Below are 288,358 nucleotides of genomic sequence, written 5' to 3' on the forward strand. Positions count from 1 at the left end.
CCAAAGGTGACAGAAATTTCTCCTTCTTGTGAACTGTTGCTTAAGATCACGGTGGCACAGCTTAGCAGGGAGTCTAGTGACATTGGCTTTTTGGTAACAGAGACAAATGAAATGTTTACTTTCTCCAAGAAACAAAGCTCACTTTTTAAATTCCATTTTTTTTTTTTTGAGCTTCAACTGTGCCCCAGGCCCTAGGAGAAAGTAACACACAAATAAAGCAATTCTCTGCCATCAGTGGGTACAGAATCAAACCTGTAAAGATGGACTCAAGAAACACTTTTCCAGTGGACAAGATGAGCTAAATGAACATTAGGAGGAAGAATTCTACTGCGGCATATAAGGGCCATCAGGGACCCTTGTCTAAATACAGAGCAATATAACTTCAATAAATTACATGAGGTTGATGAAAAGACCTTTACCATTTCCAAAAATTATAGCCAAGGATTTGCAGCAAAGAATGCTTCTGAGCCAGAGTTTGAAGAGTATGAGGGCTATTCTTGGCTGTCAGCCCGACTACATCTGGAATTAACTAAAACCCATGACCAAAAGCAACTTGGAAAGGAAAAGGTTTACTTCATCTTACAGTTTATAGCCCCACCGTCCAGGGAAATCAGAGCCGGAACCTGGAGGCAGAAACTAATGCAGAGGCCATGGTGGAGAGCTTGCCTACTGGCTCCTCTCCTTACATGTTCTGTTTGCGTTCTTAGATACCCCAGGATCACCTGCTCAATGGGCTGGGCCCGTCCACATTAGTTGCTAATTAAAAAAAAAAAAAAAAAACTGCCCCTGTTGACTTTCCTAGAGGCCAATCTAAGGGAGATTCTTTCCCAGGCGAAGTTCTTGCTCTTGCGTCATGCTGACAAAAACAAAACAAAACAAAACAAAACAAACAAAAATAAAATAAAAAAAAAATCCCAACAGAGTAAGAGGAAAAGAGGCATTGGTTCAGTTGGGTCTAGTTGATAAGAGCTTTCGTATTCTACAAGGAGGTGGTGGTATTGGGCCCTGCAAGTTTTGGGCAGCCAGGAGAAGACTTTGATGTGGCGACTGTAGTGACGTGACCAGGTTCACATCTTAGACAGGTAACCCTGTTGGTGGGGTGACAGAGATTAGGAAGTCAATGAGGCAACAAGATTGGTTACACCACTGGGGACTGGGGAGGCGGCTCAGTGTGAAAGAGCTCTTGCTGTGAAAGCATGAGCTCCTAGATTCAAATCATGCCCCCACATTAACAAAATACCAAAGGCATGGCCACATGTGCCTGTAATCCTGCGCGGGGAGGGACGGGGCAGGTACAGGTAGATCCCGGGAGGTCCCCGGCTAGTCTGCCTAGCCAAAGCAGTGAGCTATAGAGGCCTTGTCTCAAGGAAATAGATCAGAGAGCAATCGAGGAAGACATTCGGTGCCTTTCTCTGGTTTCCACTTTTGAGCAGGCACACCTATCCATGTGTGTACTTGCACCATACATGTACCACGCATCACACATATGCACACACACACACACACACACACACTAACCTCTGCATGAGGGCTCTGTGGAGGTGTAGAGCCAATATGGTGTTGATGTTTTTGTGTGCACATGCATGTGTATCCATAGAGAAGATTCTAAGACCTGGCTCATGCTGTGGGTGTGGGCAAGTCTCAGACCTACAGTCCTGCTGGCAGGCTGCAGAGTCTGGCCTGAGTCAATGCTGCCGTTTTAAGCCTGAAGGGACTCTGGAGCCAGAGTGTCTTCCTTCTCCTCAGAAGAATGCAAGCTTTTTTCTATGTGCTTTCAGTGGATTGGATGAAGACTCAATCCAGTTGTGGAGGGGAAGCCGCTTTCCTCAAAGTCTATTGCTTATACTGTTGATGGCATCTGAAAACACCTTCACAGCAACATCTAGACTAGAGTTTGACCAAACAGCTGGTCACCATACTCCGGCCAAGCTGATACATACCATTCTCCATCAACACCTTTTGAAAGCTTGGTTACTGTCTGAGTTTTCCTTCTTTGTCGCTGTGATTAAAATACCCTGGCAAAAGTAATTTAAGGGAAAAGCTTATTTGGTGCACAATTCCAAGTCACAGTGCACCACTGTGGGGAAGTCCATGGGCATGGATTTAAGCAGCTAGTCACATTATATCTACAGTCAAAAGCAGAGAGCAATGAATTAAGGCATGCATGCTACTGCTCAGTTTACTTCCTCTTCTCTGAGACAATCCCCTGCCCAGGGAATGGCGCCACCTACAGTGGGCTGGTCTTTCCATTTCAGTGAACATAATCAAGATAACACTCACAGGCTTCCCCACAGTCCAGCCTCATCCAGACAACCCCTCATTGCCATCCCTTTCCCGGGTGATTCTGCACTGGGTCAAGTTGACCATTAAGACTAACTGCTGGCCTGCTGAGATGACCCAGTGGGTGGAGGTGCCCGCCATCACATGTAGCAGTTTGAGTCTAATCCCTATGACCTGCACCACTGAAGTAGAGAACTGGCTCGGACAGCCTGCCCTCCTCTGACTTCCCACCTATTCCGTGGCATGTGCACACCCACATATATGCACTCACATGTAATATAAATAAGACAAATATGTCGATAAAAACTAATGCAATTTTAGAAAGAAGCTAACCATCCCAATTAGCTTTTGCTGCCCTTATCAAGACATGGAATAGGGAGGAAAGACCAACTCAGAGAAAAGTAAACAAGCTTTGGAGACGTTGCATTTCAGCCGGCTGAAAAGGAAGTCACTCAGCTTCTGCCATGTCCACTAGGATAGACACCCAGGGGACGTCTTGCTATTGAGTCAATTTTAGCCATTTCAGTGAATCCATGTGGTGTTTGGGGGTGTGTTAGTATGTTTGGCACAACATGGCAGAAGCTGAGTGACTTCCTTTACGTCTTCCAATTAACTGGTGCTATCGGCCATGAGCGTTAGTGGCTCTCCATGAGGCATCTCCTAGCTCTCCCCTCCTTTCTTGTGGGCGGGGTTCCACCAGGGCAAGCTGAAATGCTGCAGACTTTTTTTTTTTTTTTTTTTTTTTTTTAGACAGGGTTTCTCTGTGTAGCTTTGCGGCTTTCCTGGAACTTGCTCTGTAGACCAGGCTGGCCTCGAACTCACAGAGATCTGCCTGCCTCTGCCTCCCAAGTGCTGGGATTAAAGGTGTGCGCCACCACCGCCCGGCTTCGTTGCAGACTTCTTTAGTTCCCTGCTTCAATCTTAGTTCCCAGGGACCTAATGACCATAGCAAATCATGTGTAGATAAGCTCACGTGTAGAAGTGGACAACACAACAACCTGGAATTCCTTAGGGTCTATTAACAATCTAATACATGTTAAGTGCAATGAAGGAGACTACAGTGAAGCAAAAGGATGGACCACTGCGTTGAAAGAGAGGTAGAGTGGTCAGGGGAGTGATGTTCTGAGTAGAGACTTAAATAAAGTAATACTGATAGTCGTGTGACAGTCAGGAGGCAAGGCCATGGCAGACAGAGTGGATGGGAGTGTAAGAATCATAAAGCTAAGACTGGCTTTCAAATAAGTACTGAAGAAACCACTGGACCCGTTTCAAAGAAAGAAAGGAAAGAAGAAAGAGAAAAAGGAAAGCGAATCATCATGTTTGTGTTTCTCTAGCAACCTTCGACTGCTCACCTACAGAGTGTTAGTGCTGTCCAGACAAACAGAACCCAAATGACCTGTGTATATGTGCGCAACTGGAAATATATGCATTGCTTATTATAGTTACAAAGGCTGAAAAATCTTGCAAGCTGTTGTCTCCAAGCTGTAGTCTCAGGAAAGGCAGCAGTACAGGTCCAGGGTCTGAGATCCAGAGAGCAGTGATCCATACACCGACTGGGTTTCAAGGTCTGAGTCTCAAGAGCTCGGAAGGCAGAATACCAATGATCCTGCTTAGTCAGGCAGAGTGACCTCAAGTTGCCTCTGTTTTCTGCTCTTTGCAGGCCCTCCACAGACTGGGCGGTCCACTTGGGAGAACCATCTGCTCTCCTCAGCCACCAATTCAAGTGCTAATCTCCTCTGGAAACTCCCTTCCAGACACACCCAGAAGTCATGTTTAGCTAGCTCTCCCGGCCTCCTGGGGCTCAGTGAAGCTGACACATGAAATTAACCATGGCTTATGAACTTGGAGAGATGGTTTGGTCTGTGGGTGGAATTACTCCAACACAGGGGGAGGAAGGGATGAAGTAGGAGCTGGAAGTACATAAAAATAAAAGTTATTGAGATTCTGAACTGGGAAAGGAGAAGGCCATGGACATTGAAGGAGGTAAAGGTGGGAGTTGGAGGAGTAATCATTGGAGAAGTATCATTCAGGTGAATGAGTTTGGGAGAGGTGAGAATGGAGTGATTTGGCAGCAGAAACTAGAATTTGGAAGATGAAAGAGATCAAAGAACCAAGAGCGGGTGACTGGATGGATTATTCATGAGAGGAAAGTCTCTATAGCAGAGCCAGGAAGAGAGCATCTGAGCTTCCATTCCATGGCTGCACTAAAAACTGCGATAAAAACACTGATCAACAGGGACTTAGGGGAGCGTGGTAGTTTAACTGAGAAATGTACCCCATAGGCTCAGCTATTGAACACTTGGTCCTCAAATGGTGGTGTGTTAATCCCACTGGTCGAGAATAAGACTCCTACCACAGTTTAAAGCCAAATTTGAAGCAAGATTTAATTAGACACTGGCCCCGTGAATGGGCTGTGGCCAGGTCCATTGAAATGGCCCTGAGTCACATTACACAGGGGCTTAAGAAGGCAAAACCCATAATTCACTGCATTCCCCATAAGGTCCAATCAGGGGTTAGCATACATCCTGATGTACTTCCTGCCTGCATATCTCCTGCCCACATCCAATCAGGGGTAAGAGTACATCCTGACATAGTTACTGCCCATGTGTGATCAAGCATATCCGGTGCAGATTGGTCAAACAAACTTGTTTAGGGGAGTAGAAACACATGACTTATTATCTCTCATAAACAATAGCCTCCAGCATTTCAGGAACAATCTGTCCTTGGGCAAGGGGCTGGCAGACCAGAGGCATTTTCATTTCTTGGATCTCTTAAGCATAGTAATTAAAACTTAAAATGTAACTTTGGCTCTCACAAAGGTGGGAGGTTCTGCCTTGCTAAAGGAAAGGGTTTGCTAGGGGCAGGCTTTGAGAGTTTGTGGTCTTGCCCCCCTTCCAATTCACTTTTTTTGCTTTATGTTTGGTTGAAGATGTGAGCTCTCAGCTTCCTGCTCCAGCTGCCTGCCACCATGACTCCCCAGCCACTAGGCTCTCCCCCGGGGAACCCTAAGCCCAAGTAACCTCTTCTATAAGTTGTTTTTTTTTTTTTTTCTCATGACATTGAGGGGACTAGGAGTCAGACACATCCTAGACAGGCAGACAGACAGGGTGCCATGGGTATTTAATAACTTCTGGCTTCTTCCCCATCTTTCTGACCTGAGACAAAAGTTGTAGGCTTTTTCTCTTGTCAGTGGGACCACGCATCTAGCTAATTGGTCCAGGTTGGTCAGATATGTTCAAGGCCGGTCCTGACCACCTTTACCTGAAGTGATGGGCCTGTTAGTGCCCCTTTCTCTTTCTTTTGGTCGACTCAAAACTAGGGAAAGGGGCCATGCTCTGTGGAATGACTCATCCCTAACAGGCTTGAGGGCCAACTGGCCCCAACAAGTAAAAAAGATACTTTCTGAGAGCCAACCTGGGTCTGCCTAAGGGCCTTAGCAACAGCAGCTGAGACATGATCTGGAGATGACCTGGACCAATGAGAGGCAGCCAGGTCACACCAGCAGATGCATATTCAGCAGAACTCCCCCCAGGGTGGGGTAGAGGGTATATAAGGCTTGCCTCTTCCTGAATAAACTGACCTTGTTGTTTCAACATTCTCCCAGAGTCTGTGTCATTGACTCTGCACCTACTTGACCCCTCCCCCAAAGGGAACAACAGCACAGGACCCTGCCACAGTGCCCTCTGCCACCACAAACAAATATTTACCGGAAGCTGTGGTCATATCCATTTCCCTTGCTTTGTTTAAGCCATCTTACACAAAATAAGGGGAAGGACACTGTTCTCAGGTCACCAAACATACTTAAAACACCAAGATCTCCAGGGGAAAAATGGATTTTGATTTCATAGTTGTTGGTTTTATGCAGTGCTCTTACCCTGCGAGGAAAAGCCACAAAACACAACAAAAACCCACAATCAAGAGTTTTATTAGTAAGAGGAAAGGACAGGATGTGATCAGGCTTGCTGGAAAGACACATGAGAAGGAGGGAGAGGGTACATGGGACCCACCTCTTAAGGACTCCCCTGCACATGCGCACATGGGCCCACATGGCTACTCCACGCATGCGCATAGATCACATGGTTGCGCCACACACAATTTATGTGACCACACAGTCAGCTCATGGATTACGTAGGATGTATGATCCAGAAATAACTAGGCAGAAATGACTATGTGTCTCGCTGGGGCATGCAGGATCATGGGGGTGTATGGGCAGTCTTTTTCTCTGTGCTCTCTCTCTCTTTCTCCTTCTCTCTCTCTCTGTATATGTGTGTGTGTGTGTGTGTGTGTGTGTGTGTGTGTGTGCTTCTTTACTTTTAATAAAGTTCATTACCTGTGTCCTCCTTCTGTGTCTAAGATTTTTCCAGTCTTTTAATCAAGAGCCCTACATGGTAATAGTATTTTGTCACAGCAACAGAAAAGTACCTAACACAGGGAGAAAAGAATTTATTTAACTTATACTTCCAGGTCATAGTGCATCATTGAAGGGAGTCAGGGCAAGGTCTCAAGGAGGATCTTGAAGCAGAAACCACGGAGAAACACAGATTGCTGACTAACTCACTGACTCATGCTTAACTAATACAGCCTAGGACCACCTGCATAGGAAAAGGTGCCACCCACAGTGGGCTGAACCCTCCCCGATCAATTAGAGAATCAAGACAATCCCTCACAGACAGGTCCACAGACCAACCTGATAAGGACCATGACTCAATGGCAACTCTTTGTACGGTCATTGTAGGTTATGTCAAGTGGACAGTTGATATTAACTGTAAGAGGCAGCAAGCCAGACTTATGAGAAGGCAAAGTCGATGGTATGGTCTGTGGTAGTTTGAATGAGAATAGCCCCCATAGGCTCAAAGATTTGAATGCTTGGTCAGCAAGGAGTGGTACTATTTGAAAGGATTAGGAGGTGTGGCCTTGTTGGAGGAAGTATGTCACTGGAGGCAGGCTTTGAGGTTTTCAAAAGCCCAAGCTAGGCCCAGTGGCTACATCCAGATGTAGAACTCTGAGCTACCTCTCCAGCACCATGTCTGCCTGCATGCTGCCATGCTCCACACCATGACAGTGGACTAAACCGCTGTTCCAATTCCCAGAAAACCTTATTAGAAATGGCTCCAATAGATTCCTTCTTTTATTAAGAAACAATTGCTCTTTCAGAGGACCTGAGTTCAACTCCCAGCACACCAGGTGGCTCACAATGACCTGTTTACTCCATCTCCAGGGGATCCAATGCCTTCTTCTGGACTCTGCAGGCACCTACACTCATGTGCACATACTCACATGCAGACACAGACACATAATTTTAAAACATGACAAAATTCTTAAAAAAAAAAAGAAAGAAAAAAAGAAAGAAAGAAAAGAAAAACCTGATATTCTACATTTGGTGGTGAGGAAGGACCCCTCTGGCAGAGACATTTAAATGAGGCCAAGATGACAAAGAGTCATGTGTGGGGGATGGGGCAAGGGGAGGCACTATTGGCCACAGGCATTAGTGGGCAATCAGTGCACCCCTCTCATGGGTGATTCCAGGGATCAGTGTGTAAATGTTGAAGATCAACAGAAATTTGCTTTAAAAAAATTCATTATTCTACCAAGTAACAGGAAGCGGCAAAATGAACGTATCACACAGGAACTCTCCACTTACCAGTGAACGGGACCTTATTCTTGTCATGAAAGGCTGCATCTATTGCCTTGAAGGAGTCCTGTAATCTCTCACTGTGTTTTATATCCAGCGTTGAAGGATTCTCAGAGCAGGAGTTATGAGGCTTTGGCTTCCTGTCTGCATTAATACCAGTTGGGTTCTTGCTGTAGATGATTATTTTAAGGTGTGTTACTTTTGATTATGTTGCATTTGTTTAACTCTGTGAAGTTGTGTTACTGTGCCTATCTAAAACACCTGATGGCCTAATAAAAACTGAACAGTCAATAGCAAGGCAGGAGAAAGGATAGACAGGACTGGCAGGCAGAGAGAATAAAAAAAAGAAGTAGCCAGAGAAGGAGGAGGACTCTAGGGACCAGCCACCCAGCTACACAGCAAGTCACAGAGTATGATTAAGAGTTACAGAAATAAGAGAATAGAAAAGCCCAGAGGCAAAAGGTAGCAGGATAAATTAAGTAAAGCTGGCAAGAAATAAGCCAAGCTAAGGCTGGACATTTTTAAATTAAGAATAAGCCTCCGAGTGAGTGTAGCTTACAGATCTTCTGACCTTGAAGTTGGTGTTTTATTTTCCTTTTAAATAAATTTTTAGATCTGTTTTATAAAAAAAGAAAGAAAATGGGTATAGAAGTCACAGAATACAATAGTTTATAAATAAGATAAAGTCTTTAAAGAGAGAATAAAATCATATAAAAAGGATAAACCATGTAAAGATGGAAAATATAGAGAGAGTCTGGATTCTATATGGTGTCTTGTTGACTTGGAATTTTTTTTTTTTATTGCTGATGAGCAAATCACAGCTGTTCCATGGGATTATAACAGGGACTGCTGAATTAAATCAGCCTAGATACTTTAGGAATGCTTTAAATTTAAATGGAAGTCAGAAAACTTATTGCTTTAGGGAATAGGTTATGCTTTTGTTTCCACAGAATATGAAAGGCTGTGGATTCCTTCAAGACTGATAGGGATCAGGTTTGATTGGGGAAGACCTCCTGAAAATCCTGGCTACAGACATAAAGAAATAAATCTAGAAAAACTACAAGACAAGTGATGTACATTTTACCTGCTCAGACAGAAAATAAAAAATCATCTTTGACTGGCTTGTGTACAACACACAATCCATACGTGTGTTAATGCAGATATGTGTGTTACCTTTTCAGAACAAGGGACCAGACACCAGCAAAAATGGGTGGCCCAGGTTAAAAAAAAAAAATAAGCCTCTGAGTGTGATTTATTTGGGAGCTGGGTGGCAGGCCCCCCCACCCCCCAAAAAAAGAGCAAAAACAACCAACAGGTTTTCTCTATCTGTAACCTATATTTTGCTGTGATTAGCTGCCATTCTGTAGTACTTCTGCTTCTACTGTATATGTAAATCAGCTTATAGCTCAGCTCAGACTGTATCACAAAGCAGTTTGGGGTTTTCACACCAGAGGATGCAACATCTCTTTTAGATGTCCTCTCAGATAGTAAATGTTCTTACACCATCATAAATGCTACCTGGAATCATCCAAACAAAACTGGACCTTCCTGTGTAGACCAGACTGGCCTCAAACTCGGAAATATCCACCTGCCTCTGCCTCCCAAGTGCTAGGATTAAAGGCATATATCACTACCTGTTAATTTTTTTTTATTTAATTCTCTTTCTTCATTCATTCTAAGTCTAAGAGAGGAATCCAAGATGACCAGCTGAGTGAGTAGCTGCTTCACAAATCAGATCCTTTCTATTTAGCAGTATCTTTGTACTATAAGCAGAAAAAAGAAGTCAAGTGCATCTTCACCTTCTCTGGAGTGTGAGTGACCAGAGTCAGCAGTGTTGATAGACTTTCTACTGAATCACAGAGACACCCTTTCGTCTATCTTCAGTAATGTTTTCCTCACTTTTCCTCAAGTCCCCGTCATCACCCATCCAGAGGGGCACCAGGGCTCTGGTAACTATCTCAGTTTCCTCTAGCCTGCTTCCTTAGGTGGGCCCCTTTAACACTGCTTAGTCCCAAGGCCACAGACAAGCTGCTGTGACGGCACCCACTGTCTAGCACTGGAACAGGTCCCGGCTATCTCATGTTGTGAAACCAACCACTCCAAACTTAAATCGTTATTGATTTTGCTCATGAAACTGCAGTTTGGACAGATCCTAGCTGAGCAAGTTTCCTACAACAGGAACTAGAGTAGCTGAAAGATAGTCAGAGTCAGGGAGGTATCTTATGGTTGAAGCTGGGGTAACAAGCAGCTTTAGATGGCTAGTCTAGGGTGGTTTGGACATCTCTTTGCCATGTGGGTCCACATATATGGATACATAAAAACATAGACATATATACATGTATTCACACATATGTCTATGGCAGCAGCTTCAGATTAGTGAGACTCATGCCTTCTCCGAGTATGGTAACCCAAGAGAAAAAGCAGACAGAGGAATCCCTTTTTATGACCTTGGCTTCTCAGCCATGCAGGATCCTTTTACACCTCACTCCATTCATTAGGAGTAACCACTGTGGCTTGCACATTCTTGCGAGAATTAGAGTTCACCTTTTGAGTGAGAGGTATCAAGAATCCGCAACTCGATATAAAATTGCCACCGGCACAGAAGTGCAAGTGAACCTGGGAAACACATTCCGCAGCTGAACTTCCTCTGGGCGGGGAGCGCCTGTGTAATTCATTACTGAGTGGTAAAAGGAGAGGGTGATGGCTTACTGGGGGATGATTAGCAGTCTGGCACATGCAGCTCCGAGAGAGAAGACATAAAGCCCCCGACCATGTTGTCATGGGTAAAGGGAAAGTAATAGGGAGGAGTCAAGAAAAACAAGAGATGACTAGGAGGAGACACTGGAAAAGGAGACACTACAGGGAGGATAATGTAGGCTTCCATGAGAACTGTGCCTAACGACAGGAAGCTGGTGATAGGGTGGCGATAGATCATGCCATCTAGAGTGGATGTGGCCATACGGGAAGGTAAGGGAGAATGGAGAACACGTTTCCACTTCATGTACTTTGTGAGGAAGAGCAAGACTTCAGAGGAAACCAGTTCTGCAATCTGTCTGTCAAAATACTGTGATTTGCAGTATGTGTAGTAAATGACAAACCTGGCCACAATTCCTCTCCCTCTTGCTGAGTGACTTTGCAGCAACTTCCTGTCCGATACAGAATATATCTTCCTTTCGGATATAATTTCCCCACCTCTTGATTACCCCACAGCACCACTTTTGTTTGACTAAAAGAATGTGGAGGAAGTAGCAATCTGAAATTTTTGAATATAAGTTTCCAAAGGCTGTGCCTATCTGGTTGGGTTTCTGGAGACCTTGCCAAATGCTGTGTAAACTGGAAGAAACACCAGATGGAAGAAAGGTCAGTGCTGTGGGATGTCACTCTGTATGCTGTGAATGTGTTGTTCTGATTGGTTGATAAATAAAACACTGATTGGCCAGTAGCCAGGTCGGAAGTATAGGCGGGACAAGCAGATAAGGAGAATTCTGGAAAGAGGAAGAGCAGAGTCAGGAGTCACCAGACAGACACAGAGGAAGCAAGATGACAAGGCAGAACTGAGAAAAGGTACCAAACCACGTGGCTAAACATAAATAAGAATTATGGGTTAATTTAAGTGTAAGAGCTAGTCAGTAATAAGCCTGAGCTAATGGCCAAGCAGTTATAATTAATACAAACTTCTGAATGATTATTTTATAAACAGGCTACAGGACTATGGGGGCTTGGTGAGACTGGAGAAACTTTCTGACTACAGGTCAGTCATCTCTTCTGAGGATTAAACAAGAGGAAAACTGAGAAAAGACCCACTTTTACTGGGAGTTTACTGAAGAGAAATGAGGCAGCATGAGGTGGCCCAGCTCTCATTAACAGCCTCTAGAGTAATGGTTCTTAACTTATGGGTCTCAACCTTGGGGGCAGAATGACCCTTGCATACGGGTAGACTAAGACCATTGAAAACACGATATTTACATTCAGGTTCATAACAGTAGCAAAATCAGTTATGAAGTAACAATGAAAGTAATTTTATAGTTGGGGTCACCACAACAAGAGGAACTGTATTAAAGGGCCACAGCATTAGGAAGGTTGAGGACAACTGATGTTTACTTTAGCCAGTGTGAGGGTTTGATATTGATTGTATATTTGACAGCATCTGGGCATGTCAGTGAGGGACTTTCTTGATTAGGTTAATTGAGGTGGGAAGACCAACATTATATAAAGACAATAACGCTCCTTGGCCTGTAATACTGGACTGTATAAACAAACAAAAAACTAGCTGAGCATCAACATTTATCTCTTTCTGCTTACTGACTGTAGATCTCATGTGACCAAGCCTCATGCTCTAGCACCATGCATTTTCCCCATCATGATGAATTATACCTTCAAACCATGAACCAGAATAAACCTTTTTTGGCCAGATGTTTCGATACAATTCAAAGAACAATTAATATAGCCATTGATGTTGGGCATGATTTGTTATACAGCAAAGCTAACTTACAGCAAGTTAAATAGTTTCATTTCTAAACCTCAGTATCCCTCACTCTAAATCAGAACCTGCGTTGTGGCCTCTGTGATGACAGATGAAGATGATGTGTTTGGTACTAAGCCTGACACATATGTGGTGAACACATCAGAAAGAGACAGTGGAACGAAGGACACCAAGAAGTGAGTGAAGGAATCACCTTAGTTATCCTGGCTGTGTTTGTCTTGTGAATTTTCTAGATGCTTGTTCCACTGTACTGGTCCATCTTCACAGTCAGGATCACAGATCTGCATCTTTTTGGCTCAAAGTTCTCTGACTTTCCTCATCACACTCTTCCTTCCAGAACCCTTCAGCACATACGCAGATGGCCCACAGACTTTGGCTGTCACAACTGTCTTATTATGTTTAGACATTGTGTTTTCAACTAGGCTCTAAGTAGCTTAACATAATTCTGTTTCCTTTGCAAATCCTGCTGAAGTAGTGTTGATGTTTTTCTTTTTAAAAAAATCCAAACAGTAATGTAACAGCACACACTTAATCAATTATGATTAATTAATTTATTATGGTGTTGAACTTTGGGGTTTTCCTTTTCTAACTAGAAGGCCAGTTAAATTTCTTCAATGTGAAGCCATACCATGAATCTGTAAGAGATCAGACTTCTAGGCATTAATTTAATTTTTAAAATTACCTTTTTATTCCACGAGGGGATAATAAGAATAATTTAGCAACAGGCACCCACCAAGCAAATGCCCAGGTTTCTTGGTATTCACAGACCCTGCTTACGTATCCAATTGATAAACTCTAGCACAGATACTGTTTATTACTCAGATGAGATGAGATGTGTCCTTGGAAAATAAAAGCTAGGAACAGGGCTGGTGAAGTAGCGTATTGGGTAAGGGCATGCCTCCAGAATTGACGATCAGAATGAAACCCCTAGGGCCCACCTGTGAAAGGAGAGATGCAATGTGCTATGAGATGTCTTTCTGTATGCTGTGAATATATGTGGCTCCCATTGGATAATAAAGAAAGCTGTTTTGGCCTATGGCAGGAACGCTTACAGCCAGGTGGGAAATCCAAGCAGAGACAGAGAGAAGGGCAGAGTTGGGGGAGTCACCAGTCCACTGCCCAAGGAGCAACAAGATGCCCACAGACCGGTAACGCCATAGCCACATGGCAACATATAGATGAATAGAAATGGGTTGAGTTAAATTATAAGAGCTAGCTAGCAAGGAGCCTGACCCATAGACCATATAGTTTATAAGTAATATAAGTCTCTGTGTGTTTACTTGGGACCAAGAGGCTGGGGACGTGGGTGGGAGAGATTTGTCCCAACCATGGGGCCAGGTGGGACACAGGAAAGCTTCCAACTACAGCAATGCCCACAGGTTGTCCTCTGATCATCACACTTGTGCTGTGGTCCATGTATACACACACACACACACACACACACACACACACACACACACACGTAAAAAAGAGGATCTGGTAATGGATTCTATACCTTGAAAATACCATCTGTTTTTTCCATGCTAATTTAGTTGACTCCCCAGGACACCTCTCATCACTTGCACTACCTTTTCAAGTCTTTTTTTTTTTTTTTAAAGATTTATTTATTTATTATGTATACAGTGTTCTGTCTGCACGCATCCCTGCAGGCCAGAAGAGGGGACCAGATCTCATTACAGATGGTTGTGAGCCACCATGTGATTGCTGGGAATTGAACTCAAGACCTTTGGAAGAACAGTCAGTGCTCTTAACCTCTGAGCCATCTCTCCAGCACCCCCCCCCCCCCCTTTTCAAGTCTTCCAACATCTGTTCTCTTGCTCTTTCCAGTCCTGCCTAAAGCCTCTTCCTTTCCCCCTTTCCTGTGGGCTCCTTTCTGTTTTGTTTTGCCTCCACTCATATCTACATAAATACACATATATAAACATTAGAAGCTAGGATGTGCATGTCAGAGAGAACATGCTGGGCTCATGTCTTGAGCCTGTGTTCTATTGACTTTTCTTTTTCACAAATTTTATTTATCTTTATGGCTGAATCAAGCTCCTTTGTGTATACCTGCTGCAGTTTTGCCATCCACTCATCTGCTGGCGGACAGCTAGATTGGTTCCACATCCTTATGACTGTGAAGAGAGCGGCATAAACACAAGTGATAGGATAGACTTGTGTGTATTAAATGTTTTTATAAAAGCGGCCTTGTGTAACTTGAGATAGTAAAATTTAAAAAAATCTAAAAGCAAATATGCAAAAGTAACCCCCCGCCTCCTCACCCGGTTATTTGGAACTATCTAAGTAAAGCAAACACAGCATGTTAGCTAATATCTTTTATTGTCAGACTTTGTGAGCCAACAAACACCACTTCCACATAGCTGTCTGTAAGGGATAAGGCAAATTCAATTTTTCTTCATGAGTAGACTCATCTGGCCCACCTTTATAATTTTTCCATATAAAAATAAAAGTCCAAGTCCAGATTCTTTTTCTTCTGGTCATAAACGCTGTTATTTACAGGCGCTGTGTTCAGGCCACCATTTGAACTAGGGACGAAATAAGGTGTGAATTTCATTGAAGTCTTGGCTTTAGCATTCATGTCAGGGTCCTTTGGAGGTCTGCTGGAGGGTTACAGGGTTGGGATACAGTAGCTTCCCCCCATTTTCAACATGGTTGTGTCTGCAATCTAGAGTGCTGACACAAAGCTACCCTTCAAAGAAAACAACAGAGTTTTTAACTTTTAGAAATCAACGACTCCAAAACAACTTCATGTGGCTCTAAAACCAGCATGGGGGGACCAGCAGTTGAAGAGTGGTTTGTTTATAAATACAGTTATCTTTGTGGGCTGCGGACCTGTTAGTAATACAGCAGTCACAGGTTGCAGCCCTTGCTACATGTAAAACGAAATTGAGTCAAAATGTCTCTTTCCAAAATACAGCAAAGACAGGAACATCCAGAATTCTGATCTGTGAATAAAACCACCTTGGAGACTAAAACTCTGAACTATTAAAATATACAGACAGACTGTTTACACCATTGCACATCCTCTTCCCTTTGTGTTTAATGCTCACGAAACGATGATTAAAGTGTTGAGTGTATGAACGTATGCATGCACGGGCAAGCACAGACACTTAAATGAAAACAAAGCCAAATGTTAATTCATGTCCGTGAGGAAGGCTGCCAGCAGCGCTCCGACTACAGCACACTGTCCCCTTCCGCTCTGTCTCCCCTCCCCTCTCCCTCACTTTTCCTCGCAGTCAGGAAATCAGGCTGGGAGGTTAGTGCATAATCAATGGATCGATGCCCTGTTTCCAAACTCTGCAAATTCCCCCAGAAGGAGAAAGTGCTTCCCCTCAGTAGCACAGTTAAGGTCGATTAGGGTCAATTCTGCAAGTTAAGGCACTTCTGGCTGCTTTGGTGGCAGCATGGTTTTCTCCCCTTTCTTTTTTTTTAAGGCAAGTATCTAGGAGTACTAAAGCTTTAGAACTTGTGCAGACTGTTAAGGTAGACAGCTTAAGACGTGATCACTGAAGTTGATGGGGCGAAAGGAGTCCCGGAAACTCCTCCCACGGACGACTGGTTTCCAAAAGCCCGGGCAGCTGTGTTTCCAAAGCTGGGTCAGGACCTGGCACTGGCCTAGGCAGAGAGTGGCACATTCAGACCTGAAAGGCACACGGCTTGCTTGCCTTCACCTGGAGCTGCCCTGGCTGCTCACGGAGCGTGTGGTGCTGTAGCGCTTCTTCACAATCATGCTGATGTAGGCTTTCATGAGCTTGGCCACATCCACCACCTGCCGGGAAGAGCAGAACCCACACATGGTCACGAGTCTCTACCAGGTCCAAGAACCTAGCTAAGCAGACATCTTTTGACAGTCCTCCATGTAAGAAGAGGAATTTCTTCCTATGCTAAGTCCACACTCCAGACAGAGAGACAAGAGTTGAGCTGACCATTCCTAGCCAGAGGGAGTGAAGCAGAACTTTTCTAAATACAGCATGCACCACCTGGTGGCTCCTGTACAGAAAACAGTGATTTTATTTGATGCGTGTCATCTGCCTTTGGACATTAGCACATCACTAGTACACCACTTTGCAGCATTAGGATTTGGACTGCTAGCCTCACTGAAAATGGTGAAATGTGGAGACCACATCAGCCTTTATAGGCCGCAGTAGCTAATTCGAGTCTGTTCATTTGGAAGCAGCTGAAGAAACAGAAGGGAGCTTTGGGGGCCAGGATGGAGCTATGGGCAGCTACAGACGCCCAGCCCACTTCCACTGCAAACAGACACTCTCCCAAGCTAGGCTCTTTCACTAGCATCTTCCAACGATGCCATCCCTCTCTCCCCTTCTCTGGCCAATCTGTCCTCTCAGCCTGGACCATACAAAGGCATCTTTTTGGGTTTGTTTTGCTTTGTTTTTTGAGACAGGGTTTCTCTGTGTAGCTTTGTGCCTTTCCTGGAACTCACTCTGTAGCCCAGGCTGGCCTCGAACTCACAGAGATCCGCCTGGCTCTGCCTCCCGAGTGCTGGGATACAAAGGCGTCCTAATAGGTTTCTATTTCTCCTTCTGCCCTTCCAATCTCCTCCCATACTGACATTGGTAAAGCCATTGTCGTAGTGCCTTACACAATCCCGGATTTCAGGGTAGGTTCCCACCTTCCATGGGATTCAACTAAATGCCACACCCCAGCAAGGGACCCTCCACTGTCACAGAGTCTGGAGCCCTTTCCTCTCTCTGAATACTTTCCTCAACAACCCGCTAAACCTCACTCTTCCCCTCCCTTCCCCCAGCACCTCGAATGCCCTCCCACCCACCATGGTGGGCAGCAAACAATTCATTTCCCTTTACCACCCCTTCCTGGTAGCAGCACCCTCTGCGGGGGTCTCAGGTGGCTTCTTCTTTTATTATTACAGTTGCTCAGGTTTGGAGTTGCTAGCACATGAGTGTTTTACTTGCATGCATGTTTGTGCACCACTGATTTACTTGCATGCATGTTTGTGCACCACTGATTTAATTGCATGCATGTTTATACACCACTGTTTTACTTGCATGCATGTTTATGCACCACTGTTTTGCCTGCATGCATGTTTGTGCACCACTGTTTTGCTTGCATTCATGTTTGTACACCACGTGTGTGACTGGTGCCTGAGGAGATGGTTGTGGACCACCGTGTGGTGCTGGGATTGAACCAGGGTCCTCTGCACAAGCAACAAGTGCTCTTAGCTGCCGAGCCATCTCTTCCAGCTTCCAGAGTAGAGTCTGACTGCGGTGGTTCTTTGCTTTAATCTCCTATTCTCCACAAGGTGACACTGCCAACAATGTGTTTCGTCACTGGGTCACTTCCCTTCTCTTCCCTTCCTGACCCACTTGCAAAAGAAACAAAATTCTGTACTGTACAGACAAGTGTAGTGGGTAGCCATTCCAGCTTTGATCTGGAAGTTCCAACCCCCATTGAGACTTCATCTCCTTTTAACTACGTGGAGTGGCCTTAATAATTTCACCAATAGACAAGGGAAATCTGGAGCTATCCGACTTCGGCTTCAGCGGAGGAATGGCCCACCCTAGGTGTGCTCCATATATAAGAAACCTGGAGTGAGTCTCTTCAAAGGAAGAGACTTGGTCAAAGCGGCCAGGAGATGGGGCGCTGCTCTCCCCTTTCACCGAGACCCTGAACGAATCCTGTCTACCCTGCTGCTGCCTCTTACCTCACTCGTTTCAAAGAGCAGTTCCCGCTCATCGACCACGATCTTGTAGGTGTTGGCCAGCGGTGCCCCGAAAGAGAGGATGTGCTCATACTGGAAGACTTCTAACGGTTTGCCCTCTCCACGCTTGTAGACCGACACGGCGTCGGCGCTGACGCCCAGCCAGAGTTCCTGGGGAAAGCCGCCTTCCTTGCACTGCAGGGGCAAGAGAGTCAGCGTGAGCCAACGTTGGCTAAGGCCACAACGCATCCTAGAAGCCACAAGGCAGGCACCGAGGCCAGTGCTTGGCAGACGATACTGACCAAAGGCAACACGCCAGCATAGAAACGGGAGAGATTGTACCACAGTGCACACCCTGACTGATTTTTGACTGGGTAATCAACTGTAGGATTTGCAGAAAACCAACTGGTCAAGTCTTGCTCTGATGCCCTACTTCTTCATAACGCCTCTTCTCCATCTTGGATTAGCTCTTCTATTAGAGGCACCTGAATCAGCCTCACAGAAGAAAACAAGGAACACACAGGCCGGGCCAGCAACCGAACAGAACAGAACAGCCAGCCACTCTGGGCCAGCCAACTCTGTTCTTCTGTTTCTAGGTCTGTCCCCATCCTGTCTGGACTGGTTTATCGGGGACCAGAGAGACAAATTCTCCCAATCATTGTGCGTTGACGTCTCTCCACAAGAAGCGGCGATGTGTTCAGTTCGCTGGCCCTAACTACAGGCTTGCTCGCACAGAGCGAAGGGAGGAGAACAAGATCGTGTGTAGGAATATCAACCCTGGAATGACAGGAACCAGAGCAGGAACAAGTGCTGCAGATTCACATACATAGAAGAGAGCATGTATAAGGCACAAAGCGCCTTATTTATAAATCAGAACAGTGGTTCTCAACCTTCCTAATGCGACCCTTTAATACAGTTCCTCATGTTATGGTGACCGCCAGCCATAAAATCATTTTTGTTACTACTTCATAACTGTAATTTTCCTACTGTTATGAATTAATGTAAACACCCATGTTTTCCGATGATCTTAGGCAAGCCCTGTGAAAGGGTTGTTTGATCCCCAAAGGGGTCATGACCCACAGGCTGAGGACTGCTGCATCAGAAGAAACATAACCCTATCAACCAACCAACCTACCACACCCAGGACAACATCCTACCAGAAGCAATTAAAGTATTTTGGAATATGTAATCGGTATTTAGATTTTTATAAAACTTCGATTGAAAGTCATCAAGATCAATTGCTGTAGCCGTAAGAAATCTAGAAGCGAGGCTGGAGAGATGGCTCAGTGGTTAAGAGCACTGGCTGCTCTTCCAAAGGTTCTGAGTTCAATTCCCAGCAACCACATGGTGTCTCACAACCGTCTGTAATGAGATCTGGTGCCCTCTTCTGGCCTGCAGGCATACATGCAGGCAGAACACTACATATAATAAATACATCTTTAAAAGAAATCCAGAAGCTCATCTGTGGGGGGGGGCGGGGAAACTCGCCCATTTAGAGGGAGGCAATGGCTCAGGCTTTGCAGGCCTTGTCGTCTCTGGCACTGACTAAACCCTCCACATCTGCAAAGGAGGTGGTAGGATCTGACACGCAGGGCCAGTTTGACAAGCATCCCTCCATTCCGCACTGCTGGTTACATTTCGTTTCAGTCAGCATTCTTAAATGAGGAACTCAGGAGTGAGTATTGGGTGAGGCAGTGGTAAATTCCACTTTCTAAGGTACTGTTCCTTCTAGCAGACATGACAGGGAACAGACAAAGCAAGCTCACGCTCAGCATCTCTAACCTGTTTATCTGCAGTTGGATGTGTTCTGAAACCTGCAACATCATTGAGTGCTGACTTGAAGTACAAAATATTTGGAGCGGCCACAAGGGATGCAGCTTGGTGGTGGAGTACTTGCCTTGTATGCACAAGGCCCTGGGTTTCATCCCCAGAATACAAAAGAAAAAGTCAACATATTTTTTAAAAGTTGGATTTTGCTGCCAAGTAGTGGTGGCGCACACCTTTAATCCCAGCACTGGGAGGCAGAGGCAGGGGAATCCGAGTTCGAGGCCAGCCTGATCTACACAGCGAGTTCCACGACAGCTAAGGCTACATAGAGAGAAACTCTGTCTTGAAAAACCACCACCACCAACAACAACAACAAAAAGAAGTTAGATTTTGCCTTCCACCTCAGCTCTTGGGAGGTAATCTCTGCCAGTCTGAGGCAAGCCTGGTTAACAGAGTTAGGGCCAGGCCAGCCAGAATTACTTAGTGAGACCCTGTCTGGAAAAATATGGGCAGGGAGATGGGGTGACATCACTTTTGAAATATTTTAAATTTTGGATTATCAGACCAGGGATGCTCCAGTATAAAGTTGGTGTGAAAATTCTAAAATCTGAAAAACTGTTAATTGGAGAAATTTCCAAGTATTTTGGATAAGGAGTACTTGTATAAAGTTTCTAACTGTGCATGTAAATCTAAAAACAAGAATTTTAAAAATGCAGACTTTAATAAGCGTTTTAAAAATTAGACCAATAGCTATAATAAAAAAAAAAGTGTACATTATTTAAAACAAGAGACATTTAAGGCCTGGTGTGGTAGTCTTGTAATCCCGGCACTTGGGAGTGGAGAAAGAGGTTCAAGGTCATCTTCAGCTACTGAGCAAGCTGGAAGCCAGCTGGGCTAGGCACTAATCTACCTCAACAACAGAAATCCATCCATCCAGCCAGCCAAACACACAGACGGAGGGCATCCTAATGGGGATCCTATTATAGAAACATTTGCTACAAAGGAAGAGAAAAAAACCTTTGAGGGGAGACAGCAACGGGTCAGTGGGTAGAGGAGCTTGCCTCCAGGCCTGACTACCTCAGTTCAATCCCTGGAGCTCACACAGGGGAAGGACAGAGCTGACTTCTAAGTTATCCTCATCCGCACATGCTACATACACACACACACACACACACACACTAAATAAACACATGAATAAAGTTAAAAACAAGAAGATAAATCAAAACAAAACACCTTAGGGAGAAGAGGATGTTAATGGTAAGAACCAGAGGGCACAGAGCCAACAGATCCCTCTTGTCGCCCCCCTCCCACCCCAATGAACCTGGGCCAGGTTCAGGTTCTGACCAGTGCGGTCAGGACACAGCACCCGTCTGTTCACGATGGGACATTACAGCAGCCCGCTCTCACCTCCACATCAAAGAGTGTTGATCCATAGCCAGGCCACTCCTTGATCAAGGCCATATACTTGGCCATGGCTTGTTCCTGGTTCATTCCCTGCAATTTCTTCCATTTGTCAATGATGCTGGCCCGAGCAGAGCCGACTTCTTCCTTAATCCACATGTCCAACATCTGCTCCTCCTCCACTTTCTGCCGGACCACCGCCCCGGTCCGGAAGCTGCGCCTCAGTGTCCCCTCCAGGAAGCTGGTCCGCCTCTTCTCCAGGCGTTCGTACGGGGTGAAGGTTTTGGTCGACTGACTGATGCGAGCTTTGAGTCTCTGCAGAGAGTAAACCTCCTCCAGGGGTGGGACTGAGGTGTGCAGGGTGTAATCCCCCTGCAGGTACTGGAGTCTCAAGGCAGCCAGCACTTGGAGGTTTTCTTCAGGGGCTGGGTGGTGGCCATGGATGACTGCTTCATGGGCCTGAAAGGTGGTAGGAGCTGTGGTCAGGTAACTTCCGAGTACCATAGGAAGGCCCAAGGCTGGCTCACTCAGGCTCCTGGTCTGTACCCCAGCCTTGCTGATAGCTGAATTCCACCCCAGCAGAGCACAGCCCACCACTTTCAAGTTGGATTTCTCTCCAGCAAAGCACAGCCCACTGCTTTCAAGCCAAATCCCTTCACAGGTATCACCCAACACTGGAATATCTTTATTCCTATGGTCTCTTGGCAGTGATGTTTAAATCAATTGTGTAGGGTTTCATTCTACAGAATGAGTGGCTAGCTCTTCCTTGCTGGTAAACCTACTGCTGTGCCTTGAGGACTTGAGCAGTTCATTTATCTGGCATAGTAATGGGCATCGTTCGCTTCCGCCTCACACAAAGGGATCCCTTTCTCAAAGTTCCTCTTACCTGTTCAAACATAAATGCAAACTCCACGCTGTCTTTTGGCACACTGTCGGTGTCCAGGAAGCAATAAAGTTTGAAGTAGAATTTCCACGGCGAGTCCCCAGCTTCTGACGTGGCAGCTAGCCTACAGACAGAAGCCACAAAAGACTCAGAGCGGAACTGGAAAGGGGCCGCTCGCTGGTGGCCCACAGAGGGCTGGTTCCGCACAGCTCACTCGGAGGACACAGGCATCCTGTCTATGGTGGTAGTGGCACGGTGCGGGGAGAGACGACATACGGGACAGTCACACAAACAAAACCGCGAGACACCACGTGTCAGAGTTCCTCAGTACTTTAACCAGGGGGAAGGCACATGCTTCCAGCCCGGTCCAACTTCAACAAAGAGAAAGCCTTCAGGCAAAGCCTGCTGGCAGGGACTTACTGAGGGTCCCAGTTGAACTGGCACCATCGAATCTGTGCTTAATTCACAGAAATGCTATTTGTTCATGATAAGTCTCAATTGAGTTTTCTTAGTTCAAATTGCTGTGACTATTCAGTGGGCTGCCTTCGGACGCCAAGCATCTTTTCTGGGTTAGGGAATCTAAGTCAGAGATCAAGGATGCACTGTTGAAGGGACACTTCATACTGTGGACACGAGAGGGCAGTTTCGAGAGCCGGGGTGTTTGCTTGAGTCCACCGGCCTCATTTCAAAGCTTATCAGTGAGAACTGAAAACCTAAGTTCTTAAGAGACAGTGAACAGGGGCTGGAAGAGAGGGAATGGGGGCGAAGGGCTGAGGATGAGCTAAATCAACATTGAGACCATGGCTTTGTCTGTGAGTCGGGACGCACAGACGGCAGAGAGGAAAAGGTAAATAGATTAACCCAGGTACAATACCACTAAAGCAAACATATGAGGCCAAACAGGGAGCGTCGAATGTTCTTTCAGTGCTCTGAGGAGGAGGGACTTACTTCTCAAACTTGGCCAGAACATCAGCTACGATGGTCCGGCTTTCAATGGCCTTGTCCACGTGTCCATTGTACTCAAACAAGGCAAACATGTTCCTGCTGTCCTCCATGGCGAGGCCCCGGATCAGCTTCTCCACCACCTGGAAGACACATGAGGAGGCCCTCATCTCAGAGGCTGTGTGCACTTGACATTCATCCAACTTTGTAAACTCTGAGAGGGCTGCTGGCAGGAGAGAGTCCACACAGCCTCCTGAAACTGTTGACTACGTGCTGGCCCCAGAGCCTAACGTGTACTGTTTTTCTCAACTCTCTTGGTAAAGTTAGCTTGTACTTTCTTCTTGCTCCCTCCCCCCCCCCAGCCGCCCCGTCCCCTCCCAATAAAGCATCCTCCCCCCCCCCCCGGGGGGGGGGAGTTGATGAAATTCCTAAGTCCCCTGTTTTATTTGATATATTGAAAAACCTTGAGAAACAATAGTGATTTTTACTGATGCTTCCATTCAAAAAAAGGCTCTCAGAGCCTCATCTGCAATGCTACCATGACCCCAGCTTTCACTGGGTTAGCACCAGGGAAAATGGGTTCATTGGATGTGGCATTCTCAATGCCCTGGGGCCCAAGCGACCTGATGGACCCTTCTCACAGAGTTTCCTCTGCAGCAGATCTGTGGAGACGCTGGGTGGGATTCCGTCTCAGACACAGGCCTGAGCGGAGCTCTGCGTTTTCACACATGTAACTGCACGTTTACCTCTATCTGTATGCTTGCGGTGGGCGGCTGGCTACGTTTACCCCCTGGTTTGTTGTGCAGATATGCCGAGCACAAACACCCGCGTGGTTATGCTCGCCCCTGGTGCCACAGGTGGATGGGCAGGTGTGCACCCAGCACACTGTCAACATTCCCTACCTCCCCAGCTGTGGTGTGTGAGTTGATGGTGATCTTGCAGGAACCTCCGCCATGGCAATACACCGTGGACGTCATTTCCTGCCGGTGGATCAGAGCTTCGATTTCATCTCGGGAAGGCACAAATTCTCTGCATTTGGTTTTCTTAAGAGATTCGTAGATAAAGAGGGCATACTTTTCCATCTCGGTTCCTGGGAACTGTTCCCGTATCCTAGGAGACAAAGGTGAAGTGTGAGCTGTAGATAGAGGCTGGCTGGCTGGCTGGCAGGAGCTGGGCTGTGGGGACAGTTCGGCAGCAGAGATCGGCAGGGAGGCTGCCTCCTAGTGGTGACATGAGCAAACTTCAGTGTCTTCCTGGCTAGGTTCAGCTTTCCCTGCATGCGTTTACTGGATTTACTTCAAACGTGAAAAGTAAAGAACCCTAGGCAGCACCACTAATACCTAAAAGGACGATGCTTCATGCTGCCTTGTAAAAACACCACGGCCTTGAACTCAAAGAGATCCACCTGCCTCTGCCTCCTGGAGTGCTGCTAATAAAGGTGTGCCCTACCTTTTGTTTTGTTGAGCTAGGAGGGGGTTCACTCTGTAACCCAGGCTGGCCTTGAACTCTTGGTCCTCCTGCCTCAGCCTTCTAAGTGCTGAGATTGCTGGAATAAGACACCATGTCCAGCTTTAAACATTGTTTTTTTCCAGAGTTAAGCGAAATGAGATTATGTCTGCTTCTGCTACACACAAAACAATGAGATGAGAGATATACCACTCCTCAGATCCACCGTGTAATCATTTTATTACCTAAATATATCCCATAAGCTCATGCTGTCCACCTCAGAATAAAATCTATTAAGAACGCAGTCAGGATATATATAAATAAAATATCCCAGTTGGGGTTTTCTATATAGAGAGTAGTGGCAATTGAATGTACCCAGCATGAATATATTGGGGTGCTACACCCATAGTGGCTTGGTTCCCTACAGAGCTTCGTGCAGCTTCAAGGGAGAAAGGACACCTCGGTCATACCAGCTTGCTCAGGGACCTATGGGTCTGGCTGGAGGTCCCTGCCCCACAGTGTCCAGTGCTGGAACCCAGCCATTATGCCCTAAGCTCTGCTCAGCCTCTTTCAAAAGTCTCCCCCTTGCCTGGTGCTTTACCTTTTCAAGTGGAACTTGAGGTACTTGAGGATTCCTCGGCTGGGCAGGAAGGTACAGCTGAGGCACGTCAGGATCTGCCAGCTGTAAAGGTTGCCCACACTGCCAGGATGGGGCACCTTAGTGGTCTGCTTGATGAGCTGACAGTACAGCTCGTCCCGCAGAGGCCGCAGGTCATGGCCCGTCTGCAGGATGCCCTGGATGATGGGGATGGGGTCGGACATGGACTCCAGTTGCTGCAGTGAGTTGAATATCTTGATAGCCTCATCCTGGAGGGTTGTGTAGCCTTTGTCTTTGAGCACTAGGAAAAGAAAATGGACAGCATTACTCAAGGGGCTGGAAGAAAGTACAAAAAAAGGAAGGAATGACATGGGGGACCAACAGTCACTCCCTAATGCCGTGTTCACCCTCTTCCCTGTGCATTCAAATCGGCTGAGCACAGCAGGGGAAACATGGACGTGAGGGAGCTACCCTGCTGCCATGCGGCTGAAAGTTTAGTACATAGAATGCTCACTTAAAACCTGAACTCTAGCTGGGCAGGTTCCTCACTTAGAATGTAATATTGTCGAGGACCTCTTGACCTTGACTTAAAATGCTGTTAATCCATTACAATGTAAAAATACTGTAAGTCAAAAATGCATTAACTGCGATGAAACACCATAAACTTCAAACCATAAACTCTAAAAGCCGTAGCTTTTGTCTCAGGTATCTCAGATTTTGCTATGAACTTTGCACGAGCTGCTGCTGAGCAACATTGTGCTACGAAGCCATTTCACGATGAAGAAAAACACATACAATTAGTTGGGCACTGTATTGAGAATTAAAGATAGAAGGGATGAATATGTACACCTCACACCACTGTAAAGCAGACGTTGTATATTCTGAGTTCATGGAGAGCCCTGGCATTCTCTGATGTCCCTTTGAATCTTTACTTCAGTATATTTTACTGACTCTTTCCTGTCTGTGATGACCTAGGAACTCCAAGTAAGCAATGCTTCTGTGTTAGAGTTGAAGTTAACAGGAAAAACGGAACCACAGGCTCTGAGGATCCTGAGGGCTCTCTGAACTCACAATTGAGGTTTATGTCCCCGTAGGGAAGAGGCAGGAGCGGGGAGTGCAGGGGGTGATGTGTGTATCGAAGGATCGGGTTCCGCTTGTAAATCTGCTCCACCACATCGGAGTTCAGGCAGTTCTCCTGGAAAGAAAAGCTCCCATTTAATAGAAGCAAGAGGCTGAGTGGGAAAAGCGCACACTTAGCAAACCCAACCATGCTTCCCCACACAGGAACATCTTCTAGAAGTTATGGGAAATCTAGTGTTGACCATTTTCAGCCAAAGTGAATCCAATCTGCATTTGAACACAGACCACAAAAACACCTTCAAAACTCCATCTCTGTTTTAAGTGCATTTTCTCTCTATTATTAAAACTTCCCATCCGTGGAGATTATACACACATACTCAAAAATTAATTTTCTTCGTGATTTGCCATCAATCTTCAACTATAATTCATTTAAAAAACATTTTTGGTAGACTTTATATTTTGATTCTTGAGACAGGATCTAATCTAGGCTAGCCTAGAACTCATGACAATCCTCCTGCCTCAGCCTCCCTATTGTTGAGATTATAGGCGTGCATCACCAGTGTGGCTTTAATTATTTTTGGTACTTTACTCTCTTATAAAGATTTTCCTTTATAGTTATGTGTGGGCCTGTGGAGGCCAGACGAGGGCATCATATTCTTTGGAACCAGAGTTAGAGGTGGCCGTGAACTAACCAACATGGGGGTTTGGAATGGAAACTGGCTCTCTGTAACAGCAGCGAGTGCACTTCAACACCCCATCCTGCCAGCCCTTCCCTGTGCTCCCGCTACGCTCGACAGCGACACACATCCTGCTCACAGGGACACGTACGTCCTCCTCGGGCCTGCCCTAAATTTAAGAGATCTTCCCACAGAATTACATGGTGTGCGGACACTCTTCACATGCTACCCTGGGGTGGGAAGGCAGCCACGTCACTAAATCAACGGCGGGGCTGCAGACAGGCACCGAGTCATTCTTCCACAGCAATTTCATTTCCAGTGGGAAATCGTTTCAACAACATTCCATTAAAGGTTGGAAAAAAAAATCAATGTCTTACATTTTCTAGTTAATTAGGGTAACTTGTCTCATTTCCTAAGTATTTTATACCTGGAAAATCCTATTTATTCTTTGAATGTCTGAATTTGCAACAATTAGAAAATAAATAATAGATGACACAGCTTTGATGAGAATGTGTGGCTGACATGTCAACCCCTTCCCCCATACACACACACACACACACACACACACACACACAAACGAAACCACCTCCTCTCTCAAAGGAAGCTTCAAATATTTTTAAGGCTACAAATGAGATTATTTGTACCTAGGGCCCTAGGTCTATAGGAAGCTTGGGTGTGTTGGAGAATAATGGATTTACTGTAGTTTGGTCTCAAACTTCCAGAAAATATACCACACTGGAATCAGGAAGCCGCTTGATCTGGGTAGGAAATTACAGCTATGGACTTATTAGACCCTCGCCAGCTCCACTGGGTCCACAGGACTGCGAGCCAGGTTTGTGGCAGCTGGTTTATTGTTAGTAAACAACATATGTTTACTCAACAACTAAGCTTACAAGAGGGAACGGCAACTTAATGAAATCAGTGAGATCTGTTGTTTGTGGTATTTGGAGGTAGCCGACGGGATCCCACGTGTTCCAGATCAACGGGGCTCTTTGTTTTCTTTCAGGTAGTGGAGACTGAACCCAGGGCCCTGTACCCATCAACAAACACTGAACCATATTACCAGCCCTCCAATCTGGGCTCTTTGTGAATCTACTTCTGTGGCCTAGAACTGAATAGTGAGAAGTGAGTTACTGTTACTTCTAAGAGGTCCCCAGCTGGGGCTGAGGTGACCCTGGGATGGCTTGGGTGGTCCTAACCCAGTTCACACACAATCTTCTGTCTATATAGAGAGTGCCAAATTCTAACACCTCTATAGAGACAAAACATTATCAGTGTAAAATTTCACTTAGAATCTCATTCAGATTCTCAACTGAAAAAATACACAGTACTGCCGGGCGGTGGTGGCGCATGCCTTTAATCCCAGCACTTGGGAGGCAGAGCCAGGCGGATCTCTATGAGTTTGAGGCCAGCCTGGTCTACCAAATGAGTTCCAGGAAAGGCTCAAAGCTACACAGAGAGACCCTGGCTCAAAAAACAAAACAAAACAAAAAATACACAGTACTAGTGAAAACCGAGCCAGTGAAATCCTGAGTCTTTTCGGCCAAGAGAAGACGGCATGAGGAGTTCCTGGGCTTCTCTTCTCACCTTAATATCTTGGATCAGCTGCTGGGTGGGCGTGTCGATGGGAGCCTTGGTATCAGTCACGTTTTGAATGGCACTCGACCACCGAGTGGCCTCGTTGAGTAGCTTGGTGTAGAGTCGGTAACAGTGTTTGCGCCCATATACAGTGACATTCCAGTAACCTGCAAGGCAGTGCAGCACACGTGTGTCAACTTCGCCCTCTGGGACCAAGGCTTAAGTCCCACAGCTTGTCCTGGTGCCCCAGCCAGCACCACGGGAAGGGAAGTCTTAATCAGTGATTTAACTCAGTAAACACTGGAGATCTACAGGCTCTGTGTCTGGCACTAGGCACCCAGGGACAAACAGAAAACAGTGTCCCCAGCACTGTGGAGCTGGAAGTCAAGAGAAGACAAATACTAAAACAAGGAGCCCAACGCAAATACTTGAACGAGAGCGGTCTCTCTCAAAGAAAGAGTGGGTGCCAGCTAACGCCCCATTCTGGGGACTGGCACAAAAGTGCCAATGTACAGCTTATCCGGACATTCCTCCCACCTCCTGCTTCTCCTCTCCCTTCCACAGCCCCTCCCCTCAGCAGAGAAAGCCGCTAGAGACTGCATGCTTGGACAAGGTGCGAACCAACTTAGGGGAAAAACCACAGCGGGCCTGCCTACCTACGCAGCTGTTTCTTATGCACTAGGCTGAAATCCGATGAGTCTGAAGGTCTTTACATTTTTTTTGTTCTTATCAGACTTTTTCTGCATCTCTGAAAATCAAACTGGCTTCGCTATAGCTTCAAATACAAAGCATTTAGAACCAACCACAGCCAGCCTCAGAACGTGAATCAAGAAACAGAATTTCTTTTGTATTTTGAAGCCAAAATCCACTAGGCAGAAATTTCACTTCTTCGCTGGAGCAAGCCCTGGCCTTCTGAGATTTGTCACCCTGCGCTTTCAGCCTGGCTGTGTTTCAGCCCGGGGCCTTGGGTACCTGTCTCCTTGAATATCTTCTCGTCGGGGGGCACAACAGAGCACAGGCTGTTGAGGACCAGAGTGCCTAGTTTCAGGGCGTTCTTCTCTGAGCTCTTGTAGTAATCCAAGGAATTGTGGGTCAGGACGAACCACCGCTTCTTCAGTTTTAGTGAGGACATCTTCGGACTGTTCTTTACTTCTTTATGCAACCACCCTGGAAAGGAAGGTTCAAGGGTCAGTCAGAAGACTATCATGAGGGGCTGGCGGTAAAGATCAGTAGTAGAGTGCTTTGGGGACATACTTGAGGCCCTGGGGACCCAGCCCTAGCACTGAAAACACAAATGTGACTCAAAACCCTAAGTGCCACGGCATCATTTACATCTGTAAAACTTTAAATATGGGCTGCATTTCTATCTATTGGTTAGAAAATGGCCATAATCATTGTTTTGTTGGGTTTTTTTCCTCAAATTCTTCAGACCAAGCAACTTGGAGAAGCTGTTTAAGGACGAGGAGATGCCACTTAGTGATTGCTGCATAAGCGTGGGACCCTGAGCTTGGAGTCCCAGCACCCATGTGAAGGGCCTGGTCACAGCAGCGTGCACCTGTCATCCTAAACAGGAGGACTCCCTGGACCTCAGTGGCCATCTGGCCCAGCTGCATTGATGGTTCAGTAAGAGACCCTTGTAGTGGGTAGTCATTCCAGCTTTGATCTGGAAGTTCCAACTCCACTGAGGCTTCGGTAATGGTCACACCTACAAGGCGGGCCTCAGAGAGGGCCCTGAGGATCCAAGATCCGGATGCGCCGGCTCTCTTGGTTCCTGGACCCTGGACACTGGAGGTAGACCGAGCAGAGTTCTCCAGAAAACACCGCCGGACTGTGCTACACCTTTCCCAGACCCTGTTACCTATCCCTTCATTTGTGAGTTACCCCACAAAATAAACCTCCCTTTTAAGTACGTGCAGTGGCCTTAATAGTTTCACCAATAGACCCTGACTCAGGAAGACAACAGAGCCGGCAGGCACCTCTCACGATGAACTCCTGGCCCTCCACCCTGGTGTCCCCCTTGGATCTCTGCAGCAGTGTTATCCAGTGGTGCATTTCCTCCGGCGTGTCTGCGTTGCAGTGCAGCACCCGGTTGGCTGTGATGATCACGAACGAGTTGGGTCTGAGAAGAGACAGGGCGAGAAAGAAGGGGAGCCTCTTAGATCCAGGGCCGGCATCACCTGTCTGCACCAAAGCTTCCCAGCCTTTGCCCTGGTGGTGGGGTCCCTGGGAGACACTGGGATGCTATTTACAGTTCATCTTAAGGCAAACCTTGCTCATATTTCTGTGGCATTTATTTTATGCATCATTAGCCGTCAAACTTGGAGCAACACACTCATCCAGAGAAGTCCTGAGAGGGAAAAACATCTCTTCCCCTAGACTTTCCAGAAGAAACTAGTTCCAGGAAGGCAAAATAAGGTAACCATGGGGGATTTTTTTTTTTTTAAATGCATCTCCAAAACCAATTTCTTCCTGCCTCTGGATATAGCCTTGGATAGTATTTCTGTGGTGGAGAATGAAATTCCAGACAGTGGTAATGGAGGAGGATTAGCAAGTAGGTGTCAATGGAACATCTTACGTCCCTGACTGGGCCTGGTACAGAACGCTACTTGGGTCCATGGTCTCAAAGCCACTCCACAAGGGCTCACTTCCCAGACAGGGCTAAAGTGATAATGGAAACTTACTTTGTCCCTCAGCTCCTGTCTGCCAGTGCCCAGGACCGCTCAGGGGACTGTGCACACACTAATTCCTTCATCTAGCTGCTTATACTACTGCCTGGATTCTCCTCTCTTGGGAGCTTTCAATATCTACTGCAGCAAAGCACTACCAGAGTTCAAGAAAAAAAGGTGAACTAGACTGTCTGCCTGTGGCCAGAGGTCCCTTAAAACTGTGCTGAGCTGGGTGGTGGTAGTGGCAGTGGTGGCGCACGCCTTTAATCCCAGCACTTGGGAGGCAGAGGCAGGCGGATCTCTGTGAGTTCGAGGCCAGCCTGGTGTACAGAGTGAGTTCCAGGACAGGTAGAATACACAGAGAAAACTTGTCTCGAAAAAAACAGACCAAATCAAAATAAAATGAACAAACAAAACCCAAAAACTGTAGCTGGAAAGGAAGAAAGGTGAGAAACAGAATAACAGAATGTAAAGTTTTCAGTATAGGCCATCCGCAGTGGTTTGAAAAAAAAAAAAAATGGCCTCCAAAGGAAGTGGCATTATTAGGAGGTGTGGCTTTGTTAGAGAAGGTATGGTCTTGTTAGAGGAAGTGTGTCACTGTGGAGGTGGGCTTTGAGGTCTCATATATGCTCAAGCCATGCCCAGTGTCTCAGACCACTTCCTATTGCCTGTAAGTCAAGATGTAAGAACTCTCTACTCAGTTCTTTCTCTAGCACCATGCTTGCCTTGCTTCCTGCCATGACGAGAATGGACTGGACCTCTGAACTGTGAGTGAGCCACCCCAATGAAATGTGTTTCCTTTATAAGAGTTGGGGTGGTCGTGGTGTCTCTTCACAGCAATAGAAACACTGACTAGGACACCCTGCCAGGCTTGCTGGGGCGGTGGGTTTAAAAAGAAGCAGGTTACTAAGGCAGAACTTAAGTAAACATGAAGAACCTGGACTTTGGTGACTGACCGCATAGGAGTTAAACACTTCTAAGCCAGGCTGAAGGTGGTGTTGACTGATTTCTGGAGACAGAAGATCCCCATCCCATCCCACAAGAGCCCCAGAGTAGGTAATGAGAACTCCAGAGCTCTCACTACCTGAAGATGGTTGGCCTTGAAGGTCAAAACAGAGAAAGTAGAAATGTCAAGAACAAGGCTCATGGTTGGATTTACATCTATCTATTTCACACTAATACTCATCAAGGTCTTCTTAATTTTTAGGGAAAGGAACACTACAAACTCCTTATGCTGGAGTACCATTTTCCAAAAATGGCCATTTTCTTGCTGTAAGAATTTCATGACTGTTAGGTATGGTGGCTCACACATGTGGTCCTAGAACTTGGGAGGCTGAGACAAAAGAACTGCCCCAAACTTGACTCCAGCCTGGTCTAACACAGTCAGGCCCCATCTCAAAAAAAAACCAAAAAAAAAAAAACAAAAAAACACCCCACGAAGAAAAGCTATCCCATGTAGATCCTCACACAAACACCACCCTCTTCTTGTGTTGCAGTTGGCATTTGAAAACGGACTGTCAAGATCTGGCTTCTCCTTTGCCTAGCAACCCAAAGTCCCTTCTTAGAATGACTCTGGATGAGGTGGTTGCTAAGGTTTCATACATAGCCTAGGTGCAGCGGCAAGGCCACCTGTGAGGACCTGTGAGATGTTCTGTGTCTTTGTCCTGTGTCTATCGGAGCTTACCTATCAGGGCTGTCGGAAGCACACACAGAGTCAATCAGCCCCACATCCAGTGTGCCCTGGAAAGGAACAAAAAGGGGATGGTGAGGGGGTACCAGAGCTGAATGGCATCACATGGCATCCCTATGTTATAACTCCCGAGAAAACAAGGCAAAGAAATGCCTTCTTTCTGGGTGAGCTGCAAGATGACAATTATTTAAGAAAAGGTCCCATGCTTTAATGAGTTCTGTCAGTCTCTAGATGGGGCAGGGGCTATAGTCCACACCTCAAAACACTATGTCGCCGGGTGGTGGTGGCGCACGCCTTTAATCCCAGCACTCGGGAAGCAGAGCCAGGCGGATCTCTGTGAGTTTGAGGCCAGCTTGGGCTACCAAGTGAGTTCCAGGAAAGGCGCAAAGCTACACAGAGAAACCCTGTCTCGAAAAAACAAAACAAAACAAAACAAAAAAAAAAACAAAACACTATGTCATCAGTCAGTCCTTCTTGTCCTCAAAATATTTTTACTGAAGACTACTCATCAACTTCTCAATAGTGTAAATTTACTGATTTAGGCTATGATCCTTTGTTAACTGAAAAAATTACTCTGCAAAGAAACCTTGGATTCTAAAGTGGGATTCTAAAGTGGTCTGGGCTCAGTGGTTAAGAGAGCATGCCAGTCTTGCAGAGGAGCAGAACTTAGTTCTCAGCACCCACACTGGGTGGCTGACCATCTCCTGGAACTCCAGCTCTAGGGGGATCTGATGCCCTCTTCTGTCCTCTGAGGGCAACTGCAACACACACGCACATACCTAGCCTCCTAAACACAATTAAAAATAAACACATTAAAAAAAAGTATTATAAAAAACCTCATATAGCTTAAAAAAAATCACATCTTCTGTAATATTATGAAAATTGTGATTTTTTTTAAGATTTCAGGTGGAAGATGTGGAATGTAGCTGAATTCATCTGTAACTTGCTCTTTTCTATGCAAGATTTTAAACAGAATTTAAGATTTTAAATAGTCCTGCTTTTCTCCTTAATCATTATTCTTTTACTTATAAAGATTACCTAGACATATCCAGTCCTACCCTCTTGCCTAGCCTAAGTTCTTTCCCATTACCACCTCCGGGCACCCTGCCCCCGTCAGTGTTCACTCACCACGGCATTCTGGGGGTTTGCCTGCTCATCGTGCATCTCTCTGATCTCCTGGTCTGTGGATGAGTGGACCTGACTTAGTACGCTGAACCACTGGCTGTGGAGAGAGAGGGCAAGGGTCACGGGTGGCCAAGCTCAGAGGGGCAAAACAATGCTTTTCCATGTTTCCTGCCCACAAGACATCTCCTCTGAGCAGCTCTGCTTGCATACTATCATAAGCAAAGATAAAAAAAAACCAACCAGCGAAACTCCCTTTAGCTGGGACAGACCATCACATTAAGTCTCCTCCGTGCCAACCTCAGACATTGCTGAGTACTACACTCATGTCCTAAGGGACACCTATCAAAGGAAAGAAAGTCAACAACGGAGGAGAAACCGCCTCAGACCAAGTGCTTAACATCTGTATTTGTCTGGGGACCAGGGGCTTTCTGTGGCTGCCAGGACTTCCACCCCAGTGAACGAAACCACAAGGGAGGTGGAAATCAAAGCAGGTGCCTAAGTCAAAATGATTTTGATCAAAATTCTTCCATCTTTATTTCAACTAGGTTTTCTCACTTCCAGCCTCCTCACAATCAGAAAGACTTTGAAAAGAGAAATCAATTTCAGAAAAACCCAAGCAGAACAAAAGTCCTGCTAGAACCAAGAAGCCAAGACGCACAGAAAGAAAAAGAGCTGGAATAGACAGACAGACAGACAGACAGCTCTGATTACACAAACATGGCGTGGGAGAGAGAAGCCAAGGCACCCCTTCTCAAGGCTATTCTGTGTCTTAGTAAACACACACCACTACTAAGCAGGGACAGAGGAAAGACTTGGTATGTAATGGAATAGTTAAGTGGAAAAATAACATCCCCACAGAAAGCTAGTTGTGTGAACTATTTACAGCAAACACTAACACCTTCTTCCTAAAATTCCTGACGGAGAAACTCTGAAAACATTCAATACTGCAGACTCTTGGAGAAAAATATAGCAAAGCAAAACCTCCCATGTGGCCTTGCTCCATCCTTCTTCGACCAGAAGGCACACCCTGCAGTCAGGGCTCTATAACCTCAGAAAAATCCCCTAAAGCAAACGCTGTAACATACGTAATTCAAGATGTATGCCATAGGAATCACATACATACATACATACATACATACATACATACATACATACATAAACACACTCACATACATAACACCAAGAACAAAACCGTCCTGCTTTCGATTTCTATTGATACTCCTACAATTGACAAAATTTCCTATGAATCACATATAACTTTAAATCTATACAGCAAGATTTCTTTTTTTAAATGTCTTCCATTGGTCAGGGGAAAAGGTTTTGACTAGAACATTCCAAACGTTAAATTTAGCAGGTTCATCATGGCACAAAACAGAGAGAGCAGCTGCCAGATGACTGGCTTGTAACTCGGCTGAGAACCTGTGGGCTGTCCCTGGACCTCTGAGAGCCACATGTGGTCTCTAGGAGCCCCAGACAGAATGTGAGGGCTGTCATTTCAGGTTTGCTTGTTTTTCCAGTTTGGGCTATAATTTATGAGTCCAGCCAGAGCTTCAGTTTGTTCCCTTGGGAAGAATCCCTTTCTGGTGTCTTTACTCTTCACGTTGCTGCCGTGGTATTATATCAACCTAAAGACGCTCAAAGGGCAGGCAGGAGGGAGTGAGGGACGGGTCTGAGAACCCAACAGAAAGTTCTCATGACTCCCGGGCTGAAGACTGAGGAGCAGAAGCCCCTTGCCGTCATCCTCATAGATTACCACCTAGCACTGCTCAGAAAAGATAACAACCACCTCCACCAGAACCCTGGAGTCCCACAAAGGCCCCCAAATGTGCCCTAGACACTACATGGCCACATGATGTGTCTCACTGAAGAGCAAAGGTCACGTTTCCCTAGCTCTGTCTCCTCCCTATGCTCAGTACTCCAGCACAGAAACTCAAGGTCCAGACAGGCAGCTTGCACCAGCCAACAAGTGACTCCATTTTCCCCTCACCTCAGCCCGAGATCTGAGCCCCTTCAGAAAGAAATGCAGGGAGTGTGTGTGTGTGTGTGTGTGTGTGTAGGGGGTAATGCGTCCATTCAACAGAACTGAGCTCGTATTCTATTACAGTCTGGGTTTGCCTTTTCCTGTCTGTCAGTCAGTCTGCGCAGTATAAATGACACCCACCCCACAGGACTGACCGAGAACCAAGTGAGGACACACTGCCTGCAATATGGTTATGTTAACAGCCTGTCCACTGACTCCGTCAAGGTAGAGACTTTCAAATCCACGGCATGCCACAGCAGCATCACCATTGATCACGCAGATGATGGCTAACGACTGCTCTTTACATCTCTGTACAAATCCTTTACTTCCGAAGCTCAAAACATCCACAGGGGAGGGCTTTCAGTGTTGTTTGTACCAGACGGCATCTGAGGCTGGAAAAGCGTGAAACTGCTGCCCCTGAACACATTTTCTAAGGCAAGATACCCTAAGAGACAGAGCATACATCTCCTACGCCTCTTTAACTGTCTTGATAGAAAACTAAAACCCCTTTAAAGGCAACAGAACAAACAGTGTTCGCACGGGGCTTGCCCTGAGCTCAGGAGAGGCCACAGGGAAAAGGACGCCTATCCCGTAGACCTCACCTGGCATCTTCCGGGGATTCCGCGATGAGATGAAAAGTCCTGTCAGCCATGATGATGTCGATCCCATTCTCCTTGCTTGTGTTGTCTATGATCTCCCTGCAAGACACAAAAGCGGCAAATGGGAATCAATTTGCAATCAAGAATGCAGAACTCTTAGGCATAACCGAGAAAGGCAATTTTACAAAATTAATGACCAAGTTGGAAAGTGTTATTTTAGAAGTTATATACCACGGCCCTCATTATTCATGAGAGATTTCTTCTGAGACTCCTAAGGAGGCACCTGAGGCTGCAGACAGTAGTAAACATCACATACACTATGGGATCCCCTCCCCTGCCCCCTCCCCCCATAGTGTTGAGTGTCTCTGGCCCAGAACACCTGAGACCAAGTGTTTTATATTTCATACTGGGACCTAAATCCAAACATGGGATGCATTTATGTTTCATACACATATAGCCTGAAGGCATTTGTTTTATGCTAAGCAGAGGGTATGCTATGGGGCTACGCTCCAGCTTCCTGAATGACAATTTTATACAGTGTTTTCCACATGCCTGAATTTTGACTATAACCCATCATGTGAGGTCAGAGTGGAATTCTCTACATGAGGCATCACAGCAGCATTCCAAGTTCGGAGAATTTCAGACTTTGGATTTCCGAATTGGGGGCATACAACCCATACAAGCATCTGAACTGGAACGCTTACTTCGTACATTAGACACAGCAAGGGTAATCAATAACAGAACATAACAAATGCAATACCCCAAAACAAAGGAAGGTGACCATTCTCTCTCTATTTCTCTCCCTCTAAACATGAAATTTTCTAATTGGTGTTATTTGAATACAGGTAACTGAAATCATAAACATGGATGAAAACAAGGGACCGACTAATAGAGCACATTGTCACCAGCCTTTCCATTAGTGACCTCTAGGGGGAGCCAGATTCCTCCGTGCTCCTAATATTGGGTCTGCAGTGGGGTTAGGGATGGGGTGGGGAGGGAGGAGGGTGGTGGGGTGTTTCCCTCATGTCTCTTTGCAGGAATCTCTTATCACAGAGGACACCCAACGTCTGACAATGCTCAAGGCCCAGAAAAGCCTTCCTCTGGCCCCCATCTCTGATCTACAGCAGGAGGAAACCCGGAAGGCAGCCTAGTCCAGCGTGAGCTCTTTCCCTAGCTGATCTCAGCAGCTGTGGCTTCAGGAGGCCACTCCCAAGCTCCTATGCTGGATGTGTGATCAAAGTAGGATTTACAGGCAGGGCTCTGAAGAAGGGAAGAGCGAGCTGGCAGGCTCCACCACCGTGAAGGGGTTAAGGATCTTGGGGCGGGAAATTATGTTGTTTTGTTTTTCTTTTTTCCTTCTTCTGTTTCTCTACTCTACCCCCACCCTCTTCTGTAGTTCTGGAATTGAACCCAGGCCCTGTGCATGCTGGACAAGCACTCTACCACCAAGCTACATCACATTAGTATTTTTATTGAGATAGGGTCTCATTAGACAGCCAAGCTGGCCTCAAACTGGCAAGTCTCCTGCCTCTACCTTTACAGTTTAGACTCAGGACATGTGCTTCTTGGTACATTCCTTGCTCCCCTCTGAAAGCATGCTTGTTTTTCAGCCATAGATGACACAGTAAGATGTGTCCTCTTAATCTTGGCTTCTTGGCATTTAGATCCATGGGCAAATAAATTTGGTTCATTAGAAATCACCCCGCTGGCTGGGTGGTGGTGGCGCATGCCTTTAATCCTAGCACTCCTTTAATCCTAGCATTCGAGAGACAGAGGCAGGCGGATCTCTGTGAGTTCGAGGCCAGCCTGGTCTATAGAGCGAGATCCAGGACAGGCAACAAAACTACACAGAGAAACCCTGTCTCAAAACAAAACAAAACAAAACAAAAAAATCACCCAGCTGTGGGTATTTGTTACAGCTGAGCGAAATGCAGCTGCCTATCCAGTTCCTGTCATACCCTCCCCAACACTGCCTCCATCAGAAGCTCCGGAGCAAGGACAGGATTTGGTGTCATCTTGATCTCCCCTGGACATGCCCTAATTAATATTAGAGACACAGGATGGGGACAGGCCAACTAAATCAGGGGAAAACATGCCAGAGTTGATAATGCATTGGATGTTAGAATGGTCTTGAGGAGAGGGCCAGTTGCTTTGAACCCTGAAGCACTGAATTTGCTCACAGCAAAACATTTCTTTTATATCAACGAAACTGAAATTCTAACAGGCTAGAAACAGTACTTACGGTATGACCATATAGCTAGTCTCACTGAAACACAATTAAATACGTTTTGGGCCAGAGGACGGCTCAGTAGAAAAAAGTTCTTGCTGCTGCTCTTCCAGAGAAGCAGAGGTCACCGTCTGGCACCCAGGTCAGGTAGTTCACAACTTCCTACAGGTCTAGCTTCAGGGGGAGCTGACACCCTCCGCTGGCCTCTGTGAGCACCCACATATAAGTGTGCAACTGCCTTTCAACACAATACACATAAATAAAAATGAGATCTTAAGACAGTAAGATGGCTATGAGGTTAAAGGTGCTTGTCACACGAAACTGGTGACCTAAGTTCAATCCCTGGAACCCATGTAAAGGTGGACGAGAGAACCGACTCCACAAAGTTGCCCTCTGCCTTCCACACATGTGCCGCGGCACATTACCCACACACGGCACACATACTCATACCAATAATAAATAAAATTTGAGGGATAAAAGAGCCCACAGAGCGGTCTGTGATACTCCCTCTGCAGAGACAGAGGGGTGACCCAATAGGCCTCGTGATGGATGCTATTCCAATTTTCTCTCTATTGATGGCACGAACACCATGACCAAAAGTAACCCAGGGAGGAAGGGTCTATTTGGCTTACACTTCCTGATCACAGTCCACCACTGAGGGAAGTCAAGGCAGGAACTGCTGCAGAGGCCATGGAGGAGCGCTGCTTCGTGGCTTGCTCCTCATGGCTTCTTTAGACTGCTTTCTTATGTCACTCAAGACCACCTGCTCAGGGCTGGCACTCCCCACAGTGCTTTAGGCTCTCCTACATCACGGCAAGCAAAACTAATCAAGCCTTTCCCCAAATGACCCTGGCTCATGTCACGTTGACAAAACCCAACCAGCACAGATCCTGTTAGGCAGAAGAAGGATGCAGGAATACTGACTCTCGAAGGCACATACGTTCCCTCTCACGAGCTCAGATCCCCCATGTGTAAATGGGGCTTTAGACTCTGTGACCAGCCTCACAGCTCTGCACCTGAAATCCCAGGAATGTTCAGAAACACAGGCAGGGCCCAGGGAACATAAATGCTTCCCTGGAGTAGAGAGGGCAGAGATGTTGTTGTCAGGGCTACAATGTAGCTGGGCTCCAATTCAGGGCTTTCCCAAAGGCTGAAGTGGGAAATAATAAAGCAAAGACCTTCTATAGATAGACTCGATCTTAAAAGAGAGCTGAGAACACCCCGTTCCATCAGGAAACTAGGAAGCTCTCAGAAATGGCTGGGACTAAATGAAACAGACCAAGGACTACATAGTGGCTACTGCTGGTCCAGATGGAGATACTGTGGGATCCAGTAGAGGTACAGCGGCTGGAACCCCCTAAATCTGTTAAACCCAGGAGCACATAAGGATACTTGGGAAAACAAAAACAATAAAGCCATCTCTGCTAGACAATGCAAAGGAACCTACTCATTTTCCTGGAAACTGGAGGACAGAAGAGGAGACGAGAATTTAGCTTGATTGTACTATAAAAGAGGAGTTCCGGATAACCACCTCCTGTTTAGGAAATGTTTTCTTTATAGAAATACTTCAGGTAATAGATGAGTACAATCTGTATTTGTGGGTTCCTCATGTGTGATTCAATCAATACCAGATTGAAAATATTCAGAAAAAAATTACTCCTGAACTGAACACATAGAGGTTTTAGCATATAGGTTTTATCAATATTTCCTAAATATTTATATAACATTCATATTGTACTAGTTTTTATGAGGAATCTAGAGATGATTTGTCATATAGGGAAGGAAGTAGGTTATATACAAACACCATACCATTTCACATACGGCCTGGGTGTTTACACACAGATTTTGATATTCCTGATATGTGTGTTGGGAGGGATGGGTGGGGGGAGGAAGGCATTCTAAAAACAATACCCTACAGATGACTGTAGCAAAATTTTTGTAACCCCTCAAGAATTAATATATTTACTTTATAATCAATCATTCTTCAAATAGAAACAGATGCCATCAATTCTGAAACACCGTTAGGGAGAAAAGGACTCACTTGATCACCCCGGAGGCACAAGGACTAACTCACTGAGACTCGGGGTGAAGAATAGGCTCAGCTAAACATCTGCATGGCACCACCAGTGAGGCTGGAGACTGGTCCTAAGTGAGACAGTCTTTGATTCTAGCTGCACATGAAAGCAGGGGCAGAGGTGACAGGAATCTATGAGCCAGAAGATATGTGTGATCTAAAACCAATCAGACATGGCCAACCCATGCCCAGGCCCATGGTGGCCCAGGAGGGCTGTGAATGTGGCCCAAATGTACTAAAAACAATATGAGGGTTTCTACTGTTTGTTTTTTTACTGTGCAGTTCTTGAGTGTGTACAGTGTTGTACTGCAGTGTCAAAAGATTGTACAAGGGGCTGGAGAGACGGCTCAGTGGTTAAGAGCACTGGCTGTTCTTCCACAGGACCCGGGTTCGGTTCCCACACCCACATGGCAGCTCATAACTGTAACTCTAGTTCTAGCGTGCCTGACACCCTCATGCAGGCAAAACATCATTTTACACACACACACACACACACATACACACACACACACACACACACACACACACACACACACACACACACACACAGCAGGTCTTCCCACTTGAAATAACAAGGTTGGACAAGCCTGGGCACAAACCTTATTGGATTCTGATTAGCAGAAAGAACCTCCACAAGCAAGAAAACCAATAGATCACTCCTCTGCACACTGATGAGGCGAATGTGGGAAACTCAGACCATGGCTGGAATCTACTATACTAGGAGGTGATGCTAAATATGATGTAAATGGATTATGTTCCCAAAAGAATCCTTAGGAGCACACTACCATATTTCCAGGACTTGGTCAGCGTGGTTAGGTATGACACACCCTTGTGCATGGCTGGAGGGCACTGAAGCTGGCTGGGTAAGGACATGGATTGTGTTATCACCTCTATTTGTGTGTATAAGTAAAACGTCCTATAATAAAACACTTTAAAATGGAAAAACAAATTTTAATGTGCTACACCTTCACTCACCACCAAGGAAGTCAAAATGCCTGGGACTACCCTGTACCATGGGGCATGAGAGCAACTCCAACTCGGAGCGCCTGGACAACAGATCTATACTAGGAAGCAGAGAGCAGGTGGAAAGACGAAGGGACACAACACTGTCCCTTGATATCTGAGGACCTGCCTCAGACACTAGCCCATGCAGCTGCTGAGGTTCCTCACATGTGCACACGACCTGAGCATTCTCTCTTACACTTTACATCTCTAGTTCACCAGTAACACTCAGTGCAGTGTAGACGCTGCTGCTACACACTGTGTAGGCAATAACCAGGGACAGGTCTGTACCTGTGTGTTCAGGGTAGACGTATGTTTCCCCGACTAATTGTGATCCGCGGCTGGTTGAGTCTGCAGATGTGGAAACCTTGGCTCTGGAGGGCCACCTGCATGCTACTCTCACCTGGGGAGGCCCCCGACCTTTCTCTCGGACTCCCAGCACTCCTGTGGCCTCACTCTTATCTATGGAATGAACAGAGTGGGGTACCACGGCACACAGGACCCACAGCTGGCAATGACGTGAGATCTGGACTGTGAATGAACTCTATAGAACCAAACTGCCCCAAACCTAACCTCGCTCCTGGTGAACCCCCATAGAACAGCCTGGAAAGACCCTAAAGTTTGCTGGCTGTTCTTTATTGCTGGTCCTAAGATCAAATACATAAAAGTTCTTCCTCATTTTACTTTGCACATTCTCATGAGTAATTTTCCTAAGTTGCTGATGCTGACTCCTGGGAGGCAATCTTCCCTTTTCAAGTCTTGTGACTTGCGGGGCTAACGCATCTTTCAAAGCTCATTTTGCAACTCTCCAAAATACTCATGGTTGCCCAATGTTAAGCAGCATGGGTACAGGTTATTCCCAAACAATTATTTTTTTATGCTTAGTACCTAGTTAACCAAGAAAAACAGCTGCCTCCAAGCCGCAATAATTTTCTAAAAACATTAAATTTTAACAATAATAGTCCCTTGACCAGCCAGAGCCTTGTTTCTAAAAGGGATTATTGGCAGGAAAGAAGGTTGTGTGGAATTCCAATCCCAGTTCTGTTCTTCCACTGCGGGGACTCGCAGGTGAGGAGTTAGTAAGCACATCACAGACAGAAGATAAATGATTCATTTCAAAACACACCCGCCAATCAGCTCTCCATTCAGCTGTTGGATGACAGTCAGAGTGGGGAGGAAATAGCAGGGGGCAGGCTGACCCACAGGCGGGCTCCAATTACCTTACATTCACATCTTTATTTTTTCCCAGTTTATTATAAGAGGGTCTTACCATATAGGTCAGTCTGCCCCCAAACTCTCTAGTAGACCAGGCTGGCCTCAAATTCAATTTTCCTACCTAAGCCTTCCCAGAGTTGAGTTCAGAGATGTGCATTGTACCTGGCTTTATTCAAGCCAACTCTCTCTGCATACACATCACTACATTTCCTGAGGACATATGTCCAAGGGTCTATCTTCCGAGCGAAAACCAATATCTGAGTGTAATTGCAACCACAGAAACATAAATTATTCAGAGATTGAGTCTTGTTTCCCAGTTCTTCACAATTTAACCTACTAAAGTGAGTTGTTAAGACTGTCAGAGTACTTACGCAAAGAACGTATGGGTTGGTGAGACAGTTCAATCTGTAAAGTACTTGCTATGCAAGCTCAAGGACCTAGGTTCAAGCTCCAGAACCCATTTAAAATGTCTGGGTGTGATGGGATGGCGTGTGTAGTCTAAACCCAATTCTACTAACACACGTGGCAGCTTAGGACCCTCACCTGTGTGTACTATGCACACATACCCGTCTCCTTACAATGCATCCAACAACCTGTTGCTAATTCAGAACCCCTACCTGCATCTACCTACATGCATCTCCTACTCTAAACAATGGAATCAATGTCTCCTCCCCTTAACTACCATCAAATGTGAACAGTTTCTAGTACGCCATACTCCAGTTACAGCTGGGCACAAGGTGAAAAGTGCCCATCAGGCCTGACGTCATTTGGGGTCCATGTACAGTCAAGCAAACTGTGTCCTCTAAGAGAACATTTAGGGAGAGTGTCCTATTTACCACCTTATGCCTATATATAATGGGGCATGCACGTGATTAAAACCCAGTGCATTATGGGAAGGGACATACACAGTAAAGGTTACATAACTAAAATATGTCAATCATAATAGAGAACTGACACTTTACACCCCGAAGTATGGCCTGTTTTTCCTTTAAGCCCCATAAAGACACCCTCGTGTGGCCCCCTGTCACCTTGACGGTGTATTTCCATGTCTGTACTGTCACCTTGCTTTTTAAGAGCGTTTCCTTCTCCTTGCTAGTTGGGTGGGGGTGGTGGGGAGTGGAGGAGCTGAGTGTGTTGGCACATATTAGCAATCTCAGCACGGGGGAGCAGAGACAGGAGCATCCCTGGGGCTTGCTGGCCAACCAGCCTAACCTATTTGGCAAGCTCCAGACCTCAGTGAGAGGCACTCTCTCTAAAAGGAAGCTTCTGAGGCACGGCATCCTCCACTGCTGTCTGGTTTCCATATACACACACACAGAGGCACGCGTGCACAGACAGACAGACAGACAGACACACACACACACTCTCACAAACGAAAACGTGACCACTGGTATGATCAAGAAGCCGCGCTGCAGGAACGTACTTGGCTGTCCGCACTTCCACAGTGCCCTTGAGCTTCTCCTCGCTGTCGCTTTCAAAGTACATCAGCTTGGACTGGCGGAGGACAAACCAGCGCCTCTTCCAGTTTCTCCGGGACAGCGTGGACGAGCCGCCACCTTTCTTGTGCAGCCAGCCCTGCTTGAGTGCTTCCTGCTTGGAGCGGAACCACAGGAAGGTCTCGTCTTTGAGGACGCACCAGCGGCGCTTCCAGGAGTTCATCAGGCCACCTGTCCCCCCAAGAAAGGGCAGGGAAAGGGTTAACAGAGCCGGTCGAACCTCGGGACAAAAGCCACAGCCCACCCTGAACCTTGCCTCAGCTGACAGGCGCTCCCACAGACCCTTCCAGAGTGGAGGAGGGGCTTCTGTTCAGGGTACAGAAGGTGACCCAGCAACAAGGCTGTGTCATCCGACAGGGTGGTTCCCCGCTGACAGACAAAATGGCTCCTCCTGAGGCAGCTGAGAAATCTCCTTAAGCAGCTCACACAGAAGCAGTCAATGACCCGGGAATGACTACAGAGCCGTGAGCAGGAACCTTCTCTACACGTACAGACCGCGATCTCCTCCAAGTGCCCCGGAGAGGTCAGCCTCCCTTACTTGGCAGATGTAGGAATGAACAAGCATTGCCAGTTCTAAAACTCCTCATGAAGTCTCACTTCCAGAGAATATGAAAATACTGTGCTTTGGCAACATATCTTCTCACAGAAAAACATCATCATCTAAAAAGGGATTACAGACAAAAGGCAAAAGGCAGGGTGTATAGTGATGTGTCAGACCATAAAACAGAGAAAGTCCAGGTGGAACTGGAGCTAGCCTGGCTGCCTTCTCGCCCTCCATTCTTGTTTTGTGGTACTGAGGACTAACCCAAGGATTCAAGCATGCTAAGCAAGCTCGCATATCCCACTCCACTTTTTAAACTTTATTTTATAATAGCGATAGGGTCTCAGATGCCTCGGCTGTATTCCTGCTTCAGCCTTCTGAGCAGCGGAAGTAACATTGTGTGCCACCACACCTGGGGAGAATATGTCTTTTGACCGAGATAACATGAGAAGAATACATGCATGTTTTATCTTTCATAGGGTGAGGGGACCTTGGTAGCCAGATGCCCCCCACCTCTCCAGATATCTGAGATATTACTACCCTCATTCAGAAATCTTCTTAAAGCAGTACCTGGGAGAACATAATCTATTTCTACAGCTCACTCCAAGACTGCTCATGCCATTTCCTTGTGATCAAACCATAACAGACGCGAGGGACACTCAACACAGAGACTTAAAGCCCAAACAACAATTCATTCCTTCCAGTCAGAAAACAAATCTAACAACGGGCCCTTTCCGGAGTGAATGGTCAACGGAGACAGCTCCTCCCCTCACTAAGACACCCAGACCCTCTTCCTCCTCGGCCATCCCAAAGTTCTCCACTCCGCTAGCTGAGACCGCGTGTGACAAAGCCAAGAAGACAGAGCTGCTTCCCCACAGCAGATCTGCCGCGGACTCTCACAGTGAAACACTGTGATTGTTTTGATTCCTGACTTTAAACTTCATCTTTCAAGACGGGCCCAGAGGAAAACAAGGCTGCTCTGTTGTCGCATTATCTTTCAGTGATACATTTCGTCAAATGCGTCAACGGCAGCCGCCGCATGGGCCTTCTCTGCAGCTGCTCCTCTGCTCAGAACATCTGATTGCACGTGCATGATTTCAGGGTGACCACTGGGCCTTGGGCAACCAATAGGGAGGCTCTCCCCTGCAGAAGACAGCCTCTCCTGTTCTGGTCGTTCATTCATGTCCGGCCGTTCTTTGCTGAGGAATGGGCCCTATGAGACTCCCCTCTGTGTCTACGGCTGTCCACCATACTCAGGTCTTGTGCGGGCCGCCATGTTCTTGAGACTGCCTTGCCTTGTCAGCACCGAGTGCTGAGTGTCTGAACAATTTCCCAGCATTTGTCTTTCCGAGCAGTGACATCAGACCACAGAAAAGTCTTAAACTAAACCTAGTAGGAAATTTATGAGCTTTTTCCGATATTTGGCTCACAAATATAACTGAACATAAATAAAACTTATGTTTTAGAAAAGGGAGCAGGCAGGTAGGTAGGCAGACAGACAGACGAACACACAAACACATACAAACTTGTGTGTGTATGTGCATGCATGTGTGCGTGGGAAAGGAAGAGAATGGCTGGAAATAACAAAATACTTGCTGACAGAGAAGTCAGGGAGAGAAAAGGCTTGCAGAATCAAGGACAGCACCAACAGATGAGTGTTTCTGTTATCTTGCCCAAGCTCCATGCTCTAGACTGCCCCCTGCACCCTCCCAGCCCAGGACCCGACAAGAAACAACCTCTACCATCTATACAAATCTGCCAGCAAATCCTGGTGATAACTACAGTTTCTCATTACACTGGACCCTGAGCGAGGATCCAGCACCAAACACGATCCAAACACAAACACAGGGCCCGAAATAAAACAATTCCTAAATGGCAGGGGCCTCAAGGTTTTTAATGCTTAATATTTAAGGGCAGCACATTTGATATTGAATAGCAACCGGAAGAGATGCCAAAGAGTCTCATCGTGAAGTAGGTGGGGTGAGCAGCACCCCGACAGTATTCACCACATCCCTCCAAGTCTTGTGTACGTGGAGGTGGGATGGGGACTGGGGTTGTCATTAGAATGGGTCCCAGTGCCTTCCATCAGTGACCGAGGTCACGTGTGCTTGCACGTGAGTGAGAAAGAGGGGACAGGTGAAGAGTGGGACTAAAAATAGACACTGCATGTTTGCAAACTCTTTGCTCTATCACCCGGAACCAGTTCAGAGGAGTCAAAACCACACACACTCATCATGGCAGTAGCTGCCACATTGCCCCAACACGACCCAGTGTTCTTCATTGACCTAAGTGGCACATCACCGAGGTGAGGGATGTGTTGAATGATCTTTCATAGCTTTACCCCAACCCAAGCCGAGGGGGTGCGGTTGCGGGCCGTTACCTTTCATGTACAGAAAACTGTGGAAATAGGGCAGTGTGACGCAGCTGTACACAGAGTCTCGCCGGTAGGAGAGTTCGTCGTCTGTATCAAACCTGGAGTCAAAGTCCTCTTCGCTATCTTCAAACTGGACGGGGAGACAGAAGGGGAGGCAATGGTAAGCACAGCATGGGAAGTAAGCAATGAAAACACCCACTGGTTAACCATCAACACGACCGGGGAGCACTCCTGATCCAGGACATCACAGTCACTGTGGCCATCCGGGGAATTCAGAATTACAGAGGACCCTACAGATGCAGGGTCAAGCAGTGAGCTGACCTGATATCTACAACACAAACTGACTTCAGCCCAAAGACTCCATGCTAAAAAGAAGATGCTTAAGCGTCATTTTAACTGAGCCGTGCAAGAGCCAAAAACATGGCCAAGTCTGAGAAAGCAAAGGCAGTGTTTAATACAAAACAAAAAGAAAAAGACATAAGAAAATTTCAAAATAAACAAAACCCAAAAGCCAGAAAATGAAAAAAAAATTCCTCCTTTTTTTTGTTCTTTTTCTTTTTTTGGGGGGGGAGGGGGGCGGTGTGTGTTTCAAGACAGGGCTTCTCTGTTTTGCTTTGGAGTTTGTCCTGGAACTCACTCTGTAGACCAGGCTGGCTTCGAACTCACAAAGATCCACCTGCCTCTGCCTCCTGAGTGCTGGGATCACCACCGCCCAGCACATTCCTCCCTTATTAAGACCATAAGAAATACACTGTGTAGTATGGACTATCAAGTTATGGTCAGGAAAGTTCTTTAATATGGAGGGTTCTGGGGCCAGCTGAGGCTAGGTATGGCTGAGAAAGGCCAAGCTGAGCCTTATTTAAAATGCCAGTTTTCTCATGCCTTAGATGAAGGTCAGTTTTGCACTGACCCCATTTTCACTAGTGTGAGAAGGGGGTTTAAGAATATCTTTAAGAACATGACTGAAATCTTTAGGGGTGTGGTAGATGGTGCAACACTTCCGCTCTTAGGGACAAGACGGCGGATACTCACGGAGGACTGTGCCCCTTCTGAGCTGAACCGGTAGGCTCCCGAACTGTTGTAGGTTCCCACAGAATACCTGTAGTCTGGGGACCACTGGCTCCCGTAGGAGTTGGAGAAAGTCACGCTGCTGCCAGAGGTGATGGCACCATCCTCATAATCGTCCTGGTCATAGTCATAATCGCCGTCGGGGGAGGGCAGGTCCCCCGCGTTGTTTTGGGGCATGCAGTAGGTGGACTCGCCGCTGGAGGAGTTGAGCAGGCTGGCGGAGTCCTGCACGGACGTGGCAAGCAACACTGTGCTGTCGGCACTGGGGCTGGTGGGCACCACCGTGTAGTTCATGTAAGGGTCCTCCTCCGAGGAGTCGTCGCTGGTCCGGATGCCACTGGTCCGCTGGTCAGAGTGGCCGTGCTCGCTGGGGTTGGGGGAGTCCTTGAAGGCGTCATCGTCAGCCTCGAAACCCTCGTCCACCTCCTCCTCGGGGTAGGGCTGGCTGAAGTTGAAGCTGGGCTTCTCTCCGGCGGCGGCGGCGGCGGCAGCGGCGGAGCTCTCTGCCAGTTCACCGAGCCCACCCGACACCTCGCTCCCCACGGACAGGGAGCGCTCGATGTTGCGGACGCACTCGTCAATCTCGTCGAAGTTGAGGGACTCCAGGAACTCCTGGGCGGCGCGGCAGGCCTCGTCCTCCAGCCTGCGCAGCTCCTCATCCCGTAGCTGCTGCAGCTTCTGCAGGGAGGCCTCGGTCAAGGACAGCTCCTGGCGCTCCTTCATGCGCTGCAGATCCTCGATTTCCTTCTCCAGACGGAGGATCTCCTCCACCTGCTTGTTCTCCCTCTGCTTTTCCAGCTCCCGGGTCGCGTCCGCTTCCGTCTGGCTCTTCTGCAAGGCTTCAAGTTCTTGCTGTCTCCTTGCTTCCTCCTCCTGGACACGGGGAAAGGTGGGTTTAGAATAAGTACCTGCCTCCTTTTTCACACACCCAACTAGCGCTCCCGCCGCCCCCCTCAACTGATACGCTGAAGTCCTGTCCCCAGCACGTCAGGATATGGCTATGGTCGGACCCGGGGCTTGTAATCAGGGGATTAAGTTAAAATGACGTGTGGTGTCAGTGAGGTGAGCCTGCATCCAATATGAACAGTGTCCTTATAAAAGGGGAGAGTGGGAGACAGACTCCAGAAAATAGACATCAAGGACCAACCACCGTGTAAGGACACAGTGAGATGGCCACCTGGTCACAGGGAGGTCTCAGGAGAAACCAAGCCTTGGAAACGGCCCAGAACGTGATGGCATCCCGAGGACACTACCACGGTGTTACCTTACCACAAAGATACTATGTGGTACCACAGTGTGATTCACATACTAAGATACCAGACTACGATTCACACTGAGATCTCGAGGCGCTCTCTAAAGCTCTGCACCACCATGATGGGTGAGAAAGTGTACCAGCCACATCTCTCCAGCCCGTTCTTCCACAACCTCCTACTTGATTTCCATTCTGGATCCCGGGGTCGAGGTTTGAAGCAGGAGGGAAGCACATAAAGAGCCCCAAATGTAGCAGCGTTCCTCACCTGCTGGGCACGGAGGAGGTCAGCTTCTCTTTGTGCTCTCTCTCTAAAAACAGAAAGGAAAAACAGCGGGTGGAAGTCAACATCTCTGAAACTGCTTTTCAGTGGGTCTAATGTTCTGACAGTGCTGGTACTTGTATACTAAGCCAGCACTCTACTGCCAAGCTATGGCGCTCAGCCCAAAGACCTTTGCCAGTTAAATAACCAGAAGAGGGTTGGGAAGCTGGCTCGGTCTGTGAGGTAGTCGCTGTACAAGCATGAGGTCCTGAGTTCAGATCGTCCGTACCCATGCGAAGCGCAGCGGTATATATTTGTGATTCCGGTGTTGGAAATGCAAACACGTGGCACCATGGAGCCCGCTGGTCAGGCAGTCCACCCAAATCAGTAAGCTCCAGGTTCAGTGACGGCAGAGCAACCGAGGAAGCCACCTGGCTTCAACATCTGGCCTCCACACCCATGCACCTACATGTATGCTTGATTGCGCTGCGCGCGCGCGCGCACACACACACACACACACACACACACACACACACACACACACACACGGAAGGATGGGTATACTTACTCTGTGTATAAAGAGAAACATTCACAGAACGGGCTCTTCTGTGCTGCCAGGAACTGTTGTTTCACAGGGTGTACTCCAGGTCCCCTGGGAACTCACGACAGGCCCCAAAGGATGCCATTCCCGGTGCATCCCCATGTTTCACCCAAGCAAGCACATACCTTTCTTCTTCCTCTCTCTTCTTCTCTTCCTCCCGCCTCTTCCTCTCCTCCCGCTCTTGCTTCTCAGCCAACAGCTGTCTGTAAAGCCTGCGAGCCAGCTGGCCTCTGAGTTGCTTCTGGAACACGATGGCCGCCTTTCTCAGATGCAGAAATCTCTTCCTCATGAGGAAGGCTCTATAATTCTTCTGTATCGTCACCACACCACAAAGGACCTTTCTATATTGCTTTCTGCAAATGAGATTGGCCGCACAGATAAATGAGGCTGTGAGCTATTCAAATGAGCTTACCCTCTGAGAAGACAAAGGGAGAGGACCCGGATTTGGACCCGCACTCTCGTTATGGAGACTGGCAGACAGAGGAGGAAATTTGGGCCCAAACAAAACAGAAGAAAAACAAAAGAATAATAACAAACAAGTCATAATCCTATCATTATCTTGGCTAAATAAACAAGCAACCCTAACACCAACTTTGAGCGGTCTGGCACAAGCTGGGTAAACACAGCCAAAGAAGATCCAATATGTTCTACTGTTCGCGTGAAAGCGAGAGAACCAAAGTCTCCTGCAGGATGGCCGCGTGCTTCAGAAAACGGAATACCTAGGGTTTCACGTGGCCTGCGGAGCACACCCGACCAAATGACGGCGGGTCAGAGTCAGCATCGCATGTCATAGCCCTGCTGGCCTCGAACTCAGAGCTCCGCCAGCCTCCGCTTCCCGAGTGCTGGGATTAAAGGCAGGTAGCACACGTTTTTAATTTCAGCACTTGGGCAGCAGAAGCACAGATGGGACAAATCTCGGACTTTGAGGCCACCCCGACCTACACTCTGAGTGTCAAGCCGGCCATGGCTCATATCATTTTGTAAGCAACTAGAGAAGGGGTCTCTGGACAAAGTGATGCAAGTTGAGAATTCTTCATCCCCAAACCTCAAATCTGCAATTTCTTGGATGCGAATACAATGCTTAGAAAATTTCACATTCTATCACTGCAGAGATGGTTTAATGGTTACGAGTACAGGTCGCTCTTCCAGAGGACCAGGGTTGGATTCCTAGCACCCACACGGCAGCTCACAACCATCTGCAGGTGCATGGCACGAGGACATACATATAGGCAACACACCCACACATATAAAATGAAATAAAGAGATTTTCAGATTCCTGGGACTAGGGATGTAGCTCACAGGCAGAACACATGCTTAGCATGTATGAACAAGTATGGGAGAAGGTCAATATTCCACATAGGAAAAAGAAATAAGATTCTAGAGTAATTTTGAATTTCTGACCGTCATTCAGTAGAGGCCAGGCAGATATTCTAATATGAAAACTCCAAAGCCCAAGCATTTCCAGTAAGGGACATACTCGGGTAGCAATGCCAAACTCCAGGAGCATCAGGAGATGCAGCAGAGGCAGGCGTGAGACTTCTAAGTGAGCAGCAGAAGCACTAGGTGACTTTCTACGTTCTGCCCAGGTCAGGCTTACGAGGTTACTGCTGCGGCCACTTATCTGACCTTGGGTACCTCTCCGCTCCCACAAACCACCTCACTGGGGGGTGTGTGTGTCACAGCCCTTCAGGAGCTTCATGTCCCTCCCCGAGGTGCGGTTCTCACCGTGCCAAGTAGCCTAAAATGTGTGCTCGGATCACCATGGCTGCACGGTTAAGCTCCTCTTCCCGCCTTTTCTCCAGTTTCTGCTCCAAGGATTCCCGAAGGAAGACCTGCCCATGAGGGAGGCGTGTGTCAGAGGAAAAGAATACGGTTATAGACAAAGGCATCTCCGAGTCAGGGCTGTCTTTTGGGGACAAAAGTAGTACCTCTCTACTGATATCTGTTGCAAACTCCCACAATAAGGCCGGTGCATTTTACACGGCTCACCTGCCCCAGACCAATATTCTAAAATCTAATAAGGAAGGGTATGTGATAAGGAAAACAGAAAGGTTAGACAGAAAGTCCACTACACTTCACCTTCTGTTGTTTTTACTCCAGTCAACAGGCATAAAGGGACGGTCCAAATTGCCACTGAAGTTCCTAATGTCTCGTCATTGTGGCCAGGGCACACTAGCTCACAGACCAGCATTGGTACTAGACTGAATCTGAGTGACCAGAGACACAGGAATAGGGCATAGGAAGAGGAAAGACAACGGAATGAATCCAGGAAAAGTCCTCAGATAACAATGATTTTGCTGTCTTGTGGGAACCCACCTTCTTTAATTACACCTTTAATTACACATAATTAAAAACAAAATAAATCTTTTTTTTTTAAATGAGAGTGAAGAAGAAATTTTGGGATCTGGGATGTAGTTTAGTGGTAGAGTGAGTGCCTAGCAGATAATATGTATGAGGTTCTGAATTCAATTCAAACGCCCTCCCCCCACCCCCGGTAATTCTGAGAACAGAGTTTGAGGTTGGAAATGAAGCGTGTCGGTTGAGTGCCTACAAATACACCAGGTTCTGGAGTGAATAACCTCCAGGTCTTTCCAGGCCCACTTTGGTCAATAGTCTCCTTAATCTAACCCTGGTCAGGTTAGCTGCATCTGACATGGACACTTGCCATGGCATCTCTGTTCTGAAAAGATGAAGACATGAAGGCTCACTCTCTCTCAGTAAAGGTACTAGCTCTCATCTGGAATAAGGGGCTAAGGACCTCTGCTACGGCAGCATTGGCAAAACGTGGGTTTTACTTTTCTTGTTCTTAGCTGAGGTTTTGGTGGCCTTGAGGGTGTCACACTGTCTGCTGGTCTGCCACACAGGAGCGGCTATGGACGGCACACATGGCATTCAAATTAGAGTTGGAAGGCCTTGGGGTTTCGCTTCTGAGGAGCTGGAGTTGCCTTGTAGATTCACAACACAAGGGTCTCATTTAGCCAGCATTCTTGACTGCCTGGTATATTCACATGCTCCTGTTCTCTCTTCTCTCTCTCTCTCTCTCTCTCTCTCTCTCTCTCTCTCTCTCTCTCTCTCTCTCTCTCTCTCCTCTCCACATGAATCACCAGGATGTCAATAACAACCACTTAGCGGTGTCTGGGAACGCTACACCTTGTGGGTATCACCAGTCCCCTGGGCTGGCATGGCAGGTGTTCCTGTGCCCGTACCTTGGTCTTCCCCAGCTGCCACTCGCTGTTCGAGGCATCGTAGAGCTGCAGGAGCACAGTGCACTTCCCTCGGATGTCCTCAGGCAGAGCCAGGTTCCGCATTAGCACTTTATATCTGCAGTAGAGGGTGCGTGGCGGTGTTACCTTGTGCTATTTGCTCTCTCCTATCCCTTCCGGGGAGAATGAGAGGGAGAGAGATGGGGGTGGGGGAGAATGAGGAAAGGGAGAATCCATTTAGCTCTTTCTTGCCTTTTGTAAAAATCCTGAAAGGGTCTTCGGACAGCATATCCCGCTTTTCGAATCCTCACAGTCTCCAGCATCCCAGAGTATCGCAGCTGGTTTAGCACAACGGCCTGATCAAACTGGTCTGGCATCTAAATCGTGAACAGTGGGATAACGTTGGAGAGTTAGAGGACACAGCACTAATAAAGCTACCCTCACTGGTGTTTTAGGGAGCATGCACATATACACACCGTCATTTAGAACCTACACAAAATATACAATAAAAAATGAATGCCTGTGGATCTGTCAGCTACTTCCCCGGTCCCAGCCAATCCTGTTGTGCCCACCAGCCTGATTACTGTCTCCCTCATATTTTGCCAGTTTAATTTCATTAGTAAATATTTCAGCATATATTTGTTTAGCATAACTAACATACCATTATTACACCTTGAAAAATACCAACAATCCCTTAAAATATACATGTTCAAACATTTGATCATGTCACAAATACACCTCAAAGCTGACTTGTCACCACTTTAATAATGATTTTCAAAAGTCTACGATGTCATGTAAATATCGCTCTGTTTATTAAACTTCTATTTAAGGATAATGAGGTGTTTTCTTAGCTAAAAAATTAGAGTTATCAATGAGGAACATACATGGAGACATGGAGACACACACACACACACACACACACACACACACACACACACACACACAGCAAGGTGGGGGTTAAAAAATGCCAGAGGATAAAAGAGACGAGACTCAAAGTTTGTTCTAGCCCGATACCCCACTTATTGCACCCGAGTTCCACCAGAAGTGAGCCCAAGGACACTCAGCTGAGACAGGAAGCCAAGCCAAGACACCTCCTCTGAGTCTGCTCCGTCTGCACAGCGGCCAGCTGGCACGGCTGCTGGAACAATGGTTTTTCAGGGGAAAGCAAAGCGGGTCATTTCCCACTTGCAGCTTTTTGGATGGTGATTTGTTCATCTAATCCAGGCCCCTGTTCCCTTTAATTAATTTGTATGCTGTTATTCTATAGAAGTCTAATAAAAGAATAAAAAAAACAGAGCTATACTGTGGAAAAGGCCAAAAACCACAAAGTGGCTTCCTCTCTGACCCTTGAAAAAATACAATTAGTCATGAACACAAAAGTAAGCTTTTAAAGCCAGGTTATTCGGCAGCTTCAAAAACTAAAATTAAAACAACATCAGTGCGTACACACACACACACACACACACACACACACACACACACTATAAATCACACACTACAAATCCCTCTGATGGAACAGTCACCCTCATCTCCAGCAGGCAGACTTCTCTCAAGAATGTCTTCCACAAACACTGTGGTCAGGTTGTCTTTACTTAGCAGTATTCTAACAGAGTGTAGCCAACAAATAAGGGCAGGCAGCCAGAGACCAGTGACTCGGATTTTAGTCTATGCATCTGAACTCTCCTTTAGTAAGAAAAGCATAAGGTGCTGAAAACCAAATCACCCATGACACACTTTGCACGGTACCTCTCTGGTTTAAAGAATGAGAGTGTGAGGGTAAGGAACTGTTCTGGAAGCATTTGGCTATGACGCTTTTAGCTTTATAGATTTAGAAACAAAACCTGAGCAGTAATGATCTACGAAGAAAGTACAGAATGATTTACAAAGTGAATATAATTTTTATAAATAAAGTATTAGACGTCCTCAGTTTTGTTAATAAATTCAGTGGAAGCAGAGAAACTTTTAACTGGAATGAGGGTCCAACACGTGAGAATTAACGCTCGTCCTTCAGCTACCGCTGTGCCTGACCCACATTCTGGCCCTCCACATAATTCCTCAGCCTGGCACCCAAGTTATTAAAGCATTCTGAAAGCTCTGGCTCCAGGGGCCGCCCCTCTGAACCCGGACCGGCACTCACCATCTTCCTGCGTCTCCGAGGGACATTCCACCTTCCGTTAGGCTCTCCGGCCAAACTTCATATGGAAAACAACTTCCACCCTGACCTTTTCCCCACAGCTAAAGACTTGGAACAATAATGAACACCATTCCTGTGCTTTAAAAAGTGCCCGGTCACCATGACAACCCTTTCCACTCCGGGCTAATTAGTGTGGTGTGGTTCTAGGATTCGATACAGCAGTGAGGGGAGTGAGGGACGCCAGGAGCTGTTGCTTTTTTTGCAGACTCCCACAGCCATTGTGTTTCTGCCCCATCCCAGTAATTTAACCAGGGGAAGGGGGCTCTATAGGCCGATTGTCGCCCTGGGCAACCCGCCGACGTGGTCACGAGGGGGCAAGCCCGGCTTTCCATTGGTGCGTCTCTTTTCAGTGGTAACTTCCTTTTCTGGTGAATTTAACTTTCAAAGATGTCACAGCTGGAGACTGGACAAGGAGCATTTTGCTTTTCAAAGCCTGCCTAATGCTTTGCTAGTCCTCACCGGTAACCGGTTCTCTGGGCTGTGCTGCACCCCAACAAAAGCTGCCTGCAGAGCACGAAAAGCTAGGTTTTGATGAGGACAAATAGACTAGATTTTTGGAAGAAGCAGTTCTAACTCCAGGCAATTACAGCCCCAGCTCAATTACTTAGTGAATAGTTATGAAACGCTGAATATGTGCAAGATTTCTGTGATCCACGCTTGCAGAAGATTCACCAGTGGGGGCTAAATTTTGTTCTCAAGGTTTCTGAAGTTTGGGAGGGTGTTAGGTGTGTCAAAAATCGCCACTGGCAGGGGAGATGGTCAGTGAGTAAATACACCCCACATAAAAGCTGGGCACAGTGACACTTCTGTGACCCCGATGCCTGGAGGCATATACAGGCAGCTCTTCGGGACTCACTAGCTGGTCAGTCTAGCCCAAAGAGCTGCAGCTTCCGTGGGAGGCTTTGTCTAACAAAACAAGGCAGTGGGCCCCTGAGGTGGCTCAGTAGATAAGGTGCTTGCACTGGGATTTGATTCAAGGAACACACACAGTAGAAGAAGAGAACTGATTCCAGCCATGGACCCGTATGCCCCGTTTGTAAATGAATAAATAATCTGAGGAAAAACAAGGTAGAGAGCACTAGAAGTTACCTGAAGTCAACTTGTGGCCTCCACATACGCACACTGGTGAATGCACATATACACACAGGTGCCACACACACAACCACGTAATGCACCGGAAAGTCTGCTATTATGCCCTGTTAAAGATACCGTAGAAAGACAAGAGCGGTCTGACTCATCAAGATGTGCCTACTGGTTCATTAGTGCCATTACCGGGGGTAACTAACCACTTTCTGATTAGATTTGAGGTCTGCTCCTCAGGAGGGAACTCATGCCTGACATATGAACGCAAAAGTTCAAGGCTGGGGAGGTCATCGGCCCTGGGAGGTGGGTCTGGGGTGGAGGAAGGGGAGGGGGGCTACCACCATTGCTTTGCTCAATGATCAAGTTGTCAAATTGCCTTCTAAATGTGTGTTTTGTAACAGTTAGTGCCGTCCTCAGCTTTGGTCTTCCTTAGCAGTGAGCAGCAGTTAATGCATGCTCCTCACTGGTCAAATAAGAAGAGAGTGCTGGGTGCTCGGTCCTAAATGATGCAGCTACATCAATTCCCCCTTCCAAGGCTCTGAAACAACACAGAGCAGGGGAGGGAAAGAAACGCTAAGAGCCACGGGATGGGGAGGAGCGCAGCAAAATGCTATCCTCTGGGCGTGGCCTGGCTTCTCTACGCATGACTTACAGCAGATGGGTCTGCTTGTGCACAGCAAGCCAGCCAACATTCCAACAAGGACGGAGCCCCTGCCTTAACTGAGAAGCTACTTACTGGCAGTCGGTAGCTCCTGGAAAAGGGAGAGTCAATTTTCTTCTCATATGTGGCCCCGGGAGGTTGGTCATGCTCCATTATATGCTCCTACCCCTGTATGCACGCAGACAACACTAACCGGACTCATGTTTTGACAAGATCAAACCAAGGTAGGAGAAGGGAAGAGGTGATATAATCAAGATACGCTGCATACATGTGTATGAAATTGTCAAAGACAACAACAACAAAATCATTGTTCTAAAAAGACACAAAATGGTAGAGAGAAAAGGTGAGGAGCCACAGGCAGCACATGGACTTGAACCAGAGTTCAGAGTCACAAAGGGTGGAAGAGGAAGGTTAGCTGTAATGGAGAGAAGGAGCACAAACAAAAAAACAAAAAAACAAAAAAAAAAAACCCTGCCCGCCATGGTCTGGATTTTGTATGGGGCAGGGATGGGATGCAGGGAAGAGACCTAGGCTGAGGAGGGATCTAACAGTCAAGATGGAACGGTTATGGGGTTCCAAAGGACAACCTTGTTGGCAAGAAAACACTAAAGACAAGGCCATCATCACCCACCAGGGGAAGGGCAGTGGCCACCGGATATCATCACACTAGGCCATCATGACCCACCAGGGGAAGGGCAGTGGCCACCGGATATCATCACACGAGGAGCGCCAGCACCTTCAGCGAGGAAGACAGAAGGAACCAGCCATCGATGCTGGGCTCATTGGAAAGACGCTCCAGGAATGTGTGACCGGCAGCCCCTTCCTGCAAATACCTGTGGAAGGCCACATGGCGAGACAGAGACGCACACAAGTGAGCAAAAGCAGGTGTGCATGCAGGGAAACACGTGCTGAGGAGAAAGGGAAGGGAAAAGGAACCAGACTGCACTAAAGAAGGAAACAACCCCACAGACAACAGCGCATACATTCTGCAATAGCACATCTTTGTGGGTGTTCATGACTGTGCAGGTACATACATGTATGAGGAATGTATGCACATGTACAAGTGTGAGTAGATGCCATAGGACAACCTTAAGTATTGGGCCTGAGGCACTATCCACCGTTTTTTTTTTAGATTTATTTATTTTACTTCATGTGTATGAGTGTTTTATCCACATGTAGATATGTGCACCATGTGCTTGCATGCCACGCCCCACAGGCCAGAGGAGGCTGTTGGGTCCCCTGGAACAGTAGTAAGGGGCAGTTGTGAGCAGTCTCATATGGGTTCAGGTACCTGAACGCAGGTCCTTTGCAAGAGTAGCAAGTGCTCTTAACTACTGAGCCATCTCTCCAGCCCCTACATCCACAGCTGAGGAACTCCAGGATACAAAGGGCTGACTGGACAGATTCCATCATGGAATTATAATGTGGCCATTAAAAGGAATGAGCTACTAACACATTACACTATGATCATGCTAAGTGAAAGAGACCATCACAAAGGATCACACTTTCTATGGTTCAATTCAGACGGAACACCTAGAAACAGGAAGTGGACTGATGAAGGAGCTGCGGACCACCCAGCAGGGGGGACGTGGGGAGAGATGAAGGGAGATTCTCTTTGAGTGGGTGAATAGGGTCCAAATGCTGACTTTGTGTGTGATAGCTGCACACCTGTGCACCTGTGAAAAATTTAAAAACCACTGAAATATGTGCTTTCAACAAGTCAATCATGTGGTGCCTGAACTGACGGGTCATGGCGCATGCCTGTACTTACAGTTACTGGGGAGACTGAGGCAGAAAGATCAAACAGGCTCAAGGTCAGCCTGGTCTTCAAGGTCAGCCTGGTCTACATAGTGAGTTCCAGGCCAGCAAGGGCTTATAAGCAAGTGTGACCTTGTCTCAGAGATAAACAAAACAAAACAACAAAGCCCAAATAAAATAACTACTAATAAAGGTCCGGGTAGTGTAGTGTACCCCTATAATGTGAAGCGGGGGGGGGGGGGGGGGGGGGGGGGGGGGGGGATTGAAGTTAGGACCGGCCTGGGCTGGGTAGTCAGACCCTACCTAAAATGCAGTGTAGCAGAGAGGAGGCTGGGAACGTGGGTCAGCGAAGCACTGGCCTCATACGTGAGAAAGTACGTTAAAGGCCCAGCAGGCACCGAGGCTTTTAAAAGCGCCTAAGGGGTGAAGGTAAGAGAAAGTCTGCACACCGGAGACAGGATGAAACAGAGTTTTAACTTATGCTTAAGGAGTTCAGTCAAATACTGAAGAAAAAAAAAATAAGAAACGTCTCTTAGAAAATGTAAAAAAAATAAGGAAAAAAAAATCCTTTCTTCAAAATGAAATAAGAAGGCAAAATACCTAGACAGAAATGAATGACTGATAACTTCTAAATCAGATCACCCCCGAATGTCACCCAGCCTGGGGTCGTGCACATCACCCAACAGGAAGTATGTACGCCATCTGCCTATGGTAAAAAGAGATCCCATCTGTACACAGTACATCAAAGAAAACGGAGTGAGGTGATCATCTTCGGACCCTTCACCTGCTGTCTCTCATCTACCTGTCTACTCACTTGTGGTCTGGGTGTAGGTATGTGCAGTTCAGAGGACCATCTCAGCTGTCATTTCTCAGGAGATGTCCACCTTATTTTCTGAGGCAGGGCCTCTCACTGGGACCCGCGGGGGACTGACTAGGCTAGACTGGCTAGCCAGGGCGTCCCAGGGATCCTCCTGCTGCTTCTTTTCTAGTGCTGAGAATACAAGCATGTGCTACCATGCTCAGCTTTCTAAGTTGCTTCTGGAGACGGAACTCACATTCTCCTGCTACCATGTCAGGCGCTTGACCAGCTGAGCAGTCCTCCTGGGCCTCTGCCTCCTTCTCTAACTCCTTATCAGCTGAGCTGTCCTCCTGGGCCTCTGCCCCCTCTCCTAGCGCCTGTCAGCCGAGCTGTCCTCCTAAGCTCTGCTCCTAATAGATTATAATTTATTTCCAAAATGAATCATTTCTTCCTCTTTTGGAGATAATTTATGAGATCATGTAAACATGACACTTCTCGTCAGTTGAAAAGATTTATGAAAAGCCTCCCCGAGACTGAGCCCCAAGAGAAGCCAGCCTCTGGGGGAAGCACAGCAGGCCAGCCCTGCCTGGTCCAGCCTAGATGGCTCTTGGGATCCCACTGCTGAGAATGTAAAGGACAGTGAGGTCTGGCTCTGGAGACCCAGGAGACGCCTAGAGCACACGTGGCCACAGAAAGCCAAACAAAGCATCCCAGAGTCACAACAACATCTGCCCAGCCGTCCTGTAGTCAAGTACTGCCACTGTCGGACAGAACGCCGTCCGTCCTGCTCAACTGTACACACACCCTACTCAACTGATAAGCCAGCCTATCTTTTGATACTCTTTCTTCAAACTTAAGAAGTTAGAGATTCAGTAAGAATATACCACAGGTAAGTTAGGTCACACTAAAAGTCAAGGTCACCAATACAGTCTTCTTGATCTTGGTATTCCTGCCTCTAGACAGGCAACAGGCAAAAGCTGGCTCAGTAAGCCGCAAGCTTTTCTATTTATGGCTGCCATCCTCCCTCCAGGGCTGACAGGCATTTCATACAGCTGTTGCATACTTGCTGATTTTTACATCTGGGGGAAAAGAAGTAGAAGTTCTCCTCCCCCCCCCCCCCCCCCCCCCCCCCCCCCCCCCCCCCCCCCGCCACGGAGGGAGGGGCAATTGCCCCAGGTGAGACTAGAAAGCCACAGATGACTTGACATGCCCAAGCAGAGCTGTGGGAGGTTACAGCCCATGGGAATTCCTCACTCGCCAAGGACAGCCTCGGAAGCCACACCTATTGGGTGCAGGACAGTTAGTACCGGAGCACAGGAAACCACGTGCTAAGCTTTCTCCAGAGCCACACAAATCTGGGCGTCTTGATGGGAAAGGAAAGCCAAAGATATAATGAAGACGAAGGCTGCGGCTTCACACTCGAGGACCCTGAAACGGGGCTCCAATCTCCCTTTACACCGAAGGACACACACCTATATTTTCCCACATTACAGATAATTCTGGTTGCTTCTCAGCTAGCAAATGGACTTGTCTTCGCCTCAGGTGAAGCTCACCTCCCCCACTGGAGATGTTCTCAGATGCCGCCGCATCTCACTCTGTGGGTCGACCCTCCTCCCCTCTGCTCTCTCAGGGATTTCACAATCCATGTGATTCATGAGCCCATCGTGAGGAAGTGAAGCTTGTGATATCAGGCACAAAGAGATGACCAGCTGGGAAATGCTATGTTACAACTTCCAAAATACTTCACATTTAAGGAATCATTTGCCTATCTCTGTTCTCTCCCCCACCCCAGGGCTGCTCACACTGAAATGATGGTGGAGAAGCAGAGCCATTAAGGTCATGGACAGATCCTGTTGACCCTCTCCTAGACTGCAGTGGTCTCTCTCTTTGATGGGAAAGACCAAGTCTAAAGTGACACCATGGGAGTGCCACGGCCATCCTCTGTGGGTTGCTGGTCATGTAGACCCTCTTCTGTTCTAGTATCTGGATTGGTTTGCATTTAGAATGGCAACGGTACTCAACACTGAACTAACATTACTAGTGGGAAGAACAGACACAAAACTAACAGCAACAGCATGAGTGCGAGCAGTAAGGACAAAAGCTAACATGTCCCGGGGAATGGGTGCCCAGGCACCAATGTTTGCAATTCTGTGCGCTAGGCATCACTGCTATCTCCGTTTTACATGAAGGGTAGCAGAGCGCATGCCTGCCAAGTCAGGCAGAGTGACTGCTAAGGCCCTAGCTAGCCACACTTGCGGGGCGTAAGTGTGGTTGGGGCGTTCCCGCAGCATCCAAGTATTCATTATGCAACAGTAGAGTTTATTTCCTGATATTCCTGAATGGACTTCACCACAACAGCTACTTTAGGGGTAGCCCAAAATAGAAATCCAATCTGAGGATTAAAATGCAGTTCAGACAGTGAGTTTAATTAGAGCAGGGGCTGCCAAAGAATAGCCTGTTTGTATAAAGTTTTATTGGAATACAAGGCGGGGAAGCATGGGGACCTTTGTTCAAATCCCCAGCAACTACGTACAAAAACTGGGTATGTGTAAGTGCACCTGTAACCTCAGTGCTGAGGGGTGGGGGGCCAGGAGGCTCACTGAGCTTACTAGTGCCCTGTCAGGCTCCAGGTTCAGTGGGAAACTGTCTCAAGATAAGGCAGAGAGACAGAAAGGCTACCCAAGGGCTGGAGAGATGGCTCAGTGGTTGAGAGCACTGGCTGCTCTTCCAGGGGTCCTGAGTTCAATTCCCAGCAACCACATGGTGGCTCACAACCACCTGTAATGTATATATAATAAATACAGAAGAGAAAGAAAGGCTGCCCAATGTCTTCCTGTGGCCAGCTTTTACATTAGCACTGCACTGATCATCACACACACACACACAGAGCGCTGATTTCTGAGTTAAAGGACAAAGGCCATGGCTGGGGCCTTTGTATAGCTCAGGGGTAGGGCTCAGGATGCAGGAAGCTATATATCCTATTAAAAATCATCTTTATAAAATTAATTTTCGGGGTTGGAGAGATGGCTCCGAGGTTAAGAGCACTGACTGCTCTTCCAGAGGTCCTGAGTTCAATTCCCAGGAACCACATGATGACTCACAACCATCTGTAATGAGATCTGGTGCCCTCTTCTGGCCTGCAGTCATACATGTTGTATACATAATAAATAAATAAATCTTTAAAAAAATAAATTTTCTTTGTACTTTTTTTTTTGTTGTTTGTTTTTTTTCGAGACAGGGTTTCTCTGTGTAGCTTTGTGCCTTTTCCTGGAACTCACTTGGTAGCCCAGGCTGGCCTCGAACTCACAGAGATCTGCCTGCCTCTGCCTCCCGAGTGCTGGGATTAAAGGCGTACGCCACCACCGCCCGGCTTTCTTTGTACTTTTTAAATACGGCTGTTGGAGAGTGCTCGGTTCTGTAGACAGCTCATATCATGTATCTACTGAAGAAATAGCGCCTGTGTTCCACAGGCTCACAGGGTAGGAAACCAACAAGCTTAAAACCATTCTACTTGCGTTTGGTCCTGGAGAGTAATTTCTACCAGTCTAACCCAGGCTTCTACATTTAGAGAAACTCTCAGACATACAATCTCACCAGATGTTCTGATCTGACGATGAGGAGGAAGGCTGGGGTAAGACCGTTAACCAGCAAAAACAGCAGAGCCTGTGAGATACCAGGCATGAGGAATTTCCTCCAGCTTCAAACAGACCACGTGAGTGATCTTTCAAGACAGAGAGTGTTTCTCAAACATGGACATTTTCCCGACAATTCTGCTTTTAGTTTCTAAAACACACCACCATTAACTCTCTAAAAAGAAACCGGTGTACACAGTGCCGTCAGTGCCTACAGCTGTGGTGAGAACCATGCGGAAGTGCAGACTGAAGCCAAGCCGGACAGGCCAAGGTGGGGCGCACACATGGAACCCTAAGTGCTCGGAAGGACTGGGCCTACCAGCCCTCCGGTGTTTGCAACAGGCCTTCCTCTCTCATTGTACCCACGGGACAGCCACACATTCAGACCTTAGCTGCTATTGTATCCCGGTCACGTACATGTTTCCAATCCCCGAACAGAGCCTGAAAACCACACACAGTGAACATTCGGTCAGCTGTTTCCCTGAGGCAGGAGAATGCAAGCCCAGCCTCCACGCTTCCAGCTTCCTGCTTCTATCAGCCCCTGAACCTATTGTCGACTTCCTTCCCTTCTCGGGGGCTTTGTGCTTCATACTGCCCAGGGATGAGCTTCCTGCTTTCCCATCTCCACACCGCAACGTGGATGGACTCCCTCCCCTGCCCGTTCCTAGCACACTCCATGGCAAGGTGCCAGTCTTCATGCCAGCCTGTGGATCCCTCAGCAAGGCATGGAGTCTCCCCGGAATGTGCAGAAAGACAATGTTATGATCCCATAGGACCAGCTCCCTGGCTTGCTGAATGGGGGGGTGGGAGGTGGTAGTGGTGACATTAAGCATCGATCATAAAAGGAATGCTACCATTTCCTTCCTGAATTAAAATGAAAGAGCAACTAACTGTGGTATGGACTGTCACACGCCATGGATGTTCATGACCTGGAAGAAATCCCCAGGAGTCTCGTTCAGGCCAGTGGGCAGGATAGCATTTTTTTTTTTTTTTTTTTTTACTCCATTTACTACATTGAACACGGTGAGTTCCTAGCCTGAGGCCACATGACCAGGCAGTTCTGAGTCCTGGGCTCTTCCTCGGATGAAAACCCCAGGTGGGGTCCATGAGGGGCAGCAGTCCCTAAGGGGATACTTGCCAGAAGGATGGCAAGCTTTAGGAACTTCCACAAGGGCTGACATGTGGCATTATGTTTACAGTATTTTTCAAATGTGCTGACCAATACTGAGTCAGCAAAAGGAAGTTCAAACTGCCCTTTTAGGGCTGCAAAGACAGCTCAGCAGGTAGAGATGCTTGCTGCTAAGCCTGATGACCCGAGTTCCGGCCCCAGGACCCACGTGGGGAAAGCAGAGAAGGGACTTCTCCACGGTCTCTGCCTTGTGCCCTGCACACACAAAACAAATAATTTAAAAATAATGTAACAACAACAACAACAACAACAAATATCAACAGAACCCTACCCTTTACCATGGAACTGGGAAAGCGCCAGTCTAGAAGTTACAGTTACAAATGCTGACCCCAGGCGATGCCTATGAGGTGGATCTTCACCAGAGTGTGCACACATCTATCTTTCCTGCGTATTACCCCGACACCCTGCACAAGGCACTGTGGACACCTTCTCTTTCTGTTTATCACTGCCAGGGTGATGGACAGGAAGGCATCTTGACTTAAATCTTTCCTTGAAGTTGTGGGTATAAAATGTCTACTCACAGGTGGGGTGGCGTTGCTGTTTAAAAAGTTCTCTAGCTTATAAAGGAGTGGACAATCCTTCCATTTTTCCATCGTGTTCTTCTCTCAACACTGCTCTCTAGGTGGCCCGTAGCCAGCCTTGCTGTGCACCACAACTGTACTCAGGGCAGCTGTTCTGAGGCGAGAGCATGCTACACCATTATGCAAAACAAAACCATTCAACTGGACAGTGCCAGATACTCACGGTTCCAGCCTCCTGCAGAGGGAGGCTCAGCCATAATACCCAGTCCCAGCCCTAAAACCCAGCGGAAAAGCCAGGGCTAGGGAGATGCAGATAAACCCACTTAAAGGACCCCAAGGAAAGATTTCCTTCCTAGTAATGGGAGGGCTCCCAGGGAGAAGGCTCTTAGGGTTCAGCTCTGACCCCTTCCAGGATTAATGTTTACTCTAGAAGACATGGCCTTTGTTTTAGTCAGATGTACCTCAATGACAATTTTTGCATGATGTTCTCAGAGTATGTGACAGTTGCCAGCTTGGCAGCCATTTTGCAAACCCAAGGAGTTATAGACATGTTAACTGGAAGCCCCGGCCCTGTGGAAGCTCCAAACAAACCCTTACTATGAAGCAGAACCTCTTAAGTACATCAAGTGCACAGGTCACTGTGGGCAGTTACCATCTGTCCTCTAGATCTGGAGTTTCTGCGGAAGAAGACAGAGGGGTACTGTATGCTGCACTTTTCTAGGCTGCTGGTAGACAGAGGTCTTACAGAGGGGAAGAGGGTTCTTCCAGATAGGAAGACTGTCCCCAGTGATGAACCCTAAATGTCAAAAAATATGCTCAAGGCAAGACAGTGTGGAGCAGAGGTCAGTGTGGCAATGCAAGCGGACCCCCAATGGTAAGCCAGACAGACTGCCAAGTTCAAAGGTAGGAGCTCAGAGTCAGAGAGGAGGAGGGACCAGAGTTCCCTGCCTCGGTGAGAATCACCAGGATGGCCTCCTCAGCAGTGGCCACATGCCCAAGTTCCCTGGGGTGGGAGTTGTGGGAAAACAGTACTCAGAGTGTAGTGAGGACCTGGGGGAGGGAGGTGGAGATGCTGCTCCTGTAGGTTACAGGTGGGTTGTGTGGGTTCGGGAACAGATGCTCTCAAACCTTGCCGAGTTATGAGGTGAGCTCATGTGCTGTGGAAGCTCAGGTGTGGGAAGGTGTCGGGGAGTCAGGGAGGAAGGCTGCTGTGATGGGGAACGGGGCCGATCAGAGCGCATGTCAAGATGAGGTTGGGGCCGGCAGGACGTCAGCGGCTCACCATTTCCTCCCTGACCCAGGAGGTTGTGGCCCCTTACTGAGCATTCCAAGGTGGACACAGGATTTTTCATATGCAAGCTATGCTGCAATCAGAAAAAAAAAAAATGCTCATGTTGACCAAAACATTAACTGAGGCATAGAAATAGTGAAGTTCTCCAGGGGACTCTTGAAGACCTTAAGAGAAGGATGGTGAAGCCTGTGTGGCCAAATGAAGGCCCTTCATACATTCTGCAGGGATGAGACAGCAGATTTAGAAGATTAGAAGTTTTAGAAACTAAAATGGGGTGAGGGGAGTTAAACAGTAGAACTCGAGCATCCAATCCACTAAGATATGGGCTGGGGTGTAGCTTGGTGGTGACTTGTAGTTAGCATCCTCAAGGACCTGGACAGATTGCATTCACGGGCTACTCATGCACAGCAGGACCCTTTGCATGGCAGGGAGATTGGAATCACATGTGGTAAAACAGAAGTGACTGTTGCCCAGAAGCGTAAGAGGTAGGCCCTGCCCTGAAAGTCACCCTGGTGCGAAGCCAGGTCACCCAGTTCTCCAACTATTCAGAGGCAGTCTTAAGCTAAGCCACTTCTCAAGTTCCACTCCTAGCACCAAAAAGAATCCAAAAAGGTAGTGCTGCGTGAGTCTCAGACTCACACAAGAGGAGGCCAGGTATGGTGGAACACATCTCAATTCTAGCCCTAGAAGGCTAAGCAAGAAGACTACACTGTCATGAGTTCGAGGCCTGCCAGGACTATACAGAAAATTCCAGGAGGGTGAGACTCCATTTCAGAAAAGTCAAAACTCAAAAAGATCCAGAGGAAGAGGATGGGAAGGAAGGTTTATTCCAATCTGACCAAGGCTCAGGAGGAGCTGACAGAAGGTCCAGGCCTTTGTCTAAATCCCATCTGGGGACCCTCAGAGAGCAGCAGCTTTGGGTATAATCTGTTGCCTTCTTATCTAAAGAACCCAATGGAAGGTTTTCATCCTCTGAAACTAAACTGCAATCTCCATCTATTCATCATTGTTCTACCGTTTCTCCAGCCACCATACGGAACAGGTCACAGCCCCCTCTATTCAGACTCACTCTGACAAATCATGCTGAGAAATACAAATGAGGAGAGCAGCTGCCCCTCTCTGCTGGCAAGGACGCCCACACCGCTCATTAGAATGCTGAATAGGTAGAGATCTCACTGAGTCACTTATCAAGCCCCAAGGTTATGGCTGTGCAATGCAATCAAGACTCATAGCTAGAAAAAGGCAGGAATTAAACAGGGAATGTGGGAACTAGCAGGTTGACATTCCTTCATGATCAGACCCAGAAGATTGTCAAACTGAGATCTAGAATGCTTGGTCTGGGTGAACAGTTTCATAATGCTGCATTCATGGCAGATATGATATGTTGTGTTAGCCATCATACAAATTATCATATAGATGATAACCAGGAGAATAAGTGTACATGGATCCTTGCTTCATAGGTATTTAAGACACAGATATAGACAGACAGACCACACACACACACACACACACACACACACACACACACATCGTAGCTAAGAAGTCTAAATTGTCTAAAGAAAGATGAAAACAACAACTTAGAAAAAGTCAAACCAAACATCTAGTCACCAAGCAGAGCGGTCACCTGGGAGAATGAAGATATCCTCAGACTCATGGCGGAGCTAAAACAGTCTTGAGACGTCACCCCCCTCACCGGGACGAACCAAGATGAAGCAACTTAATTTGCATAGAATGTATAGCGAAAAAAAACTTCAGTAACGAATATAGGTGATTTATAAATATTCACGAACACATGCACAATACTGGGAGAAAAGGAAATCAAAGGGAGAATTTTCTTTGACGATTGCTCAATGCAGTGTGCTGAGACAGGTGGAAACACATTGGCAAGCCCTAGATAAATAAATCACCCTGTCCAGTGGGAAGGCAGGCCGGGTGGGAGGGAGCAGGGGTGAGCACGGTGTCCTAGGAGTCTTCTCTTCTGCTCAGTCATGTATTAAAGTGGCTGTTTGCAAGTCATAGTGGGAAATTAGCCAGCCCACAGTATCTGTTTAGCATATCTGCTAATGTCTGTTAAGTATAAATGAGAAGCATCACACAGTATTACACTGAGCAGTTACAAGTTGCTAGGAAACAAGAGGCCAAAAAGACACTCAAAAGCCAGGTTACTGCCATCCGTGGTTGGGGCATTCACCAGGACTCTATGCACACTATGCTCCTGGTGCAGAAAGCAGTCTAGCTTTCTGAGTGACCTAATTCCAACTGCTTAAAATCTGGGTGTCCCCTCCCACTTCCAGACCACAGCTTCCAGAGAAGTGCCCCATGGATGAGGCACCATGCTGCCACTTTCTTTGGCCAGTTATTTTTCTATCAATCAGTAAAACCTGAAGATTTGTATGAAAGAGCTTGATATCAACAAAAGCTTTTTGGTTTGTTTTTTTTTTTTTTTTTTGAGACAGGATTTCTCTGTGTAGTCCTGGCTATCCATGAACTCACTCCGTAGACCAGGCTGGCCTTGAACTCAAGAGATCCACCTGCTTCTGCCGCCCTAGTACTGGGATTAAAGGTGTATGCCATCACCCCTCTTGGAGAAAAGTTTTTAGACTACGCAAAATACTCAAACTAAGAGTGGCCAGGGATGTAAGTGAGTGGCAAAGTACTTAGCCCAGCAGACTCAAGGCCCTAGGTCCTCATTCACACAGTCAGACACACTCACACATAATAGGAAAGCAGCAACAATAATAAAAGGGATTAAAAAATTTTTACATATATGGTAGTAGCAGTGGTGGTGGAGTGAATTTCCCTGAACCCAAGACACAGCAGTCAGACATCCAGCCAGCCAACCTTCCTTCTGCTCACCTGACCCTGGAATACCATCTCTTAACTCACTCCCATCATGATCCACTTTACCTTACACCAAGTATGCCCCAGCTTGTGTTTAGAGAATAGTCTGCCGTGTTCTGAACTGGCCCTTCCAATTGTCTGTTCAAGAATGAATATAGATCTTTCACCAATTCTACTTGGGGAGATAGTGAAAAGTTTAGAAAATGAGCCCTCTTTTCCTCAGCTGCCACAAGGCATCAGAGTCCTCTAGCAAAACACGAGTGTCACTTTGTCCCATAGTGATGGAAAGGATAATGGTGGGTTGTCAGGCACAGTGACCATCAGCAGTGACATGGGGCCAGAGCGTGGACGAGGAACTTTACAGACGCGTTCACAGGTAATCCTCAGGTCCTCCCTACGGTGGGTAAGACTCATCTTCAAACCATCAATGACAAAGTGAGCACTCAGACAATAGGTAAGACCCAGAGCTGGCTACAGGCATGTGGCATTCACCTGTAACTGTCCTCCGGGGATGTTTAGAGAATGAACCATTTTGTCATTCTGTTAGCCATGGGTTGTCTGAAGGAAAGGTGACCTTTCTCACTGGGCCAACAACACAGCTACCTTGTTCTTTGAGAACTATGAAAGCCTGTGCCATTGGTCCCACAAGGTGTGGCAATACAGTCCTCGTCCAAGGGACTGCTATGGAGTCACTACACCGGCAGGGCTTCCTGCGGGATAAAGCCGAAATCCTGATTGGCAGGACAAAATCATGGAAGGTCACAAAGGTAAACAAAGTTTGACACATCATATGATGGGAAACGCTCTAAAAAGTCCTCGCAGGTCTGCTCCCATTCCCCAAAAAGAGAGTGGATGGTTTCGACTATGGCTGTGTGTCTACCATGAGACCTGAACAATGAAAAGGAAGAAAGAAAAACAAAACTAAGACAGCAAAATCCCTGTGCACCCAAACCAGCTGTACCTCCAGGTCAGCTGCTCAAGGTCTTTTGAATATTCCCAAATCACCTTCTCAGTCATTCAAATACCTTATAGCAACATGTTGTGACAAGAAAGAGAAGCAGGCTGCGAGCAGGCCGGGGGAGTGCGCTACACAGAACAAGTAGCCATTGTACTGTAGCTGCTTTTCTCAACTGAGCACGCCGCGAAAGGAAAAGCTTTCACCCCGCGGGCGACATTGGCAGACCCGGAGGTGATGTCGACCATGAACTGCGGCTGGCTTGTCCCAGATAGCAGGAGCGATGAAGCCCGCTCCCTCAGGCTACAAGGCTGCAGGCTGCTCTAAGAGGTGGCCAGTGGCATGCATGGCTTTGCAGCTCCGGACCCTCTTTGTTCCTTTGATACTAACAGGCTGTGTGAGAAGCCTGGAAATCAGAGTCAAATGACATCATGACCAGGTCCAACCTGTTCTTCCACCTACCTCCACAGGACCTCATTTCCCTAATTTGCAAGCTACCGCTGACTGAAGACTCAGAGCGTTGCAACTGTGTGCACCTGTGGTCCAGTGTAAACCGACTAGCCTGGGTGCTGTTGAAATTATGTAATGCAATCCTCGAATCAAGTGACAGACCCACATTTCAGACTGAGACCAAAGGAAGAACAGAAAACAAACAAACAAACAAACGACAAACTGAAGCTAATTTTTCTTCCCAAACTTCCTCTGGGCACAATTAATGTAAGACAATGATTTGTATTGGGTTTCCTTGATCCCATGGGCTTCCTGTGGTGTAGCAAATCTTTTTAGTCTTCTATGTAAATATTGCAATATCTGTTTCTAAGTCTAGGCTGCCTTAAAAGAAGTCAGTATCTGTACACATCTCAAAGACATCAACTTCTGTTCCTTTGCCTATGCCAAGAAGTGAAATCTCAGCTACCTATGTTTATTAAGCGTAGCATTACCTTGCCTCATTTTTCCGCTTTATTTAAAGAGAGCTTTAAAAAAAAAAAAGCCAAGGAAACATGTTTTCCAGAGGATTTTTCACCCCATAAGGGTTGGGAACAGGGAGAAGTAGCAATGCCTGTAACAGGGCCACTTCTCTTCCATTTCCGAGAGGCAGATGCTGAGACTATCACTGTGTAATTCCAAAGTTAAAAGTATTCCCTTTCAAGCCCAAGGCCGACCAGAGCAGCATCTGGCACGCTTTAATGAGCGGCTGCATCCTTTCAGAGGGCTGAAACTAGGGCAACCATTCATCTGAGGGGTGGACAGTGCACAGCCACCACACAATGGTGTGCAACACACTGGTCTAAAGGACCCCCAAACATCTTCAAGGTCTGAATACAGCTTACTAAAACCATGCCATTTAACGCCAGGACTCGATAATCTCAAAGATTCTAAATGCTACAGCTTTCTAAGAGTAAACACGAGGTTAAAAGCAACAGCGAATTTGATAGAAAAAGTTAACATGTGGGTGCCATCTCCCTGAGAGCAAATAATAATAATAATACAAGAGTAAAAAGCAATAAACAGTTCTAATGCCCCCATGCAGAGGTTCATCTAGAGAGACTGGGGGGCTACAACCTGTATCTACTGGGTAGGGGCCATGACCACTGCTGAGTCTCTTGCAAAGAACAGGCTAGACCACAACTACTCTCAACTGCCCAGTCCACCTGTCAGCAGGGCCGAGTGTGGCAATCTCTGCCTTAATCTGATAAAAAAGAAAATGGTAAAGGAGTATCTTCCATATGAGAAGTGGACAGGGAGGGAGGGAAAGGATGTGAAATTAAATCATGGAGACATTTCACTTCAAAGAGCCAGGCTGCACAGAACCGGAAAATCCAGGCAACTGCAACCAAAAAAGTGGGTTACAAAATTAAGGCAACTATGAAACTCAAATATGGAGCTTCAGGCTTGGAAAGATATGGTGGACAGGGGCATGTACTCACCAGCCAGGAGCTTCAGGAGAAAGGAGCCTGGATCTAGAGGCTGGAACAGGCAGGTGGGGGGCAGAGCCCAAGGCCAGGCCTTCTCCTAGAGGAGCCAGTCAAGAGCCTGGCGTGGGGGTGGGGAGGCTGGTCAGAGGGCGGGAAGGAGTGGCAGTTAGTAGTTAGCTTAGCGGTGCCCCTTGCCTGGGGGTGGGGTGGAGACCAGGAAGGAGGGCAGAGCATGAGGCAGGAAGCTTTCAGAAGGGTGTCACGAAAGGCTTTGATCCCACAGCCTCAGACTAGTTAAATATTCAGCAGTGAAAAAAAGAAGCTTGCTCAAGGGGACGGGTCGGCCCAGTCCAGGCTCCTCACCTCTTTTTTCTCTCTTGAAAAGAAGGTAGATATGTCAGTCTGCCTATCTCTGTCAAGGTGTATTTATGTATGTGTGTATAACTGTATATCAAAGCAGGCCAGAAAAGGGGTTCAATTAAAAATTAATTTACACCAGGCCTGGTGGTGCACACCTTTAATCCCAGGCAGAGGCAGGTGGATCTCTGTGAGTACCAGGCTAGCACAGTCTATACAGTGAGTTCCATGGCTGCCAGAGCAATATAGAAAGACCATCTCCAAAAAAAATAAAATAAAATAAAATCCAATCTTCACTCTGAAAAAATTACCACATTTTAATTTGAAGTTTCCCAAATATCCTATTAAGAATGTCAGATCAACCGGGAGGGGGTGGCACATGCCATTAATCCCACCCCTCGGGAGGCAGAGCCAGGCGGATCTCTGTGAGAGTTTGAGGCCAGCCTGGTCTACAGACATCCAGGACAGGTACCAAAACTACATGGAGAAACCCTGTCTCGAAAAACCAAATTAAAAAAAAAAAGAGTCAGATCATTTCAATTCATTACTTCTGGCAAATTTCTTGTATGTGCTTTCTTAGTTTCTCTAAAGCATCCATCATAGTCTTAATCGGTCTGTAAAGGCTCTTTATATTTTAAGGCTACCTATTTCTTGATTTGTAGTTGGCTTCAATGAACAGCAACTCTGCTACATGCATACATTTACAAATATAGTCATAACCATGTATAAACTTAGATTTAGAAAAAAAAACAACAACAACTTCCAAATATTAAGGCAGTACCTGTACATGAGAATAATATAGCAGTGATGTTTGCAACAAGAGAAATGATCCAGTAACAGAAGTCTGACTTTCAAGTACTGCCATTGAGGGCTGGAGACATAGAACATTTTATAAAGCAATCCCTTTCATTCCTATGGTATAGGGAAGGCCCTGGGTTCATGCAGTAGCACACACACACACACACACACACACACACACACACACACACACACACACACACACAGAGCCATTGACAGAATCCTACAGTTAGGAGAATGCTTCATGACGGGCAGATGGTGGTGGCCCAGGCTAGCAGTGGTAGCGTACATCTTTAATCCAAGCACTCTGGAAGCAGAGTCAGGTGGATCTTTGTTAGGTCAGCCTGGTCTACCAAGCTAGTTCCAGAACAGCTAGGGCTGTTACCCAGAGAAACCTTGTCTCAAAAAATCAAATTAGGCTGAAAAAAAAATGTACAAAGTTAAGATGATGATGCCAGTTTAGAGAAAGTAAGTTCTCTAAACTTAGCTGGGTATGTGGCACCTACCTATCATTCCAACTACCTTGGATCAAGGCCAAGGGGGACCGAAAAGTCTTTTGAAGTATGTCTAGTCTACAAAGGAAGTTTAAGGTCAGTTTGGATAAGAATCCTGCCTCAAACTAAAAATATGATAAAGGAACTGGAAATGTCGCACAGATGGACAGGGCATTCCAGATTCTGTTTAGTCCCCAGGAACAGGGATTGGTGGGGGTGGGGAGCAGTACATATACACTCATTTGGGTAGTGAAATTATGGGTGAATAAAGAAAAAAGTTTACTGATAACTTTCAAATATTTAGAAATCCAATAAACACTTTCTTCATACTGGTAAGGGCGGAGGCAAAAGCTGTTGGTACGGTTCTTACCATTCCTTGTTCCATGTTTCTCAGTTGAGGGAAGAAGCTAGCCTGAGAGCAAGGACCCCGCCCCCACTCACCCCAGGGTGAAATCAGGGAGCACAGTATGGCGGCGAAGAGCAAAGAGCAGGTGAAGGAAGCTAAGGGAGACAGTCTACATGTCAAGGAAAGCTTGATGGGGCTTAGAGCCTGGACCCAGCCCTAGTGTGCCTCTCAAGATCCCACCCACAGGTCTTCATCTGCTTGGCAATCACCAAAGAGAAGGACAGAGGAAGAGGATGGAGGGCTTGGAAAGAATGAGGGTGGAGACTTGGGAAGAATGAAAATGGAAGAATGCTCTTTGTACAGCTGAGTGAGCTGGGAAGTACCAGAGCAGTCAGGAACAGAAGGGTTGCCTATGAGCATGCTGATGTAGGGCTTCATATGCTAAGAGACTACCAAAAGAAAAAAAAATCTGTCAGTGACAGCCAAGTGTCTGGGGCAGGCTGCTCAGGTGCCAGCAGGTCTCCCATCGGACTGGACAATATTCTGGAAGTTTAGCAGGATGAGATAAAGAGATAAAGCCCTCCCGGAGGGCTGCGGCCAGGAGATGGAGCAGGTGCCCGTCTACAGCGGTTCCTTCACAGTGAGCAGCAATAATCTTCCTTTGTACAACCTTTGACCCGCCATGAGGGCCAGCAGAGCGACAAATACTGGCCCACTAGACAGAACAACATATGGGTAGAGAGAGATGGAGACACAGTGGTCTAGGTGCTTGACGGGATACCTCTCCACACAGAGGGAGTAAGCCCCTGAGAGAATCACAAACTCCCAAGAGGCTCTGACTATTTCTAGGTGCTTATTTCAACAAAAAGTACATTTAGCCAAGTAGCTGGCAGACCATTGTTATTCATTGCTTTCAAATGTTGCTCTCTTTAATATGAAAGACCACCTTCATATTGAAAACATTTAATCCCTCCCAGGACTCACTTAGCAACTGAATGGAATCAGCCTAACCCATCCCACCCTCTCGGCAGTGCTGGCAAAGATTAGCAATTCACTCTCCAAGAGTTCTTTCTTAGGGGACGTTTCCCTTTGGAGACCTGCAGTAAAATGTGCCTGTGCTTCCTCATATTTCTCCAGGATGGTAGCTATGTTCGTGTGTGTGTGTGTGTGTGTGTGTGTGTGTGTGTGTGTGTGTGTGTGTGTGTGTGTGTGTGTGTGTGTGCCGTGTGTAAAAAGAGTTCACATTATCCAACAGATCAGTTAATTCACCTAACTTCTCACATCTCCACACTTGTAGAACCCGGTTTAAAAGGCAAGTTTAGGAAGAGTTAACTCTTGTGCAGACTTCTTTTAAAGTTTTTACACAGCACAAGACACGAAGAAAACTAGAAGACGGTAGTAATAAGCTTTTGGGGAGAAACACTTCAAACAAAAGACCATTACCAAGTTTCCTCTTCAAGTCATTCACAATGTGATTTTCTTTAAGTGCTTGGCGTCTTATCAAAAATAGATCACACAAGCAATGCCTCAGCTGATAAACAGATTAATATCCTTCATTTTTACAAACGAGTATTAATATTTCAAACCTGTGCAATCCAAACCAGCACCTCCCCCACTGTTTAGGGACCCAACAGTTTGGTGCTCAGAGGCAACCAAATCCACTCCTTTGGTGTTTCCTCACACAGTTTTACACTACAGCAACCATTACAAAGTAGACGAAACTTTGAGGCAGAACCCCAAAGGAAACAAGACAGAACAAAACCCTACCTTGGGTTTTCTTCCCCTCCCTTCAGGGTTCGTCCACTGCGAACAGCTGCATCTCCAACCTCCAGAGGAAGGGCCCAAGAGCATCTGAGTTGACAGACAGTCCTTGCTGTCTGAAGCTTGCCTTTTATGTGGTGTCTGGGGCTGTGCCTGCTTAATTCATTCCTGATTCTACTCAAAGAAGCCCAGCCTCCCAAGGCTGGCGTGATAGGAATTGCTGATGACACTTTTGACTGTAGGCACAAATGAGGGAGCCATCATCTGCACACTGACAAATACACAAATTCATGCAAGAGTCCAAAGAGTCTAAATGTTCAAAGATCATATATATATATTTAAAGACGAAGATGCCCAAGGACAAAAAAACTCGAGTCTTTTTAGCTGTGATCTGGGAAAACCCACCCGGAGAACAACACTCCTCACTTGAGCTGAGTTTCATTTACAGCTAATCTTTACAGAGGGCAGCTGAATCGTTGCCATGACAACTTGGTAAACAGGGCTGAAGTGACCACTGAGGGGTTTACTGTATTGTTTTGTTTGGGGAGAAGAATGGTTGCTTTAAATGGTTCCTTTTACCAAATCTTCCTCAAAAGGTAAAGCTGCCTTTTCACAGATCTTTTGTATGAGATATTCTCTAAGCAAAAAGAAAACTCTAGAAATGTGTCCTAGCTGGGGGAGATGGGCAAAGCCAGTCAAGAATATTGGAGGCAATCAGAAAAATGGAATTATTGAAGGTTAGTTACTGATGTGGGTGTGTACGTTCCAGTAAGTACACAGAGGAAATGGAACCACCTCTAAAGACCTCACTTTACCTGTAGTTAGTTAGAAGAGCTGACAGTCTACGTAATTCTAAAAACTCCCCACACTTTCATTCTGCACATAATTTTTTCTGTATAATACAAAATCACTCATGTTTACTTGTGTTCCATAGAAAGCTAACACCTCAGCCAGGTCATCACAACTAATCTTAACATTTCTTGAAAAAGATATTCATTACAATTTAAGCCAAATGTCAACATTCAAGCATTTGGATACATTAGTGACACTGTGAAAATCGGTCCTCTTTTAGGGTTCTTTGTGTTTTTGAGACAGGGTTTCTCTGCGTAGCCTTGGTTGTCCTGGAACTGGCTCTGTAGACCAGGTTGGCCTTGAACTCATAGAGATCCACCTGCTTTTGCCTCCTGAGCGCTGCGATTAAAGGTGTGTGCACCACCGCCGCTGCCATGCCCCCTTTAGGGTTCTAAGTATTGATAATGCAAGAATTTAAGAATGGACTGAAATGGAAGCGGGAAGACAATTTCACTACTACTTAGAAGACGACCCTGGAGCAGGCAAGGTTCAAATCTTGCTGCCTGGAGGAGGAGAAGAAGGAGGAGGAGGAGGAGGAGAGCAGAGTTAAGCTGGCATGGGCCTTCGGAGAAAGAGTGCAGGCCGAAGCATCAGGAAAAGCATACTTAGGTAAGAGACAGAAGAAAAGAAACAGTTCTGATCTGAGTCACTCTGAAAAGCAGCAGACTTAAGCTACCAGTCTGCAGCTCTGTGAGGGAGCACACTGCTCTAGGGGGCAGAAAAAGTACATCACCTCATCAAAGGGCAAGTTATTCCTCCCACCTCATTAGCATGGCTTCAGGTAAACCTGCCTCCCTGAAGGGCGGTCCCTTGGTCAGGTAATTGGTCTGAAGTCATTACTTTTAAGCATGTCAGAATAAAAGCCGTAAATATTTGAGTATATTCTCCACCACAAATGTAAGGCAGGCGTGGATTACTTCACACGGTACTATGCAGCTGTTTTATGTCTGCACACCCAAATGAAGCACATATAACCACCCATCCACGTAGATGTTGTCAAAACATAAAGTCTGGAGGCCAGAAAGTCGTCATCGCCAGGCAACACAAGGCTTAGAGAGGAAGGCTTAGCAAAGCCTAGACATACACCTTGGATGGTTTCTAGTCTCTCCTCCCATTGCTTGTGGGGCTTCTGTGCCCAGCCGTGATGCAATCTCCCTTTCAGATGACAGGCCAGGGTGTTAGTTTTTCGGCTGCGTTGTGTTCTTACCCTGCAAGGAAATGCCACGAAACATGACAGAATCCGCTAACAAGAGTTTTATTAAAGGTAAAGGGACAGAGAGTGAACAGGCCTGCGGGAAGCACGTGTGTGGAGAAGAAGGAGGAAGAAGAAGAAGAAGAAACCGGGAACATGGCGCTGGATTTTAAAGGCTGGGCGTGGACAGATCAGCGTCACTACTACACGCAAGCGCGTAGATCACATGGCCACGTTGCGCGCCTACGTAGCCAATGGAACGTCACGGATCTTGGTCACGCGAGATGCCCTGACCTGGAAATGGCTATCCTGACCTGGAACTGGCTAGGTGGAAGTGTCTGTTGGGCATATGCAAACACGCCCGACCGTGGGGGCGTGTTGTAAACCTTTCACAGGGTGCATCTGAATGTGCTAGACCAGAACCCTGTGCATCCAGAGTCCTGGGCACAGAGGATGAATGACCCAGTGGCCACAGGCAACAGGAGCCTAGGGGCAGGTGACTTAGTGAGAAACGTGGCCAACAGAAACTAGTCCCAGTCCCAAAGGAGGTAGCTCTCTCCTCCCACCACGTGGTCTCTGGGGGTCAAACTCAGGTTATCAGGCTTGGTGGCAAGAGCCTACACCTGCTCACCCACCCCTTGAGTGACATTTAAAGGAGATAACCAGAGCTGGCAAGATGGCTAGGTAGGCAATTGTGTGTGCTGGGCAGGCACGCGGCCTTGAGTTCTGACCCCCACACCTGTTAAGCAGCTAGCTTGGTCACAGTATGCCTGCGACCTCAGTGCTTGGAGCAGGGGGTCCAGAGACGGAACAGGAATATCTCTTGGGCTTTCTGGAAGCTGGCCGACCAGGTTTTGTAAAACGGTACCTCAAAAAGAATAAAGTGGAGTGATACAGCAGGACCTAGCATGTCTTCTTTTGCTCTCCACAAGGGAGTGAGTGCACACCACACATACTAGTGAGCTTACCACACACACACACACACACATACACACACACACACACACACACACACACACACACACACACACACACACACGTATATACTGACACAAGTGCACAAAAAAAGATACTAGTCCAGGGAAGACAGATTATGTTTCATAATTTTTTTTTTGAGTCAGGGTTTCACTATATCATAGCCTTTGGTTGGCCTCAAATTCACAGAAATCTATCTTCCTCGGCTTGGATTAAAGGTATGCGGCCATTTCATACTTTATCAACACACACATCATCTAGGTGTGTCTCATCGGATGTCATCTAACTGCTGTCCTCTAACATCAAACAGTCCCCACAGTGCAGCATCCTGCCTCCTGTGTGTGAATCTCACCACAGCCTTCTACCTTCACAAACTGTGCAGCTAATCATCCAACTCCTCTTGTCCCTTCCGGTGTGGTTACAACATTATGCAGCAGGGCTGGAGCCTAGCATGCGTGAGGCCTTGGGTTTAATCCCCAGCACTAGGAAAGCAAAACAAAAATCGCTACAGATCACCCGAGAAATACAGTCACTGTATCCAAAAGCCTGGGGCCTGAGGGGCAGGGTATGGACCTGGTAGAGGAATGATCTCCATTTCATGCACTTTGTAAAGGAATGGTAAAAAAGTGGAGGGCAAGCGTTGTGCCTGCGTGGAATATCAGGCATCCTTGCTAATTTTTATTCTACCTGTGACAGAAAAACTCTGCACTTCACACTTAAGGAATCTTAGATTCGATAAAGCAAGATACTAGATAATGTTTGGACTGAACAGTGATGTATAATTCCACAAAGAGTAATTCAAATATTAAGCTCCAACGTTTAACCTTTCTGCTTTACTCTTTGCTGTGGGCAGATCTGCCACCCATACGTCTTTGCCCAGCCATGGAAGACAGGGTTCCAGAATGTCCACATATACCACGCAGAGATCTCAATATTTGAGTAGGAAGCACCAACCCACAGATGGAGAAGGGTTTGTGAAAGAGCCCTGGTATGACTGGAAAGCTGGGGGTATCAAATATGAGAAGGGGTCACTTGATAGAGACAGTTGAGGTGAACCGACAATGCTAATACGGCAAGGCTCATCCATATTACAGATGCCGCCATTTCTATCTTGACTTCTGTGAGGAAACAAAGTTTTGAAAATAGTATTATATTATTAAAACTTGGACAGAAATGTTCTGGAATCTATAGTGCTTTCCTCCTCAAATCTAGGCCCTCATCATCCCAAACCCATGATAGAGAGATGAGGCATGATAGTCAGGCCTGGTACAAGAAGCAGGCCTGGCTGATGCTGTGAGCAATGCCCCCAGCTTCACCTGGGCTTCCTGGAACTGCAGACTCGTTCTCACAGCGGGATGGCCTCCCAGATACTCATCAGTCTGTCCCCTTCTTTAATTCTCTTCAGAATATCCTCAGGCTTTTCTGAGGAATGTTAATGAGAGCCCTTTCTGATGAGATCTCACATGCTAAAGTACTGGGCAGGGAGAGATCACAGGCCGGGATGCCCTTGGGGAGAGATTCAGAGGAGGCCCAGCAGGTTTGCCTTCAATCCAGAAGTCTCCCTGGTGGCAGGGCAGTTTTTGGCCAGCAGTTGCTATACCCTACTGTATCCCAACAGAAGGAAGCTGAAAAGGCGTATCATCATCTAAATACAACCCAGGGGGTACACCGGTGAACTATGAATGTCTAAACTCAGGGGAGGGCTACACCCTCCTAGGCAGTCCCAAGCCCAGGGCAGACTGCAGACAATTTAGGAGTAGGTTTTCTTAGCCCCCCCCCCCCCGCCCCCCCCCAACATACACACACTGGGCCGGGGGTGCAGGGAAGGATGGAGAGAGAACCAACAACAACAACAACAACACACACACACACACACACACACACACACACACACACACACACACACACACACACACACACCAGGGAGGGGTTGGGGGCAGCCAACAGCATCACAACAACATGCAAGTAACAATGCCACAGAGGATCCCGGATTCTTCACACTTGAATGACTACCCTGGGGTCTAAACAATTGGTGGGGGGAGGGAAGGCTGTTGGCCCCCAGACACACGCTGTGTGGCCTCACACACCTGGTCACTGGGTGACTCCTATAGCAACTCCCTTTCAGCAGCTCCCTTTCGGTTCTCATCCAGCTCTCTAGCTGACAGGCTTCTTAGAATTGTGGTTCTCTTTGCTGGCCACAGAACCGGTATTAAAACTCTAGAATCTGTCCAAATCACCCATCATCTCCATCCTGAGGATATGTAAACACATCCTCAGATATTTGAATACACCTCCAGTCTCCCATAATGAACTGACCTCATCCCTCCCTTCAGATCCTCTAGAGAGGGGAGGCAAGAATCCCTGTGAAAACTTCTGGATTTATCTTTGGACTAAAAACTTTTGTGAGAAAGTCCAAGTTGGTGTTCTATGTGTCATAGTACACAAGGGGCAGGAACAGAACAATATCCTGATGGAACTGAATGAATGCTAATCACGGCATTGCTTGGTCTCTCCATATTCTAATTAGCATTCTTTTCACTCATAAACCACACCTACGTTTTAGGTCAGAGACAAGCTGGCTCTTGTGTCAGGGCCTTCATAGTCTAGAGCCTGTAAAATGGCACCAAGATATTTTTCACAAGTCATCCCATGGCATGTGACTAATTAGTGTCTGCAGTAAGTCAGGAGGACACAAGGCCAAGAGCCAAGGTAAACACAGAGTTGAGTTGGATCACTTTGTAAAGTACAAAATTCAAAGTAATTGGGTACAATCAAATCTCAGCATGTACAAAAAGCAAGAAAAAAAGAAGTAATTTCTCCAATTCTGGCTACAGATAGGCTTTAAGCTTTTATAGTATAGACTGAAGGAAAAATGAACTTTGTGCCATCCAACAACAGAAATCATCAAGGATGGAATTTTTCCAGAATGACATTTCTGTCTTTAAAAAGTCAACACTAGGGCACGTTCCCATTTCAGCAAATCTGAGATGCTAACACTGATAGAGCTGCCCAGGCATGTCTCATGGAAGGAAATGGTTCGATTAAACTGCGGCGCACCAGAAATCTAATGGGCACCCATGTTCCCAGGACTCCGATTGAGAAAAAAATGACGGGCTCAGAGAACGAGATGTGACATTATTAGCCTACTGCACAGAAGGGAAACACTGGCAGATTAGGTCACTCCTGCCAGAACACACAAGAGCACATCTGTGAGTGTGGAATCAACACAATGTTAAGCCAGAGCCCAATGTCAAACAATCAAGGAGAATACTGTTAGCAGCAGCTGCAGAGCTGGGAGAGTAAGACCCAAGTTCTAAGGGGACAAAGGCCAGGTCAGATTTCTCATCTTCATCTTTTCTATTCTTCCACATGACAGAGTTCTAGAAATTACTACGGGGGTGGGGGGCAAGTCTCTCTCTAAAGAAGGGTTCCTAAGAGGCTTGCTCACCAAATGACAATTACCTCGTTAACATTTTGTATGGGCTCGGGGTGTATGTCAGTTGATACAGTATTTGTCTAGCATGCAGGAAACCCTGGGTTCAATTCCTAGGACCGCATAAAACTGGGTATGATGCACACACCGATAATCCCAGTCTTCAGGAGGAAGAGGCATTAGAAGTTCAAGGCCAGTCTCAGCTACACAGTGAGTTCAAGGACAGAATGGAGTACATGAGACTCTATCTCAAAAAACAAAACAAATCAGACCCCCAAAACCCCCACACAATTGTGGCGAGTTTTCCATTTACCTTTGAATTCAATAATTGCCCACACCTAATATCATATTTCTCTTGGTGAAGCAGCTTCTCTTTTCAAAACTGCTTCTAATTAAGTCATGATATTTTCAAAATCTACCCTTAAGTCATCTTGTTATTAAAGTACTGAAGATAGGTCTGGAGAGATAGTTCAGGGGTTAAGAACAATTGTCCTTCTTTCAGAGGACCCATGATCCATTCCAAGCATACACATGGTGGCTCACAACCATCCATCACTCCAGTTCCAGGGGATCAGATGCCCTCTTCTGACCTCTGAGGGCACTGGGCACTCATGTGGTGCACAGACATAAATGTAGGCAAAAGACCCATACACATAAAATAAAATTAGAAAATCAACAAGATAAAGTACTTAAAATACACTGTCACTTAGTTTATAACCTTCTCAGAGTATTTAACAACAAAACTAAAAAAGAAAACTTAAAAAAAAACCCAAAAAACCAAAATAACAGCTACAACAGAAAAGCATACTAAATGTTTTTTCTTATCTGCATTTTGGAGCTGGGTCCAAACATTTTAAACGAAATAATAAAGAAAACGTGTAGGCTTTACAACATCTCCTTTCAAAGTAGTATTTCCTAAATCCTGATGGCATCACTCAAAAGCTGACTCACAGGCTCCGAGGACGAAGGATTTCTCACTTCCCATCAGGTTACAAGAACATCATATCCATTTCTAACCATCTATGATGAAAGGACTTTGGAGAAACCAAATCTAAGGGTAGCCACTTTGGGAGGCTGTCCTTGAGGAGAGCCCAGGCTGGTCCTTCAGAAGCCTTACCTTCTGAGTGTTGGGCTTGAGGCATCGAACAAAGAAGGGATTAGAGGAGCTTAGAGTTGCCATTAAGGAATGCAGGGAGTCCTGTCAGGAGGAAGAGGACAGGGTTTTGTCAGAATAAAATAAAAAATAACAAATCAGAGAAATGAGAGCTTTCCATTTTAAACTATCTCACCATAACACAAAACAAGGCAAAAGATCTCACTTAAATATTTAGTCTAGAGCGTGACACAGGTAGCTCCAACTCAAGTCCTTGCTTCATTCCCCTGTGGGGCCTAGTGGATAGCTACTTTCCCAGACCTCAGTTCCACATCTTTAAAGTGGAAATAATGACATGTACTCCAGGGTGACGTGAGAGTGGGCACAACAATGGATGCAATGTGGTTGTTCCAGTAACTGGCCCAGAATAAGTATTTAACAGACGGGAGCTGGCATTACCACATCTTCTCTGTGTAAAGCCTGCACTTCATGCGACAGTCCCAGTACTGTACACGGAAGCATGCTGAAGTGCACCTCCCTCCCCTCAGTCTCCAGCAGCACAACCCTCTGCATCCTGGTGCGCACCCTCACAGGGCGGATTTCATCAGTGTCTGCTGACTGACAGGATGCCATTGCCCCTTCAGTCAAGATTTTCACTAAAGGACAAATAGATAATTGTTTTTTTTTTTTTTTTTGGTTTTTTCGAGACAGGGTTTCTCTGTGTAGCTTTGCGCCTTTCCTGGATCTCGCTCTGTAGACCAGGCTGGCCTCGAACTCACAGAGATCCGCCTGTCTCTGCCTCCCGAGTGCTGGGATTAAAGGCGTGCGCCACCACCGCCCGGCTGACAAATAGATAATTAAAGGAGGAGGAGGAGGTGGTCTCCATAGGCTGTGCTTTTTTTTTTTTTTTTTTTTTTTTTCTCCATATGACTGAAAATGCTTGCACATCCAAAATGCTGATGTTCTTGATTTCCCTTGAATTTGGGTAACTGGTATCACTGTTATTTAGATATAGAATGGTTATTATTCCCAGGTATGATACTGTATGATATATATGGGAAAAAATACTAGATGTGGGAAGAAACACACTCTATTTTCCCATGAGATGTTAAATACCATAATGATGATTCAGGAAGACAAAATAAGCCTTCTAAAGGAGATATGCTATTTCTTTTCTTTTTCTCTTCCTCTTTTTTTTTTTTTGAGACAAGGTTTCTCTATGTAGCCCTGGCTGTCCTGGAACTTACTCTGTAGACCAGGCTGGCCTTTAACTCACAGAGATCTGCCTGCCTCTGTCTCCCAAGTGCTAGGGATTAAAATGTATGCCACCACCGCCTGGCAAGATGTGCTAGTTAACAGTTTAGAATTAAATGGCTTTCCCTTATTTAATTAAAGATGTTCCCATGCATTATGCATATGTGTTAAAATACATATATTAGTACATTTATGTGTATTTTATACACACACACACACATATATAAACCTTTTTAAATATTTCAGTGTTCTGTATACACATTTCAAATTCTCTTGTACATAGATCTGTATATGCATCTCTTTGACAGATATATTAAATGTTCCAGGTTCTTGTGATAAACCATCAGGACAATAACCTACTAGATATGTTGTAAGTATTAATGTCCAAATGTTTTTGAACATTTGCATGCCTACACAGTCCTTCTCACTATGTCTCAAAATAAAAAGATTTGAAGGAATGAAATATTTCTACTTTAATGACATTGGTAATTATAAGATGGTAATGCTACTAGAGAGAAAGAATACTACAAATCATTTTGCTAATTTATAAAATCTAAAGGAAAGTCGAAATATTCATATTATATACCTTTTTGTTCTTTTTTTTTTTTTGACAGGGTTTCTCTGTGTAGCTCTGGCTGTCCTGGATCTTGCTCTATAGGCCAGGCTGGCCTTGAACTCACAGAGATCCACCTGCCTCTGCTTCCTGAGTGCTGGGATTAATGGTGGGGGCTACCACCGTCCAGCTTCTTCTTCTTCTTTTTTAAGTATTGGAAATGGAACCAAGGTCCTCAAGCATGATTTTAAAAAAAAAGCAAGTACTCAACTACTGAGCTATATCCTCAACCCCCAAGATACATACCTGTGAAACTCTGCCTGCCTCAAATATGTGATATAACAGAAACAAGGTCCAGTCTCCTGGTACACCTCGCGTATACCCTACTCCTGCCTCCGTTCTTTGGATCCCAAGAACAACGGATTCATGTAAGTAAGCCAGTGATGCAGACTGACCTTGAACTGTGAGCTGACTGTGGGCCGCCGGTGTTTGCTTCCACATTTCAGGGTGTCCTGGTTGTTGCGGCTTGAGACATGTTCAAAGAGGTCATAGATGAAGTCAAACCTGTGTGAAGGAAGAGCAGGGTTGTGAGGTGTGCACACACAATCGTCAGGTGCCTGGTCAGTGTAATTACAGTGCATTTCCACAATGATAATTAGCATAGTACACTGAGACACTGCCCTGTGACAGCACACAAAAGATTCAGCCAACCAGTGCCTGGCGGCTTGAGGCCGCCCTAGGAGCACCACACTCGGCAGAGGAGAGAGGAAACTGAAAAGCAGTGACCTGGGGTGGGGTCTCGCCGAGGAGGAATAGGCTTGTCTGGAGACTCACCTAAACTCCTCTGGAGGCTTCACTTTTGCTCTGCACAATGTGACAGAGCTGCCTCTCGGGATGTACAGGCGACAGCTTCCAGGACCTCCCATCGAAAGCAATGCCCCAAATGATCAAGTCCCCTTTTTATGACAGGGCAGTGTATTCATGGAACCTACACACATCCTCCCATACACCAAACCTTGTCTAGATTATTTACAGGAACAACACAACAGGCATTCTCCATAAACAGGTAACGTGTCATTGTTTAGGGAATAATGGCAAGAAAAAAACTCTGTTCATGTCCTGGCACTCCTTTTAAAACTAGGATAGAGATAGCTGGTGACCCTGGTCTGTGGCTATCTAGTCTATGAGCTCTTCACCACAACAAAGCTTGTCCACTTCAAACCAACGGGGACAGCTTGTATTTAAATGTATCCTTTTAAAGCTAACAGCCAAGACCGCTTTGACAGGTAACATGCTGTGGCCTTTTCCCAGCATCCTGTATTTTCCGCAGGTCTGAAAACTCATCTACAAATAGAAACAGCTGATAATAGTTTAAGCAGTGCATTTTCACATGCGAGAACAGAAACTTAAAGATCAAACGCTTCAGATTCGGAGAGCAGCCTGGCTCCCTTCACCCCAATTCATGGCTGGCTAAGCGACAGGATGACCACCTGGTATTTACACTGAGAAATAGCATAGCTTTTTAACAATTGTCTACTTCCTTCCTTAGGTATTAAAAGTTTATTTCTGTATATATCCATGCTAGATCCCTCCCCTCCCAAAGGTTTGGAAAGTCAACAAGAAAGGGCTTTGTCTCAAATCTTTCTCTTTTACCAAGTCGCTGGACAATAGGGAACTTCCTGGCTTAATAGATACAAATAGCTAAGCTAACCATTCAATTTTGTATATGTTTTCCTTAACTCTCCGTGGCGTACATTTACAATTCCTGAATGAATAAATGAATGTGTAATACGTTTATAATTCTGGTTGCATTAACACTTGCTTAATTTTCTTGACATCTCACAACAATGAGAAACAGGATCCTATAAAACGGGACTTGAAATTAAAACAGCTCAGTGATTGTAGTGGGGAAATCAGGCTGGACTGGTCAAGATCAGGTTTCTGAGTCAAACATACTTGAGAGCTAAGCTCAGCCTCTGGCTCTAGCTGAGATACCACCCTCAGCAAGGACTTAACTGCTGCCAGCCTCAGTTGCCTTGCCTGTAACACAATTGATGGGAGTGTCCAACTCATGGGTTTGCTGTGGTTTCTGCCTCATTGAGTGGTAGTCCTTGCTACTATATTACAGCCCTTACGTCATTGATGAAGTGTTGTCTGGAGAAGAAGCTAAGTCACTGCTTCCACAATAGCAGTCTGCTCTGCATTCGCACAAATGGTAATCTGCTTGCTAATGACTTCCTGGAGGAGACCCCACCTACCTGCTTTCCCTCAGCAGGTTGAGAAGGTCATCCCTAAAGGTGTCCCTGTTCTTTTCCAGGATGCCTCGGACATCATATTGCACCTTGTTTAAAAACAAAATAAGAGAAAGTGTTATACTCTCAATAAATTAGTTTCAAGTTATGCTCAACTACTCTTAACTCTTTGGGTACAAGATCTCAGTATGGGGCAAAGACTAGACTCAAACTCAGGATCCTCCCGAGTTCTAGGATTACAGGCAGATGCCACCACACCGAGTTGGCAAATTCTGTAAAAGCTAGACTTATGAAAAGCAATCATTTTAACAAAGTTGTGCCTGGCTTCTCAAACAGCTACTTCTCATGAGCACCAAGTGAGCAAATATCAATAAATACCCTGTTTTATTTATTTGTCTGTTTCTGTAGGGCGAATGCAGCCCAGGCTGACCACACACTTTCCTTTCTGGGCAAAAATGACCTTGAATTTCTGATTGTGGATAAAACTCCCAGAAACCACAACAATGTACCTGGCTTGACCATTCTACACAGGTTAAGTGGAACTTAATGACTGTGGACAGTTTGGAATGTTGTAGGTAGAGGGCCTAATTACAAATTACCTTGGGCTATCTTGGCCTCTTGAATAGCCATTATCCTCCTCTGTGTGTGACTTAATGTCCTTGTGACCATCATATGAAACCTTTTGGGATGCATTAATTCAACAGGCCACTAACTCCCACCAATAGGAAAGCTAAGTATGTCCTCTGAGCACCCAAGGCCTGTAGCAGAGGCCCTCTGCTTTCTTTGCTGTACCTACTACCTACCTGGTGTCCCCATCAATGTATTTGAAGTGAGTCTTGATTTATGATTTTCTCTGTTCTGTTACTATAAAATTTCATGAAAATGTTACCACCTTGATGTTTGGGGTAACCTACACCTGTCTTCCCAGGTATGGTCATTCATATTAGTCTTCAGAATAAGACTTCCTCTTGCCCCTTTGCGGTGAGAATTGTATTTTGGCATGGCTATGACCTTTAACTTCTGATCTTCCTGCTTCCACCGCCCTTCAGGTGTGCATCACCACGTCTGGTTTGTGTGGTACTGGGCATCAAACTCAGGGTTTTTCATATTCCTAGTAAGTGCAGCGGCAACTGAGCCACATCCCAACCCTCAATAATGTCTTAAGAAGAAATTACCTCTCCAGCATAGTGTTTCACTCCAAAATTGTTGACCGCAACTCGGGGCTTCACATAAAAGTGGTTATTCTAATGTTAAAAAAAAAACACAAAAGCCTTATTTTACTCATTGATTTTCTTTGACTTCTTGAGAAATCCACATTTAACGCAAGGCATCAGTTGTGCCAAAGCTAGCCACAGACCATCAGAGTTTTGGCATATGGCAAGGGATGGACTCCTAACCATGGCTCTCAACTGTGTCGCGACAATAGGCTAAACATCTCAGTTGTCCACTTAGGAAATAAACTTGGGCATACTCTTTCCAGCTCCCCAAAGCTAACTTTTTTCAATATAGGTCTAGGAAGTAAGGGAGGAGAAAAGCTTCAATTTCAGGGACACTGCTGTGGGATGTTCTGTATGGCAAAAGTGTTGCTGATTAGTCAATAAATAAAACACTGATTGGCCATTGGCTAGGCAGGAAGTGTAGGCGGGACAAGGAGGAGAATAAAGCTGGGAAGTGGAAGGCTGAGTCAGGGAGACACTGCCAGCCGCCATGATGACAAACAGCATGTGAAGATGCCGGTAAGCCACGAGCCATGTGGCAAGGTATAGATTTATAGAAATGGATTAATTTAAGCTGTAAGAACAGTTAGCAAGAAGCCTGCCACGGCCATACAGTTTGTAACCAATATAAGTCTCTGTGTTTACTTGGTTGGGTCTGAGCTGCTGTGGGACTGACGGGTGACAGAGATTTGTCCTGACTGTGGGCCAGGCAGAAAAACTCTACCTACAGGACACTGAACATTAAATGTGGGAGGCTTAGCAGAGCTAGCAGCACTGGGCCCCTCACTCAGCATCTAAATGCTCAGCTCTGCAGCTCAGACAGAAAAGGCTGGTTTTGACATACAGCGTGTTGATTGTGTAACTTCTCCAACAAGGTGCTGTCTGTGGCTTGAGGAAAATGGCTCTCTTCATTGATCAAGGCAAGGAGGCCAAGTTTCTACAAGAGGAGAGACAAAGGTTGAATGAATTAAGTGTGGCATGTCTGTCTTTCAAGCCACTTCAGAGTTCCGACCCAGTCAGAGCTTAAAAAAGAAACATTACTGTATTCTCTGGGGCTGAAAAATTCAGAATGAAACACACAAAGAAAACCAGTGAAATGCTAGGCGTGTTTTCAAAAATGGGACACACTGAAACGTTATGGATAAACTTGTACACCTGCCAGGTCTACCAGTGATGCGGACAAGGATTTGCAGGTCCTTCACATCTAAGTGAGGCCAGTTCACACACACTGTTGATTCTAAAATATCGAGTTCAGTGAGACAATAGCCTGGAAGCAGCCAAGTATTTAAATCCAACCTCACGGTGCATTCACATTCATGTTTCCAAATGGCCCATTGTGTTCTAAACATTCACATCTTTGATGTGCATGTTTGCACAAGTTATTTTGTTCCCATAAATATGAATCAGCCCAGCTGGACACCCTGGGGACTGCAACCATTCATTCTTCAACTACCCATTACCTTCTCAATCAAGTCTAGGCATTCTCCATTGTCTATCCAGTCAATATCTTCCCACACCAACCCTTCTCTGGGGGAAGAAGAAAAAGGGGCCATGTGAAATCAAGATACACCTTCATACTAACTTATTTGCTGATTAAAAAAAAAAAGATTTTGAAGTGGAATCCTGTGTGCTTACCTGCTATATTCCAGTTGTTCTAAAGAAAAAATATGTTTGTTGAAGTATTCCTGAAGCTTCTCGTTTGCATAGTTGATATTGAACTGTTCAAAGTGGTTAACCTGAGGGTGGAGATACAGTGAGTAAGTTCTTCAGGGCTCTGGAGGGTACCCAGAAAAGTGAACAAGGGGCAAGAGAGAAGAAAGGTCTACAGAGAAAACCATCCATGGCTGCTTTAAGAAAAGCGTTTCAGAGTAGCTTCCAAACAGAAGGCGCCCGTCCCGTCCCGGTCTCTGCAGGCGTACCTCGAAGTTTTCAAATCCAAAGATGTCAAGGATGCCAATCGATTTGAAGTCTTCTTTGCCCTTGATCCGGCCATTGATCTTCTTGATTACCCACTCGAAGCAGCGTGCATAAAGTGCCATGGCCAAGGAGTCTCTGCTATCCACTGCCTGGAGGAGGAAAGACCATGGCAGGAGGCATAACCAACCTGTCCCATCCCACTGAGGGACACAGTGCTCTGCGGGAGGACTTGGTCCTCACAGCCAAGTGAACCAGTGTCACCCTGGGAAACAGGCAGCTAAAGAAAGGCAGACCCATTCACTAAGAACTCCTATAAACACCTGCCTTCCAAACACAACTTCACATGTCCATTCATAAACACCTGCCTTCCAAATTCAACTTCACATGTCCACTTATACAACGGGGTCCTAATCTGTATACATGGATATTAATAAATGTTATATCAGGTTTAAAATATTAAGACCTAATATTAAAATTATTATGTGGTGACATATTGTGTACCCTAATAAAATTTGCCTGAAGATCAGAGAACAGAGCAAGCCACTAGATTAAACATAGATGCCAGGCAGTGGTGGCACACACACATCTTTAATCCTAGCACTCGGGAGACACAGACCTGTCTGGATCTCTGTGAGTTCAAAGCCACCCTGGACTACATAAGATTGACTCAGTCTAGAAGAGAAACAGAGCCAGGCAGTGGTGGCATACACCTTTAATCCCAGTACTTGGGAATCACACAGGCCTTTTTTTTTTTTTTTTAAAGATTTATTTATTTATTATGTATAGTGTTTTGTATGCATGTATGCCTGCAGGCCAGAAGAGGGCACCAGATCTCATTGTAGATGGTTGTGAGCCACCATGTGGTAGCTGGGAATTGAACTCATGACCACTGGAAGAGCAGCCAGTGCTCTTAAACTCTGAGCACTCTCTCCAGCCCCTAGCATATAGGCCTTTAATGGCTGGATAGAGAAAGGTATATAAGGTGTGAGGAGACAGGAAACAGAGGGCTTTTCAGGCTGAGGAGTCCTAGAGGTAAGACGTGGCAGTGGCTTATTCCTTTATTTCTCTGATGTTTTAGCATTTACCCCAATATCTGGCTCCAGGTTTTTTATTACAAGACCATATTAGAATTTGCGTTACATTATTTTCTTTTCATTTTTAAATTTTTTACCCATAAAGGTTTTTTTTGTTATGGGATAACATTTTTATTTAGGAAAGATTAGGCCAGATATGGTAAAGCATGTCTCCCAACACAAGGGAGGCAGAGGCAAGCAGATCTCTACGCATTCAAGGCCTGCCTGAGCTACACAGAGCATTCCAGGCTAGTCAGGGCTACATAGTGAGACCTTATCGAGAGAGAGAGAGAGAGAGAGAGAGAGAGAGAGAGAGAGAGAGAGAGAGAGAGAGAGAAAAAGAAGAAGAAGAAGAAGAAGAAGAAGAAGAAGAAGAAGAAGAAGAAGAAGAAGAAGAAGAAGAAGAAAAGAAGATAGACGACAGACAGATGGACGGACGGATGGACGTGCGAGTGGGTAGGCAGGCAGGCAGGCAAACAGATAGATAGGCAGGTAGACAGGTAGCTAGATAGACAGACAGACAGACAGACAGAAGGGTGGGTAAGATAGCTCAGTGGGGACAGTTTTTCTTTGGCACCAAGCCTGATGACCTTTGTCCATCCCCAGGAACCACATGTTGGAAGGAGGAAACCAACTCCCACAACCTGGTCTCTGTTTCCCACACATGGGCGCAAGGCACAAACACAAATAAATCAATCAGTGTAACACAAAAATTGAGACAGAAGATAAAGGGCCAGTCAGTGTAAACTGGCTAAAGGCAGCAGCAGAGGCAAAACCAACAACACACTGCTTTGCTGTCTTCGAGTATAGAGGGTAATAACTCATGGCTTATTTGTATTGAATGCTTACTCTGCAGCAGATGCTAAGTAGTTATGCCAAGTATTTGCTATTTTAATCATCATAAGAGCCCTATGAATTAGGCAGATCCTTGACTTACGGAAGAGGGAACTGAGGCATAGAGAACACATTTCCCAAGAACAGACCATCTTAAAAGGGTCAAGACTCAGCCTCGGTCAGTCCACATCAGACCCGAGCTCATCAGAACTAGGCTGCCCTGTCACTCACAAAACAGTCATCCGTGTTCCAGGCTTGGGCATCCTTGATATTTTGCCTATGAGTCAGTCATTCCAACGGCTCATTGTGGTCGCACAAAGCAGAGCAAGACGCGGATCAGGAACCCCCAGGAAAGTCATTTGAGACAGGTTTCAGTGGCATACCTGCTGAACACTGAGAGGCGTGAGGATCTCTTCTCCCCTGAGGAACATGGATCTCTGGGTCAGAGCATCTGTGAGCTGTGTTGGGTCCAGCCCAAGTAACTCCGCAGACCTACCCAAAGCTGAAAGGGAAGAAGGAGGCACAGGTGACCCCACAGTCCCTCAAACACACCAGATGCTGGACCTCAGCTGGGTTCGAATCCAACCACACACAGAACACCAGAAAGCAGAGGACCGTCCACAACTCCTCAGGCACAGCTGATGGACACAGCTCACGGCTAAGGTGAGAACTCCCTCAGTGATCCCAGGTTAGGAGAGTGGAAGGACCCAGGGCCTGGGTAAAGGGATGGCCGGTGACCATGAAATGAAGAGGTTTGTGACATTTTCACTGGTAGCACTTAAGGGCAACTGGCTTTGCCATTACGGTTCTCTCACCAGAACAAAACAGTTTTGTAAGAGGTTACAAGACACAGGGCATCTTAGCAAACTGAATCTAAAAGCAGTTACAAGTTGCTGGGGCTGGAGAAATGGCTCAGCAGTTGAAAGAGTACTTGCTGCTCTTGCAGAGGACCTAGGTTGGATTCCCAGTACCCACAGTAGGTGGGTCACAACCATCTAGCCTCTGAAGGAACCCGCACTCACATTGGGAACCTACAGACAAGCAGGTGCACATAGATACACATAAACAAGAATACACAAAAATTCAAAAGGGACAGAGAATCAACTATCTTTTATGATGTAGGACACTAAAGAAAGTTGCTATGGCTGGGTGGTGGTGGTGCATGCCTTTAATTCCATCACTCCAGGAGGCAGAGGCAGTTGGATCTCTGTGAGTTAGAGGCCTGGTCTAACTGAGCTCCAAAGATATACAGAGAATCCCTGCCCTCAAGAAAACAAAAACAAAAACCAAAAACAACAACGAAAGTCACTACAGACAGAGGCCATTACAGAAAAGCACAATTGGTCAAAATTCTGGGAACAATGATCATGGGGTCCCCAAAGGCAACGGAGATATCTACAACACAACTATACACCTAAAGCTCTGGGAACATCAGGGAAAGGGGCTGGCAAGATTGTAAGAGATAGAGGACCAGGAAATCTGTTGTGAAATTACATCTCCTAGAAATGACACGGAAGTTTTATCCATGATACTCAATAATATGGCTACCAAAATAAGACTTGAACAAGGACAATCTCATGAGTCCTCACCCCTAGAAGAAGAACAACAGGAGAATCAGTCTTCCCCAGGGACGAGTCCCTTAACTGGTTATCCTATACCAAGGGTAATCCCTGAAATCATATACATGCAAGCAACACTACATGGACTCAGCTTGCTGTAGTTACACACTGAGGTGAAAAGGACGATGGATCTGAGAAGGAGTGAGGGGGTGGGAGGAATTAGAGAGAGGAAAAGGGAAAATGATGTGATTATATGTCAATTAAAATAAAGAGAATAATAAAATTAAAGTTTAAAAAAATGGCTAAAAGGTAAAATGGATGATGGAATAATGGAACTCTTCTCCCTGACCTTCTTTCTATTTGGGGAAACAAAAATAGATTTATTTCCGTATGGTACATGCATTGTTATCAAGTGAATTAATACATATGTGTGGCATATATTATGTTCATATGGGTGTGTGCATGTAGGTGGAGGCCAGAGGTTGACAGAGTGTCTTTCTTAATCACTCTCCATCGTATTTTTTGAGGGTTTCTCACTGAAGCCGGACCTCACTGATTTGTCCTGACCAGCTGGTCAAGGAGCTCCAGGGATCCACGTGTCTGTCCCTCCCAGTGCTGGGTTACAGACCCCCCCACCCCAACTTCTACAAGGTTCTGAACCCAGGTCTTCATGCCTGCAGAGCGAGCAGGCACTTGACTGCGTCACACTCCCAACTCAGACAATAAGGAAATGTTTTATGTTCCCCAGGGTTTCTCTTTGTTGTTGAGACATGGTCTTGCTAGGTTGCCTCGCTTGGCTATGGGCTTGCTCTGTAGCCTAGGCTGACCAGCAACTCTCCATCCTTCTGTCTCAGCCTCCTGTATGGTGGCATCATCAGGCCCGTACTACCATACCCAACCCCATAACCATAATTTCTACTTCAGTAGATGTGAACATGCACTGCCCACATAAATAAAGGCTGGTTTAAGAATATATATGCAAGGTGTGGTGGTGTACCCCTTTAATGCCAGTATCCGAAGGCAGAGGCAGACGGGTCTCTGTGAGTTAGAGACCAGCCTGGTCCACAAAGAGAATTCCAGGACAGCCAGGGCTGTTAAACAGAGAAACCTTGACTTGAAAAGCAAAAGAAGAAAAAAAAAAGATTTTATATACATACATACATATATATATATACATACACACACATATACATTCTCTCTATATATGTATACATACATATCTGTATATATACACACACATTCTCTAAAGTGTTTTGCCTGTATGTATATTTGTGTACATTTGCATTGCCCGAGGAGGCCAGAAGATGGCACTAGGTCCTCTAGAACCTGAGTTACAGAAGGCAGGTCCTCTCAAAATGCCACTGGTCTCTTAATCTCTAAATCATTTCTCTCTCCAACTCTAAACAAAGGCTCTCAGGCTTCTAGGGCACTGAAAAGAACTAGGTGGTGTCAAACACTCGATAAACATTGACCATGGAAGGAGTTCTCAGAGAGACGCTTTGGTCCCAAACACATCCAATTTCCAGTTTCTGCAACACCATTTATTGCTTCCATCAGAAACCTTCTCAAAATGCATATAAACATATTTATTTATGTATTTAAAAGCACAACAAACTCTGAGGTACTCTACCAGGAGGAAGTCATAAGTGCAAAGGACAAGTAACAGAAGGAACAAGTCCTGGCAGAACTGGGCTATGAACCCAGCCTTCTGCTCAGCGAATCGACAGTCCAATGGACTGTCACTAGGCACCACAGTTGGACAACTCTAAAAACCAAGACAAAGTGGGACACCGCCTGACTCAACATTTTCCCTATATTAAGTACTTGTTGCTCAGACTTCTACTTATTTGGCCCAAGCCCCAGCATCAAAGAGAGGGGAAGTCTGTAGCTCTATTCTGGCACCAGAAAACTTTCTGTAAAGGACCACAAGTCAGCCTGGCGGTAATGGCACATGCTCCGTACTCAGGAGGCAGAGGCAGGTGGATCTCTGAGAGTTCAAGGCCAGCTTGGTCTACAGAGTGAGTTCCAGGACAGCCAGGACTACACAGATAAACCCTGTCTCCAAAACAAACAAATAAACATACAAGCAAACATGGCTTTGGAGGATAATGCCTCAGGTTTCTAGGCCTAGTCTCTTATGAGGAAAACACTGAAGGGGACCAGGGGAGGGAGTGGGGGTGGGGACAGGGGTGGGGGTGAGTGGCTGGCTTGGTCTCACCTGTTTTGAAGGAAACCTGCGCCCCTCCAGCAGTGATAAACTCTATGTTGCCGAGATGTAGTATCCCAGCCAGCAACCTCAAAACCTCCCGAACTTCCTCTTTGCTGAATTGCATGACTTCCATTGCCGTCTAGAGGAAAACAAAAACTGTTTGTGACTAAGTTAAGTTATTAGGTATGGTTCTAAAGACAAGGAAAAACAAACAAACAAAAACCATGATGCATAACCACTGACTCGAACAGCACTGCATGTTAAAAACAAAAATGGCAGAAATGAAGAACGCTGAGAATCCAACCAATACAGGACCACACGTCTGTGATACAGGCAGCTTCCCGCTTCCATTACTAAACAGCTTCCTAGGAATCACGGTTATCACAAGGTCAACAAAAGGCTTCTCTCCTCCAACATGAAAGCACAATGATCACGGCTCTCTTTACATAAACTGGAGGCAGGGGGTTAATATGCAAGAAGGGAGAGCAAAGAAACAATCATTTTTCAGTCTCAAGACTTTGAAAACCAAGTTGAAAACCAAGTCAGAAAGGAGCAAAATAATTACAAAGTACCCATGCCGTGCAAAAGCGAATTTGGCTCCTTTCTTTCTATGAGTTTATAGATGTTTTCTAAGCCAAAAGCCGTCATGGCAGTGCATACCTGTAACCCTAGAATCTGGGAGGCCAGAGAAGGTCAATTACAATAAATGCAAGGCTAGCCTGGGTCACATAGCAGGACATCATCTATCTCAAAATTCCAAAGAAAACAATGCATTTGTTCCCATTAGCCAGTTCCCATAAGGATCACAGAAACGAACATCTTCACAGAGTCATGTTGGGGGATACTGGATCACACTGTGAACCCCGAGTTTGCATTTGTGTTAATGAAACAAAATTAACCTTGAGTCAGGAGGCTGAGTTAGAAACTAGTTGACGGACAGTAATCATAGAGCATCAGAGGGCATCCCGGAGAGATAGAGAGACACAGGAAGTAGCAGGGTGGGGTTTGGAGTGGCACAGTATTTTCTGATTTGGTGAAGCAGAAGCAGCAAGGAGAGAAGGTTAGCTAACTGCAACCCAGCCTCTCTGAGCTAGCAGGTTTTCACCCCAGCCTTTGAATCTTGAGTCTTATTTATAAATAGAACAATAGAGATTTAGAGCTACCTGTAGCAGAAGTGACAGAGCCCGTGCCTGCAGGAATAGGATTCCCGCCAGGCTGTGGCCTACATGGCCAGACCGCTGCTAGAGGTAATGGTGGAATTGCAATTGCTGGCTGAAACAGCAATAGAATAAGGCGCAGCCACTGCGCTGAAGTTAAAACAACAGAATCACCTACCTGGGCTCTAAAGCACGAAAGGTAAATAAGATTTAAAAATGTATGTGAACAGTAGCAGGCAGTTCCTATCAAGTGAAAACATATCAATACACAGTTCATAAAACAAAATTATCGGGGCTGGGGAGATGGCTCAGTGGGTAACGCGCCTGCCATGCAAGTGTTGCACCTGCATTCAGATCGCCAGAACTCATGTGAAAGCTGGACGCAGTAAAGCAATCTTCAGGTCCAGTGCATTGGGGTAACGATGAAGGGGTATAAAGCGAATACCTAGAATACTGTGAGCTGGCAAGAGATCATCTCAAACAAAGTGGAAGTTGCAGACTGATACAAGATGTTCTCTGAGCTCTACGTGCACACGATGACAGGTATGTGGCTGCACTCCATGCAACTGTGCATGTGTATGAGGGTACACACACACACACACACACACACACACACACACACACACACAACTTGGATAACTTCTTATAATACATTCAAAGGTAACGTATGAAAATATGAAATGGGACAGAGTTAATATGTTCACTGTACTAATGAATTGTTAACTTCTTTCTTTTTGAGTCTAACTCTAAATGATTAGTAAATTAGACTATGGTGGTAGTGGTAATTGAATCAATCATAGAAAAATTTAATAGCCCCAACAATTATCATCAGCATGGGCATGTGCCTTAAAACTCCTAGCAATAACTTCTGTTTCTTGCTGTTCTTTTTATAATTGTTTTACTAAGCAGTGTCCCATTCCCTCTGGCAAGAATAGCCACCGTTTAAGGCTATTATAATTATTTTATTATCTCAATAATATGGCTCAAGACTGAAATAAAAATCCTGGGAAGTTCTCAGTATGGCTTGGCTTGGAATTGCTAAATACCAGCTTAGTCACAAAACGGGTATGGTGTTACACAGAGATTTTTTTTTTTTAAATAAAAGTTTTTATTAAGCACATAAAACAGATGCCTGTGAACGTGATATGGTGGGGGGTGATATGTGGTGCTAGATTCTGAAACAGCAGGTTGTCACACTAGAAACAATTGTGTCACAGTAGAAACTAGAGGTAAGTGACCCTCTCAGAAAGCACAGGGACCCTGGCAGATCCCTGAACCATGGTATTCTTGAAAGGGTGGGAAAGGAGGCAGTTGGGAGCTTAAGTAATGACAAGTACTTTGGTAGTGATGTGTTATATAATGATTCATATGTGTTATATGAAATTATTTCATGTACGACATTAGCTTATGTTGACTGAAGGCTGTTGGAGTCAAAGTGGAGTTATTCATGTCAAGTTGCAACCGGCTAAATAAAGTCAACAAGGCATGAAGGAAGGGCTCTTCCCGAGAGATGCCCGACAAGAGGAGTTTCTGCAGAAGCCTCGGCCAGCACCACAGTGTCCTCACAGACATACAAGGATCTCTGCTTATCACCCAGCCACTGCCTCTCTCTGATGCCCTTGCTGTGGGTGCCTGCAAAAGGGATCATGATTGCAAAAAAACACTTCTGTAACCCTCATTTTGAAAACTTCCCCTTGCTTTAGCACCGTTAGATACAAAGTTGACGTAGTCCCTCTGCAGGGTCGAAGTCTCTTCGCCTTCTGATTTTTTTTTTTTTTTTTTTTTTTTGGTCTTGCTTTGTTTTGAGACAGGGGGACTTTGACCTCGCTAAATAGGGAAGGACGGCCTTGAGTTTCTAATCCTCCTGCCTCAATAATCTCATGGAAATTTAGGTGAGTGCCACCACACGTGGTTTATGTGGTGTGGTACTGGGATGGAACCTGGGGCTCTGTGCATGCCAGGCAAAGACTCTAACAAATCAGCAACATTCCCGACCCTTTCCCTGTTCTCTACATCAACAACCCCCAAGTTTTCCAAGATTGGAAGAGAGAAAAAAAAATCGTTTGAAAAGTAACACAATCTGATTCATACAGAATGAATTTGCAGATACATAACTACAGCCACACACCACTAAAAACCCCTGGGTACATGCAGGAAGGTCTCTGAAGTCTGGAAATCTTAGCAGTGGTCCACAGCCAAGGATGCTGTAAACATCCAGTATTTATGAAGAGAACAAACAGGCCATCACGCATCAAAGTCTCTTGCTACTTCACACACATCTCGTCAGCCACCAACCTGGAGCCATATGGAGGCAGTAAAATAAATTAGTTGTTACTTCTGACTTGAAATAGCTTTTCATCTCAGCTGAAACATTTATGGCCCAGTTTTGAAAGCTATATTAAAACTGGCTATGACATTGAGCATATATTCATAGTCTATGGTCCACGGAAAAGCAGGTGTCCTTCCAAATAATAATCATATAATCATGGCAAAGATAGCATGTTCATTATGAAAACATAACATTCAGAGAATGGCATAGGATAAAATAAAATCAAAGAGCTGTGCCATGTAAAGTAACACTTTTGAAACATACTTTTGCTTCAATATTTTTTCTCCTCTTACAATTGCTATATGTATATGATATATAAAGTAATTTCTTTTTTAAAATAAAGGGATTTTATATACATGTAATGCATATTGCTGCCTCCTGCCCTCCTCATTTCTTATATAAGAAACATTTTTTTCAGCATTTCTAAACGTTATACCTAACGATGGGTTTCACTTGCTACAAGGGGTTTCATCTATGTGTATAATAAAGTATCTCAAATGTCTCCCAATCAGTTTGAGGAGAGGGAAATTTTGCTGTTTCCAGGAAGGAATATTTTTCCTCCTCCTCCTCCATCAAAGTTGTACCTTTTTTTTTTTAAAGCCATGCTTAGAACTTCTAGAATAAAATTAAATGGTTAAATAATAATAGCAAAATGTCACATTTATGATCTTAGTAAAGATCAGCTAATTTTTCATTAATACTTCTGGTGGGCCAACACTAATGAGTAGTTGTAAATTGAACACTTACAGATCTACAAGAATGTCCATAAAAAGAATGTGTGACTAGAATACGTTAGTCAGGAACATTATGCTGATTTCATATATAAATTTCCCTGCCTTGACTTGGAGCCCACGGAAAGGAACTGTTTTGTGTGGGGAAATGATGCCCCAAGAGGAAGGGAGAGGAACAGCATCCAGTCTTCCCAGGCAATGCGCCCTGGTGGCCACAGCTCTCTGGGAATGGGTGGGCCTGTGGCAAGACTAGACTAGATAACCGCCAATTCTTTCCTTCGACTCATCAAGAATGAGGATGAGCGCTAATTTCCACACATGCTTCTTCAACAAAGACGGTAAGAAATGAACTGTGAGAAGAAGGCTGTGTAGTGGGAAAAGTGTGGGACCGTAACAGAAAGAAGAAAGACAGCTTAGAACACAGCTGTACCTGTGAGGAGTGCCAGGAGCCCGGATGTAAAAATCCACAGAAGCTTAATCCAGTCCTGTATATAAAATTGTGTAGCATTTGCGGAGGACCCATACAGTCATCCTGCACACTTTATTTATAGTGTGGTATGGATCCCAGGCTGGCCTTGAACTCACAAAGCAACCCAGGCTGGCACTAAATCTGCATCAGTTATCCTGCTTTAACCTCTGCAGTGCTGGGATCCCAGGCCTTTGCCACTGTGCTTGGCCCCCCTGCAGACTTAAACCACCTCTAGATTACATATAATACCAAACTCAAGGCATATGCTGTAAAAGCAGCAGATCTTACGTTTTATATATATATGCTTTTGTAGATGCAACCTGTTTTCCTCTTTTTAAAAGCATTTTCTATCTGAATCTGGTTATCTTCAGACACGTGGGTTTCAGAGATATGGGGGCTGGTGGTACTTTAAAGAACACTTCACAAAATCCAACCTGCCAAGACAAATCCTTTCCCTCCAAGGTGTATACACCAAAGAGTGATGTCTTTAGCGGGGTGTAGCTCAGAGGCCTTGCATATGTGCAGCCCCAGGTTTGATTTCTCTAACTGAGGGCAGATGGAACAGCAGCAGAGCTAGTGTCGGACACAAAGATGGAACAGAGACAGAGAGAGACACACACACACAGAGACACTGAGAGACAGCGTAATCACTCTGCACTGATCTGCACATTTGTGTGCTTTGAATAGAAAGGAAAGATGGTCACATTCCTGCCTCATCTGCTTTGAATTTCATTTCCCCCCTTTTTGCTTCATTTATTTATTTATTTTTTGTCTTTTGAGACAGGGCCTAACTCTGCACCTTACGGCTGACCTTAAACTCATGGCAATCCTTCTGTCGCAGTCACCAAAGTGCTGGGATCACAGGCATGAACCATCATACCAAGCTTGAATTCCACTTCCAACTTTGATCCAGATTATATACACAGCATGAGGAGAATTTATGTGTGATTGATAGGCATTTTGAAATCACATGGTATTCTGTTGTGGGATGATCTGTATGTCAAATGTGTTGCTGATTAGTCAATAAATAAATCACTGATTGGCCCGTGGCCAGACAGGAAGTATAGGCGGGACAAGGAGGAGAATAGAGCTGGGAAGTGGAAGGCTGAGTCAGAGAGACACTACCAGCCGCCATGATGACAAGCCGCATGTAAAGATGCCGGTAAGCCATGAGCCATGTGGCAAGGTATAGATTAATAGAAATGGATTAATTTAAGCTGTAAGAACAGTTAGCAAGAAGCCTGCCACGGCCATACAGTTTGTAACCAATATAAGTCTCTGTGTTTACTTGGTCGGGTTTGAGTGGCTGTGGGACTGGCAGGAGAGAGAGATTTGTCCTGACCATGGGCCAGGCAGGAAAACTCAAGCTACAGTATTCCTCTTTGTATGTCACTTCTTGGGTAGCAAGACCTCAGAGGTCCCCGGAACCAGAGGACACTACTGTTGCTCTTGGTTACATACTGGAACTGGATGGTGAGACCCTACTGGTGAAGACACCACACACTGAATAATCAGAGTTTCTGACCTTCGAATGACTTACAAAGACAAGGCTAAAGTGCCTTGAAAGCAGGACGGAGCTGACTGGCGGCTCTGTCTGGGATCTGTATACTTGTACACCAGCTCTGTAATGTGCGGGTAAAGGCAGGCTGTTCACCGGCTCTGTAGTCTCCTAGAAGACACCATTCTAATGACCTGACAGGGTCATGAAGAGCAGAGCTGAGTCCATGTGAAGTTCAAGAAAGTAAGTATAAGCATGCCTTGGTATGTATGCACAGTGGATTGGTTCTAGGCTCCCCTGTAGGCATTACAGTCTGAGAATGCTCAAGTCCCTTATAAATATGTATACATGGGCTATGTACATTCTCTATATACTTTAAATGTTCTCCAAATTACTTATAATGCCCAATACAGTATATACACATACACACACACACACACACACACACACACACACACACATATATATATATACACACACACACATATATATATACACACACACACAGTATATATATACTGTTATGCTGTATTGTTTAGGAATTGGCAACACAAAAGGCCTGAATACATTAAGTACACTGAAAAACATTGCTTTCCCCTCTGCTGACAGTTAAATACAAGTCTATGGGTAGTGGGTACACAGGGATACCCACACTCGTGTCAGCTGTATTTATACATGATTATGATTAAAGATGAGTCAAACACTATCGGTACTGTGTCCTAAAGCTGAGAACTCCGACAAAGACGTGGGCCCACCATGATGTGATGGCCAGGCACACTCAGTCAGGCAGGCTGTTAACAGCGTGTGGTGACTAGGCTTATTTTCAGTGCAGTCACCCTGTCCAAATCCCTTGTGGGAACTGAGAGATGTTAGTGACTGTTGCTGCCATGAGCCAGGGTCAAGATCAGCACTGTCCATGCAACCAGAACTAATTCCAGTGGAGAACTATAGGGACTGGGTGACGACCCAGTGGTGACCTTGCCCCATGATGAATCTGTTTTCCAAAAGAAACCCTACCTGCCACCTCAAAACCAGAGAACTGTTGCTATGGTGCAAAGCCTTGGGTTTGGGGCATTTGTTTTGAGGAAATGAGAGCACAGGCTCTGAACATGCTGTTCCAAGGGAGTCACGCACCTGTCCTGATTGACATAGTCACTCACCACTTACAAAGGACTCCTGGGATTCCCTTCCAGCCTGGAAAGCAGGCTTCACAGTAATTAACAGGGGCAAGAAATAACTATTCTTGCATGTTCTTCAAATGTAATCATGTCTGTTTTCATTATAAAAATAATTATTTTTTTTTGAAAACAAAAATGAATCCATACTCTCATGAGAAGATTAAAAAAAGTAACTTACAATAACTTGTCTGAAGGATTCTTGGTCACTGATTGTCTTGTCCTCTATACATCCAGATTGATTCAAGTAATGGTAGTTCTCTGGCAAAGATAAATAAAATTCTTCTACAGAAAGACAAAGAAAGATGGGACATCAGTACTCAGCTGGCCTTGGCTGACCAAAGTCAGAAGCAATCACTGTAATTTACATACTTATGTACTTACTTGAGTATGCAGGGGACTGTATTGTGGTTTTAATAACTAAAATACACACATAATTCCATACTCCAAATGACCACACACTAAGATGCTAATAAAGTTATTTTTTAACAATCCAGGCAAATTAAAAACAGCCAATTAAATTAAACAGGATCAGAAAAAACAAATTAATGAGGGTATTGCTATATTATTTTCTTTTAAAAGCCAAACATTTAGTTAGAGATGGTTAGGTGGAAAAGGACTTGCTTAAGACCATAAGTTCTAGGTTCATTCTCTAGTAGGACCAAAAAAGAAAAGAAAAATGAACTTTTAGAAATTTTACTTAGGTATGTTTCAAAAGTACAGCTGTAGGTCAGGGAGATGGCTTAGTCAAGTAGCTCACATTCAATGTCCAGAACACACACACAAAGCCATGTAGGATAGTGAGCTTGTGATCTCAGGGCTAACTGGTCAACCACCGTTTAATGCCCAGAACACACATACAAAGGGGATAGTGAGCTTGTGACCCCAGGGCCAACTGGTCGACCACCGTTCAATGACCAGAACACATATACAAAGCCTTGTGGGATAGTGAGCTTGCAATCCCAGGGCCAACTGGTCAACTACTGTTCAATGTCCAGAACACACACACAAAGCCCTGTGGGATAGTGAGCTTGTAATCCCAGAGCCAACTGGTCAACCACTGTTCAATGCCCAGAACACACATACAAAGCCATGTGGGATAGTGAGCTTGTGATCCCAGGGCTAACTGGTCAACCACCACAGTCTCAGTAGCAAACTCTAGGTTCAGTGAGTGAGCCTGTCTCAATAGGTAAGGTGGAGAACCACTGGAATCAACCTCTGGCCTCTATACACACACACACACACACACACACACACACACACACACACACACACACACACTCTGAAATAAAGCTGACTATGTTACATTAGACATTTCTCACAAGTACCCATCAAATTAAAAATGTACTAATTACAAACAGTTTGATTTTCTCCCTTTGCTGTTTTGACCCTCGGACCAACTTGGCATCTTTCGTACTCTCACAGCACACATTTCATTGCACTCGGTGGAAGTCAAAGATGTTCCTGTGCTGCCCACCTCATCCCCAATGTGTTTGAAATGGACCACAAGCTGCCACCCGCTTGTCTCTGCTGCCGCGCATCACTCACCTCTCTCTCTCTGTTCCAGCCCTGCCAGCAGTGCATAGAATATGTGATAATTCCTCTCCCCAGGATTTTGCCTCACTACTCGGTTCTGTGGAGAGAAACCAAATTTCTATTATTAAAAAAAATGTTTTCACCATTTAATACAAAAACAATCTCTAAAAATTGTCATCATAGGAAAACTGTGAATTGAATCACAGTTACTTACTTTTTCTAATAAATCTTCATGTGAAAAGTAAGGCAAGTCAAGGAAGAAAACAGACACGGCAGGAGGTTAGTCTTGACTTTGGGTAATGGCTCCCGGTCCGCTGACATTGCTGCCACTGGTGCCGAAGGACATCAAACAAAGCAAAGCCCCCTTCACCTAAATTCAGTTCCAATGACATAATGCCCGTGTAGGTGCCAAATGATAGGACCCGCTACAGCAAACAGCTAGTGCTTGGTGACTGGTGCAGGGTAGACATGGTTTGAATGTAGCCCCAAAGGCCCCACATAGAGTCCTTGGTCTAAGCTATGAGGGTGGCAGAACCCTTACATGAGGTGGGGCCCAATGGGAGGTGGCTAGGTCAAGGTTACTAAAGTTACGTTAATGCTGATCTCATAGGCATGCCAGTTTCTTGAGAATAGTCAAGAATGGAGTCTAGCCATCCTGGTTCTCTCTTCCTCTTACCTCCTGTCATATGATCTCTCACACATGCTCCATGACACCATCCATCATGCTACAACAGAGCAAGGAAGGCTTGGACCAGAGTCTGAAAAAGTGACTGACCTTGGACTTTCAGCCCCCGCAAACTGTAAGATAAAGCTATCAAGAAGAAAAAAAAAAGGGCAAAAAACCCTCTCTTTTCTTTATCAAGTACCCATTTAGGCATTCCATCACAGCAACAGAAAACAGACTAATAAATGATGAACTAGACTATAGGCATAATATGTGATATTTACATAGGAAAAATGGTTATTTATCTTTTAGAATAATCATTAAACAGGACAAATGCACTAATATTAAAACAAAAATGAGCCTGAACTAACATTAACAAGTACTTCATACTCTTTTGGGGCCCTTACAACAAGTGAGCCAAGTGTCCACTGACTGATAGAGCCAAGTGTGAGGACGAACGTGAAACGAAACAGGATACAATCTACAATTCTTCCTCCCTGGATATTTCCCTTTTGACAGATGTTCAGTTGCACAAACTTCCCAAAGCGACTGGAGTTGTTGTTGTATACTGTCTTCGCGTTGCCGAAAGCTTCCATGATGGGGCTGTGAACAGAGGAGGGACAGCAGGGCATTAACCAGGGCAAAGGCTCAAACTCACAAACTGCACACATCTGTGCAGCAGGGCCCAGCCTGACTCCGTTTATTTAAAGGGGAGCCGGCTTTTCTCTGGCTGAAATGGGCTTTCCTGAACATCCCCTTTAATGTGAAGAAGGAAGATGGTTGCACTTCAAGAGGAAGCCACATAGCTAAGGGGACCACGTGGCTCAGCTCTGCACAAATGAACGTGGTTGATACACACAGCCCAGGAGTTGCACAGAAGAACCCATGCTCACATCTAGGAGCTGGAGAGCCCTCAATTCTGGACATTTCACTCATCGGCTGCACGGCCTGGAGATAATTTATTTTACATTCTGGATGAGCTCCAACTGTAAAGTGGAGTCAGGATAGACCAAGTGTGTCACAGGAAGTTCTGCAAAGGACCAGAGAGTGTTTTAGGCTTTGTAGAGCATGTGGTCCCTGCTGAAACTCCTCAGCGTTGGCACCGTCATTTAAAAGCAGTCAGAAACAACACAAGTGAGCAGGGCAGGGTCCCAAGAAAATTATTTACAAAGGAGGCTGCAGGAGGCAGATGAATAAGTCTGAAAATGGATGGTGATGACCATTGCTCCTGAGCTGTATGTGAGAGGATGGTTAGAAATTAAAGGTGTATGTATTTAACTGCAATTAAAAAAGAATGTGGGTGGAGAGTGTACACATGGTACCCCAGATCTTGAATATGCTAAGCAAGCATTCTACCACTGAGCTGTAAGCCCAATTAAATAAAAAGCTGCAGGAAACTGTATTAGGCTGTAGGTTGCTGACCCTGAGACAGCTTTCTGTATCTGGGATTCTGTAATGTCTCTACTAATTCTACCACCCTACCAGGCACTAATCAGATTCCAAGTTAGTTGTCTGTAGATGATACCCAGCCTCGTGGCCCTCTGTCAGGGTTCCAATGATCATGGCTACCTACTGCTGATCTGTTCTGGGTGAGGCTGAGAAAATGCACTCTGCTCACATGGACAGCACCTTCCTCATTATAAATGCTAAGCTCACTGCACGTGGCAGCTGGGTTAGTATGCACTGGAGTCCTTTGCAATCAGGCAGCTGGAGTCAGACTGCTTCTCAAAAACCTCGTGGTATCAGCCTGAATGGTCCAACTGGAAAGGAAGGTCTAGGAACTGCTTCTGCCAAAGCAGGTGTTGCTGAAGGTTCCAGAAAGTGCTGGGTACATATTAAGACTGTTTATTTTTTGGGGAGACAAAGGCTCACTAAGTCATCTCTATGGAACTCTCTATGTAAGTCAAGCTGGCCTTGAATTCACAGAGATCTGCCTGCCCCTGCCTCCCATGCTGGGATGAAAGGTTTGCAGCAGAGATCTCTTGAGGAATCCTAACAGGCAAGCCAGGAAGAGAAATAGACAGACGAATTTTAGCTATTCCATTCCAAGAGAAAAGCAAACCCTATCACTTGGAAGGAAGAAAACCAATGCGATACCTGCTTTGGAGGATGGCTTGCTCCACACAGGATGTCTTCTCCTGTAAGGACAGGTCCAAAGAATGCTGGCTGATGACGGACAGGAACTTGAGGATCAGCTTGGTGCTTTCCGTTTTCCCAGCCCCACTTTCACCACTGGAAAACAAACCGCACAGGTTTGTGTTTCTAAGGAAAGACAAGTGTTCTGGAAACAACTACACTCCTTAAAACAAATCACCATTAACACCAGGGAGAGCAGAGATCAAAATCCCTGTTGCCAGGCCAGGGAGAAGGCTCAGTGGCCAAGGGCGCTTGCCACCGAGCCTGATGCCCTGACTTCACTCTCTGGCACACACACAGAGAAAACAGACTCCCACAAGTTATCCTCTGACCTCCACGTCTGCTGTAGCGTATGCATGCCCTCCGCTGACACTCGCATAATCAGTGTTGCTAAAGAACTTGAGCCGAAGCCCTTTCTCCTGCAGGCCGGTCCACTTCCGGCCTCCCATATGCTGCTTCTTATGCTGGACTCGGAGCTAGATGGTGCCTTTCAATTTTAGTATATGTGCTGCCGAAGCGAGCACAAGATGGTGCCTTTCAAAGAAGGAAAGCTGTGCATGGGTAAGAATCTTGATTTTGTCTTGTTCCCAAGCACATCCCCAGCACTCCAACAACACCTGCTCACTGGGCTCCAGGAGGGTGGGTGCTAAATGATGGGCACAGTAGCGGTGCTTGCGTGGGAACCAGTGTAGGTGAATGAGCTCAAGAATGAAACCACCAGTGTCACGAAAGGATGAAACCCACACTACATGACTATCCTCCCAGAGATTCTGCAAGGGAGAGAGACAAGGGCTGAGCGCCTGGGTCAGATCTGAACACTAGGGTGTCTGATTCCAAAGTCCTGTGGATGTTGTGCATTAGTAACTGCTAAGGGAAAGTGAACAGAGCATTTCAGACAGAGGAGGCCAATGGGGGAATCAAAGGATGCCTCCCCCGTGCCTTAAGAGTCTGGCAAACGCCTGCAGAGAAAACAGGAAGATTCTGGGTAAGATAATAATGAGCAGAAGCACAGAAGTCAGGAAAGGTGGTACTGGAAGATACAACCTAGGGCTGGTGAGTGAGCTGGGTCCATTAAGGTCACCTTAAAGAGCAAAGCCCTCGAGAGAATACTCTAGAAGGGCTGAAGGGTCCCTTCAGCAAGATCAGCTACAGCCATCTCCAGGCTTAGCTGTTACCTAGCTTGTGGCTGCTCAGATCCTATGCACATGGGATACAACTAGAGAGGGAACGGAAAAGCACGAAAGAGATCTGGAGTTGAGAGTCCCATCTAGTTTGGGTAAGTGTTCAGACAGTACCGTGGGGGATGATCGAAGAAGCAAGAAGCGAAACTTCCAAGGAAAGCAGAAGCGAAGGGCAAGTAAGAAAGAGCACAGCTCAACAGAAGCCATCAGAGGCAGCAGGGTGGAAGTGCTTGGCGGAAGTCGGACAGGAGTCCCTGGGTCCATGTTCTGGGGCACCCTAAGGAGAAAGGGACACTACTGGGAACATGGTGAATGATTAAGCACGTTTAATAAAAAGAAGAAATGACTCGAGGGATAAGACATTCCTGAAGTCAAGCTGGGCGTCTTGGGCACTCAGGGAACGTCTGTTGGTCCAGGCCCACCACAGGCACCTCATCCTCTTTGTAAGCATTAGGGTTGAGCATAGGAGATATCATGATTCCAGATTTTTAAAGAAGCATTATGGCAATGGGTTTGGGGGGGTTCTGGCACGGTCTCCACACAAAACAGAGACAGGGAGAAATGTGTTCGTCCTGCAGAGAACGAATACCCACAAAATCACACCTACTGTGAGATAAAAAAGCAAAACCCAAGGAAACCAGAAAGAAATCTACTTAGGGCAGCTGAGTCTAAGAACCTAGAAACTGTCCTGCTTAATGGTGCTTGAGATAATTAAGTGTGTGAGTCCAGGCAGTTTGGACTGAGTTATCTTTCATCAGTATCGGGAATCATCTTGGTTCTGGGTACACCTGGCCCAGGCGCAGCCTATGGTGTAAGGCTGGCACTGGAGTCGTTCATGACTGAGCAGAGCACAGGCTAGGGGAGAAGGGTTCAAGGAAACAGCCAAATGACTCCCCATGTCTTAACAGGTACACACTGAACTGACAGGTACTGCTGACTGAATTTTAAAAACAAGGCGGAACGGAGGGTGCGGCTCATTGGATAGAATGCCTGCCGAGCACGAGGGTGCGGCTCATTGGATAGAGAGCCCGCCTAACACAAGGGTGCAGCTCATTGGACAGAGTGCCCGCCTAGCACGAGGGTGCGGCTCATTGGACAGAATGCCCGCCGAGTACGAGGGTGCGGCTCATTGGACAGAGTGCCCGCCTAGCACGAGGGTGTAGCTCATTGGATAGAATGCCTGCCTAGCACGAGGGTGCGGCTCATTGGACAGAGTGCCTGCCTAGCATGCAGAAAGCCCTGAGTTTCATTCCCAGCACCACATAATGCAGGTATGGTGGTGCATACCTACAATCCCAGCACTCACGAGGTAGAGGCAGGAGAATCAGAAGTTCAAAGTCATCTTTGCCAAGGCTGATGGCTATACAAGACCCTGACTAAAAACAAGCAAACAAAAGCCAAGAAAAACTCACGGGAAAATTCCATGATTGAAATGGACGAGGTTCCTTAAACCCAAGTTTTCATCCTCTGACACACAGAGGTAGAGGGTGAGTTCATGGGACTGGAGGGAGCATGCACAGGATCCCTGGCAGACCCAGCCTGGGGGTTCAGTCAGTGACAGAAGCTCAGGAATGACCTGGGTACCAGTGAGCTTACCAGCATGATGACCTGGGTGCTGCCAACAGTTTCCACATCTGTCAAAATTCATCAAACTGTATACTTAAGATTAGCACACTTGACTCAAAAACAGACAGACAGACAGACAGACAGACAAATAGGCAAACAGAAACCTTCCAAAACAGAGTAGCTTCTAGACCTCAGTCTTGGAAGAGGGCAGCTGGAGAATTAGGCTGAGAAAGGTAGGAAGGGGAACATATTTTAGAGAGCAAATGATGAGCATTCAGAACCTAACCCTGGAGGTACCCATGAGATATGGCAGTATGATACCTGAAGACTTGTAGAAGTTGCTGGGGTGGAACTTCGGGGTTGGGGGACCAAGGGAACTCTGAGGGGAAAAAAGGGTGGAGGAGGGAAGACAGGAGAAATGGTAGGGTCAGAGAAGGAGAAATACCAGACAGACCGTGCTTCAAAAAAGAGTGAGACAGCTTGAGGGGAAACCAGGGTGACTCAATTTAGCCACAGAACCAAATGTGCACTCCCTCCCTGCAACATGTAATGCACTAGAGATTCCTGAGTCATGATGCCAAATTATCCTAAAGGAGATGTCAGAGAACCAGGGGCGGTGAGGCTCAAAGACGCTGGACGCGATGTGCCCTGGAAAGCAACAGGGAAGTGAGCCAGACCCCTGCGGGGAGGGTACCGGCATGCACAGACTCTCCATGCAGGGGATGCCGGTCTGCTAGCAGGCACATTGGTGCTGGCAGTGTTCTAGGTCCATGCATGTGTTGACAGTCTCTGGTCCTTACATCTTATCTCTCTGCCCTCCCCTCTGTTCGAGTACTGAGACGCTCGGGCACTACCGAGCTGATCGCAGAACCCCAAACGGAAGCTCTCGGGCCCTTTTGTAGCTGCTGACCAAGCATGCTACAAAACCACATGCATTCCAAAAACCACACAATTTTCACAAAATATAAATCAGATCAAATCTAATTTCTGTCATTTCCTAGTTGGTAGCCAACTAAAGAAGCGTCCTACTGTCTAAAGGATGAAGTCCAAAGGTCTTAGCAAGCTAAACAAAGTCCTTACATAATGACTGCAGCAGGAAGCACCACTCTGTGGGAGCGGAGACTAAAGTTCAAATCTCCGCAGTCATCCGCTCACCAGGTCCAAGCCTCACTTTCTCCACAGAAAAGGTTCTCGGAGGCTTATAAGGATAGGAGCTTTCTCCATGTAGCTCATTTCCCTAGATCTTCCACACCTATGCCCTTCATCTGTCTTTTAATGTGAGTCACAACTTATTTCCTGTGCCATGCGGTCCTTTTCTGACCCAACACACAAACTTGGCTCAAGCACTCATCGAGACACACTTCAAGAAACAAAGGTGTGTCCATTAAAAGGTAAAATAAAAGCAGAGTTTAAGAGGTTAGAGAGACAGCTCAGCAGTTAGAAGCACTTGGTGCTCTAGCGAGGACCTTGGGTGGGTTCCCAACACTCATATCTGTCAGCTCACACCAGCCTATAACTCCAGATACAGGGGAGCCAATGCTTTCTGGTATCCTTAGGCATGCATGTAGTGCACGTTAACTCATGCAAGTACAGCACACACATACGTGGTTTTTATCTTTATTTTTGGACAAGGTTTTCTCTGTGTAGCTTTGCACCTTTTCTGGGACTCACTCTGTAGCCCAGGCTGGCCGCGAACTCACAGAGATCCGCCTGGCTCTGCCTCCCGAGTGCTGGGATTAAAAGTGTGCACCACCACTGCCCAGCACACATACGTTTTTTAAAAATTAATTTTTCACAAATGTAGTTTAGGAGTAGAACAATCTTGAAATGGAGATCAGAGGTACAGACTGGAACTCTAAAGGCCTGGTGCTACCACAGCCAGCTGGGGATGTCAGTCACGGCTGAACCACTAGACCCTGTCAGGTTCCAAACAGACTCTTTTTCTATTGGCTTGATAATGTGGAGGGCTAGGAATCGAATATCCTCTGATTTTAATGTCAATAGCGTGAGAGACTACTCTGAGACTAGAAAGACACACTTCATCCACCAGGGGGCAGAGCAGGCCCAAGGAAACCAAACTGATGCCTGTGCCCTGAAACTTAGCTTACAATTTCTAGTTCTCTTAATTCCCACACCTCCCCTAAAGAGGAGGAGGAGGAGGAGGAAGAGGAGCAGGAGGAAGAGGAGGAGGAAGAGGAGCAGGAGGAAGTGAAAAAAAGGAGGAGGGAGAGGAGGAAGAGGAGTGGAGGAAGAGGAGGAAGAGAAAAAAGGAGGAGAAGGAGGAGGAGGAGGAGGAGGAGGAGGAGGAGGAGGAGGAGGAGGAGGAGGAGGAGGAGGAGGAATTCCCTGCCTCTGCCTCCCACTGCTGGGACTGAAGGCGTGCATCCTGGGAACTTCCTGTTTGGTGCTCACTCCCCAGCCTGTGGATAAAAACACCGCCGTCTTCTGCTTTACCGCACCTGCACGATGACTGCACTGATTTTCCCCAACTGCTCTGGTCTAGCAAGTGTTGTACCAGTCATGTTCTCATCCACCACTGTCCCCCAAAGCAACAAGGCAAGCACTTATCAGTACCAAGTATCTTAGTACCTAACTGTGAAGCACAATTTGATATTATTGTATGTTCTGCTTCCTGCTAATCTCATAACAGTATTCTCATATGCTAAAATGACTTCAAATTTTAAACGTTAAAATTTCTAGAGTAGGGTATGGTGGTGCACACTTTTAATCCCAGCACTCAGGAGGCAAGGGTGGGTGGATCTCTGTGAATCCGAGGACAGCCTGTCTACACAATGAGTTCCAGGACAGCCTGTTTTTAAAAAAGGGAGGGGGGCACTAGAAAGATGGCTTAAAGGTTAAGAGCACTGAATGCTCTTCCAGAGGTCCTGAGTTCAGTTCCCAGCAACCACATGGTGACTCATAACTACCTACAATGAGATCTGGTGCCCTCTTCTGGCCTCCAGGCATACACGCAGGCAGAACACTATACAAAATAAACAAATCTTTAAAAATAAAAAAAATCTAGAAAGTTACCTTAAAAATATCCACAATCAAGCTGCACATTCTCTCTCTCTCTCTCTCTCTCTCTCTCTCTCTCTCTCTCTCTCTCTCTCTCTCTCTCTTCCCTTCTTTCTCTCTCTCCCCCTCTCTTCTTCCTTCTTTTTTTCCTTCTCTTATTTATTTATATACTTATTTATTTATATTTTTTGAGGCAGAGTTTCTCTGGGTAACCCTAGCTGTCCTAGAACTTACTCTGTAGACCAAGCTGGCCTTGAACTCAGAGATCTGCCTGCCTCTGCCACCCAAGTGCTGGGATTAAAGGCATGCGCCACCACCACCCAGCCAGTAGCACATTTCTAATCCTAGCCCTCAGCAGACTGAGATTCATGCATCCTGAGTCCAAGATCAGCTTGGGTTACATGCATAGACCCTGACTTAAAAGGGCAAAACCCAAACTACAATCTCACATGGTACTTGCACCACAAGTCGAGTTACTTTATTAGGCATGCCAGTCTTTAAAGCTATTTCCGTACAAAGTGGGTAGCTTCACTTTGCTTAACTTTGAATCAGCACGATCCCTGCTTGAATTACTGAATACCCTGACAGTTCTGTCCAAGTTACTTCTACAGTCTTGCACGTCAGTACTACACTGACGAAGAGAACAGAGTCCATCTCTCCACATGCTTTGGGGGAGGGGAAATTAGCTCAGTCATTCATGTGCATGCAATTTCCAGTTGTTCAAAAAGCAGAGAAACTTTCAACAAGTATAATGGGCAGATCCTGCAGTATGAAAACTGTGTGGCGCCTGCAATGGTCATTATAGAGTGCCCACATCAAAGCCTCCAAAAGGCTTCCATGCCTTCAAGTCTGGCACAGTGAACAATACACCATAATCCTGTAAAAACACGTTAGCCATTATTTGATAGTATGAACACGTCTCAAATGTCTTCAAGCACACTCTCCATTCCCTTGCCTGGGGTCTGTGGGAGGACCTCCACTGGAACCCCTCCCCTGACAGGAATAGTTTCTCTGATCTGGGGAGAGGAGATGGGGTAGGGCATGCTCTGCTCAGTCCCAGATCCAACCTTCACCATCTGGGAATTGATCTCCCATGGTGATGAAGTCCACCCATTACCTGGCTGCATCCATGACCAGGTGGTCTGTCTGTGGAACATGGGGCTACAGTTTTGGCCAGCTTGATTGGCTTGAAGTCTGAAAATGGCATACGGCTCTCCATCTGTCTCCTGTGTCTTACTTTCACGGAACTGGAAATCCCGGGGCTGTCTATCTACTGCCCTCCCCCAAACCCAAACTGTCCTTTCCACTTTCCTTCCTCCTGAAAGAACAGAACGGTTTTGTCACAAGCTGGGGCTAGAAAGCCATGTAAAACAGCTGTCAAAGTCATTCACAACAGCAGCTCCGTGGACTGTCACTCCTCAGCAACAGTCATGTCCTATGAATGGACGCCTGGAGGGATAAATGAATGAAATGCTTTGATACTCCATGGAAACCTGAGCACATTCATCATATCTGTGTTGGACATCACCCAGGCCATGCTTATCCCCCCGGAACAGGCTCCCAGTACAAACAATAAGTTCTAATGGGATGCCACCAGGATGTATGCCGTGGGCCAATTTGTATTCGTTAATGATAAAATTTAAGAAAATTATAAAAAACGTACTCCAGTTCTTTTTAAAATGTGGTTCTTAGTGGGAAAGGTTTTCATGGTATGGGATCCCAGTACGTTATTTTCCCAGTAAGTAAGAGCTGGATATGTTGGTTGACACACACATAAGGAATCCCAGCACTTGGGAGGACGAGGCAGAAGGAATGGCGTGAGTTGGACACCTGTGTGAGCGACACAGGAACATCCTGTCTCAGAGACAACCAAAGACGTAAAGTTATACAAACAAAGAGATACACAAGTTAGACTCGGCTCAAGCAGGCATGTCATAGCTAACACAGAATTATTTTAAATAGACATGTCCTCTTAACATAGGCATGGCAGGCGCTCTTTCTCCACCTAATTTATAGGTAAACTTTAGGGCAGTGGTTCTCAATCTTCCTAATTCTGTGATCTTTAATATAGTCCCTCATGTTATGGTGACCCCAAACCATAATATTTTTGTTTTGTTTTGTTTGCTTGTTTTCGAGACAGAGTTTCTCTGTGTAGTTTTGGAGCCTGTCCTGGAACTCGTTCTGTAGACTAGGCTGGCCTTGAACTCACAGAGATCCGCCTGCCTCTGCCTCCTGAGCGCTGGGATTAAAGATGTGTGCCACCACTGCCCGGCCATACAATTATTTTTGATGCTATTTCATAACTGTAGTTTGGCTACTGTTACGAATTATGTTTTCTGAAGGTCTTAAGTGACCCGTATGAAAGGGTCAGCCATCCTAAAAGGGGTCACAACCTACAGGTTGAGAACCACTGGTTTGGGGGCATCACATTATAAAAAAAAATTCTTAAAATCAGGACATTGTTATCTAGGGTGATTTCTATCATAGTAGAGAAAAAGGCAGTCTTGTTCAAACATTTGAGCATCATGACTAGTATTCTAAAATACATAAAATATTTTAAATATGACACAGCCATCTATCTTTAAACAGACTGACGGTGCTTTATCCACGAAACAGCCTGAAGAATAATTCAAGAAAATTGGGAGGAAGGAAAAGAAAACGGGAATGTATAAATGATGATCGAACAAATGAATGAACCTAGGTGGGGCAAAACACAAACCCACACAGTCCATCTGCGAGCTCCATGTGTCTTCTGAGTGTCCTCAGCAGGAGCCAGGTGGTCGGAGGGCTCCTATCCCACCAGCGGCTCTTGCAGGTTTGTGCCGGGCTGGGGACCATCGGCCTCCCCCTTACACCCACCTCTCCGCTCCTGGCTCACCTGATGAGGATGCACTGGTTGTCGTAGCGCTTCCACAGGCAGCGGTAGCACTCGTTGGCGATGGCGAAGATGTGCGGCGGGAGCTCGCCCAGATGGCACCTGCTGTACAGCTCCATGGTGGCGCGCTCGTACAGGCCGGCGATGGGCTGATAGGGGTTCACGGAGGCGATGATGGAGCCGATGTAGGTCTGCAAGCAGAGGGGAAGGACCGGGCAGCGTTACCGAGGGCGGGCGGTGAGCCAGGCTCCGATTCGCACTTCGCCTGCTCTGCACTCTGCCCAGGGACCTGGACCGACCCAGGGAAATGATAGTCTCACAGGGCCTCGGTGCCCATGGCCCACGCCGTCCCTACACCCTAAACCTGTCACTGCGCAGGTGCGCCGAGCCGGTTCAGAGCAGGCTTTCTGGGAAAGGTTAACAGCGAAGGAGGATGGCGATGAGCCCAGACCAAATCCCTGTTCCCAGGTGACCTCCCCAGCCGCAATCCTTTCCTGGCACAAAGCCCAGTCAGTTCCGGTTCCCTTCCTCCACCAGTGGCTGTTATGAAACAGCAGGTGACAAAGGCAAAAAATAGAAAAAACGGGCAGGGGGCGGGGTGGGGAGGGGGGACGGGTACTACTGGGTGTGGGGAAAGCAGTTTGGGTGTGGGGAAACTTGTGGAGGTCACCTGCTATGGACCCACGGCGCACAGCACTGGGGATGTCGAAATAACTATCCCAAGGGCAAACCCCATGTTAGGGGCTGCCAGTCACTTTTTAGGGGGTTTTTCGAAATAAGTCTCTATGTAGTCCTGGCTGTCCTGGAACTTGTTCAGTAGACCAGGCTGGCCTCGAACCCAAGAGATCCACCTGTCATTGCCTTCCGAGTGGTGGAATTAAAAGCGTGCACCACTACACCTCGCTATGCAGCCACAGGTTTCTAAGCATGATGAGGAGACTGTTTAGGAAATGCTACAATACCTCATGACGTGCCATCTAACTTGTTAGGAGCATCCGTGCCTGGGAGCATCACTTTTCTCAGCCAATATCTGGGCAGAAATTACTCAGCCCCCCAGAGCAGTACAGCACAAGCTACTTACCACAGCTTAAAGCTATGGGCTCCCTCCACAAGGACTTCATCATTGGCATTTCTGCATCTAGGTTCCCCAGTTTTCCAGAGTCACACACAGTCAAGGCAGTAAGTCAACACACAAGGAAGCAGCACCCTGCAGACACCTCCCGCCTCCTAGGGAGCACACTTGCTGCGGCTTTACAAGAGCCCGTGTGTGTCCTTCTCCATTTCCCATGTGTTGAAGCCCTGGCCCACAATACCTAAAAATAGCACTGCACTTGAACACTGGGTCTTTAAAGGGTGACCAATTTAAACCCAGGCTCCTAGGGGGTATCTGAATCCAGTTCTGCCTGGTGTCTTCATAAGAAATGGGCAGGGAGCCCAGGGATGCAGGCTAGTAGAAAAAGGCAGGAAGAACCAATCGTACCTGCTGACCACTTTGTGCCTAGACCCCTGGTCTCCGGAACCATGAAGCATTTGTTGTGTTGTGGGGTTTTGTCATGGCAGCCCGGGCAAGCCATACACAGGCCTAACCCCTTCAGAATTCACAATGACTGTGGGAGACACGCAACCCCACTACACCTATTTTTCTTTTTCAGGTGAAGAAACTAGGGCATGAGGAGAAAATTCTGACAACAGCCACAGAGTCAGTATGTGGTAGAGGTGAGATCTGAATCCAGGCACCTAATGCTAGAACCCTTCCGTTACCACATTCGTTAAAGTAAGTACAGCAACCCTACAGGGTAGGGGGGCAGCAAAGGCAGACAGAAAGTCCACACATTCTGAGAACATCTGTACCTCATTATAATAATTTGTAGTGATTTATATTCACGGCAACTGCCAAGGACACCAGGCAAAGTAATATATGTTCGGAGCAACTTTTTAAACGTAAGAAAGTCTAGATTGGGGAAATAATCTGAACCAAAAAGAGATTAAAAACCTAAATGGCATTACCATGGTAATTGCACTCTTAGGTTTAGAACCAAAATGAATGGAAAGCAGATATTCAAACATTTGCACACCCATGTTGAAAGCAGCATTATTCATACAGCCAAAGGGTATGAAACCCAAATGCCCACCTTCAGATCAAAATGTGCGAAAGCTGTGGCACAGCCGTACAACAGGAAATCTTTAGACACAGGAAAGGAACGCAGTGCTTATACACCAATGTAGAGGGTTTGAAAGTATACCAGCTTAGAAACACCAGACACTTCCAGAATAGGCAAGGCCATAGAAACAGGAGGATCGGGGTTGAAAAGACTCCCTGTGGGTGGTAACGGTTAATCAGTACCAGGTTTTCGTTTGGGGTGACGTAGATATTCAGGGACTAGGTTAAAGTGTGGGCTGCTCAACATCCTAAATGCACCGTGTCTCACTGGTTCATAGACTTCACGTGATAAACTTTATGTTAAATAAAGTTCACCTCAATCAGACAAATTAATGTTATTTTCTAAGTAAATGTGCAGGTCTTTGGAAATATAGACACCCTAGAAAGTCTACTTCTCTTTGTCTCATCTCTGTAGGGAAAATTGAGCCAGAAAGAAAGACTGAAGCCACTCCTCCCGCTGTGGGAGGAGAAGGGTGACACCCAGGCATTCTGGTCCCTTTTCATGTGTTAGTCTCTGTGGAGGAGACACCCAAGGCTCAAGTGCTTGATTCTCACCTCCATTTTGTCTGTCTGTCTTCTTTCTGCCCTTAGTGTTATTTTTTAATGCTGTTAATCATCAATCAAAAGCATTCATTCTGTCACTGTGCGATACTTTTCCACTCACATCGACAGAGGTCAACGGTCAATGCCATCACTCTTTAGAAAGCCAAATGTGCCAACAGAGGAGCCACTACATGCCATCAACAAAATGGCTTAGATGGGCACATGAGCTGGGACAGGTAGAATGATATGAAAGCACAGGTACTGCATTCAGTAGATTTCCACATTTGATTCACTTAATTTGGTATACTATTGTATACCTATCATTAATGAGACTATTTGTTAAAATGATATATCATGTCTTGGTTATTTTGCATGTCTATTTATGACATTTGTATGGTGGTGTAAAATTCTGAGCCATGCACCCTCCCTCCTTCCCTCCCATGCATACCTATGAAGGCCAGAGGTTGATGCCTGGTATCTTACTTTAAAAAAGTGTGTGTGTGTGTGTGTGTGTGTGTGTGTGTGTGTGTGTGTGTGTGTGTGTATGTGCAACATGTGCAGGGTTGCTTGGAGAGGCCAGAAGAGGTCACTGGATCTGCTGGAGCTGCGGTTACAGGCATTTGTGAGCTACTTGACATGCGCTTGGGAACTGGTCCTCTGGAAGTGCAGCAGGTGCTCATCCCCACTGAACCACTCTCCATCCCTCTGTGACCAGATCTGTTACTGAACCTTGACCTCATTGATCCAGCTAGGCTGGCCAGCAGTGAGCTCCGGGAATCCGCCTCCCTTCACCTCAGGAGTAGGGTTAAGACAAGTGCTACCACACCTAGCTTTTTATGTTGGTGCTGGGATCCGAACCTGAGACCTCTTCCTTGCAAAGCAGGCACTTCCATCTTCCCATCCCCACCCTTGTTTCTAAAACTCCTAAAACTATCAGTAATTCTCAATCCTCTTTTCTGCAAGCTTGCTTAAAAACAAAGTGCTTACTTCTGCTACAGTCTCAAAGCCATGTTCCCCTTTTATGACTGGGGAGCCTCTAAATCACACAGCATCCTTTGGGATATGGCTCATTCTGACAGCATGGATAGCGTGATTGCTCTGTAAACAAGAGACATAATGACCTTCATTAGCAATGGTAAAGACAGAGCAGCCAAAATGGTCTTTTTTTGCAGTAATTCAGGCTGGACTTGTCCAGTGAAATAGTTCCCAATGATCAGTCTGGCAGCTGTGCTGGTTATACACAGCCCAAAAGGCTGGGCCCACATGCTGTCCCCACCCAATGACAGTGCCTCCTGGGGTCGAAGGAAGCTGGGTACTTCTGGCAACAGCTATTCTGCTTGAAGGCAGTCCACAGAGCTTGGAAATGTGTGGTGTATCTCAGTGGCCATACTTGTCAAACTTCATGAAAAGCACAATGATTCTTTTCCCCACTGACGTGGCCACTACCACCCAGGGCCACCATTTATAGCTAGCCCGTGACCTGAAGCTCACTAACACCATTCTAGAAACATCTAAAGACTCCTTCGTGAAGCCACCACCTTTCAGGAGAGAGGAAACCATGGATGCCAATAGTCACCTTAACCAAGATTCTCCGGAGTCCGTGATATAGGCAGAAGACAAGGCCATCAGAGCTGCTGTGGGTTTAAGGAAAAGACTAACTGCCTAATGTCACAGCAGCTCTAGTGACCGTCCACATCTCCTAAGGCCATTCTGACCTTCACACCTGGCTCTTAGGACACAGGGAGGGTGCTCTGCTCAGTTACTACTCGCTTAGTGAGTGGCCAGGAAGAAACAAGGTCTCTTATTCTTACAGACTATTGTGAACTTCAAATTCATATAAACATGGCTGAGAGGTATAATTCTTGCCCTGAAACCTTGATTTTCCACAGTCTGGAAGGAAACTTCTGAAGTCTTCAGCATGTGCCTTTGTGTCCTCAAACACAGGGTAGTAGCTGATTTAACCTATCCCTGAGGAGTTTTGGTCTCACCCAAGCTCCGAGTCCACAAACACAATACCCACAGTGGACAAGGTAGATGACCTGCCAATCTATGCTGAAATCATTGCAGGCCCTTGAGGTCAATGCTGCCAGAGGACCCCTATGGCTACATTGGAGAATGGTGCCATAGGTGATGGCCTGTGGAATGAAAGGCTATGTCTGAGGGATGACTTGGGGGGCCAAAAGTGGTCTGCCAACAGGAGAGCTTTATTGCAGAAACTAGATAATAGATGATACCAAACGGAGTTGTTCTCTTACTTTTCATTTTAGACATCCATTTCAGTATGTTTAAAACTTCTCATCTTTTGGGGCTGGGGACTTAACTCAGAGGCAGAGCTCTGCTTAGCTGTATTAAGTACTGAGTTTGATCTCCAGTGCCACAAAAATCAACCACCTTTGTACCTTTTAAGGTAAATTATTAGTGAAACTGTGAGTGCCTTAGAGACTGCCCACTCTAAGATATGTGTTGGCCTTTCACACTCCATGTACTTTTATAGCTTCTACCCAGCCCAGCAGTTGAATTTTCCTGCCCTAATACGGTTTGGGATACATCTCCCTGTTGGGTAAATGACATTAAGCGGAGCTGTAACCTGATTATTAAAAACCAAGCAGTTGGAGCTGGGGGATGTAGTTCAAGTGGTAGAGCACTTGCTTGACATGTTAAAGGATTGGGTTTGGTTCCCAGTATTGACAAAACAAATGTCTCCTTTACAATACTCCTTTTGGAATGCAGGGTAGATACAACTCTTCCAATCTGAATACAATAGGTTTACTATTTCCACTTGTCACTATCAACACTACAGCGCTGCTTTTTAACGGATTCCAGGACCCAAAAACTTTTCCCTTGCCATAGGAATTTTTGTTCTTTTTCTTTTTTTAAGACACAAGTTCTCCTGTAGCTCAGGCTGGCCTTATTCTCCCTCCTCAGCTTCCCAAGTGCTAGGATGATAGGCCTATGGCACCATGACAATGTTTTTTGTTACAGGATTTTGGATTTTAGGTGAATAGTAAGCCAACAATTCCAAAACAACTTTAGCTGACATTTCATGATTCTAGGTGTGGTAGTTTGAAAGAGAATGCACCCCCTACCCTACTATTGGCTCATATGCTCAGCCCCTAGTTGTTGAACTGTTTAGAAGGACTAGGGGGTGTGGCCTTGTTGAAGGAGGTGTGGCCTTGTTGAAGGAGGTGTGTTACTGGGAGTAGGCTTGGAGGTTTCAAAAACCCACAACAGGTTGAGTCTCAATCTGTCTATCTGTCTGTCTGTCTGTCTCTATTAATCTCTCTCTCCTAACTCCCTCCCTCTCCACCTCTCTGCCTGTGGCCTGCAGATTAGGATGTAAAGCTCTCAGGTACCTCTCTCCAGCAGCATGCCTGCCTATCTACACCACACTCCCTGCCACGATGACAATGGACTAATCCTTTGAAGCTGTAAGCAAGCCCCAATTAAATGCTTTCTAGGGCTTGTCTTGGTTATGGTGTCTCTTCATAGCAATAGTAACTAAGACACCAGGCATATCATCAGCCTTTAGTTGCTAAACAAGATTCTTCCATGTAGGCAGGCAGAGGCCGCCACTTTAACATCTTCCATGACATGAAGACGACACCTCTACAGTTCCTTGGTAGGTGAGTAGGGTTAAGGATGGGAATCAGGTTTTGACAGATACCACACTGTGGATTAACAGCAATGGTCTCTACCGCCAACACACAGAGCTCAGCTCAGCCAGAGTCCCTGTTTTATATGCTCTTTTTGACTTACATCTAGAATCCATCCAAGATACTGCCTTGCTCAGGGCCTCACCATACTTGGATTCAATCTCCACAAGCTGTTTCTCCATAATTCCCAGTCTCCCTCTCTCCATCCTACCTCTGAAAAGGCCATATAACACCCTACTCAACTACAGAACACTTGAGTCAAGGAATGGGCTGTATATACAAGAGGGGCTTCACGGTGCTCTCACTCTCTGTTAGCGCACTCGCTGGTGTCCACGTAATCACCAAACTGCCTGGATCCTTTCTCAGACATCATCCCCACCATTCAGTGATATGTGACCGCATTCTCAGAACAATGGCTTCTGTCCACAGAAAGACGAAAACTTTAACTGTCTGTGCCAGCATAGGTACCAAAGCACACTTCTGAACCTCACAGTGGAAGCATATTTTGAGACAACCACTCCAGTCCTTGTTCACAATAGTCTACCCAAAATAACAACAACTTACAGGGTTTGAAAACTAGCCAAAATAATCATGGTCAAAGACGGCCCCCCAGTTAAGGAGGCCACCCTTTGCAAACATGATTTGGTCTCTGAATCCCAGGCTGTGTCTTTAGAAGGTCAGTAACTAGTCAGAGAAATGCAGCAGGGAGCCAAGTCAAACTGGCAGGTGGAGGGAGAAGGAAGGGGCTGGCGTGTGCTACCAAGTGGGGCGGAAGGGACAAGGCCCAGCACTGTAAAGACCCTAACAGCTGTGAAGCAGCACGGCTTGCGAGCTTTGATCAGTCTGCACTCTATAAAAAGGTATTATTACTGCTCCAAAAATGGCCATGATGACTCTGCAGCTTAAGGCTGGACACACGCAGGTGCCAGCTTCTGCATGTTGGATTCCAAAGCATTCCACAGCACTACACAGCACAGTCATTTTTATGGCTGTTCAGAAATAGAAAATACATCCTATTTTTGAAGCATGTAAACTTTCTTGCCAGAAGAGTTCCACATAACTTACCCTGAAAAACATTACTTCCTTGCCCATTTTAATAATTCGGAACAGCCCTCTGCACATGTCGCCTAAAAATGCTAAAAGAAACTCATTGTGTTTCTTCAACACCAAATCTATCAAAATTCAGGGCTTGCAAAAACAGAATGTACCTATATCTAACCCATCAAAAATTTAATTTGATTTCATAGTATATGTGTATATCAAAACACCACGTTGTATATCTTTTTTTTTTAAGATTTATTTATTTATTATGTATACAGTATTCTGCCTGCATGTGTCCCTGCAGGCCAGAAGAGGGCACCAGATCTCATTACAAGTGGTTGTGAGCCACCATGTGGTTGCTGGGAATTGAACTCAGGACCTCTGGAAGAGCTGTCGGTGCTCTTAACCACTGAGCCATCTCTCCAGCCCCTGTATATCTTAATAAAGTGTTTTGTTTTTATTTTTTTAGTCATGCACAGAACTTCTTGGCCTTTTGACTGAGATCAAGTGGAGTCATTGTTCTTGTCAGTTTAATACTGGATGCACCCCTCTATCTAAGAATGAAATATTAAGTGTATTTTTAGAGAAGGAAAATGGAGTAGCTTGTTATGTCCACTCCACACATTGGCTCGGTACTGTAGTAGCTCTAGGAAGGGTGTTTCCCATCTTATAGTAAAATCAAGTATAATTTTAAAAATCTTGCAGGACCCAAAGGCTTTAGCTGCACTGAGTTATAGACGAGGAGGTAGCCATGTGGGATGTCAGAACTCCCCCCAACGGAACAGCTAATCTGGACAGCAGGGTCTAGAGAAGTGCAAACACCTGGTCCTCAGCTCTAGTGCCACGCTCCCTGATCCGTGGCTTAACATCTCTAGACCAAGATTCTGATCAGCTATAGCCTGGCCCTCTCCGTTACCATACGTGGTTACTATCCGGAAGCGCTCCATGAGTCAGGAGTTTATTATTGTCATTGCTAAGAACTCTCTTCACCTGTGGCCCTGCAGGGCTGGACAGAGGTCAAGTAGGCCGAAACGTACCACAGAAACTGGTTATCTACAGTTTGTGCTATGGGCTATTTTCCTGTAGGCAGGAACTGTCAAGAGGAGGAAATCACTTCTTTCAGATTTATTTTCCACCCACCATTTCTCGCTCTCCTCTCGCAGTCATCCCAGTTCAATATGGCGGTGGTTCACTTTCTAAATCTTTACTTTGCGTGGACTTCAGTTTGAGACTCATTTCCTCAATGGACTGCCGCACTTCTTCCTGCGGATGCCCCACAGATGGCTCAAATCCAACGTGGCTAGCCTCTCCTGAGCACCTGTCTCCTCCCACAGAGCCACACCTCGACAACAGCACCAGACCTAGCCAAACGGCAACCAGTGATCTTATAGAAAGTCAGAGTTTTAGAGTCAACAAGACAGCTCAGGAAAAAAGGCACTGGCCACCAAACCTAGTGCCCTGTGTTTGATCCCCAGGACCATGGTGGAAACAGACAATCAACTCCTACAAGTTATCCTCTGCCCTCCACATGTGCACCATGGCATGATGGCATGCATGTGCATGAACACACACACACACACACACACACACACACACACACACACACACAGATGGGGGGAAGAGGGAGAGAGGGAGAGAGAGAACAGGAGACTCATAATAAATTAAATAAACAAAATTTATAATTTTTTAAAAAGTAAATGCAGCCTTCCTGCCAGCTATTGTGACTAAAGAATTGGATTCTGCTTCCCTGACTCTCTGTGACAAAGACATCACCATTTCCAGTTTGGTTTACTGGTCAACTCTTCCCCCAGATCTGTCACATCCTAGCGTTAGCCAAAATTTTGTTGCCAGAGTTTCCCCACAACTCGTGTCTAGCTTCTGCCATCATTTCTCAGGAGTTCAATGAAGTTCATTAACTCTGGTCTTGGGCACTTTGCTGATCAGGGGTTTGCAGCCTTTGTTCCGGTGTTTTGAATGGTCTGCGTTGGATAAATGCCTCAAGCGCATCTTTGTACACACTCCAATGCTGCCACGAGAGCTGCTTTCCTCCTTAGCCAAACGTCCCCACAAATGCTCCAAACTCATGCAGCTAGCATCGTGGCTGAGGACCGCTGTTGCCTCCTCATCCTGAGATCAGCCACTGGTCTCAGTGTTTTCAGCTCACTCACTGTCTCCCCGAGCTGCAGTCCATGGTTTGCTAACGTCTGTCCTCAACAATCAATTAAGTGCCTTCCACTTACGCAATCTTTCAACAAAGGTTACTGTGAACAAGAGGAATTCTGCAACTCTGGAGCCCAGCACAGAGCCCGACAGTCAGGCAGGGCTAAACTGATATGGATGTCCTGCGGACATACACTGCAAACATCCTCCTCGACATACCCACGCTTTCATTCTGTTCAAGGGTGCTCTTTGCTCAGTCCTTCTGTGTAAGAAAACCATTTGCCATGGTCTGTTTGCAAAAAGTGAAAACACTTTTAAACAAAAACAAAACATTAGATGTTAAACATGTTTTTAAAAGACACTAACATCGCAAGAGCTGAAACTCAGTACCCAGGTTTAGAAGTTTCAGTGTCCCCATTTCCTGGGAAGGAATTTATGTTTCAAATTCCCTTCCTGTTGAAAGGAGTCCGAACCAAAGGCAGAGTCAGAGTGTGTGTGGAACGTCACAAAAACACAGGTCCATAGTCGCCGCCACCGTGTGCGGATGTGGATAGTGGCGACTTGAGGGCACAGTTGAGTAAACTTTGTGAATATACAGAACCAGCCAGATGGTTACAATTACATCTTGGCAACACAAATCTTGATTTCAAGTAAGGGTGAAAAAAAAAAGTCAGAAAACAAGAGCCTCCTCACAAACCACACCACACAGCTGTTCCTGGTGTGTGCCACATGCCAAATCCGACTGAACGTCCAAGCTCTAGGCCCTCCTGAAATGTGTGGCAAGTAGAGATTTTTGATACTGGCTTTGACAATAGACGGAAGCGAACTAAAAGCTCTACTTTGGGAAGACTCAGCTTGTGGAAATGAAACACAAATTTTGGTTATGGTGTGCCCCAAACAGAAACCTCCATGACAGGACATGTCCATCTTCATTCACATCACTCATGGTTTCCCAGAGGCGAACGCCACGTCACTCACTGTCTGCTAAAATCAACAGGCCACTGACTGGCCAGAACTTCTCCATTAGTGCATCTTTCTTCCAGAAGCAAGCTTCAAAAGTAACTCAGGAACAATGCACACCTTTACATATTGGAGCTGAAATACCACCTAAACCAAGAAGGGCTATTTTTGAAAGAGCTAAAAATGAATGAGCAGTAGGGCGTCTTCCCTGCTCACAGAGCATGTATCTTTAGACACAATCTGACTCTTCAACCAGCTCCTTTGATTCTGATCTCTGCTGCTGTTTGTTCAGCAAGACCAACAAACTGGGCAGAACACACACACACACACACACACACACACACACACACACACACACACACACACACACGGCCTCCTCTGGGGCCCTCCTCAACACCATAAATGCAGGCTCCCTACGGCTCCAGTGATGTGGTCTGGAGCCATTCCGTAGTGGCTGGGAGAGGAGTCTCCTCCGGAACACTAACTCAGAACTGACAGACGCTGTAATGGAGGGAATGTGCGTCTCCTCCATCTGGCAGCAGGCAAAGCTGCCACACCACCGAGCTGGCAGTCCCCGCCTGCACTTGGACACGGAGCTTACTGCCAGAATCAGGGGAAACTCATCCGCTCCAGTCAACACTGTTCAGATGCTAGACAATCTGAGATGATCCAGACTCCAGGGACAAGTAGGACAGGCCTCCAAAACCCACAAACCCTTTCTCGTCTCCTTGAGGGGCTGCCAACACTTGGTGTCAGGCTGCCCTGCCATCATGTCACAAGCTGGGAATCCTTCCTTTGCTCTCTTGTCTGCTTGTTACCTAAGGCCTTATTTCCATCTCTATGCTGGTCTAAAATCCCCGTCTCTTCAAGGCTGAATTATTCAAACACTCTTGGGTGGCAGATCAGATCCCTATCAACTGTCCAGGCAAAGTCACTTTTTACAAATTTTAATAGAGGTAATGTGGACTTTATGCCATCAACTGCACACTTTCCAGATCAGCATGATGGCGGTGGGGGTGGGGGTCCCCAATCTTGACACTTGTGACAAGTTGGGCAGATAATTCCCTGTGGTAGAGGCTGTAGAGGTTGGTAGGAAGCATTCACGGGCCTTGAGTGGCTAGAGATCATTAGCATTTCTCAACTTGCCTATAATAATTAATAAAAATGTCTTCAGATACTGTCAAATATCCCAGAGAGACAGTTATTCCGTTGAAAACAAATGCTTTAGGGTTTTCTAACCTTGGATGTCTATCCCAGCTAATTTCCCAGCAAACACCTGGTTCTAGAGTCACAGTCAACTTTCTCTCCATTTAGTGAGGCCCTCACAATACAACCTAACTTTCATCTTTGTGGGATATGTTCATCAGTTTTCATCAGGAGGTGGGAAGGGATGGGACCAGGGAGGAGAGGCCCTCCTCAGACCCCCACCTCCATCCAAGGACCATCAATGAAGACTAGTAGGCATATGTCAAGGAGGCCCAGACTGGAAGCCAGGGCCACAGTGAGGAGCTACAGTGAAGAGCAGGAGAGGATGAGAAGGCAGATGAGGTAAAGCCCCTGACACAGAAGGGTCTGGAGTTCCAGGAAAGGAATCCAGTATTGGAGTCTAAATCAGGGCTTGCACATGGGCAATGTCAGGAAGAATGGAGCTGATTCTGGAGGGTAATGGAGTCAAACATGCCAGTGGCAGAACAGAGCCCTGGGGCCTGCAGACACTAGAGAAAAATGCTGCTCAGCTGCTCTTTTCCCAGGGCAGGGATACGCCCTCTCCCACAGGAGGAGTTAAGGGACACAGGTCATTCGGAGGCTCCAGCGACAAGGTCCAAATGAAGACTGTGTCGCACTCACATCTTCCGTCCCCCAGTGAGGGCTGATCTTCAGTTGCTCAGTGTGCATGCTGTCAGTTAGCTCTGGGTTTTCTTTCCTGCGAAACTGCAAGCTGAGGCCAGGGACATGCTCTAAACATCTTCCAAATGCCCCCTGAACATGGCGCCAAGTTCCAGGCTGGAGCCTTCTAAATAAAAACTTGTTGGTATGAGATGAATAAGTTGGATAAGAAAATACAACAGTTAAAGTTTCTGAAGCATTCTATTATTCTATTTCAAAACAGCTCTAACAAAAAGAGGGCTATGATATCTGACCTTTACAAAAACAATTTATAAAAAAGGGAGATTCTGAAAGATTAAATTAGCCATGTAGAGCTGAAGGGGCTTGTGAAGAAAAGTGGGGCTTAATGCTCATTTGCTTAGTCTCAAACCCTTTTTTTTTTTTTAAAAGATATTCTTTACCTCTTTCCATAGTGGATGGTAAATGGTAGGAAAAACAAGTTTTCTCTGGATAAAGTCCTTGCGAGCAGAGAGCAAAGAACAGCAGACTTCTTTGCTGGAGGTGGTCTTTCCTACCACCAACTCAGAGCAGAAAGCCACAGCAGGACATCGGCGTGAACGGGGCCTAGTACCAGGAGTCCCTTTTTATTAATGGAAGGCAGAACACCGGTTCCTCCCCAAAGAACCAGACCCACACTCATCCCTAGAAACTGTGATTATAAATGTCCGTAGTGACAAGACTCCATAGGTATGACTGTGAATGCAGCTAGGCACATTACCAGGGGGTTCTGCTTATTTGATTTGGTTTAATTTTATAATAAAATCGTGGGGGTGTATATGTATGTGTGTGTTCATGTATGCACACGGGCAGGGGCATATGCACACGTGTGTATGTACATGAGGAGGCCAGAGGTTGGCATCAGCTGCCTCCCTAAATCACTTTTCACTCTGTCTTTGAGAACCCAGAAACTGCTGACTCAGTTGGGCTGGTTGCTAATCACTCCTCAGGGATCTGTCTGTCTGCTCTCCCACCCAGCACTGCTGTTACAGTTGCAGGCCGGCTTTTACTAGGGTCCTTATGCTTACTCAGAGAGCATATCCCTGACTGAGCTATCTCCTGGCTCCCTGGCTCTGATCTAATCATGACACTTAAAAATTGTCACCTTTCCTCAGGGTGGGGGAGAGAGAGAGAGAGAGAGAATGACCATGTGACCAGAGGAAAGACATGAAGCCACAGAAGGATTTATAAGCTACAAACTATGGAAACAAGGAATGTAGGAGGCTCTGGAAGCTGGGAATTCCCTCCAGATGCCCGTCAGGAATAAAGAACAGATTCTGTCTACAACTGCACATGACTGAATTCTGCCAGCAAGGGGAATGAACAGGAAATGGATACCCCTAGAGCCCCCAGAAAGCAGTGCAGGCCTGCAGATACCTTTATTTCAGCTTGTGAGGCGGCTTTTATCCATCATGCCTACACACTGTAACTAGACAGATGAGCTGTTTTGATTGAGCATAACTATGGCACTGTGTTACATCCGGAAGAGAAAATTAAGACAACAGCCTTAGCAAAATTCAGAGAACCCCCCCACCAAACGTATTAAGATATAAACAGGCATTACACAGAGCTGAGACGCAGACGAAGTGGTGTCCTTTTTGACTGTGAGCAGTTTGATTCCATTGGAGCATTCACAGGGACTGTACCTCCCACCAACAGCACAGCAACGACAAAGTCACCGTGTGTCCTTTCTGGGCAATAAGACAGTTAAGTACATCTCAAAAAGAAAGCACACTGGGGCATAATTAACTAACTTTACTGCAAGTTCCATACGAAAAAACCGTGTACTTTTCCCTCAAAAGAGATGGAAAAGAACTTTACATTAAAAAAACAGGACCAAGATCTTATTCAAAGATTTACTGGGCAATTTAGCTATCAGGTTTAACATTATTATCATGAAAAGAGAGAAGAGAGTGAAAAAAAAAATCTTTTTTAGAAGGCTCTGCTTTTAAAAGCCCTGGGATAGGTTTGACCTACTGACCAACTGTCTTATCGGCTGAAAATGTGTAATACGAATGTCCATCTATTTTCTTATATCAGAAGAGCATGAGTTCAGAAACAAGTGCAAGAGGCATATTACATTAAAAATTTTTCAAAAAAAAATCAAACTTCATGTTCTAGTATCAGTTAGAACAGACTATTTGTAATGTGCATGGCATTCACCTTTCAAACGCTTATTGCACAATTATTAGGCATTTGCCGGCATCCTTGGGTCAAAGAAGGCAACGTAAGTCATTAGAAAACCTAGCAAGTGCGTGACAGATCTCAGTGTTAAAAATGAAAACACACAGGGCAGTGGCTGGCATGCATGCTCTCAACTCACTGCTGAGAAGAAAAGAATGAATGCACACCACCAGTGTGTGCCAAGTGCAAATAATGTGGCTACTTTTACACAAACTTGTATGAATGCCACCTCTTCTGAGGGGCATACGGAAAACACTGCAATCTGAAGACGGGGTCAGCAAGCTCATAGTCAGGGGACTGGGATGCAACTGGGTTCCTCTTTGCAGGCTGTCTGAGAGTACATGGCAAACAGCGGGTCAACCTGGCAAAAATGACACTTTCACTGGGCGGCGGTGGGGCACACCTCTAATCCCAGCACTCGGGGGGCAGAGGCAGGCAGATCTCTGTGAGTTCGAGGCCAGCCTGGTCTATAGAGTGAGTTCCAGGACAGGTTCCAAAAGCTACACAGAGAAACCCTGTCTCGAAAAACCAAAACAAGCAAACAACAGACACTTTCACAGTGTAAAGGAAGGCAAACAAACATACCTTTCTTCACACTAAAGAAAACTGAGCATTACACCCACATGTCTCTAGTTTCTCCTGTATCTTACCCCTTCCTCCACCTAAGCATAGACAATGAGGACCACACATGCTTCTGTCACCACCAATCAAAGATCAAAATCATTACAATAAGAAAATTACAATAACCAGAATTCCAGAAACATTGGCAGCGTCAAGCATAACTCCTATGGCACAAAAATTACTATAAGTCCAAGAATTTCAAGAGTATTATATTAGTTTTCAAAAGAAAATGACATGAAATTGAATTTGATACCAAAAAATGTCTAAGCAGCTGCCTCCATTTTTACTTTTTAAAAACTTGCTAACAGACAGACAGAAAAGGGGATGATACGTGTAGGGCAATGAATCTTGATCGGTAGGATAATGTCTGTTTTTCAATTTCAAAAAGTTGTTATAGAAATGAATTTCTTAAGATTTATTTTATTTTTAATTATGTGTATATGTATGTGTCTGTATCTGAGTATATGCAAATGTGAGTGCAGTGTCTGTATTTCAATTTCAGAAAGCTATTAGAAAAATGAATTTCTTAAGATTTATCTTATTTTTAATTATATGCATATATATGTGTCTGTATCTGCACATGTAAGTGCAGGTGCCCTCGGAGTCCAGAAGAGGGTGTCAACCCTCATGTGAACTGACTGACCTGGGTGCCAGCAACTGAACCTGGGTCCCCTCAAAGACTAGCATGCACTTCTAACTGCTGCTCCATCTCTGCAGCCTGAAAGTGAACTGTCCATATTACTTCTTCATTTTTATTTGCAATTTTTTTTGTTTTTTGTTTTTTTAAGATTTATTTATTTATTATGTACACAGAAGAGGGTGCCAGATCTCATTACAGATGGTTGTGAGCCACTATGTGGTTGCTGGGAATTGAACTCAGGACCTCTGGAAGAGCAGTCAGTGCTCTTAACCGCTGAGCCATCTCTCCAGCCCTACTTTTTCATCCTTACATTCCATATTACTTATCATATAGGTTGAATCCCATTTCATGAAAGCAGTGAGGACAAGGGTATACAAAGGCTTTGTATCTGCACGTCTCCACCGAAAACAGCAAAGAGGAACCCCGCAACTTAGAAAGGTACATTTCCATGAAGGCCAGTAGCACCCCAGGATGGACGCTAGAGGCAGAAATGGCCACAAAAAATTCACAAAACCCGAAAAAGTCAAAGGGAAGATAAAGAAGCTTTGATGGGGGGTGCTGGCATGTCCTTAGTTGAGGAAGGCAAAGGATCATATATGATTTCTTTCATAAAAGAACACTTAGCACCAAGACACAATGTGTGTCTTCACAAGAAGCAAGAGGGTGAGTCACTTCAAACTGCAGAGGACCCCTCAACAGGAAGTTGAGGAGAATCTGCTTTTTTCTCTCAAGTTTCTAACTGGGCAAAACTTTACAAAACATAGTTTTTCAGAAATTAATGAGAGGCACTCCAATGGCAGGACATATTCTTTGGAAGTGGGGGAAAAAACCCCAGAACACTCCACCTTGAGGGGCCTCTGTGTATGGGGGGCGGAGTGCTGGGGATGGATACCAGGGCTTGTGAAGGTTGGGCGAGCACACCTCTTACCCTGAGGAACGGCAGGCGGAACTTACATATATTTGATTCCTCTTGTATCGCTGGAATAAGTTGTACATGATGGAGCCTCCGTGGAGCTCGGTCAGGGAGGCCATGTCATCCACGCCCTCCTCATTCATGGGGTGCATGGCGGTCACCTTTTGGTGGGTGATTGTGCTCTGCTTGTAGGTGAACACCTGAGGGTAAGAATGAATTTAACTGTTTAGTCTTCAGTAGACGACTTCTTCAGAGGTGCCCAGACTGGTAAAACAACCTCAGTACAAACAGTCGACATTTTAGAAACACATTTTTTCCCCCATCTTCTTTATGGCATCTATATATTTTCTAAAGGAAGAAATTATTTTGACAGCTGCTAGTAAACTTTAGAAGACATTATATGTCAAGTATCAATCATCCTTGGGGACTCACAGTACCTTTAAATTCATATTTCATTCCTCTACACCGTTCTTTAATGGGTATAAATCAGGGAACTAAGCATGGGCTGGTGAAATGGTTCAGTGGTTAAGGGCACTTCTTGCTCTTGTGAAGGACCCAGGTTTGGTTTTCAGAACCTGCACAGACACTTCCAACCATCCATAACTCTAGTCCCAGGTGATCTGATGCCCTCTTCGGAACTCCAAGGGTACCAGGCACAAGGTGGTACATATACATACAGGCAGGCAAAACACTCATATAAAACAAAAACGTAAGTCTAAAAAACATTTTTTTTTTTCAAGACAAGGTTTCTCTGCATAGCACTGGCTGTCCTGGAACTCACTCTGTAGACCAGGCTGGCCTCAAGCTCACAGGGATCCACCTGCCTCTCTGCCTTCTAAGTGATGGGCGTCACCACCACCCGGCAAAACAATTTAATATAAATAAATAAATAAATAAATAAATAGATAGATAGATAGACTAGGTTTTTTTTGTTGTTGTTGTTGTTGTCTTTTTTGTTTTGTTTTGAAAGACAGGAACTTGGTCTCCCTACAGCTTTATTCTGGATCATCTGGTAGCTTCAAAGCTTCACAGTCAAGTTCTTTAGGTGTTATATTAAGTTATACTCATTAAGTATTAATCAAGTAAATATTCCCTCCATCCGCTACAAGACTGCCATAAATCATTACATCAATATTTAGAAAATGTAACCAGTATTCCCTCTCCATCAAGACATGTAACATGCATGTGTTCTTTATCAGATGATATACCTTATACTTCCAAACAAGAGTAATGAGTGATACATACGTATAGTGGTAGCATGTACATCAAATGACACTAATACTATGTGGCTCATTATTGGGGTCAGCACATATTTCTGAAGCTACTGTAAGTGATCACAGAATTAACCACAGCAACTTATGGTCTGTTTGTTGACCAAGTTCAACCTGCTTTACACATAAATGTACCTGTGAAAGTGATTCTCCTATCGAGTCCATATCCTCATTTATGCATTCATAGTTTGGGTCTGGTTTTGCAGTATAGGGGACCAAACCCAAGGTCTAGCAAGGGCTCTACCACTCAGCTACTTTCTCAACCCCTACTAGTTAATAGATTTTAAACCATGCAAGCTTCCTTTAAATAAAACAAAACTGCCAAAAGGTTATTTTAAAAAGAATATAAATACCATGAGAAACTTTTAGCCTTCACACACACATATGTACATATGCGTTCACATGAAGCCATTTCTGCCGTGTTTGAAGAAGTTTTTGATTTGGGATTTGAGATTTAATATCAACCAGCTGTCTACATTGCAACAAATGGTACATTCTTACACTGGAAACTACAAAAACGCCAATCCAGTGGTTTTGGTACAAATGGCATGCTTTATTTTTCTAGAGAAAAAATAAACTTCAATAGTGGTACTTATGCCAGATGTACTGAGAAAGTTGGTCCAAACCAGCCCTGAGAAAATTCCCCAGGCCTGTAGAGGGACACACCCTTCCCTCCTGAGGAAGAACCACTCTTTCCAGATGCTGTCTGGCAGACATTCACCTGAGGAGGGAGCCAGGTTTCCCTACCTCAGGTGGTGGAGGGGCCCACCCTGCTACAGGAACACCATGAGCTGGACAGAGACCTGGGGATGCTAAGGGAGTAAAAATGGGGTGAGCCACATTCAGGAAAACAACTCTGAAGGTTGTTTTCACAAGGACATTCCAGAGACAAGAAACACATGCCTGAGTCATAACCACCAAGGAAGAAAATTCAAGAAACATGTGCCAGCAATGGATGTAGTCTTGGAGCAACCTAGAAAAGCCCTCTGCCCTTCGCTAGCTTGCTTCCCTCTGGGATGTCAATCCAGGTAGGTGTTCCAGAAACACCCCAGGTGGACAGGGCACTCTACAGAGAGGGCTGATGAGGGTGCAAGGTAGAACTTGCCTAGCCTGGCCAACTCTTGCTCAGCTGAGGAGTGGACGGGAGGGGTTTGTGTTGTCTTTCAGGAGGCCTTGCCTTCAGAACTTCAAGTATCCGTCAAAAGCAGCCCTGAGAAACGGCTCCAGACTCTGCAGCCTCAAAACTCCTCCGAGTTCTATACAAGTCACCTCCAAAGCTCTTTCAGGAAAGAAGACAGTCTTAAAGGCAGCACAACCAGTTCCTACCCCAGCATCAGATCCTGTCCAGTGCAGACACTTCTTCTTAAAGTTCGTCACTCTGCATATGCTAAGCATCCCAGAATCTGAAGGCAGACATTATTAAAATATTAAAATTTTATGTGTTATATTGATTTTGCTTTCTAGAAATAACATACATTTTAAATAGTCACACATACCTATATGCATATTTATTAATGACTACATCCTCATGTCAAATGTAAATACTTCTTTGTCTCTTTTTATTTCATTGGGAAAAGCAAGGCAATGCATGAGCCCATATGAGAGATGAGAGATGAGAGCTAGGCACAGTCTCAGGGAAAAACAAAAAACAAAGCAAAAACCTAAAAAACAAAATGGCCTCCAATTATTCATAAAGTCCCTACCACTGACTTCCTCTTATTTCCAGCAGCCTATAGTAGACAGAATACAGACAAATACCCATTCCAGGAGTGTGAAAATCCAGAGGATTAGAATGATTCTTTCTCATGACCTCAGGATAAGAGAATCAGAGGGAGATAACTGTTACAGAATTAAAAGGAGCTGGGAATACATAAAAGGATCATTTGTTAAGATAGAGTGTGGCAGATGCTCAAAGCCATGAGCATTTCAAAGGAAAGAAGTGCAGTGGTCCAGAGCGTTCCTTGGAGGGAAAGATGAGGACCATTGCCTCTCCAGGGATGTATTATCACTGGCAAAGTTCCTAGACCAGGATCCAGCCACAGAGCTGTCCGATAAACTTAGAAATTCAGAAAATCCATTCAAGGAAATTTTTTTTTCCTGGTGTGTAACAGGCAGTGGGGACAGATTTTACATCCCAACTCAGGCAAAGTCAACAAATGCACAAGACTGACAGTTGATATTGACTATCAACTCTATGGGGCCCAGGAAGGGGGAACAACCGCTGTGAGAGTTTCCACAGGGGTAAAGCAGAAGTGGGAAGATACACCGTAAGGGGTAGCACACATTCCCTGGGCTCGGGTTCTAGACTGCACAAGGAGAAAGGGAGGTGAGCACCAGCATTCATGTCTCTCTGTTTCCTGACTGTGCGTGTCATCTGACATCATGATTCTGCCATCATGTTGCCCCTTTCATGATGGACCTACCCCAGTACAGTGAGCCCAGCACAAACCCTCTTCTCTTAAGTTGCTTCTTGAGGAAAGTAACTGACACAAGTAGATATATAGTACCACTGATGTCTATGAAGGCACAAGGGAACAGAAAGAAGGGCCAAGACATACACAAAAAAAGTTGTTTTAGGTCAGATGCTTTGGGACAGTCTTGCTGATAGGTAAACATCATACAAGAAACCCCATGGGGGTGAGGGACAGAGCCTACTCCTTGCACTGTGTTGTCTGAATGCATTACTGGATGAGTAAAGAGCTGATTTAATTTGGGAGGATTTCAAATCAATGACTGACCCACTATGTCATTCAAGAATTTCTCTATTGTGTGCACGTCTGTGTGGGTACACATGCATGTGGGGACATGGGGACAAAAGAAGATGGCTTCAGTGTGTCTTGCACTCTTGCTTATTTTTCTTTTATGTTCTTTCTCATGATTGTTTAGACCAGCCGGCAGGCAAGCCTTGGGATCCATCTCATCTGTCCGTCTGGCCCCAGGGATGGAGTTACAGACGCATGCACCATGTACAACTTTTCAGTGGGTGCTGGGGATCTGAACTCGGGTCTTCACATTTATGCACTAGGCTGACTGAGCCATCTCCCAGGCCCTCGGTATTTCTTGAACTATCAAAAGCCATTTTTATATACAGCAATTAATCAGGTATTGGTTTTTTGAGAGTCTTCCTAAACAACAAAAAACGAAATTGTAAGTTTAAATGATATAGTTCTTTTTACAAGATCTTTTCTTCCAGAGCTGTTTCTGGAAGAACGGGGGAGGGGGGTGTTACAATATTAATAATAAGATCTTTTTCTAAAAGAAGTCAGAAAAAAAAACCTGAGTTACATCAATAAAGCAAACACCAGGAGAAGGTGGTGTGACTAATAAACACAAAACGGGGTCAGCAATCAGCTGACCTGAGTGTGATCCTGGGACCTCAGGCAGTGTTCAGACAGACAGCCATGAGGACGTAACGGTAGAAGGGAAAGTCAACTCTCCAAGTTGTCCTATGATCTCTATGCGCGTGTGCGCGCATGCACACACACACACACACACATGCACACACACACGCACACACACACGCACACACATGTAAACAATAAATAACTGTAAGGATTTAAAAAAACAGAGAAATAAGAAAAATGGGGAAGAGGAATAGACAGGAAATCAACTAAGAGAAATGGAGCCTTGGAGCAAAATAGCCCAGAAGAAGAAATATGAACCAGTGGTCATGAGACGACCAGGCTGCCAAGAGAGTGGAACACAAGAAACCAATCAACATGATTAAAAAACCAGTATGCAAGCAGAGAAGACGTGGCAATACTGATTAAACAAAAATTAATTAATTGGGCCCTTTATTTTTAAGCTTAAAGCAGTACAGATATCATAGAACACCTCTTCCCAAGCTTTTGTGGCCATTTTTACAGTGTAGAATAATATTAATAGATTCCTTTTACTGATGTCATTAGGAGACATCACCCACAAAGCCTACCTTTTCCAACTGAAGTGAATTAAAAAAAATCCTACCATGATCAACATAGGAAGAATGGATCATGGCAACTTCATCTCATAATAGCCTGCAATTTCTTTTAAAGCAGCAGATCTCAGTTTTCCTCCCAAGGGTCATTTGACAATGTCTAGAAACATGTGTGCTTATTATAGCTTGGGGGAGAAGAGGAACAGGGTAGAAGCCAGGATTGGTGTGAACACACAAGCTATGACCCAGCCTGAGCACCAAGGCAGAGTCACCTGGATGGAGAAGTGTCCCAACATCTCCATGACCAGATCTCCATGCAGACACCCAAGAAAACTGATGACAAAAAGCCAGAGCCAGTGCAAAAGGTTTTGAGATACAGTTATTCTGTGCAGTTCTGGTTGTCCTGGAACTCACTATGATGTAGACCAGACTGGCCTCAAACAGAGCTCCACCTGCCTCAGCCTCCTGAATGCTGGGATTAAAGGCATGTGCCAAAAAAAACCACTTTTTAAAAACCACTAAAGAAGAGCTGGAGAGATGGCTCAGCCATTAAGAACACTTGGTACACATGTGCGTGCGTGCATGTGTGCGTGTGTGTGCGTGTGTGTGTGTGTGTGTGTGTGTGTGTGTGTGTGTGTGTGTATGTGTGTCCATGGAAGTGGGAAGCGGGTATCAGATCACCTGGAATTATAGGCAGTTTTGATCCAACTGATGTGTGTAAGGAGAATCAAACTCAAACCTTCTGGAAGAATAGCAAGTATTGTTAATCGCTAGGCCATCTCTCCAGCCACCCTCAAGTTTTTGCTTGGTTTCGCTTCACTTTTTTGAGATAAGGTCTCACTATGTAGCTCTAGCAGACCTGGTTACAGACCAGGTTGGTTATGAATTCAGTTATCTACCTGCCTCTGCCTTGCAAGTGCTGGGATTAAAGGTGTGTGCCACCACTGCCTGGATTAAAGGCTTGTACCTTTAATCAAGTTGTTTTTAATCTTAGAATAGTGTGGATATCACATGAACATGGCTCTCCATGCTTATGTGGAAGTTTTTATAGTAGAGAGTGATATTAACAGATTCCTTTCATTACAAGCAACAAGGATCTTATCATCATCATCATCACCATCATCATCACCATCACCATCATCATCATCATCATCATCATCATCATCATCATCATCATGCTGGTGGGTTTTTGTTAACATGACACAAACCTAGTCATATCTGGGAGGAGGGAATCTGAGTTGAGAAAATGCCTCTATAAAACTGGACTGTAGGCAAGTCTGTGGGAGCATTTCCTTAATTAATCACTGATGTGAAAGGGCCCGTCCCACTGTGGGTGGTACCATCCCTGGGTAGGTGACCCAGGAGTGCATAACAGAGCAGGCTGAGCAAGCAAGGAGAAGCAAACCAGTGGGCAGTAGTCCACCATTGTCTCAGCACCAGTTCCTGCCTCTAGGTTCCTACCCTGATTTCCCTGGATGAGGTCTACCCTGAGAAGATGCTGGTGACTTAAACAGTGCCCCCCAGAACTGACAATCCACGGAGAGAAAGGAAAGTGAAGCAGGCAACCTAAACCCATGAGCAGCTGTACCGGGGCATTTACCAGTATGGGAAGGAACCACGTGAAGCAGATGGTGGACAAGGGGCCAGCAGATACACATGAGAGAGCTGGCATAGGGCAGCCCGCAAATTGAATGAGGCTGAGGCAGGGATCAGCAATAGAGAACAGGGCTATGAAGGGTCCTTATGTCCTGCCTCAGTGGTTGGCTTATGACCTGCAGTGACTGAGAGCAGTTTACATGTCACGGAGGGAATAGACTCTAATATAAAGAGTGACAGACTGTTTCTGTAGAAATGAGAAAGACAATTTTTACTACAAAATAACATCCAATGAAACCAACCATTCTAGAATCTCCACAGGAAAGCAATTTCCTTAATCCCTTCTAGAAGTGATTGACATAATTTAATAATTATGTCATAATTTAATCAGTCGCCCCTCTGCCCTCCTCTTCTAGCCACAACTCACACATCACCCTAAATATCCATGAGGACACACACAACACATTCACACACCACCCTAAATATCAATGAGGACACACACAGCACATTCACACACCACCCTAAATATCAATGAGGACACACACAACATATTCACACACCACTCTAGTTATCAGTGAGGACACACACAACACATTCACACACCACCCTAGTTATCAACGAGGACACACACAACATATTCACACACCACCCTAGTTATCAACGAGGACACATGCAACACACAAGGACAGGACGCTGCTCAGCTACGGATGATAACCTTGCATCTGCAGCCTTTCTGATGATGGTTTGCAGACAGGTAGACAGGATCAGGTGTCTGAGAAATCACTAACACCCAGGAAGCTAATCTGTGAGCAATACACCTGTGCCTGGAGATGCAGGGCCACGTGATAACTCATATGTTCGTCAATCAGAAGGCCATAAGCCGTCCCCTCTTAGACTTAGGAGTGAACCTGTACAGCAATAGTTAGAATGAATAGTGACCCTCCCCCCATATCAGCATATTTATATTTTAGGGAAAGCCAGCACCCCAAACTGAATTTATACATAAGGTTAGAGAGTGCCTTTTAAAAAAAAATTAAGAAACTTGTGTACAGGTTTCTTTTGAATTTAAGTGGACAATAATGACTACATCTTTTTGAGGTGCGCAAATAAGACATCAGTTATGCATTTACCGCACACATCAGCCAGATCAGGGTAACCACTAAATCTACCACCCCAAACTCTTAGCATTTCTTAGTGTTGCTAATATTCAAAATCCCTTCTCCTCACTGTTTGAAATAAACAATTAATCATAATTTTCCTCCTGTGCCACAGAGTTACCAGTTATCCCCTCCACTGACTGTGTTCCCATGCCTATGGACCACCTTTGATGCCCCCGACACCCATTCCTCTGAAGTACTGAACTACACTACTTGATACTCGTAAAAGAAAATGCTAATAATTTCTAGAGAGAATCTACAGGCCCGCTTTAGGCCAGTCTCCTCATACTGTAGAACTGTGTGTGAAGGCAAAAATTGCTGTATGATAATGTTTTCCTTATTACTAAAACAAATCCATGGAGCAATTGTACTCCGCACCCACATACTACAATACTAAGTTTACATAGTTTTTTTTATTTTTTGGTTTTTCGAGACAAGGTTTCTCTGTGTAGCTTTGCACCTTTCCTGGAACTCACTTTGTAGCCCAGGCTGGCCTCGAACTCACAGAGATCCGCCTGCCTTTGCCTCCCGAGTGCTGGGATTAAAGGCGTGTGCCACCACCGCCTGGCTAAGTTTACATTTTAAAAGCATGCACACTCACTAGCAACTTGGGCACTGATTCTAGATAAATGGAAACTTCTGTTTGCACAAAAAAACTCACACATAAATGCTCACAGCAGCTCTATTCATGATAGCCGAAGCTGAAAAAAGGCAGTCCGGGAATATTCCGTGCTGTGTGTGTGATGCTCCGTCTTGGACACCCCTGAAATGACAGCATTATGCTGCACAAAGAGCAGACTGGGACTTCATGAGCTTAAGGAGGGACCAGCAGGAGGGCAGTGAGTTGGCAGTGAAGGGCAACTGAGGGGTTGAGGGGTGGGTGCCTGGGCCCTGCAGAATGCCCTGGTACACCTCCAGGTCTCAATGTCCTGCTGTGCCCCGTTCCCCGGGTCAGCTCAGTTCTCCTCTGGGGAGGAGACGAGCCAAATGGTTCCTGGGAGCTTTCTCTGTAATTGCTTACAAATGAGTGTTGATGGAAACTTACATCAAAACAAAAAGTTTAATTATAAAGAAGCTAAATCTGGTTATGGTGGCACACACCCATAAACCCAGATCCCAAAAGGCACAGCGGAGCTCCTCTGTGCCCATGTGGACTTTCTTACTCTTTCTCAGGGAGGACTCCTTTGCTGTACCCCCTGAGCCAGAAACCTGATGACCTAAATCCCTCAGCCCTACTAGCCAACCATGTCCACTTTGCAAGCCTGGGGACAGGAGAATTGACGCTACTAGAACCCCTCTGCCACCCCCACATATGTATATCTATGAAAATATATACACATACATGTCCATAAACTTTGTGCTGTGTTTTTAGCGGCACTTTACCAACGGCTTAGCCTCACTGTTTCTAACCAACAATCGAAGCATATTTCCAGAGGCAGCTTTGGTTGGTATTGCCCAATGCAGAAGCTACTGCAATCTTTCCTCCTTATGAAACAGGGGCTGCTCAAGTGTGAGCCAGAGGGACTCTGGGTGTACTGAACTCCACTGGAGTGGCCCGGCAGTGGTCACGCTAATCCCCAGTCTCATTATGGTCTGTGACACAGGGGTCATCAGAAGCCTGAACTCTGGTGTAAGAACAGAGTGTGGTTATAGAGGAGTCAGAGTCCTGGGCACCCCAGGAAGCAAAAGGTTTGAGTTGACCAAGTGACTGTTCTCAGTAATGTAATCTGATAGTCACCATTCCCAGGCTGACATTCCTTCACAGTCTGCTCCAGTGGCTTCCAAGTTAAAGCCTCGATTCCTTAATGTGGCTCCTCTCCAGCACCTTCCTAAGGCTCTGGATGCTTCTGCCAGGCCATCTCCAGCTAAAGCAAAGTAACTGTCCCTTTGAAATAGGACTTCAGACTTTCCTTTCCTGACAAGCCCTGCCCAGCGATTCACCCTCCATCCAGGTCCAACACCCAGACAAAAGCCTCTTGTGACACTCACCACCCAGGTGTCATTTCTCACCTTTCTTATCTCTGTCTAGTAACCTAGTAACCGGGATAACAAGGCTTTTAGGTCATAGGGCAAAGGATGATAATCCAGGGCTGCCTAAAACCAAGGCGGAAGTGGGGCAAGATGCATGTGTGGTGGCCAGAGCAGTCAGGCCCTGGTGCTGGACCCATCCTTGACTGGAATGCATGGGAACCCCCTGGCTCCTCCTCATTGCTTCATCCAGTATCACTCTGGTTACTTAGTAACTGCCTGCTAATGGGAAGAACATCAGCCGCCCATCACTGGCCTTCTGATCATACGATGGGGACTGGCATTTGATGACCAAACCTGACTCCAGAGGCTGAGCTGTGGATCATTCCTCAGGCACTGCTTGCCTTGAAATCGCCTTAAACTGAGTAAAAGGGCGGAGGCAGAGGCTGGAGGGATGACTTGGGGGTTAAGGGCACTTGATGCTCTTGCAGAAGACCCAGGCGAAGTTCTTGCTATCCTCATGGGGTGGCTCACAGCCACCTGTAACTCCAGCTCCAGGTGACCTGATGCCCTCTTCTGGCCTCCATGGGTACCCATACACAGAGAAACACATAAATAAAATAAATCTGTCAAAAAATGAAGACAGCGATGTGGCTGCTCATTAATTAAGTGGAAAGGGCACATCTGAGCTGATTTTTATTTTATGAGCATTGGTGTTTTGCCTGCATATGTGTCTATGTGAAGGTGTCAGGGCCCCTGGAGTTGGAGTTGGAGTTACAGACAGTTGTGAGCTGCCGTGTGGGTGCTAAGGACTGAACCCAGGTCCTCTGGAAGAGGAGCCAGTGCTCTTAATTGCTGAGCCATCTCTCCAGCGCCAAGCCCTGAGTTTTAAACCAGTCAAGATCACTTTTTTTGAATAGTAGTTTAAGCACTAATGCTTTTTCCTATGTGCCCTTGTCAAAGGAACATGTTTCTAAGCGGCAAGGAAGAGACAACATGAAAGGTATGTAATAATCCAGAAGAAAAAAAAGAGTCAGATTGATTCCAGATTCTAGACAAAACCCACAAGTCATTTTTGGCTGTTTTGTTTGTTAAAATATGTACAAGAGAGGGGCCGCAGGTTCACTTGGCTCAAACGTATGGCACAAAAACTAAAAGCTCGCAAGGCCAGAAACAAAGCATAAGAACTTGGAACTTGAGAGAATTCTCTTCCCACAGTGACCCCGTGAACTGGCCCTACCCCCCTGTCTATAGAAAGATCAGAAAAACACTACTTGGACCCACTGAAAGGAGGAGAAGGCAGTGGGGGGGTACTGGGGCGGGGCGGGGTTGGGGGAGACCATTAACGTGAAGTCCTCTTAAAAATAGAAGCATTTTCAATAACATAAGAAAAGTTAAGCTGGGCATGACTGTGCACACCTTAATCCCAGCACTGGGGAGGCAGAGCCAGGCAGACCTCTGAGTTTGAGGCCAGCCTGGGCTACAGAGTGTGTTCCAGGACAGCCAGAGCTACATCCACCTGCCTCAAGGAAAGAGAAGAAACAAAGACAAGAGACTCCTCACCTCAGCAGGGAACCGCTGTTTGTACCGTAAAGGCGTGGTGGTGCACACCTTTAATCCTAGCACTCGGGAGGCAGAGGCAGGCAATGTCTGTAAATATCTGTGGAAACAAAGATAGAAAACCCCTGTGCATTCTGTCCTGGGAATATGGGCCAAAGACTAAGAGTCCGAGTATCTGGTCAGAGAACTCAGGGCAAATCTAAGTAGAGCCTTCCTTAGAGAGCTTAGGAGGGATGAGCATGGCTGTGCTTGTCAATAGCATCTTTACAGAGCTTCCATCCTCACGGAGCTTCCCTCCTTTCTGGGGGTACCTTTATAACCGCACATCTTCATATCTGAGTTTTGTAACAAAAGGGTCAAAATGTGGGCTAGAAGAAAAGGAGGGTCCTCTCATTGTCCCTGCCCCGTCTGTCGCAAACACAGTGGGCTATAAATGCACCTGCTCTCCTGCTTCCGTCCCTGGCATCACCCGTGTGGGCGGTGTTCTGCCCCCAGTCCTCAGCGCTGCCCCACACCGCTCTACCTTTATCTCTTCACAGAGGCGAAGAGGACATGACCAATGCCGGTGCCTCCGTGACCACACCCACACAGGAGAGCATGTCCAGACGGAGGTGAGGAAAGAATGTGGCAGAAATGCACGCAGTGACGTGGCCACCACCACAATGCCACGGAAGAAAGAGGAAAACCGGCCTCACACCCGCAGCCGTCTCTGGCAGTTCTTCAAAGGTCAAGGAGAGTTGTCACGTGACCCGGCAATTCCATTTCTAGGTACAGATACCCTGAGTATGCATGCACACAAAACAAATATTCGTACCAAATTATTAGCGAAAAGGTAGAAAAAAACTTCAGTGTGACACAATGGTATGTCACTCAGCTGTGGAGAATGACAGACTCACGCACACTACAGCATAGATGAGCCCTGAACACACTGCAACACGGAGGAGGGAAGATACGGACTGCCATGTGTTACATGACTCCATTTATCTGAAGTGTCTCAAACACGTGAATCCAGAGACAGAAAGAACAGGCATGACTGCCAGGCTGTGGTGGGCAGGACTAGAGACTGGCTGCTGAAGACAATGGAGGGTTTCTTTCCACACAGTGAAAATGTTGTAACACTGGGGCTGGGGACATGGCTCAGAGGTTAAGAGCACCCATTGCTCTTGCAGAGGACCCACATTCAGTTATCAGCGTCCCTGTTGGGCGGCTCTCAACCACCTGTAACTCCCGCTTCAAGGGCTTGGACGTCTTCCGGCCTGCTTGGGCGTCTGCATGCATGCGTGCACACCCACACACAGAGACCTAATTTTTAAGCCCTAAGAATGTTATAAAATTGCCTGCGCTGATGACTATATAACTCTGGAAATTAAAAACCCACTGAATGACACATTTTAACTGGTAAATTCTATGAAATAGGCTTTATATCAAAACACGACTTATCTAAAGAGGATCTGGAAAGAGGACAGGCAGTCAGAATAAGAGGGGCCAAGCAGAAGATGAGCAGACTTGTACAGATGGGAACAGGAAGGGGTAAATGCCGCCTTGACAATCCCCAGGTGGGATGGTCTGCCACTAACCAATGGAAACAAGAAGGACCAACCCACGAGAGCCCACCTATCCAGCTGCTGACTACTCTGCAACACTGGACTCCTTCTCTGCTCGGCCCTCCTGAAAAGAATCACCATTTTCAGTACTCCCGGCCAGAGGCATGGCTACTACTGGCACACTGTGAACACACCAGGCATGTAAAGACATACACGTCTTCAAGGCGGACGCGGCTACTACTGGCACACTGTGAACACACCAGGCATGTAAAGACATACACGTCTTCAAGGCGGACGCCGAAATCACAAGTAGAGGATGATAAGAGGCAAGCTGTAAACCCGTATTTTAAATGAATAGTCTCCACTAAAAGTCAAGTCAACATATGAGGGAGCAACTCAAGAGAAGGGTGTTAAGTATTCAGATGACACTTACATGAACCCAAAGACCACCTCAGAAAAAGGAAAGAGTCAACCACCATCCACGTTTTCAAATGAGTCCACTACTGAAGCTGTAAACATCCTATTTACTATATGGAAGAGCTGAGACAATGTGGAAAATTATTTCGTGAGCTGAGCTAAGCCCATTAAGATAGACATAGCATTTCCGTACAAAGGTCAGAACAAGTTACTAACCAAACGACAACTCTGTTCAGCAGTCCAAAATTCCATGGAAGGTTTCCTAGACTTACAAAATCTTAAACATCTTTTACTTCAGAACACCAGAATCTGTCTGCATACATGTAATACCTTGTAAATTATGCTAGGGCATGCATCAAACAGCCAGGCTAGAGAGAAACTTTCATTTGCAAAAATTTAACTTCTGCCATTTCTCCCAGATGGAGAAGGCAGGCATGTCTCCCAGGCTCCACAGACCATCAAATGAAGCAGGCTTTATGGGCATGGCACCAATCACTAAGTCAGGCTCCTTCAGCAAAGTCCAGTTCTATTTGAACCCTTAACAATGGGAGCTGATTTCTACGCCAACTTTTCTCATGCAGTTTCTCATTAATAAGCTTTGTCAGTGTGTCTAATATAAAGTCTATGATCTCTTTGTCCTGGCCTCATTATCCCTGACTCCAGAGAGCTAGAGAGTTAGATTTTTTTTTTTGTTGTTGTTGTTCTTAAACATACACTAGCTTAAGTTCCCAGCATTAGGTGACAACCATGATCTTTTCTGCTGAGATTCGGACAGTATCTCATCACTAGACAAAAAGGACTCAATCATAATTAAAGCATGAGACTCATCTTGGTGGGAGGGAGGGGAAGGAGGGGGCATCACATTACGTGAGAAGCAGAAGAGCAGGTGGCCAGTGTGCTCTTGGCTTCACAGCATACAGTAAAGCCTCACGACAGATCGTTTCATAGAAAACCCTTTGTACAAAACAGAACATTTTAGACAGCATGCCCCTGAGCTTATCCGAGTCGAAATAACTGTAATTTCTGAGTCTTGTGACAGGGCTTAGCTCATCTCCTGGCCTGACTTTGCTAAGAGCTCTTTTGTTCGGTGTGTTGATTCTGTACCCTGTACCCTGGAATGTGCAAAGAGTCAAGGAGACGAATACTTGAGAAATGGTAAGGGGATGCATCAAAAGCAGGGGCAGAGATGGACACGGATGACTCCAAGTGTCCACTACTACAAGGCAAAGACCTGGACTCCAGGCAGACAGGAAGACTCTACAGGGTGTCCATTTCTCCTTGTTCTTGGCTCCGGTTGCAGCCCTGTCGCTAGGGCGAACTCCTCACAAGTGTCACCGCACTGGCAGACCTGCCCTTCCTGGACCTGCAAGGCTGGCCGGAGTACCGCCCTTCCCTGGCTCACAAAGCTGCCCGCATGCAAGTGCTCATGACACGCAGGCCTGGGGACTGCACATCATGGGCTGCCACTGAGATGAGATGTCTGCTCACGGTCAGACCACAGCTACCATCAACATGCCATCAAGGGGGCACACTCTTGGGAATCCTGCTTTACATTCTGATTCAGCGTGCCCTGCTAATACACTGAGCCCAGGCTGCACAGTCACCCACACACTCCCCGACAGGCCTGCTAGCCAGTGAGAACCATGCCCAGCTAACAATCCAGCACTGAGCTTCCACAGGTGCCATCTTAAAGTGTGCACCTCATGTGGCTTCACATTCAGACCATGACTTGGTCTGAATGTGTATGTGAACATACGTTATCTATATGCACAGAGAGACACATAAACCATGACAACAACTCTGATCAGTATGACTTGCCAAGAACCTGTGTTACATCTGGCAACCAGCCCTCTGGGAAGGTGCTGTTCCTATGTCAATTTTATAAATGAAATATGTGAGGACCAGCTAGTTTAAGTCACTTGCCCAAGGTAACGTATGTGGCAGGCAGAATAAAGGACAGGCAGCTACCCATGGGGGCGTGCCAATCTGAGGGCAACTGGGCTGCCTCTGGATATGTTTTCCCATTTTAAGTGGTTCTTTATCTGCTGGGCTCCATAAGGTCCTGACCATCTATTTATTTATTTTATGTATTTATATGTCACCTGTGTACATGTGCCCAAGGAGTCCAGAAGAGACTGCTGGATCCCCTGGAGCTGGAATTACAGGAGGCTGTGAGCCATCTGAGGTGAGTGCTAGGACAGGCGCTCTCCTGAGCGGTCCCCAGCCTCCCACCACCCACTGGCTTTGTTTAAATTATTAACTGATACTGAGAAGATCACTCTGGCCTACCTATTACCAAAAGCCTAGTTAAAATCAAACAGGGTTTTATAACTGCATTAAGGATTTGCAGAGCATATCAAGTACCCAGTCACGAGGTGAAGCAGTCATGGGAAATGGAAAGTTAATGCTTCACCAAGAAGCTTCTGGGTCCTCGAAAGTTTATTAATAGAATCAAATTACTTCGTACGCGTTAACCTGGGAAGGTTAAGTGAGGACATCAACAAATACTAATTATGCAATTACATAAGAACTTCAAACACTTAACCCGTGTTACTTCATTTTAATTTAGCCCAACAAGCACGGAGACAGAAATGGGGAAAGTGGGCATGGGTGGGGACTCCCCACTCACTCAGCAAATCAGCTGTTGGCTAACTACAACCAGCTCACTGTCCCCCAAATAAACCTGGAGAATTCACCATTCTCCTATGCACTGCTCTCCAAGGGTCTCCAGAGTTCTTCTCTCAAGCCATAATACAAGAAAATCATTTTCTTTCAGGTGTTTTTCCTTTTTGAACCAGGAGCTCACCATTTTTCACCTAGTCAAGCAGCAAACCCCAGCTACCCTCCTGTCTCCCCAAGCCACAGCAGTAACATCACAGGTACATCCGTAGCCGCACCAACTTCTTCCTTTTGTGCCAGGCATCTGAACGTGGGCTGTCCAATTTGTACAGCACATGCCCTTACCCGTGGAACCATCCTCCCCCACCCCATTTTCTTCTTTGAGCCCCAGGTAGGTACAGTCTAGCACTCAGCTTTCAATTCTCCTGCCTCATTCTCCCCAGGGCTATGATCACAGGGGTCTACCACCACACTTGGCATTCCAAAAAAAAGTTAACCACTTCTTTTTCCTTTAAATTAGGTCTTTATTCCAATGTGGATTTGATCAACTGATTTCAAGAATTTTGTTTTGTTTTTAAAGATTCTATCTATCTATCTATCTATCTATCTATCTATCTATCTATCTATCTATCTATCTGATATGTATGTGAGTGCCAACATGTAAGTCTGTGCACCACATATGTGCAAGTACCCCTGGAGGCCAGAAGAGGGTGTTGGATTGCCTGGCGCTGAAGTTACAGGTAGTTGAGAGCTGCCTGATGTGGGTGCTACAAACTGAACTTGAGTCCTCTGCAAGAACAGCAAGCGCTCTTAACCACTGAGACATCTCTCCAGTACCGAGTTAGGATCATTTCGCAGAAACCAAAGTCAAATGTATACCCGACTATTGGGTCTATGCCAGACACTAACACAGGATATTCATCTTCTGGGAACTTCAGTCAAGTAAGCAAGCCAGAGATCAACGATCTTGGAAGTAAAGATGAAACTGTGACGGAAGATTTATTCCTTTTCCATTGCCCAAGAATGTATCTACCTAGGTGTCTTCTTTACTTACAGTCATAAACACAAAGGGAAATGCGGGGTTTTAAAAGTAATTATGGTTCAAAGGAAAGAATAGTTTTAAATGAAGCAAGAAAACTTAATTGACTTAATTTTTAATGACTTCAATTCACCTACCAGAACTGAACATCTGGCTGCTGCTTTGAAAAACATGGGGTGTCCATGTAACATCCTAGAACATAAACTGGATTCTAGTGTCTCATTTGTTTGTGAACACTCATTCTGAGTTCCACCTTGTGGATTTCTTTTTACCTTTAAGATGATAGAACCACTTAACTGGAATTGTGGAAGTTTTCACAGCATTAAGAACAGAAGTTATAGCATGCAGGGAAACAAATAACTTATTATTATTTTGTATACATTATACACAGGAATGAAGAAGTTAAAAGCAAAAAAGTCAAACATTTGAAGAGTCTAAAAAAAAGAACAAGTGCTGTCTGGACTCAAGTATCCCGAAGCAATAGTTTTGTTTTCAGAGTTTATTTTTATTACTGATGCACGTACATGTATGTGTGTTGTAATTTGAGCTACCCTGGTTGGGAACCATCTGACATAGGTGTTTGGAGACAAACTCGGGTCCTCTGCAAGAGCACCATGGACTCAACCCCCGAGCCATCGCTGGAGCCCCTCAAGCAAGAGCGTTTCTGTTTTGAGATTTCTTCACTTTTATTCTTTGTATACCGGCGATTTGCCTGTATACACATGCCTGTGCGCCGTGTGAACGCAGCACTCACAAGAGGCCGGAGAGGGGCATTGGCTCCTCCTTGGAACTGAACTAGAGTTACAGACAGTGGGGAGGGGGTGCTGGAAATCAGATTCAGGTCCTGCGAAAGAGCAGTCAGTGCTCTTAACTGCTGAGCCATCTCTCCAGTCCCAAGCAATGGTTTTTAAATCAAGTTGTCCAGACTTTAAAAATTTCACAGAACAGTTAAGAAATAAAAGGATTTCTGTTACATTGCCTCTAGAAACTACCCAGTTAGATTTTATTCAAGTAAAGAAATTCAAAGAAATCTCACCTATTTATTTTCTCAAATGTGACTGACTTCAGTTATCTCGGTAAAAACAATAATTGATGATTCAACATGAAATGTTAATATGCTTAGAGAGACGGCTCAGTCACTAAAACACCTGCTAGGGAAGCGTGAGGACATGACTGGATCCACAGCGCCCATGTGGAAGCTGGAAACGGCAGCATGCGTTTGTAACCTCAGAGCTGGGAGTGGGGAATACCGGCAGATTCCCTGGAGTCACTGGCTAGCCAGTGTATGAACTAGCCAATCAATGAACTCCAGGTTTAGTGAGAGACTGTCTCAAAAAGTGAGATGAAGCGGTAAAGGAAGACCCCCCAATTATGAATCCCTTCCACTATACTCACCCCCACATGCCTGCCTACCTACACACACACACACACACACACACACACACACACACACACACACACACACACAAAGTACATATATATAAACAACAAAAATAAAAAAAAATGTGCTACCACGATCAAAACCTCATCTTTGAGCAAAGGAGGGAGAATATTTAAAGGGGCGGCCACACAAGTAGACACTTCCCTGAGACACTTTGTGCAGACGGGTAATAGATGCCTCCTGGTGAATTATCTGCAGGATTTCCATGTCCTGAACTGAGTCAGATTTTCAGTGCTCAATTGTAAGTAAGATGGCAGAGTTATTCATAGGGCTTAATGACTTCCATCTTAAAGACTGTCTTTCACTCTGAGACTATGGCATTGCCGTTGGGGTATGCGGAGTTATGGTTGGTAAGCAAGACAATAACGGCGGTTATTAAATGCCCTGGTATAACAAAATAAAACATGGGGCCGGCCTGTGTTGTTCTCCTAGAATTTCTGGATGGAGGAATCCAAAATGCTGGGACCGTTGGGGGACAGCACCTAGGTGCTAAAAAACATCCAATGCTGACTGCTAAGTACTGTAAGACAGAACAGGATCTGGATGACATTTCCTTCACGCCAAGCTTTTCTGCAACATTAAAAACCACCCTAAAGTCATTCAAGGGTGACAATCATTGCTGGGTGTGAGACAGAATGTACTAGAATGGACCTGCCAGGTCCCTTTCATTTCTTCTCTTCCACACCCTAGCACCAAGACTGACTCCTGGCTCCATGAAGTCTACTGTGACAAATAAGTAATTAAGTAAATAAACAAATAAATGAATGAATTCTCCTGGTTCTTGGTCATCAAGAAGAAGCGCCATTTTCCTTGGACTGGCTTCCAACACTTGTATTACCTTGGTTCTCTGTCCTTAAAAGTAGCTCAGAGGAGACACATACAGCTGCATCGTCAGTGTGACTGGTATTGAAAAGCCAGACCACGGTTACTGCAACCGGGTTTGCCTCTGGATGATGGACAAGTGTTGAGTACACCAGGCACAGTCTCCCATTCTCACTTACTCCTTATTTCTCTAGTCAGCCCAGAAAGCATACCCTTCCCATTTCAGACTCAAAACCAGACAATTCAGAGTTCCTGAACAACGATAAAGTATACATAGCCCAGAGAAAACAAGTTGGTGTCACTTGGCTAGCACTGAGGACAGGAATGTAAACAGCTACCATCAAGAAGGAAGCACACAGCATAGAGGCTGATCCAGGATTTCCCAAAGTGAGCAGTGTTAACAAGTATTAATTCACAATCATAAAGTACTTTTCTTTTGCTATCCAAGAAGCATGCTTACAAAGGACCTGAACACTTTTCTTTACTGCAGACACTAATTGTAAATGCAGTTGTTAATTTTGTTTATTTGTTTGCTTTTTATTTTTGGTTTGTTTGTTTTTTAAGACAAGGTTTCTCTATATAACAGCCCTAGCTATCCTGAAACTTGCTTTGTAGACAAGGCTGGCCTTGAACTCACAGAGATCCTCCTGCCTCTCAGTTCTTAATTTCTTTTTTTTTGTTTTGTTTTTGTTTTTTCTTGAGACAGAGTTTCTCAGTGTAGTTTTGGTGCCTGTTCTGGATCTCGCTTTGTAGACCAGGCTGGCCTCGAACTCAGAGATCCGCCTGGCTCTGCCTCCCGAGTGCTGGGATTAAAGGCCTGTGCCACCACAGCCTGGCTCAGTTCTTAATTTCTTGACAACAACAACACACACACAGCCTTTAATTTAAGCCATCCCTCCTGATTCTCCCCAAAGCGTTTAGAGCTCGTGTTTTCTATGAAACACCAGCGTCTGCAGACACTGTCAGTGAAACCTCTGGTTTTTGTTTTTATTTTTTAGTGTTTTTTTTTTTCTTTTAGACATAGCACTTCTAGATGCATAGTCCAAATTGGCCTTGAACTCTAGCTCCTTCTGCCTCAACCTCTTGAGTGACGGGATTCTAGGCATATGCCACCACTCCCAGCCTAAATCCTTGGAATTGATCCCTAGCAGTGATGGACAGAAAAACCAGCCAATGAGGTCGGGGTCCCTATCAGCACCGCCCTGACATTGCAGGTCCCAGATGCCATCACTGCTAATTAAGTCCTAAGGGTATGGACCATGGGTGGCTCTGTAGTTCTTCTGCCAAGTACATTAGAGTCATTTACAAATATCACCCAGGAAGGCAAAAAATAACACTCCATAAAAAAGCACCAGTTAAATCTGCATTTGAATCAGTATATTTTGCCTTCCATTTTAATAGCTGAAAAAAAAGACTAGAAGTTTCCGTCCATCACCTGCACAGTACAGGTATTTAATGGTTCTTGCAATCCTACCCTGCTGCTGGACAACAGATGTTCAAGCCCTCCTTTAAGTGACATAACAGCTTTTCCACAGGGGACAAAATAAATGCAAAAGGTGGCACAGCTTTAAGAGAAACAGGTTCACACGAAAGCCAGTTTGGACCGCACATTTATTAGTGATAAAGTTCTTACCCATGCAGTCTCCCAATACTTGACCTGTAAAAGCATGTGTGAGTGGGGCTAGAGAAATGGCTCAGTGGTTAAGAGCACTGACTGCTCTTCCTGAGGTTCTGAGTTCAATTCCCAGCAACCACATGGTGGCTCACAACCATCTCTAGTGGGATCTGATGCCCTCTTCTGGCATAAAGTCATACATGCAGATAGAGCACTCATAATACAAAAATAAATAAATCTTTTTTTTTTTTTTTTTTTTAAAAAGCATGTGTTAGCCAAGAAAAGTAAGGCCGAATTAGAAGCACACACCTACAGGGGTTTGTGCCTGGAAGAGAAAACATTCACTCACAGACGTTCCTCCACATAACATTAATATCAAAATTCTTTACCAGTTGGCATTCTTCTCTTACACATGCTAAACCAATGCCTAGTAGTACAATTCAGACATACGTTAAACATCTGGCCGAAAGACTGATTAACGATAAATTCGGAGCAACATCCAAATGGTATTAAATAAATGTACTTATTTCAGAAGATACTTGTTCACAAAATATTTGAACTGTTAAACTCAGTCATGAAAAAAAATCAATTTATTTTGTTCTTCCCCAATTTGGTTTGAAACCTTTTCAACATTTCGAAGCAGCTGAAATATATGCCAAACCATACAAAAGAAATTAAGATGGCAGGCTGAGCACATCTGCTTTGACCCAAAAAACAAAGGCTCTTTTGCTGTCTTTAGAGCCAGCATAATAAAGGCACAGAAAGTCCAGATGGCTTAGATTGTCTTTACCCAGAGTAACTGAGGAGGCTGACGTTTCAACTGTTTACTCAGCTCGTCTGATCCTAACGGCTACTTTAGATACAGAATTTCTGTAAGACACAAGAGGAAGGCTTTTAGGCAAGCAAGAAGTTAATTGGCCTACACTAGCATCCCTAGGGTCCATCCCGCCTAGCCCAGTGGGGAAAATGCCTTCACCAATGAACCACCCTACGTGTACAAACCTATTTCTTATTTATATTGGCCTCACACAGTAAATCCAACCTGTCAACCTCTGGCTGCTCACATAGTGTTTTTTTTTTTTTTTTTAAAGAATTCCTGAAGGAAGAATCAAATACATAGTTGGTTACAGATGTGAGACCTGAGACAGACACTGGCGGGGAGAATCCGAGGAGGCAGACCAAGTATAGGTAAATTCAATGGATGCCCCAAATCCCAGGGCTTAAGGCGACTACCTGAAATAGTGAGTGGGGAAGTAGAGGGCAAAGGTTTCATCTGTCTTTTAAGTTGCCTTTAGTAAAAACAGCTCTCATGAGACATCTATTTCTTTTTTTTATTAACCTTTTTTTTTTTTAAAGATGTATTTATTACGTATATAGTGTTCTGCCTGCAGGCCAGAAGAGGGCACCAGATCCCATTACAGATGGTGGTGAGCCACCATGTGGTTGCTGGGAATTGAACTCAGGACCTCTGGAAGAGCAGCCAGTGCTCTTAACTGCTAAGCCATCCCTCCAGCCCCCATTGTTTGTTTTTCAAGACAGGGTTTCTCTGTGTAGCTTTGCGCCTTTCCTGGAACTCACTCAGTTGACTAGGCTGGCCTCGAACTCACAGAGATCCGCCTGGCTCTGCCTCCGAGTGCTGGGATTAAAGGCGTGTGCCACCACTGCCCGGCTGAGACATCTATTTCCACAGGAGGCCCACTTCACACTCAGGAGAGAACGGAAGAGCAGTCACTGGTTTCTGGTGATGTTGTTGTTGGTATCCCTCAGAGTTATTTTATATTTCTTAAGAAAAAAATTGCAATCAAACCCAGAGAAGAGGCCTTAGGAACATCACCCGATCTACCTAGCTCAGTTGACACTGGAAAGCCAGGTCCTCACATCTGAAATTGTTGATGTAATAAGAAAAAGGAAAACAACAGATGCTTATGAATGATATTCTAAAACTCCAAAGGCAGATCACGTGATTGCTGGTCACGTGGTTGCTATGAGGCTCAAAATGAGCTCCCAGCAGAGAATCGGGCTGTAGTGACTCTGGAATCCCTTCCACACACAGCATTTCATTACTGTAGTCCAGTAACCCTTTGACACTACTTGAGGCTGAGAACCGTAACTTGGTGTTTATAATAAATATAGAGGTATCCAGATGTTTTTCATATATGTGTTGGTTGTGTGTTCATGTGTGTGTTCACATGTGTGGGGGGCACATGTGTGTGTGCATGTGTGTGCATGTGCATGTGGAAGCCTGAGGCTGATATTGGTGTCATCCTTGATCTCTCTTCCAGGTTGTTTTTTTGAGGAAGGGACTCTTGATGGAACCTAGGACTTCCATTACAGCTATTCTCCATAGCCTTTCCCTCTGCCTTCCTAAGGTGTAATTACAGGTGGGCTGCCATGCCCGCTTAGCACTCACGTAGCTCTGGGATCCAAATCCTCATCCTAGTGTTTGTGCTTTAATCAGGCCCTGGAGCCTAGATTTAAAAAAAATTACTATATGCTACATTAGCCAATTAATGCAAAGCAACAGGCAGGGGTCACTGTGTGTCTCTGTGTGGTGGTTTGAAGGAGAACGCGCCCCGTAGGCTGTTGGAACGTCTGGTCCTCAGTTACGGTGTGATGTGAAGAGGTCATAGGAAGACTGTGAGGCTGTAAGTCTTGCTGGGGGTGGACTTTGAGTGTTTAAAGGCTCACTCCACTTCCTGTTCCCTCTCTTCCTGTTTAATGCTTGCCAGTAAGGATGTGAGCTCTTAACTTCCTGCTCCAGGCACCAGGCCTGCCACTTGCTGCCATCCTTCGCTGTCTGTCAGTCCAAATAATCTCCCTTCCGTAAGCTGCCTTAGCCCTGGGGTTTTATCATCGCAACAGAAAAGTAACCAATACACTCTGCAGGTCAAGGAGAGAGCCGTGCTCTCCTGTAGAAGAAGAGTTACAAGCGGCAACCTCCCCTGCTTGGGCAGAAGTGGCAGGAGAAGGGTCCCTGGCAACCCTTGATGTACTATCTATGGGTTTAGCATTTGCCAGGACAGGAAGGATGCCAGCTGCTCATTTTCAGAGGCTGTCATACCATTTGCTGCCGACATGCTCTGTACACTGCCCTTGAGAGCCTGAGCATCAGTCTTTCTTGAGTGCTAGCCCCTCTTCTCCAGGGTTAACACCTCTCTTCCCAGCAGGAAAGAATCCACTCCCCACACTGAGTGACAGCATTCACATCAAACCTTTTCGACAAGCCACCTAGCTCTCCTCACTCATTTGCCAGGCTTCTTCCACAAAACCCACTTTCTAGGCCTTACTGGCCTTTCAGTCATCTTAGAAGAAGGAGAAAACGTTGCCATTTTCAGATATGAGACTATATATTACATTTGGGAAGCAGAGGCAAGAGGACAGCTGCAAGTTCAAGGCCAGTCTAGTCAAGTTCCAGCCTAGTGAGTTCCAGGCCAGCCAGGGCTGCACAGCGAGGCTGTCTCAAACACAAACCAAACCAACCAACCAAACAAAAAACCAAAGCATAACACAAGAAAAGACTACACAAGGTTTCCTAGAGAAATCTAAACTTCCTTTGAAAGCATGTAAGACTGCTCTTACTATTCTTTTAACCACAACAATGATCATGTCAAACTTGCCTTTAAAATGTTAAAATACGTGAGAGCTGTGATGAACGCTACAGGAACTGGACGTATATGGAATAGTCATTCTCCCCCACCTCCTTTTTTTTTTTTTGTCTTCTGAAGTTTAAAAGACTGTTTAATATGCGACACTGCTACACAATGAGATATTATTCAACCGTAAAAGGAATGAAGTTCCTAGCATACACTCCAACACTGATGAGCCTGGAAAATATTAAGCCAAGTGAAAGAAGCCAGACACAAAGGACTGAATATTGTGTGACTACATGCAAGTAAAATCTCCAGAGGGTGCAGAGTTATGCAAAGAGGCTTCCTGGGACCGGGGAGTGGAGGGAGAGTTGAGAGAGGGCAGGGGATGACATCTGGAGGCATTCTCTCTTCCCTCCCCCCACAACCCCGTTATGAAAATGTTCGAAAATTTCCTGAAGTGATAAGGACACAACTCTTTAAATATATTAAAAGCCACTGAATTATAATAAGTTTTTTTTTTTTCGAGACAGGGTTTCTCTGTGTAGCTTTGCACCTTTCCTGGAACTCGCTCTGTAGACCAGGCTGGCCTCGAACTCACAAAGATCTGCCTGCCTCCGCCTCCCGAGTGCTGCGATTAAAGGCGTGTGCCACCACCACCTGGCTGAATTATAGTAAGTTTTTAAGCGGGTGAATTATATGGGAAGTGGGTCATATATCAATAAAGCTCTTTAGTTAAAGCAAGCAAGCAAGCAAGCAAGCAAGCAAGCAGGAAAGAATACAAGAAAGAAAGAAAAAAAGGAACTAAGGAGATAGCTGAGCAGGTAAAAGCGCTTGCTGCATAAGCCTGAGCACAAATTCCTAGAAATTATGGTCTGTAACCCCAGGGCTGTGTGAGATGGAGCCAGGAGGATCATTGGGGTTTGCTGGCCACCAGCCTAGATTAGGGTTCAGTGAGGGACCCAGTGTGCCAGGAATATGGTGGAGAGTGGCAGAGAACAGACCATCATCCTCTGGCCTCCCTGTTCACAGGAGCATGTACACCTGCATACGTACATGCACACATGCCACACATCCACACGCATAGCTCTCTCTTATACAAAGATTAAAACAATAAGCTATTCTTCTCCATGTCAGAACACAGCTCAAACTTACGACCATTATTAGTGAGTCAAATCCTAGGTGCTAAAATGTGGCTTTAGCCACATTTTCTCTTTTTCCTAAAAGTAACATCTGCAAACTATTTTAAGATCTCCGTCTGAGCTAGCAATGAGCCGACAATGAATAACGTGAGCATGCCTTTCCTCGGGCGATAGGGCTTCTTTTCTCTGTGGTGTTTACATCTCTGCAAAGAATGTCCCAAACGGGGCACCGAAAATATGTCTGGAGTTTTAGATGCTGACACCCAAGCTCCATAGTGTTCCCTCCAGCAAATGTCAGCCAGGGTCCATTACGATTTTCCAAGGAGCGATTAAGGACTTCTGGTGCAGAAAAAAGAGACAAGTGAGAATAAATGTTCAAAGTGAGCTATGTTCAAGTTTTTATTATAAATACATTTTATGAATATTTTAAATGAGATATGTGCAGATACATTTGGGAGGGTGCTCACGTTGAAAGAGCAGCAGGGTCAACCTCCCTGGTACCACTGCTGAAGACAGAAATTGGGTTAATTGGACAGGATTTGCCCTCTACAAAGGCAAACTGGCAGCACTCCTTGGAGGCGTGGTCCCTTTCGAGTTCTTTGTTACAAAAGCTTCCTGAAACAGGACAGCATATGTTCCAACCCATTGTCACAGGAGTGACTGTCTGGGCTCAGCCAGTTTACATCTGTCATTAGCTCTATTTGCAAGAGCGAAAGCAGATGCTTGAAGCAGAAGACCATGAACTCCGCCTAGGCAGAGAGATGGATGCATTTCAGAACAGAGGATCATTCCAGGAGGCTGAAATAGTTGCTCAATTCTCGAGGGTGAGCTACCCTGTTACTCTCTCTGGAAGACTCAGAAATGACATTAATTATTGCAAAATCACTCCACGAACCACTTGGCACATCCAAACAGCAGCTCCGTTAAAGAACGGCTTCAGTCCCTAAAATGAAGCTTCTGCATTTGGAACTTCTAACACAGGCTACGCACTGAACTTACAAATGCAGGGCTGAAGTTTTATGTGAGATTGCACAAGCCTGCTCTACCCTCTTTGTATAAAAAGCCCTCTGGGGCTACTCTTTTTTCGCTCAGAAACCCACTTAGTATAATCAAAATCATCTAACACACCAACCACGGTGCAAACTGCAGACGTCTCATCTTAAACAAGCTTGTGAAAAAATGTATGCACAGGGATATTTTAAAACCAAATTCTAAAGAAAGTCCTCTTCAAAAGGAGCCATTTCTTTGAAAATCAATATGGCAGTTTTTCAGAAAATTGGCAATCAATCTACCTCAAGACTCAGTGATAACACTCTTGGGCACATACCCAAAGGGTACTCAATCATACCACAAGGACTCTTGCTCAACTATGTTCATAGCCTCTTTATCAGTAATACCCAGAACCTGGAAACAACCTAGATGTCCCTCAACCAAGGAATGGATACAGAAAATGTGGTACATTTACACAATGGAGTATTACTCAGCTGTTAAAAACAATGACATCAGGAAATTTGAAGGCAAATGGATGGAACTAGAAAAAATCATCCTGAGTGAGGTAACCCAGACCCAGAAAGACATACATGGTATGTACTCACTCATAAGTAGACAGTAGCTGTAAAGTAAAGGATACCCATGCTACAGTCCACAGACCCAGAGAGACAAGGTAACAAGGAGGGCCCCATGGGTGGATGCAGATTTCCATGGGAAGGGGAAATAGAGATCTCCTGGTTGGACTGGGGGCAGGTGGGCATGGGAACTTGAGGGAACAGGTTGGGGGATGGGCGGCAGGGGACAGTGCTGAGAGATGACTGGAAAGGAGATGAAGGAGTCAGGTAGAAAGAAGCCTGGGCAAGGGAAACGTCCACAAGTCTACAAGGATGGCCCCAGCTAAGACTCCCGGCAGCAATGGATACACAACCTGAACTAACCATCCTCTATGATCCGACTGGTGACTACCCAGGCTGTCACTGGAGAGCCTTCATCCAGTGACTAATGGGGGCAGATTCAGAGACCCATGGCCAAACACGGGAGGCCTGCGCCTTTCTGAGGGATTACAGAGGAAGGGTGGGTTGAGGGGGCAAAAGAGGGGAAGCGGAAGGGGAGGCTGAGGGTGGGACGTAAAATACATAAATAAAATTTCTAAAAAAGGAGCCATTTCTCCAAATGTTTGAAAAGTATCAGCGAATCACTTAAGCCAGAGGGGAGGGAATCTGATCCCACAGTGCAGAACTCTTGACCTAAGGCAAGGATCAGGTGAGTGGGTGGGGGTTGATCTTGTTCACCCAGATCCTGAGTGCTGATGGGAGCTGGGCCTGGGATAGACTAAGAGACTGGAACGAGCCCCACTCTGGAGGCAGGGCATCATCTCTCTCACCTCCTCTCACGACCCCTACTGCTCTCTGAGGACAGCTGGTGTGAAGGAGGAGATGAGTGCATCCGAGCAGGCCCAGTGCCACACACCTGTAAGCCAGCCCTTGAGAGGATGAGACTCAGAGACTGGAGGCCGGCCTGGGCTGCATTGTAAGACGCTGCCTCAAAACCAACCCTGCAAAGCCAGAAGAGTCCATCCGACAGAGAGCTAACTACAGGCCTTCTGACAGCAGCTTCCAAAAAGAGAAACTGTCTCAGGCTTTCACACCTCACTTGAAAAAACGAGGACTATGAATTAGCCTCACGTGGCAATCAGTGAGCTAACAAGTGAACCGCTCTTTCATAATAATAATAAGCACAAGGGTCAGGGTTTATGATGCAACTCATGGGGGTTTATAAGCAATTGGCCTGTTTTGTAAATACTCCACCGAGGCATCAATGCTCCTCGGACATGTGTTAGGCTGGAATGCAGACTCCACAGACTTCTCCCATTTTTGCTATTACTGGGAGTGGTTCTCCACCCAGCCCCGGGGAATGGGGCAAGGCTCCAGACTAGGTCCCTGGCAGGTATTAACCTTAAAAACTGATCTCTAGACCAACACTGTTCAAGATCGGTTCCTTTGTAGCTGGAGCAGTTGAAGAGGACTTTCACCTGTGAGAGTGACCGCCTTTGTTTTCAGAGAACACGCTTTGGTAGGAAGATGATGCCCACTATTTTTATTTAGAACACGGATCTGAGAAAGAAGAGAGAAGGGGGGTGGTACCAAAGTCACAACCTGCCATGTGGTTCCAAAGCATGGCTTCCAGATCAGCAGTATCCATGGGTCTGGGACCTGTCAGAAAGCAAGTGTTCAGGTGCCACTGGCGACTTGTTGAATCAGAAACTGTCAGTGGAGACCCAGGACCCAGTGGGCCCACAGCTTCCCACGAAATTCTGATTCTCATTCAGTTTTGAGAGCATTAGGTCAGAGGAAAGGGGAGGTAATTTTTGTTTGTTTGATTGACTAAATTTTATGTAATGTGTGTGTGCCAGGGCACCACAGTCCACAGAGGTCGGTCAGAGGACAACTTTCAAGAATGGGTTCTCTCCTACTGTGTGGTTACAGGGATCAACTTTGGGTTGTCCAGCTTGGTATCAGGGCCTTTAATCACTAAGCCATGTCCCCAGACCAAGGAACATGAGTTTTGTCTCAAGTCACCTTTACCCTCTTGACCAAGGCATTTTTCCCTCAGAAGAATAAAAAGGAAGTTGGAGGCTTCACAATGACTGGACGTACTAGCAGTCTAGAGTTCATAGGTCGACTCAGGCTGGTTGGCAGTCCTGGACTCAAACAGATTCCTGGCGTCACATGCAGGCCGGCTGGCCGGCCACTGGGAATAGCCCAGTGGGCCAGAATCTCATTTAGTTCACTCCCTTGAGTGATTCCCGTGTGTTCCAGGCTGGGAACCACTGGAAGGCCCCTGCAACCCAAATATCATTGTATCAGAAGCAACCATAAAACACGATCATCGAGATGAGGCTGGCAAAGGTTTTCTGCAATGAGCCAGAGGGGCAATGCTTCAGGCCTTGAAGCTCTGCCCCAGCCCCGCTGCAGTGGGAACGCCCTTGCCGACCACAAGCCAAGGAGTGGCCAGCATCCTGTTCCAATATAACTGTATTAAGCCTCAATTCCACATAATTGCATGACATTAAATATTCTTCTTTTGACTTCTTCCAAACATTCAAAAATCTGAAAGACATTCTCAACTTCTAGGCTGTTCAAAATGGGGGCGTGGATGAGGGCTGGGCTTGCTGCTCCTGTTCGGTCAAACATGGGAGTGATTAGGAGAGCATTAAGTTCTGCAATGCTGTCCTTCCGGCATGTGTCGCTTCAGTACAAACAGCTGCATTCAAAAGAGCTAGATGCCACAGTTTTAAAAACTCAAGATTTAATTTGTGTACAATAATATATACAGCCTCGATGGCCACAAAAGCAGATAGACTGAGCTCCCAGAGACTTTAGGAAGGTCAGTCCCTCGGAATTGGCCAGTAGTTTGATTTCCTAGATGCCTGTAACGTTGGCAAGAACAGCGCAATCGCATGGTTTAAAATAAAGGCCCGAGTTCAGTGGAGCATGTTCTTGAAAAAGCCGCAGGACGGGCATCCAAGAGGCATGAGTTCCTCGCTCGCTTTACCTCGGCAGCCCATCACTCCCCCTGCACTCCATCCAGCCTGCACTGGGAAGGGTAAGAAACCAGACAGCCAGCCTCTGTCTTTTCAAGCTGCTACAACAAATGACCATGTCTGAAGCCTTGTCAACAATGGAAACGTATTTCTTACTATGCTAGAAGCTGAAACATAAACATTAAGGCAGTGGCAGCTCTCACCTCTGGTGAGGGCTGCTTTCTGTGTTATAGATAGTGCTTTTTCTCCTGTGTCCTAACATGGTGGGATGGACAAGGAAGCTCATGTGGGCCTCACTCCTAGGGACACTAATTCCTATTTAGGACTCCTAAAGACCTCAGCTCCAGAAATCATCACACAGGAGGTTAGAATTTCAACACTACAACTACAGGAACAAGGCCCTTTTAGAAGGCATTGCCCTCATCCTCAAAGCCCTAGAGCTCTTCTTTGCTGGCCAGCTTCAAGCCCTTGCCCTTTCATCTGGCCCCAAACTTCTCCCTCTCTCCTTGAGATAAACAGAGGGAAAACTGCTCTCAGAAACATGAGTATGACTCCACTGACTACCGCTGAGGGCCGGGAAAGTACAGTTCAACTGAGAATCGAGGGAACACAGGAGATGTCGGAAAGTGGGTATTGTAACACCAGCTGCAAACATGGCGTTAGCTCCTGCCAATGGACTGATCTGAAAGGGAAAAAAAAGAGAGGGGACTGGAGAAAGAGTTCAGAGGTTAAGAGCATTGGCTGCCCTGACACAGGACCTGGGTTCCATTCTCAGTACCCACCGGGCTGCTCACAGCCATTTGTAACTCCAGTTCCAGGGATAGGAAGCCTTCTTCTGGCCTCCACGGGCACCAGATACACATATACACATGCGGGCACAACCCTCACACACACGTTCTAGCGAAGAGAGAAAAAGAGGAGATGCGGAGGGTGTCAGGAGCAAGCGGAGGCCTCATCAGGATTAGCACTGCCTGGGGGCGACAGCCCTACCACCTCGGCTGGCATGTGTGCACGCCTAGACTAGGGAAGGTCAGCTCCCTGATCATTAACACATGCTGGGTGTGCTGGTCAATGTCAACCATCCACTTACAGGGTCTAGAATCACGTGGAGACTCTGGGCATGGTTGTGGAGGTTTGTCTTGAACGCATTAACTGAGGCAGGAAGACTCACCCACTGTGGGTGACGACATTTCCTGGCTGGGATCCTGGACTGAACAGAGAAAGGGAATGGAACAGCAGCATGGACGTATTCAACCTTCTGTGTCCTCACTGTGGATTCGAGGTAACTCACCACTTTAGGTTTTGACAGTCCCGGCAGACTGCCCCCTTGAACTATGAGATAAACCCCTTCTCCCTTGAGCTGCTTCAGTGTCACGGTATTTCAGCACAGCCACAGCAGAAGAAACAGGACAGCTGGTCAACTCGAGAGTGAAACAGCATGAACAGACCGGAGTGCACCACTGTGGTCCTGGCAAGGAGACATCACTAGGCAAATATCACTTCCTTTCCCCCACAAGCGATGCCGATCCTGACGAGGCCTCATCCTTACCAACCACGAGAAGCACACTGTTTAGCACAGGTGACTCTTTTTCTTCCTGCCTCTACCTGTGGGAGGGACGGCAATCAGGGGAGGAATGGGACTCTCTCCAGTCACCACTGAGGCATCCTGGGATGGAACTCTGAACATAGTTAGCGCCAGAAGCAGGCAATAGAGGACTAGCATCATCCCGCCTTCTGATGCATTACAGATTCCAGAACAGGTCTTTGTGGATAGACTGGATAATCAATTAGCCATGGACACCACGAGTCTTTGGAAAATCTTGTTCCAAATAACAGGCTTATAAATTAATTTCTGGAATGGAATGCAACTCATTCGCAAACAGATAACCTCCTGAATGTAACCAAGTTTTTCTACTTAGTCTCCTGAAATCTCACACAGCATTCAGTGAGGCTGTGTCTGATTCCCATAGATAATTTATTAGTTGGTTATTTCTCACAAGCTGATATGCATAACAAAGAAATATTGCTTATTTAAATATTCATATACAAAATCCAGGTTTGATTTCCTGTTGCATTTCTATCAGCTGTAAATTACAGCTTGGTCTAAGCTGCATCTATCATTGTTTGACTGATGATTTCAACATTCGTAATGAATACAAGACAATACCCCAATTACTTTCAAATAGGAGCAACTTAATTTCCTAAGTTACCCCTCACACTGAACACAACAATGGCGGTCGTTGTCAGCAGACATCGGCTCTTTCTCTTTGTGCCTAAGCACTAGCACTGCAAGGCCAGGAGACTCTGGTCACAGGAAAGAGCTGTGTGTACAACAGACCTCCCCAGGAGCAAGAAGACCCCGCTACTGGAAGGACAGACCGAATCCTAGAAGTGAGCAAAGACGAAGGGTACAGGTTAGAGGAATGCCTGAGTCCAGATAAAAAGACCAAGCCCTAGGGTTGAGGAGAAGAGGTGTATTCAGTGGATCTCTAAAGGAAAAGCAGGTCACAGAAAAAAAAAAAAAAAATCAACCAGTAATTCCAAGGAAGGACAGGAAGTCTCCAGCCTCTTCCCCTCCCCCCACCAAAAAAAAAATCAACAAGTATGTCCAAGGAAGGATAGGCAGCCCCCCCCCAAAGCGCTGACTCAAGGTAGAAGCCATCTGTTTTCTCTGTAATGTGTCTGTATTCTACCCAGTTTTCACTGAGGCCAGTAAATGCTGCTATCAGAGACCTCATCACCTTCTTTCTCACTAGGAGGCCAGGCAGAGGGGGCCCAGATGCTCAGACACATGGAGCTAGGCTGGGAGGGCAAAATCTTGTCCTGGAAGACAAGGACCAGAAGTAAATGGGATTCCAAATCCACTCAACCTAAAGCCAGTTAAGTGAATGGGGAAAGCAATCCCAGAAATCAGGGAGGCCTATCCAATGGAAATGGACAAGGGAACAGGAAGGATGCTGTGCCGTTGGCAAGCTAGGAGCTCCAACACTGGGCACTCCCCCATGCCTTGGCACAATAACATGACTGAAAGTGTTTGTCACCGGAAATAGCTCTTGTTTCAATGGGACTGCTCAAGTTCATAGATCAATAACCCTCAGGTTCTAGTATTACAGACTTTGAAAGAAAGATTTAGAATAAAACAATACCCACTAACTATCCTCCCTCCAGGAAATGAAAAATATAGCTTATATGTTGCTGGAGTCTATCCCATGAAATACTTCCCTCAAAAGAAGACTCCCTGCCATGTTGTTATCTCATTCTGACCCTTGAATGCATGTGGATGATCTACATACTTCCTGGGTAGAACTTACATGGTGCACTCCCCACCCCACAATTCTTGTACATGCTGCTCTTACTTCTGCTGTCTGTGGTCTTTTAAGACTGAGAACATTGGGCTGGTGAGAAGGCTCAGCCAGTACGGGCTACCTGAGTTCAAGGCCCAGGACTGATAAGGTGGAAAAGAGAACTAATTCTTGTAAGATGTCTTCTGACTTACACTTTACAGACTTACACTTTACACACCACACACACACACACACACACACACACACACACACACACACACTTTTAAAACTATAAAGCCAGAGAATTGCATCTGAGCTAGATGAGATCACCAGAATCTTACCTCTTTGTCTAGCATTTGGATTTTAGAGTCATGCCATCCTAATGATGAAATTTAACAATTTTAATTTGATAGCACAGATGTTGTTCCTCAACTCCTTTTCCTCCATCTTCATAAGTTAAGCTAGTTCCTGGCAAGCATCCCCCCCTTGCCCCACAATTCAATACCCTGCAGTTCTTCTCAGGCTACCTGGGGTGGGGGAAGGGCAGGTATACCAGCTGCCGCTGCTCCCTACTTTCCATCCCAACAGTAAAAGGAGTTGGTCCATGACATCTCATTCTCTCATACTGCAGACTCCACCAAGACAGCTGCGTTGCTGGACAGCTGGCCTAGCGTGTGAAGCCTGGAATGCAGACTCCTGGCTGTCAAAGGCGTGGGTGTTCCTGAGCTTCGGAGATGACAGCTCAGCTTAAGTGTCAAAGACCTGCACAGTCCCTTATGACTTCTGACCATCTAGAATCAAAATCACTGAGTTCCAGTTGTGCAGTTCCCAGGGACTTGCAGGGCTAGCTCCGATAGATGACATACTAGCTGCTTCACGGCTTGGGTCCAACCTTCCGCAGGCCTGGGGGAGATCTCTCCAGGAGGCAGGAGTGTGCACAGATACTTCACTGAGGGGCACAAGTGAAGAGGTCAAAAGCTACTCGTGTTCACAAGAAGTTCAAAGGACGTAAGACATTTATAAATGAGAGGAAGACAGAAGAGTTTCAGGAGGGGTGGAGCAACAGGAAAGTAGCTGGGGCGGAAAGAAAGCCCAAAACCAAAAAACAAAGAAGCCTGGAATGAAAGGTCACTATGCTAATTTGCTCAGTCATCGGTTGCACAGAATTAGGCCCATAGCAGGTCAATCTAGAAGGTCAAATAGCCAGGTTAGAGCTGGCTTTAAGTGGGGGGTGTGATTATCAGTAATCAGTGTGACTGGAAGAAGTCTTTGTCAGGGAGTAGACACAACTCAAAGACCCCAATGGCTTTTCCTGGCGGTGTAATAAAGTGAGAATAGTCTTTTAAATCAAATCTAATCATACTTGTTGGAAATAAACAGAAGGAGAGATGAAAGAGGGCAGTGATTTGTAGATTTGGGGTAATTATATTCCCCACCAGTAAATATCTTAGAAGACCCGGGAGAAAAAGAATTCAGATGGAAAATCATTGCAGTCATTGTCACAGCCTTGATGAAGTTGACTGAAGCAAATCCAAAAACAAATAACCCCCTAAAATGCAATTAGGTAAGTTGATACCACTGCAGGATATTTCAGAGCAATGAAATTAGACATTTTCTAGACAAAGATGATACGATGTTTCAATCTCCCCTAGTGGAAATCTAATTGAGAATGTATTTCTCAACTCTACACTTCCCTGGAGGGTGCTCCTGCAACTGCCAGCACACCTCCCGAACGTTCTGGAAAAGACAGAGCTCAGTGTGAGCAGGCACCCTCTCGCAGGGGGTGATCTCAGCTACGTCTGCGCTCCGAAAAACAGAAATGGTGACGCTTCATGAAATATCCTCTTACAAAATGGTCCAGAAATTGCTATCGAAGAACACTGGTGTGGTGTGAAAGGGAAATGCCCCACTACCCAGGCTCGGGTCTTCCACATACTTCTTCCCAGTTGGTAATGTCACTTAGGGGACCCTATGGAACCTTTTGGGGGGAGTGTGTCACTGGGGTGAGCATGTCACTGGGGTGAGCATGCCACTGGGGAGCGGCCTTTGAGAGTTTACAGCCTCTTCCAGCTGCCGTTTGCTCTGTTTTGTGTTTGTGGTCGAAGGTGGGAGCGCTTGGGCTACTGGGGTGTATGATGCTTCGCCAGACTCTGTTGGTTCTTAGCCCAAGCCTGAACCCGTTCTTGGAGTCCTGCCTCACTTTTCCCATACTGGGAACCCTGCAATTCCTACACAAATCACCAAGCTAATTATATGTGTTATATTTGGAGTGACAGACTGGATAACATAAGTCATACATTCAAGAACCAACTGAAGATTTAGAGGTCAGGATGCTGTGTTGTTTTTTTTAATTTAGGTATACCTCATTCTGGTTCAGTCCTTCCTAAGCCTGCACTCTATAAATACTGTTAAGAGTGACCTGGTCATCCATTCTGCTATCTAGCCACTGAGAGCTGCCACCTAGCCACCAGGGCCAGCAGAGGATTTATGTGAGCCAGAGTGTGACAATTCACAGCAACAGTCCTGAAAGGCAGAGCTGTCCTGTTGGGGGCAGCTGCCACACAAGGGACTAGAAAGAAGGCAGGAAGGACAATGTGCTGAGTGGAAGAAGCCAGTCTCAGGACAGATGCTACAGGATGCCACTGACATGAAGTATTCATCAAAATCAGAGACAAAAGAAGTAAAGCTACTTACCAAGGACTGGGTATGGAAAGGAGGGGTTTGTGTGTGCCTCTGGGGGCATCTGGAGGGTCGATGCTGCGAGAGGAAAGGCTCTGGAGACAGGCCACAGGAGTGTGACTCTATGAAGCTGCTGGAGTGTACAATGGAGAGTGGCTAAGATGCCTTTATAGGCTAACGTCAGATGCTTTATTTTTATTAATTTGTACATGTGTGTTTCTGTGTGTGTGCATACCATGTGTGGAGGGGTGCTCAGGGGCCAGAACTGGGCACTGGATTCCCTGGAGCTGGAGTTACAGGTGCTGGTGAGCCACCTTACGTGAGTACTGGGATCCAAATTCTGGTCCCCTGAAGAGCAGCGAGTGCTCTTAACCACTGAGCCATCTTTCCAGCCCATGGAATGTGTTTTCATCATGATTTTATTTTTTTAAGTTTAAAAAAAAAAAAAACCCAAAAGCAGATTTGGAATTAAAACAAAACTGAACAAGAAAAGAATACTAATAAAATTTATGTTACTGTGCTTTTAGAAAAGAAACATAGTTGTGCTCATGGCATGCTGTTTAAATACTGGTTTCCCTTTTCCCATCCTCTAGAGAAGAGCTCACAGGGCCTGAAAGGAACTGAGCAGTGATCTGGGGCAAGCGGGAGGGGAAGCTAGACAGTACTGGTGAGACAGGAAAGCCCTGCCTGGTCCTGTCAGGGAGAGTAAGCTTTCAGAGATGTCCCTTCATTCTTGTAGGTTTCGGTGACTTAGTTCTTAGCTGACAGATCACAACATATCATCAGAGGCTGGTGGGGACACAACGAAACTGGGCTGTTAGATATGTGGCATCTTTACCCCTTTTCCAGGTCCCCAGATCTACCTGGTAAACAATGGTCCATCTGGACTCCAAATGAGACGTAAACAGACTAGAAAATGGCCCCATGTCACGATGGCTTACAAATCTAGGATTCCAGACAGGTTCTCCAAGTGGGCAATCCCTGTGAAGGTTAGATTGGCCAGGCAGGCCTTCTACCTTAGACCGCAGAGAACTAACCTTCAACCCAACTTATAGCTGCTGTTACTTCAAGTTTTAAATCTCTGGGGAACAGATGAAGTCCTGAGTGGACGTGTACTGGTGACATGAGCACAGCCAAGCCAAGGACCCCGACACCTCAGCCCCATGGCTCAGGGGAATTGGTCCCAGTTCTGATGTTGAGAGTGTGCAGAAAGAATCAACCCACAGCTTCCTCCTCAAGGATGACTGCGGCCTGAGACTGACCCCCCTACCCAGATTAGCTAACCTGCCTCCTAGGTCAACGCTGAGTTTACTGGCTGCTGCAGGTGCATCTCCATCAGAGCCCATGAAACATGTCCATCTCAGCTTTTCTGTATGTGTGTCTGTCTTCCTCCACTCCCCATCACCCCGGTCATGTTGATCCCCAAGCCACACAGGTCAGGGCTCTGAGAGTGACCAGAACACCAGTAGCCTAGACTTTTGACGAGCATGCCAGTACTTCATTCTGTTATAAACTAGAGGCTGAGTGCTAGTGCATGCCCCCTATCCCAATCCATACATTTGAATCTTAACTCCAGTGTAAGGGCATCAGTAGGTGGGGCCTTAGTGCGGTAAGGGTGGAGTCCTCAGGATGAGATTATTGCCCCTATAAAAGAGACTTAAGAGCACTGCCTCAGTCCTCCCCCATCTGAAGACACAACAAGGCAGACCATGGTGAACCAGGAAGTAGAACCCTCTCCCGGCCTTGACCTTGAACCTTTTAGCCTGAAGAACTGTGAGAAAAGGTTGCTGTTGTTTTTAAATGCAACCGTCTATGGTGTCTGGCCTTGCCATTCCGATCACACACAAGACACTATGGAAGTTTAAGGGTTTCAAGAAGTCAAGGGCAGGAAAAGCAGTCATTAAACATCAATCCTTGGAGTGCTGTTTATAGATTCTCCCAGGCATGTCCCACAATGTCATCTGTAAAGTTCACATTCAAGAACCACGCAATCAAGTTAGAAAAATGCTGGGAAACAACCCTATCACAGCGTCAGCTAAAATCTCAATGCCATGGTGGGCTGCATTCCTAGCTATCCTTGAGGTGGAAAAGACACCCCGGAAGGGAAGCCGGCAACTGCTGTGTCCTTCTACCCCACACTAGCTGGGGATCTTGCTGTTCTCCTTTACAAGGATGGTGTCATACCCATCATACACAAAGTACACATTCCGAATGCCATGTCCTTCCGGGCTCTGATGTATCACTTAGGAAAATTAACGAGTCAGTCTATGTGTCTGTCCAAGGGTATGACTGTGTAGGGGAAGTACAAGTGCCCATGGGTGAGAGAGTGGAGCGTAGACTCCAGGAAGCAACAGGGACTTGTTCTCACCTGCCCATAGTCTGTCTGGAAGACCACGACGCCTTCTGCACAGGAATTTACAGTACTTGGAAAATGCTGGCCATTTTCTCTCAGCCAGACCCGTGATCCCTGGGAAGAAAACAAAATGGAATTATGAGTTCAAACGGTATTCTGTTACAAAACATCACTCTCAAAATCACCATGACTCCTATAGATCTTTAAAAAGTCAATGTAGGGCCTGGAGAGAGGGCTCAACACCTAAGAGCACTGGCTGCTCTTCCAGAGGACCCAGGTTCAATTCTCTGCACTCAGATGGAGCTCACAACCTCTTGTTCCAGGGGATCTGATACCCTCTTCTGGTCTGTGTGGGCACCAGACACACGGTGCACAAATATTCAGGCTAAACACCCACACATATAAAAAATATAAATAAGTAACATTTTACGACTAATCTGCATGAAAAGCAAATGTCTTTCTCTCACAAGCAAAGAAGTTACCTTTGAGAGCTTATCTACAACCTTCTTCCATCCCTGGGAGTGACAAGTCCCACCAGGCAGACACAGCAGAGAAGATGGCATCCCATGTCCCTACTGAGCACATGGCACACCCAGATTTGGCTCTTGGCACCCAGGAGGCAGGAATTATCATCACCTCTACATCACAGAAGGAGAAACTGAGGCTTACAGACAAGTACCTTGCCCAACACGCTAAGACTGCACAAACTTGAACCTGGAAAGTAGGCTTCAGGGGCCACATTTTAAGCCAGGCCATTATCTCAGTGTTTATCTGGTGCCTCCTACCTTCCCAGGTCATGATTCACACATATGTCTGCTTAAGGAGCATCAGCCCACTCCACTGGCACTATTTGTACTAAAGTTCACAAGTCAACAGGAATCTTCAAGAGGGACTACATTTCCCAATAAACTTAGTCTTTGGTGGGAACTTTGCTAGGACCTCACTAGACACCTAAAACGCTGCAGCCCAAATGACTATAGCCTATGGAGCTTATGCTTAAACGCTGGACGTGCTTCTTTTTTACACTTTTAAACACTGATCTCGCTTCCATTTTTTATTGCCCTGCCAAACAAATGACCAGTGGCTTAAGCAGTGGCCCAGGGAGGTCACCAATTACCCCTTCCAATTTCTACTTCTTCTTTTAAAAATTGTATTCTATTTTTAATTACATGTGTATGGGCAGATATGTGCACTTGAGTGCATGTGCCCTCAAAGGCAGGAAGAGGGGGTCAGCTCCCCTGGAGCTGTGGATACAGGGAAGGTTGTGAGCCTCCGGAAGTAGGTGTTGGGAAACTGAACTTGGGTCCTCTACCAAGAACAGTGTATGCTCTTAACCACCGAGCTATCTCCTCAGCCCCAACTGTTCAAATTTCTAATGCCACAACTTTCCCACTTCAAATTGGTGCTATTTGTCTCCTTAAAATAAGCTGTGCATGTGTGAGAGGAAGTCAAAAGAATGACCATTTAGGGAGCAGAAAGGGGCCAACAGGAATGAGGGAGGAGGAGGGGGAAGGGCAGTGGGTTGGGGTGGGGACTTTGTATATTAAACTAAAAAATTAATTAAAAAGAAAAACTTCCCCCACAGAAGAAACAAATGTATTACTCTGGTCAAGAAAAAAAAAATCATATACCAAATCCATTCAGAAATCATCCGTCAGCAATTAAAATAAATAAAGGGATCACGTTAAGTGGGAAGTTATTCGTTTAACATACATATGACTTATCTCTCTCTCTCATTCCTAAAAAGGAAAATCTGGAAGATGTAAGTTTGACTTATTTCTTCCCTTCACACAGACGAGACCTAATTTAAGATCCATCAGCCAGGACCAAAAGCCTTTGCTGTGACCCCTGTTTTCAGGGCCCCTGGTACGTCAGCTTGGCCTGTCAAGCTAAACCCAGGGGCCCCCGAGAGAAGGGGCCACATGTTCAGGAGATTCAAGCATTTTTGAGATCAAGGTGGCCAGAGGACATAAGAGTGACAAAGTCCCCTCCCCAGTGCCTGACAGACACACTGGATTCTCCAGTGAGCTTCGTGGCTGCTGGGGCCCAGGCGATGACCCTACGTAAGGCCCTCCCTCTTTCTGCGCATGTTGCTAGTTTTAGGTGGTTTGTTCCATCCATAGTTCGTTACCATCACCCACAGCGGACTGGAGTCCTCCACGGGAAGGGTGGAAACAGCATCAAACACCGATACGAAGTGCTCACTTAAATCCCGAGGACTATTTAAAGAACACACGTGCCAACTGGGTCAACTTCCTTTTTCCCCTCAGGCCTGTCACGCCCCTCTGACTCCCCACTTTGGGCTGAGACACTGGGACACACGGAAAGAATGACACCAGCCCTGTCAGCCCTGATTTCTTTACTAGCAAACAGCTGCTTCCAAGAAGAACATTTACCTCAGACATCCGCTAAGACTGTTCTCTCAAATGTCACTCCGTACCCTAACCGCAAAATTCTAGGAAAGGGCTTCCCAGTGCCTGAATGACTTTACTCATTCTTTTTAATTCGTGTGTTAGAGACTGCAATGCTTGAAAGTTTTGGAAGACCTCCAAACATGCATGCACATATCCATACATGTAAATACACACATGCACTCACGCACGCACGCATGCACATGCATGTAGACATGTACACACATGCACATAAACATACATGGACACGTACATGCATTCACATACACATGTATGCCCACACAGATGAACACACACACACACATCTCCAAGGCTATACACAGTGAAACTTTTCACTAAGGTTAAAATATGAAACAATAATTAATTTTCATGTTCATCGCAGCACCACGAGTGCCTGCCATGACTCTCACCTGCATTGATTGTCAACAAAAAGAAACTCACGGGTCCATAATCCTAGTTGACTAACTTTGTCCATTTAGTAAGAATGAAGTATCTTATTATACATTACCAAATTAACATAAATTTAGCTCAGGGAATTGGGGAAATGGTTCAGTTGGTGAAGCCCTTGCCATGCAAGCCAGACAGCCTGAGTTCAGCACCCCAGGATGCCTGTAAAAAGCCAGGCACAGTGGCATACAACTTTAACCCCAGTGCAGGGGCAGTGGAGACAGGAAGCTCCCTGGGGCTTGCTGGCCTGCTGGTGTAAAGTAGTTGATGAGCTTTAGACAGTGAGAGACTCTGTCTCAGAAGAAAAAAAAAGTGGAGAGTGATTGAGGAAGGCACCCAACACTAACCACTGGCCTCTACACACATGCACACAGCCCTACACACACACACACACACACACACACACACACACACACACACACACACACACACACACCACTCAAGACCAGGGTTAATATAAACTCCTAGAGGCCACAAGGAACACATGTTGACTCTGTGGGCGGTTTCTTAGCCTTCCAGTCCTGTCTTAGGTCTCTTTACCCTCTCCCCTAAAAGCTCTCCACAGCTCTTTGTTGACACTCACTACCTGCTACCAGAGCAAACACATGGCTTAGCTCTGTGACCAAAGGTCTTTTCAACAGGTGTGAAGTGCTGCAGATAAGGAACCTTTGTGAGATTTCCAACTCAGAGCCCGCCAGTTGCCCTAGATCTGTACCAAGCAGTTATCTGCCACAGGGAGGAAAGAAAATACATTCAAAAACACACTTTGTTCTTGGAAAATGTATAAACCCAGGGCTTTCACAGAATCCGCACTGCAAACTAAAACTCTGAAATGGATATTGCTGCACAGATTGATCCCGGTGGTTTCCCTGGAGTCCCCAATCTTCCTGCTTCCATTGCATTAGAGAGGACGCACATGCCCAGGTCCAGAAGAGGCCACCCACAAGCACTTGGATTTAATAAGTTCACAAGCGGACATTTACCAGACCATCCAAATCTGAGCGGGGAAGAAAACTTTGCCCACCATATGTAAACTATTATAGTCTGACATTGTTAAATAAGGCTGATAATTTAATACACAATACAGGCAACCTACCATATGGAGAAAGCTCACAATTTGAGTAACAATTGCCTTTATAAGCAAGCGGAACATGTTGAATCCTAACATACATTTTATTAAAGCTCAGACACATTTTCCTCTTAAAATCTGAGATGGATATTTGAGCATTAAATTTAACAGCTAAAAACTTTTGAGAACGTAATAGCCAGTAACGTTCGGGCAACACAAAGCACTTGCATATAACCTCGCATCTCCTTTGATCTTTGGAACAATCCTGCAGAAAGGCAAGTGACATGATCCCTTTTTTTCAGAAGTGGGGTTCATAGGAATTCCATTTTCAGTGGCCAGTGATTTCCGGGAGAGAATACAAAACACTCTGTCAAACGCTGGTGGAGATGCAGAGAACCTAGAGTAATGGAATGCACATCTACTTTGTGAGACAGTTGGGCAGCCTCTTAAAAACACGAGCAAAGTCTTACTACACATATACTCCAGCCATTCAAGCCCTAGACACTGACAAAGAAAGAAAAAGAAAAACTCTAAGATATTCTAACCTCCCGAGAAGGAAAATATTAAACAGGTCTGTGATAGTTGATATTGACTGGTAATCTGACAGGACCTAGAATCAGCCAGGAGGCAGGCCTCTAGGCACGCCTGTGAGTGGTTATCTTGATGAGGTTCACGAAGACAGAAGGCCCAGTCTAAAGGAAGATGGCATCATACCCTTGGATGGGGTCCTAGTATAAATAGTGTACCGAGTATTCATTATTCTCAGCTTCCTGACTGCAGATACAATGTAATCAGCTGCCTCAAGTTCCTTCCGCCAGGCCTTCCCCCAACATGATGGACTGTGCCCTTGAACTGTGAGCCAACATCGTCAACCCTTCCTTCCCACGAGTTGTTCTTGTTGCATTTTATCACAGCCACAGGACATGTGACTCAGGCGAAGCCTCATGTGCAAGTATTTACAGCAGTATTATTTCTAGCAGCCAAGCACTGAAAATAATTCAGATGTCTATCAATGAGTATGGGGACAGAGAAAACACGGCAAGTTTATATATGACTCCTCCGTAATAAGAAAAACAACATCCCTGATATGTTCAATGGTTTCTTCAACAAGGATGGGTCTCAGAAACATTGTGGGGAGTGAAAAAGGCCAAACAAAAAGAATTACATATAGTAGGCTTCTGTGTTACAGAATTTCTGGAAAGGGTAAATCACAGACACAGAAGGTAAATGGAACTGTGCCCTGCACGGTTGTACAGATCCACCAAAGATCATTCAGCTGTGCATCTGCCTTCAGCATTTCAAATAATTTAAGCTTGTTTAAAAAAAAAAATCAATTTACCAGCTTGAATACTTCCTACTGGCACATAAATATTCCTAGCCATTCTACAGTAGAAAAAAACCAAACTCATCTCTACAATTAAGCAATGGAGGAATCAAGACACATACCAAAAAGAAAACCCCTAATGATTGAGTATAAAGACCATATGTTACACATTGAAACTCTGAAGAACTCATGGTGAATTCATTTAGGCCCTCCTCTGCCTTAGCAAAGCCTGGGGCAGAGGAACCTAGGAGACCACCTAAGGTGTGCTCAGTCACTACCCCACCCCACCCAAGGCTGAGTGCAGTGTGCTCAGTCACTACCCCCTGGCCCACCGCCTGGGGGACTGCAGTAGCACCTCCCTAGGCAATAAGTTTTACCGGACCCACCCGGCCATCCTCATTCATTCTCCATTGTCTAAGGCTTCTTCCCACCCTTGGGGCAAGATGAGGTAATAGAACAGAGCCTGAAATAATGAAAGTCCTTTGGCCCCAAATTCTTAATCCCTGAGGTTAACAGAATAACATCACTAAGATTTCGACTTACTGCTGTCCTTGAAAATGTTTTATTTCTCTTGACTTTAAAAATTACTTTCCTTCCAGAAAGGAATAAATTTAACATTTGTTCTAACCACAGATGCACTACACAGAGAACATGCTAAGCCAAGCACACACGTGGGTCTCAGAGCCAGGCTGGGGTGGCTGTCCCTGCACCCTCACCTGGGCTAGGTAAGGCACCCAGATGAGGAGTCCCTAGCAACTTCCAAGACACAATTGCAATTGCTTTCTGATGTGGGGTGTGTTTTTGTTCTTTTTTCTTGAAGAACTCAGAAAAGGGCAGACGAGGTAGCTCAGCTGATAGAGTCCTTGTCTACCACCCACGAAATCTGGATGCCTCAGCACCATATAGAATGGGCACGGTGCCTCTCGTGTGGCTGTGGTGATTTGAATGAGATCCCCATACAAGTCTCAGGCACGTGAATACGCGGTCCCCACTTGGTGGGTACTTGGGGAGGATTAGGAGGTGTGGCCTTGCTGGAGAAAGTACATCACTGAGGCTGGGCTTCTGAGGTTTCAAAAAGACTTGCTATCCCCTGTGTCTCTGCTTACACTTTGTGGCTAGAGATGTGAGCCCTCATCTACAGCTACAATACCATGCCATGCCTGACACAGCCATGCTTCCTGCTATACTACTCTGCCCGTGGAACACTAAGCTCCAAATAAACCCTTACTTACTTAAAAGTTGTTTTGGACAGGGTGTTTTTTCCAAAAAAAGAAGTAAGTAAGTAAAAAACACCTGTAATTCCACTGCTGGAGACGTGGAGGAAGGAGGGTGAGAAGTTCCAGGCCATCATTGGCCACACAGAGCTCCAGGCCTACCTCAGATATACTCGATCCTGTCCTCCCACCCTACCCCCAAATACTCAGGACTCATGTAACTTTAGAATGGATAGGATAAATTAATATGAATGTTCAAATATATGAACGGTTCAGCAACCAAAAGTTTCCTCTTTTTGCTTGTAACAGTCTGGCTTACAGGGTGGAGAGAAGCCTGGCTGGGGATGGGGTGGGGTGGGGAGATGGGGATCCTTGTTCCTAATGAATCCCAGAAACTGGGTCTTGATAATGCGTTGTAGCACTCTGGCTTGAAACAGCGCATTCCCTCCTGGGTTACAGTCCCATCCACGCACATCGACTGGGACAGATCCCTTTAGAATATAGCAGGTGCTTCGTTTTTCAGTCTCTCGTTACTCACACCCACATCAAGGGACACATGACTTTGGCAACACCAACTTTCTCCTACAGATTCCTCACTGCTGGCACTACTTATATCTTGAACCGGGTAATTCTTTGTTGTCAAGGAGCTGCCCTAGTTGAGAAACAATTCTAGAGTCAAAACTTCACAGCCCTGGTGAAATGTTGAGTTTCAATAGCTCACTGCTATCGACCGACCTAATTCACCGGAAGTGGACACCGTTGTCTCAAGTCTGTGGACTTCAACAAGTTCATGAAGTAAGAAACCAGGTAAAGCACAGCTGGAGCAGGTCCAGTTTCTGGGAATGCCGAAGCAGGGTGCACACACGGGGTGCACACACTCTGCTGTAGCCCAATGCAAAACGTGACAAACACAGGGGGAGGGTTACGGGGGCGACCTTTTGGGGGTGCCTAGGAGATATTCCCGTCCCCCCCCTTCTCACCGCGGGCTCTGCTGGTGTGTAGCTTAGCTCGGGTTTGATTTGAATGGAGACCTACTTTGTAACATCTGTACAAGGATGGCTGGAACTGCACAGCACAGGCACTGGAGTAACCTCAGGGGCCAACTCTCTCTCTCTCTCTCTCTCTCTCTCTCTCTCTCTCTCTCTCCAGGGTGTCAGTGTGTAGCTCTGGCTATCCTGGAACTCGCTCCCTAGGCTAGGCTGGCCTTGAACTCACAAAGATTCACCTGCCTCTGCTGGCCTGAAAGGCCACCACCGCTCAGCCTAATTCAATTCTCAAATGCTTGCAAACCCCAACGTAAAACTCAGAAAGTTCAGGCTTGGCTCAGGCGAGAATGAAGAGCGGAGCAAAGGGTATAAGCATTCATCCCAAATGAGCATGGAAAAAAAAATGCACCATAGGGCCAGGAGTCAGAGATTGGAAGTGCAAGAGAACGTTCCAGTGCATACCTCCTCCCCTGAGAAGGCCATGTTCTATACTACTGGGGGCCTTGAAACAGGATAAAAATTACTGCAAAAGCTCTCCTGCTGTGGATGATTGATTGATAAATAAAGTGGTGATTGGCCAGTAGCCAGGCAGGAAGTATAGGCAGGACAAAGAGAGAGGAGAATTCTGGGAACTGGAAGGCTATGGCAGAGAGACGCTGCTGGCCGCCACGAGGAGAAGCATGATATAAGATACCGGTAAGCCATGAGCCACGTGGCAAGGTATAGATTTATAGAAATGGGTTAATTTAAGATATAAGAACAGATAACAAGCAGCCTGCCACGGCCATACAGTTTATAAGTAATATAAGTCTCTGTGTGTTTACTTGGGGGATGCAAGTGGGAGAGATTTGTCCCGACTGCCGGCAGGCCGGGACACAGGAAAACTTCAGCTACACTCTCCTCAAAGTTCTCCCAGGCCTGGACATGCAGTGGCCTTCACCCGCCCTCGACATCATCTAGAAAGCAAGCTGAGGTGCAGTCCCACCAAAGCCCCTACTGACTCACTTCCCTTTCTCAGGGCTGCAGGCTTTGAACCCAAGGCTGCTAATCACCTGTAAACAATTGACTGAGATTCAAAGGGGAAAGTCTCCACTTGGCCCAAGGATGTTCTAGCTTGAAATGACACATGGATGGCTTCTGACTCAAGCCAAGGGACAGATCAAAGTCAAGGACTGGGCCAAGGTAGCGAGCGGCCCATGCTCTCTACTTTGGTGAACACTGCAATAAAGAGAGAACTTTGGGAGCCTATGGCTGCTACTGTTGGAAAGAAATGGTTTCAGAATCCCAATGTGTACTTTTGTTGTTGTTGTTGTTGGTGGTATACAGCAATGACAGGAGCGTGTTTTCTATTTGGGCAACAGTGTTATACAGAACTCGGAGAAACACCACTGGGACTCCACGGGAAGCTTCCCCCCACTGGCTCGCATCCCTCGCGTTGTAAGGAACTCTAACAGGGTAGGGGAGGAGAAAGTCATCATCAATCCCATCCAACTACAAACCCTGTGAGGTACAGTAACCACCCTCCTCAAGACATAGCCACCAACACCAAAGTGGCACGGATGTGAGAGGAGATTCCAACCACGTTTTGCTGGGACTTAAGGCCCACTTCATGACACGGAACACGGCACTGTTAATAAAGCCAATAATGTGATACGAGATAGGTCACAGGCCCAAGGGGAAAACCTATGACTATCGTTCTGCTAAATGAACAGTGAGTGACAAGACTCTTAGTGACATATAACCTATCCATAGATCAGCCCGTCATTCAGCCCTCACCAGAGGAGCTTTTTCTTGTAGTAAATGGGACCTACCACAGAGAGCCACAACTGGACAATATGGAGAGGGAGAGACTTTGACCACCCCTTAATGGGATGACTCTATCACACGCCTGGAGTTTAAACAGTTTACACAGAAGACGGGACAGAAAGACTGTAAGAGCCAGAGGTTACAGATGACTTCACGGAAACTCGTTCCCCAGACACCACGGAGCCAATGCACGCGGCAACGCAGAGACTGGCAGGATGCTCAAAACCTGTTCAAACGTGAGTCAACAAAATCCCTTCACGGAGGAGGCGGGGCTGGCTCAGAGTTCCACCCCCAATCAAGAAGCTATTCGAAACTGATAGATGCTGGGAGAGGGGGAAAAAATCAGTTTTCTCCTATGTAGTGATACTATGTATATCAACCAACCACACTCCAGGGGAAGCCCCATGCCCAGAAGTTAACACAAATCATACTCCATGGTGTGTGTGTGTGTGTGTGTGTGTGTGTGTGTGTGTGTGTGTGTGTGCGCGCGCGCGCGCGTTTTAAAAAGAGAGAAAGAACATGAAGTTTGGGTGAGTAGGAAGGTGAGGAGGATACGGGAGGAGTTGAGGAAGGAAAAATAATATAATCAAAATATACTATATGAAATTCTCAAAAAAAACATAAAAACATTTAAAAAATTACACCAATGACATAATCTCAATCCCTTCCTCAGAAACTATGCTAGAGGTGTTAGTTACTTTCCAGGCTGGCCCACAGAAATTCTTAATAGCATTGTTACACTACTAAATGTTACATTTTTCTATTAAGTGTGTGTGTGTGTGTGTGTGTGTGTGTGTGTGTGTGTGTGTGTGTGCGCGTGTGCGCACAGGCATGCATGTGCCAACTTGTGCCATGTGGAGGCCAGAGAATAACTCAAAGAAGTTGATTCTTCTACCGTGTGTGACCAGGGAATGAAACACAGGTCCTCAGGGTTAGCAGGAAGCACCTTCACAGGTGACAGACATTCCGTTGGCCCACCTGTACATTTCTGAAAGAGGTCAGCTACATCAGCTCATTCAAAACCCAACACCCCAGAGGGCAGTGTTCCACAAACAAATCAGAACGCCACTTAACAACCAAGGTGTGGCGCTCCCAGAGAAACGGCCCCGTGGGTAAGCACCTGACACACACACACATGAAAACCTGAGTTTAAATTCCGAGAACCCACGGGAACAGGACCACAGTAGTGCACACCTGTATTATCAGTGCTCTCACGGTGAGGTTTATTTGGTTTATATTTCCAGGTAATAGTCCATCACTGAGGGAAGTCAGGACAAAAGTTTGAGGGAAGAACCCGGAGCGGAAACCATGGAGGAAGGTTGTTGATGGGCTGCCTTGCTGGCTTAGATCTACCTGCCTATAGACAGTACTGTTCACAGTGGGCTGGACCCTCCGTATCAATCACCGTTTAAGATAATCCCTCAGAGACATTGTCTAGAGGCCAATCTGATTGAGGCAACTCTCAATTGACATTCCCTCTTCCCCGGTGACTCTAGGTTATGACTGGCTGAGAAAAAGTTATCCAGCACCCACGGTACGGTTGACAACGAGTCAGGACTGCCTGCACTCCTTATCACACAGTTCTCTTTGCCCCAAGCCTGTCCATCCGAGCTCTCTCTAGTACACAAGGATCACGTGGCATTCCGTTCTTCCCACTACTATGCCAATCGTAACAAACTCTATCACAACCATCAGAAAAAGTCGCTTTCACGAAGATGGCAACAGGCAATGTACGAATAGAAGCAGGTGGGAAAGGAGGGGGCAGGAAAGAAAACAGTAGAAGGTCTGTTATTACCAATAAACTACCCTATACTCAGGGTTCCCCCGGTAACAACACAAAGGCTTCCCACACTCCCAATCAAAATCCAAACCACAAAAAAGGAAGCCGCATGGCAAGATGTCTAGTCTGGGGTGTGTAACGCTGTAAATGGTTTCTTCCCATGGCTGCCGGGTCCCGGTCCCCACCTGTTTTTTATATCTTATTTCCCTCACCGCCTTCATAATTCCTTAAAACACCAGTCCAGGTACTCTTTTGAACTGCAGAGACAAGAAAAAAAAAAATCCCAGAAACAAGTAGATGCCAAAAGAAATCACATTTGTCCAAATTACTGAGCCTCCCTGTAAACCTGCAGAAACATGACCATAACAAGAAGTGGAGGAGGAGAGTAAGTCACCCCCAACTTCTCTGTAAGCTATGCACGGACACACCTGCCATTCTTCCCTCCATCTGAAAGCAGGTCTAGCTTCCCAGCTTCCCACCAGCCTAGCCATCCATCCTTGAAAGCTACCAGGAGTCAGCAACCAGGAAAGATCTGACAGGGCATAAATCCCCTTTTCTGAACAGGACAGGGATTCACCTCATTCCCATCCAGCACCTTCCCTCTCCAGGCTCTGCTCCTTAGTGAACAATTACATAAGGAACAATGAAGTGATCCAGACCAGAAAGAGAAATAGGTAGACAGGATGAGGGAGGGCACGTGGATCTCAGAAACTGTCTAAAGCTGTTCCAGGGGCTGGAGAGAGGGCTCACCAGAGAAGATCACTTGTTGCTCTTACAGAGGACCCCAGTGCTGTTCCCACACCCATGTTGAGCAGCTCACAACTGCTCAGCTCCACCGCCAGGAGATCCAGATGCCTTCTTCTGGCCTCTGCAGGCACCCTGACTCAAGGGTGCAGACTCACACAGAGACACAGAGGGAAAAGCAAATCTTCAAAAACAAACAAACAAAACTAGTCCAATTCTATAAACTCCCTAAAATCAGGGGAACCGCCTCTTTAAGGGAGGAACATTCCAGACGTAGAAGACGTAGCAGCAGAGGCCTGCAAAGGTAGTCCAGATCGTGTGGCTCTGTGGACCAGTGGACAGTCCTGGACCATGTGGACCAGTCCTGTGGATCATGGTGACAGATGGCCTGTATCTTATTTCCTAATTCACAGGCCTTCCCCAGTCTTGACAAGAACACTTTTTCCTCCAAACAGAACTACAAATAAACAAAACTGATAAGAGTATCTTAATGAAGTCCTGGTTGTGTTCTGGCTACCATCCACCTTTAGAAAAAAAATATATATATACAAACTTACTAAGAACAGGGCTTGTTGCTTCATAAAAGCGAATGACCCTGAAGAACAGTCGGAAGCAGGCACACTGGGAACGACTCCTTCTCCTTCCAGTTTCACACATTCATGAACTTCTTTCCAGAACTCTCCCGGACTTCACAAACAGCTCATGTTTGTCACGAGATCGTGAGTCCTGGATTACAAGTGCATAAAAGATTATCTAGTTCCATTTAAATAAACAAAAAAAAACCCTGCACAACACCACGGTGAAAATGCGGAGGAATTAGAACCCTGCACAGCGCCAGAAGTACGTTCTAAAAGGATGCACCGCCGGGGGCAAGTCTGTGAGGCCCTCAAATGTGAAGCGTGACATTCCCACGCTGCCCAGGGATCCATTCCTAGCCACACACCCCTAAAAGTGTGAGAGAGGGCATGTCCACAGGAACTCTTCCAAATGCTCACAGCCGCATTGTTCATGAACCAAAAGGAGAAACAGACCTAATAGGGTTTTTAATGTGGTATAGCCAGGAATGAAAAGTTACTCGGCAATGAAGAGTGGACAGCATGGGTGAGTTGGAAAGCATGATGGGAAGTGAAAGGCTGTGGTCACAAAGGAACACCTACTGTATGTATCATGTAAGTTCACTCACAAGAAATGCTCAGGAGGTATTATTATTTTTTTTTTTAAGGTAGATGGTAGCCAGAACACAACCAGAATTTCATCAAAACAATCCATACAGACAAAAGGCAGATTGAAGGTTACCCAGGACATGGGTAGGAAGGACACCAGGAGGTATAGTACATCATTTCTGGAATGTACAAAATCTTAAGAAGTAGAGGATGGTGATGGCTGTACAGTCTCATGCAGACATTAAAAGCCACTGAATTTCCACTTTAAGTGGACATGATATGAGAACTGGATCGCAAATAATAACAACAAAGAAAGAGATGGGGGCTGGGAAGGAGGCAGGCAGAGAGATGCACAGGGAGGCAGGAAGGGAGCGGGCAGGGAGGAGAGAATGAGTGTGGAGAAAAACAAACTGGCAGCCTCCTGTCTGAACGAATTTATTCTCTGCCTCAAGATAGCCTTTGCGATAACTAAAAGCAGAGAATGAATTAGTTATCACTGTCACATATAAACAACCTAACCTTCAGAAGACATCTGGAAAGCAATTCACACATGTAGCTAAGGACAAGTAGTAATCACTTCAGGACACTCCACAAAACAAGGGAACAGTTCACTTGTGTGACGTGAGCCTTAAGTCACCAGGGGCACGCGTACAGGAGAGAGCTGGTGAGCTTCTGCTCTGCAGGCTCCTCCTACCCCACAAGGCAATGTCTATATTCGGGGCCTGCTCTTGGCAACTTCTCGAGTCACACCCAGGTGGCTCTCTGCAGTCTCACTGGTTTAATTTAACCTCTTTCTAAAAGCCTTGTGAAGGACAGGAGACCATACAGGCCTCATTTACGTAACCACACACTCCGACTTTCTCTCCAAACCACCAGAACTACAACTTCACCTGCCGCCAGTTATGAGGCATTTAAAAATAACTTAGTCGTTTAAAAATAATCCATCAGGAACAGGGGCAGGGAGGAGCGGGGAAGGCAGCCCAGCAGGGAGCAACACGCACCTCCATGACATCAGCGTCTGCGTTTGTTCCTCTTGGTACCAGCCAAGATTTTATTTAAATAAATGTATGTCACTCCTGCATGAAAATCCATCCCCATTACTTTCCATATTTCCTCTTCTCTTTGGTTTCCTGAGATTTGGAAACCATGTGATACTCCTGTTTAAGTAGGCAGGAGCTGGAGCCTGTGGGGTGACTCAGAAGTAAACGTGATGGCCAGCAGGCCTGACAACCTGAGTTCAATCCCCAGGACCTCCAAGTAGAAGAGAACTGTCTCCCACAAACTCTCTTCCGGCCTCCACCCCTGTGCCATGCCACGTGGGAGTGTGCACACATACAAATAAAACAATTAAATGTTAGAACGTGTTTCAAATCTTTAAAAATTAAACTAAAAAGTATGAAGCTGATGGTATAGTTGAGTAGCCATGTGCTTAGCATGTGCAAGACCCTGGTCCTTTCTCCAGCACCAAAACAATAACAAAAAATATTCTGCCAATTCACTCCTGAGAATGGAAATAGAAGGAGACTTGGCGGTCTCAATAGAAATGGCCCCCACAGACTCCTGTGTTTGAAGGCTTGGCCATAGGGAGTGGCACTATTAGGAGGTGTGGCCTTATTGGAATAAGTGTGGCCTTGTTGGAGTAGGTGTGGCCTTGTTGGAGGAAGTGTGTCACTGTGGGGGCAGGCTTTGAGGTCTTAAATGCTCAAGCTATGCCCAGTGCACAGTCTCTTCCTTCTGCTGCCTTCAGGTCAAGATGTAGGACTCTCAGCTCCTTCTCCAGCACCATGTCTGCCTGCATGCATCACCATGTCCCTCCATGATGATAATGGACAAACCTCTGAAACTGTTAAGCCAGCCCCAATGAAATGCTTTCCTTTATAAGAGTTGCTGTGGTCATGGTGTCTCTTCACATCAAAAGCAACCCTAAACTAAGATCGAGACCAACCATTCTCACTGACGGGGCCTTTCCACCAGTTGGTGAATACTCAGAGCAAGGACTGAGATCACACAGACACCCCTTCACAAACCAGCAAAACAGTGGGTTGTTGGGGGGCGGAGCACGCAGGCATGATGTTCCTTCAAAGTAAATGTTTCATTTTAGAAAGTTTGAGAACATATTAAGGAGTACCAAAGACAATACAAGAAGTCCCTGTTTATACCCCACCCCACACAAACACGCACACACATCCTCTGTCACAACAGCACTGAGAACCACAAGGCTCTCGATGTTACAATCTATGTGGATTTCACCAGTTTTCCCAGTGCCCTTTTCCTATCTCAGCGCCTCTCCAGGACATTGTGTCTTGTGTTGCATGTCCCTAGTTCAGTTTCTCAGATCTTTGTTTGGTGGCCTTGGCAGTTTTGAGGACCACTGGTTAGGCACTTGCAGAATGTCCTTCAGTTAGTGATGGTTGGGGGTGTCATGGTTTGATTGTAGTGCAGTCTCAGTGACCCGAACGTATTCCCTAAATGCCAAATGCTGGAAACTTGGTCCCACCTGGGTAAGAGGGTGAGCAGGTGCGGAAGAAGTGGCGTTGTTACGGAGCTCTCTAGATGCCTTGCTCCGACTCCCCAGATCATGTCCTCAGTCAGGTCATGAAGAGGAGGCCCTCACCAACAGTCCTGCTAGACTTACCTTCAGAACTTGGAGCTGAGTGAACGTTAGTTACTCTTTACAAATTACCTGGTCTCAGGCACTTTATTTTAGCACTAGAAAAGAAGAGACCAGGACCATGAGTTTTCAATGATGACTCAGTCCTGAACGTCATGTCATGTCAAACTGCCTTTAAGGATGCTGTCTTTACCACAACTTCAGCATGAATCCCTGCATACAAGACGCTCCAGGAGCCTCTTCTTTTATTTTTCATTTTTCCTCATCATCAGAAACGGGGAAATAAATACAATCTCCCTCCCAGGAGCATGGGGCTAAAATAAGGCGCCTGAGAATGGAGATGAGCGAATAACTGGAGATTTTGTTCAGTGATGCGGAGTCTGAGGTGCTCCAATGAGATGAATTTAAACCTCATGCCATGAGAAATAATTTGGGAAATGATTCAGAGTACCAGAGTCCAGCATGTGTATGACAGTGAGACACACAGACAGACAGACACACAGAAGCAAGGAGGCAGCCTGCCAGGAGCAGGTTCTGGGGGGCTGAAGGGGCCAAGTCTCTGTGGGTAAGCCGGAAACCTGGGGCTGAAAGGTCCAACTTTCTGCAAAGTGTCAACCTAGGTTGAGACACTCTGTAAATTGGCTTACACAGCTCCCCTTAATCACCACCCATAAACTATTAACAGCACCACACAGCTCAACAATGGAGGCATTCACCTTTGTCTAGCCCAGGAACAAACAGTCTAAGACACCTCACCAGACCAGCTCTGGAAGCCGCTAAGGACTCAAATCACCCCCGGTGCCAATGAAATGTGGACAAATGACGTCCAAACAATACCGTGCAGTTTTGTTTTTTCCAATTGCATTTACAAGACACAGCACAGAGGCGCAGAGCAGCCACATCATCCTGAAGGACCAGTGTTTACTTCCAACTCAGTTTCAGTGGTTCTCAGTCACTCCACACTTGGAAACCAGCAAGGTCACCTGCTGACTTAGTGTGTGTGGATTAGTGTGTGACTAAGCCGAGGCTTAGTCAAGACACCACTGAGCTGAACATGGAGAATGCGCCAAGCCAGGTGAGCTCAATCTGAGGCCTGCCAAACAGAGCCAACAATGTCCCTTCCGGAGCAGGCACTTGAGGCTCTGAGTCCTGAACATTAGGAGAGGCAGCTCTTCCTGGCTCCTAGAGTCCTCCTCAGCTTCGTTCTTAGCCCCCCAGGATGCCAGGCTCTATGCCAGCATTTCTCAACCTGTGGGTCGCATATCAGATATCCTGCGCATTAGATAATTACATTATGATTCATAACAGTAACAAAATTACAGCTATGAAATAGCAACGTAATAGTTTTATGACTGGGAATCACCACAACATGAGGAACTATATTAAAGGGTCACAGCATTAGGAAGGTTGAGAACCAGGGCTCTATGTGGACCCAAATGACCCTAGTCCAAAACAAAAGGCCTCAACTTCCCTCTCTCATGCAGGAAGCTGCTCACCACCTGATGCCCCAATGTAAGAAGGACCGACGTGTCACACCTAGGATGCAGCTGGTACCCCACAGGGGCACTGTATATCACCCAGAGCAATTCCCTAGGCTAAACTCCAGAAACCCCAACCTTCATAAACCATGACAGCAACATCTAAGCTCCCACGACCACCATCCCTCATACACACGGCCCTGTACCTAGGCAGCTTGACATTGGGCGCAGGTGAGTAAATGTGTAAAGCGTTCCCTAAGATCAGGATGCTATTCCTAAAACTCACTGCAAGTGGTAGTCCCGGCTGCTGGTTCCTCATATGCAAACTCTGCTCTCCCTTCTCTGAAACGTTGAGCCCTGTCTTCCGTTCACAGGCATGACTAAAAAAACTACAAGCCAAGGCAGCTAGTGACTCAGGCCACAGTCACCAGCAGCCAGCAAACTTCCCATCAACTCGCACAGAATGGAGGTTTTCATACTTGCCTTCACAGCAGAGTCAAACCGCAGTACCCAAGGACCAAGAAGAGACATTTAAAAAAAAAATCAGTGTAAGGGCTGGGTCTTCAGTGCCCGGCCAGTGGCTGGGGTTGGTCTGACTGGAACAAGGTGGATCTTCCAGCTGGGAACTGAAGGAGGGCTCCTTTCCCTTAGGGTATGCAAATTCACCAATTAAGTGACTGTATAAAGTAAGGGTTTATGGCTGTGATAAAACACCATGACTAAAAACAACTTGGGGAAGAAAGGGTTTCTTTGGCTTCCATATCGTGAATCAGTCCACTGAGGAGAGCCAAGGCAGAAAAGTCAGACTGAGCGGGATCCTGGCGGCAGGAGCTGATGCAGAGGCCATGAAGGGGTGCAGCTCACTGACTTGCTCCCCCGTGGCTTGCTCAGCCTGCATTTTTTTTTTTTTTATAGAACCCAGGACCGCTAGTCTAGGGTGGTACCATCCAGAATGGGCTGGGCCCTCCCCTATCAATCACTAATTAAGAAAAAGCCCTACAGACTTGCCTACAGCTCAGTCTTTTGGAGGCACTTTCTCAGCTGAGGTTCCTCCCCCTGAATGACTATGGCTTGTGTAAAGTAGACACAGAACTAGCCAGCACAGCGACCCTCAAACACAGTCTGACTAGGGAAACATCACAAGAAGCAAACAGCAGCTCTCAACTTGAACATAGACCACAGGGTACAAAGCCACGATGTTCAACAGTTGGCCCCAGAGAGAAAAGCCTCTGCGCCAAACAAAGCCAGCGCGGAACCAAGGGACACAAATATTCTGCCCACAGGGTGGAACTCACTGCTGAAGAGGAACTGACTGTGAAATCCTAGTCTACACCTCCACCGTTATAATTTGCCTCTATAATGAACACTCATTGCAGTCCAAGTTTACAATTGCAATCCAATTTGCAATCCGATTTCTTGCTTTGAAATCACTGAGTTGAAAGGTCAGTGTAAAATATGTTATTTCAAATGTATTTTGGAAGTGACCACAGAAGCGCATGTAACCAAGGGGCTTGACAAAATATGGCTTTCGTGTGTCCAAAGTCCCTGGCCTGGAAGTTAAGGCCCCGTGCAACCGTTTTGAGAGGTGGGGTCTCTGGGAGGTGTTAGGTCATGAGGGCTGGGCCTCATGAATGGATTAATGGCCTTATCTAGGGAGTAGGTAAGTTATCGTAAGTGAGGGTTCCAGACAGAAGGTGGGGTTTGGCTCCCTTCTGTCTCTGTTCGCAGACAAACAAATCTTTCTTTCAATGCCTAGGTAGCCCCAGCCCAAAAAGAACTAAGAAACTAAGTCTACTGTTCACAAGGAAATGTTCTTCATTAGTGTGATTTAGGGGCTCTGCACTGCACAGACACACCGAGAGAGTACCCTAACATCCCACTCTTCAACATCAGCAGTTGCCCTCACGACGCAAGCATCTCTACAGGGACTGCAATCTGTGAGGCCCACACCCCGGCTAGTCAATTGACAAGGAACCTTAATTCTCCCATACAAAGCACAATGCTGCATGCTCTCCCTCCGGATAGGAAGCTGGAGGATGGCTTCAGCTGTACCGTGTGAATGCCTTTGTTTTCCATACAAATATCACAACAGTTTGTCAACAAGCATCTACAAAAATACCCACACATCTCCATATCCTGCTTGTAGGCTACAACGAATCTTCTTAGAGATCTGCCTGTTCAAAGGAGGAGGTCTAGCCTGGTTTTTGAACAACAGAGCCAACAGGGTACAAACCTCTCAGTTCCTGGAAAAGAGCAAAAACGGCGCTGGAGAGACATCTCAGCAGTTAGTTGAGAGCACTGGCTGCTCTTCCAGAGGACCAGCATTCAGTTCCCAACCCCCACATGGTAGCTCACAACTCTCTGTAACTACGATTCCAAGCCTTCCGCAGGCTTTCGTGGTGACTAGGCCCCCATGTAACTCACGTATGTACAAGCTGGCGAACACACACATAATATAAAAACAAACAAATAAATCTTAAAAGAAGAAGAACAGAAGCACCCTAAGGAGGCTTTTTTGGTGGTGCTGGTTTTTGCACATATGCTGGGGGCTCGGATATAAAGTGCTAACAGTGTGAGCACGGGGACCAGATACCCTGTGCCCGGGTGAAAAGCTAGGCAAGAAGACAAAGGCTTTGATCCTAGTTCTAGAAAGGCAGGACCTCTGAGTCTCACTGGCCAGGCAGTCCAGCCAACAGTAGGCCTCCAGGGTCAGTGAGAGATTCTGCCCCAAAAAAGAAAGAAAAAAAGAAAGAAAGAAAGAAAGAAAGGAAGAAAGGAAGAAAGGAAGGAAGGAAGAAAGAAAGAAAGAAGGAAAGAAAGAAAGGAAGAAAGGAAGAAAGAAAAAGAAAGAAAGAAAAAGAAAGAGGGGTGGGGGATGGGCAGAGAAGCAATGGAGGAGGACACTTAAGGCTGACCCTCTGGCCTCCGCATGCACATTTCTTCATGTGAATATTCGCTGCACACTCCACACAACACATTTTAAACTCTCAAGAATGCAGGTACACGAGAGAAAAACATGCCATGGCAAATTCGGCCCAGGCAGCTAACCCCGAATTCAGAACCGTCATCACCAACCTCACCAACTGTGTGTGAGCCAGCAGCGGAGTCTGATCAAAGGTCTGCAGGCTCTAATCGGAACTCCGCCTGGCTCTGAGAAAGTTGGCCCGCAGCATCCACACCCTCCTGTCATCGGTCACAGATGGCAGATAAGAGGACATTCTGGGACACACTGCTGGCAGGCAAGGAAAGTGAAATCCCCCAGGAGGCTGCGTGTGCGCTGGGCAGTGGCAGGAAACAGCAAGAGCTTGTCGGCCCTGACTCAGGAGATAAAGTTTTCAGGAGCTTCGGCTGTCCTTCAGTGGTAGCCAGTTCCATAGGAACGCTTCTCATCTGCCCCTTAAGTTCACAGCTGAAACCATGAATATAATGTTTAAATGTGAGTCACATTAAAAAAAAAATTTACAGGAAAGCATGAAGTCCTGAGTTCAAATCCCAGCACCCATTAAAAAAAAAAAAAAAGCTAGCCAGGTGTGTTGGACTGTTTGTAATTCCAGCACCGGTGAGGCAAGAGACAAGAACTCTCTCTTTGGTGCTTATTAGGTAACCAGCCTCGCCAAATTGACATGCTCCGAGTAAAAACTGAGAGATCCTGTCTCAAAATTAAAAAATAAAAAAACGCTAACATGATGGAAAGAAACTGAGGAAGATACCCCAGTTGTCACCCCATGCTTGAACACACTCAAATAATTGCAGAGACAGACACAAAGAGAAATGTAGACACATACCGTTAACCCAATGTTCTGGTTAGCTGTTTGTCTACTTGACACAGACCAGGGTCATCTGAGAAGGAACTGCCATTGAGAAAATGCCTCCAATCAAACTGGCCTGCAGGCCAGTCTGTGGGGCATCTCTCTTCTCGATGTGGGGGGCCCAGCTCACCGTGGGTGGTGTCTGTCACTCCTGTGTAGGTGGTCTTAGTGGAACAAGACAGCAGGGTGAAAAAGAGAACAAACCCCTCCGTGGCCTCTGCTTCACTTCCTGCCTCCAGGTCCCTGCCTTGAGTTCCTGCCCTGTCCCTCAGGGATGGACTGTAAACTGTACACTGATGGAAACCCTTTCCTCCCCAAGCTGCTTTTGGTCTGAGTGTTTATCATAGCAATAAAAAGAAAAGCAGGGCACCAATCAATCCATATCGTTACAGTTCCAGGATGTCATCAATATAAAAAAAAAAAACATACACTTCTTTCCGATACCCATTCTTGAAAAGTGGTATGTTCGGCCAGGTGGTGGTGCACGCCTTTAATCCCTGCACTCGGGAGGCAGAGGCAGGCGGGTCTCTGTGAGTTGGAGGCCAGCCTGGTCTACATACAGAGCGAGTTCCAGGAAAGGCGCAAAACTACACAGAGAAACCCTGTCTTGAAAAACCAAAAAAAAAAAAAAAAAAAAAAAAAAGTGGTATGTTAGACCCGCACATCTTCATTTGGAATATCCACAGTCCAAGTACTCAAGAGCCACATGTGGCCAGTGGCTGAAGGACTTGATGGTGCAAGTTTAGACTTTAGACCTGTAAGTGTGAGCAAGAGTGGTGTGTGAACAAAGATAAAGAACAGATGTGTTACCACCTTGCTGTTTGTCTTACCCCATTTAGGGTAACATGTACAAAATGGCCCAGTGACAGTGGGCAACATGTGTATTAATTTCCGCTGTGTCACATGCCCCACCCTGGCCTACTTTTCTGCAACATTCACTAGGAGGGGGAGGCAGAAGAATCTTTTTCTTCCCCTCTGGAATAAAAAAAAAAAGGATTAGGTAAATCAGAATTGTGGACTAACATGAATTCTCCACGCACACAGAACATGGCTGACCCACCAGAGAGAAACTTAGCATTTCCACTGCCTGTAACATTACTGACCAACAGAGGAGGAAAAGCATGTGTTTGCTACAGTAAAAACTCAGGGCAATTTCCGCAGCAGCCGTGTTTTCTAAACTCTTGAACTCTTAATTACACAGGTAACCGGTAGTTCAGAGCTACAAGTAACGCTAGCCAATTCCACTGTGGGCAGCCGAATGTGTACTTCCACTTCGAAATTGCCCTTTCCTCCTCCCAGTCAGGCCCAGGGTTTTCACGTGATGGGGAGGAGCAATGTGGACTTCATGGTGGGCTGTGGGACATGTGTCTTGATTGGAGTGTCTACAGGTTAGACTCTGCCATGTGTTCAAAAAGAAAAAGAACCCACTCTGGAACCTAGAATATGGGGGATCTGGAGGCTGAGGACACAACATCTTGTATGTTATCCGCACCCCCAAAACTGACAGGGAGGCAAGCAGCTGGGAGAAACTCAGCTTTTTAAAAGCCAGGGGACTGCACCCGCAGTGACAAGGATCCCAGCCAGTTCAACTGTTTTTAACTTCTCACGTCCAGTCCCCGCAACCCCCTGCACCTTAAATGCATGCCACTCAGGTCCCTCCTGACTGACCATTCTTTTAAAGCTTTTTTTCTTTTTTTCATGGTAAAAATGATGGGTGATATCATTCTGTATGCTGTGAATATGTGTTGCTCTGATTGGTTGATAAATAAAGCTGTTTGGCCAATGATGAGGCAGAATAAGGTAAGGCAGGACATTCCGACTAGAGAGAGAGGAAGGCAGAGCAGAGCAAACACTGCTAACCACCACTAGGAGAAGCAAGATGTAAAAGTACCAGTAAGCCACAAGCCACACGGCAAAGTATAGACTTATAGAAATGGGTTAATTTAAGATGTAAGAGCTAGTTAGTGAGAAGCCTGCCATGGCCATAGTTTAAAAATAATATAAGCCTCTGTGTGTTCATTTGGGTCTGAGAAGCTGTGGGAACTTGGGGCCTCGGGAGCTAGGCAGGACCAGAGAAAACCTTCAGCTACAGTAAAAGAAACTCCCTTCTTGGGGCATCCGACAGACCGACAGCCATGATCTGGCCCTTTTCTTGGGCACCCTTCTCTTCCCTTTCCTTAGGTCTCACCCAGGCTGAGCATGTTTCACTCTAGCCTACACCAAGCCTCAGCATGCTGCTCTGCTCACATGGCAGTGGACCCTTCAGCTTATACCAGCACATCTCCCCCATTCCCACAGACTAGGCTACCTGACTCAGTCGAGACTGCTGTGGTGGTTTGAATCAGAATGGCCCTAAAAGCTCTGACTTGAATGCTTACCCCACAGTTGGTGGAACTGTCTGGGAAGGATTAGGAGATGTAGCCTTGTTAGAGGAGGTATCACTGGGGGTGGGTTTTAAGGTTTCCAAAACCCACATGCCATTGCCAACCATGTTTATTCTCCTGGTGCTTGTGGATCAGATGTAGTTCTCGGCCATGCCCGCCTCCCTGCTGCTATACTCTCCACCATGTTGGTCATGGCTTCTAATCCTCTGGAGCCATGAGCTCCCCTATTAAACACTTTCTTTTATAGGTTGCCTCAGTCATGGTGTTTTGTTACAAAAAGAGAAAGTTAAGACAATTGCCCCCTGCACTTGTGTTCCTTGATGGCAAAAATCAGTCTGTGAATGAATAAATGAATGTCATAGCTGCCTACTAGACCACCACAGCTTATTCATCCCTCTCTCCTGGCTCGGTGTGATGCCTGGCACAGGAAGGCACAGATGGAAAAGGAAAGGAGGATTCATAGCAAAGATCCAAGAACACAGCGGATATATCTCCACCCACATTGCCACCTGGCCAGAAGATTGACTTTTGCCAGCCACACCCTATCTGCAATGAACTCAATCTTTGTGTTCAACTCTCTTTCCCAACATTTAAGCAGATGAGAAGACTCACCTGTTTCTAAAGTTCATATCTATAGACACCAGTAATAAAAGTGATAGGAGCACCCTTGGGTTCTCTGCCAAAGCCTGAGGTTTCTCAGGAGTTCCCCGCCTGAGCAGTCAGGAGCCAAGCACAACACCTGAATCACTCATGTGCTGTCCCCACAGTAGACCAGATGTCTGACAGACAGGGCTTTAAGAATCCCCACCCCACTGCTGCTTTCCCGAGCCAGACCATCATGAAGCCACATTTTCCACATGGGCACGGGCTCTCTGCAAGTGACTGATGAGAGGAGCTGTTTGCTTTTTCAGCCCACACTGAGGCAGGCAGTGGTGCTCTCTAGAGCCCTGACCTGGTGGTGTTCCGTTTCTTTCATGCGTCCCAAGGTATGTTCTTACCTTTTAACAAATTCTTTTTGCCTGGAAAACCACCACCTAAAATTCCCAAACCACAACGTGTTCATTCATTCTACAAATATTTATCTAATCCTTGTGACCAGCCAGGCACTGGGCCACAGCCGAGAAGGGCACAGAATTCAACGGCAATGACATGGCGTTGCTGCTCAGGCTCCAGTTCCCTACTGGCTGGGTCACTATGGCAATGGCAATAAGTGCAAGCAGACAAAATGACTCTTGAGCTGGCCACTGTTCTCCCACTAACTTCTTTAATTCTTACAACACCCAGTGAGTCATTATATACTCCCATTTTACAGATGTGGGAACCAAGACTGAGACGTTCAAAAACTTGCCCAAGGTCCCAGGGTTAACAGGTGGTAGAACAGGTTTGGGGTTCCTTTTCTTTCTTACTTTAAAAAAAAAATGGTTTTATTGATGTATAATTTACGTACCATAAAATTAATGGTGCCCAGGCAGCTCCAGCCTTACAACTATACACAATACCCCTCCACTCACACACCGTCCCTCAGCTTTCCAGAGCCTCTGTTTCCTAGTTCACGAAATAGAGGAATAAGCCATGCTCCACAAAGCAGCTCGGAGGCCCGGTGAGGGAATGAGTAAGAGTAAATCAGTACAGCCCGGGGCCTGGCACAGAGGACTGTTCCAACTGCAGTCTGTCAGTGAGTTTCATTCGAAACAAAGCTGGGCATTAGAGAAAGAACACAGGGAAAGAGAAGCTGAGTCCAGACAGAACTATCAGAAGAGGGAACTTCCTTCAAAAGGGGTGAGGTCCCCCATCCTGGAAACTGGCAGGTTCGAAATGACGGGAACGTTCGGGAAGGATGAGCTATTCTGACTAAAACCACCTAGAGCACGGGCTAGTGCCGCTGCTAAGTCCTGCGTATGTGACCCACACAGCGGGACGCAATGCGTCTTGAAGGCTGTAGGGAAACATCTGTCTCCTGGAGGGGGGATGACAACCTCTGGGCTAACCATCACACACTTGGCGCCGAAGCCTCTACGAGACACACCTCCAGGAGAGACTCCATGTATTCTCTGTGCAGACACAACCTCCTACGAGTGTCTGCTCACACTCTGAAAGCTTACTGTTGTGACTCAGGGCACTAATCTCCCTGACCTTGAAGCCCTCCTTTCCCAAGCAGTGGAAGCCTGACCCTGGAGCCGGTCCTCCCCCACCCCCACCCCCAATGGTCGCTCTCCAGAAACAGGGCAGCAGGAGAACGGAGTGAAGAAGAAACCCAAGGAATAGTCAGTCACCCAACCATGAGGCCAGCTGCTCTCCCTGCAACCAGAGCTGCCCCATGAAACCCAATCCTTGCCTCGCTTCATGAAGAGCTTCTGGCCGGGGCAATAGGCCATGACAGATGCCCACTGATACACAAGTGCAGCAAAACTAGAAAGTTCCATTCTAGGCTCCACCAAACAAAAAAGATGTCTACCTGAGAGGCAACCCATGTTCAAATATAGTTCATGATCTCACAAATCCAATGGCAGGAGGTGATTTGTAGTTTTCTTCAGAAAGTAAACTCTGGCCAGGGCGTGGTGGTGCCCACCTTTAATCACAGCACCCAGGAGGCAAAGGCAGGAGGATCTCTGTGAGTTCCAGGCCAGCCTGGTCTATGAAGCAAGTCCCGGGACAGCTAGAGATGTTGCACAAACCCTGCCTCGAAAAACCAAAAAAAAAGAAAGAAAAAAAAAGAAAGAAAGAAAGAAAGGAAGGAAGGAAGGAAGGAAGGGAGGGAGGAAGGAAGGAAGGAAGGAAGGAAGGAAGGAAGGAAGGAAGGAAGGAAGGAAGGAAGGAAGAGAAAGTAAACTCTGTTCACATTGGAACCAAGAAAGTCAACTCCTGATTTCAGACACTGGTTATCTGTGTGGAACTATCCGTGTGCCATGCACATGCAGACAGTGTAGGTATGTCAGTGACTGCTTGAGGAGTTCAAAATTTGTTATAATCCAGCAACCCTGGAGTCCACCTTCCTGTCCATGGGAAACAAAGAAAAACGACACAAAAGAGTGTCACGAGACTAGGCTGGGCCCATCATCAGGTCCTTAATCAGAAACAAGAGATTACAAAGAAGGTGATGATGTCACACATATATAGCCAATCACAGGCCCTGAAGGCATGCCAACAAGGTAAGCCCTGATAAGTGGCAGATTTGAAGACAATGGGGTGGATACGAGGGCCACCCCTCAAAACTGCACACTGGAAGGAGACACCAGCAGGTTCTCCAGGACTGAATGGGAGCCCCTGAGTTCAGGGGTGTTTCCTGCCCACGACACGTGGGGTGAGGAAACACTTGACAGTGCTCTCTTGCAGCGTTACCAGCCATCCTGGCTGTACTCACTGGCTAGCACTGGCTGCTGACTGAGCCAAACAAAAGTGTTTACAAACACCGTCCTGACAGTAATTCATTCCCAGCAGCCCCAGCGACCTGAAGGGAAGAAGGCTGCTGCTTCACACCCACCAACACCCCGCCTTTAAATCATTCACTCCTCAGGACTGGATGTCAAAAGCCGTCATGACCCCAAAGCCCTTCCTACGGTCTGTCCAGACCTCTTCTCTCCATCTTGAAGTCTCCACCATCGCTGGCTTGGTGAGTTAGAACAGGGTCCTTCTGCACACCCTCATATCCAGAGGACCTGGAGCCTCCAATCTCAGTCCTTCCGAGACACATCTGGCTCCTCTGTTTTCTCCTCAAGCCCCCAGCTAATTCACAGAAGATAAGTCACCGATGTGCAAGACAGCAGAGGTGTCATCATTTCAGACCACTCTCGTCTCTGCTCTGTATTGTCTATCCAGTGACACAGTAGGCAATCCCCACGCATCCCTAAATGAGCTCTTGGAGCTACCATAGCCAAAAGTACCGGTGGGATGATACTAAAATGTTTGTATTGTGATGCTTACATAAGATGACAGGGACATCTTTAAAACCCGCATAGAATGCACGACTTCAATGGGGGAGAAAGTAAGCAACCCGCGTCTGGTCTGATGTTCAGTTTAACTGTCATGGGAAACTGGGAAATCTCTCTGTGGTATTTCCACGTGGGAGCTTCAGGGAAGGAAGTGAGGAGGAAGGAAGTGAGGAGGGAAGGAAGTGAGGATGAGGGAAGGAAGTGAGGAGGAGGGAAGCAAGTGAGGATGAGGGAAGGAATGGAGGAGGGAAGGAAGTGAGGAGGAAGGAAGTGAGGAGGAAAGGAAGTGAGGAGGAGAGAAGTGAGGAGGAAAGGAAGTGAGGAGGAGAGAAGTGAGGAGGAAGGAAGTGAAGATGAGGGAAGGAAGGGAGGAGGGAAGGAAGTGAGGAGGAAAGGAAGTAAGGAGGAGAGAAGTGAGGAGGAAAGGAAGTGAGGAGGAGAGAAGTGAGGAGGAAGGAAGTGAGGATGAGGGAAGGAAGTGAGGAGGAAAGGAAGTAAGGAGGAAGGAAGTGAGGATAAGGGAAGGAAGTGAAGAGGAAGGAAGTGAGGAGGGAAGCAAGTGAGGAGGAAGGAAGTGAGGATGAGGAAAGGAAGTGAGGAGGGAAGGAAGTGAGGATGAGGGAAGTGAGGAGGGAAGGAAGTGAGAAAGGAAGGAAGTGAGGACGAGGGAAGTGAGGACGAGGGAAGGAAAACTAAGGATGAGGGACGTGCAGATCCCTACACCTTCACGTTCTTGAAGCTTTGGTTGTCCTGAGAAGTGGAGGCCGAAAATCTATCTCGAGGGCTGGGGAAACGGCTCAGTCGGCAAAGCGCTTAAACACAAGCACCGAATTCCATTCCCAGAGCTCCTTAAAAAACACAAACAAGCAAACAAAGAGTCCGCACTTGGTAGCATGTGCTTGTAATCCAAATGCCAGGAAGGGGAGACAGGCAGATTTCTGACGCTCAGTGGCCGGCCAGCACAGTCAAGACAGCCAGAGACCCTGTCCCAATTGGTTTTTTTTTTTTTTTAAATTTATTTTAAAAGGTGCATGGTGCCCAAGGAACTCCACCCAAGGCTGTCCTCTGGCATACACACACACACACACACACACACACACACACACACACACACACACACACAGGCAGACCAGCAGGCGGCACAGGCACACACAAATGTATTTCTGCTATCTTTGACTGAAAAAATGGAACAGTGCTAAATCACTGAAAACTAAAGCCAATAAAAATAACTTCTGAGTGTTCTCTCATGCCAGGTCAAGAAAATCTTCGCACTCCTCCGAACTTGAGGTGAGGGCTGAAATAAACATAAAACCAGGAGCCATGGTCCTTGTTAAGTCACACGTGGAGGCCAGGCCTCGGGCTCCTGTGCAGGCAGTCACCGTGAGCTTTGATGGGGAGGTGACAATCTCTGAAACCTCCCATCCCTAGAAAACAGAGGGAGGCCATAAACTCTTAAAATAGGAAAATATAACATTTCCACTTCAAAAACAAAGTCATCTGGTTTCCATCCATGGATTACCTGAGTGAAACATAACAGAGTCAAAGACCCAGACAGTATGGGGATCCACCCTAAAGCTCAGAAACACACCCCAGATCCGGTCACAAGCGGAGAACACAAGTTTGGGGAGCAGGCTACAAGCACCTCAAGAACCAGCCACGCTGCTCCTTTCTTCTATACAAAATGAAGTCTCACTTTTCACAACCCAGGGAGTGCAAATTCTAGCCAGATATTGTCTGGCCTGTTCACGAAAGACCAACAACCCCCTTTGTACTATTCGTTAGTGTTACACAGCTTGGGAGACTTCCTCTTCTGGGAACCTAGAAAGCTCGGCAACCACAAGGCCCAATTCTCCCAGGTCTGTTTGCCGCAGTCCCCACGGCTCCCTGCCACACACAGCCTACCTCATCTCACCCTCCCTCCTGGGCGGCTGGTTCAGCTTGTGTGGGCCAGGATTTGTCCCCTTTTTAATCCAACACTTTGCATAGTCTGGGTCTCACTTCAGGCTTTTAAAAAGGCATTGTTTTGTGTATAATGCCTCCATTCACGGTAAGGTTTTGATGGGAAGTGTTTCAGTTATTTAATGGACTTGTCAAGTGTTGCTTTTAATTAAGCTTGGCTCACATAGAAAGGAAAGTGGGTACAAATGCGGGCCAGTCTTGGGTACAGGACAGTGAGTCATACCTTAATTCTGACCAAATGGCAGGATAAACTCCATCTCAAAAGTCCGTATTAGAGCCAGCCAAGTAAGTGTTCTATTTATAGTGCCAAGGGTTAAAGCTTCCAGACACCCTTCAACTGCCTCCCTGCCCCCACGGTGTGCACGTGTTCATGAACACACACACACACACACACACACACACCCTCCTAGATATTTAATTTCAGCCTCCAGCAAGTCAGGCTTTTTCCGTTAGTTTGTTTTTGATGATTCCTGAGCCATAGGCACACTTTCTGGCCACCTGCCAACCACACAAGGAAATTCTGTTTATTCCTCAAATAAACAGGGGGTGGGGGAGTGCCTCCCTCACTTTGGTTTTTACAGAGTTGTCCAGAAGGGAGCTTTATACTTCTCAAAGCACTTCCTTCTTAACTGACGAACATCAGACCCAAATGGAAACCATCTCTGTCTCCCCCGTTATGAAGCACACCATTTTACATTTAGGATGTACAGGGGCTAAAACTCAGAGAGGCACAAGAAGCTATGCAAATTCTCTTGAAACTCTTGCCAATTTATCTTAAAATCTAAATGGGGAGTGGTGCTAAGGATACAGTTCAATGGGTGAGCAGAAGGTCCCAAGTTCACATCACCAGGACCCACACAAAAGCCAGGTGTGGTAGGTAGTTCATGCCTGTAACCCCAGCACTGGCAAGAGTGATGGGGGATCCTGGCTCAGTGACACTGTAACCCCAGCACTGGGAAGAGTGATGGGGGATCCTGGCTCAGTGACACTGTAACCCCAGCACTGGGAAGAGTGATGGGGGATCCTGGCTCAGTGACACTGCAACCCAGCACTGGGAAGAGTGATGGGGATCCTGGCTCAGTGACACTGTAACCCCAGCACTGGGAAGGCTGTGATGGGGATCCTGGCTCAGTGACACTGTAACCCCAGCACTGGGAAGAGTGATGGGGATCCTGGCTCAGTGACACTGTAACCCCGGCACTGGGAAGGCTGTGATGGGGATCCTGGCTCAGTGACACTGTAACCCCGGCACTGGGAAGGCTGTGATGGGGATCCTGGCTCAGTGACACTGCAACCCAGCACTGGGAAGAGTGATGGGGATCCTGGCTCAGTGACACTGTAACCCCAGCAGTGGGAAGGCTGTGATGGGGATCCTGGCTCAGTGACACTGTAACCCCAGCACTGGGAGGAGTGATGGTGGAAACAGTGAGCTCAGGATTAATAAATAAGTCTCAATAAATAAGGTGCAGAGAGAGCACCAGAGAAGACATTGCTGCTGACTTCTGACCTCCATATGCGCTCACATGAACAAGTGAGACTACATATATACATGCACACATACACTACACACATACATACTCGTGCATGCACACACAGAGCAGAAAGATCCAAAGCTTGAGTCTTAGTTAAGTCTCTCTGACTAGCCAAGAGGCAGGGGCTGTGTTCTTTGGAACTGCAGAGGGGGTCCAGGCCTGCTGGATGGGAACTGCCTGGGAACATTGTAGATTGCAGCTATTAGCCTCCCCCTGGGCAGAGGCCACCCGAAAGTCATGGCTGTGCTATGCATTCCAAGTTTTACCCTAGACTGGACGCCCTTTCCTTTCAAGTTAATGAGGTTATCTTGTGAAAAACTGCACCACAGGCTGTATGCTCAGCTAAAGAGTGACAAGAACTCATGCCACCACTGAGACTCCAGGCTGGCATCAGACAGCAGAAGGCCACAGCCTCAGGTGCCAGGAAACGCAGTCCAGTATAGAATAGTACCCGCCTTGGGCAACAGGCCAACTCTGAAGCGGTGGACAGGTGTGCAACACGGCACTGGGGTGTCGACACGGAGCCCGACCTCCCCTGCAAATTACAGCTGTGAGGACAGGTGTGGAGCAAAGCTCAGGTGCACAGCAGGGAAGAACCAGGGTTCCAAACACCACAGACAAAGCGAAGCTTTGCTCCACAGTGGGAGAGGGCGAAGATAAAGTCTGGAAACAGCTGCTGAAGCGGTACAAAACAGGACAGGACAAGGGCTGGGGCAGTGGCTCCCTGCAAGCACAAGAGCTCGGGGCCGGGAGCAGCAGCGGCGCACACCTGTAGTCCCAGCTCTGGGGAGGGGGACACGGGAAGACCTCTGGAGCTCACTCGCCAGCCAGCCAGCCTCGCCAGTTGGTAGGTTCTAGACTCAGTAAGAGACCCTGTCTCGAAAAATATGGTGGAGGGCAAGAGAAGGCACCCAACACAGACCTCTGGCCTCCACGTGCCTGTACACATGTGAACATGTACACACATAACGCACACGCACTCACAAGGAAGGGACGGCTCCAGAGGTGGCTTAGCAGTTAAAACTATTTGCTTTTCCTGCAGCGGACCTGAGTTTGGTTCTCAGCGCGCGTATTAGGTAGCCAGCAACAGCCTGCAACTCCTGGGCCATGCACCCTTTTCTGGCATCCATAGGCACCCACAAATACACACACACACACACACACACACACACACACACACACACACACACACAAAAAAATCCTCTAAACAACAACAACAGAAAGAGAGCCACCACACAACAGAGTAACTAGAATGATCCTGGTCACATGGGTGATAGCTGGCGTCTCTTACAGGATTCCCAGTTAAGACCAGACAGCACACAGCACTCTTAGTGAGTCTGGGATCCTCCAGGAAGAAGGGACCCAGCAACCTAAGGAATGCCAGTCACTGAATACAGCGTCCTAACGCTCCAGCAGGGTCTCGGGGGCTGAACCACGCATTGAAGGTGGTGTACTTGCTAAGGTCCCAATGGGAAGGTAGACAAAAAAAAAAAAAAAACGTGACTTGTGGGCATCAGAGGCCGGCAGAGCCCACCCACTGCCGAGCAGTATCTGCTGCTCCAAGCAGCCTTTGTCTGTTTCACTGCCAGCTCACGTGATTCCAACCTGAGACAGCCTCCCCAAGGGCTCCCCTGAGATCCTCCCAGAACACCTACTGAGCCGGTGGGGCCATTCCTGGGACAACCTCATAGCCAGCATGGGTAGGTCTCCCCCAGACAGTGCCTGCTAACAGGCCACTCAACATATCCCCAAACCATCATCTCTTAGGACCACTGAAGTGTGGTGCTACTGTGTCCCCCAATATAGTGTGCACCTTAATAAACGTATCTGGGGTCAGAGAACAGAACAGCCACTAGACAGACATAGAGGCCAGAAAATGGTGGCACACACACACCTTTAATCCTAGCATTCTGGAGGCAGAGATCCATCCAGATCTCTGTGAGTTCAAAGCCAGGCATGGTGACCCACGCCTTTAATCCCAGGAAGTGAGGGCAGGAAGCAGAAAGCTATATAAGGCGTGAAAACCAGAACTAGAGTCTGTTAAGCTTTCAGGCTTTTAGCAGCAGTTCAGCTGAGATCCATTGGGATGAGGACACAGAGGCTTCCAGTTTGAGGAACCGAGATCAGCTGAGGAATTGGTGAGGTGAGGTTAGCTGTGGCTGGTTCTGTTTCTCTGATCTTTCAGCGTTTACCCCAATACCTGGCTCCGAGTTTGTTTTTATTTTATTTTTATTTATTTATTTATTTATTTATTCATTCATTCATTCATTCATTTATTTATTTATTTATTTTCCAGAGCTGAGGACTGAACCCAGGGCCTTGTGCTTGCTAGGCAAGCGCTCTACTACTAAGCTAAGTCCCCAACCCCTGGGTTTGTTTTTATTAATAAGACCTTCTAACAATTCATGCTACAGTGAAGGCTGAAACACACAGCTCATCCATATCACTATGATCTGCGTGTCTGCTCTCTATGCTGAGTCCACTATTTCTGTCTTGCCTATTTGTAAATGAAGTGTGTAGTAGTCTCAGCTATTTGAAGAAATCCCAGACAAAACACAGACTCAGCTGGGACCCAAGCCAGGAAAATAACCTTGAACTAGACTCACTAGCCAGGGTGGGATTCTAGAGCACAAGAAAAGGCCCCAAACAATGTAGGGGTGCAACCAGTCCTTGGGACTGATAATCCAGTTGGTCGTGAGAACTCAGAGAAATGAACATACACAGAGGCTTTGGAGGAGCCATGAGACTAGAAATTTTCAGAGAACTGTATGATCTGACAAGGAACTTAAATTCTCTGAAACACAGATTGTTCAACTCCACGTGGGACAAAATGGTGCCCGACATACAGAGGGTTCAGTGATACTGAATAGATATACTCTATATATACACTGTATATAAAAGGATATAGCATGCAGAAGGGCACCAAACAGATCCTCATGAATGGCCTCAATTTTGACTGTTGTTACCTATTAAGAGGTGGTTTCTACATCAACTTGAGGGATTTTACAGGGTACACCAGTTCACCAATGGAATGAGTTTGGTATTCCCAGCTGCCAACCCCCCCCACTCATGCAGTAAGTGCAATGGGTGAGAATCCCCTCAAGTTTCTTCTGCCTCCTTAGCCTCAGAGCCCATCAGAGGTCCCATTGGTACCAGCGACTCACACTGACTTCCATCAACCAAAGCTGTAACAAGCCATGATCTCTGAAGCAAAGCAATCACAGACCAATCCCACCCCACTTCTTATCACTAGCCTGGATTAACCCAGTGAGTAAATACATACCTGGGACATGTTCCTTTCAGGGTGAGTTGTGTGGTTCCTTGAGTGTTAAGTCTCAGCCTGTGTGAAGATGTCTTGGCTGAAGAAATTCCCCCAGACATGGCGTTATTTTATCTGGGTACCCCCCAATAAAGTTTATCTGAGGGTCACAGGAAAAAGCCAGCCACAACAGTAAACATAGAGGCCAGGCAATGGTAACACAAGCCTTTAATCCTATCACTCGGAAGGCAGAGAGAGATCCATCCGGATCTCTGTGAGTTCAAGGCCATACTAGGAACAAAGCCAGGCCTGGTGGTACATACCTTTAATCCCAGCACTAACCATAAAGTTCCGGAGGTCTGTACAGACAGACAGGAAGTGATAGAGCCAGGCAGGAAGAGGAAGTGATGTAGCTGGGCGGAGTGAGGAAATGAGATGGCAGAACAGAAAGGCATATAGGCGTGGGTATACAGGAAGTAGGTCTCTCTTTGGCTGAGGATCTCCAAGTGGTGAGAATGTGGCTGGCTTCTTTCTGCTTTTCTGATCTCTTGGCTTTAACCCCAATATTTGGCTCTGGTTTTTTTTTTTTTGTTGTTGTTGTTTATTAATAAGACTGTTCAGCAATTCATCTACACCCAGAGGCTCATGCGTTTGAACACTTGGCTGCTGGTGTTGTTTGGGAAGGTTCCACGAACCTTTAGAGGTGGAGCTTTGCTGTAGGAAGTATGTCACTGGGACTGGGCTTTGAGGTTTGCTGTCCTAGCCACCTCCGCTCCCTCAGTGTGGATGCAATGTGACCAGGCAGCTTCCTGCAGCCACGCCCTCCTCAGCATGACAGGCTCTGTCCCTCTGGAACTGTCTGTCCGAAATCACCCTTTCCCCATTAAGGTGTTCTTGTCAGGGAGTTTTATCACAGAAACAGACGAGAAACTAATACACTATACAAACAATATACAAAATATGTGATTCTAAAGTTTATCTAAAAAGGTATCTCATTTATAGCACTTTCCAAAGTCAATAAATATCAGATTAGGGGACTGGAGAGACGGATCAGTGGTTAAGAGCACTTGCGTCTCTTGCAGAGGACCTGAGTTCCGTTCCCAGTGCCCATATCAGGTGGCTCATAGCCTGTAACTCAAGCTCCAGGAGACCTGATGCCCTCTTTTGGCCTCTACAAGTACACACACACACACACACACACACACACACACACACACACACAGCCTTTTTAAAAAATAAGATTGTCATTGTTCTTGCAGCCTTCTCCTGGTGGAAGGAAACCAGGCAGAGATAAGCAGAGGAAGAACTCCCATTAAGGCACAAACTAAACTAGGAATCTGAAGAGGCTCCAGCTCCGATCCCCGCCTGTGTAGAATAGGCAGCTGAGGTGACTGATTGAAAGCTAGTTGTCAAGGCTCCTCCCAAATCTCCCATCACCCACCCTGGCCATGAAGGCAGTTGCTGAGGAGCAGAGCTAAGTAGTCACCCAGGACAGAGGAGGGCTGGATAAGGAGCCGCTGCTGCTGTGGTTGCCAAGGCTTGCAAAGTCTGTCTGGACTGAACACGCTGTTCCCACTTATGAAGGACCATCCTGTATGGCAACAATCACCAGTTCATCCCTGTCATCTCCACCAAGGTTGCAGGAGCTGCCAATCAAGCAGCCAGTTCTTGGGATGGTCAGCCAGCCAATCTTGGCTGCTTTAAAACTCTTGGGGGTGCTGGAGGAGAATCCAGTCCAGCTATGGACACTCAAGAGACCTTAATGATTTCCTTCCTGTTGCCATTCTTTTCTTTCCTGGCAATTATTGGGGGGTTGAATTTGGGGCCTCAGACATGAAAGACAAGCTATCCATCATTGAGTTACAGTCTCAGCCACTCAAAGGCTTCAGACTAGCCTTGGAGGCCTGGAAGAGACTTGCAGTTGGGCTGAAATAGTTGCCCAAAGAGCAGGAGACTCCAGCTCAACATCATCTAGGGGCTACAAAAGGCTTCCAAAGAAGAGAGACCAAGAGCAACAGGAGTCTCGAGAGTACAAGAGATGGAAGAGCGCAGACACTAAGGGAGGTTGTGAAACCTCCAAGGGGTGTGAGGGCGGACTGCACACACCGGCCACAGCAGGACATCAGGCGTTCCTCTATGGCTTCCCGCCTTGGGGTAGAGTTTCTCACTGAACCAGAAGCTTGCCATTCCGGCAAGACTGCCTAACCAGAGAGCTCTTGGGGTCTCACCTGTCTCTGCCTGATAATATCGTGTTACAGGCACACACAGCCATGCTTGTCTTCTTCTGTAGGTGCTGGGGAGGTGAACTCCGGTCCTCGTGTTTACAAAGTACTCTTACCCACTAAGCCAGCCCTCTGGTCCCTGACTATCTCTCTTCAAACCATAAAACCTACACTCCTTAAGAGGAGCAGTTACCAGGCACCACAGCCTTCACTGAGGCGCATCTTTGAGAAGTTTATTTAAATGCAGGCCATTTGTTGTCTTTTAAAAATCTCACATTGGTCAAAGGATCATTTTCCAAAAATGGTTTTCTTGAAACAGTCGCTAAACTTCCTTAAGTCAACTTTTATCTATCCCTGGTGAGGAAGATCTGAACAGATTACAGGCCTCAAGACGGAGAGACAGCTTCGTGTCATGTCCACGACAAAGTCAACAAGAAGCATCAGGTCAGAAGATCAAAGCAACATTTACAAACTGATTCCAAATAAAACCCTCAAAAAAAACCACAGTTCCCACATGGTCTCACAGGGACTCTGCAGTTTACCAGAAATATACAAATAAAAGCCCAGGAAAAAGATGATCTTAAAGTCAGTATGACCTGAGTCTTCTGTGGATATTCCCTAAAAACACATAAAACTTTTACTGCAACTAATTTTTGATCTTGCCTATGTAAACCTATCACCTCCAGAATTGCTATATGTTAACCTATCACTCACAGGATTGCTGTATGTTAACTTATCACTTACAGAATTGCTATATGTTAACCTATCACAGACAGAATTGCTATCTTAACCTATCACAGACAAAATTGCTATATGTTAACCTATCACAGACAGAATTGCTATGTTAACCTATCACCAACAGAATTGCTGTTTATCTATCACTGATACCTCCACAACCCAAGCAAACAGCAAGTCTATGCTGTCACTTTGTTTCATGACACGCTCATTCCCGTTGGTGGCAATAGGTTCTTCCGAGGTAGCCTCATATGACCCGTCAGCTCTGTGTAGAGAAGCACATACATTCTTGATGGCATCCACAGATGATTCATTTTCAACCCGGAGGAATCTTTGAAGAATTCAGGATGCACAGAGCCAGGCCCTATTCTCAGACTAGCTTATCTTAATACAGCATCTCACTCCACATCAGCTCCAAAGCTCCACATCAGGGTCTGGTGGAAGCTTGGGTGCCTGAGGGGGGTTTAAGAAACTCTGATGACATAACAGCCTGAGTTACGTTTCTGACCCCATCATTTGACGGTGGATCCAAGGCACACAACACTGCTGTCTGCATTGAGGAATAAAGGGGACCTCTCTGACATTTCAAAGACAAAATGGAAATAAAGACAAAGTCTCATTCTACTGAAAGCCCTCTTAACTCCTTGAAGGGACTTTTCTATTTCAAAGCACACATTATCTCAAAATGCATACAAACCACACACACAGCCCGAAGCCCAGTTGGGCCAAGTTAAAACCATTTTTTTTCCCTATTGTTCTCAGAACTGATGGCTTGTGGTTTCATGTTTTTATGGTAAAATAGTGGAAAATGGGAAAATGGTAGCTTGAGAGAAGGACAGCTGTACATCTTACCCTTTACAAATGCACAGAGTACCGACCGGATTTGCTTACAGCCCCAAATATTAAATGTCAAAACCCAAGCCTCATTTCATAAGCAAGGGTATAATCTACCTGATGCTCTCCTTCTCCTCATCTCTTGAGGGGAAAAAAAAATAATAAAGCTGGGGGTGCAGGTTAGCTCACAGAGTGCCTGCCTTGCATGTATGAAATCTTACCACAGTGCCACATATCCCAGGTGTGGCTGCACAGCTATAATACCAGCACTTGGGAGATGGAGGCGGGATGGTCAGGAGTTCAAAGTCATCCTAAACTACACACAAATTTGAGGCCAGCCTGGACTACATGAAAAGGTGGGGGAGGGAGGAGATCCAGGCTTTTAAATATTTTATAGATAAAAAGAGTTCTCTGGCCCGTGCAAGAGAGCCCTGACCACACATGTTTTTAGAACCTACCACACAGAAAGTTAACTTAGCAAATCTGCCCCAAGGCCAGAGGGAAATTGTTACAGCTGAAAAAGCTTCATCACTGAGAGAAACAGGAGGCTTTCAGTGAGTCTCCAAGTCTGAAGGCAACTAACGCCAACTTACAGTCTGGCCTGGCCTTCGGAGCCTGGAAGTTGAACTTGGCACCAACTTTTGGGAAGATCCCTGACTTACACCGTTAGTGCCACAGATCTTACGGCAGTCAAAACAGTATTCTGATGACCCCAGCCTACCAAGACAAATGTGTGGGAAACAGCGGGGAGGCGCCTTCTGAACTTTATCTTCTCGGAAAAATACAGGCAGCACAAGGGGCTGCCTATTGAAGACTCCTAATCTTTACAACAAGCAGTGAGATCTGAGCAAAAGTCCTTGGAGGCACAGCTTTCGTGAGGGACTTCACGACCAGTAGCTGTGACTGCCTCAAGACAGGAAGCAGGAATACACACATGCATATATCCATAAGCACTGCGCTGGTTAATTTTATGTCAACTAGACACAATCTGGTCATTGGGGTGGGGGTGAGGGCTCCATTGTGAAAAGTCTCCATAAGACTGGGCTGTCCACAAGCCTATAGGGTATTTTCTTAACTGGTGATCGATAAGGGAGGGCTCAGCCCATGGTGGGTGGTGCCATCCCTGGGCTGGTGGTTCTGGGTTTTATAAGAGAGCAGGCTGAGCCAGCCATGAGGTGCAAGTCAGTAAGCACATTAGACTTAACTATGTAGACAGACTTAAATAAAAGTCCCCATCTCCTTTACACTCGAGTGACTCCAGTTCACCTACCTGCTGCTCGAACCCAAAACTCACATGTATGCACACAGAAGAACAAACAGGAGCAGGTACATGCTCTTTACAAGTCAGGGGTGACCCAGATAGAAGATTAGTATGTGGGAAAATTCTTTGCCTTGACTTTGGCATTCAGCTTTGGTGGTGAGGGCAGAATCCAGGGTGTTCCCAGGGCTCGGGGCCAATCTCTCTGCACATTGCAATTATAAGGAGAAGGAAGCAAGAAGCTGGGGGGGGGGGTGTCTCCATGGAGGCGGCCACAGCAAGCTGACTCGAGAACACGCAGGAAGGATGCCAGGGGGTCAGATTCCCAGGACAGGACTGAGCAACCCAGGGACAGCCCTATCCCGTGAATCAGGTGGCCCTCACCTGAGACACCGAAAAGTTTGAGAGAGCATGTTCTCTTGTGTGACTCTCTCTTTCAAGTTTTTGTTTTTTTCTTGTGCACCAAACACAGCTCTTCTCGAAGCATGATCCAGAAGCAGTAGGAAGAGGCCGTAAGGAAAAGCCTCTAATCAGTAAGAAATGTCTAGGGGCGCTGCTCCCCCAGTTTCCACAGTGGGCTCCCTCATCAGCCATTCCTCCTACACAGGCAAGATGCAGGACAAGAGCAACCCAGAGCCCTTGTCTAGAAGTCCCCTCACACAGCACCTTACCCCCAAGCTCTGACTAGGTTCCCAGTGGAGCACACAGTCCCAGAAGCCATTGCTTCCAACACAGTGGCAAGTCCTTGGGTGGAGACTGTCAGTCACACACTCCAGTTTATCTTGCCATACCATTTCGCCAGGGCAATGCCCTCCCTGCCACCAGAACCACGCCTGACCCCAAGGAGGTGTGGATGTCCTTGAAGCCCCAGTTTAAAGAAAGCCCTTTCTGTCTCCATCTTCCTGTGGCACTGATGGGACAGAAACGTCTTGATGCACTTTGTTCTGGGTCCCGCGATGTCTCGTGTCCGGCAAACTGCAGCGCCCATTTGCTTCACTGGCTACTGTGTGGTGAAGGAGGGTGTTCTGAGGCTGTGACAGTGACAGCAGATGTACCCAATCCCAACATCCCCGCCACACAGATTCACTGTATCTCATGATACACCTGTCTCAGTCGAAGAGACTCACACTAGGAATTTCTACAGTGTAAAACAATGACCAAGAATTCTAGTAGGAAAATCGACTTCAAAGTATTTGAGAAAATCCGGGGCCAGAGAGATGGGCTCCATGGGTACAAGTGCTTGCTGTACAAGCCTGATGATCCAGGTTCCGTGCCCACATAAAGGTAGGAGGCAAGAACTGACTCCACAGAGACGCCCTCTGACCTCCACATTGGCACCATGGCACATTATACACATGTTACACACCACGGCTAATTGTTTAAGCTAAAATAAATCTAATTTTTTAAAAGTTATTTGAAAAATAAAGTCAGAAATCAAATAGTTCTTTCACAACAATACCTATTTAGGTGTAGAGTGGGGACAATGTGCTCTCTGAACAGCCAGGGGACAAGAATACAGTAATACGACAGCAATTCTCTCAGAGCCGTCTTGGACACGGCAAGTGACGTTAACGTGCGTGTGAAAGCAGCGCACACTCAACACTGATCCAGACAAACTGCAGACGCCTACCATGAAAGGGTGTCAAAGGGCGCAGAGTGATGACGTCCTAGCTGGTGTCAGGGATACAACACGAGTAATCCCAGCATTTGGGAGACGGAGGCAGGAAGATCCAGAGTTCAAGGTCATCCTTGGCTACATAGCAGGGTAATGAGCTCAGGGCCAGCCTGGGCTACAGGAGACTCTCGTCTCAAAACAAAACAACAGAAAGGTTATGTGCTGTTCCGTCTGGATTCATTTATGTCCCAATCTTGAGTGACAAAATTATAGAGAAGGAAGATGGGACGATGGAGGGAATGAGAAAGGGATGATAAGGAGTCCCCTGAGGGACTGTCCAACAGTTTCTCATAGTGACTCTGGGTAGTGAGGCACTCACTCCGTGTGGGAAACATAGCTGAGAGCGGATGTAGGAATGTGTGGGTCCCCAGCCTACACCAATGTCAGTTCTCATGCTGAACTACTGTTTTGATGCTGAACTATTGTTTCGTAAAAGGTCACCCCCAGGGAAATGGACAGGAAAGAGGAAGGGCCTCCTGTACCCTGAGGCATTTTATAGAAAGTGTTTTGTAGCAATAGGGCCTGAACCCACAGCCGGACACAGCCAAGCAAGCATTTTACCACTGAGCCACACTCCTAGCCAGTTGGGCAGATTCTAAACCTGCATGTAATTACTCTTTAAAGAAACCAGAGTAAAACTCCAAAGCACACAAAGACAGGACCTGGGATGCAACTTATTTACTCACACTGGGACTTTTGAGAAAATGTGACCCTTTTTTTTTTTTTTTCCACACAGAGAACAACTGTCAGTCAATTACTCAGCAGAAGCAAGATTTCCCTAATGCTTGAGGGATAGGATATAAGTAAAAGGGCACTTGGTGACGGCACCCGTGGGAGGACCAGACGAAGCCCGAGGCAGGGGTTCCAGCTGCGTAGGAATTTGATACATGATTCAAACGTCAAGTAACGGCTGCAAAGGTGGACAAATGCTGGCATCGGAGGTCGGATCCAGAGCCCACACAGAATAAACTGCAGCACTGACGGAGACGTGGTCGTTCCACATCACCCAAAGCCATGAGAAGCCTCTAGGAAAGAGAAGGGTTGGGGAGGGATGGAGGCATACCACTGCGTTTAGCAGAACTGAAAGGGCACAGTGGTGTGGTCCCTTGATGCCAGGGTACACCGGTTGATATCTGGAAAGGTTGGTTGTCACAACCAGGGAGTTGGGGATACTGACACCCAGTGACTGAGAGATCAGCAATGAGGCTAAAAACCCGGCTATGCATGGACAGCCTCCCCACCCCCAGCAATGTCAACAGGGCCAGGGTCGGAAAGACCCAAAAAGTAGTACACTTGAATACACCCAGCAATCAGAGACTGGAAACTAGTAGAGGGTCAGGGACCTTTTTGGCCCTTAGCTCTGGCCTGTACCAGTAAATCTAAAAGAAAGACAAAAGAGCTATCGAATCCAGCCCCGGGGTCTGGTTTGGTTTGTGGGAATTGTTAGCTCACCATGTGCACAAGCGGGTTTTAAGAGCATCGCCTCGTGAGGGCCGGTCTCAGGGTGAGGACAAGGACCGGTGTCCTCCGCCTTCACCCTGCCAAGTCCCTGGTGGTCACATCTGTAGGACAAAGTGTGGGTGGAAATAAACAGGAGGCAAGCTGCAGGAAAGGTCAATGGTGGTTCTGTTAGACATGTAGGAAGTCTTAACACTGTGATTTCAGAGTCTGTGGAAAGACTTTCTGAGTTAATAAATAATGAGCTTAACCACACCTAGATCTCCCAACACACACACACACACACACACACACACACACACACACACACACACACACACCACACACACACCCCTACTGTGTGTACATTAAGTCCCCAGATTAAAAGAGCAATCACAGAACAACTCTTGCCTATGGTTATCTCCAAAGATTGTACAAGGCAAGGGAAAGAAAATTATGTAAGTAATTCTTCAAACAAATACCCAGAAAATATATATATCTTGGTTCCTGTGAAACTTTGACCTCAAATAAACACTAGTAACCACGCCCAAATAGGGAGAAGGGTGTGTCGATCCACAGCCTTGCTGGTGATCTATCAAGGAAAGCCAAGGAGCCAGATGGGGAAGCATAAATCCAGGATCCCATGTTAACTTCCTCCACCACGCTGGCTGTGCATTTCATCGGTTCTGATGAGGAGCTACAAAAGCCCCTGGCTCATAAATACATCAGGCCAGTGGTTGTTCATCTGTGCCTCCCACAAGGGGAACTGACACTTTTCATTAAGCTGATGCAGTCCGAGAGTGCAAGTAAACCTGTGTAAACCCTTTGATCGCACACACCCATGCCTGCAAATTTTCGTCTCGAAGAAATAATCAGACAAGCACGCGAGGAGCCAGGTACCAAAAAAAGGTTCCGGTGCCCTTACGACAGCACACAACTAGCAACATCCTGACAAGGGCCATGGGATGGATGTGCCCGTTACAAGGATGGGCAGTGCTACTACACTTAGACCTGATACCTAGGAAGGTCTCTCTGTGCTGTGGACTCCTGAGCGCTGTGTGTATAACCAAAACAGACAAGCACACCAACAGTATCAAAGAAATGCTAATCTTGGTCTTTGCTAGAACGTAATATTAGCTTTAAATCTACACTGGTGGCAGTTACTTCATGTGGAGTGTCACTGACAATATTATGAAACCTTCCCAAATACTCACAAGAGAATTTAGCCATTTCATTTTAAGCCTCATTTTTTTAATAATTTGAAACAAAATTTTACCTCTGTGGAAAAGAAATTACATGTGAAACACACAAAAAAGTTTTTTTGGGGGGGTTTGTTTTTGTGTTTACATACCTTAAAAATCAGAACAAAGGAAAAAAGTTTGCATGGGCCTACAAGATGATTTGATGCATAAAGGTGCCTGTGGCCAAGCATGGGACCCACATGGGAGAAAGAGAGAATCAACTTCCACAAGCTGTCCTGACCTCTACACATGTGCTGTGGCACATCAGCACACACACACACACACACACACACACACACACACACACACATACACACGCACGCACGCACGCACGCACACACTCAAATAAATAAAATGTTTTAGGAGGCTGAGAGACCGCACAGCAGTTTTGAGCGACTGCTGCCCTTCCAGAGTTTGGCTCCCAGCATCCATGTCGAGTAGTTCACAACCGATTATAATTCCAGCTCCAGGGGACCCAGCACCTTCTTCTGGCCTCCCTCTGTGAGCATCCACATAGGTAGAGACACACCCTACACATAAAAATAAAAACAGCTGGGTGGTGGTGGCGCATGCCTTTAATCCCAGCACTCAGGAGGCAGAGGCAGGCAGATCTCTGTTGAGTTCGAGGCCAGCCTAGTCTATAAAGCGAAATCCAGGACAGGCACCAAAGCTACACAGAGAAACCCTGTCTTGAAGAAAACAAACAAACAAACAAACAAACAAACAAACAAATAAAAACCACAGGGGAGATAGAATGCACTGTCATAAAGGGTTAACAGGTAATAATAGAAGAGGAAGGTTCAATTGGGGTGGGAAAGTGGAAGACAGGATGGAGCAGGGAGGAGGGGACGAGATAAATAACACCAAAGACCTTTTGAAAATGATATATGGAAAGCCGCTACTGTAGAAGCTTTACATACATAAACAAAAAGTGTAAATGGAGTTCTCCTATAGCAGGGCAACTATGCCCCTCCAGACATTAGAATAGTGGTTCTCAACCTGTGAGTCGTGACCCTTCCACAGGGGTCGTGTATCAGTTATTCTTCATATCATACATCTACATTACAATTTATTTATTTACTTATTTATTTTTTGGTTTTTCGAGACAGGGTTTCTCTGTAGCTTTGAGCCTTTTCTGGAACTCACTCTTGTAGCCCAGGCTGGCCTTGAACTCACAGAGATCTGCCTGGCTCTGCCTCCCGAGTCCTGGGATTAAAGGCGTGCACCACCACTGCCCAGTTACATTACAATTTATAATAGTAGCAAAATTACAGTTATGAAGTAGTAATTAAATAATTTTATGGTTGGAGGTCACCACAACATGAGGAACTGTATTAAAGGGTCGCAGCATTAGAAAGCCTGAGAACCACTGCCCCAGAGGCTAACAGATAAAAAGCCCAGTGTCAAATACAAGCTACACCTTCTGGAGTTGATGGCCAGTGAGTTCCCATTGGCCCCCAAACGTTACAGCTGTCGCCATTGCTCTTGGTGGCTCTCCAGACCTTGATGGTAAGACCCTATTTGCTGAAGACATCACATGGTTTATGGCAAAATCAAGCTGGTACAAGACCTGGAAGCTTTTCCCTACTGACTGGCTTTCATAGTACTGGAAAGTGTTAGGCAAGCTACTGGAGAAGGAAAGTATTCACCAATCACCACAGCTATGAACCCTTCAAACTACAATAGTGCCTGGCCTGGAAACATATGCCAACCAGTGTAATAGTGGCACGAACAGCACGGGAATAACCAACCACTTTCTCTTTTTATGAAGTCTCATTTTACGTGTAGAGGTGTTTCGTCTGCATGTATATATTTGCACCACGTGTGTGCAGTGCCCACTGGGGCCAGAAGATGACACTGGATTGCCTAAAATTAAAGTTACAGATGGTTGTGAGCTGCCACGTGGGTGCTGGGAATTAAACCCTCGTCCTCCATAAGAGCAGCCAGTGATCTTAACCACTGAGCCATCTCTCCAGCCCTACCAACCACTTTCTAATTGTATCTGAGTCCCTCTCCACAGGATGAAACCCATCCCTAGCCCCATTAACAGGCTAAGAGGCTATGACTAGACAGGCCCTAGGCCGTAGGGTAGAACCTACTACTATGATGCTGCTCACTGGACATGGTATTAAACTGACTCCTAATGACTTATCATTATGCCCACAGATCAATGTGTCTCTCAACACTCACCTAATAACAAGCTTCTATGTGCAGTAGATGGTGATTAACACCGGGCGAGGCCCACTACTGGCCAAGATGCCCTAAAGGGAACATATAGACGGCACCCGACTCCCGAGACTCAGAGTTCATTGCAGAAGGGTGGGGGGGGGGGAGGGTAGTAGCCCGAGGCAGTGGATGACTACAAGAGAACATTATCTTCTGGACACACGGGGGCAGCTGCACAGAAGAGCTCACAGCAGTTGCAACAGCATGCTCAAAACTTGCGCAAGCCCAAGCCAGACCAAATCCCAGCGTGGAGAGGGGGGTTGGGCACACAATCCCACCCCTAGCCAAGGGGCTATCGACAGCTGTTAGCTTCTGGGAAAGCGAGAAACAGTTTTCCCAAAAAAAATCGACCCTGGGAAATCAACCGCACTCCAGTGGAAGACCATAGCCAAGAGTGTCTGGGCAACACAAAATTGATCTTGAGAGATTAAAACAACAACAACAAAGACACAAAGTTGAGTGAGTGCGTAGGGAAGTGGGGAGTGAATTAAGGAAGAACTGAGGGAGGGGAGGTGAAGATTATCAATTTGGAAAACTCTCAAAGAACTAGTAAGAAACATTTTAAATGTCAGAAAAATAAATAAATCTTTAAAAAAATTTAAATTCATATGGCTAGAAAGGAGAGGACTCTCGAACGTGTAATCTTCCAAACAATCTTATCTATACTACTGTCCCGGCTGTGCACACCAAGTCATGGTCTCGTCTCCAGACAGACTTTTCTTCTGATTACATCCTGTCTTCAGTTTTCTGTACAGCACTGAAAAGCATGGAAACAACGTAAGAAAGCCTTGCTCTGGCTGGAGCACACAGCTCCATGGCGGAGCGTTTGCCTGGTAAGCAATAGGCCCTGGGTTCTCCCTCAGGGGAGTAGGGGGAAGGGCTAGGGGCACTAAGGGGCTTGCTTTAAGAAATGGTGAAAATTCACAATACGGCAATACTGGTTATGACATATATAATTACATTAAAAAATTTTGAAGCCCCCCATACAATCAGTCGATCTATCACTCACAAGTCCATTCACTTTTTAATCTAAGAACTGTGGTGTGAATTCTGTGATGGCATCAGTAACGAATAATGTCCTGGCTCAGCAAAGCAAGCCTCCTCCAGACTGACATTCATAAAAGAACTTTCTGGTGCTGCGGACGCAGCTCACTTGTAACATAGAGTGCTGGCCTGACGTGCAGGAAGTACTGAGCTAGACCCCCAGTCCTTCGTAAACTGGATGTGGTGACATGATGATTACATACCTGTAAGCCTAGCGTTGAGGAGTTAGAGGCAAGAGGATCAGAAGTTCAAGGCTATCCTCAGCTAATATCAAGGCTAGCCAAGCAGGGACAAGCTAGTCAGCAGGGACTACCCAAGAAGCTACCTCAAAGAGGAATGAGTGGACACGTGCTGGAGAGATGGCTGAGCAGTAAAGAACATTGCTGCTCTTCCTGAGGACTAGGGGTTCTATTGCCAGTACCCACGTGGTGGTTTACAAATGTAAGCCTATAACTCTACTTCCAGGGGGATCCATTGTCCTCTTCTGGCCTCTGAGAGTACTGCACACATGCTGTGCCCAGACATACATGCAGGCAAAACACCTATACACATAAAAATATTTTTTTGAAGCACATACTGAGGCAGAGGTTGCAGGTTAGTCCTTTCCTCCACACATATCTCCACAGACCTGTGGCCTCTGCAACCAGAACACGCCATCACCTTCCCTGGACCTCTCAGGTTAGGTGGTATGGTGTCATGTGACCTGAGAAGCCAGTGTTGAATAGGAGATTCACGTTTCTTACTGGAGGCCCGTGGGACACGTTTTCAAGACAGCTCTTAGCAAGAGGCGTGTTGTTTTTAATCCAAGGAGTAGTACTCTGAGAAACCTCCCAGCTGATGGCTCTGCAGTGGGCCAAGCTACCCAGGGAAAGAGCGCTTCTGTGAACAAACACCAGAAATGTGGTCAGCGTCGTTTTTTCAAGAGGGAAAATGCCATCAGACCATCTCAGCGATCACTCCAGCACCGGTCAGAAACTGTGAAACAAAAGACCGTGCCTTATTTTTAATAGACCAGACCCTTCTGGGATGCCTAGGTACCCAGTGCCCAACATGACCTTGTACCTCTCCTGAGGATGGGATGAGCACCTTCAGAAGCTGCCTTTTAAAGGACACAGAAACACTGGCCTTCCCTATGTAAAAAGCAAGGCAAATGAAAAACACTGGCATGCTGAAACGCTAGTTAACATTCTCCATGGAGTCTTTGATGTTTCCAGGGTGAGAACCACTTGCTACCCAACGCAGAAATGACTTAGTGACAGCCTAGAAGATAAAAAGCAAGCTTAAAACAAAGGAAACAAAGGGACAGAAAAAAGACTGATGCGTGGCTTTCTGTGTCTCTGGATTAATACCGTAATGGGTCCACTTTCTAGCTGTGTGACACTAGGCCAGTTACTTAACCTCTCTTTGCCTCACTTTCTTCATCCATGGAGTGCACACAATTAATGAGTCGGAGTCACAGAGTTATGTGAATTAAATGAGCATGCAAATGTCAACAGCTCAACAGCATGCCTTGGCACACAGCAAGTCTGGAACAAACAGTACCCGCCTTTAGTATTATCTTGAACAAACTGAAATGTTAAAAACATCTCCCCTCATCTCTCTCTTTGTCCTAAAACAAAAAAAAATTATTTATTTTTTAATCTGCCCTTAGGATGAAACTTCCTGCTACTCAAAGGTCAACCCCCACCCTTGAGGACTTTCTTTTCTAGGTACATGAGGCAGCAGAGTTTATGTTTATGTAAGACATCTAACCTCTCGAGGTTCAGTTCACTCATTTGAGAAGGGGGAAGTCATGTAAAGCATACAAAGCCACCAGTTAACAAATTCCTCCAAAGACCAAGAGGAGTGAAAAGAGACTCGGGGAGAGAGTGGGGAGCTGGCTTGATGGTGACCTGCTGGAGTGGGCAGGCAGGACAGTCACTTGATTTGCACACAAACAGCAGAGAACTAAGAGCAGCAAGCAGGGCTGCATGCAGGGCAGTAAGCTAAGAGCAGCAGGGTTGTATGCAGGGCAGCAAGCTAAGAGCAGCAGGGCTGCATGCAGGGTAGCAAGCTAAGAGCAGCAGGGTTGTATGCAGGGCAGCAAGCTAAGAGCAGCAGGGTTGTATGCAGGGCAGCAAGCTAAGAGCAGCAGGGCTGCATGCAGGGCAGCAAGCTAAGAGCAGCAGGGCTGCATGCAGGGCGGCAAGCTAAGAGCAGCAGGGTCGCATGCAGGGCGGCAAGCTAAGAGCAGCAGGGATGCATGCAGGGCGGCAAGCTAAGAGCAGCAGGGTTGCATGCAGGGCGGCAAGCTAAGAGCAGCAGGGTTGCATGCAGGGCGGCAAGCTAAGAGCAGCAGGGTTGCATGCAGGGCAGCAAGCAGAAGGTCAGAAATGTGGTGGAAATCTGGAAGAGGGTCACAAGATTAGAAAGCTTGACCACCAGCTGGAGAATTGTGCCTCACCCTAAAAGGGCTGTAAGAACAGGCTATCATCTGGATAGAATTCTGGAAGTGCAGAATTTCCAAGAAGTAACCAGGTTTAAACAGACGGGGGAGGGGAGATCAAATCAAATCAATGCAACCAGACCAGAAAACCATCTGGGTCACATCTCTCAGACCTTCTTTAAAACCACCTACATGTACCTGGATTTATTCACCACCAGGGGCTACTTCCTCCTCCTCCTCCTCCTCCTCCTCCTCCTCCTCCTCCTCCTCCTCCTCCTCCTTTCTCCTTCTCTTCCTCCTCCACACACATCAGGCTGGCCTCAAACCTGTGAAGTTGAGGATGACCTTAGGCTTCTGAGGTCTTTGCTGTCTGCACCTCCTGAGCGGACTGCAGGCACAAGCCACTACTTCCTGTTTTAAGTGTCCCGGGGACCTAAGTCAGGCAAGGACTCTATCAACTGAGCTACATCCTCGGCCTCGTTTTTGACTTCTAAGCGTAGCGCTGAACACTGACCTTTTAATATCCACCACCTACCACGTGTAGTGCTTTATAAATCTGACCTCACATTTGTCTAACAACGAAGCAAGACAGACAGACACTCGGATGCCCACTTACTATCAGTCAAAGCCCAGGAAGCCTTGCTAACCACAGGGACCTCATAAGTGCTTTGATCCCGTGGATGGTGCAGGCTGGATGGATACTAGGAATGCAAGGCTTTTTCATTCACCTCTACATGGCCCTTGCATGGCTAGGGGAAACTGTACACAGACGTCACTGGAGGCTTGCTCTTCAAAGTCAGTCCCCTGCAAACTCGTAACATGAAAATATGTTATCAGTCACTCTGAAGCCAAAATTTTGAAATGCGTTAAAAAAGGTACAAGAACCTTACTAGTCACAAGAGCAGATAAGCACGTTCAAGGTTCGCTTGCTCACAGGTGAAGTCACTTAACGAGGTCAGAGCTGGAAAAGCAAACACTGCCTTGTCTCTGCACCACTCTGGTTAAACACTGAAGACCTGGCGCAGACCAGCTTCTGCCTGATTTTGAGACAGCTAGAACATCAGCCCTCGTGACGTGGGGGAGGCAGGCTTTCCTGGCCTCCCCTGGACAGAAGCTCAGTACTCTGGGCTACAACAACTGTCCGCTTGCAGCTGTTCCTACAGCTTTGCTGTCCCGGATGTGGGGTGGGAGAGACGACAATAGAAATTCTTCTGGACTATGTAGACATGGCCAGAGACTAGAACCTCATTGTAAAACAAGTCAAGGGGACCCAGTCAATGTCATCCAAAGATGTCAGAGCCCTCAAGATTTGGTGGGACAGAGGTCCTCAGCACCTCTCCTGCACATATTAGGAACTGATGAGGTGTGGAGCAGATGACAGAAAATACCAATGCGTCAACTTCCTTGTAACAGGAAATGTCACTAGTTCTCTCACATACACACAAAGACTACACTAGTCAGAGGGAGGAAGAAATAAGCTGGGGGGACGTCTCTTTCTAGCTTAAAATGTCTTCTGAATAACTTCAGGTAACAACTGAAACCATGGTGCCTTCCCAAGTTAAGCAGGAGTGTGTGTGCATGTGTGTGTATGGTGTGTGTGTATGTGTGTGATATGGGTGTGTGGTATATGTGTGTGCTGTGTGTGTATGGTATATGTATATGCTGTGTGTGTGTATGTGTGTGCTGTGTGTGTGTGGTGTGGTATATGTGTGTGTATGTGCTGTGTGTGTGTATGTGTGTGGTGTGTATATGGTATATGTATATGCTGTGTGTGTATATGTGTGTGCTGTGTGTGGTGTGGTATGTGTGTGTGTATGTGCTGTGTGTGTGTGGTCTGTGTATGTGTCTGGTGTGTGTGTATGTGTGTATATGTGTATGGTGTGTATGTGTGTGTGCTCTGTGTGTGTGTGGTCTGTGTATGTGTCTGGCATGTGTGTATGTGTGTGTGTATGTGTCTGGTGTGAGAGTGTGTGTGTATGTGTGTGTGTGTGTGTGTGTGTGTGTGTGTGTGTGTGTGTGTGTGTGTGTGTAGTGTACTGAGGCTCAAACTCAGTACCTTTACCACTAAACTACACCTCTAGTCCTCTGAACATCATTGGGGCTAAACTTCTTCCAAGACATTGAACCAGACTATAAGAAATAGGTTTATCTGGCATATTTTCATTAACAAGCTGTCTCTTGAAACATTAATACCTGCTTTCTATATTTATATTTATGCATATGCAACTTCCACATATTTGTTATGAAAAAAAATCAACGTGTCCATTTATGTCTGGCTGTTAATCCACACAAGGTCTTGTATTTGTACACTCATTATGCCACACCTATGCCTAAACTAAGAAGCAGAGGTCAGCACTTTTGGAAATGGCTGATGTCCCGCTGTAGTGCATGCACAGCCCTCTTGGTTCTGGGGACAGAGCACAGAGCCCACAGAAAACCCCAAATTTTTGCACAAGTCTTGTCACTTTGCAGCTGAACCTTTGCTATTTACTGGCGTGTGTGTGTGTGTGTGTGTGTGTGTGTGTGTGTGTGTGTGTGTGGTGTGTGTGTGTGTGTGTGTGTGTGTGTGTGTGTGTGTGTGTGTGTGTGTATTTTATTGTACCTAATTGCTTCTGGTTACCGACATACCTAAAACTTAGTTTCCGCCCGAACTCAACTTTTTAAGAACTTCGCAAGAAATGCTGAGAAAACAAGCTTCCCTATGCGTGAGCACACACCATTAACTCGAGAGGAGCCATAAAAACTTAATGAAGGCCATGAAGAAACTGGAACTTGACTGGGGAGTTTGGCACGCTCCCTCTCACCAATCGCGGAGCGAAGTTTGAAGGTAGCAGTGTCAGCTGATTGGCACAAGCCTCGCAAGCTTCCCTGGCCACTGGCCCCTAGCTGGATGCTTGATCCCAGTTAAACCAGGCAAGTGCAGACAAGCAGCTCACACAGGAATTAGGACCGGGAGGCAACTGCTTCACTCAGAGCAGCTCAGCTGGGTGTAGCTTTGTGTCCATAGCGCCTTCAGGAACAGCTGTCTACATTCTGGGGCATCACTAGTTGAGAGGAAGGCTACAAGCATTGAGGGAGTGCCGGCCAGAGATGCTGCTCTCTGCTAGGGGCTCAGACAGCCCCTCCATCAAAGAAGTGGCTGGCCCACAATGTCAAGGGTACCCAATTTGCAAAGACCTAGTCCGGCTGCCTGCTTCCTTATTATCTGCCTCCTACAGTTTATTTATGTATCAGTTGTTAGCATGAGCTTCAAATGGTTGGCTAACAAGCAACAAGTCCTTGTCTCTAAATCACAGAGAAAAGTTAGCAAAGAACAGAGCACTACTCAGTGAGGACGCCGCCCCAGGAGCCGGCTGCCCTTGGACACTATATCATTTCTGTACTTTCTAGTCTGACACGATAAGGGAACACCTTCACAGAACAGTTAACAAAACGATGTTCTAAGACATTAAAAGTAAAAGGGTGTGTCTGTGTTAGGAGTGTGTCTCCAATCGCTACACCACTGGTTAGCTTTTTTGCTGCCCTGCTGCTTTATGTGTGGGGCAGAACGCTGAAGGCTGACTAGAAGTCACCAGGATAACATAAACACACCAGCAAATTAAAAAAAAAAAATGAACTCCCAGAAAATACCAGTCATCAGCAGGAAAGAGACAGGGCTGTGGATCCCATAATACTTTCTTCTGACTTACTAATCTTTGGGTTAAGATTCTGCACTAGAAATAGGAAAAATGAAAAAGGTAACTGCTAAGAAAACAACTTCAACGTTATTCCGAGATCATCCCGAGTCATGGAGATCTCCTCACAAAGAACCAAGGTAAAAAAAGGAGTTCCTGGAGTTCCTTCAAAGTTCCTAACTTAGAGGCCGGGATGCAGGAACTGCTGTGGCATATTATCATGAAGTTTCCGGCACTTGCACTAGAGGGCAGAATTCTACCCAAGGGGAGACCTTGAACTCCGCAGGTCCTCAGGCTTAGGAAGCCTTGTCATCCCTCAACGACTACCTACAGTTTTTCCAAAAGACCACCACGTTAGGAACTATTTGCCCTAGATACAGAACCTCAGTGTTCTTATTGATAAAAAACCAGTCTAGCGGTCATTTACTGTTGTAGAATAATTCCTCAAAAAGTTCCAGTGACTCCCTCCAGGCAGGGAACAAAAGCCCATGAGTTAGGAAACGCGAAGGGGTCCCAATTTTCTACATATTTCTCTTCTTCCTAAGTAATGGATGATTAATTTTTTTCCAGGCTGCCTTTTCAGGGTGACAGAGGCAACCACTTTGGAAAAAGTCAATTCGACGATTACACAATACATCACTGTGGCCATTAGAAGTGGCTGTCTGAGAATACAGTAAGTGAACGTCAGACCTTGAAACACTATAGTCAATTAAGTCTGATAAAGCAAGTTAGCTAATGCGGAGGCAAACTCTCACCACTCTGATTTGTTGGAAGATTCCAAGCCTGTCCCGGATTCACAAACCATCGCCCTGGCTTTCAGCAAAAAAAAAAAAAAAAATCACATCAGTCTCCCTCCCTCAAGTCAGCTAAGTTTACTCTGAGCCACTTCAAACCTCTAAACTTAAACAGAATTTATTAAATAAACACAACTAAGAAAGGAATCGGTGCCAAGAAACCAGAGCGGCTCTCCATCCCAGGGGAAAAGGGAACTTTCAAGTCGCGTCTCAAGTATCTGGGGTGTCCCGCCCTCAAAGACCCTAAAACGGGCATCGGTTTCATCTTCTAAAATAACCTTTGTTTGCCTTAAACGAATTATATTTAAACTTGAATTCATGATCTGCCAAAGAATGGCATTAAATACGGGATCTTTCGGTCTCGTGCCCTATCGGAGCGCCGCTAGTAGAGCACCGACCCCAGACTTGAAGGCCCAACGGGGATCGGCAAGCAGTGATTGACTGGGCTCTGCTGGCCCGGCTCACACTTCGCTAGCCCGCTCCTCTGGAAGCCACTGCCCCCTGCACAGGAAGCCCGCACGTTCGGCAAAGGAAGTACCAGACCTTTCTTGGAGAAAGGCGCGTCCCGGCTGTGCCTTTTACCCGCGTTTCCTGCACCCGGGCCGCCCGGCCCGCAGCTCTCCCCCGCCCGGCGCCCGGGGACTCACCTGGCGCGGAGTGTCAGCTAGCCACCCACGCCCGGGGACATGCGAGAGCAGGACAAACCCAAACCTGCCTGGGCTTACTCATCCGAGCGAGACTCGGGGCCGGCGGAGGGAGTGGGGTTTCAGGAGACTCCCACAAAGTTTCCCCTCCCGGGACGCGCAGGCGCCGGGGCGCGCGCCGTGAGCCGGCCCGGGTCGCGGTCTCCGCCAGGTCCTCTCTGCCACTCACCTCGGGGAAGAAACTGTCCATTGTTCCGGCGCCCGCACCTTCCCGGCGCGGCTCCAGTCGCGGAAGTCAGCGCAGCGGCAGGTCCCGGGAAGCCACGCGTGTCACGGCGCGCCTCGGGGCGACTCCAGCCCGCGGAGTCGCCGCGCTGCCATCCCCCGGTCGCTGCTGCTCCTCCGCACCTTTTGTCCGCGTCTCGGACCTCCTCCGTCCCAACCGCAGTCTTTGTCTCTTCTTCCTCCAAGTTCCTCACTTCTGGGCGAAGTGCTCGCGGGCGGAGAACAGCTGTTGGCACATTCTTCCCGGGCTGGGGGAGGGCGGCAAGGGGCTGGCGACGCGCCTGCCTCCCTCTGCGCTCCACCGGGGGCGCACGGCCCGAGCGGAGGACTGCGGATCACCAGCGCGCCAACAACGGTGAGCACTCCAGCCCCGGGCGCAGCCGGCTCTCGCTAGCTCCCGGGTCTCGCTTTCCCCTGTGCTCCGCCCGCCCCGCCCGCGAGCCCCGCCCCCGACACAGAACCACGCCTACTCTGGAGCCCGCCCCGCCCCCCGAGAGTTCCTCCTACAACCTGTCGGCACTGAGGGCCCGTTCTCAACTACATCCAGACCCCGCCTACTCGGAGCTCTGGCCACGCCCATTTGTAGCCCCGCCCACAGCCTGCTCAGGCTTCCCACACGCCTCGCCCTCTCCCAACTACCACCCAGACCACGCCCGCCGGACACTGGGCCACGCCCCCAGGAGCCCCGCCCTCCGCTCTCCTAGTGTGCGGCCAGCTCGCCGGGCCCGGCTACCACCGAGAGCCGCTCTGAATCCTTGGCAGCCGTGCCCTTCTCCTGGGTCTTCTCGCCACCTGTCTAGGCGCCATTAGAGGATTTGACTCTTCCCTCTGGCCATAGAGACTAGATAGTTACGGGGGATGGGAGAGGGGCCCCAGGGCGGTGAATGTTAGCTGCTCCAGAAACCTGCTCCACGCGGGTCTCATCAATTCGGCTCTGCCGGTGAGCGGATCCCTGGCCAGGAAACGGAAAACCGAGAGGAAATCGAACTTCTGGAAGCTGCCTTTCCGTGTCGAGTTTCTCCGCTCCAAGTCGAGTTTTTGTGATAGCCGCCGGGAAATGTGTTTTACCGTGGAAGGGGACGTGTCCTATAGCACCTTAAAAACCTAATCTTGGACGGGAAGAAAACAGAGCAGATGGAGGGGAGAAGGATGAATGCTCTCTTCCACCGGGTGTCAGTCCTGGTTCCCACCGAGGCAATTCCTCCAGCTTTAGTATGGCCAGGAATCTGGGGATCTGTAGCACAGACTGAGGTTCCTAAGAATCTGTTTCCTAGCAAGAATCCAGATGGCCCTCCAAAGGTGGTGCTTGCTTGGCGGAAAGAACTCCAACAGCTCTGAGGGAGTTTCCTTCTGTAGCAGTTTAGCAAGGCCAGGCCATCCAAGCACCGGAACCCTGAACCCTTTGAACCGACTCTCTGGGTGTTGCCAGACTCAGGAGCCGCAGCTGGCCCAGCAGCGGGTTGGTAACAAACAATGAATTGGTTTGAGAAATTCTAGGGGTTCGCCAACTGCTAGCAGCTAGAGAAGACTCCTTCCAGGGGAGTCTTTCTGCGAAATGACAGCCCTCTTCATCCCAAGCTGCACCCCACCTGGTGAGGTACCCGCTTCTTAGGTTTATTCCAGATGACAGAAGACCAGTCTCATTAGGACTTTTTCTTGGTGTCCTATCCACCTGCAGTTGGGGGAGAGTGGAAACTTTTGGAGAGAGTATTGTGCTCAAAGACTGAATGAAATGCTTGAAGAAATGAACCACCTTGTAATCCTCATTTGGAAATCCAAGCATCTTTGTAACACAGAGCAGCTCACTAGCGTTAGTATCCTTACTCCCATCTCACTACTTTGACGAGTCAAGGTATAAACTAATTAATGATACATATGCTGTGCTATGTGATTGGTTTCTTCCACAGGTTTACACGAGGATGAAGGAAAGTTAAGATCAAGCCAGGATAAATATCAACAATTCTCAACAGCAACCAAAGTGCTTGGTCAAAGGAGTCTTGCCACCAACTGCGTTCAGATAGCGCAGCTGAACAATTAAGCTATTATGGCATTAATCTGCACACATCTCTGCAAGAGAAATGATTTAGGGAGCTTGTTGGAGTATGTGGGTGTGACTTGGTTCCCAGGGTCAGTCCTGCTCCAGACTTGTTGGGCAACCTTGGCCCTGGCCTTTCAGATGTCACCATCCAAGCCAATACTGGCTAATCAGCTGAAACAGATGTGCTATGCTAATACAACTGTTGGTAATGGAGGAGCCTGGGGCTACCAAACTGCATGGGCACTAAGCACTTTTCCTTCTCTTTTCTGCAAATTTAAAACTTAAAAAAATAAAAATAAAAACTAAAGTCTGTTAATTTTTGTTTAAGACAGAATCTCAACTGAGTATCCCAAGATACTCCAGAATGCTATGTAGCTTGAGATGACCTTGAACTTCTGATTCTCGGGCCTCTATCTACCAAGTTTGCGGCCCCACGTGCAGCTTTTGCATTGCTGGGGATAGAACCCAGGGTTTTGTGCAAGCTAGGCAAGCACTCTACCCAGCTGAGCCATTGCCCCAGCCTCGATTGTTCAAACTAAGTAGTTCAGACCTGTCTCAAACTCACAATCCTCCAACCTCAGCTTCCTGAGCACTGGGATTACAGACATGGGCCAACACTAGGCTTGTTTTGTTGTTTTTAAAGTGCTGTTGTGTTTGTCATTATAATTTAAAGCAACAATAAAGTAACTACATGTTAAAAACATCACAGTTCATGAAAAACAGCTACGTGGTCAAAAATGAAAATTATAGTAAATAAAATGGTATTGCTTACATCTTTTTTGTTTAATAGAAAACACTGAGTTATTACATTTGCTTCTGCATTTATTCTGATTTAACATTTTGTTTTGGTTGAACAATGATAATCTGGTCACATGTACACATTTTTATGTATTTTAATATTCTTTCATATTCAGTTATGAATATTCTTTATACTACACCAGAACAATAAATACCTTAAAGTGTTCATTTATGATATGAAATCTTAAGCCATATTAATGCATAGTTTTTGCTTTCTGTTTGGGTTTTGTTGAGACTAGATCTTTTTTATTTAGCCCTGGCTGTCCTGGAACTCACTATACAGACCAGATTGGCCTCCCAGACAGGGAGCTGTTTGCCTCTGCCTCCCTAGTCCTGAGACTAAAGCCATGAGACACCATGCTCAGCTCATAGTTTGAACTCATATAAAAAATATTGTTAGTGCTTGTCACTTGAGAGATGATTAATAACCATCCCCTACTTAGCTCACATGGAAAAATTGTGCACCAGATCCCATATATGAAGTTGAATTTATGCAATCGTTGTATGTCTTTAAAAAATGTTTAACAACTTATGCAAACAGCCTAGGGCAAAGTTATAAAAGAAAAACAAAACACAAAGCGAACAAAAGCCTGGCCCTGAATCCCTGAGGTAGAGAGGGTGCCTGGGAATCTGCATTTTAATGAGTACACAGGTAGCCTACTGAGGCCGAAGAATCCTTGCAGAATCTGTCAGATTTTCTGTCTGTATGCACATTCTCAAGAAGGTAGAAAGATAAACCCTCACAGTAAGACTGTTTGCAGAACAAACAGCGAAGTTATTCTAAGCATTCCGGGTAGGATGTGCAACCTCCAAGCCTTTGGGATGGAATCGGTTCCTTGAGAGGCCCTGTTAAACTCACAAGGTCTCCAACAAGACTGACAGAGAAAGGAAGGCGCTTTAAATCAATAGCTTTCTAAGAATATCTACTCTCGCTACTTTCTTGGTTTGGTTGGGTGGTTTTTAATTTGAGTTGTTAAATACTTCCTCTTGGGGCTGTGCTACTGACCGGACGAAGCTAAAGGTCAATCCCTGCCTCTGTCAATGAAAGTCACAAGAACGTTAAGTCTGAGACAAGCTTTGCTCTTAGCTTTCCCACACAGAATTCAAAGATACTATGCCAGGCTAATAAGGTGTAAAATGAAACACCTCAAAGGCAAAAGTGAGGCTTTCTTACTTATTGGCAAATATTAATCCACAACTGGAGAAAAAAATTATTTGACACTCAGCTGGATCATTTTCCCTAGCTCAAGCAGGCTATATAAGTCTATGACTGAGTTGAGTAATATAATCTTGCCCTGCTTGTGTGTGTGTGTGTGTGTGTGTGTGTGTGTGTGTGTGTGTGTGTGTGTGTTTTCAATTGAGATGTGTTGTCTTAATTTCCTTCATAAATTCAAATGGAGTTCTCTGTTGTTGTTGTTAGTGTGCTTACTGCTGATGCTTATCTGGATGTGTGTGCAGGTGGAGTCATTTCCACTATCTTTATTTTTATTAAATACTCAGTGCTTAATTGCTCCACGTTAATGCTTTAATTACTAGTTAGAGAAAGGGAAAGTTCTGGAGGGGTTTTTCACACAAATTAGAAGTTAATAACTGACACAATTTAAAACTCTTCTCATGCTTAACTAAATAGCAGGCCATCCTTCTGGCTCACTTACAGAGTGGAGTCCTTAAATTTTCAATGGTTTTTGTTTCTTTGAAAATAAATTGAAAATTAAGGGGATTTGTAACTTTTAAATATTTTTATGTGCAGGGTGTTTTGCCTGCATATACGTCCGGGCATCGTGTTTGTGCCTGGTACCTATGGATTCTATTTTCATGCCTGGCCTGTTCCCATTGGGTATAGTACACCATATAATGATCTTGGGAAGTCTGGTTTTCTCCTTGATTTTGCTCTGGCTTCATGCTTCCTCCTTCTTCCATTACTCCAATATGGCTGCAGGCTGACTTTCCAAAGTTTATCATCTCTCACCTCTGCTATCATTGACAACATGATCACCTTTTCCAAACATCAAGTTCTCACTTGGTCCTTTCTTGTACCTTCAATCTTTCTTTCTTTCTTTCTTTTTTTTTTTTTTTTTTTTTTTTTTTCCGAGACAGGGTTTCTCTGTGTAGCTTTGCGCCTTCCTGGAACTCGCTTTGGAGACCAGGCTGGCCTCGAACTTACAGAGATCCGCCTGACTCTGCCTCCCGAGTGCGCCACCACCGCCTGGCACCTTCAATCTTTCTTGCTCTTTCCCCAGGCCAACAAATACAATTGTGTCTACCCTGAAGACACTTGTTTCTTAGCCCAGTTATTCCCTGAACCACTAGACTGTCTCCCTTTACGTTCCTTCCTATGGTTAGTTCTTACCAAAGGTTCCTGTGTTGGAGGCTTGGTCCATAATGGAATGGTATTGAAAAGCAGTAGAACCTGAGGATGTAGCTCCGCTGATAAAATGCTTGCCTAGCACATATGAAGCCCTGGGTTTGAGCCCTAGTGTCCTATAAACCAAAGTGTATTGGTTACTTCCTGTCACTGTGGTAAAATACTGTGACCAAGGCAACTTAGAGAAGGAAGAGTCTGGGTTGGAGGGATGACTCAGCAGTTAAAGGCTAGGCTCACATGCAAAAATATAAGAGAAGGAAGAGTTTGTTTGGGCTTACAGTTCCAGAGGGAGAGTCCTTAATGGCAGAGAGAGGCAAGACAGTGGATGACCAGAGCAGGAAGCCGACAGATCGCATCTTTATTCACAACACGAAGCAGAGAGAGAGAGCTGGAAAGGGGTGAGACTATGAACTCTTAAAGCCTGCCCTCAGTTCCATAACTCCTCCAGCATGGCTGCACCCCTCCCCACAAGCACCACCAACTGGGGCCCATGTGTTCAAATGCCTGCACCTCCAGGGGACATTTCTCATCCTCCACACAGACACACACAGTGACCACTGTGTGTAACAGCGATGTATTTAAACACTTGGTCCCCAGCCGGTGGTGCTGTTTGGGAAGGCACACACTGGTAATTCTGGTATCCAGTAAGTAGAGGCAGGAAAATCCTAAGTTCAAGATCGTCCTTGGCTATGTAACAAGTCAAAGGTCAATTGGGAATAGTTTGCTCTAGAGGCTCCACTGTTGGTGGGAATTACTGCCCACCCCTGAAAGTAGGTTATTATAAAGTGGGGCTACCCCACCTGCTGGGTATCTTTTACGCATGCCTGCTTCCCATCCTGCTTTTCTCACCGTATGCCAGTCTCGTACTGTTTGGATGCTTCAAACACCAGAATCGTCAACCAAGCAAACGTCCTCCTCTACACATTATCCAGCCTCCAATGTTCTATTACAGTAAGGTGGATGGACAGAGTCCTCACCCTGCTGTTTGCTCTCTATCTGGCAAGCTGTCAACACTTCTGTCCTCTGTGGCCTGAAGTTTGTCCTCTGCCCCTGTTTTCAAGTCTCATCCTCTTTGATGTGCCCTCCTTTTGAAATTCTCTAACCTCTTAATTTCAGGGCCAGCTTTTAGCTGTGCAACCTGCAGAGTTAGCTGTAGCGTCCTACCCTTTGATGTAGCTATCTTATAGTGCTTGATGATTTTTTCTTTAACAAAGGGCCCTGCTTTTAATCTGGCCCTGGGCCCTACATACTATGTGCCCAGTCCTTCATAACTCTTACAACACTGCATTTGTCTGCTCTCTTATCTCTTGGACTTCTCTCTCTGTTAACTCCTTATTGTCTGGGGTGCTGGGGATGGAACAGAGGGCCCTATGCATGCTGGACAAATGCTCAAGCCTCTTCCTGGCCCTTTTGCAAGCTCTTCTTCCTCTCTCCTCCAAAACTGGATCAATTCCAAGTATACAATTTCTCTCTGCTTCTAACTAATGCCCTTCCCGCCAGTTCTCATCACTTCAACTACCATTCCTTTCTAAACGATGCCTACCCATGCTTGAACCCACAGCTTAAGCTTTCAAGTGGCTCAGGTTCACGTCACACTTTATTCTTCACTCTCCCCATCACCTTTTATCAACTTCCTTGTGTTTGTTAAAGCAGTAGTTACCGTGAAGGGAGGTCACACATCCTTTAGATCTGCCCTACAGCAATTGATGGCCATCTCCATCTACTGAGAGTATCCTACCTTATGAATCTTGTTCAACCCAATGAAGAATTTCCAAACCACCTTTACTCCAAATACATTTCATCCTACTGACTGATATACCCACGTAAGGCTTAATCAAGGAATCTAATTCCAAAGGTTAGGGTAACTGTATAAGGCATGGTGGAGGCAGTGGCCATACACAACATCAACTCTGTAATGTATCTTAAATTAAATATATATATATATATTATATAGGCCCTACACACCCAAAGGGAAGGCTTGAGGAGTTGCATCAGAAAAGCGGTGAAACGTGATGACTCCTGACACATATCACTAAGTTGAATGAAAGCAAGCGCTCTTTAGAACCCGGAAAGGCCTTATTTCCTCTCATAAGGTTGGTTGGCCTGGAAATACCACCATTTATTTTGCTTCTTGAACGAGTTGAGACTATGTCTATATTTTTCCTCCTGAAAGCTCCCATGAAGTGTGCTGCTGTTGAGTGTCAGGGGTGGGAATTCAGAGAATTGCAGAATCGTTTCCATAAGGATGTCCAGAGCAGAGTTGATGAAATATTTAAAAACTTGGACACAGCCTGACCGCCTCCCAGAGGGGTGAAGTACACAATGGCAAATGCACACAGCAGCATACCTTTCGGAGTAGTTACTACTTCTTAGTGACAAGCCACCCAAGCTAAGGGCTGAATACCACTGTGGGCTTATTCACACAGCTTTGTGGTGCGACTTGGCCTCTGCTGTGGCTGTTACCAATTCAGTCTCAGGGAGGCTGCAATCAAATGGTTGGTGATCCAAAGTGGTCTCTACATGGAAGGAGCCTCTATGGAACACATTCTGCAGAGTTCATTGACCTAGGCTAATAGACAAATCCATTGACAAGGCTAGAGCTCTCATGATCACCAGCTCTGAATACTGCCAAATCAGGGACTGAGCCTTCAACACATGAGTCTTTTCAGGAGTTGGGAGGATGTTTAATATCCATACCATAATAAGGAAGCAAGGTTTACAGAACGCCAGGTTCATATGTATGTAACTCAGTGGCATTTAATATATTCATAGTCTCATGCAAACATAACCACAATGCAGTTATGGAGTATTTTTCATAACCCTCAAAACAAATGCCTATATAGCACTTTAATTTCCATAAACCCTCAGTCTCTAGATACCACAAATTTGTTTTCTACTTGGATTTACCTGCTCTGGATATTGCATATAAATGCAACCAGGCACTTTCATTTTGTAGCCCAGCTGGTCTGGGACTCATTATGTAGACCAGGCTGGCCTTTAACTCACAAAGATTCTCCTGCCTCTGCCTCTATCTCTGCTGAATTTAAAGGCCTGCACTGCTGTGGGATGGTCTGTATGTCAAATTGCTCTGATTGGTCAATAAATAAAACACTGATTGGCCAGTGGCTAGGCAGGAAGTTTAGGCGGGACTAACAGAGAGGAGAAAAGAAAGAACAGGAAGGCAGAAGGAGTCGCTGCCAGCCGCCACCATGACAAGCAGCATGTGAAGATGCCGGTAAGCCACGAGACATGTGGCAAGGTATAGATTTATGGAAATGGATTAATTTAAGATACAAGAACAGTTAGCAAGAAGCCTGCCACGGCCATACAGTTTGTAAGCAATATAAGTCTCTGTGTTTACTTGGTTGGGTCTGAGCGACTATGGGACTGGCAGGTGACAGATTTGTCCTGACTGTGGGCCAGGCAGGAAAACTCTAGCTACACCTGCACTACCATGCTCCTGCCTTTGTAGAAAGTTTTAATCCATATGATTTAGCAGCTAAAATAATAAAATTATTGGATACGAATAAGTAAAAGAAAAGTTATAAAATAATGTTTCATCTATCTGTTATACAGGGGTTTTGTTTGCTTGTTTGTTTGATAAAGAAGCTTGAAATATATATATATATATATACACATATATATATATGTGTATATATATATATATATATATATATATATATATATATATATTTCATCCCAGACAAAAGCCTGAAAGGATAGATTATTCTAGAAGGCCCTTAGAGGCACTGCATCCCAGGACTTTCTGACCTGTTCTAATATGGTGTTGTCTCTGTTCCTGGGATGATAGGAAGCAGCAGGAAAGATACCAAGAGCACAAAGCAGGCATGCAGATTCTAAAGGAAGATTCTAGTTCTTCTAAATTATACCTTCTCGTTTTTTATTAGGAGAACTCAGTTGTCAGTAGCAAAGAAACAACCCCCCCCAAAAAAAACCATCATATTTAATTTGTGTTATTTTTCCTTCAACTAAAAAAAATTCCTTAAAAGAAGGACTAACAAGATATTAGGCAGCAACTGTGTGTGTCTTCCCTGTCATACATTAGATGGGTAACAAGCTCGGAAAGGACAAAAGTGACTAGTGGTATTACAGATGACAGTGATAAAGACAACCAGACTTATTCTTTATCCTCCTCTGCAATTTCCTGATCTTTGGGTGATGCCTGTAAAATCGTAAGGACAGTGCTATTTAGAAGACTAAAGTGCATATTTCTTCTGTGAAATAACTATACTCATTTTTCTTCTTGTTTCTATTGGTTAAGAAAATGCTTACTTTCTGACTCCAGTGTCACACATTAGGAGTTACAGAGCTGAATAAGGCAGGAAATCAATTAGCTAGTTGCAGAGAAAGGGGGATGGATATGGGAGAAAGAGCAAGAGAGAGAGAGAGAGAGAGAGAGAGAGAGAGAGAGAGAGAAAGAGAAGGAGCGAGAGAATAAGAGAGGATGATAAAAATGACTGTGGAGACTCCAGGGGTGAAAGCATCTATGAAGTTATACTGTCAAGGGTTAAATTGTATCTTTGAAAATTCATATGTTGAAAGTCTAGCCCACAGAACCTCAAACTGAGACTGTATTTGCAATCAGGGCTTTTTAAGAGGCAATTAATTGTGTTAAAGAGGTGATAGGGAGGGCCCTGATACAGTTTGATTTGTGTCATTTTGTAGAGAGAAAAAAATTTTTTTAGATAGAGTTTCATTATTATAGCCCTGGACAGCCTGGAACTTGCTGTAGACCGGGCTAGCTTGGAACTCACAGACATCCTCTTAGTGCTGAGAATAGAGGGGTGGCCCACCATGTCCAGCTAAAAAGAGAAGAATTTGAATCTCCAGTGAAAACCAAGTATGCAGAACACAGTAGGGAGGTCATACAAAGACTCAAGGAAAAGGTACCATGTGCTAACCAAGGCAAAAATATTGGGGACCAACCAAACCTGGACTTTAAGCCTCTAAACTTGTGAAAAAAATTAATCCTGTTATTTAAGCCATGAAAATCTGCTGGCACTTTGCTCTGGCAACCTCACCAAACACATCAAAGGGAATCAGAAAGAAAATTTCAAAGAAAACTACACTTGAACCACAACTCTGCCAGAAGAAAGAAACACATCCCAGCTAAGGTGCGAAAAGCATTTTAGCAGAGTATTGGTCTGATGCAGATATGGTCCATCCCACAAATACCTAATGTGTTGGAACTTGGTCCCCAAAGTGGCGACATTGGAAGATGGTATGAGACAGAAGGGGCTCAGAGGCGGAGCTCAGTGCAAGGTAACTGAGTCTCAAGAGCGCTGTCCTCACAGGAGTTAATGTACTCATGACAGCTGACTTAGCTCTCCCAGGAAGGCTGTTATAAAAGAGCAAGGTCCAGATGCTTCTATCCCCTGGCTCCTCAACTCTGCACCAGAGCTCTGGCTTCTTGTCTCACCACATGTGATCCCTTCCTCTCATGCAACTGTCATGATATCATCCATCACGATGTGACACAGCCAGAGCTGGTCGCATGCGGGTTGCATTTTTCAGCTTCCAAAACTGTGAGCTCAGTAAGCCTCCGCAGTCTCGGGTATTTTCCTATAGTAATGGAGGATGCACCAATACAGGCAGCAAACAGTGAGTGGGTAAGGTTGAGTGTGCCCATGTGGATTTAACCGCGGGATGTCTGCTTTAAAAATTTCTGTCCATTAACAATCAGTAGTAGTAGGTTGGTATTAGACAGTGAACTCTATGGAAAATTGCCCTCCTGGTTTTCAGCATTCAATGGGTCCTGTGAGGTCAATATCCTCACCTGTTTAAAATGTCAACGTGGTTCTCTAAACATGGAGAGGAAACACACACACACAGTTAGTACCATATTCATTGAGGTTTCTACCATGGAAGCTGCAATAGACTAAATAGCCTCCACTACACAGATAATTAGTAAAGTGTAACCAGGGTAATTTAAAAATAATGAGCTCTCAGTAGTTGCCACCTTTTGTTTTAATAGAATGTACCTAATTATAAGTTACGCAACTTAACTTTGAGCAATGGCTATGGTTAGCAACTTGCTCACAGAATTCCTAATAATTTAACAATCTACTCCCGTAGATTAGTGTAAACACACCTTCTTCACAAAGACTATTTTATAAGTTCTTGTTCTTGTTCTTGAGGATTAGGACTCAGAAAATAAAGCAATACACAGAGAATTGGATATTGGTTTCAGGAGATTCATACACACACAAGCATAACCACAGTAAAAAAGAACTTGAGAGCTGGGGTATAGCTGAGTTGATGGAATGGTGGGTAGCATGCACAGATCCCTGAGTTAGCCCCCCAGCCCTGCATAGATGGGGCTTTGTGGTACAAGACTGTAATCCCAACGCTTGGGAAGTGGAGGCAGGAGAATCAGAAGTCCAGGGCCATCCTTGAATACAAAGTGACTTTTAGGGACTAGAGAGATGGCTCAGACACTAAGAGCACGGGTTGCTCTTCCAGAGGACTCAGGGTTAGTTCCTAGTACCCACATGGAGGCTCACAACAGTCTGCAACTCCAGATCCAGGAACTGGACACCCTCTTCTGGCCTCCGTGGGCACCAAGCACACACATGGTGCATAGACATACATGAAGGCATGACACCTATACATAGAAAAGAAGAGAAGAGAGAAACAAAGTAAGTTCAAAGCCAGCATGGAATACACGAGACCCTGAATCCCAAAACTAAAAAAAAAAAAAAAAAAAAAAAAAAAGACTTGAGTGAGACTGGGAATATAGCTCGATTGGTAGAGTACTTACTTGCTTTGCATGCGTGAGAACATGGGCTCAATCCACAGGACCACAAAACAACAGTAATAATAATAAGAATGTGAGGCTATTACTAACGGGTCTTAGACTGAAGACACCGGAGCGGAAAGACTCTTCCCATCTAACAGTGGTGGTTAAAGCAGGACGGAGGAGTTGAGATTAAGCTGAGCCTTCAAGAAGAGAGTTTGGAATGCAGGAGGAAGATAAGAAAGGCAGGGCTCTAACGAGATAGGCACGGAGCAGACTGTGAGCCTGAGAAGAGGGTGGATGAGGAATTTTCTGAAGGGGTGCTCTCCACGGGGTCCTTAGTGTACGAGGAGATAAGGTGGCTTGCATATTTACACTGGTAAACCTATAGGTTAACTAGTGTTTATCTTGCAGTCCAGAGTATTGCAGCTTTTGTGGTGCAAGGAAAAGAGTAAGGGATTCTGGTCCCTACAAACCTCTGGGTCGGGGAGAGACAAGCCAGGCATTCATTCTCCAAGGCCCAGGATCAGACCCAACGATCAAATGAGGTGACATCAGGTGAGAAGGTGACAGAAACTGGAAACCCCTTTGGGAAATGCACAGAAGCAACTTGACTGTAGCGTCATTTCCTGTTGCCACTAGAGATCCAGGCCCCTTTCTTCTCTCGGAAGCCCATATTTTCTCACCACCGGTATCCTTTCTTACCACAGCATCATCTGCTCCCTGGCCAGGACGCTTGCATCAGGCTGATAGCCTGCCTGAGTAGCCCTGAAAATGGGTGCTGCCTCCCCCAGCTCTAGCCTCAAGAGGCAGACCTATCTGAAGCGTTTTCTCTCCACGTCTCCTTGGCCGATGTCACCACAGCAAGAGTGATCTTTAAAACGTGAACCAGCAAATCGGTGGCCAGCCTAAGCTGCATGAGAGACTTGTCCTAAACAAACAATCAAGTAAACCAACAACAACACTTTATTTGGGGCCCTTCCACTTCCCAGGCCACGCTCTTACACTTAGCATCGAGTGCCAGCTGTTAAGGAGGCTGACAAAGCCTGCCAGGACCAGTCTGCTACCTCTCTCTCAGCCACAACTCCACAACTACTCTAGCTTCTTTGACTAGAGAGCAATAGCCATGGAGTTTAAAATTGCTGGGGCCTTTGCACGTGTTTCCTTATCGAGTGGCATTTCTCCGAGGTCCATTCATCTTTGTTTACTCTGTGAAGCTGTCTTACCTACTTTCTGGAAGCTCAACACAGATGTTAGCTTACCTGCCCACCTAATCTGCCCTTAGGTAAGACATTAATCCCACCTGATTTCATCCACAGTATTTATCATTCATCGAAATGACTGTCTGTACTCATCCGCAAACTGAGGCCTGTGGGTAAAAATCTAACACCAAGCTTATTGAAATGAAGTGTTAGTGGGACACGCTATTGCCATTAACTTACAGGTTGAACATGGACGCCTTAGTGTTGTAGTAGCAGACCCGACAACATCAGCTGTTAAGATGGACTTCATAACCAACTTAACGTCCCTCTCAGAAAGATTTATTGATCCAGGTCATGTGTTTATTGTATCTCTAAACTTACTGTCTGCCATCTCCCACTAAAAAGTTGGGTTCTTGATCTTAGGGCAATGAGTGTGTCAATTTTATCTCCTGCCGTGTCCCCAAGCACACAGAAGGATCCAAGTCACTGTTGCATAAACGGGAGGAATAATGAGGAATGGTCATCTTGTTAACTAAAATACTCAAGTGAGAATCTTTGACAAGGTGGATCACAACACTCACCACCACTGTTACCACCAAGGACTAGGGGGAGTGAGCAGACGCCAGGACCAGGCTGGGGAGAGCTCTGAACGCTTTGCTTGTGTTATGGCATTGGATGTTGGCATCTTCTAGTGAATAGTCTTCATTTTACTCATTTCCTACAAGAAGAAACAGATTGACTGCCCAAATGCTAGTTCGTCAGTGGTCTCACTCACACACTCACTCACTCACTAACTCACAAAAGGCCACAAAGCTCAATGTAAATGGGACCGAGTTCATAGTGGGACATTTTAGCTCTGCAAGCAAATCTCTGGTAACTTTGCTTTACATGGTCTTGTTTTATGAGATTCGTGAGGTACCTTTCAGTGCTGACACATAGTAGGTATTCTAAGAGAGTGACGGACACACAGTGGGTATTCTGATGTCTCAGGTAACTTCTCTCTCCTGTGTGACAATAGTTAAGACCAGTTCATGGGTCTCTTCTTCCTTCCCTTAGGCCTAGGAATGGGGGCCTGGTGGATGGTGCTCTTTCTCCAGCCTCCAGCCTTGGGAAACATGGGAGCCACCCACAAACCACCACAGCCCCTTCCCCAAATCTCTTCTTTTTGATCCTGGTCACCGGCCTTGGTCTAGAACAATCCTGCAGTCACGGCTCTCTCTTTGAGGCACAGACTTCTGTTTAGATTTCTTCGGACTCCACCTTCCCATAGCAAGCATCTCATGCTGATCACTACCCAAGAACAAACAGGGAACTTTAAACAGAAAGCAACAGCCATAAAACTCACCCAGTCCCTGAGCTGGTGTTTGGATAAGTGCAGAAGATCGCACAAACAGGGAAAGGCTTGACCGAGTCTTGCAGGAATATTAATGTTAGGAATATAATAATTCTGTGTTTCGGGACAGACCATTTGTGGGGAGAGATGGAGGGAAGGATGACAGAATACTATATTATGGATTGGGATTAGTGTTGGAGAGCGCCAGCTTGGGGGGAGGGGAGCAATTCCAAACCCCGCCCTCAGCACGCCAAGCAGTAGCTTCCCTGGACCTGTCCATTCCAGACCTTGCCCCTCAGAAAGCCAGCCAAGGGTCAGCCCCTCCCCCGGGGCTGCTCAAGACCATGTCTACAGGGTATTGAAGACGTGGTCACCAGAACTGCCAAGTGATTTCCTCTCCTGCCTTTCCGAGAGTCACCTGGGAGTTGCTTCGCTCTGTTTATTAAACCTGGGCTTACTAATTCAGCTGATTGGCTTATTGCATCAGCGGTGGATACCCACGAACAGGAGATCCAGTCCTTATCAACTTGGAGCTTATCAATTAGTAAAGGGGCTCCCCTTTCCCCACAGGCTTTTGTTTCGAATGCTTGGTCTCCCGCTAACAGTGCTGTTTTGAAGGTTGTGGAGCTTTTAGGAGGTAGAATAAGGCTGATGACCTAAGTCACTAGGGATCCACCTTTGTAGGGTTTCCTTACACCCCAGCTCCACCTACGCCCAGCCTGGGTTCCCTGCTTTCTGGTGCAGGTGGCTACCCCAAACTGGCACTGCCCCGTACCATACCACTCTGCCATGCTTTTCCCACTGTGATGGGCTGAGATCTCTTTGAAAGTGGTAACTCAAAGTCAACCCCTTTCCCTTAACTTGTTTCTGCTAGGAATTTTGGTCACAGTGATTTGAAAATAATGAATCCGTACATTTACCTTGAGATGCTGAATATGATACAATAGGAATCCTTCCATGTGCACATATATACTTTTGAACTGGTGGACTTTGGTTAAGTTTGTGTGTGTGCCTCTGTGTGTACACATCTCTCTCTCTCTCTCTCTCTCTCTCTCTCTCTCTCTCTCTCTCTCTCTCTCTCTCTAATAGATTGCTGGAAAACTCTAATGAAGTTTAAGACTCCTCCTCACCCTAATCCTCTACTTGCTTTGTGCTGGTTAGTTTTTGTTTTGTTTTGTTTTTATTTTTGTTCTTTTCCCCAGTCAGCTGGACACAAGATAAGGTCATAAGTTGGGAAACTACTTCTATAAGATTACCTGTAGACAAGTCTGTGGTGCATTTTCTTGATTGATAACTGTTGTGGGAGGGGCTGGCCCACTGTGGGCTCCCCTGGAAAGATGATCCTGGGTGGTATAAAATAGCAAGCTGAGCAAGGCTTGGGAAGCAAGCTATTAAGCAGCTTTCCTCCATGGTCTCTGCTTCTGTCCCTGCCTCCAGATTCCTGCCCTGACTTCCCCCAGGGGTGGACTGTGATCAGGGAGTGAAAGCCAAATAAACCCTCTCCTCCTCAAGGATACATACACACACACACACACACACACCTCTGAGCATGGAGAATATGGCAGAATAGACATCATTAGAAATGTGCAACAGTCTTGAGAGTAAATCAATTGCAGTAAAAATACCCCATAAAGTTTTATTGAACATGGAGATGTACTACTAGTGCCTCTTTTAGTTCCTGTAAGAAACTGTAACAGGATGAGCCCCTCAAACTTAAGCATGTCCCTTGTTCAGTTTCCCGATCCTACCTCCAAAGCTGGGTGTTCTCTTCATCTCTAAGGCCCTCCTTCTTCAGGTCAGGCACTATAGGATCTGGGTAGCATTTGTCTTCCTCTTGACTCAAGACACTCTTGCATCCATGCTTCCTTCCCCATCATCACTGCTCTTCCCTTTCAACTGGTCCATCGTATCAGCATCCAGACAGGAATGGAGTTTCCTTAAAATAAAACTTGTGTTGCAGGATATTCAGTCACACTGTGAACCCTGGGACTGCATTAATTAAATAAAATCAACCCTGGGTCAGGAGGTGGAGCCAGCAACTAGTTGACAGAAAGTAGTCATAGCAGAGGGAGTCTGGAAGATAGATGCACAGGAAGTGGTAGGGAGGGGCTTTGAGTGTGGCAGTGTTTTTTGATTAGGGGGTGGCTGGGTCGCCTGCTAAAGAGGAAGGTCAGTCAGCTGGCTGCTTCTCGGCCTCTCAGAGCTAGCAGGTTTTCACCCCAACATCTGACTCCTGGGTCTTCATTTGTAAACAGAGTAATAGAGATTTAGTGAAACACTACATTTGGAGGCAGTGGCAAGAGGTGGTTCCGGCGGGACACAAAAGTCCTCCTGGGTCCTGCCTGAGCAGTGGACTGTGATTGCAGAACTGCAGTCAGTAGCTGAAACAGCAGTAGATTCAGGTGCAGACTCAGAACTGGTGATAAAACAACAAATTCGGTCTTGACTTTCCTGTCCGGGTACTTTCATTTCTCAGCGTCTCCTCATAACCAAACTCTGGGCAAGTGTGTCCTTAGCATTGTCTATTTTTTTCTTCCATCGTTTATTCTGCTATACTCATTCTGATCAGCTTGATAGAAAGTAAGGGACCTGGGCTGGAGAGATGGCTCAGTGGTTTAGAATGCTTGTTGTTCTTGCAGAGGACTGTGGCTTGACTCACAGCTTCCTCATGGTGGCTCACAACCACCTATAACTCCAGTTTCAGAGGCTCCAATCCTCTTTTCTGGCTTCTGAGGGCACCAGGCGTGCACGTGGTGCACTTACACATTTTTATGATTTACATGTGCTGGTGGTCCTGGCGGGAGGTTCTGGCGGGTGGAGCCCAGGTGCCCCATGGCAAGTGAGAGACAGAGATGCCATGCAGACAGTGCTCAGTGAAGAGTTTTATTTGGTGGGGAGAAGAGGGGGGGTGAGAGAGAGAGAGAGAGAGAGAGAGACAGAGAGAGAGAGAGAGAGAGAGAGAGAGGTAGAGGGAGAGGGAGAGGGAGAGGGAGAGAGGGAGGGAGACAGAGAGAGGGAGAGAGGCGAGGAGTTAGAGAGGTGGGCACCTAGTGGGAGAAAAGCAGGCTAGAAGAGAAAAGAGAGAGAAATGGGCGGAGTTTTCCCTTAATAGGCTTTTACCTCAGGGCATAGGGTGGTGCCAAAGGGCGGGATCAGAATATTAACACACACCTGTGGCAAAATACTCATAAATCTGTAAAAATTAAAACAGGAAATATTAAAAAAGAAAATTGGAGGTATCCAAAAGACTTGAAGGCCCCACCCCACCAGCCATGTACAGCAGCTTACCTTCTTGTTTTAATTGCAGAAAAAATAAGCTTCTATTCACTGACATTCTGTTCTATGGAGTGCCCATACAGGTTGATCGTCTGTTGAGAATTACTGTGACATTGGAATGAGGGTGTATACATCCGGTGTACGTGTCATACAAGAACTGAACCAACCACAGGTTCTTAAAGTTAATATTTTTATTTAGATTTTCCTGGGACTTTTGGGTACAGCTCCATAACTAAGTGTTCTAGACTGAGTAATTTAAGAGACTTTTTTTTTTTTAATTTTTAGAGGCTAGAAGATCAAGAAGGAAAAGGAAGTAGAGGGTCTAGTACTGTAGCACAACAGTATGTCTATACCTGACTTCGTCCCCAGCGTGGGAGGGGCGGGGACCAAGTACGACAACATTGGCAGAGTGAGCCCAAGGATTTCCCTCCCGTGAGCACTTCATCTAGCCGTGGCTCTGCTAAGTTTAGAGCACCTTCCAAAAGAGAAGGTCCCAGCTGTGGTCAAGCCTTCAACAGTAAGGAACATTCTAGGTTCAAACCATAACTGTATGGATATAGAAACTGACTCACCTTAGTCTGGAGGCAACTAGTTCAAACTCCGCCAGATAGGTCAGCAAGCTGCAGACCTAGGGGAAAGTTGCAGTAGAGTCCAAAGAGCGTCTGCTGGCAGAATTCCTATTTGCTTGGATGGAGTCAGTATTTGTCCTTCTTAGCTCTTCCGCTGATTGGATGAGGACCCCATTATGGGAGGAGGCCTTCCGTTTTACCAAAGCCCACATATTTAAATGTAAATCTCACCCCCAAACGCCCTATCAGAAACATCAATAAAGTCTGACCATCTGGTCACTGTGGGCCAGCTAAGTTGAAATATGAAATTAGCCATCACAAAGGGGATGTACTTCCACGTTCGGGGGAGTTTGGAATTTGTAGTGAAATGACTGCTCACTGACTGAGAGCAGCCATGGCTTCCTTGACTCTTTTTGCTTGGTAGATGTCTCAGGAAGTAGACTTGGGAATAAAATAGGAGGTCAAGGCCTCTGGGGCCCATGGTGCCCAGTACCAGAAGCAGTGAACTAGTTTCAAAACAAAGCAAGTTTGGGAAGCTTTTCTAAATCTGACAGGTCACATATACAAGAAATGTGAATGAAGTCTGCCAAAATTTTTCCATCAGTCCTGAAAATATACAAGGTGTTAGCTTTTATTCCTGTGATGTCAACAAACTCCTCTGTGCTATCAACGGTCAAATGTAATTTTCAGCTGATCATGCTAGAGTTCAGACTAATTTCATTATTCTATCTCCGTAGAAAATGTGAGCACAGACAAGTTATTCTTGGCAGACATGTTCAAAGGGTGTCAGAGTTTCCTCTCTAGTGCTGTGACAAAGACTATAACCCAAAGCAACCTGGGGAGGAAAAGGTTTATTTCACCTTGCAAGTTATATATAGAATATCATGAAGTGAAGTCAGGGCTGGAACTCAAGGCAGGAACCTGGAGGCAGGAATTGAGTCAGAGACATTGGAGGAGCAATGCTTGCTGGCTTGCTCCTCATGGTTTGCTCAGCCCCTTTTCTCATACCACACAGGAACACCTGCCCAGGGGTAGCACCACCCATAGTGAGCTGTGTCCTCTCACATGAATCACTATTCAAGAAAATGCCCCACAGACTTATCTACAGGTGATTTGATGGTGACAATCTCTAAGTTGAGATTCCTTCTTCCTAAAGGACTCTAGCTTGTGTTGAGTTGATGGAAAAAAAAAACTGACCAGCACAAGGAGTATACAGCCTTCCAAATTATAAACTTATACAAATATATAATTTGTGACCATTTCTTCATTCAAGCTATTTAATATTCAAGTTTATGTTGGTGATTGGCTTGTTGTTTCAATCCAAATGATGCTCAGAGATTGTGAGTGTCACAAGACCAGAATCTGCTCCCCACCCCCACCCAAGGAGCCTGAGGCTGAGGGGCCAATGTGGAGGAAGAAGAAAGGTTCACAGGACTCTGAGAAGCAAAAGACAGATGTCTGCAGGGCAGTGTTGTTGGCTCTGGGGGAGTTCCTGGGATGTTAGAATCTACGTCTTTTATGTCTGCTCTCGCAGAGCATGCCAGCCTCCTCTCAGCTCTGCTTCTGAAAATCCTTCAGGAACTCCTGCATGGCTCCATGTCACTTTGTTGCTTATAAGCAGCAAGTCTGCAGTGGAGTCGGTAAGCATGGACTTGGAAGATTTGACCAATAGAAGCTGAGGACACCCAGTTCAATTCAAACTCCAGATCGACCTTCAGTTTTCTTTGGGCATGTTCCATGAAACACTGGCATCTTGTCTGGAAATCCTACCTGGGGAGCTTCCTTAAAAATATATGTTAGCAGGTTCCTAAGGACATTCATGTATGTATACAAGTGAGTGAAGGGGCTGGAGAGATGGTTCAGTGCAGTGGTTAAGAGCACTGACTGCCCTTCCAGAGGACCTGGGTTCAATTCCCAGCACCCACATGGCAGCTCACAACTGTCTGTAACTCCAGTTCCAGGGGGCCCTGACACCCATGGCAAAACACCAATGCACATTTGAAAAAAAAAGTGAATGAATGTGAGAAAGGCACAAATCAAAAGAATCTTATGGCTGGGTGGTAGTGGCACACACCTTTAATTGGGAGGCACAGGTAGGCAGATTTCTGTTAGTTTGAGGCCAGTCTGGTCTATGAAACAAGTTCCAGGACAGCCACCAAAACTACACAGAGAAATCCAATCTCTCAAAAAAAAAAAATCTTGTGAACATTCACAATAAATCTCTCAAATTTTGCCTCCTGTACGTCTCACAAAATTGTTGTGTAGTGTCCATAACTGCAATGCTGAAATGTTTAATTAATGGATTCTTTTGTCTCCCAGTGGATTGCAGCAAGTTACAGATGATCCCCAACAGAAGGACATTAACTTAACGGGGTAGGTGTGTGGTCCTCATTCCATACTCGCTGTTATAGCCTAACTGTGATAGTCAAGATGTTTTACCAAGCATCCACTGAACACCAACATTACAGCATCCAGGGCCGTTCTTGGGCATGTGACTTGAGTTTGTATGGTTCACGGGGTCTCTCAAGCTTGGCTTAATTCTTGCCTACCACCATCTTGACATTTGTCATAGTTTTATCTTTGAACTTAAATTTTGCAAGTGAATTCTGATGGGGCAATGGACCATGTGAGCAGGAGTCATGTTTTTGTTTGTTTGTTTGGTTGGTTTTTGGTTTTTCGAGATAGGGTTTCTCTGTGTAGTCCTGGCTGTCCTGTAACTAGCTCTGTAAATCAGGCTGGCCCTGGACTCACAGAGATCAGCTTGCCTCTGCCTCCGAGTGCTGGGATTAGAGGCGTGTGCTACCACGTCCATTGAGGAGTCAGGGTTTTAACAGACATTCCATCTGCCTATCATGTGTGGTCTAGTTTACACAGGATGCATAGCCTTCAGGGAAATTCGAAGTGAGTATAAGGTAAGCATGTTATGTTTACCAAAGAATGAAGAAAGCCTGTTCAGTGTCTCAAGAGGATGTCCTTCCATTCAAACCAAGTCTGTCTGGAATGCAGAAAGGAAGCAATAATATTTTCAAAAAGTATGTGTGTAGCAGGGTGGGGGTGAACTCAGGTTCCCTGGAAGAGCAGGATAAACTCTTTAACTGCAGAGTCATCTCTCCAGCCTCAGGAACGGCATTGTAAGAAATTCAAAGGGGACTGGAGAGATGGCTCAGTAGTTAAGATCACCCACCCAGTGAACTCCGTGGAGGCCCCCAATGGTTAGTAACTCCGGTTGCAGGAGATCCAACACCCTCTTCTGGCCTCCATAGGCACTGCATACACATGGCGCACAGGCATACATGCAGGCAAAACACATAAAATAGATAATAATAAAGCAACTCAAAGAGCCAAAGAAATCCACTAAACCCTTTATTATTTATATGTATTAGCCAGTGACAAGTGTAGAAAATGATGGTACGGAAAGAAAGGGGAAATGGGCCACGCATAGTTCCTTTTCCTTAGATAAATAAAATGTGTGCATTAAGTAGTGAACGCAGCTGGGTGGTGGTGGCACGTGCCTTTAAGCTCAAGACTACGGAGGCAGACACAGGCAGATCTCTGTGAGCTCAAGGCCAGTCTGGTCTATTCCAGGACAGGCTCCAAAGCTACAGAGAAACCTTGTCTTGACAAACCAAAGGGGGGGAAAAAAAGAAAGAAAGAAAAAAAAAGTGAACACATTGAACTGGGTGTGATGACAAACTCCTTTAATCCCAGCACTGGGGAGGCAGAAGCAGAGGCAGGATTTCTGTGCGTTCAAAGCCAGCCTGGTCTCAAGTGAGTTCCAGGCAAGCCAAGGCTACACAGTGAGACTCTGTCTCAAAAAACAAACAACAGCCCCCCCCCAAAAGAATGAAACTGGAATGGCTGAGTGGGTTTTTATGCAGTATTTCCATTGTCCTTATGAGAACAAAAATGGCACAATGCATGTACAAGGAATGGAATATGGAAATTCTTCAAGGTTAAATGCTCTGATAATTTAATTTAAAATTGACATCACACAGTATAAAGATGAATGGCAAAATCTCTACTAGTAATTTAAAATTCAATTTCTATTTTTACTCATAGTGACAAATGGTATGACGAGAGAGGGAAGAGAGAGAAAGCTTTTTATTTTTATTCTCCGAACTGTACTATCCCCCCACCTTGTTTGGAACAAGGGGGTCACGCATTTTCATTTTGCACTGGCCCCTATAAATTATGTAGCCAGCTCTGACAGCACTGACTTTTCAGATAGTACAAGAGCAGGCTTATGTGCAATTAGGGTCACAGGGGAGGGTGGAGGTAGACCTCACTGCCTCACACTGTTATTTTAGGAAGGGCGGAGCAGACTGTGATTTTGTGAAGGAATGCACTTCAGAAAATAAGTATGAAGATGAAAGAGTGGGGAGAGCCGGGCTTTCATTACGTCCTGTCTCGGCATTCTCTTAACAAATGAAGGACAGATATCCCACGCAAAAAGAATGAAAAGGGAGAGATGAGAAGGCCAGGTCACACTGGGTTCCTTTCCCAGAAAACCCAAAGGACCACAAAGTAAAGTTGGGGATCCATCCATGAAAATAACGATAGGCCCTATATCACTGATGTTACTAGCTTTGAAAGATTACACATGTTTCCCTACCCCCAAATCAGCACAAATGTCAGTCTTGTGGGCACCTAAGAAGATTTTATTTAGGTTAACCGATCAATGAAATAAAAATAGACTCGATGGTCATGGCTGGTGCTTTTAGACTGCTTATCATAAATATTTTATGGAAATTTAAGCAAGCCCACAAAAATCAGTAGTTTTATATTCATTCCCTTGTCAGATTTTAAAAGTCCACTTTCCTTAAAGGTATTCCATTGCCAACATTGCCTAGACCGGTGACTTTGAAGGGGTTTTGCCCCTCTTCTGTTTGGAATCCTAAGTATGTCTTTACTTTGAAAAGCAGGCTTTCCCCAGGGAGGGTGAGTTACAGGAAGAGGGGCCATTTCCGAGCTCTCTCACATCTGCGGGTCCTAATCTCCAATCAACGGAAAATTTCAGGTAAGACTTACAAATAAAACTGAAATGTGTCTGATCTTTACGACCTGAGTTGTTGAATCAAAGCTGCTTGTTAGGGAGAAAGATCACAAAGGCGAGCAAACACACACAAGGGATTTGCTGCCACATTCCCCAGGCAGTAAGCAACATCTGGAGCCGAGGGACGTAACTCTTTATCTTTTATCCCACCCCCACCCCCCATTGATTTTACGTAACACTCTGGTAAGAAATAGATGAGCTGTTTCCATGTACTACTGACCAGAAAACTGACTTATTGATGGTCTGTCTCCATGTCCTACAAGAACATGGGGATTCTTACTTGGTGTGAATCTATTTATTATGCTCTTATTTCACTTTGGACAATATTTCCGGAGTCTCTGGTCTTTCCAATGACAGTGTAAGATGATCCTGTAGCTATCCCACATTAGATAGGGATTAGCAGTGGAATAAGTTGTCCCAACTCTCAAACTTGAAAGTGATAAAGACTGAATTCAACTCTGTGCTTTGCTTTGGAGTCTATTGCATTTAACCCTTTAAGTCTCTTAAAGGATTACCCTCACTTACTCACTACCTAGAGGTTAAGGTTAGCAAGTGGACTTTTGGATGAGCTGAATGGTGGTAGCACACACCTTTAATTCCAGCACTCGGTTGGCAGAGATAGACTCTGTGAGGTTGAGGACAGCCTGGTCTATGAAGTGAGTTCTTGGACGCCCAGGGCTACACAGAGAAATCCTGTCTCACAAAAAAAAAAAAAAAAAAAAAAAAAAAAAAAGATTAGCAAATAGACTTCTGGATGAGCCTTTCCTCTTTCTCTTCCCACAGAAGACTAGGGGTGTATGTATGTGTGTGTGGGGGGAGGGGGCAGACAGAGATAGAGAGAAATAGAGATGTATCTATACGTGGGTGTGTTACCTGTGGAGACTGAGGGAGACATTGAGTGTCCTCTTCTGTTGCTCTTTTCTTACTTCCTTGAGACAAGGTCTCTCATTGAACCTGGAGCTCACTGGTTTTGACTGGTCTGGCTACCAACGAGTCCCAGAGATTCTCCTGTCTCTACATCACCCAGCTGGCTCTGCCCTGCCCCAGTCTCTGGCCTCTCTGCGCTGGGGTTGCAGGTATACATGTAGCTTTTGATGTGTGCGCTGAGGATCTGAACTCGGGTCCTCAAGCTGAAAGAGCAAGCACTCTTCCCTCTGAGCTGTCCCCCGGGCCCTCTGAGTTGTGAAAGGCAGAACAACCAGAAGGAAAGACAGCTCAGTACAAGCCCAGTGCTCTTTGCCTCTGCTCAGGATTGTTGTATTCAAGCTGAACGTGTTTCCTTTTGCTGTCTCAAGTTGGAAGAAGTCTAGAAATACCTGATGTTTCCAGTAGTCTCAGAAAATAGAAGTTAGTGGTAGTTGATGGACTCCTGTATAGTTTTAGGATGGCGTGTCGGGATCCAGGGGCATCGGTGAGAGGATACACTGACTGCTGAATCAGCCTGTATTCAAAAAGAGTAGAGTTGCATGCTAAAGTGATCTGTACAGAGCCTCTAGATAATGGAAATATCCTGCCAAACTTGAATAGGTACTTTGAAAACCCCTGTGCATTATCACTTGAGAAGAAGAATCATAGGCTGGATGACAATGTGTGTTACGACAATTTTATTTTGTGGTCACTATCAATCTGAGAAGACATTTGAAGTGATCAATGCATTTGACCTTGTCTTGATAAACCTTTTTTGAGAATCAATAATTTTGATAAAGAAATTTTATCAGAACTGTCTTTAAAATATGTTTAAATGTGAGTGAAGGCTCCCATGGAGGCTGGAAGAAGACGTCAGATCCCCTAACAGGCAGTTCTGAGGTGTTTGATGTAGGTACTGGGACCCAAACTCAAGTCCTCTGTCAGCACAGCACGTGCTGTGGTCTGCGGAGCCTTCTCCTCAACCTTGGCTTATCAGATTTATAAATGACAAAATATGAATCAATCAAGATTCTTAGATATCATAATAGCCTTGAAATCTTGATCACTATGAAATAGATGAAACTTATAAAAAAATGCAAAGATTTTATTGGTATAATTTTTTAAGCTAGCATACAAATTTGGGGTTCATTATAGCACTTTTATAAATATACACATACATGCATACATACATACATACATACATACATACATACATGCCATACTTTCTTATCATTTGTGTCCCTTCCACCTGCTCTCCCCACTGCCTATCTTGCTGGTCCCCTTCCATCTCTCAGGTAGGCCCCCTTCCTGCTTTCATGTTACAGGAATTCCTTTTCGATCCCCTGCCCCTGTTTAGATTTAAACATATACTTACTGGCCAGTTACCTTGGTTTTTTTTTTTGGGGGGGGGTGTCTTTTTTTGTTGTTGTTATTTTGACTTTTTTTCCCTTTCTAGAGTTGAGGACTGAACCCAGGGCTTTGTGCTTACTAGGCAAGTGCTCTACTACTGACCTAAATCCCCAACCCCAACATTGACTCATCTGCAAAGACAGCTTGCATCGGGCAGGATGTGTGGTAGTAAGGAGTCTCCCAAAATCCAGTTGACCGAAGCAACATAATTTTACTTCTTACCTACCCACAGCATGTCATCTAGGCCCCTTGGTGCCCAGTCTGTTCACTCTGGGGTCCAGATGGATAGATTCAGTCCGATGCAAGCTCTCACTTGAACGCTGTTGCCTGGAGTCAATCTCAAATTAGTTCTTAAAGCTCTCAGCAAAGGAGCACACTTCATCCGTCATCCCTCTCAAGTGTTTTTCACATGAGCAATTGTCCTGCTGGATCTAACTTCCGTCATCAGGAATGTTCTCTCCCCTGAGCACATTATAGGAGTCTACTTCCTCTGGGTGTGGTCATGAGCCTTGGTTGGCCTTTGTGAGGTTTTAGTTGATGGCGAAAGCCACATCAACTACAGAATTGATTGATGAAAAAGTCAAGGTCCCTCAGAGGGACCTGGCTGGGATGCCTGTGCTAGGCTCCGACTAATGACCACCAGTGGCATCGAAGCCTTGATACCCCTGGAATGTTACCTTCTATGGCAAAAGGGAGGCTGCATCTGTAGTTGACTGAAACGTTCTGAGATGTGAAGAGTGCCGTGGAGGATGAGGGAGCTCATAATCTTCTTGTGGAAGAGGGAGAGAAAAAGAAATTGGCATGACATGTTTTGGAGATGAATGAAAGAACCGTCCAGCCTTGCTGACACACTGATTTTAGCTAAGACCCACTTCATACCTGTAACCCCCAGAACTAAATTATCATAAATTTCTGTTAAGCCACTAGTTTTGCAGTCTGATTTGACAGCAATAAGAACCTAGCATGGAGGTGACAGAGGTGGCCCAGTGGTTCAAAGCACTTGCTGTTTCAGAGGCCCTGGGTTCAATTCCCAGCACCCACAGGGTGGCTCACAACTGTCTATAACTTCAGTTCCTGGAGATTCAATGACCTCTTCTGACCTCTGCAGGCACCAGGCATGCACATGGTACACAGACATACAAGCAAGCAAAACACCCACAATAGATATTAAAAAATAAATAAATCTAAAAAAAACCTAAGACAAGATTTTTAAAAAGTAACTAGTTTTTTTTTTTTTTTTTTTTTTTTTGTCGTATCTTTTGTTTATAGAAGCAAACAGAATAAAAAGGAGACTGGCTCTCTAGGGAAGCTTTGCTTAGGCAAGAGGAAACAGACTTTTGTATGTGACCTGTCTCGTGGACATGGATGTGGTCACTAACGCTGACTTCATCAGCAGGTGGCCTTGTGACTCCCGTTGACTCATGACAAGAATGACACCTATATAGTGCTAGCACAGACTGTGTAGGTAACACTGGGCTGAGGCACGAAGACACTGGGTGACCACCAGTCAAGCCCATTGCCAGAGAACGTTGCATTGGATAGAAAATTTGTATACATTTTTTTTCAAGTTCCTGCCACCGCTTTTCTTATGTAATATTCCGTACCATGGGATGCTTGTAGGTGGCCAGGGATGTGCTAAAATAGAGCTCATGGTTGGTCTACCAGTGGGTGAGAGCGCATGTCAAAGGGAGGAGGTGTAGTTCAGCTGAGGAGGAGCCAGTACAAAGGTCTGGAGGCAGGAAGGTGCCCACTGAGAACTCCAAGGAGAAGAGGCTGGGCAGCGGAAAAGCTACAGAAGGACACAAGCAGGACTTTGTTCATAGACTAACAGGCGTTCAGACGATTGGATGGGAGGACAGAGCTTTCCCAGTGAATTCTATGGACACTCATATATGCTTTTAAATTCTACAGTCAGTCACACAGCTTAAAGTCTGGGGATAGATAGAAAAGGGACTTGACAATTTGTCTTTCCTCTTTTCCCTTACGCCTTGGAGTCTCTGTTACTGACCCCCATCTTCCTGGGCTACCCACTGAGATTATTTCTGGGGACACCACCAGCGTCCTAAGCATCTGGAGTGCTGGTCACAGTTCCAGCCTCATGGAAGTGGAGCCTAAGAGTCTCAAACCTCAGCCAGACCCCTAGGACACTCCTCTGCTTCATATACAGGAGAAGCTACCATTCTGCAAAAATGACACCCTTAAGATCTCTAACTTCCTGTATGTTCTCACCAGCATGCCACCTGGCATGTAGTGTGTAAGAAAAAAATCTGTGCAAACAATAAGTAATTTCATCTAAAACTGTACCTTTGATTCCGGCATATGCACTCCTTGATGAGGACTCCTTACATTCCTGCAGGCTGCAGCACTCCTGAGACCCAGGCCAAACCCCCGTTGCTGCCGGTCCAAAAGGGCTCACTCTTCAATACTGTACCAGACTGAGTTGAGAATCTTTCCTTTGCAAGACATTCTTTGTTCAGTTTCCCCTTAGCTGGCAGGATCACCACGTACCTTCTATCTCGAAGGAAAATTGCAACAACTTTAGTTCAAATTTCTCTCTTCGGTTTTCTGAAAAACTGCACGAGCTCCAGAAGGTCCTTTCAGTGTTATATCTCCTCCTCCTCGGTGTATTAATCACTTGATGATGTAGGCCATTAGCTCCCTGACTCCTTGCCTTTTACACAGGATGACTTCGAGATTCTCTCTGATGGCAGAGAAAATCTTTCACGGTTTGTTCTCAGGCCTATCCTAACTAATACTGTATCTCACATTCACAGACATAACTCATGAAACCGTCAACAAACAGCACTTAGTTCTGGTCCATGTGTGCCCCCTGACACCCCACCCTCAAACATGCTTTGCCTTCAATGCTCAGCCTCTCTTTGTTGGTACAGTATTACCAGGACACGCGACAGCTCCTAAGCAAGGCTATGCAGATTTCCAGTTGCCTTTTATGGGCCCCCAGGCTCTGTCCAAGTATCTGTTATTGCATATGTGACATTGACAAGAAACTCAATTGATCCACTTCTTCCCCCAATTAACCACATAACCTTCCAAGAAAAGAGACCATGTTCTTTTCTTCTTTGCATTTGGATTGACTGGCAGCACAGAGCCTTCTACACAGAAGCTGCAAAATAAATAATCATTTACAGTCATTACATGGAATTAATTAGTGATTACACTGAATCAGTCATTGTCAGAGTTGATTTGGGGGAAATGCCTAGAGCGGTTCAATTCTGGCAGGGCATCACGGCAGGCACCTAAGACTAGTCTCAAATGATTACGCCTTTGCATATTTTCACCAGGGTCTCTGGGAGTGATTTATCCTGTTTTTCCTTTTACACATAGGGCAGATAAAATGTATTAGATAACCGTTTCTGTTTTATTAGAAAACAATCTTTCCAAAAGCTTTCTGTTCCTTATTTTTGCTCCAAACCATGAGTTTGAAGTTTAGCATAGTGATAGCGCATCAAATCTCAAGTAGTACAATAGATGACGAAAGTATTTATTCATCAGAGTCAAGTAAACATGACGAGATTCAGTTTGAAGGCTGCCAGATTTCCATGAGGCAAAAACTTTCTCCCTGTTCTGAGAGCTGCTTCCTGGAAATCACATACCATTTCATCCTGATGATCTCGGGGCATTCTTGGAGACCATGACTATAATGCATTGAGTACTTGCTGTCCCCTCACCCCCAAATTCATATATTGGAGTCCTATTTTACAATACGATGCTATTGGTGGGTGCAGCCTCGGTGGAGATAGTTGGTTTATGAGGGTGGAAGCCTTGACCTAATTTCTTAGAACTCACTCATATTGGCACCCTAATCTTGAACCTCTAGCTGTAGAAACTTGAGAATAAATTTCTGTTGTGTTTAAGACACCTAGTGCTTTGTATTTTGTTGTAGAGAGTATCTTACTATGTAGCCAAGGCTAATATTGAACTTGCTTGATCCTCTTGCCTCAGCCTCCAGAGTGGTGGAATTACAGGCATACACCCCTGTCACCTGCTTGCAACGGTTATTGATGATGGAAACTGAAGAGCGAGCATCCTCTGATTGCATCACAGAGTACCACAACAACTCCAGCAGTGGCTTAGCAGCCTGGTCTTAGGAAAATGCAGCAGTGAATTCAGAGCACAGAAGCTTTCTCTTGGCAGATTCATTAAGGAATAGATTGAAAACAAAAGTCACAGCAGACCAACGAGGAGAGAGGCAAGTCTCCCGCTACTATCTTCATAATGGGGGTGGAGGTTCGTGGAAGAGGAACAGAAGACTCCGATGTAGCTTTGCTTAGCAAGCCTTCAAAGTCTGGAGAGAAAGGCAGAGAAAGGGTAGGTCTAGGGGGGAATGAGAGAAAAGTTGCAGGAACAAAGATCCTACTGTCGTGGTTTGAATGAGAATGGCCCCCATGGACTTATATGTTTGAATAGTTGGTCCCCAACTAGTCAAACTGTTTTGGAAAGAGTGGAAAGTGTGGCCTTGTTGGAGGAGGTGTGTCACTTGGAGTGAGGTTTCAAAAGACTTTAGCCATTCCCAATTCCCAGTGTATTTTGTTGTTGTTGTTTTGTTCTTTGGTTTTTCTTTTTCTTCATTTTTAAAATTTTCTTTCAAGACAGTGTTTCTTTATGTAGCCTTGGCTGTCCTGGAACTCGCTCTGTAGACCAGGCTGGCCTTGAACTCACAGAGATCCGCCTGCCTCAGCTTCCCGAGTGCTGGGATTAAAGGCGTGCGCCACTGTGCTGGGCTCCCTGTGTATCTTTGTGCCTTTTATCTGTGGATCAAGACGTGAGTTCTGAGCTGTCACCCTGCCTTTGCTCTGCCGCCAGGAACTGTAAGCCCAGTTAAAGGATCTGCTTCATAACTTGCCTTGGTCTTGATGTTTTGTCTCAGCAATAGTGAAGTTCCTAATACACCGCTTAGCCATTCCACATTTCAGCAGAACATAAAGGCCATGTCACCTTTCTCCGTTTTTCAGGGCTCATTACTAAATAATGGGGCTCTGGCATCTTCCATCAACATGGGCCACATTCTCAACCTGAGTTGTCTACATTAGTCATTAGCGAAATCACAAGGCATGGGAAAGTAACTAAGCAAATGGACTTCACATAAAGAAAAAGAACGACAGTATGAAAGAGACAGATGTGGACTACTTGTACGTGTGTGACAGCCTAAGTGAGACAGACCATTCAACATAGACCCAGACTAGCAGAATCCACTGCAACAGAGCTCATCTTTTGACTCCCATCTGTCTCCCTGCCACAATCTGATGTCTCAGACAGTAGCTCCAAAGGGATATAGTGAGCAGGTAGGAAGACAGACCCAGAGAAACTCTCTTGATCTTATCGGAAAAATGAAAGACCTGAGTTGTCTACATTAGTCATTAGCGAAATCACAAGGCATGGGAAAGCAACTAAGCAAACGGACTTCACATAAAGAAGAAGAACGACGGTATGAAAGAGACAGATGTGGACTACTTGTACGTGTGTGACAACCTAAGAAACAAGCAACTGCCCTGGCACGTTGTTTTGTAATTATAGCATACCAAGTGTCTAATGTGTTCCAGGCATTGTTTCAAGTTGTTTACACATTCTATCCATGTATATGCTGTGAAGTATCATTATCTTAATTGTGTAGCTCAACTGGGGTCAGGTCTCTCAGAAGCAGCAGGTTGCTGATGGACTTGTACAGTCCAACTTCAGAGGCCTGGTTTTGCACATCTTTGCTAGGCTGCTTTACAATAACTCCAGAGATGGCTGAAGGCATTGGTCAAAGGCGTAATTAAGAAACAACTGACTGAAACAGAGAGATCTAGCCCAGAGGGCCACCGAAGGCAAGGAAAACACAGTTACTATGTGGATAAATGAACAGTGGGAACAGCGAGTGAATGAAGGAAGAGACCAGGCTAAACAGAGTGGAATGGCTAGCTTCAATGCTGAGGTAGGGCTTGCCTAGCAAACACGAGGTCCGTGTGGTTGTGAGGATCACTTTGAATGCAGAGGGAACATACATGTCTCTAAAACTGATTTGGCAGGAGTTGGTGGTTGACACGCATGAGGCAAATAAGAATTTCCAATAGCAGAGAACTGAAAAGCAATCGGGGGAAAAAACCAAAACAAAAGAAAACGACAACAAAAAAAAAACATTTGAAGATGTTACAGAAGAAAATATTTTAGAAGTAAAGGAAAACCGAATCATAGCCAGGAAAAAAGCCCCATGTGTTGTCGCAGAAATTACATATATAGAAATTAAACTCTGAGACAGAAGCTGATTAAACCCTTTGATTAGGGGCCAGTGAAATTATTCTGAAGGGCTGCCTATGTAGCTCAGCAGTAGAGCCCAGGGGTTTATCCCCAGCTCTAAAAAAAGATGGAAAGAAAGAAAAAAAGTAGGAAAGAAAACCTACTTTGAGAAATTACTAGGTATCAAGGGGAAAGGTCAGCTCTCCTTGGTGGAGGAAATGAGATCATATAGTTTGACAGGAAACGCAATGTTGAAATGCAAAGGAGAAATGTCCTGAGGGAAGGGATAGGAAACATAGATGTTTGAGGTCAAGTTGTATTCAAGTCCAAAGGCATCGGTTTCTTAAGTGTTAAGAAAGTGATTGCTGCCCAAGTGTGAGGACATGGGTTCAGATCCCCAGTGCCTCTGTAAAAGCTGGGTGTGGTAGTGCATGCCTATAACCCCGGTGCTGGGAGACTGGACACAGAGTGATTCCCAGGGCTTGCTGGCCAGCCAGTCCAGTCACATGCAGAGCTCCAGGTTCTGTGAGAGAACTTGATTCAAAAAATAAGGTGGAGCTCAACAGAGGAAGTCATCTGACATTTATCTCTGGCCTCTACAGGGCAATCACAAGCATGCAAACACACACACACACACACACACACACACACACACACACACACACACACACACATGCATGCACATCTGAATGCACACAATGCACTAGACTATAGATCATAAAAACAGCGTTGAACTCATTTAAATATGGGACTAATGGTAAACATTATGCTTACAAGCAAAACATTATTTTCAGCTTGGATAAAAAAACATAATCACATAACTGTCAAAATATTGGAGATGATTCTGACATTCCCTTTTGCTTCATAAGAACTCTTTTTCCCTCCTTCCTTAAAATAACAGAAAGTGCCATGTTAGTATCATCTAATTTGAATATTTATTTTAATTTATAAACCTTATCTGCTATTCCAATGAGTAAATAAGCCTAGGGTTTTCTATAATTGCTAAAATCTGTTATTGGGTGGTATTGGGGTGTTAGATGATTTGATCTTTTAGTGTTTGTATTTTTCTCCATCATATAAAAGTTTCTGAATGAATGTATGCCTTTGCAGAATAAAGCAATAATCTCTCTCTCTCTCTCTCTCTCTCTCTCTCTCTCTCTCTCTCTCTCTCTCTCGCACGCGCACACACACACACACCCATAAAATAACTCATTTTGAAGTCCTCATTGGCATTTCCTGAGTGTGGCCTAGGGAAAGAGCCGTGGCTTGCAGGTGCAAATGCTGAATTCCGGCTTTGATCACTGCACAGCACAAGTGCGTGTCTAGTTATCGCACCGGACTCCGTACATCCGTACAAGGATTCCGTGTCAATCAAAAACAAATCCATCGTATTAAAAAGCTCATCACTGTGAGTGCTCTTTCCTGTTACCCATTTAATGAACTCTATCTCCTCCAGAGAGGAGAGTCTGGCTGTGGGCACAGGGTAGGAGGGCAGGGAGAACTCAACAATTTTTGAAAATGCATGGGTGTTAGGGAAGGGCGATAGATTGCTCATGCCTGCAATGGCTCCCCTTTCTCTCCCCGCACCCGCAGTTTCTTCCTCAGTCCCAGAGACAACTAGAGGGAGAAATTTTCCCAGCAGGAGTAAGACTTCCTTACGGAATTCTCTCGACTCCTCCTCTCTTGCTGGTGGAGCTTCAGCAGCTGTCTTGGCTCCTTCCTGTTGCTCACTTCCCTTTTCTGCCTGGGAGGCAGTAACGATTCAAGCATCCAAACATGGCAGGGACCTGTATTTGATTCTGGCTACTAGTGGCTTAGACTACAAAAGCATTTACTGATGCCAAAACGCTAACACGTTTAATGTGACCTCATACTTACGGCCACTAAATCTTCTCTAGTAACCACAACGCCCTCCGTGGGGAGAGGCATAGTGCTTACGGGTCCTGGTTTCTTCGTTTTAGAAAATTTGTGAAATGGACACGTATTTCTACATTCAGGGGGAAGAAAAGGAAAATTAAAGTTGAACCAGAGATTCTGCAAGTGTTTTTAAATGACTTTTGTCCCTCACCCCCAACAATAAAACAGCTGTATTGATTTCTCCGATAACGTCATTTTTCTAGAAGAGAGTAACTGGTTAAAAAGAAAATTTAGGGAAAAAAAATCAAAGGAAATAACTTCTCTGTGTAGCTTGTGGTTAGCTGGAGGAATTTGCTGTCACAGAAGGTCAAATAGAGACACGCCTTCCCTGGATGGCCTGCAAGGCCACTGAGCTGAAGGTGGCAATAGCTGGGGGAAGGGAGCTGATGGCTCTGGGTAGCTGCCCGCGCTGCTCCGATGACTGTCTCGGGGAGGAAGAGGTCTGGGTGGAAGATGAAGCCACATTTCAGTTTCAACTGGCAACAGGAAAGGGCCTCCATTTGTATACTCAGCATAAAATCTTACTGAGAAACTGCTCATTAAACAAAGAGGCTACTTTTGTTTCAAATCTGTACTGGCCTTCGGTCTGCCCCGTGGGCTCACCCCCACTGGCCATATGGTGGTCGTTGTCTCCCAGGGGTGTGCTTGGACTGAAGGCACTGTGAGATCCTGGCACCTCATGCAAACCAGAAGGAAAGAGCTCACAGGCTTCTAAAGAAAGCTCATGTGTGAAGAAATAAATTTACAGCTTGCGAGAGTGGTGCACACCTCTAGTTCCAGCAGGAGAGAAGCAGAGACAGGAGGATCGTGAATTTGTAATAACACGCCTCCAAAACCAATAATAATCTGGTCCAATACGATGGCTCAGTAGGTCAAAAAAAGTGCTGTGTGCGTTGGTTAGTTTGTGTCAACTTGACACAAACTCAAGTCACCTGGGAAGAGGGGACCTCAATTGAGCAATTGCCTCCATCGGACTGTTGGCAAGCCCATGAGAAGGCCCAGTCCACTGTGGATGGTGCCATCCCTGGGCAGGTGGTCCTGGGTGTATTGAGAAAGCAAACTGAGCAAACCATGAGGTGTATTGAGAAAGCAGTGATCCTCTATGGCCTCTGCCTCAATTCCTGCCTCCAGGTTCCTGCCTTGAGATCTTGCCCTTGTTTTCCCCATGATGGACTATAGTTTGTAAGATAAAAATAAATCCTATTTTCCTAAGGTTGCTTTTGATTATGGGTTTGATTTTTACCCCAGCAACAGAACCAAACTAATGCACTGTGCAAAACTGACTACCTGAATTTCTATTCCTGGATCCCATGTGGAAGGAGAGAACTGACTTCCCAAAGCATGACCTCCACACACATGCTGTGGCACATGTCCCTCTCATAACACACACATACACATAAATGATAAATTTAAAGAATAGTTTTAGAATACACATCAACACCACACTCCAAGGAGGATAAGGTGCTAGGAGAACAGAAAACTAATGATTTTGGTGTGTGTGTGTGTGTGTGTGTGTGTGTGTGTGTGTGTGTGTGTGTGTGCAAGTGGAGATGAGGAAATGTGTTTTCTAAAATATCCCTAAAGCCAATAATCCTTCAATACCTGCTGAAGCAGCAAATCCCTCAGCTGCATCCCAGATGGCCTGTGTGAGATGTTTTGCATAAGCAGGTGCAAGGGAATCCATACCTGCACACTTAAGCATCAGGGGAAAATATTACCCTGGCGCCATTTTGGAAACCTGTGGAATAGGAATTTGTCACTTCATCAGTAATGGACAGAATTTATGTTGGGTAACACAACACTCTTCAGACTCTTTCTCTGTGTAATGCCGATTGTGACTTGGTAGGTTGGAGTGGGATCCAGGAGTCCATTTCTGAATAGCTCACAGGTAGATGACACTAAGCGGCAGGCTTATCTTCATGCTTAAATTGGCGCCTACAGAAGGCATAGAAAGCTGGAAGCAGGGTCTGGCATCGCTCTTTGTGTTCTGACAGTTCCTTGAACTCTTCTTACCACACGGATTGGGGACTGCTTGCACATCTGACCTCCCTGCCTTCCCTGTCCCAACTCTGACGTCAATGCCTTTCTCCCCGAACACAGCCTGGCCACGGGGAATGGCTGACACAGTTGTCCATGAACTGAACTGGATTCGGCTGAAGGTTCACATCAGGCAGCTTGGAAGGAATTCTCAATGGCTCAGTGGCAAGAGAATTGTCCAAGGTGTTTTGGGGACAGAAAAAACATTGTAGTAAGTGGTGCATGAACTGAAGAGGAAACACTAAAATGTGGCAAGATGAAGAGCTCTTCTGTGTGCCATGACCTGGATGCTGCAGGCCAAGCTGGTGGTGGAATGGGAGATCTCTGAGTTGTGAATGATTTTTGGAGCCTGAGAGCTATATACCCCTTGACAAATGGCTGTAGTAACATAAAGATATAAAAAGAAAAAAGACTTCGGGCTAGGGGGATAGCCCAGTGGATAAAGCTTACTTGTGGAAAGTATGAGGACCAGAATTCAGATTCCCAGCACCCATGGGCATGGTGCCTTGCCTGTAATTCCAGTACTCAGGAAGGAGGGGGGTAGAATTAGGGGATCGCTGGGGCCAGTTGGTTAGCTAGATGGGACAAATTGGCAAGCTCAAGACTCAGTGAGAGACTGAACCTCAGTATATAAAGTGGAGAGCAACCAAGGAGGCATCTAGGTCAGCCTCTGGCCCCATATGGGCACTTGTGCCCAAATATATTGAAGTGCACACACACACACACACACACACACACACACACACACACACACACACACACGGGAGTGCATGTGCCCAAAGAAAATCTTACAAATGACTTCAGGGGACAGTGTAGAGACTCCAGATGCCTACAGACCGCAGGTTAGGAAGTTGGGTATCAAAGAGGACTTCAAAGGGTATTCACTATAAAGACGTGGAGTGAAAGAGGGATTGAATCGAGCCCTGGGGCTGTTTTTAAAACCAGACTGTTGGGATCACAGCTAGGGCTGTTCATTTTCAAATTGTCTACTCTTGCTTTCGGGCTCCACACGTGCAGATAAATAAAAGTGGCAGAGACCTCAAGGCTGGAAGCCTGAAATGCTTGCTGCCCGGCAGGAGGCTTGATGACCCCTGGGCTAATGAGTCTGAGTGTGGCCTGAGGAGGCTTGGCGCATGTGTGGGTCTACAGGACTTTCTGCGCCCGATTCTGCTGTTAACCTCTTTAAAAAGAGAAAAAGACACTGTGTACATTTTAAACAGCTTTTTCTTTTCCATGTTCAAAATAAATACATCAGGCATAAACTAACAAAAACCAGAAAAGCCTAATGGCTTGTGTTGTAGAATATTATTTTACCTAGGCAAAGATGTGTTACATTTGTGTATGCTGTGGCATATTACTTTAATTATGTGGAAGTGTGGTACAATTGTTTCTGCAGCCTTTGTTTAATGATGTAAAGATGTGTGGCATTTGTTTCACCTTGCCTGCCTAAGGCACTTGACTGGTCTAAGCAGAAAGCTGAATAGCCAATAGCTAGGCAGGAAAGGGATAGGTGGGGTTGGTGGACAGAGAGAGTAAGTAGAAGAGAAGAGGAGAGACAGAGAGGGACAAAGAGAGGGAGACATCTGGGACCAGATGCCAAGCAGCTGTCAGCCAGCCAGACCTGGAGATGGCAGGAAAGTAAGATAGACAGACAGACGGAAAGGTATAATGCCCTTAGGCAAAGCACAGATGAAGAGAAACAGGTTAAGTTATAGGAGCTAGCAAGAAACGAGCATAAAATAAGGCCGAGCATTCATAACTAATAATAAGTCATGGTTTGGGAGCTGGTTGGCGGGCCAAAAGAAAAGCCTGCTACAGTCCTGGTCAATTTAAGATCCAAACACTGGAGAGTTATAATTAGCTGAGCATACTAAACGCTTGCTTCAAGTTGAACCGGAAGACTGCCTTCTAGGACACAGCTTCCCTCTAGTATTTCCAGCTAAGAGGGAGCCGTGAGCCGGAGAAAGGGCAGCTTGTGTCAGATAGATGTGGCATGTGTGGCTGCCTCTTCAGTGTCTCGGTTTCCTCCTCTGTGGCATAGAAAAGATGCTCATTTTCCTCAATGCTGTCGGGTGAAGGTGAATGGTGTCATGCAAGCCTGGCAGATGGTGCTTGTGAAATGTCAATTACTAATAACGTTGGTGTCTGAATGAAGAAGCAAGCACTAGCGTCTAACTCAAAGTTTCCTTACCGTCATCCAGCCTACATTCCCACAGAAAGGACTGATTTCCAGGGGATTTTTGTCGTTGTTGTTGTTGTTGTTTTGTAACCCAGACTATCCTTCAAGTCATATCCCTCCTGGCTCTGATTCATGGGTGTTGGAATTGCAGTTATTCAACACGGTGCCTGTGCCTGTCTAACTCTAGGGTATCTAGTAAAGTGGGCCTGTTGCACTCAGACACCGATGTATGGTTGATTCTGTATAAAAGCCCAGTGATTGGATGATCGAGTGATGAGATGTGAGGATTTCTATTGAATTGTAGAAGCTGTAGGATTGGAAATGTGGCTTGGTGGTAGACCATTAGTCAAGCATGCACATGGTTCTGGTTTATTCCTTAGCAGAGGAGAGAGGGAAGGAGAGAAGGGAGGGAGGGACGGAGGGAGGGAGGGAGGAAGGAAGGAAGGAAGGAAGGAAGGAAGGAAGGAAGGAAGGAAGGAATGAAATATGAAAATGTCTGCTGGCACAGCACCTGAAGATCGCACTTTCCTGCCTTTAGAGCAGTAATGCATGAAATCCAAGTGCGATCAGGACAGGAACAGTTCTGAAGTAGATTATGCTAAGGTGAGAAGTAAATGATAGGAAAGACAGTTTATTGCCAAGTCATTAATAAAAAGGGGAAAAAGGAGCCATTGAGGAGGTGAGGTGGGAACGGCCCAGAAGGAAATTCTCCATTTTCATTTACCTGACATTCTGCCCTCTGCATCCTCCTCCCCCCTCGTGCTGGCCATAATTCACTTCATTCCCATCAGAAATATTTAAAGAACCCTTTGTAACAGCTCAGCGGTTGTAGCTCGGAACACAATATGTCCCTTAACTCCATCACAGGGCCCCTTTGTTTTCTGCCTGCTCATAATCTCTCCACATGGATGTTGAAACAGTTTATAGGATGTGCTTGCGTTTCCTCCCCTCACACCCCCCCCCCCTCAACTTAGACCTTTAAGTCAAGGTTCCCAAGTACTTAAGCATAGTAACTTAACTTCATTTTTAGATGACTAAATTATTGGAAGTATAAATGAGGTTATTTTCAGTCAGAGGAAGAGAGAGAATATGTAAGAAAGACGAGAACTGGTCTACTTTCTACAAGATCCCCTCCCTGCCCCCTTTAGATACATTGCCTAGAGAGCCGATGGGGAAAGCCTCAAACGTTAAGTTCCAAGGAAATACAGAGCAGCCAGAATCGTGATGGTAGGAAGGACCTTGAATTGGGAGAGGAGGTGTGAGATCAGACAGTAAAGAAATTAGAGTCTGTGGGAGCCCAATGGGCTGAGTTTTGTAAGTCTAAAGTCTTTGGGACACACCGCCATCCTCAGTGGGTTTCTTAGGTAAACCTTCTGAGTCATTCTTTTCCAGCGGGCCAGCCCGGCTTGTTTCCTAGTAAGAGAGTGGTCTCTTCCTCCACATTCCTCAGTTCTGGACCAGTGGAAGAGAAAACTCAAATGTTGCCCCTTTGAAGCAAGTTTTATATTCTTTACCCCTTCAAAAACTTTTTTTGAGAGGCTTAATGTAATCGTCTCTATAAAAGTCCTTTGATTTTTCTTTTTAAGAATAAGAAGTGATTTTGATCTTTTCCTGTCATTTGTTTAGTGTGTCGTGTTTGTAAGCCAAGATCATGTGGAGGTCAGAGTTCTCTCCTCCCATCATGTGAGTTCTAGGTATCAATCTCAAGTTACCAGGCTTGGGAGTAAAGTGTCTTTACCTGCTGAGACATCTCATGAACCTCAGGTTTACATGTTGAAAAGGAAAATGGCCCTGCACTAGCTTCCTCCATTGCAAAATAGAGTTCCTTAAAAAAAAAAAAAAGTGTTTTTCAATGAACACTTTTTGGTTTTTGGGTTTTTTTTTTTGATTTTTTAAAAAAAGACATGGTTTTAAATTTTCTGTAAAATCGTGTGTGTGTGTGTGTGTGTGTGTGTGTGTGTGTGTGTGTGTGTGTGTGTTTAAACATGAGTGCAGTACCCATGGAGGCCAGAAGAGGTCATCAAAGCCTGGGAACTGGATTTACAGGAAGAACAGAACTTGGGTCCGCTAAAGAGCAGTACATGTTCTTAGCCAGCAAGTGATCTCTCCAGCTCTGGAGACATAGTTTTTAGAAAGTGTGAGGTACAGGTGACACTGGAAAAGAGACATGGAGCCCAGACAGCGAAGGACAGGAAAACTCACCTTATCAGGACTGCTTAGTTCTGAATGTCTCATGCTTCCTATTTGCACCCTACCCTCATGCCAAGGCCCAGAAGTCAGACAGGCTATGTACTGTGGGGAATGGTGTCACGCTGGACCTCTTCCCAATGTGGCCACATTGAGTAACTCTTCTCTTTCTGCTTTTCACTATTAAAAAGAAAAGTATGAGTTACACGTCAGTTGCAGAGTGTTTTCCCCTGGAGAGTATCCAGCTTTTTCCTGTGAGTTGCCAATAAGAAAAGGCTTTAGGAAACATGAGCAGTAGAAACTAGCCTAGGGTATGACAGGATAAATGAGAGTATATTCTTTCCTTGGAAGCTTTGTATGAAAGCCTATGAAACTGGCATCATTTATTTCAGAAACTTGAAAAAGTGACTATGGGATGGTCTGTATGTCAAATTACTCTGATTGGTCAATAAATAAATCACTGATTGGCCAGTGGGTAGGCAGGAAGTATAGGCGGGACTAACAGAGAGGAGAATAAAGCTGGGAAGTGGAAGACTGAGTCAGAGAGACACTGCCAGCCGCCATGATGAGAAACAGCATGTGAAATGCTGGTAAGCCACGAGCCACGTGGCAAGGTATAGATTTATAGAAATGGATTAATTTAAGCTATAAGAACAGTTAGCAAGAAGCCTGCCACGGCCATACAGTTTGTAAGCAATATAAGTCTCTGTGTTTACTTGGTTGGGTCTGAGTGGCTGTGGGACTGGCAGGTGAGAGAGATTTGTCCTGACTGTGGGCCAGGCAGGAAAACTCTAGCTACAATCATTTATTTCAGAAACTTGAAAAAGTGACATTTCAACCTTCTACCTAGAAGAAAAGCATTGAGAAGTATGAGCCTATCACCTAAGTGATTTGAGTAAATACATACTTAGAGCAAACAAGCAAAATGATTAGAAAATGTGGCATATTTTTGTCTTTATTTTTATTTTGCCAAGAAAAGTCATTTTATACTATTGCTTCAGAAAAGGACTTTCTATTGTTTATTTATTTATTTATCTCACTTTCTTCACTAAAGAAGGAGAAAAAGACATGGAGACATGTCATCTCTTCATTCAGCCCTGTTTCCTTTCTCCTCAGTCTCCAACTTCACTGAGCCCTACAGGGCCTAATGTAGCAGTAACCGTCTTATTAAACAAGAAACACAGAGCCAATGCAAAGATGAAAGCCCAAGAGGTCAGAGCGATAGCTAAGAGCTAAAAACCTTACCCTTCACTGCCGCTGCTATCTTCCAACTCAGTCGGTAGAGCATGAGACTCTTAATCTCAGGGTCGTGGGTTCAAGCCCCGCGTTGGGCGCCAGCCTTACTTCAAAGGCAGATGAAGGGAGGGGTCTCAGCATCCAATGTGACCACAGTGACTCCGGCAGTTGGAGAAAGGGAACATGAAGCCTCCTGAAATAGATTTTCCTGACAGCTTCTGAACAGATGGGTGGTGTGGTCTTGCGTTAAGCTCTGTGACTAAATCAATGTGTGGTGGAGAGATGCTGGGAGGACGGATGTTGGTGACATCACACCGCTGTCTATTCATGGGACTGCTCTGAGGTGGGAAGACACAAGGAGAGAATTGTTTTGGTTACAGGCCAAAGAAAAGGGAAATAGATTTGCCTCCTTGGACAGCATATAATACCGCTGCTTGATATAAATATGATGTTTCTCATTATACTATCTCTTCTGACAGTTGGAAATCTCTCTACATGTGAGGCACCTGTGGATTGCTGGCCTCTTGGCTGTTCCTGATTTTCCTTCTCAGTTGCATCATTTCTTAGACGTCCCTTTGCTTGCCTTTCTTGTGTCCAGCAGCACTGGTTATGCATGGAAAGCTCTGTCGATGAACATAAATTGCTTCTGATTTATGAATGAACCCTTCCTGGAGAGCTGGTAACTCCTGTTTAGCATATAGCTGTTCCGTCTGTCATTTTTATTTTAGGGACTTTTCCTCATGTGCTTGCTCATTTCCTGCAGCTGGGTATGACCTGTCACTTATTTCAATAAGCCAGTCCTCTCTTCCTCCCCTCAGTGAGGGAGAACAGGATGGAGGGAAGTGAGTCCTCTGTCCCGGCTGAATCCCGGAGCTCTTGTAACAGAATTATATTACTTTTCCAAGACAATTATATTTCTCTGTCTCATTCCCTCCTTTTCACTCTTTTGTTTTGAGTCACAGAAACAGTCCTGGATCTGTTGGATGGAAACTCCCTCCCTCCTCAAATCCCCCAGAAAACACTGCCTCCTCCTCCTGCTTCTAGTCAGCCCTACTCTGAAAGCCTTGGTGGATCCTCAAAGGCAGATACTTTGGGAAACAGAAATTGAAAGGAAACAGGGAGAAGCTGATAAAAACAGAGGGACTTGAAGGGTGACAGAAAAAACAGAGGCAAGAACTAGGAACTTGGAGTAAAAGGGAAATGAAGAAAGCGGGAAAGAAAAGCAAAAACTTGAAATTGATTTACATCCTAGCGCTCGAGGCCAGCCAGGACTAATAGCGAGACTCTGTCTTAAAATAAATACATATTTGAAAATGGAACAAGAGTAAGATTGATTCAGAGTACCCTATGTCCAGGTGTTTTCCCAGTGTCCTGGGGGCCATATAGATTAATCAGTTGGATTCCCTGTTCCCCGAGACGTTAGAATTAAAAAGGAAAATCAGATGAGTAGATGGAAGGAGCCAGCTACACCGGTAACTGCCCCGTTCTGTGCGACGCTCAGCTGTTCGGAGTCGCCAACACAAGCACTCCAAATAAGCAGAACCCTGACAAGCGCCCTTACAACTCCGGCTTTGCTCCCTTACAAAACCCTTTCAGCCCACAGCTCCGGCCTGTGGGCTCTCCGGAGATCCCAAGGACATGCCCAGGCCTTGGGAGACAATTACAGGTCCCTTTCCTTCTTACAAGGAAGCAAAATCTGAACAGCCAGACAGCGAGGAGGGGGAACACATAGATATCCTCCTCCCTTCCCGAGCTGTTCAAGTCCTGTTCTCCAATAAATAACTGTAACCGTCGGTTTCTCTGTGGTGAATGGGGCGGTCATAACATCTTGCTGAGCAAGACACTAAACGGGCAGAGTTCCTTTTCCAATGACCTCTTCCCTCCTCTTCATGGGCAGTTGTCCCTGAACCACAAGGCCTTGTTGTTGGCGCAGGTCACCGTGCACAGCCTGCAGCCACACACACAGTCGTGAGAGCAGGAAAGCGAGAGGACACCGGTCCATAAAAGGCCTCTCAGTGTGCACTGTGTGGCAGACAATCGGCACACGGGTCCTTGAAGTACCGAAAAGGGCCCGAGAAAGGAAGTTTGCCCGTGGAGAGCTTGTGATATTTTTGGCCTCGGGTTTTTCTCACTACCTGTACTGCGTGTTTGTGTCTCTGACGGTGTTTACTGGGACTTGCTAAAGAATAGCTACTAAATTGGGATCTGATGGACTTTGCAGCTGGGGCGAGAACTAGATCTCACAGAGGAATGACATTTAGGATTCAAGATGTTGTGTTCTCTTTGTGGTTCCATTTTTGATGTTAGGATAAGGAAGGGGAAGAAAAAAAACAGTTCCCCGAGACTGAGGTAGCCTAGCTGTGTCCACTCTGAGGGTGGAACGTGGGAATGTTTGAAGTGGGTTTCCCAGCAGTTGGTATAGATGAAGGGCTCTAAATTGTGACCACCTGCCCCCGTCAGTTCCTTTTAGAATCGTAAGTTGTTGGTGACTTTCCCCCCTCAGATTCAGTTTCATTTCAGCAAGTGTTTGGTGGGTCCACAGCACACATTTGCTATTAAACTGTTGGCTTAATTGGTTTTCAAAATCAGTAGCTTTTTGGATTGTCACTGGCAAAGGGTCTGTAGACTCCACAAAACTCTCTTCCCTGCCCTCAAGGGAGAGTCACAGCAAATGATCCTTTTGCCCTTGTTAAGAGCCCTGGGACATACACTGTAACATAGTTTCACCCTGGAAGCAAATGATGAGTGCTTTACCCAGGAGGATGCATGTAGCCTTCTGATTGGGAGATGTCAGGGCTAAATCCTACTCTTCAGAAAGTAATTAAGTGTAGACTAATTAGCAGAGATGGTTCCTGTAAGGGCTCATTGTTAATTAGCATACCAGGAGTATTCTTGGGATACAATTTTCCCTTTTAAAGAAGGACGTGGGGAAGTTAAATGCCTAGTGTCCAGCCTCTGACTTCTGTCAAGCCCAAATTTCTCTTTTCCTCATGTTCAGCATTTATTTCAAGAGAGCAGAACCATTGAACACGGTGGCACACCGTTAATCCCAGTTCTCAGAGGGCAGAGGCAGCCAGATCTCTGTGAGTTTAAGGCCACTCAGGTCTACATACTGATACCCTATCCTTAAAAACAATAAAATAAAATAGAGCAATACCTATAAAGCAGCAGGGCATACGTGGATGTGCTTTGAGGCCTCCTTCCCTGTACACCATGTATTACATCTACATTGTATTGAATGAAGTGCACTGTTTAATAAAATGGGAAGGTTGTTTACATGTGTGCTTTCTGTCACCCCAGTGAGATCTCGAGACGAGAAGCATTTTCTTTTCTTTTTTTTTTTTTTTTTTTTCGTTTTTCAAGACAGGGTTTCTCTGTATAGTTTTGGGCCTTTCTTGGAACTTACTTTATAGACCAGGCTGGCCTCAAACTCACAGAGATCTGCCTGCCTCTGCCTCCCGAGTGCTGGGATTAAAGGCGTGTGCCACCACCACCCGGCTTGAGATGGCTCAGCCGTTAAAGGCTAGGCTCACAACCAAAAATATAAGAGAAGCATTTTCTAAAGCCAGCGACAAATGACGATAAATGCTGCTTTATTCCAGGAGGCATTTGAAAACTGACTGCCAAGCCACTCTCTTCATTTCTCCCACGGCATCAGACTTTTGTCATTGTGACAAACACCTGAGAAAACCCACTTAGAAGAGGATAATTATTGTTTGCATATGGTTTCAGTCCAAGGTCACTGGCTCTGGTGTTCATGGACTTCCGTGAGAGCTGGGATGGGGGAGAGGAAGAGAGAGAAAGACAGAGATGTACACTGTAGACCAGTATGTCCTTTTAAGGCATCACCCAAGTGACCTAGTTCCTCCAATAGGCCTTATTCTAATTCCCACCTAGTCATAGTACCCCCACCAACGCCATGGATTGATGAACTACCCAGAGATTGGTCTATTGATTGAGAATCGGTTCTCAATGATTCTATCCATCAGCTATTTTCCAAACCCTCCATTTTTCTTTTTTAAAACAGATTCTCATTGTATAGCCCTGGTTGGCCTGGAAATCACTATTGTAGACCAGGCTGGCCTCGAACTCACAGAGAATTGCCTACCTCTGCCTCCCCAAGGACGGGATTAAAGGTGTGCACTACCATATCTGGCTGAACTTATCTTTTGAGCAGACAGTTCATTTCCAAACTCTAGCACTTGGTAAACGTGGGTGAAAAAATTAAGTTTTATTATAGCCGAAAGGTTTGGAATAGAAGAAAATTTTACTACCCAAGCTCTATTCCCCCTATTTAAATGAGAAGAAGGAACAACTTTTCTTGTGAAATTTGGTGGCCAAAGTCTCAGTGTTAAACTGTTCTCCCTCTTTCTCCGCCCATTGGGACTCGTAGGCTGCATCTGGGCATGCCACGAAGGCAGGGACATGCCAGCTGTACTTCACATCCTGCCTGAAGTCTTCAGAATGAGCAGGGTTCTGCCCTGCCCTTCCCCGCAGACACTGAGATGCTGCTTTCCTGGTTGCTCATTCTGACTTACTAAAGTTTTGCTTGTGCCTTTCTTCTGAGGGTCACCGTTTTTGCCTCTTTTCCAGTAGCCTGTGCAGAGGCATTGGGGGGGTTTGTGTGTGTGGTGCGAGGGTGGCAAGGAATGCTCTAACAAAATACTTCATGTCTTCTCTCATGTGTAGAATCTAAGTTCAATGTATGAAATCTAGTCATACACATGGATGTACCTGGGAAGCAGAAGGGGACCCTTGGTGGGGAGATGGACAATGGAAGGAGAGAAGAGGGGTAGAGGAGGGGAATATGAGCAAGGTAAAAAGATAGACATGTAGGGAGATGTAATGACAGTCATTATTTTGTACACTGTATACATTGTTTTAAACAGTAGAAATGAGCATCATGTATAAGCTTTTTTATGTGGAATCCGTTGATTACCTTAAACTTAGAAAGTGCTTAATTATCCATGGATGACAGTGTCCAAGAAGAGAGTCGGCACTGAAATATGTACAATTAAAAACAAAGCAATATATTTATTCAGAACCACAAAATCTCACCTAAGGAAGTGTCATAGGCAAGTAAGTGGATAAATAGGAATCATTGAGAGCAAGGAACATTTACAAAGTTACTAATCAGAAGTTGGAAATGAAAGTTTTTAGTTATAAGACAGTAGACTTCCTTATTTTAGCAATATGCTGCCCTAGTATGCATATCATGTTTATTAAAACTTAAAAACATCCAAAGACAGTTTCATGAGAAAGAAAATTGAAGACCATAGCTGGAGATTGAGTAGGTACAAAGGGGATTCCAGTTTAGCGAGGACAAGTTTCAGTTTGGGAGGATGAGCACGTCCTGGGGGTGGGTGGTGGTGATGGCCTCAGAACAATTTGAATTCATTTAGCATCACCGACGTATACACTCTGAAATGACTAAATCGGTGCATTTGTGCAGTGTGTATTGTACTGCCGTAAAAACACCCCCAAAAAGACGACTCAGAAAATGAGTCATGCTTGAATCAGCTGTATGAGGCTTGTAGTTATCGCAACCAGAAAGACTGCTGTTTGAACTTCACCAGAACATATAGGCAATAATCTTTTGGAAATAACTGTTGGGACATAGTTCTGCAGAAAGTAATGAGGGGCCTTTTAGTAGCTTGGCATCTGTAGAGGACTCTGTAGAGGACTCAACTAGAAGTAAAACACATGTGCAGAACATGATAGAAGGCCTTTATTTAAAGTGTGGTTGAAGGCCACTGAGTCATTGGATAGTTGAAGTATTTGTGGCTTGAGTAATGGGCTTGCCAACAATCCTGGAACCAGACAGACTCTTTTTGCCTTGGAAGAAAAAAGCAGAAAGTACAGATCGACTGACGTCTATGCCATTCTATGCTGCATATCGTGTTTAGCAATTGCTTTGCCCAACTTCAGATTCCTCAAGCGAGGAAGGAATGCTGTGTTTCCTTAACCTTAACTGACTGTGATAGTCCAAACAAGAAGGAGTTCCCATCTGGGTCACGAGGCAGGACAGAGAGAGCTAAATTGGGAATCTGGTTTTGTTCCCAGTCTGTGATGGATGTCTCATGGATGGGGTCAATGCCACATCTGATCTCATCCTGAGAAGGCATTCTTTAGCCATCCAGGCAAAACATATAGATTCAAGAATGAAGCAACCTGATTGATTCTACTAAGCATCTAAAGGTCACCTTAAATAACTCTGATGGGTTATTATTTATCTTCCCAAGGTGGCATTTTTTTTTTCTGCATGTTTTCTGCCTAGGATGTTATTTAAAACACATGAAGGGCATATAACAGTGCCTGGTGTGCAGGAGGCAAGCTACAAAGCTAGCTATTTCTAATTACTAATTGTTGCCTCCTTTCAAGAAGATGTGCTCAAACAGTGAGTGTAAAAGCTGCTATTGTGACTAGGTTGCTCATGAATCAATAACCATTTCTCATTTGCAACAGTGAGCTTAAAATTCATGGCTGCTATAAACACGCCTAACAGGAAACACCGCTTGGGTTACAGTCCACTTATTTATTGATTCACCAAGCATCAGGCTTTGGAGATATGGAGGTATCATGCCCAGGTATGATCCTTGATCCTATGGTGCTCAGCCCTGTGGTAAAAACACTTGAGGAGATTATCATGCAACATGAAGATGCAAGGTTGAAGACAGGTATAAGGCATGACTGTGGTGTGATAGAGGGGACCTCAGTTTAAAGGACGAACAAAGGAAGGGAGGAAAAGTCAGCATTCCTGGAAAAAATAATCCTAGAAACCACCAGCTGTATTATTTAAAATAAAAATTATTTTAAAAAATTTGCTTTGGAGCTGGAGATGTAGTCCAGATGGTAGAGTGCTGGCTTAGTGTGTACAAAGCTCTGGTTTTGATCTCAAGCACCACATAAACGGGGACTGATGACACATGTCTATAATCCCAGCACTTGGGAGATGGAAGGTCATCCTTGGCTACACAGCAAATTGGAAGCTAGCCTGGATTACATGAGACTCTGTTTTCAAGAATTAATAATACAAGTAAACAAAGTAAATCTGTGTATGGAACTGTGTCACAAAAAGATGAAGATTCCTCTTGATGTGATCAAAATACGATTATTAGTCCCAAAGCAAACAACAGTGATTGTTTAATAGTTATCAAATATGGACTCAGTTTTTCAGTGGGCTCATGTGGGGCCTGTGTGGTTTTTTCGGTTTGTTTGAAGCTGGATGAATATAACATCATGCCTGATGATGGATTTATGTGACTCTTTACTGGCCCTTAATCTTTGAAGATTTCCTCTTTGTCTTGAAAAAAAATCCTTGTATTTTATTTGCTGGGGTAACGTGGCTGCTTTCCTCATAGAGATTTTCATAGATGGCTTGGTTGGCTTTGTCTCTGTAGTGTCATGTAACATTGCATTTCAGATCCAGTTAGATCGAAAAGCTTATGCAAAGGGGGAGGTATAGATAGGGTGTTTGCCTAGCACATGCTGGGTTCTGGCTTCAGTCCTCAGTGTTAGTAGAAAGCAAAGCTTATCAGAGTCAAGTTCAAGTCTAGATGGTAGGGTACACTTCTATCAGAAGGTAAAGGGTGTCTGGAATATCTGTTTGCCTCTACTGATGAAATTCAACGCATGGATCCATTCCTTCACAAGTGTCATATTGTGGCCATATTCCAGTCCTCCTCCTCTTCCTTTTCTTTTGGCCTTTTGAGACAAGGTCTCTAGTAGCTCAGTCTATCTTTGAACTCATTATGTAACTGAAGATAACCTTCAACTCAGATCCTCTAGTCTAATCCTCTCAAGTGCTAGGATAGCAAGCATGTGCTATTGCATCTGGCTATCTTTCTTTAGAGAAATTTTATGAAGAGAAACTTCCCTTCATTTGCTACTTGCTTTCTTAACTTCGGTCTTGGTTTAGGGTTACTACTGGTCTGAAAAGAGACCATGACTAAGGCAATTTATGAAAGGAAGCATCTAATTGGGGACTGGCTTACATTTTCAGAGGGCTAATCCATGACCATCATGGTGGGGAGTGTGGCAGCAGGCAGGCAGACATGGTGCTGGGGCAGGAGCTGAGAGATGACATCGGCAAGATGGAGAGAGAGAGAGAGAGAGAGAGAGAGAGAGAGAGAGAGAGAGAGAGAGAGAGAGAGAGAAGAGATGGAGGGAGGGGAAGGGAGAGAGACAGAGAGAGAAAGAGAGGGAGACAGCGAGAGAAACTGGTGAGGGACTTTGAAACTCAAAGTCCATCCCTAGTGACATACCTCCTCCAGCAAGGCCATGCCTCCTAATCTTTCCTAAATAGTCCACCACCTGGGAACCAAACATTCAAATATGTGAGCCTACAGGAGCCAGTTCTCATTCAAACCACCACAGTGGTATAGTCAGTCCCTCTAAGAACGGCACAATCAGACCCAGACTGAGAAGCTATGGCAACAGTGGCCTCATGCTACTATAGGACTTATAACCCTTAAGGCCCAAATCCTATTAGAATACAGTTTTCCTGGAAGGGGGTAATGCATGTCTGTAAATACCACCTATCATAGGAAGAAGACATTTATGTCATAGCACAGCTTTAGAAACATTTCCAGTCTCCCAAGCTTTTAGAAAAAAATTTTTTTTACAGCAATTACACAAGATAATCTTGCTACACTGAAATCCTAGACTACATCTGATACCATTTAAATTTTCAGTGACCTACTTACTTCAAGGCACGGTTTACAGTTAAGGCTTACAGCTTCAGCAAGATGTTTTGATTGTTCCCCTAAAATTAAAAGCAACAGAACAAAACTAGAGACAACAGTAAAATATCCTAACCCAACAAAACCCCCAGGCCCCTCGCCATTTTATTCACAAATATCAAGTACATCCGAGAACAATTCAAATGATTCAGAAGTTAAACCACTGGGAAGCCAGCTTTGTACCTCAGGACATCATGTATGTAGAGATTGTTCTTCCTAAGGAGCAAAGAAAAAAAATTTTTTTAAATCACTGTGTGCAGGATGAGAAAATATCATACATACACACACACACACACACACACACACACACACACTCACACTCTCACTCATACATGCACTAGAAGTATTGCATTTGAGAAATTGTTTTAGACGTCCCCTCGACATTCATTCCTAAGCGCAATCAGTTGTTTGCATCTGGCTGGTGGTATTAATGTTAATAGCTTCAGAAAGGAGAGTAGCCAAGCACTTCTGGGTGGACTCTGCTTTGACCTCAGGTTCCCCCATTCCCACCACCGAGACACTGATCACCCCAGATCCTGACCAGCTTTCCTCTTGCCCTCGTCCTCTACATCACTTCAATCCTTTGTCTCCAATTACATTAGATGCATTGAGTGTTTCCCCTTTTAATGCTTCCACGATTTCTTAATATCTACAAAGAGTGAATTGATTCCCACCCCCGGAATATGCCAGCAGGAAGCAGCGGGTGTGCGCACTGGACCAGTCCCAATGGGAAGAAGGAGCAACAAGGGGAATATTGTCTTCCTTTCCATTCTTAATTTTATTTTTTAGCACATTTTTCTTTATTATAGGGACTAGTCTGACCTCAGCACAAGACAACTATATATTGCTTTTAATAGTGAACTTGAATGTGACTTGCATGTGTTACGTTGGTGGTTGTCTATGACTGTTTAATAAAATCATCTCCACGGAGCCACCCTGGCCTCGTGCTTCTCTTCCTCTGATAGAAATTCTTTGCTGGAGAGATTATGATGTTTTTTATTTTTAAACCAGTCAAAAACAGAAGCATTGAAGAGCCCAGAAATAAGGAGAAAACATTCTGTTTAAATGGCAGAGTACCCTTCCCATACTGGTCTCGAATGAAGTTATTTTTCTCAATTTTACCTCAGCAGAGATATATTAACTGAGGCTTTCCAAGTAGGCTTTTAAGGACAACACATACACAGGCCCCTCCGCCCACCCCCACATGTTAGGAAAATGTCCCGGAATACAACGTTAAACTTTTTTTTTTCACCTGTAGCTCAAGCAGTTCCAAAGCATCATTAAATAATGTACACACCGGTAATTCAAACTGCAGCTGTGTTCAGTTTCACGAGCCCTAAGGGCAAAGCCTGTTCGAATCCTTTCTTTGCCCATATTTTCTTCAAACGTTAGAGCCTAGGGAGTATTTTCCCTCAGGACTGATGAGTTGTCTTCAAGCTGACAGATATTGCTGGGAAAGCATCCCTCGCCTGTAAGACCCTCCCAATGTTTGTTTCTTAGCAGACAGAAAGGGGCTTGCATATATACTCTCATTCCGAGTAAATACACCGCAAGAACCCAGGTGGGTAGGTGGAGCACAAGGTTCTATTCTTTCTAAAGGGCAGGGCACACCTGTCATGGTGAGTTTTGAAACTGAGCGCCAATTATGAGTGGAATAACTTGATGTCTTAGTCTGTCAGAAGTACTCTGATGAAACACTGTAGACTAGATAGCTTATTGGGTAAGAATTGATTTCGTTCAGTTCTGTAACAGGGGGTTCAAAAATCAAGGTATTGACAGGTTAGGTACCTGGTGAAGACCCTCTCTTCATAGATGAGATCTTGTAATGGTCACTCTACAGTGGAAGGCTCAAGGCAGCTGTTGGGTGTCCTTCATAAGCGCTAATCCCATTTACAAGGGTGCTTCCCTCAAGATTTTCAACCCTCAAAGACCCAGATTCGAATACCACGACTTTGGGGGTTTATATTTCAGCATGTCAATTTTGAAGGACACAAATATTTGGGTCAGAGCACTTGGCTTATGAGAGCAGGAGGAGAAACATTTTCCTCTACTGTTATGCTTTAGAGTAGGGGTTCTCAACCTTCCTAATGCTGCGACCCTTCAGTGCAGTTCCTCATGTTGTGGTGACCCCCCAACCATAAAACTATTTCATTGCTACTTCATAACCGTGTTTTTGTTACTGTTATGAATCATAATATATCTGAGGTGCAGGATATCCGATATGCCATCAAAGGGGTTGTGACCCACAGGTTGAGAACCACTGCTATAGTCACCATGACACATTGCCCAAGACCAGGCTTGAGAGCTGCTACCGGTGACACCACATGAGTACCAAGAGGCATGAACGTTTACTGCTCACATACGGAGGCTTTCTCAGGGAGAACAGAGCTGATCTCAGGCAATTGCTGTGGGTTGAGCAGCAGGGAAAGGAGACGAGTCGGGGTGAGTCTCCCTGAGTGTCCCAGAGCTTGTGTTGTCTGGACTGTCCTTAAGTTCAAAGGAGGGAGTACTAGAGATATCTTATCACTTGCCCGGAGAGAGGATAGAGAAGGCAAGTGGCCTCGTGGGATTGGAAAACTGTTAGCAGTCAAACCTCAAAATGGGGTCAGAATCTCTCACACCTCTTTTTTACCTGAGGACCTGAGACACTCAGGAGGGTAGGAAGTAAATATTTTTAGACCACTGCTCAATGCTTCTGGAAACAGGAGGCTTTTAAAAACTGTTTGCACTTCCTTTCTGGGCTTCAAGCATCAATAAAACCATCCAGTCATTTTCTGGGCTCAAATGATCCTTCTGCTCCAGCTTCCCAAGTAGCTGAAACAAATATTATATATAGTGCCTAAGCAGGTTTATTGTTTTAAGCATGATATTGGGAGTTTTCCTCTACTCCCACTCACTCCCTTTACTAATTACATCTTACACTAGTATGGTAATAACTGCATCAGAATTAATTAACCAATATTGACACTCTATTATTAACTAACATTCAAGCTCTATTCACATCTCTTTAGCATTTTTCCAGTCCTTTTCTGTTTGGGGAGCTCAGCCCAGAGACCACAGTCCCTCTAGCTGCCATGGCCCTAGGCTCCTCAGACCTTCTCTGTGACAGCTCTGACAGTGTCAAGGAGTGCTGTCAACGTTTGGTAGACTGTCCCTCGACTCGGTTTTGCCTGATAATTTTCTCTTGATTAGATTGGAGTTGTGGGTTGTTAGAGGAAGAACACAGGAGTCAAGCCCCACTTTCCTCATATTACATCAAGAGGACATACCATCAGCATGACTTCTCTGCTGGTGTTAACTTTATCATCTGCTTGAGGCAGTGTGTCTCAGACTCGGGGAAGTCAGATGTTTGAGTGACGTATAGATGACTAGATGGGAAAGACACATGGATTTCTACATAGAAATCCCTTCCGTAGTATACTCTTTTGCCATTATTTGTAACCTTAACTTAAGACATGAAGTTATATACTACTAACTTAAGAGGGGAATGCAAACATAAATTATTTGATATCTTTTGCCTGGGAGATTCGCCTATTTCTCCCCTCTCTCCCTCCCTTCCCCCTCTCTTTCTTTCTTTCTTTCTTTCTTTCCTTCTTTCTTTTCTTTCTTCCTTCCTTTTTTCCCTTCTGCATTAATTGCTTTTCTGTTGCAGTGCTGAAATACTACAACTAAAATCAACGTACAGGAGAAAATGTTTAGGCTTACAGTTCTAGAGAGGATACAGCCTGTCATGGTGGGAAGGCATGACAGCAGGAACATGAGATTAGCCTGGCAATCAGGAAGCAAATAGACCACAGTTCATTCACACACAGGAAGCAGTGAGGAAGTAGGGCCAGGCTTTAAAAAAAAAATCTCAAAGCTTGCCCCTACTGATGTGGTTCCTCTAGCCAGAGTCTATACCTCCCCAGACAGCACCACGTACTGGAGATCAAGTGTTCAAATAAATGAGACTATGGGAAATATTTCCCATTCTATCTATCTATCTATCTATCTATCTATCTATCTATCTATCTATCTATCTATGTATCTATCCATCATCTATCCATCTATCTATATATTTATCTATCATCTATCTATCTATTATCTGTCTATCTATCTATCATCTATCATCATGTATCTATCATCTATCCATCCATCATCTATCTATCTATCTATCTATCTATCTATCTATCTATCTATCTTCATCATCATCATCATCATCATCATCATCATCATCATCTATCTAGAGTATCCATCATCTACTATCTGTATGGACATGCTGACTTTTATTTTCTACTTTGCATTATAGTCTAATACTATTTTATTTATTAAGTTGTTCCAGATTGGGCCATTAGGAGCTCTTTCAGTTGGCTCTTGTGGTTCTTTGGCATCTGTGATGGTTTTCCTTTTAACACGTCCTGGATCCTGTCAGCGGTGCTCCTGCTCCATCATCTTCCCTGCATGACAAAGAGGAACTTTATTGTTGTGGATGTGGATACAATATTCAGGAAAAGGGATAGAATCATGAGGGGAGAACATAATGATTGTGATGGTTAGTTTTAGTTATCAGCTTGGCACAATCTAAAACCATCTGGAAAGGGGGACTCACTGAGGAATTGTCTAAATCAGGTTGGATTTCCTTAATTGGGTTGATTGAGATGAGAAGACTGTGCCCTGAATGTAGGTAGCACCATTTCATGGGCCGGGCCCAGACTTAAGCTAAGCACTGTTGTGCATGCATTTCTGTTCTCTTTTTCTGACTGCAGGGTAATGTGACCAGTTCTCTCAAGCCCTTGCCACTGTGACTTCCCTGAGATGACAGACTGTGATCTGAAACTGGGAACTGAACAACCCTTTTCTCCTCTAAATTGTGTCTGTAGGATTTCCTGTTACAGCAACAAGAAATGAAGCTAACAATGATATTCAGCAAATGAGAAAGGGAGAAGGAAGAAGACAAAGGTGGTTACGACATCATGTCTTGGTGATGGGTAGATCAAGTGCTCACCCCTTTATTTGGTATCAATGATAGAGCAATGGAAGTCACTAAAGAAAGAACACTGAGGGGGTCTGGAGAGATGGCTCAGCCCCTAAGAGCATCTTACAGCTCTTGCAGAGGACCTGGAGTTTGTTTTCAGCACCCACATGAAGGTTTACAACCTCCAGTAATAGCAGTTCCATGCTCTTCTGCCCTTGTCAGACTCCTCTGTACAGGTGGAGTTCTCCTCAGACTCCTGCATGCATGTGGTGTCCTCTCAGACTCCTGCATGCATGTGGTGTCCTATCAGACTCCTGAATACGTGTGTTGTGCTTAAACTCATGTAGGCAAACACACATACATATAAATATGGACAAAGAAGAAATACTGAGGAATTTTGGGACCTATGCATTAAAATTGTCACTATCAAGAGTATTTACTAGCAGTATGAGATGACAATGGTAAATAATTGAAGGAAGATTCAGAACAAGTTATGGGTTAAAAATAATTATGGGTGACCAATGTGTGTCAAAATCTGAGGACTGTGCTGAGCATGGGGGGGGGGGGGAGAAAGGGGCGTGAGGGTGGGCAGCTGTGAGAGAGAGAGCTGGCCCTGCTCCAAATGGGAGACCTGCCCCTTCTAGTCGGAGAGCTGGCCCCATCTCTCACCACGGGCATGGGGGAGCTCGCCTAAGAGGGCGGTTATAGATGCTGGACTGATCAACTCAGTCACCACTCAGGCACACATGCAGGGCTTTGAGTTGGCCAACTCCAACATCTACCTCATCTCTCACGTGCTGGAGCACATGAAGGGACTGGTCTGGGGAACCATAGCCACAGTCTCCATGACTCAGGGCAACAACAAGATATCTGAGAGGAGTTTTGGTGAAAGTTCAGTATTGATGATGTAGCAGAAGCCAGAGGCCTTGAATCAGACCAACAACTCATTACACAGTGAACATTTGCAAGTAAAGCTGTTTGGACAGAAGGGTATACTAGCTGAGTGGTGGTGGCGCACGCCTTTAATCCCAGCTCTTGGGAGACAGAGACAGGTGGATCTCTGTGAGTTCGGGGCCAGCCTGGGCTACAGAGTGAGTTCCAGGAAAGGCTCCAAAGCTACAGGGAAACCCTGTCTCAAAAAACAAAAAAAAACAACAACAAAAAAAAACCAAGCAAACAAACAAAGAAGAGGATATACTACATGACACACTGCAGCTCCCAATGTCACTAAGAAAAATGAAGAAGTGATGGAGAGGCAGGAAAGACGGAGGAGCAAAGTGTTTTTTTTTGTTTGTTTGCTTTTATTTTGCTTTTTTGTAATTAATATTTTTATTTTTTAAATTTTCCTTAGTTGTGGGGTGCTACAAGGGTGATGCGCAGATATGGGTGACTGGGAGGTGAGTGGGATTGGGGTACATGATGGGAAATTCCCGAAGAGTCAACCAAAGTTTATGTTAAAAGAAAAAGAAAATATATAATCAAAATGAGAAAAGTAATTGTGGGCTTTATTGAACATTCTGGAACCCAATGGATGACTATCTAGGAATGACAGAGTGGTTTTGTATTAAAAATAAATACTCCTTTATCATACTAAAAAGTGCTTCTTTTTACAGACATTTCCGCACTAGGAACATTTGTTTTTAGGATCAGAACTTAAGCTTGTGCCATTAGTGACAGGCATGTGTCCTGGCTTAAAGAGGAAGTGATGTTTTAGAAAGAATAGCGCCAGCAAACAGACCTGACACACAGAATGGTTCAACCACAGCGTAAGTTCATTGTTCAAATGAAGAATGGAAATTAGACATTCCTAATTGATGAATAACATGCTTCCAAGAATGATGCAGAGGTCCAGGCTCCACATGCCTTCCCTATGCAGCATCTGTGGTCCTTATGCTCAGCTCTGTCAAGATGGCAGACTGAGGAGAGGGATGAGAACACTCACAGTTGCTTACCATGTTGTGGAGGATGTGGCATACACCATTCCTTACCATACTCTGTGCCAAGCTCTAGTCTCTAAGACATGAGGGAGGCTAGGAATACAGTTTCTAGTCACCACCTGCTTCCAAGCCTGAGAGTTATACAAGAGGGAGCTCAGGCTTAGACAGACAAGTAACCATTTCCCCAAAGATGGACAGTTAGGATTTATTTGTTTAAGATTTTTTATTTTATGTGTGTGAGTGTTTGCCTATACATATGTATATGCACAATGTGTGCATCTGGTACCTGTGGAGGCCCTAAGGGGGCATCCAATTCCCTGGAACTGCAGTTACAAATGGTTGTGAACCACCCCGTGGGTGCTGGAAACAACCCTGGGTCTTCTGCAAGTTCAGCCCTCATATTTAGGATTTGAATGTATGTCTCTGTTACTAGAAATTTTGGGGAGTCCTGGCTAAGTCACCATATATTGCCAGGGAACCAGGGTCCCCTTTGGGTTCTTAGTCTTTTTAATAAAGTAATTTCAGAGTGGACTCAAATGAAAACTGGGGGGCAATTTTATTAGAGTTTAAAAGGAAAACCCCAGGACAAGCAAGCTACAGATCTCAGCTGCTTGGAAGACAGAGATAGAAGATGAAAAGTCAAGTCATTTGAGTTAAGCAGGGGTAGAAGTCAAGTCACACACGATGGGAGGCAGAGCTTAGAGAGAGTGAAAAAACGAAAAGTACTAGAAAGGCACACTTAGGCTCTGGCTTGCAGCTGAGAGAACAGAGTACCAGAAAGGCACACTTAGGCTCTGGCCTGCAGCTGAGAGAACAGAGTACCAGAAAGGCACACTTAGGCTCTGGTCTGCAGCTGAGAGAATAGGACAGAAAAGAAGAAAAAGGACATGTCATACCTTTCTGTCAGGACTTAAAAGGTGAGTATACCGGACAGAAACTCTTGGCTATACCAAAGGCTGGGATTCTGGGAAGGAAGAGTAGGTTATCTCTTTAAAGGGTTAATTATTTGTCCGATCTTTTTAAAATGGCTTAAGGTGGGTCTTGTCTTTCTGAGGGTTGGCTGCTTAGCCAGGTTATTGACCTGCTCAACTGTAATATTAGCTCTCTGCCTTTGTCCATCCTCTTGACCAGAAGGACACTTGTCCCTTTATCGGGTTTTACTGGCATGGTGACATGTCCACTATCATGCACAACAATAGCACTAAATGCCACCTGCAACTTTTACCAAAGAGAAAGAAACGGGAGACGGTTGCCTTCAGGGGATTTCCACCTCTCACCTCGCCCTTAAATGTGTCACTTACTGGATTTATGGGAGAAGAAAACGCATTCTAGGCTGGTTGGAACTGAGTCTGGCCAGTTGTTGATCTTGGTTCTACTTGCTTGGTATTCTGGTTTGTATCCAGCTGGGATCTAAATTTGTGACTTCAGCTTTGATTTTGGAAAAACTGTAAAACTCTAACCTGCATGAAGCAGGCCAACAGCGCGGGCGCGGTGCTGGAACACTAAGCACATTACCGAAGCAGTCAGAAGACTGCCTGGATGTGGACTGATGGGTAAAGCTCCGTGCAGAGCACACTGCCAAAGCTGTGGGAAGACTCAGCTCCGACGGGGTCTGATGGAGAGAACTCGGGGGAGTTGCTAGTGATTCTCCTGATGCTGTGCCAGCCAAGAACACCAACTATGAGCTGCTAAACGCAGCCTTGTTCCCCAGACCAGAATCTCCTACTTTTATTTCCATTAAAACAAACAAACAAAAATTCTTATCAATGTAGACTTTTCTGGTGCTTACTTGAATGAATGGAGCTGTGTCCTTTTCAAACATTTGTGGCATTTCAAAGTGTGGCAATTTGTCAATCAGACCTAATGAGAGTAGACGAGGAGTTTGAAGAGCTTGGAGGGAGCCTGTGGTAGTCATCTAGGATCCATTTATACCTGCTTCTTCAAGACTTGGAGACTGATGGAAGTAGGTCTTCAAAATGTCAAACTCTCCCTCCTTGGCTTCCACCCAGCCGCTCACACTTTCCATTCCATTGCGTGTGAGTATGGCTAGTCCCCTCCTTTTAGCTTCTCCTCTTCCCCTTAATCAGTTTACCTTTCTCAGCCACCAGGTTTTGCTGCTTCCTGTGTCTTGGTCCTCAATTCCAAAGCATTCTTTTTTTTTTTTTAAAAAAAAAAAAATTTATTTTTATTTTATGAGCATTGGTGTTTTGCCTGCATGTATGTCTGTGTGAGGGTGTTGGATCCCCTGGAACTGGAGTTATAGACAGTTGTGAGCTACCCTGTGGGTGCTGGGAATTGAACCTGGGTTCTCTGGAAGAGCAGTCAGTGCTCTTAATTGCTGTCATCTCTCCAGCCCTCCAAAGCATTCTTAATTGTATGAATGACATGGCAACAGCTAAGTCATGAGTTAGAGAAATACAGTAACCAGAAAGTCCCACTTTGCCATGTCTTCCTTTTTTGAGTTTGAGAATGAGGGGTGTGTGTGTGTGTGTGTGTGTGTGTGTGTGTGTGTGTGTGTGTGTGTATGAGAGAGACAGACAGAGAGACAGAGATGGATGAATAGTGAAAAAGAAGCCAGCAAAGGACCCTCATGGACACTGGGGAAGGATAGGTATGAGTAATTGACAGGACCACCCTTCTGATATGATCCTCATAGCCAAGGTCTGTCCCTTTAAGTGAAGAAGTGAAACAGTAAGGCAAGGGGACTCTGCCTCTCTGTCTCCTTCAAGGGATGTATTTTCTCCTAAGGCTTCTGACCTAAAATCTGTTCATGTAGTTTCCATCGGCAGTCTTTTCTCACCGTGTTGTTTATTTGGCAGTCCTGGGGCTTGAAGTCAGGGCCTTGCGGTTGGTGGGCAAGTGCTCTGTCTCTGAGCTACATCCCCAGGACCCCTAATCTTTTCATGTAGATCCTAGAACTATTTTTTAAGGTTGAGTCTACTAATTGAGTACAGTGTTAACTTTCTTGAGTAATACCTTTCCTGTATGGCCTGTGAGCTCTGACTTTAATTTATTTATGGCAGAGACAGCATTTAAAGATGTATTAATGAAAGAATATGTCTTCTAGACTTTTATGACACCATTATTTCATTTATGTTTTTTCAAATTTAGTTTTGATAAAATTATAAAGTTAGTAACTTCTATTCTATTTCTGTAAATTATTTATGAAAACTGCTTTCATAAAAAACCCGATTATCTTGTTCTCAACTCCTATTTCATTGGTTTCCACAGTAGCTAATTGATTTAATTAAATCAGTAATAAAGATAATAAATCCAACTTAGAGAAAAAGATTTGCAAATAAACACAGCTGACTTTTACAAGCATTGGGTTCCGTGGCTCTGTCTGAAATCAAATCAAATTTAACAAGCACCAGGAGCTTATCAGTGAGCTGGGTGTTTTGCCTATCAGAGGCAAGCCCACTTGCTTCAAATTGTTAGGACACTGTGGATCTTGGTCAATGTGCTTTACAGATGTGTTAGAAATGTTGCTTAACCCAAGAGGATTAAACAGGGCTCCACCGAGAGAACACGAATTCTCTTACGTCGTTTGTAAAGCTGACTGTGGATTCCAGTTTGAAAACACAGAATCCTTGTACTGCCATTACAGCCTAAATAGCTGCTAATAAAGTCTATATGGCTTGAGACACTTGAGATACCTCTAAGCACCATATATTTACCTCAATGATATACATGAAGTATATGGAAGTCTTTTGAGTTATTATGATCACACACTGTGGGTGCATGGGCATTTTCTTTTAAATGTATGTGTCTTTAACTGTTAGTATCCAGCTTTATTCTGAACATCTTATTTGAATTGGCTTGTTGAAGTGGGCTCACTGTCAGGAAGAGCCTTGGAAAGTATAAATGCTTCGAGAAACAGGGAGTACAGAAAACAGAGTGCCTCAAAGACAAGCCTATTCTCTATTTCCTAATAGCACTGGGGACTGAAACTGAATAAGAGATTGCTGGTAATAAGTAAGAACAACTGGGAGTTCTTGAGAACCTACCATTGTCCAGCACTGTGCTAGCTTTCAGGGAATACAAAGTAGTGTTGGTGAGTCACAGGCTTGTTAGTAAATATTTATGTGAATACTACTGGTCTGGAGTTTCGGCCTGGCAAACGTCTAACTGCAGTAAGTTTTGAAACAGAAGACTCTATCAAAAGGCTTAACAGAAATAAGAGTGAGGAAAGCAATTCCAGATGTAGGGTTATGGAAGGCTTTCAGGAGGCTGCACTTGGGCTGGGCCTCAGAGCGGGAATATGTGTTTGTAAGACAAGGGAGACAGGAGATGACACCGGAGGCATGGAGTATGGATTTC

The 288,358-nt window shown here is 45.8% G+C and overlaps 1 protein-coding gene and 1 non-coding gene across 6 annotated transcripts; one reads left to right on the forward strand and one right to left on the reverse strand.

The window, feature by feature from the left end:
* Positions 1–14,700: 14,700 nt before the first annotated feature.
* On the reverse strand, positions 14,701–227,292 carry Myo10 (myosin X). Of its 5 annotated transcripts, XM_052743059.1 has the most exons (41): positions 226,851–227,292; positions 172,523–172,621; positions 134,005–134,163; positions 117,207–117,394; positions 108,525–108,659; positions 106,906–107,030; positions 105,978–105,991; positions 105,776–105,860; positions 104,409–104,512; positions 96,878–97,007; positions 93,484–93,602; positions 91,196–91,342; positions 90,912–91,012; positions 90,737–90,803; positions 90,121–90,213; positions 89,235–89,303; positions 88,066–88,148; positions 86,263–86,371; positions 84,025–84,105; positions 54,112–54,236; positions 53,863–53,977; positions 52,382–52,488; positions 50,782–51,009; positions 50,062–50,104; positions 48,509–49,417; positions 47,483–47,606; positions 44,489–44,732; positions 36,551–36,646; positions 33,932–34,025; positions 32,798–32,853; positions 30,424–30,566; positions 29,420–29,614; positions 28,457–28,614; positions 26,184–26,307; positions 25,116–25,413; positions 23,971–24,178; positions 23,075–23,211; positions 22,130–22,250; positions 21,250–21,702; positions 18,079–18,270; positions 14,701–16,167 (listed from the first exon to the last, which is right to left on the reverse strand). In XM_052743059.1, the coding sequence occupies exons 1-41, from the start codon at positions 226,869–226,871 to the stop codon at positions 16,066–16,068; spliced, it is 6,201 nt and encodes a 2,066-aa protein (XP_052599019.1). In that variant the 5' UTR covers positions 226,872–227,292; the 3' UTR covers positions 14,701–16,065. The 5 variants fall into 5 exon arrangements, with proteins under 5 accessions (XP_052599019.1, XP_052599015.1, XP_052599017.1 ...); XM_052743055.1 differs by lacking the exons at positions 84,025–84,105; positions 86,263–86,371; positions 88,066–88,148; ... (14 more) ...; positions 172,523–172,621; positions 226,851–227,292 and adding an exon at positions 76,462–76,594; XM_052743057.1 differs by lacking the exons at positions 84,025–84,105; positions 86,263–86,371; positions 88,066–88,148; ... (14 more) ...; positions 172,523–172,621; positions 226,851–227,292 and adding an exon at positions 72,712–72,826.
* LOC128113865 (U2 spliceosomal RNA) lies at positions 125,079–125,267 on the forward strand. Its single transcript, XR_008219675.1, has one exon. It is a non-coding gene; the product is annotated as a U2 spliceosomal RNA (small nuclear RNA).
* Positions 227,293–288,358: the final 61,066 nt, after the last annotated feature.

The sequence above is a fragment of the Peromyscus californicus genome, unplaced genomic scaffold (assembly GCF_007827085.1).
Source record: "Peromyscus californicus insignis strain IS unplaced genomic scaffold, ASM782708v3 Scaffold_18__1_contigs__length_77618521, whole genome shotgun sequence".
In the NCBI taxonomy this organism is placed as follows: domain Eukaryota; kingdom Metazoa; phylum Chordata; class Mammalia; order Rodentia; family Cricetidae; genus Peromyscus; species Peromyscus californicus.

What these genes read in the sequence shown, in the direction of transcription:
- Myo10 (XM_052743059.1), bottom strand. Translation starts at nt 226,871, where the DNA reads ATGGACAGTTTCTTCCCCGAG. An exon ending in TCCAGACAGACTATGGGCAG is followed by an intron (nt 134,164 to 172,522) that starts GTGAGAACAAGT and finishes TCTTACCCTCAG; the next exon opens with GTGTTCACCTACAAGCAGAG. An exon ending in ACAAGAGGAATCAAATATAT is followed by an intron (nt 117,395 to 134,004) that starts GTAAGTTCCGCC and finishes CTCTGCTTGCAG; the next exon opens with ACCTACATCGGCTCCATCAT.